Raw genomic sequence first — 288,358 nt, 5'->3', positions numbered from 1 at the left:
AGTAACAGGTGGGTGCTGTGAGTTGACAAGTTGCTACAATGGTGACAATGTTGGTTAAGTAACATAACTAGTGTAACCCCAGATTTACAGACAGAGTAGAGTTAATGAAAGCTAACTGTGACATTTTGGTTAGCCTAAAAGAAAGTCGTGTTCGGTGTTTGGTTGTAGGCTACTACAAGACTCTCTACGGTGCCGGATATTCAGTTCTTCCGATAAGTACATTTTGTTTCAATGATTTGAAGCCTGTTTTCTGCTGGGAAAAATTAGCATTAGCATTAGTTTTATCATAGTTAACCATAGCTGTAAATGCAACATGCTGACTAAGCTAGCATTAGGGTTAGCTCCACCCTCTCATACAAATATGGCCACTACTGGCTTCAAGATGGCGATGACCAAAAGGCCAGACTCGAGGCTTCAAAATGGGAGTCAACAAACAGATAGGCAGCAGCATGGTGGCTGCATCCATTACCTTATAAAGTCTATGATAAAAACCCACTGTAAGCAACCTGCTCAGCACCAAATGGCAAAGAGAAATGGAATTGAAATAATGGAATGGCTAGTTAACAAAACTGAACATCTAGCAAGCTAAAGACTCAGATCATTCTTCAGGGGTTAGTCAAAACAAAGTGGAGCTAAAATGGACCTGCATTCACCAGGTGGCCACAGACATGAGAATAAATGAAGCATATAATTGGCAATTGTTTGCTATCGTGTTAGCCCTAACGACTTGGTGGTTGTGTATCTGTTAGCTTGACTTAACATGCTTCTGCCCCTAATGGGAAAATGATGAATGCAATTTCAAATGTAACAGCACCTTTCTCATATCAAATTAAACTGTCACTGCACTGAATGTTAATATCTAAAGTGCAGTTTGGCCAGTTGTTTACTGTATTGAGAAGCAGATCAATACAAAAAATAACTAAATGGCTTCCAAATGCAAGGTGCATCACCAACAACTACTTTTAATCTATGTTAACATGTCTTACAGTGTCCTGTAAGGGCTTTATTATGAGTTTAAGATGAGTCCATTTACCATTTCCAATACAGTGTGTCCACCTGTTGAACATCATTTTCTTTTAGACATTTGCAAACTGTCACCTAAATGTTCTGGTAAAATATCCAAAAGATGTGTAGCACATTTTATACATTTATCTATTATTACTGTATGACATAGTTTATACAGTGTTTGTCTCAAGTGGCTGTTGCAGTCTCCAGAGAAAGCCAGAATGGAGTTTCTGGCAAAGAGGGATTAAATTGTGTCTTCCTCACTTTGGGGCACTCTTTACTATTTTTCTGTTACTCTGCAGTATTACTGGTGTATCACTGCACACCCAGAGCCAAACTAGTCCAAACAACATGAATCACTAGGGGTCTTAACTACAGCCTGACAGGTACTGGATTTTTAATATACTGAACATTTAGCAAAAATAGGAGGAGATGCAGCTGTACTTATGGTAATATTCAAGCTCATTTACACAACAATGTGGTTAATTTAAAACGCCTGACAAAGTATTTAAACAAGACTCGTCATCTTTTAATTTAAACCTCTTAATAAATGAAATACCTTTCTGTAATAGGTAATAGAGTGGAGTACTTTCAAACTAAAAATGCAAAGCATATGTCAATTGATGGTATAGCTGAATGAAATATTTCCCTCCTTACATCAAGCGCCAGAGTGATAACTGCACACAGATTTACATGAGATTGACAGAGTAACAGTGTGCGGTACATAATACATGCAGAGCTTCTGGCTAGACGCCAGATATTCCACAACAAGCCACACCGCCCATCTGCCTTTTTCGTCGGGAAGAAATAGTGCTCAAAGATGTGAGTAAGTGATCATCAGTCTCTGACAGCAGAGCAAACATTACTAAGACCACAAAAAGGCGATGTATCCCCAACGGCTGTGATGATCTAACTTTAATAGAAATGGTATAAAAGCAATCCACAGTGCATTATTCACACTTTGGCAACACTAGGCAGGACTAGTGTTAAAATCAAAATGTTGACTCTGGCTTTTGACCTGTTAAAAGTATTTCAAATGAGAAACTTCTCCAACATATTGATAGTTCAAGCTGCCCTGTGGCACTTCTACCGACTCTGCCTCCTCCTGCGATTCCGATTCCAGCAGCCCCCTCATGAATCCTTCATATTATTTAACTTTTGTCTATGCCTTGTTTCTGCCATATTCCATCAGTGGTCCTTCTCTGCAAATATGCTGCAGTAACAGCAAACACGTTTATTTATGATGGCAGGTAACACAAAGTAAACATGTTTTTCTAAAGGTTACACGTCTGTCACAAAATGTTGATTATTATTGGCCAGCATTGGCAAAGGACTCAAACACAATGGTACTTCTAACAAGAACCCATGATCTGTGTCTAATCCTGCTCTCAGTCACTTATATGAAGCTGCAGTTAAGTAATAAACAGTTTGTAACTCTATGGTCAACATGTGAGGATGTGAATTTGACAGTCTTCTAGAGAAAAATGCTTAAAGTTTTTTTGTGAATGACACTGAACTGCTGCACAGTTCATTGAGGGGTTTGTCACACCCACTAAAACACACGGGGGTATAACTTCATACATATAGCCCCCTTGACCTGGAAATAAACCCGATAAAGTAGTATGACGATATACTTTGGGTATGAGCTCATATATTGATTAACAAAAGGACAAAATGACGGCATTAAAATAAAACAATCGGATGCGCGGCAAACCCTTTAATCATTTTAAAAACACCCTCTCCATTAAAACTGGGGGTCTTACATTTTTCACGTCCTCACTGGGCTTAAATCTTTTAGGCTAAGTAAGGCCATAGGAATAAAACATTTAATTAATGTTATTTACAATAGCCTTCCATCTTAGTGCCGAGTGAAAACCACTTAACCGTGGCAGATATATCACTCTCAACAGCCGCACTCACTTTCTGGCTGAAAATGGATTTATAAATTGCGTAATGTCGCTGCTAATTTCAAATCTGCTTCTTCGTTGCTAGTGTTAGCTGATGTGTGTGCATACTTTGAATTCCTTTCCACCACGGTCTACCAGAATAAATAGCTTGTTAATAAACAGAGAGCGGTACGGCGCTGCTTATCAAGCCGTGTAACATTAGTTTTGTGAGCTCTTTGCGACAGCCTCGCCCAAATTAAGCTAAATTAGCCAGCGAGTTTGATGAAGCCAGCCGAAACATCGTTAGCTAACTTGGCTAGTTACTGTCGAACCGGCTGAGGCAAGCGGAAAGTTCACCGCGGACTTGCGAATCGTCGTTACTAAATCTCAGCAGCCGATAACCTAAGTATACACTTATTCAACGTTTGCTTACATTTCTCACTTTAAATTAAAATTATCTGTGGTGTTATCCGCGTTACAATGAACATCTTCGCCGGCATTACATCTCATTATCCTACGGCGTCCGATCAAAGCTCTCAGTCACAGGAAAAAAACAGGTCTGTCTCGATTGTAACGGTGCAGTGGCGTCTCCAGCCTTACTTCAAATTATCCCGCATGTTTCGCTGGCTTCGACTTGGCAAACAAACTTAAAAACCCCCAAACGCTGTCGAGTTATTCGCCATTAATAACCTAAGTATTCGTACAATAGAAAAACAAGCCACATTTTCCAAACACGCGTTGAGGAGAACTGATTTTTTGTTCTAGCGTCATTCCCAAGCCTCACAGCTGGACGCCTGGATTCATATACCATTGTTTTGCTTGGTTACTTGATCTTGGCATTACTCGTTTAAAAACTGATTTAACCGCGAAGATATCTAGTGCTTACATTTTCTAAGGTTGTTTTACGAGCGTCCCCAGTTTCCCTCCCAAAGAGTCAACTTACTTGAAAAAGAAACGTACTCCAGCTCGGCTCCATTTCCACACTTAGTAATTCTGTAGGAAACCTTGTAGAAGCCTACAACAAAGCAACCAAACATGGCAGCTGAAACAACTTCCGGTAACCTCGAAGGACTGAACCACTTTACATACTATTTAGGGGGGATGTTAAATTTAGTATGTTACAAAGAATTTGTGTAATCGTTTATGCGTCTCGTGAAACATAGGTAAATAAACTAAGGCTGCCAACTTAAAAACATTCTGAATTATAATTGTAACACATTATTTTAATCGTTTCTTTCCTGTCCTAAAACTAATATGATGTGTGTGGATTTCTAAACACCCCCCTGGATGGGTTTCCGCTGATTCTGCGAGGGGCATTTAGTCGACTACTGTCGCATGTGGTTGGGATATGAATATATTTCAGTAACACTACAATCGTTTTGTAAGAAAATGATCTCGAAGTGGGTTTGTTCTGCATATAGACACTTGGCCTTACTTTTTTTTCGAAAATGAGAAGTGTTTCCGTTTAAACGGAGCAAGAAATTATTCGCCTGCGCAGCACTTTATTTTCATTCATGGGATGGGGATGAATGAAAACGCCAGAACCCATAAATTGGACGAATTGCCTGCAGTGGACCAAAATAACACACACGCAGTCTATTCATTGAGTGTTACACCACTTGTATTGAATAAACTTCGACAAAAAAATGTTTAATGTTTAATTGAATTATTTTTTGGAGGATTTTTGCAATTCTGATAGTATCAGGAAATCGTGGATTAATTGTTGTTTCTAATGTTCTATATAGCATGGTTATAAAGATTGTTACAACAGTTTAGGCTTGGATGTGAAGGCTGCTGATTTGTTCAAAGTAAAAGAAAAATGAATTGACACTTTTTTATTGATCTCATCAATATACCAACCCTATCTTCAGCATTCTTCCTACAAATGAGTTAGACATATTGGTTTATATCATTCTTCTTGGAACCAAATTCAAATGTGTCCTTCACTGTGTTATATCATTTATTATTGTATAACTAATGATCAAACCACAGGCAGAGTGGACACTGACATGACCACAGTGAAAAATGAATCATAGCTGCATTGTATCATCCTGATGTTTTTACACCTGTCGCCAAGATATCTCACACATTGGATTTCAATTTAGTCATTTGATAGAAGGGAACATGTTATGTATCACTGTGAAATAACAAAGTATAACTGATATCTCTGATATTAAACGCAGGCAGACAATATTAGGAATACAGCATGCCTGCCTGTGGTCAAATGACACCTTCAACCTTGTAAACAGCTGAGAAAAAAAAGCACAGAGCATCTGGGGTTACAAGAAATGACCTTCATAAGCACCAACGGCTGTTCTATAGAGGCTCAGATTACTAAGACACGTAAGATTGTGTGTCATTCCAACATCTTTTATTAAAATCCAGCCAGGCACATACTGTACGTAAGATGTAACTCCCTTTGTCCTGTTCTTATTCCATATTTGCTGAAAAATATCTTAATAAACTAAAAATATGCATTCCAACTCAGCTAATAATCAGCTTATGTGGATACAATATTCAGTTTCAGGGTAGCAAAAGAGTGGTTATTAAAGTACCTGGATGTAACTAAAGCAACAGGGCTCAGATTGCTTGGCAGCACCAGACAATGTAAACAGTACACACTTAACCAAACAGTGTTAAATTTACATTATAACAGGAGGACCCCTGTATCATATAGGCTAACACAGCACAGATAATGCAGCTCCACAATGTACAAAATGTTCAAATTAAAAGTAAAGCATTACTCACTTCTTTTTCACTGAGGACAGCTACTAACTGTGAATGAAAATCAAATCTGAACACAACACTTACACTTCGTAATACCCATAACTAAACAAATATTTATCTGTCCAGCCCATATCATTAATGTGTAGAATCACCAAAAGAGCACTTGTTCAATAATAACTTTTTAAGGACTTTTTTTAAAGCAGCATTTCCTGCTAGTATGCTTAATTATTTAACACTTTTTCAGTTAAGAGTAAGAAGAGGATGGTTAAAGTTGCCCTGAGTGCTTGTATTACAATTTCAGGGATATTCTTTGCTCTACAACAGCCAAGAGTTGGAAAAAAGAGAGAGAAGTTGCTGATATGTTTGAAAACTTAATCATAACTGACATGAAAACTGATATAAAATGATTTTTCACACTACCAGTGAGACCACCGTGTCTAAAACCTCTTGGAAATGAGACTTGTATTTCAGCTTTAAAATGAAAGTGGTCACAGATCCATGTTTGAATCAGTATTGTGCACACTCTTTCCAGTACGTTCTTTGAACTCTTTGCTCGTCCCTGAATGGTTGTTCAGTAAAGGTGCCCCCATTGTACATTTTCAATCTTTGTCCCACTGTACATTGAAAGCCTTTATTCACATACAGTGCAACGAATGTTTCAGTTAGGAGTTGGGGAATATGTGTGGTCAGCCCATTCTCCCCTCATCCAGCTCAAAAGACACGATAACATCCAGCAAAGGGCTCCACTTGAAACTACAGTTATGCAGATTGCTTCCTCTGTTTTTTCTCAAGCTTTGGATAAAGAAAACTCAGATTCTCCAAAGGTAAGCTCCTCGAGGACACAAGAACACAACAAATATATTATAGAGTTGATTAGCTTTTTTAGGAGTAGATTGTGGATGTTACTTTGAGACTTAATTTGTCAACCCAGGAATTTTAAAAACACAAATTCCTGTAACTAAACTTTTTTTGTGACTATAAGAAGCTGCTGGTAATTTATAACTTTTACAACTCAATGCAATATCTGCTATATTGTCATTACATATGAAATACACACAGTAGTTTATTCTTCTTAAGTTCACAGGGGAAAAATGACACTGAAGGTAATGTCAGATTGTGACAAACTAACATGAGGCGATGACACACCAAGAAAGCTATTTTATGGTATTTAGGGGGATTTCTAGGTCAATATTTGAATCTAGATAATATTTGAAAGCCATATGTGGGCAAATACATGTGGTTTCATGCACCTGCTTCCTTGGTGAGACTATTGAGTCATATTTGGGGGCATTTTTTTTCTCCTTAGAAGTGCAGGGTATGTGAGCAACCAGCTTGGTTTTATTATGATTCACTGTAAATAAACATTCTGCCTGATTGTTGTTAGTATGGTTGTAGTAACAGTGTTTTAACTACTTTTTTTTCCACAGAAATGGGAGACTGGTCCATTCTTGGCCGCTTCCTAACCGAGGTTCAAAACCATTCCACAGTCATTGGCAAGATCTGGCTGACAATGCTGCTCATCTTCCGGATCTTGCTTGTGGCCCTGGTGGGGGACGCTGTCTACAGTGACGAGCAGTCCAAGTTCACCTGCAACACCTTACAGCCTGGCTGTAATAACGTCTGCTATGACACTTTTGCTCCTGTCTCACACTTGCGCTTCTGGGTCTTTCAGATTGTTCTAGTCTCCACACCCTCCATCTTCTACATTATCTACGTCTTGCAAAAAATCACTAAGAATGAAAAGACAGAGGATAAGAAGGTTGAAGTGGTGCCCAGGTCCTCACCTTTACTAGAAAGGGACAAACACATGGGAGGAGATAAAGAGACAACGCTGGAAGCTGGCAGTCCTTATAACACAACCTATGATAATGAGGACTGGAGCTCACAGGAAGGTGAGTGTAAGGAGATGAGCCAGCTGGAGGAGGAAATGAGAGAGGTAGGAAAGGACCCAACCCAGCTCTCCAGCCAAGTACTGCTTATTTACATCATACACGTTTTGCTGCGCTCCATCATGGAGATAATCTTCCTCATTGGGCAGTATTACCTATTTGGATTTGAAGTCCCACACCTTTTCCGCTGTGAGACCTACCCCTGTCCAAACAGGACTGACTGCTTTGTGTCCCGAGCCACAGAGAAGACCATCTTTCTCAACTTCATGTTCAGTGTCAGTCTAGGTTGCTTCATTTTGAACATTGTGGAGCTGCATTATCTAGGCTGGATTTATATTTTCAGAGTATTGTTCTCAGCATGCTGCACATGCTGTGAGTCAGATAGAAACCCCATGCAACACGTGGATTTATACTCCGATAACAACCCACTGTTGCTGGAGCTCAAACACTCACTCCGTGGCAGGGTTGTCCTGCAGACCACCTCTACCATGTCCCGGGACAAGAGCAGCGGTGTCCCAAACCAAGGCCCGGCCATCTCCTTTGAGACAGACTCCACACTGGAGTGTACTTCGAAGAGAAATCCAGATGAAAAGGAACGCAGCAAGACTAGACTGCACAATATGGCCAAAATAGGAAGAGGCAAAAAGTCATGGCTGTAAATAATTTCAAACCATATCTTTCTTTTGTACTGTAAATATATCCCATCCATGACTGTCCTTGTATATCTCTAAATTCAACTTGTCAGGATGGATCAGTTAAAGTAAGTTATGACGTTTGTGATTATTAAAATGATTTCGACAATTTCAGGGAGAAACTGTGACAGATTCAGTGTACTAGTTTCTAATCGCAGACAATTGCACAAGCAAAAGAGTACTTAACATTGTTAAGCCAGAATTTTGAAATGATTGGGAGATATTGCAATTTGTTTACCATTCTTGGTTTATTAGGTGTACTATAGAAGAAGCACTGATATGAATGTAGTGCAGATTTTATGAAAATGTTTCTGTAAATAGAGTCAAATCAGTGTCTTTGCTGTGATTTATTCATACCTTCACTTACTCCTAGACTTACACTATGCTTTGTGAAGAAACAAGAACCATAAAGGATTCTTTGTAAGCAGACAGATGATGCATTTAAACATCAGAAACTTTATACCTACTTGGCCTGTAAAGCATCAATGTACAAGGGCTCTGATTTGGTCTAGAAATCTGTATCTTGGTCTGATTCTCATTGTTTTGTCCTTCCGCCAGAAGTCGAATTTCAGCGCCTACAGCAGCCTGTAGTCTACAGTAGGCTACCTTTATGTCCAAGACAAATTCCCTTATGGACAAATGCAGTAATACTGAATCTTACTTGTGCCATAGAGTTGGACAAAAGACTTGATTTTCCTTGACTTGAACAGATATTTCTGAAGAATATGCTTGCTGTCCTGGATAGCATTTATTGGCTATAATACATACATAATATAATAAATCTTAAAGACATTACATTTGAGAATTATAGCCTACTTAAGCCAAAATGCGATCATATATGTTAATGTTTGAAGACTCAAAAGCACATTTAATATTTTAGCAAACTTAAAATGAACACCCCTTAGGCTACATTATCCTATCAAACATCTAAATTAAGACATGTGGTTCATGTGTTGAGTCTAAGGTGAGTCCTGACAAGCAAAACATGGACAGCCTGGGAGTATTTACCTGTGCCTGCACCACAGTCTGTGAAAAGAAGGCCTGAACTGCACCTGCACATTCAGTGCTCCAGTTAAGTAGAAAGACCAGGAGGGGTCACTGCTGTCCGGTTTACACTGGTGCTGCCTTCAGTTACTGTTGGAAATACTACACTTTTAAAGTAGTTCAAACACTGACGACCCAGTTGCGATTATAGAGGGCTAAATTTGGCACAGTTTGTCCACATGTAACATATAAAGATAAGCTGTATGAAATCAGTATAAGTAAAAGGTTGTGAAAGCATTCCTTGAACATTTTTTGCACATGTAATTCAAGTTCCATTTTCATTTTTTGTCTTCAAATATATATAAACTATTCTACTCATTAGTACCAGTTGCCCTCTTTTTACATTTAAAAACACAAACATGAGATTGGTCGTATCCCCGGGTCCTCTATAACCGACCATGCTGTTACTAAATCGGAGATTACCGGAAGCATTTGAAGGCACCACAAGTACACATCTCGCACCTTCTGTCAATTTGCAAGGAGGAAAATGCTGAAAACTTCTAGCAAGACAACAGCGCGGGCATTTACAGGTAGGACAGTGTCATATCCGCTAATAGCGTTTACTCTGTGTCATTTTATATGAATGACATTGTCACATTTTCTACTTAAAGTGTTCCCTAAGGCCACCGGTGCTAGAGAATGAGGGCAAAGCAGCTTAAAGGGAGAGTATTACAGGCAAGCTGGGGACTAGTCGCAGCGATAACCTAGCTGTAGCATGTGTACAGTAAGTTCACTAAAGCTAAAGCTAAAGAATATTTTATCATTTTCCGTCAACAGTAATGATAAGAATATTCACAGTTGTATTGTAAAGTGCTGTAAAGAGATTGCATTGTTATTTTATAGCCTCTCTGACATGAGGAGACATGATTAAGTGGATTAAGTGCGATTTTAACTGTTTATGGGCTAACACAACGTGTATGGATGTGTAAGGCATTCAGGCTCGATGGAGAGTCTCGTGCACACATGTTCAGAGGCTCTGCATCACTTTAATGGTGATGCTGATCATTTGACAGCAAGACAGATGAGGTCAAAGCGAACTGTGTCTGTATGTAGGGCAACTTCACATGTACTGTGGCTTAGACGTGTAAATGTATAGGACTGAGAGAATAAATCTTTTATTTACAATATATTATTGTTTGCAGGCCATTTCTTTTGTTGAGACTGTAACACACCAGTACTGTAGGTGATGTCCCTTTCACACAGCTGACACTGTTTACTTTCTTCTAATTTGAGTTATTTTGATTGTTTGTGGACGCTATGAATGGGAAAATTATGATTAAAATTATATAAAAACTGCAATATGAGAGGAGTTTTGACATGAAATGCGGTACAGTGCCCTATTTGATCAAATGTGTTGCAACAATAAGATGTACGAGGAATGTGGACAGGACTGTGGACCTTGGACTCTGAGCCTTGGCAACTGCTCTATGGGGATAAATGTATTTTGTCACAAGGACACAACAAATAATTATTTTGTTAAAGGTCCAGTGTGTAGGATTTAGTGGCATCTAGTGGTCAGGTTGCAGAACTGAAACTTCCTCCATGGCTTGCAGGAGAACTATAGTGGCTGATGCAAATTACCCTATCTAGAGCCAGTGTTTGATTTTTCAGTTCTGGGCTAAGGTAGAACAACATGGTGAACTCTGTTGGAGAGGACTAGGCCCCCAGGAAGAGCGCCAGGCTTTGAAGTTGATTTTTGTAGTGGCCAAACAGAGGAATTACAACTTCTGGGTCTGTCTTGTAATGTGATTGGACCCCAAAATACTTTTTTCAACAGATGTCTGTAAATCAGGGACCACTGTGACCCTTGCAACCTCCGTGAAATGACTCTTTCCACTATCAGGATATGATCAATTTGGTCCAATAATATTATGAAAGTCTAGAGGCGCTGCAAGATTAAATTATTTTATCCACATTCGTCAAAGTCTGCAGTGTGCTTGCTCTGTGGTCCCTACAATGTGAAAGATTCAGGTAATTTAACATCCGAGAAGTCAAACTTTTTTTTGCTTCATGCGTTATTGAGGAACTTTAATAGGAATAAATGGGGCCCCAGCCTCCAATGCTGTAACCAGTCTTTATACATCCAGGTAGTGAACCTGCTCCATATGTAGATATGAAGGACTAATTTTAAGGTAAAAAAATACAATGCTTCTTAGTTTCAGGTGATCATAAACTAATGAAAACTTTGTTATGAATATTATGTACCATTTATGCCCCTACACACTGGACCTTTAAGGCAGATCTGTATTCTAATAAAAACATAAATATAACAAACATAAGTGAACATGAACAAATTGGAAGGTTCTCTTAAGCTCTCAGCTAGTATTTTCTTAAGTTTCTCTTTTTTCCCCACTCTTCCTGACAGATGACATTATAGGTCCAGAGCTACTGTGGATGCTCTCTCATCATTTGAATGAAACTCTTCTTTTGTTGCTGTAAACAATTCAAACTGGAATAAGACTACAGAAAAGTGTGAGCATGTTTCACCTAATTAAGAAAGACAAGGAGAAGGAGAAAGAATTAGGCAAGAAGGAGAAGAAAGAGAAGAAAGAGCGTATGTCCCAGGCAGAGTTAAAGAGCCTGGAAGAGATGAGCATACGCAGAGGCTTCTTCCACCTCAATCGAGGGAGTTCTAAGAGGGAATCTAGGAGCAAGCTGGAGATCTCGAGTCCTATCCCAATTAAGGTGGCTACCAACATGGAGCTTAGTCTGACAGACCTGGAGACAGAGCGCCTTCACGGCACCCTGGGGCAAGATATAGGGCAAATAAGTGCAAGTACCTCTGGTGAAGACTTGAAGGGACATGAACTGGATCATCATCGCAGCTCTGTGAAGGAGAGAGCAGCTAAGTTTGGGGAATTGGCCAGGCCGAATTCAGTGGGAAGCCAAAGGCACGTTTCTTTTTCACTGAAGAACAAAGATGACAATGCTTTGGAGGTTTCAGATGTTTCTGAACGGAGTTGGACTACATCATCTCGGAAGTCCTACCCCAACCCAAAAAGCATCAATATGGTCCACATTCCTGAGATGGTGGAGAAGACCTTCCCTGGTGCAGACCTGCAGTTGCCTGTGCTTGTTGCTCCCCCAATACCGGATCCAAGAGAGCTGGAGATACAGCGACGCAACACTGGGGATTTTGGCTTCTCTTTGCGTAGGACCACCATGCTAGAGAGGCAGCCTGATGGAGGGGTGTGTCGGCGTGTGGTACACTTTGCTGAGCCAGGTGCTGGGACCAAGGACCGGGCTCTTGGCCTGGTGCCAGGAGACAGGCTCGTGGAAATCAACGGCATCAATGTGGAGAACAAGAGCAGGGATGAGATCGTGGAGATGATCCGTCAGTCTGGAGAATCGGTCAGGTTAAAGGTGCAGCCGATTTTGGAGCTGAGCGAGTTGAACGCCAGCTGGCTGAGGACTGCTGAAGGCCTGCGCAAAGACATATTTGAAGTAAGTAATATTGTTGTTGAATCTTTTTTATTCCTGAAAAGCGCTTATATCTCAAAATGTTGCTTTTTTGTCAGCCAGGATTTCACTTTTGGATTCATCTCCATTGCACTGAGAAACAGAGTTTATGTTATTCTGATGACTCTAGAGCTTTGTTATTTGGGGTTTTCAATAAATGTATACCTGGGGTTAAACTTATTACCACCTTAAAATTGCTGTATATGGCATTTTTTTTATTCCTCAGCACCGGTGACAGCTGTGGCCACAGCCATCATGTTTTTTTGTTGTTCAGCTATCCATACGTCTGTCCATTCCATCTCATGAACATTATATTTCTAGAATGCCTTGGGGAAATTTCTTCAGATTTGGCACAAACATCTACTTGGACCCAACAATGAAGTGGTTAGGAATTGGTGGTCAAAGCCTATGGTCAAAGGTTTAAAGTCACTGTGACCTTGTCTGTCTCATTCTCATGAAGGCGATATCTCAAGAAGGCCTTGACTGATTTCCTCCAATTTGGCACAAACGTCCAGTTGGACTCAAGGATAAACTGATTAGAATTTGGTGGTCAAAGTTAAAAGGTCAAAGATCAAAAAATGTTTTTGGCCACAACTCAAGAATTAATTTGCTAATTATGACAAAATTTCACACACATTTCTAACAGGATAAAATGATGAAGTGATGACAGTTTATATCCAAAAGGTCAAAGGTCAGCTTCACTGTGATATCATAATGTCCTGAAAAAACACTTTTCTGGTCATTATTCAATGTCATAGCTCAGGAGCAGAAGGGGAGGCATTTGGTCAAATACTGAATTGGTCATACATGTGCAGATTGTATAGATCCTCTGTGCTTTCTTTGCAGAAACATCCATATTTGAAACATTTTAACTTGTCATGGCTACATATGAGTCTGGACATGGATGTAAAGAGTAACTACAACTTGACTGGTTCATGGAGGCATACAACTGCAAGGCAGTAATTCTAGTTTCCTCATTTTGGTATTTGTTTCTTCTAAGCACTGTATAGTTTTGCACCCAAATAGTATTGTGGATTAAAGATGTCTGGATCACGGATGGAACTGTAATGACACTAGTAATGTGCTTTTGTGCTTGTATGTATGGGGGAGTGTGTGTTTTGAAAGAGAGAATGTGTTCTGTGTATATATAATCCCCCCCTCGCTCCCCCCCAGTCCTTTGACACCAAACAATAGGACGCTGAAGGAAACAACGGCCCAAACGCCACCACAGACCATGGCCATATGGTCTTGTAAGACTTAGCTGGCAGCCCTTTCAGTTCTTTTCGCTCGGATAATCATGTGCAACAAGTAGAGGAACATCAAGTTAAACTCTTTATTAGCCGCCACAACAAACACCAGATTCAGTGTCTGAAGACAGTGGGTGAGATAAACTTAGGTTCATGTTAGGGCAAGGCAGTATACTGTTATTTGAGATAAATCAGTAATGTTTTCACAGTGCTTTTGCATTTAAAAAAAAATAATGCCCTCGTATGATGGTTTTATTCTGTAATCATGAAAATTAGAACAAAAAAAAATTAAAAGCCCAGCGTATTAGTTACACTGTAAGGATAGGTGTTGATAGAACATCGCGCTGGTATAATTTTTGTTTTAAAGTGAAAAAGCGAAATAGGATTAGATACAAATGAACATTGGAAATTAAAAATATTTTCTTTCTTATTAAACAGCCCCATCATAGGTAAATTGTAGTATATACATACAGTAAAATAATATTCAGACTATTGAGACAGCATCACTTTTGGCCAGTTATAGATTTATTCAAAATCACACCACAAGAATGTTGAAATGATAGTAGACTGACTGACTCACTAACCAGTTAATTAGGACTGCAACTAACAGTTATTTTCACTGTTGATTAATCTGTAGATGATTTCTTTTGAATCATTAATTAGTTGTTTGGTCTGTAAAATATCACACAATAGTGAAACATGTTTATCAGTGTTTCCCAAAGCCCAAGATGACATCCTCCTGTCTTGTCCACAGCCTAAAGATAGTTTACTGTCATAGAGGAGTAAAGAAACCAGAAAATATTCCCACTTAAAAAGCTGGAATCAGAGAATTTTGACTTTTTGTTCTTAAAAGATTACTTAAACTGATTAATCAAAGTACTTGGTAGTTATTTTATCAGTTGAAAACTAATTGATTAATTGTTGCAGCTCTATAATTAAGCAATATTGTAAGAGAGTGAATGCTGTTGTACTGTATATCAGCTTGGCTGTGATTTGGTTGTAGGCACAAAGCCGTGGGAGGCCGCACTCATGGAATGCCTCTTGTCCAATCAAATTACTTGGCTTGAACTGTTATTTAACTAATATATAAAGTGTTTATGTAATGAAGGAGATTGTCTCCATTTTTCCAGAGCACATTAGGGTTGAGGGCTGGGTCACATGTGCCTAGCTTAGTGTGAAAGTTCAGGGATTAATCCATACTGTGAGGCCTTACTTGGAGTGTTGTTGTGGCGTACATAAGATGTAAAAGGTGCTCTGTGCAAGACTGGTGTGTAGAATCTGGAGGCATTGCAGAAGTGACAGCAGAGATGCTAACAATATCAGTGTTACCAGTGTGGTCACCAGAAAATCGTTTATGTTTCTGATGACAGTATGTACCCACCCACCATTAGTGTTCAATATTAAGTTAAACAGAAATGGTGTATCACAATTGCTGTGATATACACTGTAAAACAGCAGGTGTGAACTTGATGTTCTCATCTGTTTGTGTGCATCACATTGTCTTCTTCTACCCAATGCCTTTAACCATCATTTTGAATTATGTGGGAATGTACCTCTGTGGGAACGAATGTTTTCAAAGCCAGAGACACAGTTCGTTTACTTTGCTTTGTCCCACATTCAGCTGATCTCGATGATCATTGTAAGACAGGCCATTTTAAAAAGCAGAAAATGTGCATGTGAACGTGACCTAGAACCAACAGCACTATTTATAGTTGGTTATAATAAGATGTGGATTCTGGATCTAGAGCTCTGCAACACAGTTAGGACCATATCTGATGCATGAGCATATTTTGCATGTTGGCTCAGTTTATACAAAGGTTAGTATAATGGTTTGATGCTTTGGGAAATATGTCTATTTGCATTGTGTTAGATGAGAGGTTTGATATCACTCTCATATCTGTCGACCTAAAATGAAGCTACAGCGAGGAGACTGTTAGCTTAGCTTAGCATAAACACTGGAGGCAGGAGGCAACAGCTAGCTTAGCTTTTTCATATGTAAAAATATCTGCAGACCAGCACCCCTAAAACTCACTAATTAAAATAAAATGTTGTTTCTCAATCTGTGTTGCGGCACCATTTTACAGGGTGCAGTGACTTCCTGGAGTCTTGTCATCACTGTGATGTTACCAGGCAACCAGCAGTGTTCTGTGTAACTGCACCGTGCAAGACTGCAGTGGGAGTACAGTAATAATGAGCTGGATATTGAACAAAAACTTACCGTTCAGGTCTGGTATCAGTTGAACACCTGCTCTCCCTGTGTCTGCTGTCTCTGTCACTTTCTATTTTATTATTATATGGTTTCTGATTACAGGAACATCACATGGTTTGCTTTAGGCTACATAACACACCCCTCACCTTTACACACACGAAAAAAGGAATCTCCCTGCCAAAATAACTGTGTCTGGCACAAATTGAGTGTAATCTCAAACATTTGCTTATTTGCTTTTTAAAAGGGTCAGTAGTGGATCACAAGGGGTCAGTAAGAGATCACATCTTTAATTGTTCTTCGACATTATTCTGGGACTAAATGAAATTATTTTATGGCTAGGCCGAGTATGCACAGCTGAGCACATAAACCTTTTGTCCATTGGGTGGCAGCCATCATCCACACTACATGAGGCCAGAACAACTATTCTTCTGTTATGTCTCTCCCATTGTATTTCCAAAGCTTTCAGTGTCTTTCCTGATTCACTGTAAGCACTTCATCATGACACTGAGTTATAGACCACTCAAGCCAGTTGACATCTCATTACTGAGATGTCACCACTGGACTCAGATCACTGTTATGCAAAGTCACATTCACAGATGACAAAACCGAACTGAAACTATTGAAATCTTAAGAAACAGAATGTGAGCCTCTAAAACAAAGATGTGAATGTGTGTAATGATCATACTGTATTTTTTTAGCTGTAGTTGGTAACTACAAATAAGATTTTTTCATATTTGATGAAGTTGTCACTATATCCTGTTAGTAGTACATGAGACAGATTATCTGTGAAAAACTCATGTTCCTCTGTCTCCTCCTTGTGCTGCTAATGGCATTTGCAAAAATTCACTGTGCCTGAATAAAAACAACCAATCAGAGCCGAGGAGTCTCTCATGCAGCTGTCTGTCACGGCAATTACTGTTCATGAACTGCAGTCAAACTGTCAAACTAGGCACTGTTGATAAAATATGAATCACGACTGTTACTGCATTGCCTTTTTCTTGCCTCAAATGTTTTCAGAAACATATCTTAATGTCCTGTTTAATGAGAAAGTTTGAAATGAGAAAGTTTGTGAATTGCTTGCCATGCTGGAAAAAATCAAGCCAAAACCAAGCACCGCCCACCCGCCAGAGTAAATTTTGTAATTATACAGCTAAAGAGTAAACCAAAATATGTTTCTGAAAACATTAGATTTTTTTTCACAGATTGTCTGTCTCATGTACTACTGTCAGGATATAGTGACAGTTTCAGCAAATATGACGATTAAAAAAAAGATTGATAAAAGTTAACAACTGTAGCTCTAAGCTATGCAATGTTACAAACGTTTGACCTTAGATTCATATCTGCTCTCTGAACTTTTTTCTTTTGGCTGGCTAGCTTAAAATGACCAAAACCAGTCTGGGTGGAAGCTAAAAGAAGATTGACTAATCGTATGCATCTAAGTGAGGTGCAGAATTAGTGCTCATATACCATACATTACTTAAGGATTCCCTTACAGTTTGTGTAAGGGGATCCTGCTGTACTGCATATGAGCAGGTGCCGGTATGAGTAGGGCTGTAATACTCTGTGCCTTCTGTTTGTTCCCAGGATGAGAAGAGAGGGGCACTATTCGACAATTTTCAATTTTCCAGCTGGTGGAGGTAAATCAATCAGACAGAGGCATTATAAAACCGAGTTGAGATGCCAAATATGCAGGAGACTCTCAGCAAGTTGATGGTGTCAAAACGGGCTGTCCCTTGAACTGGTTAGTGTCCTCATGAATATCATATGCCACTTATTATTATTGTACACCTGAATCTATTTGTCAGAACTGACTTGACATTTATTAGATACATTTTTTACAACCATTTTTTTATCTTGACTAAGCTGGCACTTATTGATTTCACAAACACAGTTCAAATATGGTAGCACAATAGCAAATAGGAAAAAGCAGATTCATGTAAAATTTCAATAATATCCCAGATGCGAAAGCATTTACAGCCTATGGTATTCTACAGCGTTGGAATTTTGGAATTCTTTATAATTATTACTCTGCCCACTTGTTTTCCACATTTGTCAACATTCAAACTTCATTTAAACATTAATCAGGAGTGGATTGCTTGGGTGAGATGCAGAGATGGTCACACACACAAAACTGAAAGCCTGAATACCAGGGTGGCCCATGGCTGACTTGATGCTCCCATGTTGTTATTTAATATCCCTACATACATTTCCTGTCTTTCTGCATTCCAGACACACTTTTCTCATCAGGAAATTAGCAAATGGTGTAATCTCCTCCCCAAGCTGCCCATTTAAATCACATCATCCCCCTTTCCAGTGGGGTGATGCTACAGCAGCAGAGAGTGTTAGCTCAGGCATGGATTAGAAAGAGGTGGGGCTTCCAAGAACAAAGCAGTTTGGTTCATGATGATAGAGGTTACATTCAAGATTCCCTCCATTTTTACATGTACTTTATATTTCATAATTTAAGACTTTTGGGGCCTTGTTTCAGACCTTAATCTCTCATGTAAATTTGTCAGCTGTAATGAGACACTGTGACTATTTCTGATGGCAGTTTGACACATTAAGACAGACATACTTGGCATTCTTGAGTTTGTGACTGATACCACATCTGTCAGTCAGTAGGACAGAGACACTTGTCAGACACACCCGCATCTTGTCAGCCATACCCAAGAGCTTTTTAAATTGAGAATCATTATGAAACCACACCCAATTTATGCATTCATTTTACTGAGATAATGAATCGGCTGTGTTTAGTGTTATTAGTGTTATTAGTGAATATTGTGAAAATTGTCTTTGGCTGTTACATGAGGCCATTTTGTACTGCTCCACCCTAAACACTGCTACAACAGGTGAGATCACACCTGAGTGTAAATTTGCTGCTCCCTAAATCATGTCCATGTGGCCTACTTGCTGAGAGAAGTTCTGATTTTCAGGCCTATTTACTATTACTGTGTAAAATCTGGGTCAGATCCTGGAATTTTCAGAGGACTGCAGACTGTGATGTCCCATGATTCATTTCTGCTCTGAGCTCCCAAAGCATGGACACTGGTCAGATGTCTGCATGATTTCTGCCCACTTTTCTTGGATTATGCTGTATGGAGATTTTAATCTGAAATGATCGGCTTCCAACAATAAATGTAATACATTTATTTGAGAGATTTTGTCATTCTGTCTCTATTTACTATAGCTTTATTATATACTTTTGTTTGGGTGTTCAGCTCTGCTCTGCCTTTTCTAACAGGGGCTACAACCCAAGTCAATAAAGGTTTGGTAAATAAAGAAAAAGCAGATATTGTTGTATATATATATATAAAAAAATCTATGTTGAATTTATTTCAAAAATAATTTGAGTAGGTTTCATATTAGGGTTTAACTGGGTCAGAATCAGCAGTATATATGGTGTATAGAGTCCCTAATCTTTGGTCTGTACTAACCATGTGTAAACAAACAGCCACCATAATGCTGTGGCCCAGTAACTGACTCTGGGGATTAGCAAACTGTGCTAGATACACTAGCTAGGCTGTGTGTTTGGCAGGGTCTTGCTGACTGTAAATATGTTAACTTCTGATTTCACCATGATAAAGAAAAGTTTTTTGCAGGAAGGTTCTTTTTTTGCAAATAAATTAAACTCTGAATGATTTAATGGAGATAAAAGCATGCCAAGATAGGATTCACTCATCCCTTGTATTCCTTGTGTTGCTACACTCTATGGTACCAATGAGCTTTTACTTGTTTTTCCCTAACTGGTTTTGCAGCACTGCAGTGCTGACAGAGCTTTCACTTGAAGCCATGTCATGAAAGATTTTGTTTTGACTGGAATAGTAGTTATTAAATTACATCTGCCTGGTCTCTGTCTCATTTTATAACGTTTGAATTGATTGACACTGAAGTACAGACAAACATGAAATGGGTGTTATTTGTTGGCTGTCTTCTGGGCCTGGGGTCCTGCAACCGCTGTTTTTTGTGTCATTCTTATTTGTGTTCACCACCAAACAATACAGCATTTCAAATTTAGGTCAGTAGAGAGCCTAAACAGAAGCCTCTGAAATAGAGGAGTTAATACATTAGTTCATAGCTCCCTCTTGTGGTGTACAAGGCATGGTGAGGAATATGTCTTTCATAAGTTCTAACAACATGGTTTGGCCTTAGATAATAAGTCAATACTTTGGCTCTTTGCATGTTTATGTATTTTGATGTGTGTGTTACGGTAGCTGCACAGAGATAGAGGCTTCTCACCTTAAAGTGAATACAGAGGATATGATGTGTAGGTACTAGTGTGTATCCTTCACACTGAGACAAATGTCTTACTTAACCTGTCATTGTTGAGGGGAATGGAAGATTAAGAAAGCTTTCACTCAATATGGAGTTTGTTTGGAGGAGGAAATCATTGCACTTAGTCCTACTATAGATCTTTCTATCATCTCTCAATCTCTTAATTGCATTATCATACTTTTTGTGTCCTCAAATGAAGGTTTAGGGCATACATAAAGGTTTGTATATCACCTGATGAGGGAGACTTCCTCACTAATTCCCTGTCACCAGGCAAGAGATTGGCAGTGAAAAGTGGCAGTGTTAATTGATGTGCTTCTGCAAATCCTATTTATAGCCCCTCTGTATTTCAGCAGCTGTCTCTCTCCAATGTCCCTGCCCAGCACTTCTCACATTACCCCCCCTCCACTCCCCAATCCACAGCTTTACTGTGCTGTGCCGACTCTGACCCCGCCCTCGGCGTTACCCTCCCGCTCACTCAGGACTAGGGAGAGTGAGCTCTTTCCCGACCCAGGTCCTGCTCTGCCTTGGCCCTGACTGCACTGCTCCAGTAACAGAGCGGAGATTGGAAGGTTAACCAGGCCTAAAGAGAAGGTAATGGGCGCGGGCCTCTGGTGGACTGTGTGTGTGGGCAGGCGGTGTGATCTGCTCTGGGTGTACATGCTCTGCTTAGCAGTTCCATTTGGGCTCTGATGGCGTCTCAGAATGGCCTCCTTTTGCTGCTGAAACTATTTATAGGAGTGGACTCTGATGAAAGCAGGGCCGGAGATGGTGAAACATGTTGCTGCATGTTTGCTGTGTCTCCTCAATGAGCAGCAGGTCAATTTTTTATACTGGACTGTTAATGAAAAGTTTCAACAAGTTGCATGTATGCCTGGTCATTAAGTATAGATATGGAATTGTTTGATCCCTTAATCAATCGGCCATTAATATTGCTGGCTGTAATGTGTTTTGCTATCGGCAACACATTCTTGTTGTGTGCAATAGTCATATGTTTTCTGATTGATTTTGTGTCATCACTACAAATGAGAGGAACGAGTCAGGAAACTTGTAATCATTTTAGTGTGCTGACTTAGGTATAGGGTAGTTCTTCATACATAGTTATAGTAATTGATTGTGAGTGAGGCCTACTTTTCATAAATAACACTACTGCAGATGAGTATAGACTTCTAGTCCTGTTTGCAGTGTGTAGATCTTTTTAGATCTTCATGTTCATGTCTCCCACTTGTCTCTTGTAGTGTGCAAAAGCAAACTGTCCATTTTATTTTGTTGTTCATGTGTTCTGTTCTTAGGGCTGCATGGTCCCACTGCTCTGTTGTATACAGAAAACAAGTTCACAGTATCCCACCGTTCACCCCTAAATTCCCATTCTTCATTGCTGCGCTCAGTACATCCTCCTCTCCTCGGCTGTCTCTCTTTTTCTCTCTCATCATTCCATTCATTTATTCTCCACATCACCCAGCTTGTTCCATGACTTCTGGCCTATCTCCATGGCGTACAAATCGCGCTTTTCATTCTGGGAGCAAAAGGGAAGTCACGCTTTTCTGTGTCTTTTGTTTTTTGGCCTTTCAGTTCATATCTGCATGGTGTTGCTTGTTGAATTTGTGAAATACTCCTTTATGGTGATGCAGAAAAGCTTTGGTCTGAATGTATGGTTTGATCTCTTTGGTTTTGCTTCCTCTTGTATAGGTTAAAGTTGAGAACAAGCCAGATGTAAGTGTCTTTTCCCTTGCATGCTCTTGGGCACTAATTCACATGCGGAGAACAGTTTTGTGTGCTGTGGCGCAAGATAACAGAGAAGAATGTAGCTACTAATCATAATCACAACCCTTTTGCAAACAATTTACTTTAGCATGGTCCTAGCAATATGTTGGATTTTGGAATAGGTAGGTAATGACAAATACACTTAATCATTAATATATTAGTAGGATAGAACTCGAGGTGATATTCATATTTCTCTGGGCAACTACTGTTTGAAGAACATGACCAAAGCATGGGGTGGCAGTCGCTCAGTCTTTGGGGATTTGGCTTCAAGTCCCTGTACAGATCAAGTACAAAGTGTGGACTAGGTGACATGCCATAGGGCAGCCCCCTCGCTCTGACATCTCCCCATACATAATGTATGTGTGTAGGTCCTGTGTGTGCATGTGTGCATTTGGGCCTTTGGGTGTGAATATAATAACAGAGCGGAAAAACTGAATTTCCCCTCCCAATAAAGCACGTCTTCCTTCTTAATAAAGGAAATTTTCTAACAATTTAGTCTCTTTGTTGTCAGTGCTGAATATCACTTGGCCCACTGTCCGAAACACTGTGTCTACATTTCTTTATTAGCCAATTAAACAATCAAAAGATTGGAAATGGTGTCCTCTGTGGAACTACGTTCAACAACACCAAGAAGTCACGATTGAACCACTGTGAAGCTTAAAGGAATACTTCACCTACAAAATGACCATTGTATATCAATTACTCACCTTGAATTTCTGAAGAAACCTCTTTTTTCTTGCATGCCTCCATGTTGAATGGAAAATTCAAATGAGGCAAATATTCTTGATGAATTGAAGTAATTGGGAACCAATTAACAACAGCAAAACTATATCAAAACATCAGTATAGAAACTCTGACACAACTCTTGCAGTGTAGTGCACGTTTTATTTATCCAGTTGTATGCTCAGTACTTTCCAAACATACTTTTTTTGTTAAAACATTATGATTTAAAATGTTTTGCTCCGAACATTCTCATGCACGGCCGAGTATTGGCCTGGGCATGTGCATGATTTGAACTTTGCTCAAGTGAAAATGCATGTGGACAACTGGATAAATGAGACTATACTGCACAAGCTGTGTGATGGATGTTTTGATGTTGTTTTGCTGTTGTTAAACGTGGTCAGTGATTCATAAAGAATGTTTGCCTTTTTGGATTCTTTGTTCACTGTGGAGGCATCCGAAAAAAACATTTTTTTTCTCCAAGAATTCAACATAACGTGGTGAGTAATTGATATATTGATATATAATGGTACATTTTTGGATGAAGTATTTTTTTGATATATACATGTAATTTTTACAACTTAGGTTCTTTACTTTCAATCTCAAAGGCACCCTCGGATGTACTGTTTAAAGCTTTTTTCAGTGTTTCTCACTTTAATGCATGGTGTGCATTCTTGATGTCTGACAACAGTTTGCAAATACGCTCCAAAGTTAAAACTAAATGAAAGTCTTGAATCAAATGGCCTGATTGCACACACTAGCTTGGGTAATTGCATACATTAGCTTGAGTGAGTGAGTGTGATATAAATCCATTTTTTGAATAATCCTTTATACAGAGTTTCTGAGCCCCGAACCTGCTGTTGAAATCTTTGACAGTTTATCTGCGTCAGCCATGGAAATAATCAGCACCACTGTCTGCCTTCCTCTGTTTGTATCCAGTCTGATGTAGATAGTAGTCAGCCTCAGGCAGATGCTACACCGAGGCTAGACACAGGAAGTGGTCCACAGTCAACTGCATCATCAGTGGAAGAGTCCAACAGTAACGTTGCCATGGGCGACCCAGACACTCCGGGGGAGGACCAGAGTTTTAGCGGTAAAAAGGTGGTGAGGGTTGTGAGAAGAGTTGTTAGGCGAGTGGTTCCTGCTGGGACGGTAGAGCAGAACCAGTCTGCTGTTTCCGAGGCTGCTAGGGCTGCCTCTGCTGCAGACTCTATGTTTAAAACCACCAGAGCTGCTGGGCAGGACAAGGATGATATCTCTATGGGTCTGACAAGCCTAATGGGCAGAAGTAGAACCAAGGAACACCGGCCGCGCACCCGCACCCAGGATCGCAAAGAGGACATGAAAGAAGAGATGAAGCAGGAGGAGGAGAAAGAAGAGGTGGAGGCAGAGGGGGAAAAAGCCACTGTGGAAAAAACAGAAGAGGCCACATCTACATCTGTGCCCACATCAAACTCTGCACCACCAAAGTCTAACCCCCTCACCCCTCCAGCCGGGTTCATCCCCGCTCCCAAACCCGACCCTTTGGCCCCGCCTGCTGGTTTCATCCCCCTCCCCAAACAGAATCTGTTGACCCCTCCGCCTGGTTTCATCCCTGCCAGAAAATCCAGTCCGGTGCCCCCAAAACAAAATCCCCTGGCAAGACCTCCGGGATTCATCCCTGTCATAAAGACAGACCCCTTGGCTCCTCCTGCAGGATTCATACCAAAGCCTCGTCCAATTGCTGTAAAGAAACCGGAGGTACTGAGTGAAAAAAGTGCATGTTTTGCTGCCTAACCCCCGGGTGGAGCATGCTGTGTGTTAATAACCCAGCCATTACTGTTCATATCCATGCAGCCTTGTCACAGTGTTTACCCTGAAAGACATCTTCAAATTGACCAGATTTGCTTTCGGTTTTGAATCACCATTTCTTACAACTATCATTATAATACTACATCTCATTTTCGTGATTAACAAAATTGCCCTTTTAACATTTCCTGCGAAAGGAAATCTTGCTCTTGATTTCTGACAAAAAAAGAACCTTGATATAATGAAGCCACCCTGAATAAGTGAAGGGAAGCAGGGCACATGTACCAGCTCATGATCAGACTTCATCAGTGGGTATAAGGGTTTACTCATGGCCTGCACTCCGCTAGTGTGGTCAGCTGGAGTTGTCCATGAGCACTGAGCTGTGACTCATTACTGTCACTTTCTGCAGCCAAAGCATTGAAGTTGTTCTGACCACTGAGGCAGGGGCTTTAAGGATCTTTGAGGATGCTTTTTCAAGAAACAGGAATCACAAGAAGAATTGAAATGATATTCTCATAGAGTTACTAATCAGTAGCTATTGCCAATTACACAGCCCTTTCCAAAAACAGTTGACCAAAAAACTAAGGTCACAGTTGGTCATGCATCGCCATGTGCAGCTTGGAGCTGGTACATGGATAATTAAATTCAGCTTTAGCTAAACTTTTTATGTTTGTCTGGACTTATTTTGTAGCTGTCCTTTCAGTTCCACACTTGTGCTGTCTATACTTTCATAGTCTCTCTCTCCTGAGACAAGGTTATATTTTGTCCTGTTATTTAGTATCTTTGGCGTTTTGTCTGCCAGCAGGCCATCTGAAAATTTGATCAACAGATGTCCACGAAATCTGGTGAACAGTTGGGTATTTGGCTGTGGAGCAAGGGATTTGATTTTGGAGATATGCACCTGGTGTTTTTGCCTAGGGATATTGTGTTTTTGACTGCTCCAGGGAGATATTTAGCTTTCTGATATTAAAGCAAGGCTCAAGATGTGATGTTAAAAAAGTACATTTGTGCATGACTAAGCATTCTTGTGCTCTCTTGTGATTTCGCTTTTTTTCGTTCTCAGTGGAGCTATATATCAACATGACATGTTATTGACGGCAGCCATTAGATACAACTAAACTAGCCCTGGAAGAAAAGTATGACGTATGTAGTTATTTGTTTCCATCGTAAGGCTTTGTATGGAGGTTTGTTGAATTCTTACTTGTAGCATATGAGATGACAGAGAAAAAGTTAACTCAAAACTAGCATCTTATTGTCATCTAAAGAAAAAAAAATCAATCAAAAATATTGATTTTTGTCATGATTTAAAAGGTTTTTGGCAGTGGACTCAACTAGAAATATATTTTAGATGCAATCAGCAGCAGATATATGGGACAGAGCTTAAGTTATTGATCCACAGCTGCGTACAATTACAGAGCAATGTCATGAAACTCAATGATTTAATTTCAGGTTTCTTTCCCAGATTCCTTGGATGTCGGTGCAGTTGTATGAAAATTTCAGCTGAGACAATACTGAACTATTTAATTACTTTAAAGAAGAGCAGATTGTTGCTTAAGTAACCATTGACAAAAGCCTTGAACCATTATTCTTTTGCTGCAGTGCTTAATGATCCGATTTTCTGTAATAGTCATTTTCCCTACTCATTTCCTGATTGAATTAACTGGAAAATTAAATTAGCAGGAACAAACATCCCTTGAAGTTGGTTGTAGTTCTGAATGTGTTGGATTGAATACAAAATGAAATGATTAACCGGAAGCTAAAACATAAATGTCATTCTCATTGTCATCTTCCCATGTAATTTCCATCTCTGTGTGTGTGCACGTTTGTCTGGCAAACTGTGTGTTTGTGGGTATTTGCATATATTATAAAGGTAAAGGAGACATCTTGTCCTGCTGTGGCCCCTGATGGTAAATCGTCCTCTGTTGCACTGTCCCAAGCTCAGTCTGCACCAAGAGAACAGGTGTGTGCTCATCTTACTTCAAAGGTACATGTAACAGTGTGTGTTTCCTACATTCAAAAGCACTAGTTTTTTTTATACTGAATACCTCTCTGTGCACAGTCAGTTTTCAGTTTGTCTAAAGTGGACAATTACAGCAATTTCCTCTGTATCATTGATTTTTCTTTCTGGTTACCCAATTGCAATGGCCGGTCCTGCTATCCAACTGTAGGTCCCAGAGCTGGTTCCCTCTGAGGAGGATTACAAGCGTGTGAGGAGGATCTTCGCCTTCAATGACAATGATGTAACTTCTCTTTTTCTAACTTTGTTTGGTTTGCACCTGCCATGCTGTACCAAGGCTTTACCCAGTGACCAGCCTGAGTCAACTGCTTGCTTCCCCAGTTAGAGGGAAATGTGTTCAAAAATTACCCACGTCCAGGGCTGTCCCGAGCTGTCTGCTGTTAGGTTTTCAATTACAGGGGTCCCCCGTGCCCTGTGTTGTTGGCCACTCGGTGTGAAATCTGAAACTTTGAGATTATTGTCTCTGTTTTAAGTTATGGAGATGACTTCAGAGTTAGTTCAGTAGAAAAATAACTGAGAGAAACCCATTTTGTGGATACTTTAATAATTAATATCTAACTTTGTATCCATAAATACTATCTCAAATGGTATCCTGTGTGAACTGACTTTTGTTTCAGAAAACACAACAGTATGAGTCCGTGTACTCTTTGAGCTCACTTGCACACTCCTGAAAATGAACTTGACAGCTTTAGCTCTGTGTCTCTCTTGCTCAGTGCCTTCCTCTTATTCATTCTGTAGTATTGACTTCTTTGTTATCAGGTCCAGAGGAGCCCCTGTGTACTGTATGACTTTGGACATTGCCTGTTGTAATTATTTTGCTACAGCACCAGCAGCCTATTTCTTCTCTCAAAGTCTAGAGAACCAAAAGGCTTTTTATTCCTTCTCCTGCTGTGTCAAATTGTGTCTCATGTCTCTATTTTTGCTTCTCTGTGGATCATCGGATCCTGACTCACTCCTTTTGTTTTGCTGTTTGCATGGCTAGCGTGCCAGACGCCGCAAATCCTCTCAGGTACGGCCTGCTTGACGGTGGGCACGCTGCACTCCCTCGCCTGTTGAGTGCTGGTGTCTAAAGCTTGTTCTCCTCTACTGACCCCTCTCGCTGCTCTACTTTGTCTGTGCCCGCCTGCTCGTCTTTGTCCCTGCACTGTTCTCTTCGGTTCATTCAGGGTTCATTTGAGGGCCCGGAATGTAGTAATGTGACACAAACAGTGGTTACTAAAGTTTGGGCCGGGATTCTTGACCAGGTTTTTGAGGTCTCAAAAACAGCTTGATTTTTACCGTTGCTGAATTCAGTTTACAATAAGCACAACATGTAGCTGTGTATTATTCTTGCTGCTTTTCCTTTTTACACCCACATATAGATACAGAGGTCACACTGTAGTCATATGCAACACTAGAGAGTTTCTCAAATACTTTGCAGTGAAAAATTCCTAAGTAAAAAAGTGTCTGTGACTTTAAAGAACTCCAGAAATCCCTGAATTTCCTTGCAGTGATATAGTATATTGTATAACATATGACATTATATCCTTGTGTTTATGCATAACCATAGTACTTCTATAGCTAAGTTCATTAGCATTGACTATTGCTTTGTTTTACAAGTAGCTGCATGGTGCGTGATGCACTTAATGGTTACGGTGTTCCACTGATCTTGTTAAGTGTGACTGGTAATATGACAGAACATTCATTCTGTGCATAAGTCCCCATAGACTTACACTGTACTTCAGTGCACCTTGTGATCCCCTCTCATTAAGGCATTAATATTGTAATTTCTTTTGATGAATCCCTCTGATGACTCACTTATTCTGCTGCTGTTGCTCGGTGTACAGTTGAACTGATGGTCTTGCTGCGGTGTTTTTATATTGTGTTTTTACTCATAATAATTTTTGACCTGTAAAAACTATAAAAAGTTTTTATCATGTCATATTTTCCATTGTTTTGATCATGCACCTATGAGATAATGACTGAATATAACGTTCAGCTGTTGAATTCAATTGCTAAAAATACTGACTTCTCCTCCCCCCACCTTCTCCAGTCCAAGCCTGTTGAGGATCCTGTGGCCATCCTTCAGGCAGCACACTCAGCTGCAGCAAAGGTCTGACCATGACTACAACCGATTGTAGCTCTGGTTGCATCTCCCCTGTGTTTCAGAGTGATGTGTGTCTTGTGGTTTTTGTGTGTGATGGACTAGTAAAGCGGTGTGGGACGAAGGCTAGTAAGTTAGGCAATCTCACCACCAGGAAAGCCCAAGTTTCATCTTCCCTATAGCCCTAGCTGTTGAGGTATCATTGAGAACTCTGCAGTTCACTACCTGCTCAGCTCACATCTTAACCAGAGGGAGAAAATACAAAAAAAAAAAAAAAGGCACTCTTGGTGCAGCTATCTGAGGTTTATTATGTTAGCTTGATTGCATGTCTGAGTATGTCTGTTTCCATGCATGACTCACTCCAAGCACTTGACTTAATTTGTCTGTTTCTGTTCGTGGAAATTGTGTTTCTTTCCTGTGCTATCCCGCTTCAGTCTATGTGATGTACTTTGCTGTGATAAAACATCCCTGACTCACCCTGTCTGTGATGTCTTTTCAGTCAACACATTAAATATACTCTCATTGAGTTCACTGTATGCTTTAAAGCTACAGTTTACTTTTATGAAAAATTATTTTTTTGTCATATTTGCTGAATCTGTCACTATATCCACACAGTACTACACGAGACACATAGTCTGTGAAATAAAATCATGTTCCTCTGCTTCCATGTAGTGCAAGAATCCACCGCACTGAACATGAACAGCCAATCAGAGCATAGGAGTCCCTAATGTAGCTGTCAATCATGTCAATCACTGCTCATGAATTTCAGACTAACTCATGCTAGGCAGCGCTGATCAAATACAAATCAAGATTCTGCAAATACATTGCCTATTTACCCCCTCAAATGTTTGCAGAAACATATTTAGTGTACTGTTTAGCTGTAAAATGAGAATGTTTGCTCCAGCTGGTGGGAGGTGCTTAGTTTTGCCTCGACTGTTTTCAACACGCCGGCCATTAGAAGCAGTAGAAGGAGGCAGAGGAACTTTTTTTTCACTTCTTATCTGTCTCATGTGTCATCCAGTGTGACAAAAAGCTCTTTTCATAGAAGTTATCAACTGCAGCTTTAAAGGGAGAATTATGGGAACTGTAGTTCTGCCGCAGAGGGCTGAGAGTGAAATTTGAAAATAAATCAACTCACACACATTCATGCAGGTTTTTCACACTGACAGAAGCCCGCCATCTAATGAATGCAGTTCCCCTTTGATGTCTCATGTGAATGTTAACAGCATGTTAGTCCATGCTTGTGAAAGTGCTATTTGAAGGAGCTTTGTGGAAGTCTAAATTTATCATTCAGCATTTTTTTTTTTAAATTTTGATTTGTAATGTTCAGTTATTGATCAATGATTGTTTATTTGTTTCCAATAGGGAAAGACTGAGGAGCAGATAACAGCAGAGAGAGCCTGGTACAACACAGAAAAAGTATGGCTCGTCCACAAGGATGGATTCTCTATGGGTTAGTAAAAGCTTTGGTTTTTAAGCACCAGTATGCATGTGTAATTTAAAGCAAATTCTTAACTGACTGTCTTGTCAGTGCTTATGTGTCTGTCTCTTTGGGACATTTGATTGTTGGACTTATGAAGCTTAGAAAATGCTTTTGATATTTTAATGTTAAAAGAGGGCACCTGACTAGACTAGACCTCAGGCTGTATGTAATTAGACTAAGCATGTTGCTTGTTGAGTTTTAATGAAGCTTATACATTATTAAAAGAGATACAACAGCCTCACATTATCAGACATGTAAGATAAGACGAAGCTTGTGCACTCGAGATCATATGTCATGATGAATTAACTACACACTTTGTGGTGATGCAGCAACTCTCCTGAAGACGGAGGCAGGCAGTCTGCCAGAGGGGAAGGTGAAAATCCGCCTGGAGAGTGATGGATCTTTATTGGATGTGGATGAAGATGATGTTGAGAAGGTATTTAATCATCAAATCAACTCTGAACCACATCAATTACGGATGACACTGGGTGAGTACATGACCGCTCTGACTTTGAACTCCAGGCAAACCCTCCGCTATTTGACCGAGTGGAGGACCTGGCCTCTCTGCAGTATTTGAATGAGTCGAGCGTGATGCACTCCCTGCGGCAGCGGTACGGCGGTAACCTGGTGCACACCCATGCCGGGCCCAGCATGGTGGTTGTTAACCCCATTAGTGCCCCCTCGATGTACTCTGAGAAGGTAGGCTGCAGCCTGTGCATATAATGACACATCTCTTACGGAATTGCAGAATATAGGAGTGTAACTGGAATGAAATAAACGTACAAATGTCACCATCTCGTTATCCTCTTTCCAGGTGATGCAAATGTTCAAGGGCTGCAGAAGGGAGGACACTGCCCCTCACGTTTACAGCATGGCCCAGGCTGCATACAGGAACCTCTTGACCACTCGTCAGGATCAATCTATTGTTTTGCTGGGCAAGAGCGGTAGTGGCAAGACCACCAACTGCCAACACATCATCCAGTACCTGGTCACCATTGCTGGCAGCACTAACAAAACATTCTCCAGTAAGTTGGAGAGGAACTCTAAATAAAAAGAATTCAGATTTGGTGCATGTTGATGCTGGTGTATTATTAAGAAACCCCCGAATGACTGTTTTTTTCTGTGTCGTCCGCAGCAGAGAAATGGCAGGCGGTTTACACAGTTTTGGAGGCATTTGGAAATGCCTCTACCTGTATGAATGGGAATGCCAGTCGCTTCTCCCATATTGTTTCCTTGGACTTTGACCAGGCAGGCCTGGTAACCTCAGCCTCTATCCAGGTACAAATAAACATGTATTTGAGCATTTATTTGAGTCACTGGCGCTCAACTTTTTGAGTTTCCTACTCATGTGCTATGATCTCATGATCCCAGACAATGTGGAATAAACCAGTATAGCTATTTTTACTCCAGCAGGCTTTGATATTATGCTTACCTGCTCTGCCTGTAGTAAATGTTGTATTCTATCATGCTAACAATGGTGTAATGTATTTAAGTAAAGTAACTTAAGTGCTGCACTAAAGTACAAATTACAAATTTACTTGACTATTTTCTTCACATGCCATTTTATACTTCTTCACTAGTAAATCTCTGGGGGAAATATTGTACTTTTTACTTCACTGCATTCATCCGACAGCTTTAGTTACTTTACAAATTAACATTTTTGTGAACTGTAAACTACCAGTATATAGCTGTAAAGCTGAAATAATAAGTTGATTAATCAATAAGATGATTGACAGAAAATTTGTTTGTAGGTTATTTGATAATCATTGAAGTCACTTTTCATGATTCCAGGTTCATCAATGAAATGATTTCCCCTTTATTCATTTTAATAATTTTAACTATTCATTGATAGTTTTGAAGTTTACAGTTTTAAGTACATTTCCTGATTGTACCTACATATTTTTTACTTAAGTGTTATTTATGATGCAGGACTTTTACTTGTTATAAAGTATTTCTACATTGTGGTTTTAGTACTTTTACTTACATAAAGGATCCAAACACTTCCTCCACCAATGCATGTTAATATGCTGTTGTGCTGTGGCCTTGCAGACCATGCTACTGGAGAAGATGAGAGTGACAAGAAGACCGGGAGGAGAGTCCACCTTCAATGTCTTTTACTACCTGATGGCTGGAGTAGACAGCTCTCTTAGGTCAGGACTATAGTGACTATGCTATTTAAATGCACAATGTACCACAGTGCTGCACTGGATTCATACATTGATATGTTGCAATGATATAATACTGCTATCCTAATAGTGACATTAGTAGACATCAGAGATGTTGATGTCTTCTGTGTTATTGTGATTTCTTCATTAGAACTGAGCTACACCTTAACCACTTTGCTGAAAACAATGCATTCAGCATCATGCCTCAGACTAAGGTAAGCTGCATTTTGAAAGATGGCACAGTCTGGCAACTGGCAGACTAATTAATATCTATCAACAACTATGCTGAACCATTGCAGATGTAATCACTTCTGTTAATCCTAATTTAAAATATCATTTGACAAGTCAGTCAACCTCCTACTATTAATTTAAGACGTTTTCTGGATTTTTTGTATTGCTGATAGTTCAGAAATGAGTTTTATTCGACTATATGTGCTATCCACCAGACTGAAGATAAGCAGCGGGCCTCCCAGCAGTTTTCCAAGCTGCAGGCAGCCATGAAGGTTCTGGGGATCAGTGGTGATGAGCAGAGGGCCTTCTGGCTCGTCCTCGGGGCCATCTACCATCTGGGGTCTGCAGGAGCTACAAAGGGTGAGATTGCTCATCAAATGGTTTTCATTCTATAGCTTCCTAACTTATTATATGGATAGTGCTAATAATAATATAATGCACACAAACAGAGATGCAGAGATCATCCTTGATTTGTACACACAGCAGTGTATGATGAAAAAGCTAAAATTGCCTAAAATGACCCTTATTAGCTGAATATAATTTAGTAACACTAAAATGTCGAGCCTGCATTATCTCACTGTAGGTAACACCTTCAGTGTGATGCAAGATAGCTGTAATCCAGATAACTGAATTATGCATTTGCACTTTAAAAGATGCTGCGCAGCGCACAGGTGTTAGACCGCTCTACTGCACTGATCTAAAAAATTAAAAATTTAGGCAGGAAAAGTTCGTGTGACTAGTCATTTTCCTGGTCATCTGCTTTGAACTGATAGCATGATCGCGTGAAAACCAACTGAAATCATCTGACACTCCTAACTGCAGATTTTAAACCGCTGGCAAACTGCCAGAATCTAATTGTCAGGAAACACTGTTGCAACCGAAGGACAGAGACACATCAATCTGATTTTGGCCTGAAGTCTTGACAAACATATTATCTTATCATAAGAATGCATCAGAGGACTAATGAGAGCAGCAGTCTTTTTTGACATGAGGATTTGTTCTTGTCTTCAAAGCTATTTGTATGATGAAATCTAACGTAAGAGGGTTTGATTATTTTTTTGTTGTTGGTGCTTTAACAGATCTGCCTCCCACAGCATTTGACTTTCATTTTAAAATTAGGTACCTGCCATTTGAAAAGGCTGATGCTGTCAAAAAGATTTTTATTAGTGGTGAGCATGGCATATTTTCTTTCTCAAGTATAAAAGACCCTTGCTTGAGAACAGTTACAGTGGGCTTTTTAAAGGATGGACTTGTACTATGTTTGCAGTGCAGATGTCACTGCAGTGCAAATCAATCAACTTGACATCTGACTTTCTGCATTTTGAAAGCCATTCATAAACGCAGTATATCAGAATAATATGCACCATATGAATCACTAGGAATGTATAGTAGCAGTGACCCTGTATTTTCTGCAGTTGATGTGTTTGTTCACTCTTCACTCTGCACTGTAATTGCCAGTCACTTATGAAGAAATACTTGCCAAATTATTTTTAGTGATCCCCTCCAGCTGGCTGCCAATCTTTTTGATGGCAGTATAAAAACCATCCAGAAACAGTTCTAAAAAATGTTCAGCAATGAATATCATTCCATAACACAGACACCAAACAATTTTGCTCTGATCTGCAAATTACTGGGTGATTTATGGACTTAGGAGTGCTGTCGTCCCATTAAACACGCGGGGGTTTTCATAAAGAAACAGTACATGATGGGATAAAAGTTATGAGCAAGAGTCGACACACTGATGGCAAATAAATTTTGTCTCCCTCTCCAAGGGAATATTGAATTTATTCATGAAAATACAATAACCATACCAGGGACCACTAAAAAAGCTTTTGCTGCCACAGGACTCAGTTAGTGTTTGACTATTACACACAGTATAAAATGTTCATTGGCAATGCAGCTTCATGTTGTAACACAAGAGGGCAGCACTGGTCTCTAATTCACCAAAACTAATTAAAGGAACCACCTGAAATGAACTTGCTTTTGTCTTTATACCATACGGTCAACACTTACATCTAATGAGTGCAGATAGAAAAAGGTCTTATCACACTGTGAGTCAGGATGCTTTTTAAGAGCAAATATTATACATATGTAGATTTTTTTTTTATCTTTAAGTGTCATACACTCCTTAATGTTTGATTCAGTAATATCCAGATATATCGGCAAACCCAGTTTCCTCTTTTTGATGTTTTTACTGGAGTTTAATAATTGTGGTGGCAATAGTCTATCAAAGCAAATATTTAAATGTAGTTACTTGTCTGTACAACCATCCTGCTTATCATCATAAGAAGTATGCAGGGCTTCTGCGGCGCTGATGAAACAGATAGAGCCCACTGCTCAGTGTGTGAAATCCCCCAGTTCCTCTCTCAAGTCTTAGAAGATACCACTTCATGGTGGATTAAAACAGAAGTTGCACTCATATCTGCATGTTTCCATCACTCCTCCACTAGATTAAAGAGAAACTTATGTTTCCCAACAGAGGTCTTTATGTAAATAAATTAATTGTGTCCCCTAATGATAAGTTTTGCTTTCATTCTCAAGACGATAAAAAGGGCAATTATCTTCATCTTCATAGACTGTTTTGAACATGAAACAGTAGAAGCAAGTGGATGTTTCTTTTTGTCAGCTGTAGTTAAATGCATTCAAGACAGTAACATTTTGAGCATGCTTTTAGTGCATGTTCTCACCAGCTGTGTCAGTGTCAGCTTGACCAGAGACGTAATCCTACCCTGTCACAAAGCTACTCGGCTAGCCATGTGCCTGGGGTAGTTGGCAGAAGGACTAATGGAGGTTTTCATGCACGTGTCTCAGCTGGCAGGAAACAATTTGCACGTCATGAGTGGGCCCAGAAGGCAGCCTACCTGCTGGGCTGCACCCTGGAGGAGCTCTCCTCCTCCATCTTCAAGCACCAGGCCAAGGGCACCCTGCCCAGAGCCAGCACCATTCGGCAGGCTTCTGATGAAAATGGCACAGCAGATGCAGGTACTCTACAGACCACATTTACCAACAGACTCTTTCCTCTCCATTCCTCACAGCACCACCCCCCTCCCCCTCCTCTGTTTCTCTTTGTCACTCTGTTTCCACACACACACAGACACACATGCACATGCACATACGCCTCTGCTCATCACTGGAGGGAAATTGCATGCTCTGGAGAAAGTAAAGCTTATCTTAGTAATGAATACCACAGCTTTACAATGGCTATTGACAGATAAGTACACACACTATGTCGGGACAAGCAATTTTGGATCTACTCTTCATTCATTGTCCTTGAAATCATAATTGCCTCACATTGATTTTTCACATGTGCAGGTCCTCTGACTTCCATCACGACTGCAACACACTTTGAAGGGCATAAGGACACAGTTAAAAGTCTGTCACAGAAGGGATGGACAGAATTGACCTCTGTTTCACTTTTCCTCTATCTCCCTTCCCACATGAACATACTGTCATAGATGTGTATGCACCATAAACTCACAGTTTTGTGCAATAGTGGAGTGAATTAGGAGAGTTTAACAGGTGGCTGTTGCTGCCAGGCACAGACATGAGCGTGGGCTCTTTGATCTCACCAATTCGGCAACACCTGAGTCCTAAATGACACAGCTAACAGAGGCTATTTCAGACCCAATCTGAATACTTTATGCCTGCCTGTTAGCATAGTATGCGCAAACTTGATGCTGTTGTACATCCTTTTTAGACACAAATGCTGTGACCATAGTTTTAGCTCAAAACATTGACATTTCTTTCTTTAATACAATTAGTTCTCGTATTTGTTGATGGAGATGTTGTGAACTGGCTATTTCTGATCTGTTCTGTGTCTGGCTGCCTTTCATAATAGGATCCAAGGCTACAGCCATGGAGTGTTTAGAGGCCATGGCATCTGGTCTTTACTCGGAACTCTTCACTATCCTCATTTCTTTAATAAACCGGTCAGTATTTTTGATCCAAAGCTTTTTTGAAACTGTGACAAATTGGTGATGGCACATTTTTGGCTGCACCAAACCTACAGAAGCCTGTGCATCACTTAAAATACAACCTTAAAGTCTGCTTGACATACTGATATGCTTATAAATCCTGGCATCTTGAATGAAATTTTACATTACTGTAGATTTTGGGAGTGGGGTTAAGCAATGCCTGTCCAGACAATATTGTTTTTAATGGTTAGTTTAGGAGTATAAGAAGCTATTTTAAATTTAAGGCTTGGGTTTAGGCTTCAGTATAGAACCAGGATTATGTGTAGTGAGGGTTAATGTTAGGGATGTGGTAAAGAGTGCTAAGGTTAAAGCTAAGGGTTATATTCAGTGAATGCAATCAATAAAATTTGGTTTCAAGTATCACAGTGTGTATGTGTGTTTGCGTGTGTGTTTCGCCCTGTGTGCTTCAGGGCCTTGAAATCCAGCCAGCACTCCTTGTGCTCTCTGCTCATTGTGGACACACCAGGCTTTCAGAACCCCAGGCTGGCCAAGCGAGAGTGCGGTGCAACCTTTGAGGACCTATGCCACAACTACACACAAGAACGTCTGCATTCCCTCTTCTATCAGCGCACCTTCGTTCAGGAGTTGGAGAGATACAAAGAGGTAAGGACATGTGAAGTGTTATGCACCACGCAGTACATACAACCTCATTCTCGCTGCCTCTTTCTTCCTCCTACCTGTTTCTCTCTCCCCCTTTGTCTGCCGCTTTCTCTCAGATATATCAACTCCAATAGTGTATGTGTTCACACATCAGACGCACTATCCCTCCCACCTGTCACAAGCTGTGACAAGCCAAAGTAGTTCATGTGTTAGACCTCCTCATTAGCAATGCCAGTCTTCACCTCTTCTGCCGAGATCAAAGTGAAGTCACTCACAACTGCCTTTGGGAGACACGCCCAGCTGCACAGCAGTGGTGTTGCTTCCTGATCAAGGAACTATTCTTTGTCTGTCTTCCTTTAAGTTCTGTGTAGCAGTGCTGGACCATTGCAGCTGGGTGCAGTCATCTCTAAGAATTGAAGACAAAATAGAAATTAGGGATAAATATAAAAGCCTTTTTTCTTTCATCACACATCATTTACATCATCCATTACTGCTGTCCCATCTCAGCTAATCTCAGAAATATCCTTCGTATTGAAAACTTGGCTGATAGCACACTAAAGTTAAACAGAAATCCTGATCATATTACTTTTAATACTGTGAACAAGAATCCTGGGATTTTCCGCCCACCTCCCACCTACATCCTCTGCATGGGAGAAAGGGAATTGAAGCGAAATGAAGAAATATTGCATAAATCTCTGTAGTGTAATTCTCTCATGTCAGTGCATCTTAAAAATATAAGAAGCTGTGAAACTGTCATTGAAAACTGGGTCGAAGGCATTTAACGCAGCTCACAGTATGAACAATGGTGGTGACAGGCAGGTTAAACTGTGATACACACAACGGGCACATGCTTTATTCTTTCACATTAAATGCTGTTGAGTGCTGCTGCAACTGCGTGGATAGTTTTTGTGTATCCTTTGCACATTGACTCCCCACAGCAGAGAACAACAAATCATTTAGGCTACTTCACATACACTGTCAACTGGAACACTGGCATCTGTCACGGCCACACTATTAGCACTGCCAACATTTCCCCACATTCCTAGTGCCGCCTGTACTTTGTCACTGTGAGCTGCTGCATGCCTGTTTTGCTCTCGTGAAGGTAATTTACAGTATTTATTTCCACTTTTATCGCAGAAATGTTATTATCTGCAACAGTAATGAAATCTTTTAGAGGTTCCATTTACCTATAGGAAAAGCAGTCTTAGTAAATGCCAAGCGTTGTTGTTATTGTAATAGATTTGCTCTGGCTTTTAGTTTTCTTACATCTAATATGCCACTGTTTTTCATTTCAATATCCATAAAAATCTTGTGAGTTATTATGGCTGCCTGCACCTTCTCTAGGTGCATTGGCACAGCCACCCCTCCGTGATGAAGGGGGATCAAGATTTTAAATTACTTGGATGACTGGCACTTGTGTGCATAGTTGTGGGACCAGTGCTTGCCTCTGTTGTCTCATCTAGACAAGCCAGTACCCGAGGCTAGGCTGAGACTAATGATTATTTTTATTATCAATTAATCTGACAATTATTTTTTCATGTAATTGTTTGGTCTATTTAACAGTCAGAAAATAGTAAATATTATATTTCCCACTGCCTAGAGTGGTGTGTTCACTTGTCTTGTTTTGTCAGACCAGTGGTTCAAAACACAAAGATATTCAGTTTACAATCACATCTTACCAAGGATTTGCACGTTACTGGAATTACTTCACCCATTACTGCATATAAAAATAATAAGGTTCTAGGGGAAGTATCTTTTGCATTCCTTAAAAATATCTACACCAATTCCCTTATTAAGGAACACCGTGGGACAAGACAACTGTCAAATATTATTTATGACTGTACCCATTATCACTATGATGAGGAGCAGGTACTGGAACAAAAAACATGATATCTTTTGATAGCCCTTTTTACTGCAGCCTAGACAGGCTTCAGGTCAATCTCTTTTGGTAGAGAACTTCTTATCGTGACAGGCCTATTAAATTAGAAGTGGTAAAAGTTATTTACAAAAAACATAAACACACTGAGGTTCCTCCTTTAGCCTTAACAGTAATTCAAATCCTGCACATAGACTACAACTCACCACTATAGTCGTATTTCTCCTGGATTTGGAGCAGGGAAAAATAATGTCCAAATTCCCAAGAAAGCAATAGAATTGCCTGAACTTTTAGCCATTGAGTGTGATGACAGTCTAATGCTGATTGATTGATTGATTGATTGAATAATGCACTACGTTTAGTGCGCCTCTCTAAGGTTGGGTACTTACTGATGCGCTGTTTGACCGGTGGGTCCTGTAGCATTCTGACTAACGTTGAGTTATTAATAACCTTGTGTGCAATAGTCCAACTTCCACCTTCTCTTCCCCTACCTCTGTCTCTCTCTCTGTCTGCACACACACACACACACACACACACAAGATTTAGGGACTGAAGGCTGCTCACCTGAGCCACACATCACTGCGGGTGACATTAGATCATAACTGGAGAAATAAATCTGGGGAAAAAAACTCTGGGGAATAGGAAACTACTCCCACCAGTATATATCACAAATATAAAATTGATTAAATGATTATCAAAACAGTTGCAAATTAATTGTTTAATGGTGTGTTGTCAAATTGTGATGTTGACATTTAGCATGGGTCACATGGAAGCTACTTCTCCCAGGGCCCATGGCAGTATGAGACAAGTCAGCAATGTCCTACAAACTCCTCAGTTCCTGGGTTATCTGAAACTACTACCTCTAGACCATAGAATATTTTAGGGACAGGAAATACGATCAAATCCTGAGCTAGCTTTTTGTGGTCAAACTGTTGTCAGTTTCATGGGCTCCTGGAAAAGGTCTAGTAAAGGGATAGTAGGCTCCTCACTTTGAGAAACATCCAGTCTAGCTGCATAAGCAGCAAACTGTTTGATTTCCTCATCTTCGATATTACCATTTGTCATGGAAAATTATTATTGTATAGCAAGAGAGACAGACCTTACCACCAAACACAGAAAACAGAAGGAAAACAAGTTTGTCTCTGACGAGAAACACTGAAATGCGTCTTTTTATAGTTTTCCCTAGGACAAGATCTGATTGTCTAAGAGACGTAGGCTGCTTGTCAGCTGAGCAGCATTTCACTTCTCAGTATAGACTGAAACCCCAAAACATGTCATGAGCTAATCTGACTTGTTTTCCAGTCTTGAGCAGTCATGTAAGTGACTACTTGTTATTTATGTGGGGGGAGGGGTGGTGCAAAATGGGGCAACATATTTTTTAAGCACTGGGCAGGGACTTCAAATTCTTGTATTTTGTACTTATTTTACATACCATCTGAACCCCAAAGCCCGACAGCAAGTTTAAAGGCATGTTTTCTTTAAAAAATCCCCAAATTTGCACAATTTATCATAGCCAAAAACTGGGAAAACAGAAACTATCATCAGATTTAAAATTTGACCAGAAAATAGGAAACATGACCCAGTCTAATCTTAAAATAGTTATGTCTCTTTTAAACTTTGACAAAAATAAACCATTTACATGAACTAGATCCTGCAAAAAACAATAGATTCTGCGCTCCCGCATGCATGACAATAGTTACAGTCACACACACACACACACACACACACACACACACACATTAAAAAACAAAGTCACATCCCAGCCACCCCTCATCCTCTGATAAATAAAGAATGGTCCCTAACTTCAGCTACCACTGTTTTCAGATAAGCAGAATGGGCATTGCACAGTACTAAAGATTAAAAATGGAAAACTAATGTTGTCATACAAGTTTCATAAATATCATCAACCCAGGGCTCCAAACTGTAAAAAGATATAATCTAAGTGTATTTATTTTTTCCAATTCTTTTATTTTCACTCTCCAAAAAAACAACACTATTTACATCCCCTGTTTCTTCTTTTGTTTGGCATCATCACAAGTCATTAAAGAGTGTGTCAATCTTCCTGTCTTCCTTCAGGAGAACATAGAGCTTGCTTTAGATGACACAGAGCCCAGCACATCCCTGTCTGTAGCAGTGGTAGACCAAGCCTCAAGCCAAGCTCTGGTAAGTTCAGTGTTTTCATGCTTCTGTTGTCTTCATTTCTGGCTCAAGTTTCTGGATATTTTCATGCATACATTTTGTGTTGCCTCTGAATGCTTCTCAGAACACCTAAGAGACTTGCATCCCTTTCATGATCTATTTTCACATGGTAATCTCTGGGCACTCTATTTTATTCAACAGTAATTATCATCTTTTAGCATCAGAAGTTTTCTTTCTGTGAGTTTTTAAATATTGAAGGTGTTTGGCAGAGGCTCAAAAGAGAGGGTAGAAAGCAGGAAAAGAAAGGTTATAGAATTGACTTCAAGAAAGAAAATCGATGTGTAGCCTCTGCAGCCTGTGATCTGCACCATGGAAACAGAAATGGCAGAGTTTAGAGAGTCATAGATCACTCTGGTATAATTCCAATGTGTTTGGTTGGAGTGCTTTACTTTTTAAAGGGTTCACACTCTAATGGGAATGTCATCAGAAGCAGTGAACTGTAGTACATCACACTACAAACCAAAGGGGGGGGAAAAAAACACTGATTCTTCAAAGTCATTTCGAAAGTCAACTCTAAAGATCTGCTGCAAAGAATTAAAAGACATTTTGAACCTTGATTTTTTTTTCACCCACAGATATTTTTTTCTCCTGTTGTAGCTCAGATGTCCGTTATCGCAAACAGCCTTAATGCTCATTCATTGCAAGCCTCATAGTTGTCATATGTCTCCTCCAAACTGATACTCTGTGTTGTATTTGAAGTCGGCATAGTGTGCACTGCTGATAAGGATGTCTCCAGTGTAACTTCCTGATAGCTGCTAAAACAGTTTTTGGTTTTGTGAGTTTGGTTCCCCAAGCTCCCAGGGTGGATTCAGTCATCAGACATGCCAACCAAAGCTGGCTACCTCACTGTGGAGCTCATTGTCATCCACAAAACAATAGTGGCTTATCTAAATGTCTTTGGACAAAAAAAGTGCATCATTTAAACTCTGGCAAAAGTTTAAGAACAAAAAAAAAAAAAAAAAAAAAAACGACAAAGTGTGCTTTTTAATTTTTGAAGTATTTGAATGTACAAACAAAAACCTTCCCCATGCACTTATTTCAAGATCATCAATGCTGGAGTGGGTTTTATTTTCCTCTCTGTGTTCACACTAATTGTACGACTAATTGTATTACTTTTTAATCCCTTTTCCCTCACCACCCTTCGTATTCATGAGCTCTTTTGTTTGTTTCCATTTCGATTATAAGGAAAAGCTAAATTGATGATGCCATTTACAGCAACTGCTGGAGGGTGCAAAGACCACAAATGCTTTTGAAACTTTAATTTCTGATGCTGGTATTAGGCTACTATCATGCCTGCCACAACTAGGAAAACATACAGTGCAGCAAACTACTTTTACTGACATTGAGTGGGACAGAATATTAAAGCAAACACCGACTATAGAGGCCAGCACTCAACATTTGAAGGATAAATTTCAGAAACTTTCATAAGTAGTGATGATTTGTTTTTTTTAATATCCTCTGATTTAATGTGTTCGCATTGAATAGCAAAAGCAAGATGAATGTCCTTGTGGCAAGGTGTTTATGTGAGGAACTGTTGTAAAAACATAATCTTTTTGGAGTCCAATAGGTAAAACAGAAACGAAGTTAAAGGTACAGTGATCATCACAGTCTCACGGCAGAACATTTTGTGTCCAGACTGGCATTGCACTAAAGACCCATGACCTTTGCGTGTGTGTGTCTGTGGGTGTACATGTGTTTATTTGACAGGTACGGACAGTGCGGACAGATGAGGCACGGGGCCTGCTGTGGCTAATGGAGGAGGAGGCGCTGCAGCCTGGGGGGTCAGAGGAAACCCTCTTGGGACGTCTCTTTAGCTACTATGGACCTGCTGAGGGCGAGAGTAAAGGCGAGGAGAGGACACACACACACACACACACACACACACACACGCACACACACGCACGCAGACATAAACTCAAACATTCTTAAAAAATGGCCTGAAGGTTTTTACTTGAAAAAATCTTTTGAAAAAAAGCTACTATGAATATTCAATCCCAATATAATTAGCAGTATATTAATATCAGTGATGTTGCCAAAGCAATAACATGGTGTAATCATTGACTGTATATATAGATGGACGACATGTCTCCACTTACTCCCACTGGACAAAAATGGAGCCAGATATCTCAGACACAGGCGCTGTAATCTTGCGTTGGTGATGTTATTTGAAGCCAGAGTTACACAGTAGTTATCGAGGAGAAGATGCCACAATATCGAGGTCCCGCCATACACCTGCATGACTCGATTGCGAGCACAATCACAGCTGATAATCATGACATCACACCCGATTTTTAAAGCATCAAACAATGATTAAAACCAAGCTTAGCAGAAAAATGAAAACGTGAGCATACATTAGTGTGATAAGAACTACCTAACATCGTAGAAACCATCTCTGGAAAAAGCTTATTAGACGTGTACTTTGATTTTTTTAGATTGGCCAATGTTCAATCATCTTACGTGGAGGGGGCAGGGTTTATGACCCGTATTGTAGCCAGCCACCAGGGGGCAGTCAAGATGTTTTGGCTTTACTTCTGGATAGCCGCTGTGTCGTCAATCTTTAGCATGCAGTCTATGGTATAAATAAACACACTTGTTGTAAGCATTTATCTCTGCCCTTGAGGCATAAGAACATTATGTGCAATTTGTGATCATTTGTGAGAGCAGAATCATCCTTTACTCTCTCTTTCACAATATTTTCCAACTCTTGTTACACGTTTAATTTCAGATAAAGAGATTTCACCTTGTATTTTTAACAGTGTTCGAGACTATAGTCCTCCAGTGAAGACTCCTAAGCTGTATTGTATCATGGAGAGCAGGCTCTTCATATCTGTATAATAGACTGTACACAAAGCACTATCTGACAGATTTACTATAGATGACTCACCCTTTCTGTTTATATTGTTGGCAACCTTGACAACTGTTACTTGCCAAGGTTACAGCTTATAGAAATTATCCTAATAAAAGTCAATAGAATTGTGGAAACGTGTTGTTGCAGCCTCCCAAAACAACAGCTGAAATCTTTTCATTCATACTCTTTATACAGGCCAGATTTGAGCTCTGTCTCCAGTTTATCACCCGTATCTCTTTGATAGTCCACCGCATGAACAACTAGGTCGGGAACAGATTGTCTTTTATTATGACTGTGTCAGTAAAGTTTATGTAGGTGTGTGACAGCCTGCGCATACCAGAGTAATCAAGACAAGATGAATCTTTGATAAACCCTTCATGCAACACTTTCCTAACCTCCTGATGGAGACTGTTCATTTTTGTCATTCTCTCAGTACATGTACAATGAGCCAGGGAGTCTCACACTGCCTCCTGCATTTACATCAGGTCACACTTTCCTCCTGAAGAGTGAAAAGGATAATCATTTCCTGCTGGGCCACAGTCACGGGACTGACTGGGTGGAGTACGATGTCTGCGGGTGGCTGAACTACGCCAAGCAGAATCCTGCAACTACCAATGCTACAAGCCTCCTGCAGGACTCCCAGAAGTAAGGAGCACACCTGCAGGAGAACCCTAGCTTTCAGGGGTCATTACATGAATTATTCCTTTAGTGGATTTTTACAAAACTTTAGGCTTAAATAGTGTATCTCTTACAGGAAGATCATCAGCTCGTTGTTCATGAGCCGAACGGCTGGAGCCACTGTCCTCTCCGGTTCCATTGCAGGCCTTGAGGGGGTTTCCCAGCTTTCCTTGCGAAGGGCCACTAGCATGAGGAAGACCTTCACCACAGGGGTGGCTGCTATCAAGAAGAAGTCCTTGTGTATCCAGATAAAACTGCAAGTGGTAAGAGGAGAGGACAGAACTAATCAGTCAGTCAAACTTTGTTTTTGTGTCAACTCCAAGGACACCGAGGAACAACATCCCAGTCAGCACCTTTATCATTAATCGGTTCCTGTTTGGTAACAGGTGGGAACCTGACAAGTTGATGTGATAAATATATCAGGGCTCATACTTGTGAAATTGTACTGCAGTGTACTTTGGACTCTGTAGCATAGTTTTAAAGAAAATGGATGAGATGACAGCCAGTATTTGGGCTGCACCCAGAGATAGATTTAAAAGTAATATTAGGCCTGGTGGTAGTGTGCCATGAGAAGAGCCCTGCAGCTGTTTCTCACTTTCCACAATATTCTGCACATGGTATTGTTTTGGCAAATAGATGATGGTTAGGATATGGTAAGGGATAAAAAAGAAAAAAAAAATCAAGAATTTGAAAATACTTGGATTCAGAGGGGCTCCTTAAAAATGCCCAGATTTAGCATTTTGGAATTTTTTGAGTTTGAACGTCTGTTGGTTGTTTGACTCCAGAAAACAATCAACTTTGTGTGGAGAATTGTGTGTGTTTATGTCTCTGTGTCGAGGCGAGGCCCCGTACCCCTTTCTCCCTAATGTTACCTGTCCAGCATGCTTTGCAAATGTCAGTTTAATGACCTGTAGCTGCTCAACCTAAGTTAAAAATGGCCACTAAATGTCCCAAAAAATAAATATTTCGCAAAATGCAGTTACTGAAATAACAAAATCAAGTGTAGACAGTGTGAAAGGAGCATGCAAAAGGAGACAAATACAAGCACTCACAAAGAGTACTTCAATATTGTGAGCTATGCTATATTTTTATATGTGCTTGCTAACCTGTTCATGTTCAACAGTTATTATTAGTCCAAATCAGTGTTAAGTAATTGTTGTATGTACAGTGTTTACTGTTCTGCTGGACGCTATAACCATCTAACTTTATCCGCCAGGTTGAACTGTGCTAATGTAGCTGCTAGCTAGCTTATTTTCAGTGTTGAGAGTAATGTTACTCAACATACTTTTGTAATGCATTGCAATAATGATTACTTTGAGTAGTTACAAAGTAATATAACGCATTAACAATAGGATTTCAGTAATATTACAGTTAGGTGCTTGAAACAACAGCAATGCCCAACTGTAGATCAGCTGTTCAGTGTTTACAAAAACTCCAACTGAGGCATTTTAAGAGTAGCTTTTAGCTCTTCTAGCTGTCTTGTGGTGCCCACAGGTGGCTTTCTGCGCTCAAACTGCCTGAATCAGACCCAGCAAGTCCAAGAGTAATGCTGAACTGAAGATCGGTTCCCAAAAAGTGCTTAAAAAGTCATTGAAGTGTATCATTACAGAAGAGTGGCAACCCTATGTGTGGTCTTTAAACCTGGTATTTGTACTGGAATTAAAGTAGCAACAACCATAGAAAATTGTTTTATCAAGCAAGAAAATAATAACCCATTGTGCATTATTTACAGAGGCATTATAATGCCAAAATTTACACGAGGATCATTACTATGAGATTTTAATTAAGGAAAAACAAAACAAAAACATCTTGTCCTTATTTACTTCCTGCAGCCAGGGACACATGTTTTGGATGATTGAGCATATAATAAGTTTGGTGTACGTTCAAAAATTGTATTAATATTGTAGGTTGTGCATGTCAGAATCAATATGCATAGCATATGTTTGTTTTAAGTAAAAAGTTAAACTATTGATTGCATGTAGATTCGACAGTGGAAGATAAGGCTTCAGCCCTAACTGTGCTCCGTATTTTCCAGGATGCTCTGCTTGACATGGTGCGGAGGTCCAGGATTCACTTTGTTCACTGCATATTGCCCAAGGCGGATGCCCTTAAGGCTTTGAGTGGATCCCTGTTCAAAGGAGGGGAATGTGAGGCTCAAGGGGAGACTGGAGATCCCGGCTTAATGCAGCTGGATATAGCCCTGCTCCGTGCTCAGCTGCGCGGCTCCAAGCTGCTGGATGCTCTCCGTATCTATAGGCAAGGTGAGGTAGCTGCCTTCCTCACATACTAAGGACAGGTGTAACAATACACACCTCTCCTTTTCTTTCTTTTTGGGTCCCTCCTTCAATATCTGTTACAGACATTTCCAGAATATAATGTTGTAATTTGATACTGACACACAGGCTACCCTGACCACATGGTGTTCTCTGAGTTTCGCCGCCGCTTTGACGTGCTGGCACCGCACCTCACCAAGAAGCACGGGAGGAATTACATCGTGAAGGATGAGAAGAGAGTAAGTCAATCAGCGAGAAAGGAAAATGTAAAGCTCCGCCAGTGGCCAAGCACAGCAAAGATTAATGTTGTGAAGAGGCAGCTTCATTACATCTGCCCCTGAATTGTCAGCAGCCAACTGACAGAGAAATAAACCCTCATTCATCAGAGCCATTGTAATGATCTAATCAACTTAACCTTATCAGTATCATGCCTGTTAAAGAGGCAGATCGCTAGTGCGGCTTAGAAAGTGCTTTGCTGCATTCAAAGCGGCAAAATACCACTCAAGTACATGTACTTATCTTTCTGGGCATTGGAAACAAGCTGCCAAGGTTCTACCCTGTTTTATTGACAGCACTGGTGTTTTACCTTTGTAGTGCTTTTGTTTTAAAGTTATGGATAAGGATTGTGAAAATAACCTTTAGAAAATGCTTGGTGTGAGTTTTATTCATCAAAGTTAACTATCAATGAAGGCGTGCTGTGCATTGGTGCATTGGTCCTCTGCAAGGGAAGTCCCGCTTGAAGTGCAGTGAAGAGTAAAAGAAACACTAAAGTTTGTTTCTAGAGAGAAATGAGAGAGAGAGAGAGTGAAAGAATGGGGTTAAGGGAGAGAAAAGCTTTTTTTCCCCAGTGTCCATGTTTTGTGGCTGAGTTTCTGTGGAAACACTGGCAAACAAAAGCCCCTCAGTGCTCGTGGCAAACCTCTCCTGGTGTAATCTAGATGCGGTCTTTTAGACTCTAGGCTCAAGTAGAAAGAGGAGGCTGAGACAACAATACACCTACAGTATACAGCCCGGTAGATGGACAGAGAAAAGCTCCAGGCTGGCTGATGGTGTATCTCTACATTGGCTATGCATGTTTAAAGCTGCAATAGGACCAAGAATAACCAGGGGGTTATGAAGAATATGCCAGGAGCCGGTGGATTATGGTGGGGGGCAAGTTATAATTGATTTGTGGTTGGGAGGTTCTGAGGAGCCAAACTTTTCCTGTTCACACTGACTTACTTTCAAAACAAAACCCAGCCGGGAATGGATGTGAGAGGAGAGGGGGAAACTGCACTGTACCATTAGTTCAGCATGGCAACTTAGGGGAACTGTGGACTACTGAAGTGTTGCAGTGTCAGTAGAAGTTCCCACTGGATCCAGCAGTTGAAAGACTAAGTGTGTGTGTATGTTTGTGTTCATGTGTGCCTTTACCCAGGCTGTGGAGGAGCTACTGGAGTCCTTGGATTTGGAGAAGAGCAGCTACCACATGGGTCTCAGTAGGGTAAGTAATGCCACCGCATCTCAAACAAATAAACAGCTTCAAAATTATTGAATAAACCTTTGCTGTGAATCGCTGCCAGTTTCACTCTTCTTAAAGCTCTAAGCACAGAGCTGCAGTACACAACTCCTTTCATCCTTGTGTTTTTTACTTTAAAAGACACTTGCTGTCTGGGGGAAGTGTATCTTTCATTACACCTGTCCCTCTTTGAGGTTTGTTTGTCATCCTTGTTTTGGAGAGTTGCCAAGCCTGGCCCCTTCTTCCAGTCTTATAGCCAGTGGCTACCCAAGAGGCATGTCTCTACCCTGCCCGATGATGTGACCGTAATTCTCTCTTTCTTTTCAGGTCATTAGAGCAAATTCTCGCAACTGATGGCCCTCTTTGTTTTTCCCCATGACCGTTGTAAAGTAATCACAGTAAACACTGCCTGGCACACTGAGGTCTAATCCTATCAGCCGGAAAATGGCCATCAGCCAAGAAGGAAATCAAAGGAAACAATAATGTAGAAAACAGTGGAACTTGTGCTCCCAGATACATGCGCTGTACAGGGTCTCCTTTTAAAAAACACATGACACAAGAATGGTTTGGAGGCAGCGGCTTTGCATGGTGCCACACTTTGGAGTGTGAAATGGGCTCAGAAGTAGACAAGCACAGTTGGCCATTCACAAAGCATTCCAGTGGCATCCTAGGAACCTGTCTCACTTGCATGCCAATTACACCAGCCCCAAATAACCTTACAGCAGTGGTATCACAGCTTTTGATGACAGGATCTGCCATTAGAGATAGCCACGTGTCTACAAACAGCACGTACATTTTAGAAAGTACCACACGCATCAGATGTTGGCTCCTGCTCAAACCCCACTAAGCAATTTGAAAAGTCATATTCACTGATGTCACTGAAGGCTTCGCCTCTCCCTGCTGGTTTCCAGATTCCACTCCTGAAGCTGCTCGATCATTTTCAGCTCCTGCTCTGTTAACAAATCACATATGGAACTGATAAATTATGAAGCATTGGGACTTGTATTGAGAGAAAGTCCATGATCCATCGGTTTTAATAGCTTGCTGCCTTTGTAACCGGAATGCATTCACAGGGCCTAATCCCTCTGAGGTATAGAGAGGCCATGACGTGATCTGCTTTATATTAGCTGTTTACCTGTTTTACCTTTGGCCCAGATTAGAAACAGACAAGGCTGATTGTCCCAGATAATCACTTAATCACAGCTTTCTCACTTAGATAAGACTCTCCTGTCCGTGGATTACACTTTCTTTTATTGATTTAATGCTTCGGTGCACTTATTTACTTTTAAACTCTGTTCTGTTTATATTTTTTGCTCTTGCACTTCACATTAAAACAAGGCCTCTAAATCCAATTTCCCCCTGGCTAAAATGAGCATTACATAATCTCTCAATAATTTATCCTTTGCTAATAAGTTAATTTGATTTTATGTGTGTGTGTGTGTGTTTGTGCTTTGTTCTAGCTGTTCTTCAGAGCTGGCACCTTGGCTAAGCTGGAGGAACAGAGGGATGAGCAAACCAAGCGTAATCTCACCCTGTTTGAAGCTGCCTGTAGAGGCTACCTGGCGCGGCAAGCCTTCAAGAAGAGGAAGGTAGGCAAGACGTCACATGGAGAAGAAGGGCTAAGACCTCAGCAGTGGGACCTCCCCACTGGTCCTCCTCGTGAAAATAATTGGAGGCAGACATTACTGTTTTGAAGAGGCTGTAGCTCACTCATTTTTGTGAAACTAGACAAACTAAGGCATCCATTGGTACCAATCACTTTGGCATAGCTTGTTGATAAGGGGGCTAAATAGCGCTCCAAATTTGGGATACATTTTGGCGAGGGAACAACTACAATAAGAATTTTCAAAGGAGTCTATTAAACTTTTTTAAAATTTTTAGAAATATTAACTCTCCACATTGACACAGTTTTCAACTAAGTTATACTTCAACAGCATAATCAACTTCCTGAAAATTCAGAGAATCTATGAATAATTTCTAGGGGTGCCACCAAGTCTAAGCCAGTAATACCAAGGATTTATTCATCCAAACTGAATTATCTATCTCACATTTAATTCATATCATTAGCTGAATGAGAGAAAATCAAATGGATTTATTTTAATACATTGCAAGACACGAGTTAAAATTGCAAAAATAATTCTGCAAGCGAACAAAGTTTAGTATGAAGGTCCATTTTGCTGCTAAGCTCTTTTTTAATAAAGTAGGTGAAGAATGTGAGCTCCAGAGGCCTTGTTGCCTTGGAGTCCACCAGGAGTTGAGAGTTCCATGTTGAGAGCTAATTTTAGTGCCTGTTTGCTCTGCTCTTCGGGTAGATCTAGCCCGCTCTGCTGTAAATCTTCAACTAATTATAAATGTCTTCTCTAAATCAATTGCCCTTACACCCTCCCTCCCGCTCTGTAATCCATCCAGTCAGCTCTCCCACGGGGATATTTGATGGTGACACGTCCATTTCTGTTGCATTTTATCAAACTACTCCCCTTAAATGCAGCCTTATCAAGCATACTGCTGACTCACACACCCATCTGCTCCACCCATCTTCCATTTTTCTCCCAGCATGTGATGGGTCCATCTCTCCGGACCTCATACGTGTCCTCTTGTGATATATGGAACCCCGCAGTCCTTCTCCCTCTCTGTGATTACTATTTAAGTGAATGTGCCGCTTCAGCTGGCTAGTGATGAACCAGCAGAAACAGAATCAACATTGCTGCTCTCCATCCAGCATGACATGCTGTTAGTGAGTAGATATCTTGTATATGATGCCAGTAAAACTATTAAATTGTCATCTTTGCAATAAGGTAAATCAATATGACCTTTTATATTACTGGACTTCTAGCTTTCCTCTGATATTTTTACCATGAGTGTCTGAGTAATGGGTGTTAGTTAAAAATGGGGAACCAAGGCAGGCCAGTGTATTTTCTTTATTATGTTCAAAGGTCATTATTCACACAGTGAAGCAGGCTAAAGGCCCAGTGCTTCATAATCTGCTAGAACTTGGAGTAAATCAACAGCGAGGAACCATTCAAGATTGCCAGGCAACTACGCAATTACAGAAGTCATTAGCTAAGAGACATTTTTTTCCCTCTGCCCCCATGTGCCCCCTATCTCCTGCAAATGTATCTATAATAGAAAGATAAGAATTCATTTTCATTTTGTCTGTGAGTTTATTGCTCTTAAACTTGGTATAGGTTGGCAAGGTAAGATACACATAACATACAATTATGAACATGTATGAATGAGACCGAAGATTCTGTCACGTCAGGGCTAAAGGATGAAGGACGGTTTGAATAAGCCTTTATTCAAACCGTGCACATGATTATGCACATTACTTTTATGGTCATACCCAGTGTTTACTCAAAATTCAACTCAATTAAAAAACTTCATTCACCCACAGCATGGCGATTAAAAAGTACATGCAACAGGGCACACACACACACACACAAGCACAAATATAACAAGGACCAGTTGTAATACTTTAACAAATAGTTCAGCATTTTACAATTTACACAACATTTTGCAGAGAGTCAAATGAAGATTAGTGTGACTGCCATGTCTGTATGGTAAATGTGAAGCCAGCACCAGCAGCTGGTTATTGTAGGTGAGAACAAAGACTGTAAACAAGGGGAAAGAACTATACCTGGTTCTGTCCAAAGGTAACAAAGTGCACCGGGCCCAAAAATTGCCTGGCACATCAACTCCCTGTAAAACAATGATGTTTCGATATGACACTTAGGTTTTTATATTGCTTAAACAAATGAGATATAACATTTAACCACTGAGCCTTAAACGTACCAGGTGGTACATCTTGTTCACTCTAGATAGTGTCATGCAAGGTACTGAAAATTAGTAATCAGTTACAGTTACTAGTTACTATAAGTAAAGTAATTAAATTACTTTACCATTTACTGTATATAAAAGTAGTTACTTACTTGCATTACTTTTGAACATCTTATTCATATCCATTTTATATGACTTACATATTGCTGTGGAAAAGTGTGGGACAAGACAACTGTCAAATATTACCTATGACTCTAATTGGAGAATATATTTAGTACCATGTCTAGTTACCACCAAAACTAGGAGAATTAGAGTGACACATTACTTCCTTTGGAATAATCCAGTATTCATAACCAACAAAACAAATTTGCTAAAACAAAAAAAACAGTTTTCAGGCCTTGTAGTCATTCCCACAGTGTAGCTGAAATAACTTTGCACAGTAGCTGAGGATGATGGATGACTGATAGATAATTGGATAAAAAAGCCATTCAAGCTGAGCTATGCCTCATGTCACAGTACAACATACAGGACATGGTCCATTCTGATTTTATCCATGGAAGGTTCCTGGTGCAGGTATTCACTGCATTGAAATAGTGCAATCATACATTATCAAACTCCGGTCTTTTCCAATAATGGAATGATTTGACAAGTCATATGTATCCTTTAGAAAGAATAAATCTAAGCTTTTAACATTATGAGGTCAGTATGTGCAGTAAAGTGTCAGATTGACATGTGAAAATGTGCACTGTCAAGAATCAGAAGTGAGAAGCAGAGCCAGTCTGATTTGCTTTCCCTTGCTTTCCTCTCCTCCCCTCACCTACGGCTAAAGTAATGGCAGTATGCTAGATTTATAACTATTGAACTGTTACATGTGTCTCGTATTGCAGTGATTACCTGAAAGGCATTTTTTCCTGCTGAAACTCATTCTGTTTATATTATTCCTGATTCAATTAGTCGACACCATGGTAATGGGACAGAAGCAGGGCTGTGGAGTGATTTTAATCTCTGCTTCTCTCCATGATTTACAGACTGTGTTGCTGTTCAATCTTAGAGTAATCATTGTATAATAACATCCACTTGCGCCTTTGCTGTTACCCTGTTATCCCATTGTGAATATTGATAGGCCTCTTGCACCGTTTAAAGTATCCAGTCTTAGCAGGTACAGTAGACGATAGTTTGCCTCTGAAACAGTGAATATGAGTTCTGGTGAAGCCTCTCAGACTCTGACACATGCTGGGTGATGTATATGGATGTGACAGAAAGTCACAAGTTCCCTTTGATTGATATTCCCTGGCATGTTAACCTTGTGAAGCTGTGCCAGGCCCATGTGACATTAAATGACAAAGCCATAATTTTTCTTGTTTTTTTGCCTCTTTCAACTGTCTCCTCAAGGGGACAACCTGACATTTTAAAAGTCTGTTATTTTGCCTCAGCAGGCACTTACCGCATTGGGAGGTTTGTCCTTCAGGTACCCTACACATTTTTTTTTTTACGTTGTTGTTATTTGCATTGAAATCAGTAAAGCACTGTAAAGCAGCAAACGTAAGCTAGCTTTAGCCTAGTAACATTATATTTATTCATTTGAACCTTTTCCTCTTATTGCAACAGTGCTCACTGTATTTTATGATTTATCTTTATCAGACAGGGATACAGGATATCATGATACCATGCAGTCACATATGGAAGAAACATGAATACCTCCCACTGTACAGACATGGATAGGCTCTGTATTGGTATCAGGTACATTTCTTTGTATAATGTGCACTGATTACATTATTTAAGGCCATGGTAACAGCTAGGATTATGGCTCATAGAAATGCATATTGCAGGATTGAAATATCATTTGATAGTATCATTATGGTATTGTCCAGGCATTCAACAGCTCCTTGATTAGGCCCATAGACTATATAAAATAATGATGTAGCTACTGTGATGTCACCCTTTGGTTTGTGGACTCCCGTTTTGAATCATCGAGTTGGGCATTTGTGCCATCAACATCTTGGATTTTTGGAGCCAGAAGTGACCATATTTGGACAATAGGGTGGAGATAACCCTAACTGTGACAATGCTAATGCTAATTTTTGCTTGTGAAAAACAGGCTTAAAACCATTAAAAGAAAATGTGCTTATCAGGAAAAGTGAACATCCAACTCCTCACAGTGTCTTTTAGTGCAACCAAAGGATTTTTTCAGGAGACCAAAAAGTTGCAATAGACTCCCATTAACTGAAATTTGGCAGCACAGCGGTACAGTGGTGAGAATTGTCACCTCTCAGAAAGAGGGTTCCCTGGTTCGATCCCAGGGTGGGGGAGCATCAGCGTGGGTTTTCTCCAGCTACTCCAGCTTCCTCCCACAGTCCAATGACATGCACATTAGGTTAATTGGTGACTCTAAATTAGCTGTAGGTGTGAATTTAAGTGTGAATGGATGTCTGTCTCTATGTGTCACCCCTGTAATAGCTAAGCAGCCTGTCCAGTGTGTACCCCGCCTCTCGGCTGATGTCAGTTGGGACAGGCTCCAGCCCCCCTGGGGTTATGGAAAAATGAATACAGCTATGCCTTGACTCCTACCTAACCAATGCTGTTGCCGTTGCATCGACTTACCAATGGACAGCACCAACCTGCCGCTCAAATTGGCTGTGCCCTTAATTATGCATAACTTTAAGCCTTAATACCATTTAAATGGGTGAGTTATAAAATCTCACCCCCATACAGTTGTCATGAACAGGGAAGTATGCTATAGAGACCCAAATATTTTTTGAACCAGGCTGTGAACATGTTCATTTCTGCTGTAAAGTTGGGCATTTTAACATGGTGGTCTATGGGGATCAACTCACTCTTAGAGCCGCTGCACTTCTGCGTTGGTTTCATCTTTAAGCCCTAGAGGTTGCTGCTTGATTAAGCCATACCTGTGATCAGTCGCTGTCCTTGAGCAAGGCATTATCTCATGCTGTAGAAATCCCCAGAGCATGACCATGTAAGTATTCTCTTCAGAGGTGGGATCATATCCATACATATGCTGTGCATGCACACACTAGGACACATTTTTAACTCTGATGGAAATGTAGAACATCGAGAAAGAGAATGAAAACACGCTTTTGTCTTAATCTTGGCTCATAAACCTAATTCACATCACACTGTCTTACAGCTGTCACACCCTCTTAATGTGACATGAATACCAAAATGTTTATCCATGGTGTTCATGCAGAATAATCGTTTGTTTGTTTTCTATTCATTTTTGACTAAATATGACAAGTGAGACCTGTTTAAATCTTCTGTCAGAGATTTGCTGCATTTTACTCCATGTTAAGGCTTTCACTGTGTGACAAATCCTAATTGGTCATAGAGAGTACCTTCAGGGCGAAATGTACCTGATGCTGAGAATTGCGTCGCTCTAATTGGGTTTGCCCATAATCTGCTGCTGCTGGAGAGCCTCATGCATAAGCAGCATGGAAATCGTGTAATACTTGGAATTAGCTGCCAACATGTTTGATTTAATTAATCAAAAATTAGCTTCCAGCCTTGGAACACAGTCTGCAGAAACTCTCCGGAGGAGGCTGGGAAGTCCTGGGTTAGCTGCGAGCCCATACACAGGCAGTATAAGAGAAGAATGAGAGAGATGAGTTTTTTTCTTTTCAAATATTGTTCATGATATGTGAACAGTGGATGAATTCTGTAAAGAATTTATCCCAGTGAGTAATTAAGATGTTCCTATTTGTCTGGCATTGTTTCATGGACCTCTGGACACTGCCACCCTGTGATGTGTGCGCATTCCAACACTTAATAAACCATCTGTTTCTATATAATGCATTTAACACCATGGTACTGGACAAATTGCTGCAGTAAGGCTATTATTATGTTTGTTGTCTTGGTTATGAAACACTTATTTGTATTAGAAGATCAATTTACAGATACAGTTGCAAGCAATTAGATAAATATTACATTACCAATGACTCAGTCTGCGTATCTGTGTGTGTACACTATAACAAACATCCCAATTTCCGTAGATGTTCCTGTTTGGTGACTGCATGTCCGTTTGTGTGTTTCAGATTCAGGATCTGGCAATCCGTTGCATCCAGAAGAACATCAAGAAGAACCGTGGCGTGAAAGACTGGCCATGGTGGAAGCTCTTCACCACAGTCCAGCCCCTCATTGAAGTCCAACTCACTGAGGAGCAGATGCGAAGCAAAGACGTGAGGAAGCCTTTCTGTGTGATACACCCAACCTGATAGATTCCTCTCAGTTAGACCCTAATCTGCTTTAAAGAAGCACTACCTGCCGCAGCAGCACGGAACTTCCTGTTATTAATTATTGATGTTTCTTGTAATACTTAATATTTAACCGTTGTACCTGTAACATTACAAATAAGCTATATAGCTGCATTCTGTGCTCCAGGAGGAGATCCAGCAGCAGAAATCGAAGCTTGAGAGGGTGGAGAAAGAGCGGAATGAGCTGAGGCTGAACACGGATCGATTGGAGAGCAGGGTGGGTCCCTTTGCCTGTGGCAATGCATGCTGGGAGGACTGTGTTTGAGTTAAACTCTTTCATTTCAGTTAAAGATCTGATTACTAACTTGTACAAGAACAGTGGCAAATATTTTGTGGTTCTGTGTGACACCCTGTCTGTGTGTGTGTTTGTGTCCAGATCTCAGACTTGTTGGCAGAGCTGGCTGATGAGAGAAGCACGAGTGAGTCAGCGTCCCAGTTGCTGGAGACTGAGACTTCAGAGAGACTCCGCCTGGAGAAGGACATGAAGGATCTACAGGCACATATATACACTGATAAAAACACACAGCGTATTATTTAAAAAATTCAAATTTCAATGTGACTGACAAGCTCTTATTTTGATTCCTGTCTTAATCTATACATTCCAGGCTAAGTTTGATGCGGTGAAGAAACAATTAGAGTCACAGGAGATGGAGGTGATGGAGGCTCGGCTCATGAAAACATCAGAGCTCAATGGAGAGTTGGACGATGACGATGATGCTGGTTAGTTGAGCTAGGAACTGGTAGTTGTCATTTGCAGGTGCAGACCTTGGATGTAGAAAGAGAACTGGATACAAGGTTGGAGGCAGGGGCCCTTTTCATTCCTATGAAAGTTGCTTAAAGGGAAATTTTAGCTTATTTCAACCCGTCTCCTATCGTCCTAAATTTGGTTCAAGTGACCAGTGACATACAGATAATAGTTAGCATGTTAGCCGTTAGCCTAGATACAGCCGTAGCGTCAGACCTGTTAAAATGTAAGAGAACGGGCAACCTTCAAGTGCAAAGTTAGTCCACTAAACAAACTTTTTTTCCACAAAGACCGCCTCATATCGTTAGGATAAATGTCAGAGAACATATAGAAAACGACATGTAAACGTGTTGTCTTACCTTACCGGTGTGCTGCCATGTTTGTATACAATTTAGCTCTGCTTCCAAAGCGCAGCTGAAATATCGCGAGAACAAGCAGCGATCTCATAGCGTGCCTGAACAAGCAGCAACAGCGGGAAGGCAGAACCGGACGGTCGCCTGGACAGAGGAGGAGGAGGAGGAGAGAGAGAGGCGCAACAGGTAGAGGACGAGAGAGGAGGAATGGCTGCCACAAGGCTGCGTAGCTCTGGAGATTGGTGGTGTACCTGTGGATGCTGTGCCCCAGTGCCCACAGAAGAGGAATGCCTCTGTTGCAAGGAATGGGACCGGTTGCAGCCTTATTTTCAAGGTCTGGATGTGACCGAGGACGAGACACCTCCACCTGGAGTAACGTTAGTATCCAGCTGGGCTTTATCTAGAGCTGACGAGATATATTTCGGTCACGCTTTGGAAAGCAGAGTTAGAGGGATAAACAAACATGGCAGCACACCGGTAAGGTAAGACAACACGTTTAGATGTCGTTTTCTATATGTTCTTTGACATTTATCCTAACGATATGAGGCGGTCTTTGTGGAGAAAAAGCTTGTTTAGTGGGCTAACTTTGCACTTGAAGGGATGCCCGTTCACTTACGTTTTAACAGGTCTGACGCTACTATGCGCCCCGGCTGTATCTAGGCTAACGGCTAACATGCTAACTATTATCTGTATGTCACTAGTCACTTGAACCAAATTTAGGACGATAGGAGACAGGTTGAAATAAACCGAAATTTCCCTTTAATGGCACATGAGCTCAAAAAAGCTTGTTACCTGGATCTTCTGCAGTGTGGGGGGCTACAGAACAAGTGTGCTAGAAACTTACAGCGGCCGAGCAGCTAACTTCCAGTTTTGCACTCTGCTAACTTGAAAGGGGATAAAATGACTTAATCATACGACTCTTCTAGACTTTAGAAATGTTATCAGACCAAAAAGATGAAATCCTGATAGTGAAACAAGTCATTTTATGAGGATTATGACGATAAAAAATGTATCTACTTGTCTCTTTCACAATGTAAGTCTATGGAAAAAAGTATTTTTGGGGCCAATGGCATCATGTGACACACCCGGAAGTTGTAATTTCACATTTGGCCACTATGTGAAATTGGCTTCAAAGCTTGGCACTGTTCCTGGTGGCTCAGTGCAGACACGAAAGACCATAGGTGTAGATTTTGGGGCGACGCAGGGCACATGTCCCCCACCACTAAAAACATTAAATGCATTTACACCATAAACTGATGCCAAAAAAGCACAAATTGGTGCATAAGTATTCACCAGAATGCAGTAGTGCTCAAAATTTTCTGGCACACGACCCCTAAAGCTCCTATTTAATATACTCCCCCCCCTCAATGTTGAAACAAAACCTACACCCTTGCCAGAGACAGTCATCCATCCTTGTATTTAAATCTACTCCCAAAATTACAGGAGGACTTTTCTCTCTTTTTGCAATCACAGTCTTGGTCATCAGTGTTTTTAAACATTTGTTTTCATTTCCCTAATTAATTGGCCCCTGTGACATTTGCAGCAGCTCGCCAAGACCCGCCTAATGGGCATTTCAGCTCAGGTCAGAGGCATAATTTACTGAACCGTACATACCGGCATTATGTGCACAGTTTGAAAAATCTCCTTTACACTAATTGTAGCTGCAGGAATTAGTGGCGTTGTTTGACTGTTTCAGCGGGAGACATGGCAGCGAGACTTGGTCACATAATGCTATTAAGTATATTTTCCAAGTTTGGGATTTACCGCTAGGGGATTAAGATGTTCGCTCCCAGGCGTACAACTAATGCCTGTTGCTGATTGGTCCCCACCTGCTGGGAAAGAGAGCTCCCGCTGAGAACATATTGTCCGTGAGACTTTTTTCTTTCCCGCCGCGTTCCCACCCCCCTTCAACCCACCTCAGCAGACAAGCCATTACAGAGCATATCAGAATTCTTAGATGAATGAGAAAATAATCGTTGGGATCAGAGCCGGTGGCCCTGCAAGTTGTCATTATGCTATATATATGCTAATGAGCAGCACTGATGGAGGAGCCGGTGTTGGTATGTGAAGGAGAAATGGACAGCCTCTAAAATGATAAGGCTTGGAAATGAACCTGAACCTGAATATCTGCCCGGCTGCTGTTATAGTTCTGATAGCCTCTGACAGCTCCAGAATTAGGGTCGGCTAAGAACTGTGGAAAGTGCCACTTAGACATGTCCTTCTCTAACTACTATTGTGGTGTGCTCAGAATTCTTACCTCAGGTTTATCCAAGATTAGAGCTGAAACGCAAAGGCTGCTTTGTAGTTTCCTGTCCAATTTTTTGACCTTATAAGGTTGGGATTTGATGAAAGACGTTTTATTTCCTGAGAGATTATATTATTTCGGTACTTGAATGTGATAACCATCACAGCCAGTACAGTGCACTCCATAATCCACAGCATCCATCATTTCTGAGCTTTTGAGCCTTTTCGTCTGTGTACCCTGCTAGACCTGCATTAAAGGCAGGAGACACCCAAATGTCACACAGACATTTTCCGAATTGTATGTCTTTCCTCCAGGAGGCGAGTGGCGGATAAAATACAACCGAGCCATTCGTGAAATGGACTTCACCAAAAAGAAACTCCAGCAGGAGTTTGATGAGAAGCTGGAGACAGAGCAGCAGAGCAAAAGACATGTCGAGAGAAGGGTAAGAAACTTTTTATGATCATAAGTTTGTTAAACAAATCAAGTCTATTTTGATGGTACCACACAATTGTGGCCAGTTAGTTATTTAAAAATAATAATAATGATATGCATTGACTTGTCATGAATGAATAATAAAAAAATGTGTTTGTTTGCATGTGGTTGTGTGTGTGTGTGTGTGTGTGTGTGTGTGCTGCAGCTGGCTGATCTGCAAACAGATAATGAGGATGTGCAGCGCTCTGTGCAGCAGCTGAAGAAGAAGTGCCAGAAACTGACGGCAGAGCTGCAGGACACCAAGCTTCACTTGGAGGGCCTGCAGAGCCGCAACCATGATCTGGAGAAGAAACAGAGGAAGTCAGTTCCAGTTCCTTTGTCTGGCTATGTGTCTGTCTGTTTGTCCATCTGTCTTTCGTAAACACAAAATTACAGGGAACACGTTGCTCTTTTCTCCTTGAAAGGCCAGGCGCAGACACTGTGACCCACCCGGCAGAACACTAACGTTTTCTTTAATTTGAATAGTGACTGAGATGTTCTGTAATCTGTGGAATTGCATTAGCTGAGAAAATGACTCAGACTTTAAGCACTTGAGAAGCTATCGCTGTGGCAGAATGTGATCTCTCCCCTGTGGCTAATTGAAGATGCTCTGTGGGTGAAATTATTTTCAGCTGCGCTTGAGAGAGAAAAACAGGGAATTACAACGAGCTGACAGCATGAAACACTTAGCTGTTAAGTTCACTAACCATAAGTGGTTCTGCCCCAGACAATTGAAGAAAACATTTTGCACATTATTACAACCCCGTTATAAATTGATGGCTAATGGAAGGGGATAACAGTCAAGGCTAAAATAAGAGGTAGCGCTGAAGTGATGTTGGACTCTGTGTCCAGGATATCCTCATATGGTCAAAATCTGCTAAGTAACAGTAGTTAGGGTCGGACATTAAGTCGGTAGGCTCAATATTTTTAAATGTTCATACACAACTACTTCACGAAACCATGACAGTTTATGATGACAAATGACTTGATGTAGCAGTTTTAGCTCTTGTAGCCTTCAGCTTTCCACAAATTGGCACATATTGGCACTTTGTGTAATTACAGATACACAGTGTACTATGTTGCTGTTGCTATCTGGGCTATGATATTGCCCCCCCATCTCCCTCTATTTACTAAAAATAGATCCAAGTATTCATTTGTTCCACAGGCCATTAAAGGGATAGTTCAGATCTTTTGAAGTTGGTTGTATGAGGTACTTATCCATGATCGGTGTATTATATACAGTAGATGGCAGTCAGCATGTCCCCAGGTTGGAGAAGCAGGCAGAAGTACCGCCATGGAAATGTATAACAGTTTAAGTGTACGCTATATTGAGAATATTTTCACTGCTTTACCTTACCACTGGACAGACTGTTAACACTTAAGCTACCCATGCTCTTGTCAAAACTACCAGACTTCACCGACAAGAACATTCATTTTAGCTCAATGATGAAGGGAGCTGCTGGTCCACTGCTGCCTCGATCTGCTTTGGGTTGTTGTGTGACTTTGGCAAAACCAAACTAACTCACAGTCTCACAATAAGTGATGAAGGCAGCGGTAGACCAGCAGCTCCTGTGTTAAGCAGTGTTAAATTACTGTTTTTCTGGAGTCTGGCTTTGATGAGAGCGATAAAATGGCCTCAATTCCCTGTCGGATATCAATCTCTGAAAGCAACATTAAGTTATGAATATGTATATGTATATTATGTGTACGCACTGATGACTTTTGTGTGTCTATTGGTGACCTTTATGATGTTGTGATGCAATGTTTTTGTGATTACAGTGAAAACCAATTTCTCCATGGGTATTACATTTTTTTTTAAAAAGTATCTATCTGATGCTGAGCTGTTTAGCCCAATGGAACCCTAGTCTCTTGTAAAATCAATAATTTGCTGAGCTGTGTATCCATGTGTGTGTGTTCCAGATTTGACCTGGAGCAGAACCAGGCTCAGGCTGAGGTACAAAGAGAGAGGAGCCAGAGGGAGAAGCTGGCTCGCGAGAAAGACATAATGACTGGTGAGATGTTTAACCTCCGCCAGCAGCTGCAGGTAAGCTACTTTACACTACAGTGCATACTTCAAATGTACTCTGATGTCCTCTCTCAGGGACTACACGTCTGGTCTCTCTGCTCTCTATTTGACATAACTGGGCTGGTACAGATGTGCACTATACTGTGTCTCTTCCGCCTGCAGGACAAGGACATTGAATTGTGTGCAGCGAATATGAAGGTGCAGCAGCTGGAGGCAGAGCTACAGGATCTGTCCTCCCAGGAGTCCAAGGATGAAGCCTCGCTGGTCAAGGTCAAGAAACAGCTTCGTGACCTTGAGGCCAAAGTTAAAGACCAGGAGGAGGAGCTGGATGAACAGGCTGGAACCATCCAGATGCTGGAGCAGGTACAGGGCAGTGCAGATGTGGTATTCCATACCAGTATGGTGAAATATTTCAGTTTTTTACTGCTAAGAGCTGCTTTTAACACTATGTGTGTGTTTCACAGTCTAAGCTGTAATTCACTAAATCTTATAACTCAACAAAAAACTTGCATTTGCCCTAAAAGCCCAAAGGTCTCATCAGTTTTGTGTAAGAAATCAATTCTCTCATTTTTTACAGATGGTAGAAATCGTGTTCTGGATCAAAACCAAGATTCTTGTTCTTTTTCATTTTTGTGGTTTCTGAATTCTGTGTTTTGGCATTTATTTGATGTGCTGTTAAAATGCATGCATCCTCACCATGTACTCAGGCTAAGTTGCGGCTTGAGATGGAGATGGAGAGGCAGAGGCAGACCCACTCTAAAGAAATTGAGAGTAAGGATGAAGAGGTAGACGAGATCAGGCATTCCTGCAGTAAGAAGGTAGGTGCTGCTCATTCTCACTTATGCATATGTGCGCTTTTTTTCGTATACATAGCCTCTCAATCTTGAACCAACAATTAATAAGACCAGAGGACTGTGCTACAAAGCAAATTCACCATTCCTAGAATATCTTTCTGTTATCTGGCCTCCCAACCCTAGCACTGGATGTCTGGATGAAGAAGCTGGTTATAAACTAGCTCAGTCAGCTCTGGGTTTTCCTATCCAGCCATGAGCACGATCATTTGAAAGGGAAACAGGGTTGTTAATTACAAGTGATATAATAAGAATCATGAACGAAGTACCTCTTGTTATATGAGATGAATGAATAATTCTAGAAACACTAGAAATAATTTCCAAATATTAAAAGTAGGCCAAGGCTTAAAATACATGTAGGTATTACTATGACTTTAATATGAAGTGAGTATTTTTTGCTGTTTAGTTAGATGATGAGGAAACAACTGTGATTAAGTAAAGAATGAAAAAGTAGGTGATGAGTGATGAGATCTATATTCTGACTGAAATGTTGCATTGATATTTGCAGGTGCCAATTAACAGTGTGGATTATTTTTCTTACAAAAAGACAGTCTTTGGTTTTTATTGCCAGTTATCATCACAGAGGTGTCTCATGTTACCCTGAGCTGCAGTGATGTAATCAGAGTGTAAAATCAGCCTCACTGTCAGCTATCACTCCAGGGATAAAATACACTTTGCACAGTTACACTGCAGCTAAAATTATCATGATATCATTTTAAAACCAGAGCTAAAAAAGAATGCTTGGAAAATAAAACGATTCCACTGACCTATTAAAATATAAACTCTTTTTTACCTGACTTTTGTCCATATTGGGATATTTTCTTCCAATGATCTCATCAGTCATTGCTTGGGGTGTTGATGGATTGTGATCCGTTCTACTAATGTTAACCTGCTACAGAGCACTTTAGCTTTTCAACATGTGTTAACACTTTGATTTATCCCTGTTAAAAGGGAACCAGCTTCCTAGAAGTGAAAAACCAGGGTTAATCCTGAAGTTAACTCGCCAGATCTTGCTTCATAATACAGACCTCTGATCACAGCAGCACTGAAAAACACACACTTATTCAGACTAGGGCTGTCCGCGTGAACTCGTTAATTACGAGACGATTGAGGTCAAAGCAATTGATTTTTAATCGCATTAATTGCATACTGCTTTTTTGTCCCCTCATAGTAACGTCGCTTATAGTCAAATTGCTGCAGCAGCGTCCTCCTTCTGCAGTGATGAAAAAGTAGCAACTTCCTTGAGCTTTTAAATGGCCAATTTAACTTTCAAAACACCTACACGGCTCAATTGACAAATCAAAAGTAAGCAGAATCTTATACATAATGTGAGACAGAAGTATAAGCTGTAGGGGGGCCCTCTTGCTGTGAGGCGACAATGCTCACCACTGCACCGCCATGCCACCACCACCACCACCACTGTGTTTTAAACAGACACATTATAAACACTAACAAAAAGTGACATTCGCATTTGGAAACAACACAGCAAACACAACAGCAAACAGTTCTTCAAACTCTTCAGTCCAGCACAAGCCATGATGAGAAATGTGGGAGTCGCTACAGTAATAATATGAGAAAAAAGCCTGCAAGCTGCTTGGCTAATTTACACAATGTAAAATGCTATAGGCTTGTGCTAATAAGTTGGCTTGTTGTATTAGTGGGGAAAATGAGTCCAGCAAAAGACAGGTGCTTTGTCTGTGTACTTGTGTTTGAAAATGTGTCTACTTTAGGTGTGTGTTTTGAATCACGCAAACTTTACAGCACTTCACAGAAACCCCACTGCCAGCCAGTGTTTTGGAGGTGTAACTGCAAAGCAACACAGACACACCACCATACAAGTATATAATTTTGGCATGTTATGTTATCTTACTGTCAGGGGGAACAATAGTTTCATACATACAGGACCTGTATGAATCAGAGAAAGCAACTAAACTGGAGCTCCTGAAAAGTGCAAATACGGTTGCATTAAGCGGGGATCACTGGGGGTTACTTGGGAATCAAAATGATATCAGAGTAACTGCACTTTCTCAATTTAGAATAGTGTAATCCTTTAAAAACATCAAACAAAAACACTATGTTTTCCTTATACTTCTACTTTCAAGTTGTCTCCTACCTCTAAGTCGTTTTTCAAGACCAAACTGTTATAGCAGTGCAGCACTGAATTAATAAAAATTAATCTAAAAGTCAGGATCATAAAGTAAATTTCTTTTCAATACACTCTGGTGAGAAATGCTTCACCTTGTAAATATGGACTTCAAAACTGTTTTTAAATGCAAAATGATGAAATTTTAAACATGTGATTTAAAAATGTCATTAATCACAATTTACTATTGAAATTCAGTGATTCATTGCGATTAAAAAATGAATGGTTTGACAGCCCTTACTCAAACGTGTTGAAATTCATTATACTTACAGATTCATGCACAGCCTAACTTATCAAGCTCTTGAATTGCTTATTTCAAGTTCATATTGGTAATCAGAATGTGTTCCATGTGGTACACAAACATGCTGTATTCATCAGAAGAAGAAATAAATAATAATTTTCTAGTATAGTGCAGAGGCTGCCTATTACACACAATCATGTATTAGGAACAACAAGCACAACGTTCGCTGGAAATCCTTACACCTACCCAACACAGCACATGCATATTAATAACAAAATAAGTACAGTTTAGAATACGAGGACTGGTTGCGTTTGTATTTATATTAAACATGAAAAATAAAATGTTATCTCCTTTGAAAGCCTTTTGATGGATCTACAGGCTGGCTGATCCGCTCAGAGGGGGACCCATTTGTCTTTGACGTGCGAGAGCAGCCATGTCTAACAGGACGGTCGATGGTGTGTTATGTCTGACTTTGTTTATCACTGATCATCTGTTTGTGCATCCTGACACTCTGTTCATGTGTCCTGCAGCTGAAACAGATGGAGGTGCAGCTGGAGGAGGAGTATGAAGACAAGCAGAAAGTGTTGCGTGAGAGAAGAGAGCTGGAGTCCAAACTGCTCAATGCCCAGGACCAGGTATTTCCATCACTCTGCCTCTGGTCTCTGTCAGTGCAGCTAAGTGTGCGCGATTTAGTGCGTGCCATTTCTTTTGATCGCAGAGAAACTGAATTTGAGTCTGGAGAGGTGCTGTGGGTTTTGAAGGAGGATAGTAAAATAGAGTATGTGTAACAATACTGGCTAGAGAGGTGCATTTTGTGATTCAGGTGAGCCAGAGGGATGTGGAGACGGAGAAGAGGCTGAAGAAAGACCTGAAGAGAACCAAAGTCCTTCTGGCTGATGCACAGATTATGCTGGACCACCTGAAGAGTAACGCCCCCAGCAAGAGGGAGATCGCCCAGCTCAAAAATCAAGTATGCCATCCCATCAACACTCCACTGTGTCTCATACTGATACAACCCCCCGACACACACTTTTAGAACTTGGTCTGCTGTCTGAATAGAACTGCGCTGATAAATCCTCATTCCTCTGCCTATCCAGGATAGATCCTTGATCTTGCCCTACTAATGTTTGTCCCTCACCTCCTCTCCACTTATCCTTTCTCCTGTTTCTCACAGCTGGAGGAGTCAGAGTTCACTTCCGCAGCAGCAGTTAAGGCTCGAAAGAGCATGGAGATTGAAATAGAGGACTTGCATATCCAAATGGAGGATGTGGTCAAAACTAAGCTGTCGGTGAGTTTTGTCTGTGATGTGTCTTAGGGGTGCCACATATTGCGTGAATGTTCTGCAAGTTTCTAACACGATAAATGAATGTGTCTTTATAATCAATAGCAATATCACACGTTTATAGATAATGAAACACCCCTTTTCATCTCACAATGCAGAAAAGGTTTCCTTGATAAAAAAAATATACATATATATGTAAATGTATTTCATACCCTTCTCTGTACGAGCAAATGAAACCCAAAACAACAAACAATGTTTAATTAATGGGGGGCTTTACCTATCAAATTCTCACTCATAAAATGCAGCAGGGCTCTAACATTAATATGCATGCATCACCAAGCCATGGTGGGATATTAAAGTTAAATGCCCTTTGGCATGTATCTGATTTCAACATTTTGCTCTAATGGATAAATAAGCTTTGACGAATGTTTTTTTTCTCTCCATCTGCTCATTAATGGCTGTCTCATGAGAGTGCCGCTTGCATGTCAGACTCATAGACTGAGGATGTTTGTGTCTCTGGAGACGACACACACAACGCCGTGTGCCTGTGCTTTGCTTGTTAATTGCTGCATTTATGGCAAGGGAAGGTCTAGTAAATGTCTCAGATTAGAGAATGCATATCGAGGGCCCGAGTCTCTCCCCCCTGAACACAGAGGATGAACTCTAAATAGGACATCACCAGTATGCTGCACTGGCTGCACTTTTCCCTGCCTAAATGAGCCAATTGATTATCTCCAATTGGTCTCATCCTCCAGCCAGAACTCCCGTCCAGATTGTGTTTCATTGCCATCAGATGAGATTCCAGGACGGCCCCGGCCTGGCCAACTAATGACCATTTATCATATTCAATAGCTCATGAATAAATCCTGTCATTCTACACTAAAAATGTGTGTGTTTCCTTATAATTTTGTCCTTCAGTTGGAGGAACAGGTCAGCCGTCTGCAGAGAGAGAAGAATGACCTGCAGTCTCGTATGGAGGAGGATCAGGAGGACATGAATGAGCTGATGAAGAAACACAAAGCTGCAGTTGCCCAGGTAACCCAACATGCCTTGGTGAGCAGTTCGAAAGCCTTGAAAATAAGGTTGTATGAATAACTCTTATGTCAATGCTCAGACCAAGATGAGACAAAAATAGATTTCCTTCGATAATTTGTACTTGTTTAATTGTATTTCGTTTGAGAACTTGTAGGATACCATTTTTAACGTCAGCATTAACATTCTGTTCTTCTCTGCTTGTTTAAGTAGAGTGGCTTTGAGGTGTGGAGGACATGTTCCCCTCTAAACACAGTGTGTGCTCTGCAGTCAGGGGGATGCAATCTGTTCTGCAGCAGATCACATGACAAATTATTTGGCACAGATGTATTATGTTCATTAACCATTTACATTTAAGGGGATGTTTTTTTCCAACATAGATTGATATATACTTACTCTCTCTCACACACATATAGACAGCCTAATCCTCTGACTGTTGACTTTGTGTGTGTGTCTATGAATGTGTGTGTGTGTGTGTTTGTGTGCGCGCACTAGTCTGCCAGAGACTTGAGCCAGATCAGTGACCTACAGGCCCAGCTGGAAGAAGCCACAAAGGAGAAGCAGGAGATCCAAGAAAAGGTACAAGGATGTATTCAAAAGCACCATATAGCTGCCTGCCAGGAGTCTGCCCGCTGCCTCAACACTTCTCTCTGATTAGACCTCAGCTTTTTGCTGAGTTTCTCTGATTATTACGACCAAAAAATGCTCCATTTCTGTGGCAGCTTTCTTTTCAAAATTGCAATGCTATTTGCATTTAAATAGTAGGAATCAGTGAAGGTTGTGAGTCAAGAAGAGGAATTGTTCTTTTGCCTCTCAGCACTCGCATTTAAAGGCAGGGTCATGTACACAAACTCAGCAGCTTGTTTCTATGGTTTAACCAATTACATAAAATGAAAGCACTTATTCTCGTCCTTTCAACGATTATCTCTCAACTCGGTGCAGCAGCTTCTGTTCTCAGTGATTTATCTCATTTGTGGTCTTGTTTGTCATCCAAATGCCAATGCATCATTTCATTTTTTAAATATCAGAAGATTCTCAGAAATGAAAAGATGCCAACTGGAAACAAATATGTTTATCATGATTATTCTGACCGATACAAAACCCCACGAAGGTGCCATTTTACTCTCAAATATGAAAAAAGGCCCTAACAACAGATGCTAACCGCAAAATTATATTTGAAATGTCAAACTCCTGCTCTGCTCTATGTTACTTTTGTATTTGCTAGTTGCCTTACACACTCACACAAATCCATATGTAGAGAGATGGGTGGCCTTGAAACATTCATGTGTGCCTTTAGTGCGTCAAGTGCAATGATCTACCTAGATGAACATTTAATACACACTTATATAGTTATAAATGCACCCTTTGCCCATATAGAGTTTGTGCTGTGTTTTTGTAACAGGTCCATCTACAATGCTTTCTGCACTGTGCTCTGAGGCACTTAAGCTCTGACATGAGTAATGGCTGTAGCTATGTGCTTTTAATATTTATTAAAGGTCCAATGTGTAGGATTTAGGGGCATGTATTGGCAGAAATGGTATATAATATTCATTACTATGTTTTCATTAGTTTATAATCACCTGAAACTAAGAATTGTTCTGTTTTAGTTACCTTAGAATGAGCTGTTGATATCTACATGGAGTCCGCTATGTTGTTTCTACAGTAGCCCAGAACAGACAAATCCAACACTGGCTCTATTATGGCCATACATGTTTTTGCATTGACCACCATAGTTCTACTACAAATTTGACACACAGAAGCTTCAGTTCTGCCACTAAATCCTGCACACTGGACCTTTAACGGTCACAAACAACGTGAGGACTGATTGTTGTCTTGGTTGAGCGTTACTGCGTACAAAGAACTGATAAAAGCACATGAGACACCCTTTGCAGGCTTACCAGTCCATGCATGGCCCCTAAATCGAGGTTGACATTTGTGGTTCAGAGTGAAATATCTTCAACAACTTATGGTTGACATGCACACTTATGTTCTCCTCAGGATGAACTGTAACAAGTAGTGCTGCACAATTAATTGAAATATTATAATATAATATTATAAGTTCAAGTTATTAAGTTATTATTAAGTTCAATATCCAAATTGCAGGAGATGGAATGTTTTGATAAAGGTAATGTGTCTCAATATACTATTAAATTAAAATTAATAAAGCACTGGTGCTGCAGAGATGCACCAGCCTACAAACCATACTCCACATGTAAGGGAATATGCTTGGGCAAAAAAATCATCATTTAATTTTATTGTTTAAGTGGAAATTAAAGTAAAAAATGACCATTGTCTCTAAAATCTTGAAACAAATCACAAGTGCAATATCTGGCAATATGATCGCAATGTGTTTTTTTCTTTCGCATATCTTGCAGCTTTAGTAATAAGAACCCATAACTTTTCATCTGACTCCATCATCAGATCAAATTTTAATTGATTTATTAACAAAAAGTGTATCTGCAAAATTCCTATCTGCCTCAGCTGGAATTCTATCTAGTTTTGATTCATTGTTTTTACAGTGTGGTGCTAATTTGCAATGTTCGTGTACTACCATGCTAAATTAAGAAGGTGAACCTGGGAAACATTATCCCTGCTATACATCAGCATGTCAACATTGCTATTGTGGGCATGTTTGCATTGCATAACTTACAGCCCACTCAATAACAGCTCTGTATTTGAATTATATGACTGTCATAAAGCTGATTTAGCCTATCTCTGAGCTGACTGTTTTAGTTGCTGTGTGCAGTGCTACACTGAGTTGTCAGCAAAATGATTGAGGCTCGGAATAAATGTGGATTGGTGTGGTTGAAAGGTTAATGCATTCAGGTCTGTGTTGATAATAGTGCTTTTATAATGATAGTGCTTTTATAATAATAGTGTTTTTTTCTGGTGGAGCACTATTTGTTCAGAGGATAACCTCTAACATGTCAAGTTGCTTTGTATTAATGCATGCCAGTTTTCTTCGTTGATGAATTTCCTCTGGGCTATAATAGCCGAATGCAGTGTGTTTATCTAGTGCACAGTTTGCGTGTACATTACACATGCTCAGGCTCATAGCAACTGGACTTTCTGTCTTCCTTTAAGTGTTGATATGCAGTCTAAACAAATAAAACCATCTGCCTTGGACAGAATGTTTTTCAAATATAATTTCTCTAAAGGACAGAATTGAGCTCTTGCCACCCCCTAACAGCAGACTCTGTTTCTATTAGATTAAGCTATACGCATGCCAGAGCTTTGGTCCACTCAGTTTTATGCAAGGCCCACCCATCAGAATATTTTTGGCTACACTAGAGACACCCAGCAGGCTGTAAGGCATTGTTAAAACCTGCCAGAGAAGGCAGTGATAGCCATCTAAAGCGGCTGACCTTGAAGTGGTTATCTCATCCCCAGTAGGAGGGAAATCTAGCTTCTTTAGTAGTATCAAAGGAGAGCTCCAAATCCTCCTTGTCTCAGATGCAAAGTCCCCCATTAGGTGCCATGCTGCCTCTTAGGCCAGGTTTTGTCGTGACGTATCTTTCTTCCTTTTATCAGTCATGAGAAAACGATTCAGATGGAACAAACGTGCTTTGCATGAAGCTGTGCTCTTTCCAAAAGCCTGTGAAATTACTGTGACTCGGTGTTACTCAGCCTGAACCACAAGCTCTTCTTTTGACCATTTGTGGTAGATTGGGGGCTTATCTTGAGCTCATTATTCAGGCTGGATGCACAATATTTACATGTACCAAGATGGATTCAATTTACACAAAAAGGGTGAAAAAGTGAACATTAATTTAGTTTTAATACATACGCATAACATCAGCGCAAACTATTCCATAGTCCTTGCTTAAGAGGAAGTGGAACAGCAGAGGTCACGGAGGAGGTTTGCAGTCGGAACTGCTCCTTAGGGAGTAATTGTGTGTTTACATCTATGTATGTGTGTCTCTCCTCCAGCTTCATTCACTTCAGAGCCAGCTAGAATTCCAGGAACAGTCTATGGTGGAAAAGTCTCTTGTGTGTCGTCAGGAGGCCAAGATCCGTGAGCTGGAGACCAAGCTGGAGTACGAGAGGACGCAGATCAAACGCTTGGAGGTGAGATGATCCTCTGTGTCTCGTAAATGTAATGCTTTGTGAAGCTATAAACGCAAATTTGACATTTTATTTTTCTGCTTATCAAGAAGTAGAGATGAGGGTATGGCGCCCCTTGCGTCGCTCCATATCTTTGAAGAAAAGCATCCAGCAGGGAATAAATATATTTTGATTCATAATTGAGAAGAATAAAAAAACCTTTGCATTTTTACATGCTTCAAAGAGACCGACTATGATGGGCTGGTAGGGCAGGGCGATATGGAGAAAGTCAAATATCACAATATTTTTGCCCAGATACCTCAATGTAAATGTTACAACAATAGTGCAGGGTTGACTATTGGTGCTTTCACAAAATATTAAGACTATGACACTTTTGATAAATAATCATTAGTAATTTGGACATTATGACTAAGTGGATAAAGGCAAAAAATACAGCCCAGTCGCCAGAAGAAAATGTTGGTATTGTACGTTTCTGCAAACTACAAATACGTTATATATGCACATTGCATTCATATGATATCAACATTTCTTAAGTGATGCAGTGTATGAACTGACTTTGCCATCTGGGAGTGGGGGGGGGTGGTGGACGGCATGTCACCTATGTCTGCAGACTACTGTTTGAGAAGAACAAACAATAAAACTGGTTTTGATTTAGCGAGTCTTTGCCGTGTTTCCAGTTGGTTTATTGGGCACCTTACATGGATGTTTTGTGGCAACCTTTTTAGGCACGAAAAGTGGTTGTTTTTTTTTAACGAGACATTGCTACTTTTTCAGCTAGGATAGTGCCACTAAACCAGGTATTTAAAACCAAAACATGACCTTAACTATGATCAAGTGTTTTTTGTGCCTAAATCTAACCACTATGCTATCTACTACATAATAACTAGCAAATGTAATGTAACCCTGGTTTTCAGAAAGGTACAACCAACATTTTTTCCCACAGTTAGGTTGAATAATTGAACAGCTAGAACAGAACAGTCTGTTTATCACTTAACTGTAATGCAGACTTTAAAACCAGGAAAAGACAACATTTAAAATATCTAAAAGAGATATTTTCATATAATTTTGCCCAGCCCCATAGGCTCAGGCAAACATTTAAGGGTTAATACAAATCAAAAGAGATCAGTGATGTTCACTCATCCACATGCAACCTTTGTAAGAATAAGCTCACTCAGTTCACCTTGAATCCTCCGCAGAGCCTGGTGGGTCGTCTGAAGGAGAACCTGGAAAAGTTGACAGAGGAGAGAAACCAACGCATTGCAGCAGAAAACAGGGAGAAGGAGCAGAATAAGCGAATGCAGAGGCAGATAAGGGACATGAAAGAAGAAATGGGAGAGCTGTCTAAGAAGGAGTCCGAGGCGAGCCGGAAGAAACACGAATTGGTAAGAGCTTTCGGGCGCTTGGAGGCTTGATACGATTCACTGGAGTTCACACTAGAGGAGGTAACCGTGCTTCATCTGTGCTGTGATCCATTCACCAGGAAATGGACATCGAGAGCTTAGAGGCGGCAAATCAGAGCTTACAAGTGGACCTTAAGCTGGCCTTCAAGAGGATAGGCGACCTGCAGGCTGCCATAGAGGACGAGATGGAGAGTGATGACAATGATGACTTAATCAACAGGTACAGCACTGCTTTAGCCTCCTCTGAAGGAATGATACAATTGCCTTTACTTCAGTGGATCTGTAATGTGTGCTTGGTACAACAGGGGATACTGTGCTATTGCTAGAGGCCTGCATACTGGCGCAAGTTATCTTGTTCCAAGAAAAGTATAAAATGAGAACTGCTAGTTTTTTTAGTAGCCTATCAATCACAACTTGTATCTTTTCATTCTCTATCTCCCACATCTTCCTACATCACTTTCTGTCTAACCTCTTTTGCACTCCGTGAGTCACACTACACTTTGTCTGTTCTCCAAATACTTCTCACATGGTTTCATTCGGCTCCCTGCCTCTGATCTTTTGTCTCAGCCCCGGTTTTCCCTGTTTGGTTACCCCTTCCCTCTTTGCGGAGGGGTTGGGGGTTATGCTAGTTCGGAGCCCACTGAGGTAAACACCGACTGCAGTAATACAAACCTCTAAAAAGGAAGAGGTTACACACACCAGCTCTGTTTAAGAAGGAGGCCGGCAACAGCACAAGTTGATTTATCGAGTCACTGCTTTACAATGGATAGTTATTTTATGTGTGCGTGTAAGTGTAAAACTATTTATTTGTTGTTATCTCAGTTTGTCCTCTTTTTGCACTGTTGTTTGTGTATCTCACCTTCTCTTTTTTCCCTTGTTCCCCCTTTGCTGTTTCCCACACTTCTGGCAGTTTGCAAGACATGGTGACAAAATATCAGAAAAGAAAGAACAAAACGTGAGAATGGAAAATGCATCCTTTGTTTCTGTCATTATGGTGCTTTGCAAGTTTGTTTTTTTCTCACCTGTTTCAAACACAAGAGAGAATAATGCAGTATTCCTTATCCTCTCAGTTTGTGTTGTTCACAATAACACTGCGAGGTGAAGTAATTTTAAATAGAATGGGAAGCTGCGTCTGTGTAGCATACATCTCTGATAAAAGCTACCCTTAAAGGATGGCCCCGGTGTTTCATTTTGTTTCATTTTATTTTATGCCGAGTGTCCAGAGGTGTCTGTACACAGACGGCCTCGTCGCAGATTTCAGGGCTTGTTTTTCTACCTTCACAGCAACAAGAAGTTATTTGAAAAAATCTGATGGCGCACAGAATACTTTGCAGAATGGTAGAAGAGGAAATGTAAACTTGAGTTGTAAATAGACTACCACTCACAGTGACACGGGCATTCTCCTTCAAGCCAGTCTCACTGCTGTAGAAAATATGACCCAAATGAAAAACTGCCAAGTGGTACAGACCTGCGGTAATACTGCATCATTGTCTCAGATGAATATTTTCATCATGTGCCTTCATCATGAATCTGTTTGAATCTTAGGCTAAAGCTGTTTTGCACTGAACTGCACTGATTTTTATCTGTCCTCTGCTCATCTGTGGGTTCTTCCAGAGCACATGCAACAAGCCCATATCTCACTTGAATTGTATGGGGAATACTCTTAAGATTGTTTTCATTTTGTCCTTGTGAAATCAAAGATATTATACCTAAGCAAATTTCCCGTTTTAGTTGTTTAAGTAAGTTTAGTTTGGAAGAAATCTCTTAGATTAAGATGAATTTACTGATTGTTTTCATCTTTTCATCTTATGCAGGTCTTACACCAAACAGCTTTTAAAGCAATTCACTGTCATGGACAAACTTCCAATGTCCGAATAATGGTCGTAAATCTCAGTCTGAGCTGTCTTAAGTCAGTCTGTATCTCATCTTGACATTCAGAAATAATCAAATATATTTAAAAGTTTTAGCTCATGAAAATACTTGAGTTCAATGACATGACCATTGTCAACAACCAATAGCTGTGCTCTTCCCAGCACCAGACAGGAAGCAGTAAACCAGGTAGACAGTAAACATGGAGGGGACTCCAGGGAGTCACAAGAATGTGAACAAGTCCCTCTTGTACTGTGGGAAAGGAGGAGAAACTGGTGGAGTTGTAAAGTGAACAAGAGTCCATGTTTTAATTGGCACGTCCACCAAAAAGCAAAAGTAAATTTTGATGATAAATCTTAATTTTTGAAACAGTCTGCTCTCATGTCCACTGTCTCGTCCAACTAAAATAAGTTTGTACACAAATACACTTTATCTTTGTGGAAATACATATTATCTCTATGGATTATATTGGTGCTGCATTGACAAGAATGCTGTCAACATATGGTGCCTTTAATCTTATATTTTGAGACATATGAGGAATTGTTAATATGCCATATTTCTTAAAGGGAGTTTGGTGTAATATTTTCCACCAGGAGCAGGGTGGGAAAAAATCTCAAAAGGTTGTTATCTTGCAAATAGTGACCTTGGAAGATCTCCAGTCTTTGCAAAATCTTATAGTGTGTGACTAAAAACCTACATCGTCTTTAGATGTAAGAGAGAGTTAGACTTCAGTCTTTTCTAAGTATTTTTAGCGTCTTCTAGTCTATGGTAGGCTTTAGCAGCACTTCTATAATATATTTTTTTCAATCTTGTGCTTTGTGTTCACATATGACAAGAAATGGAAAGAATCATGACTGATTTTGTTGTTGAAATCAGTAAAGTACAACTTAAAAACAAACAAAGGAGAACTGTCACCCCTCCAGCTACCAGCCCACACTCCAAACTTGGTCCACCAGGGACTTGAACAGGCTCCTCATCAACTGATGTGCTGCTGCCACCGTAGAATTAAACAGAAAGAAAGAGGCAGAAATTCTATACAGTTTCAAAGTATGGCACAAAGAGATGATCTGTACTGTGCCCTTTACGCAAACTTAGCATAGTGGGACTAACGTGTTCTGGAAGACCCTGAGCGTAACTGTGTGAGCGATATTTGTGACTGTGAAATGACTGCAGCACACAGTCTGTCCATGGCTGCACAGTCAGCAAGTGTTGCAAGACAGTGATGGCACAGTACGCCGCTGATTTTTTTTCCCACCCAGAGCTCAGCTGTTGATTTACATGCATGCAAAGGCTTCACTAATTCGATCTCATTTCATAGTGTTGTGAAACATTTAACTTTAAATACAAATGTTCACCTTGTCTTGCTTGTAAAATGTGTAGTCATTGATCGTGAATGTTAATTATGTTCTTTTGACTGACTGAATCCCATTTTCTTTCAACTTTAATACAGTGAAAGGAATCTTTGTGGCATGTTAAATAATTTAAACCTTCATCAGAGCGTAGTAAAGAAATGTAGTCTTCAGTTTGTAGCAGATATACCCATCCATAATTTCCCGCTTTAACCTCTGATTGCTTCTTCAGGACGACATGGCATCACACTCTTCATTATGCTTTTTGTTATCCCTTTTTCATCAGACAACCCGTGTGTATCGGCGCTATTCTCTTTGTGCAACTCGAGGAGAAGAGCAATGCGTTTCTGTGTTTACTTAATTGCATTTTTTCCCTCCTTCAACATCATTGCATTAGCAGCATGGATGAACAATAATGGAGGAGGTGATTTTTCTTCTAATTATGAAGTGGATTTTCCAGATGATTTACATTACCATTCAATATTTTTGTACTCAGTGCTTCAAACAGAGGTTACAATAGCTTGGATTGTTATTATTGTAGAGGGAGGGAGATAATGTAAGTGGAATTAGTGTTGTTCAAGCTGGCCTTCCCCTTGGAGACTGCAGCAGGCTATATTAAACTACAGGGGCTCCATTTCGGGGAGAACAGGGTTGGTTGTCACATTGGTTGGTTGTCATAGTCGTAAGATCTCGCTCCCTAGAGGGCACACTTAAAAATGTTGGTACTGAAATTTTAAGAATTGTGGTTAGAGGTCACCTACAGGAGTAAGACACATGACATTGAGATGAGGGGACCTGTCAGGCCTTCTGTGTTTCTTTTATTGGCTTTTACCATTAAAAATTATGTAGGGAGAGCTATAGTTAAGATTTTTTCTTACTTAGGCTATGACATGTTGTTGTTAGCTTAGTTGCTAGCAAAAATACACAGTTGGCGATTCTTCTTTATTGTTTTATCCTTTATTATGTTATGTAAGGATGGAAATGCACTTTCAGGAGTGTTCTTTCTTACACATGTTATCTTGATGCATGCCCTGGTTAGGTTGTTGGATTCCAATGAAAACTTGCAGTGAATTTAAAGTTTAAAATTTATTTTTAAGATTGCCTTTATTTTTTATTTTTACCCATTACACTAACATAGGGACAACCAACCCCACTGTGTGTGACAACCAATCCCACAATGGGGATGAATGTCACAGGTGCACAAGACAATTTGACAGTCCATATCTTTTGAACAGAATTAGCTTAAGATGTTTAAGGAGATTCCATACCCCACTGATATTTTAGGCTTTTGTTACATATTGAAAGGGAATCTGTTAAGGATACCAACAAATTTTCACCCCAACTCGTCAAAAACCACAGCTTTGTCTGTGGAACTACACATCAAAATATGATGAGCTAGGTACCTTCCTGCGTCAGTTTTTGGCGTTCAGGAACTGTGTGTCTATTAACACTCATTATATCTTGTCAAAATACACTTTCATTTTCACACAAAATATACAGTTTCTGCTTGTTTCATACATACAGCCTTTTTCACAATAAACTTACAATGTAGGTAAATCACTTTGTTTTCAGGTTTATTTCCTTAGGTTAAGGCAAGAGAAATATGTGGTTAGGTTTAGAAAAAAACATCATGGTTACTGTCAAAGCATGCTACACATACTACAGCATACTATATTAAAATAACTCAACTGACTCCTGGTTTTACACGGGAAATGAACAGTGGGCCCCCAGATAAGAAACCAAAGTTTGTTTGACCCATCCACCTCTGCTCCCACCTGTAGTACTTTCCTGCTTTTTATGTCATGGTAGTTTATGTCAGCCACCTGCTGCGAAGGGTACCACTGTGCATCTGATGCCAAAGTACACTAACAAACCTGCAGTATTTGACGAGTTAGGAGTGGGAATGGGCTGAGGGTACAGATTTAGAGGGGTTCAAATAAATATTAAAAGTGTGACGACCAACCGAGTTCTCCCCTAATGCAGGACTGTGCAGTACAGAATAGAGAATAGAATGGTTGCTTTTTTTTCACGTTTCGTGCTGATTATCTGCAAGTATGAGTGTTCATTGTACACTGTTTTAGTAACATAAATGATATGCTCTTTTTGTCAATCTATAATTAGCTCATGTTGAACAGATATCCTTAAAATATGGTGTTGGTGGCTTAAGTGCTAAAGTGATAGAACCAAGCCATACGAGATTTGATGCTGAGTCTAAGTATTTGTGACAAAGATTTACAACCAGTGCAGGCCAATTGTCAGAAGCTATTAATGTTCACTTCTAAATTCTCGGGGCTTGTTTGTATCTACGAGCCTCAGGACTGGTTAGCTAGTAGTGTGGGGCCAAGGACAAATCGTTTGTGACACCATTTGCACAGCACTCAATTGCAAGCCACCTTTTATTTTGTGTATGTGAGTGTGAGAGAGAGGGGGTAAGAGGGAGACGATTTTGCTGTTGGCTGGTTTCAGTATTTTGTTGTGTGATATATCATGTTAAAAAGTCACAGTATCACAGAGATGACAAATGGGCAGCATGTGTAATCAGCTTTCCAGTATTAATGAACCTATTATCTTGTTTCAGTGGGCGTTTATCACTTGTAGTTAGCATGCAGTGGAGAAGAGAGGCAGTGGAAAATAAAGGGGTGATATAAAAGCTGAACTTGGACTCACAATTTTAGCTTGCTGCCTAATGAAGCACCTCTCAGATCCCGAAATGAGCAGGTTTTCCTGTATAAAATAGTATAATCAGGCCATTTAGTCTCTGTGGGATCGTCATTACCCCCCCCCCTCTCGAAAGCCTGGCCGTAAGGTCGATGATGGGAAAGTTAAATGTGTTAATGTTCTTAGAAATCTTGAAAGCCTAAATGCTATTCAGTCTAAGAGTCTGAGGCTTTTTTTTCTGCCTGTGCTTACCCTCTCACAATACTCACACACTACCAGCAACGCCACCACCTCTCTTGTGTTAAAGGGACACTTTGTTCTCTGAGGAAACATGACGGAACGTGTGACACAAGGCTTGGTGACAAAGAAAATGGTATGCTGTTCACTGGGAGACCAACGTAGATGGATGTGTGGTATGTGGACAAATGATAGAGCACAGCAGTCTGGCTGTCATCTCACACCTCTTTGAATACTGTGTTTGCTCCTTATGAGCATTTTTTCCCCAACATTTGCAACATGTTCCGGGGCTCAGATAGATAAGCCAGTCCGAGAATGAAGATCTGGAATAGAAAATTGCAGCTCCTCTACAAAACCCTGTCATCATTGCCACCGTCTGCCCTGCGACAGTGTGTTTAATATACAGTGTGCTGCTCTGAAACCAAAAACAAAATGGAAAATGTAATTTCCTCTGACAGAGCTCACCACATCATCACAAGTCAAATGTAGTTTTGGTCTTCTAACACATGAGTCTCTGTGCAGCTTTAAAGGCCCAGTGTGTAGGACTTAGGGAAATATATTGGCAGAAATTGAATATAATATAATAAATATGTTGTCTGTAGTGTATAATCACCTGAAATGAGAATCATTGTGTTTTTATTTCCCAGAATGAGCCATTTTTATCTACACAGAGAGTCAGCTCTCGACCACTGCTCACCATGTTGCACCACCATGCCCCTACAGTAACCCAGAGGGCCTTTTGCATTTTCACATTACAGTGAAAATACAGTTTGCAGTCCGTCAACAACGAGGGCGTTGGAAAAATAATGATTTTTTTTTTTAACATGAAACTGCTTTATTCAGTGTTTTGGAGAGGAGGAGACCTCTGTGGATAATTTGGTTGTTAGGTAAAAAAGGTGACCACACATTAGCAGGTGCTGGGCGAGCATCTTGTTTGCTATGTGCCAAACAGCATCGGAGAAACAATGATTTCTGATGTGAAACTTGCCTCATACAGTGTTTTTTACCAGTGTAAATCACCTGGTCTTTTTGTTTTGGAGAGGAAGAGACCTCTGCAATAATTCAGCTCCCAGTAAAAACCTCCTGAACAATGAACACTGAAGGAATTCGAACTAGGAGAATTTTCAGCCAGTTGCTATCTGTGATCCTCACCTCTAGATGTCACTAAACCCCCCCTAAATTGTACACACTGTTCCTTTAAAACTGTTTCTTTGAGCGTGAAAATTATTTTTTACACATGTGCCAGCTAGCACTAAGGTTGGAAGCAGTATGTCCTCACAAAAAATGGAGAAGTTTTTTGCATAATGCGTCTCCCAAACGCATTTTGACCATGATGGCAGTATCAGCTTAGAGGTAATAGGCCACTCCGCTTTCCTCTTCCTCACCATTTTCTGTCACATTACCCTTCTAGGACAACGGGATGCATAATTCAGAAAATTCACCATGGATTTGGAATGAATCAGGATTGACCTTATCGAGGCGGGAATCTACCAAGCTTTTTCATCAGTAGCTACAGGTCTCTGTATATTGATTGTTATGTCAAGAGCAGGGCCACGGGGCTGTCTCATGGCTCCACTCCAATAACAATCACCAGGAGCAGGTGACATGCCACACAGATGCTAGCAGCCCAGAACCAGCCAAACAAGTTAATTATGCCTCCAACAGCTTCATCTCTGCCTAGATCGCTCATCTACATCTGCTCAACATTCTGTTAAAAGAACACCTTGATTATGTTATTGTTGTATCACATAATCATGCTTACCTGCGGCCTGTCTGGATTGTCTTGCATCATACTAACCTTGATTGTTATAAGAGAAGGAATACAGGTTTAAATTAACTAACCAAAAGCTTGTGATATGTGAAAACTAACCATTATTTTGCCTGTGTAATTTCTGTGATGGTACACTGTGTAGAATATTCACATAACAAGTCATTTAGTGTAATTTCATGTCTGAAAATCTGCCTCAATTTATTCTGAATTGCTGCATAGGGCAGATTAAGGCCATTAATTACATTTCTATTTAATATGAAGGGAATTATCTCACTTGATTGCAAGAGTTTTGCGCTTGAAGATGTAAAAATGACTTGTTAAATATTCTTTGCTGTGTTGTGTTGGAGTCTTGGAAGCTGCCCTCAAACAGTAGCTGATTCTTTTTCTTTGCAGCGGAGATGACACAGAAACAGATTCTGAGGTGGAGGACCGCGTGGATGGAGTTAAGTCATGGCTCTCGAAGAACAAAGGCTCCACCAAGACCCTGTCAGATGAGGGAAGCTTGAAGAGCACCAGGTTAGTGCCCACATCCTTGTGCATCATGACAGATAACCATGTACATCCTCATGGTTTCACAGTGATAAAACTACCCACATTGCCAGCCTTAAAAAGGCCCCAGGATTACCTGGGGCAGTTTGCAACAGAAGGATGGGTATTTCATATGATTAGGTGTCATCTCTCTCTCCCAGTAATCTGTCTAATGACAGGAGGCGGAACGGGGAAGCGGCTGCTGTCAAATTTATTGAAGTGGCCCGTGGCCAGTTGGCATGCCTGCTTAATGACGCCTCTGCCAGTTAGATAGATCTCCTTGCTGCTTGATTGCCTCACTTTCTACATTGTATACTGTACATAACAGCAATAGACTCTTGACTGGTCCCAAGGACAAAATGAAAATGACAAATGTAATATTCTGTCAAAGTACCAAAAGTCTCAGCTACCACATGGAGCATGCTTTATACAACTAAAGATGGTAATAATTTAGAATTTCTCAAGTATATGGAGATCTGATTTTTTTGTATTTGTCTTCTGTTGGTTGTCTCTTGTGTCAATTTTATGCATAACCCTTTAGATATGCAGCAAATGCAGATACCAAGGAGGTAAAAGAGGGTAAGGAGAAGATGAATGACGGAAGCAAAGATGGAAAAGAGATAGAGCAGAACAGATCAGTGTCTGTCATGAGTTCCCTGAGCTACAGGAAGCGTTCCAACCTGAAAGACTCCATAGGAGGGACAGGCGATGAGAGCTCCTTATTTAGCACTCTCAAAGAACAGCCTGACACACCAAACCAGGCCTCCATGCGCAAAGCCAAGTCTAAGTCTGGAGCACTCCAGGAGGATTGGAAGAAGAGCCAGGCACAGGAAGACTTAGACGATAAAGGCTCTGTCATCTCCTTGGCCTATTCTGAAGCCACCAGCAGAGCCAGGAAGGGCCTGGACTCCCGCTGGAGCTCCCGCAGCAGCCCTGAATTTGATAAAGACTCCGTGGTGTCCTCTGTGGCTCCCAGCAGGGTGTCTACCAGAAGGGGCATGTTGGACATGGATGATGAAAATAAGTCGACTATCAGCAGCGTGAGCCGCTCCAGCCCTCGGTTGCTGCATCGCAGCAGCTCCTGGAAGGACGACAAGCGCAGTAGCTCCCGCCTGTCCCTTGCCCGCAGCTGTGGCCTTAGTGAATTCGGCCTGCATGATAACGACGACGATGATGATGATGATGGCCGTAGTATGGCTTTCAGTGAAGGGGGGCTTTCATCTTACAGTCCCCGCTCCCTCAGTCGCAGCTTTTCCACCCCGGCCGAGCCACGCTCCTCAGACAGCAATCTGCCAGACTCATCTGACATCAAGACAGTCACCCATCGAAACTACTTGGACCCTGAATTGGAGGCTGCCATCAACGAGGTGCTGAGCTTCAAACCTATTAAGTTCAAGCGCAGCAACCTTGATGAGTTAAGTGATGAGGAAGAGGTGGAGAAGAAGGGACCAGGAAGTGAGGACAGTAGAAAGAGAGGAGAAGATGAGGGGCTCGGCTGCAGCACATCCAGCGTACTTCGCTCTTCATCGGGCTCTGCTCTGGACTACAATCGGCCATCCAGCACTGTGAGCACCAGCAGCTCCCGCAGTCGTAAAGATAAAAAAGGCAAAGTCTCTCTGTCCAGCGACTCCTCCTCAGATGAGCGTCGCAGCAGAAAGAGCTCAAAGGGGAAGAAGGGCAAGAAGTCCAAGAGGAGATCTAAGAAGAAGCAAAGTGAGTCGGAGGATTCGTCTTCCTCCTCCTCAGAGTCGTCCTCCTCCTCCTCCTCCGACTCGACCATCTCCTACCGCAGCTCCAGCAGTGTTAAAAGGGCCCCGAAACAACCATCTGATGATGATGACGAGAAGGAGCCTGCAGGTCGTAGCAAGAAGGATAACAAGAAGAAGCAGAAGAAGATGGATGGCTTGATGATGAAGTACCTCTACAAGCCTGACAGTGACTGAGACCGAAAGTAGAAGGTGATGCTTGGTGTGATAGTAACCAGGAGCCTGGCAATGGCACTGAGCCAGGATTATTCACTGAATGAACTAACTTAGTTTGCTGTGTGTGAATGTTTTGTATTCACTCTGACTCTGATGCACTAATGTTAACTTGTATTGTACTAGTCCTACAGTAACTACATTTTTCAAAAGTCACATTGGCCAATTAGTGCATGCCGTCGATTTTTCTTCCTTTGCTCCTGCCAACATTTGTCCTCATTTCACCAATTTACTGCAGCATACAGTAGTTATGTCTCTATTTTATATTACTGGCAGCTGCAGATATAATATATTGAGAGATATACTGTAATATGTCATTGCAAGTCATTGACAAACTTTTTCTTTCTTTGACATTTAGTTGTCCATCGAAAGCAAAGCACTGAAATACTAGTCATCACACATGCTGCTGTTGTGAAGCAGTGCTATGTTCTTACTTCAATTTTCCAAAGATGGATTGCAGTGTGTCTCCTGACGTCGTGTTTGATGCTGTTATAAGCACATAGTGTTGAAAGAGGCTAGTCTGGCTGTGGCTGGTCTTCAAGCACAAACAGATGTTGGCAGTTAGGCAAAAACTAAATTACACAATTTTTTTTTTCTTTAACTGAGAAGAGTTTAAAGAGGTGTGACATGACTGTTGATATTTACTTGATGGGAGTACTTTGCTTCATAATTAAAATGCTAAGTTTAGCTCTAAGCTTCAAAAGCCTATCTATTTTGAGAGTAATTTTACTGACAGTTTGAGCATCTCTGCCTCCTGTATGAATTTAAAAAATGCAAGACAGCAGGCTTGAGTGTTTTTTTTTGTTTTTTTTTCCTATTGTCCTTGAACATGTTTGCCCCTCTAGTTAAACACCGGCTCTTTCTCTCTTGAATCACTGTAGGGTGAATTCAGCCAGGTTGACTCAAGATTACACTGGCACATACAGTATGTGGCCATGTCAACAATATAACTGTTGTCATAGAAGTACTAAATGAGTTTGCAATCCAACTCAGTGTTTTAGTTTGGAGTCATTGTTTCTTTTAAGCACTCTGAGCGTGTTCAAAATTTAATCTGTAACACCACTAGAGAGCTTCCACGCTACCAGTTTGCCAAGAGCGCTGCTGCCTAGTACACAAGGCAACAACAGCTCAGCCCAAAAAAATGATTAAAACACCTCCTTTAAACAAAGTGTCACTTTCACTGTAGATTAACATGCCTGTGAGTAATTTCAGTTCTTATTCATAGCGCTCATTCTAATATCTCACTCGCTTTGACTAACTCACACATCTTCCATGTCGAGATGCAGCAGTTTGTATGGCAAGGCTTGAACGCAGAGTACTTGAGCCTATTTCAGATATCTAATACTTCATAATACACTTGATCATGTTGCGGATAATTATAAATAGAGCGGAGACAGTTCTGGTTGTTCTCTGTAAGTGTTACTGCACTGAAAGGACATGTTGCAGTTGTTTTGTGCTGGCTGTCCTCTGGGTGTATTACTGTAAAGAGCAGTGCTCATGGCAGTGCGGATGCATGAAATCTCCACAGTTGGTATTCAAGTAATGCATTCAGTGCTTGTCATGCCATGTGTTGTCATGACAACATAATCTAAAGATGTAGGACCATGGTTTTAAATGACCTTTAATGAGTGTGGTAGGTAGCAGCAACATGATATACATGACACAGAATTTTTTTCTTAGCTGAGATGTGAATTATTGAGCTCATCAATGCTGACACTTGACATTTACTGCATGAACTGCACATATTATTTACTAATATGAACATTATGTCACAGTCCTCATGCATGGCTTTTCTGTCAGTTATTTATGGTGTTAAAAGACCAGAATTTTTCTGGGTAATTCTTGGTAACACTGTTTCATCTAGGAGCGGTGGACCAAGAATATTTGTGATGCATTGAGGACGTGTTGATCCTAATTAAAATTTAGAAAAGCTTCCATGATAACAATGTGCACATATGCTATGCACACCTCCAGGGATGTGTTGTTTACTGCCTGGGGAAGAATGTAATCTTGCAGCCTAAATTGCTTGTGGTTTCCCATGCCATATTTTTTATGACAACCTTTTTTTTCTCCTTTACACCTTTCAGTTTTGTCTACTGTAAGTAGACAAGTAATGATATAATGGTGTGTCTGTGCGTGTGTTGACCCCTGTAGCCCTCCTGTGTGCGGCAGACACCTGAGTCTTGGCAGATCTGATGAAGAGGATGAAGTGGACAGAGACTCCAGCAGGCAGTCGCTGAGGCAGAGCGACAGCGAAGGCACGGTGGCAGAGAGTGCATCGTAACCCAAACTCAGGTCACTTTATCCCATCAGTGACATCAAACACACAGGAGGGACATGAACCATCCTTTACAACTCTACTACCACTTCTCAGCCAGCAAGAGAGGCCAGCTGCTTCCAGAGGAACATTGTTTTCAGATAGTTTAGCCTGGGCTTTCTGTTATATTTTACTTATTATGGCAAACTCATTCACATTATGAAGTCACGTTGTTTCTTTGGTTAATATGTACTTTTTCTGTTCTATTTAACACAACATATTGAATAAGCAACCAAATTGCAAGGAAAAAATGTTGGCATTTATGTTTTGGCACACATTACATTTGTACGTTATTATTTTTAGGCGCATAAAACAGTTATGGTTGATTTCAAATACCTGATTTAGGGGCACAATTCCTGCTGGAAAAACTGCGGTGTCTTGGGAAAAAACAACCACTTTTCTTGGCACTGTTCCCAGTGGAAAAACAGCCACAATCACTAAAAATAACTCATGTTTGGTGTCTAAAAAGCTGCTGGAAACAGCAATGATTCACAGCTTTGTTGTTTGTTGGTCTCAAAGAGTGTTGCGCAGCAGTAGGCGGCTTGGCAGGCATCACACTTAGGTGACACGCCATCCACCATCCTCTTGACCTCCTGATGACAAGGTCAGCTCATATACGATGTCAGTATAGAAACGCTGATATGATATGTTTGAAATATACATATGTAACATATACTTGGTTTGCAGAAATGTACAATGCCAACTTTTTTCCTAGAGACTGGGCTGTGAATAAGTTAGTTAATAAAGAACAGTAAAGTTCAGGAGAACTTCCTGCCGCTGCTTTATTCATAAGAGCTGCTTTTCAGGCAAATTTAAGCTCCCCTCTGCACTCCTCTCTGACTATTCAGATAGCTCTGCCAAGAGGATTTAGATAAGCCCGCTCTGGCTACACTTCTCCGAGAAGGTCTGACCAGCCATTAAGACTGTTCTTATCTCCTTCCCCCATTAATGTGGACGAGCGCGTTGGGAGGAATTAACCCATTTTCAATTAATTATCTCGCTGTAAGTTTACATGTGGCTCTTGTTCCAAGTTGTGATAGCCTTCATCTGGACAAAGTGATGCTAGGTCATGATGGCTGACATCACAGTACAAATCATTTTGGAAAATATATTTCTATTTGACCTAAGCTGTTGGATGTGATGCATATGTTTGAATTGCTGGATTGAAAGCAATGTCTGATCTGAGAGTGTATATATATAGTAACCATAGATACATAATATTACATGTGGAATCACAGCCTTTACATAAACATGATATTCAGATGAATTAAGATTTTTTTAGTGAAAGAGGTATTTTATTAAGATAAGTTTTATGACATATTCCTGATTTATTCTCATCTCTTCATGCCATAATACTTCTGGTTTGGTTCCTTTGAGGCTCAGTCATGCTTTTGTCCACTTGTGTCATATTTCTTAAGGTTCAAAGGGAATAGATTTTTTTGCTAAGATAAAGGAGTTTTGTGTAGAGCTTTAGAGACCTTACATATGCAGAGAGGTGTGGTGTCTCTTACTTTTCACCAACACTCTTCCATATATTAGAAATTAAAGCTCCTTTTGATGTTGAATCCTAAAGAATAATATTCCTCTATAATAAAGTCCATTTTGATGAGTAAATTACATATTTATGTGCAGATTGTCTTGAACTGAGGGTTTTTTATAACATATTGGTTTAAGCAGTAAAATAATTCCATCCTTTCCAGTACATGGTCTCCCAATTTTGAGGTGCCAAAGACTATGCTTATTAAACCGGTGAAATTTTTGCATGTGAGAAAATTTGCGGTCGGGACTTTTAGAGGTTATTTGTCCATGACCACCCATGAGCAAACCATATTATTATATTGAGTTATTCCCAGGCTGTGTGCATTTTAATATCTAGAAGGACTCCGATGTTGAAGTTTTGGGAGGGTTTTCCACATTCATTTTTACTCCCTCAGCCAACTGTCCACTCTGTATTACCTCATAGAATACTGCCAAAAATACCCCTAAATTAAAGCCAGTCTGTTCTTATATTTCAATCTCTTTATGTGATTTATTGCTGTCCAGACACGCAGGAAACCCGCTGGTTATTTCTGTATTCAGCCTTACAGAATTATAATGATATCCTCAGATGATTGTGACCTTGTGAATTTCAAACTCTATGTAAATTATGTGTAGGTAGATTTGAATATAAAAGCATATAGAGTATGTGCATGTGGTCTGTCTGCTTGTGTGCAAAAGAAAAGCTCCAAGTGTCTGGCTTGCTATTTGCATATCTTCTCAGAAGAGGCTAATCTGCATTTCATGTCTTATTTTCTCTGCTTTTTTTTTTTTTCCTCCTTTGCTTCACACATGAATATTAATGTGGAACATGGGAAACTTTGATGTCAGTGATTCAGAATAGACTTGTTAAATGAAAAAAATATATATTTTAAGTTTCATTGCCTCTACGTTGGAGTTCCTGACATTACACATTATGTTTTAAAAAGTTTGTACACTTCATCATATCTTATGAAAAGGCTCGTCTATTTTCATTATTGAACAGATCATTTGTGATATGAGTGATTTTGGAGGTTTTCTTTTTCAGTAAATAAATTCAGCTGTTTGTTTACAGAATCAATGTTGGCTTGCTGTAATTGCACAGAGGTATAAATTGGATGCAGTTTTGTTTCGTATTCACCACTGTCAGAAAACAGTAGGAGAAAAGGAGGTTAGAAAGGAAGCAGGATGGTTTTTAGCAAAAACAAGCTATTGATGTGTTTGATTAATTTTAGCTCATCCACCCCAGAGTAACTTCTCATCATACCCATCCACTTTTCCCAGGAGACTACAGAGGAAACAAACAATTCATTGAAATGATTAATTCTGAGCTGTTTGGAAGACTGAATTTCTTGCACTACCTCGCAACACATGGATTGTTAAAATGAGCGCTGCACAGCTCCACAGTTCAAAACCAAGCTCGGGGCGAATTCAGAAAAGATCAAAAACCGAGAGCAAGCGCAGTCTTCCTCCCTACATCAATCTCTATTCTACATAGGTGCAGCTTACCTAGATTTCAAAGGGATTGATGGTTTTAGATTACCACCTTGGTTGACATTCACACTCAGCGTGTTTTGCTTTAAAGAATCCCCTATTTATCCAACCAATCTGTAGTCCTCATTCCTATACACAACCTGTTCCGGCGCTTCACTCTGTGCCAGGGAGCTTTTGCTGTAATTTCACTTCACTTGCGTGCACCCTCTGGGCGGCTGCATGTTTCTGCTTAAAGGCTTTCCATTGAGTGACAGATTAAATTCTGCTCCCGATTTTACTTATTTTGGCTCTAACACTGTTTCACAAGCCACTGGAGCAGGAAGTCATTAGCTCGACAAAGCCAAGCAAGTCTGTGTTTACCGTGCCACCCTCCCTGTTATTTAGACAGAATGGTTTGGCCACAGACATTTGCTGCACTGGAAGTCTAACGCTGCACCTCCAAGGAGAGAGATGCCTTATACAATAATGTAGCATAGTCTTAAGAATATACTATACAGGGTTTTTCCTAAAAAAATAATGTATGGACCTACACAAAAGTAATCCCTTTCAACCATCACTTATGACCCAGAAGAAATGAGTGGTGGTGTATTTTTCTGCAAAGACTCTGCCCTCTGCCTGTATTTTCATATTATGCCTCCGGTAATGGCTGGGGCCGGAAGCATTTTGTATTTGGGTTGTCCATCCGTCTGTCCATCCGTCCCATTCTCTTGATTGCAATGTCTGAGGAATACCTTAAAGGAGTTTCCTCAAGTGTGAAATGATTACAATTTGGTGGTCACCTTGAGTCTGTCTCATTCTCATGAACAAAAAGGCCTCAAGGGAATAACCTCAAATTTGGCTCAAACGTCCACTTAGACTCTGTGATGAAATGATAAGAATTTGGTGGTCAATGTGACCTTACATCCATCTCATTCTCATGAAGGCAATATCTAAGGAAGGCCTTGAGGGTATTTTCTCAAATTTTCACAAACATCCTTTTGGTGTCAAGGATGAAGTGATTAAAATTTGGTGTTCAAAGGTCAAAGTCACTGTGACCTCACAAAACATGTTTTTGGCCAGAACACAAGAATTCCCATGCTGATTATGACAAAACTTCACACAAATGTCTATTAGGATGAAATGATGAGGTGATGACAATTTATATCCAAAAGATCAAAGCTCAACTTCACTGTGACATCAATATTTTGCCAAATGTTCTTTCTGGCCATTGTCTTCCACCATAATTCAGGAACAGAAGGGGAGATGCTTGGTCAGACTAATCTTGGGGGACCACCTTGAAACTGCTGATTGTATAGATTTCCTCTGCTGCCAGATTAAAGATGTGTGTGAAGCATCCACATTTTAGAATTTGCAGCTTCTTTGCCGCAACATCCATATATGAAGCATTGTCAGCTGTCATGGCTACGTGTAAGTCTGGTTAATTGCAACTCGACTGATTCATGGAGGCTTCCAACTGCGTGGCAGTAATTCTAGTTTTCTTCTTATTTTCGGTGTTATGGACGTTTTTGGGCACGAGTCCCTACAGTGCTCAAGTGAGGTTGGGACCTTATAAAAAGGAAGCAGCCAGGTGCCAGACATTAAGCAGCAGGCATCCACGAGATACAGCGCCAAAAAGGCGAAACACGAAATGAAAGTTAATCTTGACTTACACTTTCACTTTCTCTGCTGAGGGTGTTTGGAAACAATAGCAGATGATCCTGCATAGTATACCTTCGACACTACTGCATACTGCGTATGGTTCATTTGCTTATTCAGCAGAACATCTGAGTACGTTGGTTCTTCACATCTTTTACATTTCATCTGGAATTTGACTGAAATTCTGTACTTTTCTTGGTATATTCATGGAAACCACTTGTCTCCTCCAACAAGATTCTGTGCCAGTATGGACAGAGAACCTTTTAAAATTACAAAGCAGATGGAGAACAGCCAAACTGAGTCAGAACTGACTCTTAAACAACACTGTGCTCCGTTTTCTTTTTCCTTTTTTTTTTTTGGCATAAGCAGCTCCACTCGCCGAGCATCTCCACAATTTGACCTTGGTTAGAGGCCACCCTGCCAGGCAGTAAAATATGTGGGGGGATAAGCAGTTAGAGGGGAGGGCATGTTTATCAGGCATCATCTTCTACTATTAGCGCTCCCAGTTTTCTGCTGGATGCCTGCTGTCAATAAAGCACTGATTGGAGGCACTGGGACACTGCCTGCAGGGACCAGGTGAGGAGGCTGCATTCATTTGCAATTCTGAGATGAAAAGACGCAGCAGAGTGTGCTGCTTGGGAGCCTCTCTTTGTTTGCACATATCATTTCCACTCTAATGAACACTGCACAGTAGTTGGCCCTTGTAACAAGGCTCAAAGGTAGGCTCAAACATTGTTTACATTTTGCATAGGTCTTTGCCGGGCCTGGGGAACAATAAAAGCATTTTTTTCCCTCTTCCAGTGCCATAAAAGTGAATCAGTTTTAGCACCCATAGCAATGGGAAGTCTTTGATTTATTTCGTTTTATGCCGCTCCTCATACCTAAGCACAGTTTAAACCTTGAAAACAAATTGCTGAAATCCTTGGAGTGGAAAAAGGAAATGTTGTAGTGTCTATCACCAATTTCAGTCTTGGATTTGTCTCTCTATCTCCACTCCACAGTATGGAGGTGGCCAAAGTCTCCTGCTGTGCTCGGAGCGGTTCAGTGCTTAGTGTCCCTGCCAAAGGAGAGTTGCTGCCCCTGTCGCTGGTGTGTGTATGTGTGTGAGTGTGTGTGTGTGGCCAAGGGGGGAAATGAAGACTTACTCTACAGTAGTCCAGTACATCTGAGGGATTTAAAAGGGGCGCAAATGGTCCTTCCTCTCAGCCTCTCTCAGTAGGAAAGTGCTGGAAAGATCATTTACCTGTTTCACAAATGCCTAAAGCACTTGCTTTCGCACTGTGGTGTGATTTCATTTCTGTTGTCTTTCACCTTCCATTACTATTATGTTTTTAGCCTGCAAACTTGGAAACCTGTAAAGATGTAGAGACGAGAAGTAGGGCCATCCTGGAAGCCCAGTGTTTTAAGAGTGCTGTAAATATACTCTTCAGTGTTACAGTGTATAGGATTTTAGGGGATACACGGGCAGAAATGGAATAGAATGTAATAATTATGTTTTTCTTTTGTGTATAATCACCTGATAATAAGGATGTTTTGTTTTCATAATCTTGGAAAGAGCCATTTATATCTACATAGGTAATGGGTCCATGTCCATGGAGTGCACCATGTTGCACTGCCGTGTTTGTACAAAAGCCCAGAGCGGACAAACCAAACACCAACTCTAGAAAGGGCCATTTGTGTATTGCTTTTTGTGTCAGCTACTGTATAGCAGCTGTTTCACAATGAACAGCCTCAGAAAAACAGAGATTTTTAAAGTGAAACTGCTTTATTCAGCGTTTCTACTGGTTAAAATCACCAGGTCCATTTGTTTTGAAGAGGAAGAGACCTCTGTAGATAATTCAGCTTCTGGTGAAAACCTCCTGGACATCTGGATCTCAAGTTTTCTGAGAAAAAAGGTGAGCACACATTAGCAGGTGCTAGGCTAGCAGCCTATTTCCAACAAGTTGAACAGTGATGGAGAAACACAGATTTGTAACATGAAACTGCTTTATTCAGTGTTTTTACTGGTTCAAATCATCTGAGCCATTTGAGGAGACCTCTGCTAATAATTTGGCTTTAGGTAAAAAAAAAAAAAAAAAAAAAAAAAAAAAACAATGAACAATGGACATTGGAGGAATTCTAGTTGGATGCCACTAAATCCCCCTAAATATTAAACACTTAACCTTTTAAGCAGAAGAGGCCCAAGAACAGAGCCTTGAGGAACTCCTCGTTGTATCATTTTTGTACAATCAGATGTGTAATTACTGATCAACACAAAGTAGTTCCTGTTCTTCAAATATGATTCAAACCAGGTTGAATGTGTCTGGATCTTAGGTTATCAGAGAAAAAAGGTTAGCGCACATTAACAGGCGCTGGGCTAGCGGCCTCTTTCTGTCAAGCTGAACATTGTTCCAACTGAAGTTTTTACCGGTTTAAATCATTTTTTCCATTTGTTTGGAGAGGAAGAGACCTATGTGGAAAATCCGGCTCCCAGTAAAAACCTCTACCTCTTCTGTCTATATCAGAAGAAAAGTTGAGCAGGGACTGAAAAACGCTCATATGTAATGTCAAACTGCTTTATTTATGGCCTGTTTCATTTATAGAGGGAGAGACCTCTGGGGATAGTTTGGCTCCCAGTCAAATGCTCCTGAACGATGAACACTGAAGGAATGTTTACTGGGAGAAGTTGGAGCTGGTTGCAATCTGCAATCCTTACCACTAGATGCCACTAAATCCCTGTAAATCTTACACTCTGCTCCTTTAACATTGTCTTATTTTATTGCCTGCTTTTAACATGTCCAACTTTCCATGATGCTGCCTTATTTCTATGAGCTTTTTATCCCGTTTAACTGTTCATATTTTGCTTTCTCTGCTTCTAATTTTACTGTTGTGTGTTTTGTTTTGCTGTTTTAATGGCCACTTTAAAATTAGGCATAGGGACAACAGTTGAAAATTAGACCTTTTGGCTCGGACTGGCACATTAACAAGTAATGTTGATGAGTGCACAATGTGCCTGAGAGTAGATGAATAAAAATTAGTAATTATAAAAATAAAGGGGAAATACATTTTCACTGCACAAAATAAGCAAAATATACAATATATATGCTCTGTGCATATTTATGTTCATAAGTGTTTGCTTCACCATGTGCTGAGATCTATGGCTTTTAATCAGATCTGATTACTCTCAGATTTGAAACGCCTACCCACCTGTTCGAATTTCAAAATCCTCCTACTGTTTGGCCTACTTTTGTTTTCAGCTGCTGAGTGATGAAGAACAATGCTGAGAGGGAGAATATGTGTCACATTTCTGTAGCTAAAAAGCTTTATTTTCAAGCCCAAATGGACCGTGACAAAGCAGTTTTATTGCAACAGTATTTTGCAACTCTTGGATCTCTTTTCTCGTTAGCTCGTCACTATTGTGAAAATGCAGCTTTATTGTCCATGTTAATTTGTAGCCAAACAGATGGGAGGATTGAGATGGGCGGGGGTGGTGACAGAGACTTGTGCAGGAGGCTGCTGCTGTACTCGCACCTCTCTCTTGCGCTGATCAATGGAGTGATGGATTGCTGAATAGCCCCTAAACTCTGTAGAAGAGGCAGTCCATGGGAGGGAAGGAGAAAGTATCACGCAATGAAACAAATTCCCATTTTCTGGCAGATTTTTTTTTTTTTAATCGACCGACTTGCTCTTAACTTACTGTACTGTTCCCTATTTTTCCCTGCAACTACATTCATGTATTGTGGTCTATTTCTAATGATCCTTGAATCTCAAGATCCCACTTCCAACCATGAGGTCATGTTGCTTCCTGAGAGTGACTGCCAACTCCACTTCATAGTCATCACATTCTGCGCAGGAGCTCGTCCCTGTCCCAGAGATACCTCATGTGCCTGTTACTAATTATTTTAGACATTCTCTTGGCAATCTCACACACTGCAAGTATATTTTCTTGATTAAAGCTGAAACTAATTCATCCTTAAGAATGCTGAGGTTTTTTAATCACAAAGAAAATGAGTGAAGTTTGAGAGTAAGTGTGCAGCATGGTGACTTTACCAGACACTTAATAAATTCTTCAGCTCTGTCACTGTACGAGTCATCGCGCTGAGAGATAAAATGTTCTCGACTTGGTGCCAGCGCTTGACAGCTTGGTGGTCTTTGCCACCAAACTCACGAGCTATAAAGGGATAGATAGCAGGAATTAACTATGCATCTAATTGCAGAATTTACAAGCATAACTCACTGAGCAGATGGAAGTCATTGGTGTATTTGGAGTCACTTTATTCAAACCCCAGGATATTGCACTGCATCAAAGTCCAGAGGAACATATTCCTCTCCAAAGTGGGATTTATTTAAACTAACACAAAAGCCTAGTGGCCATTTGGCTCTCAATTGGTTTTGTGTCACTGAATCTTGGCATGTGCGGAGTGAAAATGACACAGTTCTGGTGTAATCTATACCAGATCTAGATGGCTGCTGTGGACCATGTACATATCAGTGTTGTCAGGTGGTGACAACATCTCAGTCTGTGGCATGCTGTGCAGTGTAATCGTACATAACTGAAATTTAACATAAAAAAACAAGGGATGGTGGCAGGGATGTTGCGATTAGGGAGAATGCACAAATGTTCCTGATAATTATCACGTTCTGCACAACAAAAGTAAATGTGTCAGATATTTTTAATTCAGTGACCAGTGACTCCACCTAATCATCAAACTGTGGCACTAACATCAATGACATGATTCACTGTGATAAATATTCACAGAAATTAAATAAAGGTCCTCAACTGTATTGAGTTTTTGTTCTGAAATAAAGCTTCTTTATTTCTGTCAAGAGTGTCACTTTGTGCTAAAAAGTCCTGGGGACAAAGGGGCTCAAAAATAAATAAATAAATTAAATGGTCTTCAGCATATGTGATTTTAGGAAATGTAGCCTAATGGCAGTTTGGTATGAGGTCAAAGTAGATAATTATGGGGGTTGGGGAAAAAATGCAAAACAGTGCATTAAAAGGGCATAGGGTAGCCTGTTCAGAGCCCAATTATGTTCCAAACAAACAGAAAAAATATATTGTAATGGTGGATTTCTTCTCTGAATGCACTCATGAATTATTAGCAAAAAACGTGGGATTTCATTATTAATTATTATTAATTATGTTTTTTTTTCTGTCCATTTCAGTGGACAAAGAATCTGAATGTGGGTAACCAACTTCTAATAAACAAGACAATAAAAGGTCTAAACAGGGTTTATTTATTTTTAATGATGGGTCGAGATGTTCTCATTCCAAGTCATTACATATCGGCGCTTTGTCAGTGGCCTTTCACGCCTACATATAATGCACCAGGTATCCTCCTGCATCTGTTGTTGATTTTTCGGGACACAGCAACCAATGCTTGGACGTCAAGAAAAGCACTTGTTTAGTTGTGGTTAGGTTTATGCAACAAAAGCGCATGGTTAGACTTATAAGTAAACATCATGGTTTGGCTCTATACATTTAAACAGGAAGCAAACACTGGGCTCCTGGGTGAAAGTCTAGGGTTCGTTGGACCCATCCACCACCCCTCCTTCCCACATTATGGAGGCTTTCCAGCTCCTTATATTATGTTGTTACTGGCAGTGTAACAACATAATATGTACCGCCAAAGGTTTAGTCTGGCTGTGTAACAAACTGACGCAACCCAGTGGCATATCATTACTGCTGTGAAAGTGACCCTGAAATCATGACAAAGCTGTCGTATTTGACGACTTCAGAATGAGAATGGGCTGTTTACTCATATCAATAATTAAAGTGATGCTTTAACAAAAAACTTATGTACATTTTGAATAGTATTTGCTATCATGACTCAAAATATCCTCAATTTCTCCAGAAAACAGCATGTTGAAATCCTGAATATTCTGCATTCTGTTAATTTTTTATGCACCAATTCACAGTGGATCCTCATTTATGTTAAGTTAAATACAAAACTCAAAATATAAAAACTTAAAGGACAACACACATGTAGGCATAATTTACTCTTTAGTCCTCTTTTGTTTGGGGAACTGGTCTCTTTGAATGTGCATGTGGTACCTATTCATGTTGGTGACACATTCAGTTTAATTAATTTATAAACCCCTGGTCTTTAATAGCTCATATGTGTTGTCATGGTCACAGAGAGAGAATGAAAAAATGTGACAAGAAGAATCTGTGTTAAGAATATGTTGAAGTTACTGATTGACACATGCATGTTTTTCGGTCATTTTAGAATCAGAATCATTTTTTTTCTTATGTTACTTTTGGACTATGCACATGATTTTCTTGTATATTTACATTGGGTTTTTTTTTGTGTTGTGCAAATAAACCTTTCTCAAAGCGCTGTCATTTGTTAGTTAACATATCTTTTTGCAACCTATTTTTAGAACATTTTTAACAAATTATGCTTTCAAATATTGATGGGGACAAAATGGACCATTTCTAAAAATGCTGTGGACATGTCCACCTACAATATCAGGATGTCAGATATCAATGTTTTCAAAAGGTTTAACTTTTCATTTCTGTAGTGATTGGAAGAAAGACAAATTCACTCACATCTGATCCCTGAATCCAAGACATCCTTTCTTTTCCATTTCAGCTTAACCCTACTGAAACTGGGGAAAGCAATTGAGGCCACCACCAATTGGAACACCTTAAAAACATTCAAGGGGGAGAACCAATCAACATCCAGCAGTGAGGTATTGAATAGAGGGTAATCAGGCACTGAATAGAAATTTGGAAATGCATAAAGTGGTAAAGTAGCGCCTCGAACATATCCAGAGATTGACAGTCGGACACTGAGTGAGTCAGACAGAGTACTAATGTCTGTCCTATCATTCGGTCTTCCCTTTTTAGTGGGCTCCATCTCACTGCCCATGTGGGACTGAGTCTGAGTGACAAGCCACTGACATTTACAATCCCTCAGCCTCAAAGTGTGGGCAGGCGTGCCTGTATCAAAATGCGATGGCAGTGGACGGTCTGAGTCATCATTAGAGAATTTTATATATTACAGACATACATCATTATATTACTGCTTCTTCATTATTCCGTGTTGATAGTGTGTGCACTCTATTTGGCTGTCTGCTCTCAGTAGAGCAGAATTTTTCTCCATTTGGCCGTTTCACTGAAACTCATCATTCCCGCCTCATATTTAAAGTTATTTTGAGTGTTTGACCCAATACCGTACTGGAAGAAAGTCTATATGTGAGAAATATGTTATAAAGACAGAAAAATGAAATCTACATCACAAGTTATTTTTGGAGTATCTGTCCATTGATTCTCTGATGACAAACGTATATGATGTCAGTCTGGCTGCTATATATGCCAATCTCTAATGTGTGGCGCTACCTGCAGTCAGAAGTGCTTCCATGACAAAACACCTACCTGAAGTCTGCCAATGTTGCTAGGAGACTTTATGTTCAGGCAAATAGTAGACTAATAGGCACTGAATTATTCAGTATCAGCACTCGAGGTGATGCTTTTAAGAAAGGTTATATCAGCGTGGAAGGAATTTCTTTTCCTGAGACCTTTGTGAGTGTAAAAATGGGCCGCACCACTGGAAGTTCAGGTTGATCCCATTTATGTATAATATTCCCTCACATTAATCCTTTTGCGGTGCTCACTGAAAGTGCTCATGCAGTCAGAAAGGCCTTCTGTGTTCTCCCTGCTCTCTTTCTCTTTTCCAGACCGCTGCTCAAGCTATGTACTGTATGTGCATGGAACCTTGCCATGCCGGTGGCACAAATTAATCTATGCTGCCTGTCCACCTGCAGTAGACCTCATACAGTACAAGGGCACATGCATTTATTTCACTTCTTCCTACAGGGCCAAATACACAGAGACATATAATTTAGAGCTGTCATCTCTTGCTATCTGCTGTTTTTCTGGCTAAACAATACAGAATTTCAATGAGAGATATGCTCTCGCCTATACTATTTACGCTTGAAAAGGTTAGTTTCTTAAAGACATGAGAAATGTAATTTTAAATCTCCAGCATTACAAGTAAATAACTGATGTCTGCGGCAGGTACTGTAAATCTAAGGTGCTTTAGTCTCTAATTCTTGGAGCTAAGTGTTGTACGGTATTGGTTGTGAAGCAGCACTTGCTCCTGTTTCTAAAACAGGAAACTAAAAGGAAATTGCTTCTAACACTTTTCAGGAAAATAACAGATTGCAAACAGGTTGAGAAATACAGCTTAAGGGCTTTTGTGAGGATCTGTCTGTAAGTCATTAGGTTCAGTCAGCTATGTACATATAAATAGATGATGAAGGTGAGAGTACAGTGTATTAGATGGAGAAGTGGAGCCATATGGTACTTCCTAGTTACACAGGTGAAACACTTGATAGCCCCTCTCCACTTTGCTTTTATCCTCCCATACTATTATCATTGCATCAGTGGCAAACATATATTTGACCTGTCCACGGATCAAACTCAACAGCACCATTTATCTACTCCAAAATTCAGAAAAAAGATAAATAAAGGGTCAATTCTGAACAATTCTGAATCTGATCTGACATTTTATGGGGGTCTATTGGGAGTGATTCGCATTTGAGCCAGCCTCAAGTGGCCATTCAAGGAACTGCAGTTTTTGGCACTTCTGTGTTGGCTTTATTTTTCAGTTCCAGAAGTTGTTGCTTGTTTTTTTTTCTCTTCCTCTTTTTCAAGTAAATTAAACCAAGTTTAAATGCCTAATGTGTAAGATATAGTGGCATCATGCAGTGAGGTTGCAGAACTGAAACTTCTACAGCATGCTAAGTGTGTAGAAGAAGAAGAAGAAGAAGCTATACATGCATTAAAGGCAGAGATGTCATAGTGAGGTGGCTGCCCATCAAAAGGTGCCCCGAGTAGTTGGGGTTCAGTGCCTTGCTCAAGGGCACCTCGGCAGTGTCCCTGAGGCCAACTGGCACCTCTCCAGCTACCAGTGCACTTCCCAAGCCATGTACTGCAAATGGCCCAATCTAGAGCCAGCGTTTCATTTGTCCATTTTGGGGCCCTGTAGAAACAACATGTACTACTCTGTGGAAGAGGACCCGCTCAGTATATAGATACAAACATTTCCCCGGGAAGGGCGCCAGGCTTCGAAGCCCTTTTTGGGCCCCATAAAGTCTTTTTCCCATAAACTTACATGGCAAGAGAGACATCTGTAAATAAGTGGAAAATTTATTTGAGTATCAAAACAAGGACTGGCTTCACTGTTGGGATTTCATCCATTTAGTCCGATAAGATTTGGAAAAGAGGAGCAGCAAGATTGAAGGTTATTATAATCACCTGGTGAGATGTAATTTTTTTTATTCAGATAATTCCATGGGTAGCCTTAGAATGTTCTGTAAGGGTGGTTCTATTAGGCATTTTATGGGGTAAAGAGTTAATGTACCACTAAGCAACTTTCTTAGGAATGAGAGGGGTCTTTATCTAGTATTCTTAATACATACATGGACAGTGGCGGTTCTACGCCAGTTTCAGTGGGGGGCCAAGCTAAGGCCAGTCCTTCTGATACAGGGGCACATACATGTAGGGTCAAATATCTAAATCTGAACAATAAGATACATATGTGGTAGGGGGGTCCAGGGGCATGCTCCCCCCGCAGAAAATCTTTGTGCTTTTTATGTGTGAAAAATGTTCTATTTTTACTGATGAAAACACTAGTGGTATGTTATGGTGAAGGGTTACATTTAAAATACAGCTAAGGATGAGTGGCTAAACATTTCAGTAATTAAAAGAAAAATGACCGATGTACTGATCTGCCTCTGGAGGGCTATTTCATTATTTTAAATCATGTGCAGACAAAATAAACTCTCTCACTCACAAACAGTTACAGATACGCAAAACAATACAAAATACGCAATACGGAAAGAAAACAAAAGGTGAGACTCAGATAAATTACACAAACTGACACAAATTACTGCTTTCCTCCCTCCCCCTCGATTTGCAGCTATGGCACCCTGAATCAGAGCATTTCAAAAGCTCTCTGGTAGTTGAATGCCTCTGGAACAGGCCCATTTATGGCAACCCACTGGATCCGTGCCGTGCGCGATGGCGTGCGCGATGGCCTAATCGCGGCCATTCAAGTCAATGTAAGCTGCTCCACCAGCCGCGGCCTAGAAGCGGCTCGGCGCTCCGCTCCGCTAATAATACGCGCCGGGTCTATTTCTGATGGACGCCGCGCGATGGCACGTCAATTTGCACAGATCAAATGAGTCAAACAGGAAGTCACGCGCAGAAAAGACGAGAGTATCCGGTCGATTTTCAAAATAAAACACGAATGAAAACCAGGGCAGAAATATCTCTGACCAAAGAGCATGGATACCAAGAGGTGAAGCTCTGCTGAATTTTTGCCAACAGCCACTAGGGGCGCTGCCGCCATTTTGGACTGTTGAGCTTCTCGGAAATGTGCGCTCCCCCTTTTTTTGTCCGCAAGGAAACAAACACACAGAGAGCTTGAAAATGGATGCTGAGAGATTAAACTCCGTTTTATCAAACGTGTGCTCATCCGTGAAGAAAATATTTTTCCAGCGGATGTCTTAGTTACAACATTATTGAGCTAACTGGAGTAGTTTCATGTCGTATCCGACAACGGGAGGCTTTTAACAGATGACGTCCAAATGTTAGCTTTGCTGCTGCTGTTAGCTGTCCCTGTCAGCTGATGCTTTCTAGACATCGTGATTTCCCAAAACTGAATAAATACCACACATAGCAACACAAAACTGCTTTGCTAGGTCAATCATGTTGTAACTAAGATATCCGCTGGAAAAGATATTTTTTTCACGGACCATTTATTAATGAGTTATTACCTACTACAGACACCGCTAATGGCTAACAGGGCTAACAGCTAACGGTTAGCCCAGCTAAACGTGCACACAGAAATAGTAATGTTTGTTCAATCATTGTGTTTATAGACTTTACAAACATTGGATTAGTCTAAACGGTGATACAGTGATGTGAAAAATGTGATACATAGGCTATATATATATATAGCTAAAAGCTCTGCTGGTTTTCTACCCGGACTATAGAGGGAATCGCCTTGTTGTTTGTTGGTTTTTTTTATTATTTATTTATTTTTTGTTAGATTGGCTTATGGGGTGATTTTGAAGGAGTAATTAAGTTAATCTTCTCATAAGTGGATGTAATATGTAGAGATGTCATCTCGGACGTTTTTCTTCGTTTTGTTTTTTTTAAAGTCTATATTTTGCTTTCCAAAAACGTGAAAAAGCAGCTGTGACCAAGCTATCACGAGGTGAGTAGCATTGTAAGCATAATTAATAGCGATATACCTCAGTTTGTCTGTGTGTTTTTGTATGCAAGTGGGTCTGCTGCGGTCTGCTGACGGTCCAAAATGGCGGCGGTAGGACGAAACCATGGGCGAGTCTGTTGCTATGGGGCGTTCTATTGAGCTTCGCCTCTTGGTATCCATGCTCTTTGTGTCTGACCAGGGCGAGTGAGACAGGATCCAGAATTCGATGGATGCGCCTTTCCATCAAAATAAAAGCACCAAGCTAATAAAAATGCGGTGAAACTTTTGAATTTAAAGAATATAATTTACAAGAAAAGCCCCAAGCCATTAAGTTAACCATTTTCTTTTATTGTATTTAATTGTATTACAAGTTATTGTCTATTTCAGTTGTCTGTTTTATTTAATAGGCACTTGATCCTAGTTTTGTACATTATACCTGTAGTTTGTAAATGCATTTTTTCGATAAAGTTTGGGGCAGTGGGGACGGAAGAGAGAGGAAAACTGTGTTTTTTTTCAGCCACAACAACAACAACAACAACAACCACAACAACAACAACAATACGGCATCGCCAACATCGCTGCCTGATAACGTTACACCTGTCAAAACGGTGGAAGATGATGCGACGAGACGATGGTGCGCCAGAATTTAAAGTTTTACTTTGGTGAACACTTTCACTTTGGTGAATTTGGTGAATTCCGGATCCGCTTTCTAGACCGGAACCAGAATCCAGACAAAATTCAGAGTGAATGGAAACCAGGCTCTTTGCCATATGTGAAGAGCCTGGTGACTCAAGGCTAGACAATGGGGGATCACAACAGGTCCTAAATCCAGGCACATTAGGCACCATCATTCAGTGTTGGGTAACCATGAGGGAGATTTCTCTCTTTTTTTCAGATGATAGCATTACAAGCTAAATTATAAAACTGATTTAGGTCTGTGCCTGTTGGTGCATTGTAGCTAATATTAAATCTTTTCCTGAGAAAAGTGGTAAAAAGATTATGAGCTGGGTAAATTGAATATCACATTGTGTTTTGGGTTGGTCAACATGGCTTCTTACCAGTGGGCTGCATGTTGAATAAATCATTACCAGAAACATTTTGAGAAAAAATGACACTAAACAAAATGACATCATAGCTAATACAGTTGGCAGAATTTAACATTGTGTGGCATCCATTGGATTTTGCGGGAAATCTGCAGCCTTGTTTTATAAGACAACACAGGAAAAATGGCTGCCGCTGCTTCGGCAAAATCCTCTTTGCGGGAGAAAAGTAAACAGTCACACTAACAATATGATTGCAACAAAATAGAAGTGAGAAATCAGTATCATTTTAAATTAAACAATGATTTACTGATGTTCAAAATACACAAGCACCTTCGATGATGGCAAAAAATGTCTTCTGGCTTTCAGCATATTGCTTTTCAGGAACCAGAGAAACAGCTTTCACTCATGGATTCATTTTCATTCATCCAAAAATACCCCAGTTATTGTCGAACTAGACTACACTTCTGTAACCACTGCCAGATCCTTCCTGATTGCACCATAAAAAGACGATTTGCTATGCTGGGCTTAGTCTGCATACAGCTCGAGTGGATCATTGCTGCAGACTCCATTTAGACATGGTTTTCTCTCAACAACAAAATATCGACATCTTGCCATCTGCTATAAGACAATACATAACCTTTTTGTGTGTAAGTTAAACATTTAATGGCAATGTTTCAAAAATAAAATAAAACAAAAAACAGTAAGGACCAAAATCATTTTAATTGGATGTGTGTGATGACAGTTTACCTCCTGACACTTCCGAGCAGTGTATATAGTGTCCAGCTTGTGAGAGGTATAGAGTGTATTTGTAGCAAGCTCTGTCATCACCTTGTCCCTCAAGGGCCGGTGGCTGTGGCAAATCTCAAAGTGGCTGCCTCAAATCGAGCGGCCTGGGTGACGGATTGCCTCTCCAGCATGATGTATGGCTGCTGCTGTCTTCCCACAGGCCTGCATGGGTTGTGTTTGGTCAAGTGACCTCCGCTTCCTGTGTATCCTATTGAGTCCCTGCAGCCCCGATCTGCTGTCTGGGTGTAAATATGATCCATGGTGCTACATGGCAGATGCTGAGTGATGGGAACTCATTGTCCGTGGGACGGAAATCAGATTCACCTAGGTTTTTGTTCCAGCAGCTTTTGCATTTGTGTACACTGCTCTGTAGAGTTGGGATTCACTCTCTTAACATTTGTTTGTTACTGCAAAACCACAAATATGTTACATTTGCATGTTTCATACGTAGCATGTCAACATTTCTAAAGTGATGTAGCATATGAGATGACTTTGTCATTGGGAGGTTGGGGGGATGGTTGATGGCATGTCACCTATGTGTCACTAAGGTGTCACTTGACACCTGCCAAGCTGCAGGCCACTGTTGCGGCCAACAAACAGCAAAAACAGTTGTGATTTAGTGAGTCACTACTGTGTTTCCAGCAGCATTTTTAGTAACAATCGTGGGTGTTTTGTACGGACCCATCGCTGTGTTTACAGCTGGGATAATGGCATGAAAAGTGGTTGTGTTTCCTGCAGATATAAAACTACCTGCCTATACTATAATACTACGTATTTTAAGCCAAAACCATGATCTTCTCCAAATCATAACCAAGTGGTTTTCGTGGCTAAACCTAACCACATGTTAACCACAGTGTTGTTGAAAAGTTTCAATGTATCCACTAGATAACAATGTGCAAATGTAATGTATCCACAGAAACAAATGATGCCAACATTTTTTATGCCGATTGGTTTGCAGTGTCATGTAAAATTCGTGCACTGTAGTCTTTACAAATAAAGAGAGTTAATTAGATAATTTAAACGGCAATGCAACTGAATTTCAAGCACTAAAATACCTTGCTGACAGTTATCTGTGTACAGAGATTATTAATGTTGGAATATATACGGTAACTTATTTAAGCATTTATACAAATGTTGATAACCAAAGTTAGTCAGTATCCCATTCTTTAAAAAGATAGCATGTAACTGTATTTGACATAATGAATTCAACTATTTGTGTGAATGAAAAATAAAAAAAATCTTTTGACATCAGAGACTCCTCCTTACTCTCCACCAAAGAAATCCCTCAAAACAAACCCCTTTCGAAACTGCCCACAACCTCTAAAAACTGTGCCCTTCTCCCTGTCTGCATTCTTTACCTTCTTATGGATTATTTCATCTTTTTTGTTGTTGCTCTCTGTAAAATGACTTTGAGTAGCCAGAAAAGCACTGTATAAATCCAATGAATTATTAAATCCTCACTCTACTCCACTTTGACATTCCACCACTCTCCATATTTTTATCTTCAGACTTCATGTAAGACTTGAACAGGTCACAGGTAATTATACCCCTTCCGTACATTTTTTTCCTTAGCACACTTTCAGCTATAGAAACCATTCAAATGTCAAATTGTGATGCTATGTAAGAACATATAGCTTGTTGTCAACTTTTTTTCTACCTATTATGCTTTTTAAAGTACAAATCTTTCCTGCTTTTAGTCTTTTTAGTTAATCAATTCCAACTTTCACCTTTGAAAGTATTATAGTTTAGCTCCCAACTTCTCTAGCAATGTTCTATTTCAGCTCTTAGTTTCTTAAGGGAGCTCACCTAACTCTGCCAGTTCTACATTTCAACTTCCAGGTTTTTAGCAGTAGGTGTATTGAAACTGGACTTTAACATTCTTCAGGAAATTCATTTCACATTTCTGCATTTTCAGCAATGCTTTGTGATTCATCTCAGCTTTCAGCATTCACACACAATTTCTGCAGGAAATGCATTTTCTAGTTAAGTCTGGGTTCAATATTTCTTATATTTTTTCCACACAAGAAGTAATAAGAATGTTCAGGTCTATTAGAAAACAGACAGAGACATTTGCCTTTACATGCAGCTAGAATCCTTACACAGCATGACCTTTTATTGTGTCCAGACCTTTAATCAGCCTGCCTGCGCTATACTCGAGTCAAATATGTAATTTCTCAGTGAACCACCAAGTAATTTTAGGATTCTTACTTTTGCTGCCATGCTCTGCAGTGCACACCACACCACTAAATAATGGGTCACTGAACTTCCATAACAGAGAGAAGTGCCAGGCGCTGACACAATACATTTTCCCTTGCAATAGCTACTCTGGTAAATACACACACTGAGAAATTAGATTTGGCAGGTCATTCAACTCTCCCCCTGGGGATCTGCAATTTGCGACTGCAATGCTTTTATTTATTTAATTTTTTTTTCAGCTCAAAATAAACAGTTCACCTCAAATGCTCCAAGTGTTTTGTAGATTTGACCGTTTCCTTTAACCTCTCTAAATCTTTTAAGGCGATGAATGGAACCAAAAACCACTAATCAAAGAGCATTTTAGGGTAAGATTACAATTTCATCCTTGACTTTTACTGTGTGGAAACTCTACACTTTAAGTTTCCAGAATGAACTGTCTTGCCAAAAGCAAAAAAAAAAAAAAAAAACCTTGAAGGATGAATTTTGAATCATGATCAAATTTTTATCACATCATTCTGGCTTATCATAAAAAAGGGAAAGAAATAAGAAAATAACAAGTGAAGGTATTGAAAGTGAAGTTTGCTTCCTCTAATTTAATGATGGAGATGCTGCTGCTTCTTTTGCTCCACTGCTCAAGTGTGTTTCAGCGGCATTAGCCTCACCTCTGACTCTGCCCAGAGCTGGTGGCACTGCTGGAGGATAAAGTCCAACTCACAGATCTCCCAGAGTATTCATGAATGTCCACTGCAGCTCCCTTGGCAACAGTGAAGGAAAGGACCCAGTTATTCAGGACAGGCTGCTCTTAATGCTGAGGCGGTGCTCTCTTAGATGAGAAAGAATGAGAGAGTGAGGCACCATTCCATTTCAAAATCAAATGTATATGTCAAGTCCATTTATCTTTAATGAACACTTGGATTCATTAATGCTACTACTTTAATTCTGTTGTCATGAAAAAGCATGAAGGTAAGATCTGCCATCTGACAGTTGCTGTTTCAGAAATTCCACCTACATGGTCAGTTTATTCTGTGTGGCAACAGGCTGACATGACAGCATCTGGATTATCTGCCTAATTAAAAACACTATTTCATTTTTTTTCTTTATTCAACACAAGTTATAATTAATTTCCCTATTTATTAATTAATCAGTTGAACTTCTCTATTATTAAGCTGACAGCTGACATAAGCTGCATGCAACAACTGACATTTTATAAATCTAGTTAAAAAAATCCAGTGATACTGAAAATGTAAGTGTGACATTTGGACATACACTTTGTCATCATAACCTACAAATCATTCCCACATTTTTCAGAATTAATGACATCATGATTATCCACCACCACTATCACTGCTGAGTTGTTTAAAGAGGCACTCCACCAATTTTACAAATGTTGGTCAGGTTACTCATCAGTAGGAGCAGTGCTCAGCCTGTGAAAAACTGTTGTGTAAAGTCGTCTGTGGCTCTCGAGGGAGCTTTTAAAAAAATCTAACCCTTTATAACGTAATCTGATGTTTTGTTTTCTATTTTTAACCTTGTAGGCTCTCAGGGTCAAGGTCAGTCAGTCGGTCCACCACTTTGGAACTAACTACTGGACAGACTGAGATGAAATGTTGTACACACACTCATGGTCCCCAGAGGACTGAACTGGAATTTACTATTCAAAAAATATAAAAACCCAAACCAAACTATAACCCAAACCATATTATCTATCATATATCTGCATATATATGCAGAATCTGTAGGGGGTAGGATTGTGGTATTGTTCTGCAGACTGTTTGCAGTCCATTTATACTCTGAATAGTTCAGAGGCCTGTACTACGAAGCAGGATTTGGACTTAGCGAGATAACTGAGTTAGCACAGGGGTATCAGTACGATGAAGCTGGTTCTCTTTTTAAATCCTTGTGGTAACTTATGCTGAACAGTTAACCTGCTCCGGAGCAGGTTATGTTTAGAGTACCAGATCACAGCCTTTCAGTACCCCAACCTCTGACCAATCAGATCACTGAAGAAAAAAGTATCCATGGACGAAAGTTCCAGGGATCTATTTCCACTAAAACAAAGCTTCTAACAAACACAGAGATCATTTACAACACTAAACACACGATTTTAGCGCTACCTAACTTACGCAGTTTATTTTAGTCCAATAGTGTTGATATTTTGCACTCGGATTCCATCACTGCAACTCAAAATAACGACACTCCTGTGTCATGAGAATTAGGAAAGAAGATAACATTTTATTAGAAAATAATCCATACACTATTAATAGGCTCCCATAGTTATAAATGTAACATTCTGGTCATATAGATCTCATCAGTCATTAACTAGGCTACTTTTTTTTATCACTTTACTGTGGTAGCAGAAACAGTCTGGCATCACTTCAAAGTGTTTTATGTGAGATATTCTTCACTATCCAACTACATAGCAAAAAATACTGTATACTAATGTCAAATACAGCCTAGTGATACCTACACATAATTTAAGTGAATTTTTGATAGTATTTTTAATGTCTCTACAATTTATGTTTTAAGATAAAAGAGTATCATTACATCCCACGTTACTGACATTTTACTGTCTTGTGGACCCAATCATATGAAGTAGCCTCCCTGATTCATAGTTCTGATGATGTTGCTCATAATTAACACCCCAGCCTCTTCCACATGTAGCCTACATGCTTGTTGCAGGATAGGAAAAACCCAGAGTTGATTGAACCACTTGATAACCAGCTTTTTGGTACCAGTTATCCAGATTTCCAGATGAAAAGACACCCGGGGTAAACTGAACTGGTTTCCTACTACAGGCCTCTGGCCAGATTATTTTGCTTCATATTAGCTTTTTTTTTTTTTCCCCAACAAAAATTGATCTGTTTATAGAGATTAGCCAAAATGACTGGCACATGGATCTCCCGCAATATTGGCAGTTGCCTCCAGAGGCCTATCTTCATCAGACTGATAGCTGCTGGTTTCCAAGATGGACAGAGGATGAATCCCACATTCTTTGCTGATCACCTGACTTTTCTTTCCCCTACTACCACCAGAATATATATTTGGCCTGTGATGAAATAGCTCATTAACTATGAGATGGATTGCCATGCAATGTGGGACAGATAGTTCACAGACATCCTTTTCCTCTTGTGTGGAATATTAGGTGATGTGAGTGAATCTTTCAAACACAAATGATGGCAGTATTTCTAATTACTGTAAAAGCCAGCCAGCAGTAAAACCAAATACTTTTCCTGTCCACATAACATTCAAATTGCAGTGCTGTTTCATCTTTGGTGATTCTGTCTGCCTCCGCTCTCCCTCAGTGTCCAAAGGTCTCCATTTATACAAATGACCCTGACTGAGAGACAACCTCCCACTTCTTTTCTGGATAATAAGAGAAGGCAGATGTAAATGATATAAAGTAGTTGGCAATCATTCTTTTTAACTCCACCAAGTGAAACCCTCAGTGTCAGTGTCATGCACATTAGAGCGGTCGAGAATAAGAAAGTTAGAATGGATGGAGGTCACCAGCTTCTCATCATCCAATCCTCTCCTATCTCTAAAACAGTTTAGAGGCTGATGTTGAACAACTATAGTGATATGCTCTGGGGCCATATTTGATCTCTCCAACGATCGAATGTTGACCAGACTTCAAATAAATGAATGGCATCATCTAGATCAAACTGAAATAACATGCCATTCTATCAAATTTTTATTTGATGCTATATTATTCTTTTTTTATGTATAAACTGCAGTTTCAAGCTAAACTGGCACAAGTAGGATGTTTGCTTTGTTTATGGGAGAAAAGGGAGTGAACAGTCTCTCTTTCTCTCTTATACACACACACACACACACACACACCTGCCCAGACACAAAGCCAGTGTGATTTGTGTATGAAGTGGAAGGCATCCTGCTGCTCCTCCAAAATTACATTCTGGCAGGTGTAAAAATTTGCTCTGTGAGAACACTCCACACAGGTTGATTGTACACCTGCTTGGCTATTTTACAGGTGCTATTCATGGTAGCAAAGACGACGGCTTCCTCCGAGGATCTCTCCCCAGTCTCAAACCAACGAGTTCTGTGCCTGCCAGCATGATTCAAAAGCTCACTGAATCAGCCGTAGAATTGCATTTCTACCAGAAAGGTGAGCTTCATTAACTTTTTTTTTTTTCCCCCAGCTCTGTTGCACTGGCAGGATTCTCACTATCATTTTGCTCTCCCTGAAATGCAGTGAATAATTAAAACTGGCTGGGTAAAATATTGAGTTTGGACTTTCCAGAGACATATAAATATTTCTGTAACATCTATGAGAACACAAATAGCTGCAGCAGCAATATCAGCTCCAACTTATCTGCTGATTTATCATCACTCTAGTATTACTTTGTGTGTGTGTGACAGAGCTGACCACAGAAATGTATTACATGCTAAAAGGGGGCATTGGCCCCGAAGGTTTAGACAGACGATAATTCACTGGAATTCCTGGTCTGACTGAGAACACTCCCAGACACTGCATCCCTCAACAAATAACATTAAGATGTCATCAAACAGCATTTAACCACCCACTGCATCAGCAGCATCACAAATGATGATTATCCAATTTTGATTTCAAAGGCTGGATTTTTTTTTCATTGATTATAAAAGCCTATTAACTTTTATATGTATAATATATAAATAGCCACACATTTTGATTAAAATTTCTATGAATTAATTTTTGTATTTGTTTATCACCTTTGAACTGTACTTTACCCCGCATGCATGGTACCATTTATTAAAGATATGCTATGCAGGATTTTCCTAAGAAATGATGTTTTGACTCACACAGAAGTAATCCCTTTCAATCATCACTTATGATGCACTAGAAGTGTGTGGTGGTGTATTTTTCTGTCGAGACTCTGCCCTCTGCCTGCATTTTCTTATTTTCTGTGTTTGGAACATTTATAGGCATGTAACCCCACAGCATTCGGTGAGGTCAGGACCTTTAAAAGGTAGTGACCAGGTGCCAGATTATAAGCAGCAGGCATTCAAGAGACTCAGTGCTGAAAACTACAAATACAGTGAGGCAAAACACGACATGACAACAAATTTGGGATTGGCTTTTACTTTCACTTTCACAGCAACTGACAGTCCTGCATAGTATAGCCTACCTTTAAGCACAATTGTTTCTGAATGTTTTACCCAAATACATACATGGCGCCAGGATTTTTTCTCTCCCAGGGCTAAGGGGGAGCTTGACCGATACGTGGGGGTGCTAAGAAAATAATTGATTTTCATGACTTCAGTTACTTTATAAGGAGGTTCTTGTTTTTTCAATAAAAGCAGCTATGATACACAGCACAGACATGTTCGATATAAAAGTGGTTTTAACTGAATCTGGCCAAAGAATGTCCAACAAAATAGTTAAGCCTAATACAAGTGACCACAAGGCAATGGCAAAAATGTTTCACGTGCAAAGGTGACAGATTCAGCACCAGACAGCACTGGACAGCGCCCATGCGCCTGCCAATAACCAGACAATACATCCAAAATGCGACAGCAAGTGCATTTATTCCATATGCATTATTAATATGAATATTCCAGCCATTTGTAATCCTCATACCATCTACGATTTTTTCTTGATCACAAAACCATCCATTGCAGCGGACTGTAGGCTAGCTAGCCTTAGCCTAACGCGCGAGTATAAACAAAGGACTCCCCCCGCCCCTCCCCTCCTCTCCCCTCTCTCTCACACAAACACACACACACACACACACACAGGTTATGGTACACCAATCAATGGAGTATAGGCGCAGCACAAACATGCAAGCGAGGATTGCATTGGAACAGAATGGCTACTTAATGTTTTTTAACTTAAAAATATATATTATAAAATATAAAATAAAATGCTTGAGGGGCTTAACTGGGGCTACACAGATTTTTGACGGGGCTATAGCACCCCCTAGCCCCAGTGTAGCACCGTCCCTGCCCAAATACCAACACATTCTCACTCTGGGGGGTATTCCATCAACGTAGCTAAGAATATCCAGACTAAGGTGTAATCTTGAAGTTTGACTAAACGCCAACTCCCAATCTAGCTCCGACCCGTTCCATCAAGTGAAATCAGCTGGCTCCAACTGACGCTAATTCAAGCCTCACCTGTTAAGCCTCAACTCATGCACGCGCCCAGGGAAAATAAAAAGCCCAAACTAGTCGAGTGCTGAAAATGTTGCAAAATGTCAAAAAGGAAAGGAAAGGAGCGAGCGGAGGCTTTTTCTACGGCGGATCAAAGGCTCCTTATGGAAGTGTATGAGGACTATAAGGACATGATTAAGAAAAAGGCAATAGCTACTGCAGCAATTAATAAAGCAAGGCGGGTGGCGTGGCGGAATATTGCTGACAGGCTAAATGCATAAGTGACAAAGAAAATTCAGCATTTCAGCATAATATCATGTTCTATAAATCCCGCATCAAAGGGATATGTAGATAAGAACACCTATCAAATCTAACAATTCAAGTATGCCTAATGAAATTAACCAAATGTGTAAATTAATATTACTGATAGACTATCACATGTATCTACTGATTACTGTGTACATTTCAGATGATGCATTTAATCAAACTATTTTATGTCAATCATCGCATTTATTAAATAACTGATTGTAGATTATGACATTTCCAAAATGATCAGTTTATAGGAAATAATCACATTACATTTATCTGTTGATTGTAGAAAATTCCATTTAGCAAATCCATCAATTCAGTGGAGATGAGGAAAACTATTAAGTGAATGCAGGTGATAGTGAATCAATTACCTATTTCTCATCATTTGGGAGTCAATTGTAAGCTCTATCCCTTATTATATCAAAATAAGGAAAATCCCCTTAAATGTATGGAATGTGCTATAGGATGAGGAACAGACAAACCACAATGGTGTGTGTCCCATTTTAATGGTTGCTTTGTGTCATGGTTAATTCATAAGTATTAAAGATACCCATATGTTAATGTGAACAAATCAAGCCCTATGCATGATGTATGGTGATGCCAGAAATAATCAAAATGAATAGAAAATACACCCTTTTCACCTCTCTGCAAACAGTTGCCTTACTTAGCCTCTCAGCATCACCAACACTATACAGGAATGTACTGCTAGCATAGAACCTCAGTGCAATACAGACTGACTGCACAGTGGTCAGAGACTGGCTGCGGCGTGTGACCTTTATAATGTGTGGTTCCAGCAAACTGCATAGATACACTATGCTCTGCCTGCTGAACCGGTACCTCTCCCACGGATAGGAGTCTTATCAATGGGTTGGTCCTGTCCTGGAAGACCCTTGGGGCTGGTGGTGGTTGGAAGGCCCTCTGAACAATGTGGGCCTCCTCATTAACAGGATCCTCGATGAAGGGGCATGCCATTATTTCCTAATTTACTCTCTCTTGCTCTGTCTCTGTGTCTCTCTGGGTGTGTCCCTCTCCTTCTCTGGCCGTTGTCAGTTGACCTTAATTGGCTGTGAATTTGCTAGCCAATTGGAAACACAGTGGGGTGGGGATGGGAGGGCAATCACATATTCATGTACAATCTTTTTTTTAACGCCTTCATTTTATTATAGTTTTGTTTTTATTAAATTGATTTTGGCTTTACTGTTGTGTTTTTTTTTAAATTATCTTATTTTTATTACATTTTAATTTGTTTTTTAATAGTTATTTTTTTTATTAATTATGTTATATATTTTATGATCTACATATTATTTTATCATTACATGACAGTTGTGAGTGGGTAAAAGCACTGGCAGAACTGTCTTTTAGGTGTCTGTTCTTGTCTATTGAACATTTTTTGATCATAGATGGAGCTAATCCTCACCTTAATCCTGCTACAGACCAGGATTGCCCGGCAGCATAAGTTCCCATGGTTACTAGGCTGGGATTCAGGTTAACCACCTTGATGGAACGGAGTTGTGGCTCAGTTTGATGGAATGGAAACCGGAGTTTAGCTCGATGTATCAGGCTTAGCCAGAACCATGGTTTCCATGGTTACCGATGTAAGGCTAATCTTAGCCACTTTGATGGAACAGAACTCTGGCTCACATTAGCCAGACTTAGCCATTTAAACCTGGATTTGCCTTTAGCCTACTTGATGGAATACCCCCCGACCCCATCAAATATCGACGTTTGGTCATGGACTTTCCACGTCCAGATACACCGTGCAAGATATGGGTGCATTGGCTGTTGATGTTCTGAGATGCCATGTCAACTTCTGCCTGTTACATGCATTGTCTGATTTCAAAATACACTTCCTGTCACAGGAAATTTACAGTTTACATACAGTTTCTCTCACAATAAATGCCCTATGTCTGTACAATAACTAACAACAACTAGTTGGGTTTAGGCAACAAAAGCATGTGGTTGGGTTTAGGAAAAGAGACGCCAACACCACTCTCCCATGTGAAAGTTGGTGTTTGTTGGACCCATCCACCTCCCTTCCTGCCTGCTTCACTTGGCCACCTTAACTTTCATTTTTGTCCCACCTTGTTTCCGCTCTGGCGCCACCGAGTGCCATTAAACTATAATGGTGACCAGCCGCATATAATGCCGACTCAAAAGGACAGCTTTGATTGTCGGTGTCACAAGTCACTGCCCAAGCGCTGGATTTCAATGACTTCAAGGTCAGACCAGGTTAAAAAATACAAGAAAAATGACACAGACATTGTAAAAATGTACAACCCTTCAGTGATAATCGCTTACACGCTAGTCTTCAGCAGGGGGTTGTCACCCTCATGGGGTCCTCAAAGTTACCACAGGGGGGCCACCAAATAATTCAGTTCAATTCAATTCAATTCAATTCAATTCAATTCAATTCAATTCAGTTCAATTCAATTCAATTTTATTCAGTTCAATTCAATTTTATTTATAAACCCAATATCAGATCAATCTCAGAGGGCTTTACAGCATACGACATCCCTCTGTCCTTTCATGGTTTGTTCTATGGTTTGATCATTTTCTGGAAGTTTTTTTTCTTCGTTTTTTTAAATTTTGTTTCAAAAATTAAAATATTTCAGAAAATACACATTAACATGAGTCCAAAAACAGATGAATTGGCCTCTTCATAAAACCCCCATTTAATTTACAGTACACAGCACTGATGATAAGCTAATATTACCCATGAATCCTCCTGCAATCATGTGATTTAGCTAACCTACACTATAACAATTTGCCTTTCAAATGCATGTTTAACATTAAAACATATTGTATAAATATATGACACATTAATGAATATTATTTTAATAGCTTAGTATTGTATGCACCATAAAGAGGAATGTTTATACATGGCACTTGAGATGCCATAAACATAACTGTGGCGCTGTTTAATATCCAACTCAGTTTTATACAATATATGTAGAGGTGGTGTCCTTGGCCTGTAAAACTGTAAAGACCCCTGGCTTAAGATATTAAAGAATGAAAAACTCCATGTTAAAAAAATAGTTTCACTTTTTATAGGCTTCTGAAAAAAAAATATAAGGAATGAAACTGTAATACAGTCACATTATTTGTAAAGTTAAAAGTTCTTAAATTATTTTTCAAGACATAAATGAGTCAAGTTTTCAGCTGGTTTTCTATATAAGGTTATGCTACTATAATTAAACATACTCAGTGTATTCACTCAAAAATTGGTGGACTAATTAGAAATCTAATGCAACTGATTACACTTTCAAGTGACATTGGTGACAAATTTCAAACACAGATGCAAATTAAGTGCCAGAATGTTGTATGCTGAACTGCTTACTTTTACGATCACATGTGTGGCTGCAGGCTCGCATGTCTTAATTACCAGTCACATGCACATACGAGTCACACCGTTTATTTTTGGACCTGTTCAAACAGCTATCTGCTGAATATTAATGGTGCTCTCTGGGTTGCGTACAGGTTAATACGCGTCCTTTCTGATGAATAACTAAGGGATAATGTATAATGCATAAGACTGGCTGTTCCCTCCTCGCGACTTTGCCGTTCTCAGGTGTCCATGTTGGAGGATGTTGGAAGTCACCACCGGGAGAAATTGTCTCTGAGTATCTAGTATACTGTAATTAAGAGAATACCCAGCTTACAGTGGTTATAATTATTCATGTTTTCAAAGTAGTTCTATAGCATTTTAATATGTATTTGCTCAGTTTGCTGCTTTGAATTATAGCAACCCTCCACAGCCTGAATTTACTGCTATTTGTGTATAGCTGTTACTGTCATTCAAGCTCCATCCTTGTCTCTGTGCTGTATACTATTTGTGCTGCAGCCATTTGATGTGAAGCCTACATATACAATAATACTCCCACTATTCTGGATATATTCAAAGTGCATTTCTCAACTGTTTTTAGGGTACTCTAAACCAGCGCATGCCTCCCCATCATTGTACTCTATGACAGTCGCATCTCCAGACAGTGTTTTGTAAAAGAGATGGTGGCTTGAGAGGCAGATGCTGGTGAAATAATGGAGGGAATATATGAGAATGGCCAGAGGCACTGGATTGTTAGCTGGCTGAGTGAAGCTGCTTTGCTGTACTAGTTTGCAGACCCCTGGGCACCCAGTCCATGTAAACAGAATATTTATTTAATCGTCTTCTTGGCATGTGGGACTGTTCCAACTCAAGTAAAATGCTGCACATGGATTTATTTTACTCTCTCCACTTGCAGAGCCAGTCTTCCCATAGCGTGTAAACCTTTCCCTGCTTATTGATTGGTTGCTATATTGATTCAAGGGAGCATGTCAGTGGAAGATGCTGTTGTTAGTTTGTTGATAAAAACATCTTGCTATTCAGGTATTCAACATGAATGCGCAATTTGCAACATGCTCTTTCTGAATGCGGGAAATTGCATTGTTTGTGTGTGTGTGTGTCTGTGTTTGCGCTTGGTCCTATCTTGTGATGGCACATGTCTTGCCCCATGTTGTGAGTGCTCCCACTGAGCTGTAATAACACACCTCACTGCTGTCTGAAATATTCATGGCCAGGTAAGCCCATCACTCTGAGTCAGTCACATGGATTCCTTATTATCACCCCCCCCTCTCTTCGAGCCCCCGGGTCACTTTATTCCACCTGCCTTTTGCTGCATCCCACTCACCTCTCAGCTTCTGTCTGCACCTCGTACAGCCAGTGTTGAGCATTGAGCTCAAAATGTGCCACTCTTCATTGATTTCTTCGAACTGGTTTGCATGTAGGGTTAGCAGGATTCAGAATATATGTTTGTATTCAATCAGTATCTTATTTATCATCAGAGTTTCTGTGGGAACCTCATTGTATTTAATGTGTCTCTGTTGCTGTGCACTCTGTTTTAGAAAAGGTTAAATATTAGAGATGCAAGGTTTTCATCTTCTTGTGTAGCCATGCTGTTTGGATGAGAGAAAGTTAATGAATTTTACACACAAATCTAACCTCATTCATGAGATTATTTATGATTTTTCTATATTTTTTCTGCAATAGCCATTAACTGTATATACATTCTATACTGTACCATATATAGTCGTTTTTATTCAGTCATCTCCTTTTGCTGTTATGAATGCAAAACATTGAATGGCCTCAGGGTAGTCTATGTATTTACTGTATGTATAAGTTTTTTTAATCATTCTTTCATGTAGCTTCCTGCTGTCTGCCACTTTTGTACCATTTTCTTCACAACAGCGATGGTAAACGTGTATGTGCTTACAAATACATGTGAATTAGAGCATTCTTGTTTAGAGGTTGTCACATGGCTATGTTTTTATGCCTCCTTGCCAGCAACACCCGTGGCCAGAGGCATTATGTTTTCAGATTGTCCATCTGTCCATCTGTCCATACCTACCTACATCTGTGTGTCTGTCCGTCCCATTCACATGAATGTGATATCTCAAAAATGTCTTGAGGGAATTTCTTTGAACTTACAATAAACTCATTTGATTTTGGTGGTCAAAGGTCAAGGTCACTGTGACCTTGTGTCCGTCTCATTCTCGTGAATGCGATATCTCAAGAAGGCGAAGAAGTGGGGAATTTCTTTAAATCTGGCACACACATCCATTGGGACTAATGGATTAATTGCGTAGATTTTGGTGGTCAAAGGCCACTGTGACCTCAAAAAACATGTTTTTCACCATAAATCAAGAATTCACAAGGTAATCATGACAAAATTACACACAAATTTACAATAGAATAAAATGATGAAGTGATGATGTTTTATTTCCAAAATGTCGAAAGGTCAGCTTCACTGTAGTCTCTATATGTAGGCAAACCCCAGAGATCTTGCCTCTGGAAGAAGAGCGGAAGAGCCCTGGTTTCTGGTTGTAGGCTGTTCGTATTCCGCGTGATACTGACCAATCATGTTTGAGCCGGCTGCAGTTGTTGTCAGGTTAAACGGTCCATGCGGTGAACTAACGAGGCGGAACATAATTGGCACTGCAAACTCTGAATCCATCGCAATGGTTCAATTTAATTATATTTAGTTATATTTAATTATATATAAACGGAAGTCGGAAACGGAAATTCACCTCCTCCGCCCAAATCAAACCGGAATGCCAAAATATCGGGGGTCTGCCCCTAGAGGCTGTATCGTCGTCTGCTGGAAGTCAGACGCTGAATACAGCCGGTAGGTTCTGAGAATGGCTTCACTGTGACATCATAATATTCTACAAAAACACTTGACTGGCCACTTTTAACTGTCATATCCCAGGAACAAAAGGAGAGACATTTGATCGGACACTGAACTGGTGACACTAATCTTAGGTGTCCACCTTCAAACTTTGCTGATTGTATAAATCTTCTGTGCTGCTGGGTTGAAGATGTGTTTGAAGCATTCATGTTTTAGAATATGTAGCTTCTTTGCAGCAACATCCATATGTAAAGCATTGTCAGCTGTCTATGTATGGCTTTGTATGAGTCTGGACGGAGATGGATGTAAACTGTAACTGCAACCTCAACTAGTTTGAGGAGGCATACACCTGTGACCAGTTCTAGTTGTAATTCATCTGTGATGCCGATGGTGGAATAGATGCAGTGTTGAAGCACAAACAGAGCTGTGCAGAAGGTTCATCAATAACAGCCACGAGTTCAGTTGCAACCTACTACATAACAATGCATTTCACTTAATAATTATAAGGAATAATCCATTTAGTAGAAGCAACGCTGAATTTATAGTTGTATAAATGAATATTGTTTGATTTAATACTCGCAGATGGCATCAACAATACCATTACACAATCTATTTTATTTGATACTTATTTGAATGCAGGTGAAGGAAAATATTGCTAAATTCTTTATGAACAAAGCCTGCCAAAGTCTAGTAAAGTCAGGACTACATAAGCTCCAACCCTTCTAGCAAAAGTAAGGAGCAGAGCAGTTGTTCCTGAGCAGCTTTTTCCAGCCAAACTGCGCTGATCACCGCTCCACAGCTGTGGCCATTCAGCCAGGTCAAAGTCAACCTGCACCAGGTCATGGCCCCAGCCAGGCACCTTTGGTTAGAGTGCAACTCAGAATAAAATAGCAGCTTTTTTTTGCTTTGTTTTTTTTCTTTGACAATATTTGTTTAAAAGCATTATTGTTGTAGGAAAGATTTACTGAGCCCTGTTTTTTTTTCTCAATGCCAAGATTCATAAACAATCGCACCTGGGAGCTTCTTACTACAACAGCTTACTTTCCATTGCTTTGCTGGAGGGGCTGGATGTGAAGTGGTTTGCTCAAGGGCACATATATATTGGCTGCTGAGGGAGGACTGTGAGTTCAGACCTGGACCAGTGTGCCTCCTATGAATGTAGTAATCACTTACAAGCTAACTGTGTAATGTCATATATTCAGCAATGGTACACAGACCTCTGAGGAAATCAACAAGGCAGAACTAAAAATAAATCAATCACTGGAAATGGCATGCCTCCAGGTCAAAATGGTAGGCTTGTGTAATGTATTTTTATTGTTGAAATCATTGTTTATATTGTTTATACAGCCAGTAGTTTATTCAGCATGATTGTAAACACTAAAACAGAAAAATCATGTTGATTTTCTGTCTCTTAGGGTACGAGGAAAGAAAAAAGCAGAAATGAGATACATCAAATAAAGTGTGATATTTTTTCCTTGTGTGGTGTGTATGGAATCTAATCTCCTGTGTCGACATATGACACTCATTTCAGCTGGTTTATGTTAATTACATTCCAAGGCAGCAGGATCATGAACAGTGTGACACACAGGCTTTATAGCAGCAGAAAACTCTTTATCTCAATATTTCATCACCCGCAACTTTGTCACATTTCTTTTTTTTTGTTGTTGTTGTTTCAGCTTTTAAATTTGTTTGCTGCAATTGGAAGAAAGGCTTTCTTTAATGATGTTTACTCCGTCGTGTTGTGAATCTAACCATTGTGTCACTGTCATGGGTACACTACAAGGAGCCCAATGGAAGCCAACTCAGCGGTACTCTATGTTTTAAATAAGAAGAGGAGAAAAGAGAAGACACAAATACAGAAATAAACAGGTCCAGATCGTGCTCCTGTAGATTGTTACATAGAGCCTAACATAAGGAGGCCATTAAGAATCCAAGTCCTCACACAGTGGAGAAACATTAAAGGAAATAGTGAAGCATGAAACAAATAAATGCAGCTGCTTATGTCAAGTGCACAACCCCGCCATACAGAATTAGATATTTTCTGCCGAGATGACACAAAGTGAACTTATCAGAGGGTTGGGACTGTGAAGTTTGCGGCCTTACCGGTGATAAAACTGAAAATAGATATACTGATGTTAAAGCTGAAAATATAAAGAAGACACTGCAATGGTCACCAACCTTGAGATATAGCTATGGAGCTCTTGAGAGGTTTTGTAGTCTTTGATTCTGCAGACAGTTCACATGCAGCAGGGCTGACAAAGGTGAGAGTTAAGCAGATAGATAGGATCTGGAATGCTGAACAACCTTGTGAGAAAAAGCTATGACTGAAAAGCAGAGTCTGTGTATATAGGAGATGAGATGTGGCAAACATGAACCCACAACCCAATCGCAAGAAAAAAGGCTGGCATTGTATGTATGTGCAAAGCAAGGAAACAAGACATTTGCACGTTATTATGTAGAGAATACGTAGAAACTTTCAGCACAAAACACTTCATGGTTAGGAAAATATATTGTGTTTGCATCAAGTACCTGGTTTTGAGGGCATGATCTCAGCAGGTAACAGTGATGTCTCTGTAAAAAACACTGTAAATCACTCTTCGTGGCACATTCCCAGCTGAAAAAACAGCAACGCATGTCAGGTCAGCTTAGTTTTCTTATGCATGGCAAACAAGACTATTATTTGGCAGTGATTTCTGAAAGTGTAGTTAATTGAGGAGATGTCTGTTTCAAACCATCATTGGATAAATGATTACACCTCCGGTATCCATTAAAAGCTTTTCAACATTTTGGTTTGTTACTCCTACGGAGTGGGAATAGGAGATCATTTTCCCACTTTAACCATGATAATAGTGTAACAGACTAGCCCAGCACAATCCTAGAATGATCCCGATTTTGAAATCCCATGTTTTGCTGTACAGGATCAGCTAATCCATCTGGCTTTTGTGCCAGCAACACTGGATTGGAGCACCCTGATCCAGATACAAACTTCCCAAGATCACCAAATCCAGACAACCAGTGCTCTAAATGGGACTAGATATGACAATGTGGGCAGCCTGCTAACAAACACATTGCAGTTACCACCTATTGTCACAGGTGCTGCAAAAGAAAACCATATGGAAATCTTTAGGTTTATAATTTTGAATGATTTCTGTTTGATTTTGATAGCTATTTGCGGGAATCATTTTGTGGGGACAACATCATTATTAAAATTTTACTGTACTGGAAGGTCCTGTTGGCTTAGGCTCAGAAGTAGAGCGGGTCGTCCACCAATTGAAAGATCAGTGGTTCAATCCCCAGCTCCTCCAGTCTGCATGTTGAAGTATCCTTGAGCAAGATACTGAACCCCAAATTGCTCCCGATGATGCTTCCATTGGTGTGTGAGTGTGTTAAAACTGAGTAGCAGGTGGCACCTTGTATTGTAGCCTCAGCCACCAGTGTGTGAATGGGTGAATGTGACTTGTAGTGTAGAAAGCGCTTTGAGTGGTCGGATAACCAAAAATAGGCGCTATACAAATGCAGGTCCATTTACCATAGTTAGCTTAATATCTACTTTATCACAGTAACTGTTACATAAACCAAATGCAAAATATAATTATATGTATATATATATGACCAATTTTTGAGGTTTTTATTGCATTTAGTTCCCCAAATCCACCCTGTAGCCACCCTTCTGCTGGGACCAGGATAATCCTGATCAAAGTATCCCAATTTTACTAAAAAGGTTTGAATAACACATACTGAAGGTTTGATCCAGATCAAAACCAAGACTGGATTATGTGATCTAATCTGATTTCAGAATACTTTTTTTCCAATTTTCAAGATCTGATCTGAATCAGCTGCTGAAATCAGATCATATTACTTCTAGACAACTAGACCCAGGTCATTGTTTGTTGTGCGTGTATCTATAGAGGACAGGCTGGAATGATAAAAATACATCTTGCGATGGAAAAAAACTCCACAATGTTTTGAACAAATTCAGATTAATTTCAAAACTAGATAAAGTAATGTAAAGATGCAAACATATTATGTTATTGTTCACATATTTTATTATGCTACATTTACATCCACTCATGTATTTTTTCAGTGACACAAACACAACAAACAGTGGTCTGCAGCTTGGCAGGTGTCTCGCCTAGGTGTCACACCATCCACCATCACCTCAGCCTTCTGATGACAGAGTCAGCTCATGTCACTTTAGAAATGTGGTTTACAGAAAAGTACAATGCTAAACTTTTCTCTGGTGACGGGGCTGAAATGCAGACATGAAAATATTGACAGCTCAACCTGGCATTTGTGGGCAGTAAAAGATTTAGTAGCAGTGAGGATTTCTGATTATGTTATTGATTAATATATTTTATTCAAAGTGACAATGGAGCTCATATGTCCTTTTATGGGGCTGATCTAGTAGACATATAACAATTCATGTGTTCGTAGAAACACGACAACACTGCAGAAATAAAGCCCTTTTTAGGGATAGACATTAGAGATCAAACAAATCGAAAAGAAAAGGAAATCAGTGTAGATACGCAACAGTGTACAATCTCCTTAGTTCAATTATCTTTGATTACTTAAACAGTCCTTTGATGATCTTAAGTCATCAAGATGAAGAAGGCATCAGAGGTGTCAAGTGCCAATCGACTTTACCGACGGGCTTCCTGTTTGAAATCTACAGTCACGCTTTAAAAAAAACAACCATAAATAATGTATAAAACACAGCCGTCACTCAAACAGCAGCATTTTTTGAAAAATGTTTTGTTAACCTTGCAGCTCCAGGAGAAGATGAAAAATGTAATAGAATGACCATCCATCCTCCTTCTTGACATTTGGTATTTCAGAAACACTTCAAAGAGGTCCTCTATTACCTCTGTGTAGCCACCATCACACCCTTCAGCAACAAGACGTATGGAAGACCGAGCCATCTCAGAACTCCTCGTATCTCAAGCAATTCCCAGCACTTACTACAGATAGTAATAATTATAGCATTTCAGGTTGGCTCTTCAGTGTGCTCTTTCTTGCCAAAATTGTCATCAATTTCACTCGATAATGATTTGAAAATAGTAACTATCTGTTTATTGCCCAAAAAAGGGATTTCCTGCACTTACAGTTGTATTTGTATGCACATATCATGGAAACAAAAAGCTTTGCAAAATCTCAATTGTATATCAGTCTTTGACTTTCACCCTACAACTTAATATAAATATTCCATTGTAGTAGCAATGTCGTAGTTGGTTTGCTATGTCACCAATGTCAATGTACATTGTTGATGACCTGAATAGCTTATACCATAATTTCCTTTGTATATTTAAAGGATTAGTCACACTGTGAATTAAATTATGAACGTATACGTGTGTGTGTGTGCGTGTGTGTGTGTGCATGTGTGAGTGTGTGTGTGTGAGAGAGAGCCCAAGAGAACGAGAAGCAGAGCAAGAAGCACATTTCTGTTGAAAGGAACAAAAGAAATCAAACTCTGTGGCAATAAAGTAAAATTGCCTTTTTGAGCCTTTTCATTAAAAATGACTCTCTGCGAACAATATACTTTTAATTCTAATTAAACATGTGTTTTAATTGAAAAAATGACGTCCGAATGTAATTTAATGGTGACTAGAAAAGAGTAGCAAGAAAAAAAAAAAACCCACACACACACGCAAAAAAAGACCCATCAAATTCACCCACTGGCTTCCATTAAAGCAATTGCTAAAACCTTCTGAAGAGAATAACTTAACATAACTTCCCTGTCATCCCAGTTGTCAGTTTGAGTCTGAGAGCTGAACAGTGATTGCCGGCTGGAGCCCCTGCTCTCCCAAAGCAGACAGCACCTTTGTGGCTGAGAGTGGAAAACAGCCACTGAATTGAGGCAAGTGAGCAGAGTGGCAGGCAAAGATGAAAGCTGGAGTTAAAAGTGGCAAGACTTGCATTTCTGTGACTCAGGGCCTGCATGGTTTAACAGGATGTCGCCCGACTCCAGACACACAGCGCAGTGGACGTCTGTGTGCTGCGAGCTGTTCTGAGGGAAAGTGTGTGCATAGGCAGGGGGCAGATCTGTTGTCTTGTGCAGTCACCCACCTTCATCTGCACTTAACTTCTCATTAGGGGCTCGTGTGACATAAGGCAACAACCTGTGACCAACTAGGCATGGTATACGGCCGAGGAGAGCCGGGAAGGGGGAGATAGGGAGGATGGAGGTGGAGCTGTTTGTGTGACTTGTTGTCACTTGTCAGGTACCGCGGCCACTAGCCTTGAGATACTTGGCTGTTGTCTGAGAGTGCTTTATCATCTTGATAAATGCAGCCTTGGAGCAGTGCACTATCAGCATGCTCAGGGGCATGAGACACACTCTGACTAATGAAAAGAGAAGGTCAAGGAGAGGGAGGGGTGCGGAAGAGGAGAAATCGTGAACAGAGATGTGGATGTGAAAGTGTGGGACAACATGTCACACACTCCATGAAAGGTTTGTTGTGTGTGAGAGAAAATGCTAATTTTCCGTGTTCCTGCCACAACATCTTGCATGGTGGCAGTGCGCATGCAGTGTTTGTTCGGTGTGTTGCCATGTGAATGAATGGTTGAGTGTTAGGTACAATTCAAACCCTTCCAGCCGAGCACTCTATTATAGTTATGGACAGGAAACTCAATCTTAACATACACCTCTGCAAAGGCACACAGAATACTGTGATCAGGGCAAAAATAGAGTTTCTCACTGCAGCAATGATTTCCTTCAAAACATTCACTGTGCCATATCTGCGCCACTATGGTTCTAATTACATTTGACAAGAGGGGTTACATTAATTTTCTTGTACCTGTTTTACAGAAGACATATTCCCTCTATTTTGAATGTTATTACAGCAGGTGTTGAGAATTTCTAGCGGCAGTGTTAATTTTGGAGTCGTCAAAGTGACAGCACAGAGCTTGGGAATCCTTTCGGGCTCATTACCATAGTCTGCTGAATCTATTGGCAGGGCCCCGCATGACTGGGCAGACGCTGCTCCAGCCTAGCCGTCAGATAGAAGCAATGATCAGGGGGTTAACAGATGCTGCTCAGTCTTTGGGGTCACATCCACTCTATTCCCACTGTTGGGACTGAGGCTGAGCAGAGTGAGCACAACAAGCATCCACACTGCTCCGAACAGTTTGCAGCGGAAACGAGAAAATGGCCAGCTAAGAGAAATGTTTCTCACCGCAGACTGTCTCCAAGCACTCTTGTACCCAACAGTTGCAAATCCACAGAGCAGTTTGTGAAATTCATAATTTGAGGTCAAAGGTCAGGTGGAGCTTGTACTCTCCCCCACCCCCCCTTTTTTTCTTTTTCTCCTGCAGAGAATGGATGTGTACAGAGAGCTTTGAAAAACTGTCTACTGCGCAGTTGACTTGCTCAGAGGGAGCTCTTTTCCAATACATGCTAATGAGGAGTGTGCAATTAACTGGGCTCTACCAGGAGGAAGTGCACAACAAAGGGGGAGGGGAAAGACGAAGAGGAAGAAAGACAGTACAATGCTACAAATTGCACTCAACTATTTCTGCTACACAGGCATATGGGAAAGTGAAGAAGAAACTTGATATTTATAGGGAAACTGGGTCATTGTTGTAGGAAGGACCAGGACACGGAGTGGATAAGACAGCAAGAAAAACAATAAATTACAAATAACACACAAATTCAATATAACCGTGGCTCTTCACAGTGGCTGTTAGATTCACATCAGTAAACATGAAATTGTCTATTATGTCCTGTAACAGATCTATTACAGATATTTTCCTGTGATAGATTTTTTTCACCAAATGCATTAACAGTTTTGCAGAGTCATGAACAAGGGTAGTATATGAGTGCAGGTAACACATACAAAGCAATATAGTGTGTATCAGTTAGAGCATGACCATAGACTGCATGAAGCCTTGAGTTTGGCATTTTTGTTGTTGCCATCTTGATTTTTGGAGCAAGTAGTGGGTGGAAAGATTGGAGCTAACCCTAATGATAGCTGCTAGTTTGGTTAGCATGATGCAGGTACAGCTATAGTCAGTTGTGGTAATGCTAATACTGATTTTCGTTAGCAAAAACAGGCCTATAACCACTAAAACAAAATGTACCTACCAGGCAAATTCAATGTTCAGTCTTTTAGTACAACCAAATGCTGAACAAGAACATTGAAATAGCAACAGCTATGGCTACGACTATGGCCTGTGAATCTTTGGTTACGTCATGGTCACATTACCTAGCCAACATGTTGCCATGGTAGCATTTTCTCAACAGTGGGCACCCTCCTTTCAATCAAAGCGGCGACACCCTTAGTTGTGTGTAACATTGAGCCCTATTAACTTTTAAACAGGTGAGTAATATATGAAAATTCACCAGCAGTACAGTTAACATGTAAGGAGAAATTAGCAGTAGAGAGCAAAATGTTTTTTTGTACCAGGCTGTAAACATTGTTGATTATTAAATTAAATTAAATTAAATTAAATTAAATCAAATTAAAGTGAATTAAATTATATATTAAATAAATAAAAATATTTTATATAATATTTTAAACATGGGCTCTGTGGGGGTTGACTCACTCTTGTAACCAGCCTCAAGTGACCATTCAAGGAACTACAGTTTTTGGCATTTCCACGATGGCTTTACTTTTCAGCCGTAGAGGGTGCTGCTTGAGCAAAATCTGATCAAAGAAATGAATTGAAATTATGGATTTGGTCAATTATCAGTTGCTCACATGAATACCTCTACATGGCAGTGTTCACATTTAGTATTTTGTATGATTATTTATTTAGTTTCAGTTGAATTATTTTGAAATCTTTACATATTTAAGAATGTGTTTCATACAGCCATTGATTTTGCTGATCCTTATGATGTGTCAGAACTGGACACGTCTCATTTTTGCAAAAGCAAACGCAGTATTTACCAGTAATGCTTTAATAAGAAATGGCATCTTAGGGAAGGCATCAGTAATTTGGTTATTTTCCTCATCGGGCATCATCATCATTTTGCCAGTGTTGCCTATTAAATATTTAAAAGCTGTGAAGAAAAAAATGTTTTAACCTTGAAATGTCAGTTCCAGTGGAGGTGAGAAGCATAACAGTGAATTGAATGAGTCAACCCCTTTTTGGTCTTGTATTAGGCTGCCTGTCCTCATCAGGGATATGGATTATACGCTTCAGCCTGTTTATCCTGTTCTGTCTGTTGGCACATTCTGAGGTGAAGTTTTACACATTGTGACAAAAGAGCGTGTCATTAAATCAAAGCCATTTTCTTCTTAAGTCCTGTCAACAACTAAATCAAGTCAAACCAGTAAAAACAGCAACTAATTACATTGTGCACAAGATAAACATATTCGTTGGGAATTGCATATTACAATAAGTGAAAATAATAAAGAGAAAGAGAGGAGAGGTTGTCAGTGTTCTCTCATCTGTTCCATTGGTAAAACAATTTGGCAGATTTCCCTTCATGATTCTGTAGAATGAAGTCTTGTGCTTGTGGTTAAACAAAAAGAAACAAACTTTGCAATAACATGGGAATCAACTTTAAAACATTCAATTGTGTTCGAACAATATCAACATTCAAAAGAAAAATCAATTATCAGCTTGTGTGTATGTGGAAATGTATGAAAACAATCATTTTTACTATTGTGAGGAATGTGTAATCTCTGTCTTTGAAAGATGTTTCGGTGTGGACAATTACTTTTACAAAAATCCAAAATACACAATCCAGCGATCATAAAAAGAAACTCTTGGGGGAAATCAATACCGTTTGGATTCCCGTCCCTGACAGTCTTGAGCAGACAAAATGCACAATAACACGAGCTGTTCTGTTTTCTGTGATCAGACTTCTCTAAATGCCTATGTTAAATAATAATTACAACAGCTGGTAGAACTTCAGTTGTAGTGACGTACATATTTTTCTAAAACTCTTAAAGGTCCAGTGTGTAGGATTTAAGGGGAATATTGGCAGAAATATAATATACTGTAATATAATATAATATAATATATGTATGTTTTCTCTAGTGTATAATCACCTGAAAATAAGGTTCTTAAGGAATTCTGACCTCATTGCAGAATTCCTCATTGCAATCTGAAACCCTTACTGCTGAATGCCACTAAATCTCTATATCTTACACACTGAAAAAAAAATTCAGAACACACTAAAACTTTAGAAAAATGATCTGCCAAGGACCAGGCTATGGTTGTAGTTAAGGAAAGGAGCCATCACTAACTGTACTGATTAAGGCATATATTATTTTCTACTCCAAGGTCTATTATCCTTCAGTTTCTGTCTCACATTTTCCTCTCCTTGCAGCTCAAGTCTGATTGGCATAGCCTAATGCAAGACAAATAGCAGTAAATAACAGTGGGCAGATTTTGGGACACTGCTCTAATTGCGATTGTTGGCTGAAAGGGGTCACGGTTCTGCACTGTGAATGTAATGCACGATGATTAGCCCCGCATGCATTTGCGAATCCTGTGACTGGGATATTGTTGCCGTCAGTGACTGTAATATGGGCTGTAATTTGTAGGTTGTAATGCTACGTGGGCAGAGACTCATTGATAGCATTTGGCACACAGCCTTGCTTTGATGAAGCACTTAGCCAAGCCAGTCAATCCGAATCACAGACAGTGCTCTGAGTCAGTGGGAGTGTGTTTGTTAGCTGAACATGCCGTGTAATAATCAGCCAGTCCTTAGCTATCTAATGAACAGTCATCATGTTTTTTTTTTTTTTTTTTTTTTTTTTTTTTACATAATCCTGCCATCTAAGATTACCTTAATGCATGTAAAGGCTTGCTGCTGATGTGTGCCTCATTACCTTGGTACATTGGTCATTTCATTTCAAGGGTCTGATTTTCATTAACTGCTCTGCCCCCCTACCCATTAGCAGAATGAAAGCTCGGCTGAAACCATCTGGCTGCCAACTAGACCTCGGGGTTGCTTTATGGCTCCACCGAGCTTCACTAAAGGGAAAGTTGCACTATTAGAGCCTTTTCTGAGTCAGGCCGGAGGGAGTACGGGGAGTGATGCAAGGAGTGTCCCATGCTCGGGGATGTGGGGGGAAACAGAGAGATAAATTTAGAAAGAGAAAGAGAGACATTGGCGCAGTGATAGAGGAGACAGAGGAAGGCAAAGTCAAACAAAACCTGAAAGAAAAGTCAACATTAAAAACCAAAGAACAAAAAAAAACGAGAACAAAGGAGAGAACAAAATAGGTCTGGGTGCAATGTCAATGATATTTCTGCAATGAAATTCCACAAAGGATGTTGAGTCTGCCAGAGGTGTGACAGAAAGGTGGGGGATCCATCCATCGACTGTTGATAACACATCACACTTACGGCTTATGTTGGGAGACTGCACGTGTGGAGTCAGAGAACAGGTGTAAAAACATACATACATACACTGCTTCATCATACACCTTTTATTTTTAGAATGAGTGGTCTTGTTTCGAAATAGCATCTGCTTACACATACTATTGTAGCGTCTTGACTCTGGTTCTTCTCCAGTGCTTTTATTCCCCACTCCCACTCCCAACCCCATCTCTATTCTTGCCTTCTAATTGCTTTTATTTTCTGTTATTGTTCTGTCTCCCACAACAGACTGCCTGCGAACGCACGTCAACCTGCTGTATCTTCTTCTGTTCAGGTGACAGAGTGCAACAACACACACACACACAAAAAAAAAAAACGTCCTGAAAAGTGATGTGTTTTGTTACTCGTTTCTTCCCGTAGACTTTGAACCATTTCTGAATTTTACTGTTCATGCATCACTTATGTAAAAGTTAGTGACTGGATGAACAGAATGGAGGCTCACAGCAATTATTTCACTGGCTATAATAAGATTTTGATATCACAGGCTAATATGACCCAGATAACTATAGAGGGGCTAATGATACGCATAGATATGATCTACTTTTTGATTTTTTTGATGTTATAAGGCCAGAGCATATTTCAACAAACTTATTGGACTGGTTATCTCTGAATAATTTGTCATGCTCAGAATTAGTGATGAGATTATCAATGAAAGAAAACAGTTTATATCAACTACTCTGTTGGCTAAGAGAGTCTGTGTTGGCTTACCTTACTGTTATGAGAACAATGATGTAATATTTTATTGATCTACTCACTTGCTCAGGCTCCACAGGGAGGTCAGAGGTCAACCACACAACCCTTGGAGCTTGCAGGAGTTTGGTGTCTTGCTCATGCTTCTGTTTGGATACCCTCTACCTACACAAGATACTGAACCCAGGTCTTCCTGGAGGATTTGTTTCATTGTATGTTACATCTTTGTCAGAGTTTTGGCTCTCGCTGCTACACTGACCAAATATTGTATTTACTGGTTATGCTTTACCGGTAGTAACCAATTTAGGAACCCCACTTTATTCATTAAAGTGGAGTTCTCCCGCAAGCACCGGGCAGACAGACATCACTGGCAGATAGATAAAGCCCTGAGACATAATGTGAACCCAGAAAAGGGACCAAAAAAAGTGACCTACTGTAAGAGACTCAGAGCATGGCATGATTATTTCCAGCACCTGAGGACCGTCTCACCTCAGGGTTCGTCATGCACAGCAGGGCCTGAGCTTTACTGGGAATTTCTAAAAAAAAAAAAAAAAAAAAAAAAAAAAAAAGATCCACTCAGCTGCTGCCCTGACTCATGTGGGCTAAAAACTAGTCTGAATGGTGTAAAATTAGTATCAGAAATAAAGCAATACAATCTAATGGTGGTATGTACAATGGCGTACAAATATGTGGCTGTCTGGTGAGATAGCACACTCAGTTGTAAGATCCATGTTAGAAAACCTGACTGGCAAAATGAATTTCTCCATAGAAACAAATCATATCAGTCTCCTGCAAGTTAGAGGTTACTGTTCAATCTGCCATTCTGTCTCTCATGGTGATACTGTATACATATATGCATCCACCTCCACCTTGAAGGATATTGTATCGCAGTGCACTAGGCTTTATCACAAATGATAAATTCCTTTTCATATGAAAAGATGGGCTGGTCTTCTTGACAAAGGGAAGTTGCACTGTATGTTATTTATCTTGAGAGCTCTACGTCAGAAACTGCCAAATAATCTCCGCTCACTGATCACATCTAAACACATTTATTATAACCTGAGGTCGCAGGATATTTCAAATGTATTTATACTGCATGTTAAATCAGTGTTGGGCAGAACTGGTTTTGTTCCACATAATGGAAGCTTATTCCATTATGGATCCTGCAAAATGTTACTCAAATTAACACGTGCCAACCAAGAGGAGACTCAAAGTGACTATAAAAAGATGAAAAGAAAAACACAAAGAGGCACAACATGATCACAAAAGGGGGCAAAATAACCACTAAGAGACACAATATGATCACAAAACAACTGCAGAGAAACAAAATACTACAACAATGGGCAAAACAACCACTAAAATACATAAAATAACCACAAAAAGAGGCAAAACAACCACTAAGAGACACAAAATGCCCACAAAGTGGCACAGCAACTACAAAGAGACACAGGATAACTACAAAGAGACACAAATTGACCAAACAAAGACAAAACCTCAAAAAGATGTCTAATGACTACAAACAGGTGCAACATAACAACAGCAAAAGAGGCAAAAACACCACAAAGTCTGTGTTTCTTACTCCTATGACGCAGAGGGAGAGGAGCCTTTTGCATGTCTGTGCCCCGGACCCCACTGTGTCATAATCCGCCCATGGAATGAGCTACAAAGAGTTTTGAAATCAAAATATCTAATTTCTTTTGAGGATTCTAAAGTGTTATTCCCAACACTTTAAGTGCTACTAATTGTAAATGTTTTTCTTAACGTGTAATCATTGTTGTAAGTAAACTGTGTCTGCATTTGTGTCCATGCTCAGATTGTATATGTTCTCCTGTGCGCAGGTGTCTTGTCTCACCGAGACTGTGTTTGTACAAAGGATTAGATATGCTAATAAATATAAATATGCATCTAAATACGCAAATGTAGAACTGTCTGCAGACCTGAACCTCATTGCGACTGTTATACTGATGGAAATACTCCATAAATGTTCTCAATAAGACGATATATGTTTAAAATGGCTGTGCTGTTAAAAATAACTGAAGGTATGATGAGGAAATTCAAAGGCAATGCAGAGAGCACTGTATCTGAACTCCCCTAACTAACTTGGAGGGGGCTGTTCCATGAGCTGACGCTAGGAGCTGTCCGCGGTGCTGAAGCCTCGGCTGCCTTCTCTCTCCATGTGCCGACTGCTCACACAGACAGGAATCCGCTTACTGAGCGTCCAAATTAAAAAGGGACCTCCGCGTTTCACTTGATAATTCTCGACTGTCTTCACTCCGTTAATTATAGAGGAAGTGCAACAGCGAGGCGCGCGGCTCTCTTTGTGTTTTGCGCACGTTTGAATTCTCGCCTTTGCTTGTTTTATTTAAGCCCCTGGAAGTATTCTTTCTCAACATAAGGACGTGTTCTGTAGCCACGCTAAGAGCGACCTCCACTTTAGTAGACATGTGTATGAGACAGGACTGTCAATTGAAGACCCTCCTCGCGGTTTTGCTCCTCGCTGCTGCCGTGGCCGAAATACATGGACAAGGTAAGAACTTGGGTCTCGCACGCACTTTGCGGGGATTGTTCCGTCTACTTCCTTCTGTCAAACTACACCAAGCGAAGGTAGAGCTGAGTGCTGGGCAATGACACCAGGTCCACCGCTGTTAGATCTACAAGTGTGCAGCCTATATGGGTGTGTGGAGTCCTCACAGAATGATCTATTTGATATTAAGTTTACAATTTGTTGGTTAAAATCAAGCCAAAGGAACGACGGTATTGCTGGTTTAAAAGTTGAAGTCCACAGAGACACTCCCGTTAATTATCTGCACACATTCTAATCTACTACTCTTTGGAGATAACTTAAATATTAAATTAGAAGCGTGCAGCATAATAAAGAAAATCAGCTTTCAAGTGGCTCCATACTGCACACAGAGTATAGCTAATAATAAGTTATAGATCCTGACATCTTGCCACTGGGTATAATGTGTTTAACAGTCACTTACATAACGGTTTACTGTCAATCACAACTTACAGAACCTCTTTAGATTACTGTGTCTACACACACATACACACACACACACACACACATATGGCCACAGTAATAGGATGACAAACCCCCATGGGGAAACCACAACTTCACAAGCTATTCCCAAACTAAACACTATTCTCAACCATATTCCACCTAATGTGGATCAGATTTTTTTTTCCAGTGGGATGTTTGTTTATGTGTTGAAATCCGGAGTAAACATTCAGGAAGTGACTCGTTTTGGGCACTGAGGTCTGTGTGACAGACGGTGCTCGGTAATAAGACTCTAATCCTCAGGAATTGCTGAAGATTATTGACCAAGCTGTTTGACACAGTTGAGTGCTTGTGGGAAAGCGGCAACGGATTCATGCACAGTGGCCTTGTCCTAATTATTTCTCTATTGTGCTTCCCACTCTCCTTTTATCATTCTAACTATGCATTCTGTTGGTCTACCTGTGTTTCAGCTTGTCTGCACATTTTTACTCACATCCAGCCCCCCCCCCTTCTCTGTTATCTACTCTTTGTCAAGCAGTTGGACATAGACACGAGCCACCTCCAAGGGGCAGATAGTTTGTCTAGTATGCAGTATGTCAGTAATGACATGCAATGTGCAGCCAAAACATTACAAATACATATTTACATTCATTCTTATTCACCTGAGCAGGATTAAGTGTTGCTTATATAGTTGGAATAAGATGTTGCACCCTTTTCCATCAACATGACATCAGTTAAGTGTCACATCATTTTGTATCACAGTCCTTCAGCATCACGCAGAATAAGTGACAGTTAACTGAATGCTTTCCTGCATCCTCTTTTTGATGAAGCCTTTTACGAAATCTGCCTGTTTCATGTTGAAAATGAACACATTGATGAGGGACAAGTGATAACTAAACAATGCAATAATTGTGAGAAGGAATTCACATAGCCTGGGCTGTTGCAGTCATTACATCTCAGCCCATCCAAAACCAATTCTGGACCAGAGCCTGAACCAATATTTTACACGATCATCAAAACATCTGCTGGTGGATGTCTAGTGGAGGAAAGGTGCTGCATCACATCAATATGGAATTTCAGAACCTCATAACATAATCTAGTTATTTGTGATATAGCCCAACACCCTGCGAAGATATTTTGTATTGCTTAACTGTTTGATTAACTTTTATGAGTAAACACATACTGTGCAGTATTGCTTATAAGTAGGAGATGAATTTTTGAGTGTTTCAGAGTCACAGTTGCACATATCCCAAGAACACACCTGCACTGCTTGCTCACAAAACTCTAGGGAGAGGAAAAATGCACAATGCACTATTTTTAGAGCAAAATAAAATTTAACAGCTTCCATTAGTGAATTCTCTGCCGTTGCTTAGCCAGCAAATGTTCACGTCTTAGTAGACTCTCCATGGCTGGCCGTTTCAATTTTTAATTCTTGTGGTTGTGATGTTTTGCCATTGTTGGGAGTTTCAGTGTGGAGACATGCAGGGGAGCAAGTGAGGTTTTGTTCAGACGAGGTCTTAATGTATCATTTGTGGCACAGCCTGTTGTTGTGAACTTCAGTCTGTTACCGAGCAGGGAAGACAAACACCCATCCATTTCACTGTCATGAGCGCCAGGGACTAGAGACATTTTGCAAAATTTGGTGAACTGTGACATCGTCTTCCCATCCACAGTGTGCACATTCACATTGTTGTGTAAAAAATGTCTTTTTCAGTTAATCAATTCAGTAAAACGTGTTGCTTAATCAAATTTGCATGCAAATGATTGTTTCTTAAACGCTGGGTTATTTTTCTTTTCCGTCCTAGTTGCACTGCTCCTTACTTTTTCTATTTGCATCACATATTTCAGCTACTTTTGCTGTTTAAAAACATCACACTGCACACAAATTGACTTGTCTTGATTTTCTTTTTTGTTTTGTATGTGTACTTCATTTAATTGGCTTCTAACTTTTAACACCTTTTGAGTCAGAAGCAGATGGAATTAAGACGTTTTACATATTACAAAAAAGCATTTCTTGCAAAGTGTGGCCTGACTATATTTTTAGCATGAGCTATTTCAGAACATTCGAATGATGCAAGGAAATATTAATATGCAAGAAATAATTACCTACTGACTATGTTTAAAAACACGGGACATAGGACTGTAGGCACAAAGTCCATGGTTGTAAAAAATAATGTTGCTTTTCAAATGAATTGGTCAGCCCTTCCGTCACTTAAATTTGTTTTTCCCATTAATACGATGAGGTCATGTGGGGAGAGACAGGAAAAACACTTTGAAGGAGGATCATTGAAATTCTGATCAGAACCTCTCAGTTCTTTATGTACACCTTTTACTGCAAAAACAACAAACAAAATGAAATGGACAGCCCCTTAATCTGTCCCGTGCTTTTCATGAGGCATTTTCATTTAGTTTGTCCTCAAGCCTTCTCTTGTGTTTTTGTCGAATGGAAAAAGTGACTCAGTAGTTCTGAGAAGACTTTGCATGGATTTCTTGCATTTAAGTTTTGTTTTTTTTGAATGGTTCGTGACTCTGAAATTCAGTGATGTGCTCCATCTGTGTCCTGGGATAGAATCTGTCTCACGATATACATAAAATTACGAAAAATACTGAAAAATGTATTAATCAATGTTAAATCTAATTAAAATATAAACACTCCATGAGACTTAAAATTAAGTCAGGGTGATTTTTATTGAATTGGTGAGGTATGTGTAATGTAATAAATAGAGCTGCTCATGCACAGCAGCCCGCATCAGTGTTTTGAGGATGCAATTACCAAATTGCAACAAGTAATACTTAGTACTGCGTGAGAACGCTACGGGCCTTTAATTATCTCAGTGCGGATCTCCGAGCGACATAGTGACAGAACTTGTTACGAACATTTACTTGGACAGACGACCTGAAGGCAACAGCTTGAACTTGTCATAAAAGGTATCAATCAACTTTACACTCTAATATAAAGCATGTTCACAGATGTAAGTGCTTTTACTTTTACAGCACCAGTTCAGAAATTATATCAGAAATATTAAAGGAACATACACTGTACAAGAAATCTATGTGTAGAAACAATAACCACTCTGAACAGTCAGTGCTCTGAGTCTGCACTTACTTACTAATCTCTCACTCTCAATAATAACTTAATTCTGCAAAAGTATTCAAATTAATACGTTTGATAAAACCCTTACAGATCATTAATAGCTAATCATGCATCCATTCAGCGCGGAGAGTTTTTGTTGGCCTTGGCGTGGCACTTGAAGTTTTACACAATTTAACGACATTGAGCCGAGCCCATTATCTTTATGCTTAGACATTATCTCCGCCTGTTAACAATGATCTGTAGCGATCTGGGAGTTGGAGAAAGGAGTGTTTTATGTATCCTAAAGCTCATTAAAATGAGTTATGATCTCCCCCTCGTTGACAGAGCTCTCCTTGACATGCCACTATTGGTTTTGAGAATGTGTTGTTGTGAATTCTGGTAAGTCTTAGATTTACAATATCTGACAAATGTTGTTTATCATTATGACATATTGCAAGTTAGATTGTGTAAAACAACTGTTCTGCACCCAGTTCACATGGAGAGAGACATTGTTCTTATGCTATTAAATCTATCATGCTAAAATGAACAGGACAAAACAAACTAAAACTCTGTATTGGTTTTGACTTGAGGTTAATATTAGATAACTGCAGCACTAATAGTAATTGAGATACTGAACTCACAGAGAGGGTGGACATCTCTGTGGGCCTGCTTTTATGTTTACACTTGTTACCACAGAAGAATGCAAATTTCATGTTTCAAAAAACATTTTGTGTGTACTCATTCAACTCAACAGTAAATCTCAGTGTTTGTCTCACTGACATTTCAGGTTACAAAGGTAGTTTTCTGCAGCTTTGGAGATGTTGTTCATATTCATAACTGGGCATGAAATCTGCCAGGAATAAGACAGCACACTTTAGGATAGATTGTTGTTTTGAGCGGCACGCTTGAAAAATCGGAACATCCTTATAATTCCAGGGGTGGTAACAGAAATCATTCAACACCTGTTTGTTGGATTGCCAGTGATTAACTTCATCAAGGGCTATTCAGCATCTGTGTGCTGTCATAATTAGTTTAACTTTCCCAAGGCCTGTCAATGGTAAATGAGAGTCATTATGCCAGAATGCCCCTCTTCAAGGCTTGGCGCCTGCCTGCCTCAGCCCCTCTCTGTGCCTGTCTCGGTCTCTTTCACTGCCTCCTAGGTGGAGCTCACAGCTTGGCTGAATGCGACTCATTTTCAACTCTTCATGTGCAAATGCCTCTCTCGCTCCGTGAGAATGTTCTATGCATCCTAATTTGAGTCATTGCCTCATATATTTTCTTCCTCAAAAGTGCGGAGCTTTATTTGTCAGAGGAAAGGAGTATTTTTGCAAGGATCTTTTTGGATTTCATCACTGTTTTTCTTGGAATGGGTCTCCAACAGCTGGTTTTACCCTATAGAAAATAAAGCCTTGTGCTCTGCTCTCACTAAATCGGGCTGTACTTCAGCTAAATCTGCAGCTCAGTATTAAAATTCAGATGCAAAGAACATAAAGTGGTTGGACACATAGTTTAATTTTTTTCCTCGTATACTTACTGTTTGGTCAAAATGCAGCATCAGCTTTAAAAAATGAGGGCAAACCGCTATGTTGTATGAATAGTGAAATAAGTATTTTTATCATTGGTTTCTTTGTCAGGTTCTCTTTCCTCCGTCCTGTTTTATTCAACGTTTTGCATTTCATTCCATCTTAAGGGAGACTCAGAGATGAGTGTGGTTGGCATTTGTTTGCCCTTGAGTAACTGAACATTTTAGTGTCCTTGTTTTGGGGTAAACTAACTAATTAACTAAACTGATTCTGTTCTACAGCACAGAGATCATGTAAAAAGGCTTTTTTAATTTTTTCCTAATATGATGCCCTGTTGGCATTCTGTATATCTAAGCATATTGTTACTCATTTCTGCATACACTACATTTTCTAAATCTCTAAACACCAAGTTCGCACTGACTTGACCATTAACCAGTGAAGCAATCATGGGCGTTGGTTTGTTTTAACATTAAAGGGGGACGCATATTAAATGGGGGGTTTGGGGTTCCTCCACAAGAAAAATGTGACACATGCACATGCTCTAAATACTGTAGGAGACGTGTCCCCTACGTGAAATGTGAAATGTTACCATATATACATAGTGCAATAAAGCTTTAAAAAATTACAACAATGCAGAGGAGGATGCTTTTTCCTGAAAGCATTTCTCATCCTGTTTATTTAATCACTTTGGCAGTTTGGATGGACCTGAAATGGGTTATTGTGTTTAGATTATTATGTGAGAGGCTTCTCCAACAGCCTGTGTTTTGTCTCAACACAATCATCTCCTCAGAGATTTAACGTAACACGTTTATGATGAAATTGTCAGCATGTATTCTCGGCGAAGGCGAGAAATTTCCCCAGGATCAGACGCAGGCACCCAGAGCTGCTCCGCTTATGAAATCTCCCTCCCAGAGCAAAGGGGCAGGACATCCAACAGAGAGGGCAATGGACTCCGGGAAGGAAGCTGTGTATGTGTGTGAGTGTGTGTGGTGGTGGTGGGGGGGCACGTTTAATTTATTCCAAGTGAAGAATACCCCTTTAGCAAAACCCTAAATGAAGCGATGTCTACCACTTTGTCAGGGCAGTTGCATTGCTGGCTTACTTCTACCTGCTTTGCCTTTGGCCTTGCGCCTTATCGATCCCACCAGTCGTCCACTGAAAAAAAAGAGTCGGCATGGTTTGCCTCCCCCCCCCAGGCCAAGCCTCCTTTCCGCACCTTTCACGCTCTGCCTGGCCATGTACACACCTCTCTAATCAGGACTGGCGGCTTTTGCGGCTGCAGTGGGGATGGCTCTCTGAAACGATTAGGCCTGGGGACAGCTCCAGCTCTCTTCCCCTCTTCTCCACGCCACATCCCATCTAGAAAGCATTTCATCTGTGGCTGTGGGAAGGCTTATGTAGGGTCGGAGAGTGCTGGGTGAAAAGCAGCAGGTAATAGGCTGTGTAATGTGTTTGGGGGAGTAGTTTTAGTATTCACAGTTAGTGCTGACCTCTGGCAGGCTGAGCCACCCCCACAGTAATTTCCTCTGAAAAGATGTAATTGAATTCATCAGGATGAGTAAACATATTATAAGTAGCAGCGAAAGATAACAATGTTGTGGATAGATCAGGGGAGGGGATAGTAGCTCCATGAGTAATTGAAAATAGTCAAAGACAAACATAAGCGGAGGAAGTGTGCAGGACGCTGGGGAACACATTGCCTTTTTTAGCTGCAGCTTGTCTGCTTTTCATTCCACATCTGGCTTGATTTTATTTCAGGAGTTGTATATTTTCAAGATCAAGTCAAGTGCTGCCTATGACAAGCTGATCACTGACGTAACATCCCACTGAACAGAGTTTGAAACACTGGCTAGGAAAAAGAAAAGGAAGAAAAGAATGAAGAAGAAGAATTGCTTTATTAATCTCAGGGAGAGGGGTTCAGTTTTTTTCGTTTTTTATTCTATACACACACACATAAGCCTGAAATACACACATACAAGACACATAGAAATAAAACTGGGGAGATGTCTGAGTGAAGCAAAGTATCACAGGCCATTTCCAAAACATTTTGCCCAGTCCAGACAATATAGACACAGAGCAGAGGGCCATGATGTAACCCTGAGCCTTGTGCTTGTGAGACGTATTGGAACAATGTCCCAGAGGACCTTGTGTATAATTTAGAGGTTCTAACATCGCCTGCCATCTTCAAAATATCGAACATTGTCAGTCCGAACAACTGCCGGGTGGTCAGGCAATTGTCTGTCAGTTATAAGGCAGTCCTCTGCCTCCGCTTCTCTCTTGGTGATGGAGAGCCAGCTCATTGTGGCCGTTCTCATCTGTCAAAGCAGCGAGCAGCCTTTAAAAAGAATATTCGTTCTTAAGAATGGATTACTTAGCAGGGAACAGCTGGAGCTCTGTTACACCACGTCAATGATTGCTGGACTATAGCTTTTAGTGGTAAAAGCTGGACTCCTATTGGTGGAGGGAAAGCTTTGTATTCCAAACAATGCTCTTGACAGGGACATAATGTAATTCACTGCTTAATATCTGTCTGTGTTCCTTCTCTTTTTGCATTCCAGCTTGTGAAATAAAGACATGGATTGCCATTAAATTTAGTACAGATATTCATGATCCCCAGAGGATGGAACCTGCTGGCTTTTGTGATCCCTGATATTTTCTCTTGTGCCTCCATCAGGTCAATATTGAAATTTCCCCTTTATTTTAGATAGATATTGGGAGCAAATATGTATAAAACTGACCTCAGCCTTAGCTGTACTTTGTATTCAAAGGGGTGACATGCAGCAAGGGGGCCACAAGCTGGATTTGAACCCAGGCTGCTGCGGCAACAGCCTTGTGCATGGGGCGCTGGCTCTACCCGCTAAGCCACCGACGCCCCTTCTTAAAGCATTTCTTTTGTGGTAAAATCACTTGATTGAAAAGGTCTGGCAGACATTAAGCTGTACAGTTTTATTATTAGTTAAACTGCATTTTGTGCATTATATCTGTCATTTTGGTTCAGATGTGAGGTCACTATGATTGCATGGGAATAGAAGTCTGTAGTGTATATTTAGAGGCGAGTGTGTGCATATATTTTCTCTTGTTATGCCGGCCATCTCCTGGTTGCCTTCTGGTTGTTGGCTGATTTGCTGAATCCCATCAGCCCACACATTCATAGAGCATAGTATATATTTAAATTCTATGAATATATTATCATTTAAGCCTCTGAATCCAAAACATATAGGAAAAGAGAAATCCTCATTTGACTTTGATTTTATCGGTTTTAACCCAGGAATCAGTTCGTAAACGCTGCTCAGCAGCTTGCGAGAGGAGCATGTATTCAGTCCATGAAGCCTGGCTGGGTGTGCTTCCAAGGATTAAGTCCGAATTATGAAGGCAAACAGAGAAAAGGAATTCTGACAGTGGGGGATGATCCTTGCCAAAGACTGGACCTCTTACAACCTTTCATAGTATGTGCATAGTAAAGCAAAGTATTCATGAAAAGAATTGGTGGGAATAGGCCTCGTGATTTATAGTATTCACATGATGTCAATTACTCTTACTCTAAGCCATGATTGGTAAATTTGGGGGTAAATTTATCCAAATAAAATCAAGCATGTATAAACTGTATATATTTTATGTGATTACCATAACAAATAATAAGGTTAACATTATTGCAGCAGCTTATTATAGCCACAGATTAATCTAACTATAAATATCTGGTTTGGTGAATATCCACACTTGTCCATTTACTTTCTCTAACTCTAAATTTATCAGCTCCTCAGGGGTGTAATTCATGCATCATTGACTGCGAACCAACCTTTTGGCTACTGTTGAGTGGTTCATTTGAGTGAGAGAAGTAAACAACTTGATACTATGAATCTACAGTTTATTTATAAACAGATGTTCACGGTGTAACAGATCTAGGTAAACATATGAACATACTGAGCCAACGTTATATTTTGTTATTACATTCTTCTTTATACATGATTCAGTACAAATGATGTAAGTATATATTGGTAAAAGCCCAGAGGGTGAAATCACCTGCCAACTGCGTGGAACCACAACTGCATCTTACACCATCCACATTTATGACCAAGGAAAAAAAAAAGAGAGAAAACATCTCCACAAAAGTGGAAAAGCAGTTGACACACTTTCGAACCCAATTTTGCAAACACCAGGCGGGAGACTGAGGTAGATAGGCACTTGATATGACAGAAACTTTACTGTAAACTTGCAAGAAGGGAGGGAAAAAAGACAAAAATGCACATGTAGTCGAAAGGTAACAACAGGAAACAAGCACGTAGGCAGACAGGTAGACAAACACAGACAATGGAACTGGGAAAAGTGAGGTGATCTGACAAAAACAGGTTGTAATGAGATGCAGCTGGCGAGGCAGGCAGCAGATCACAAGGACTGATGAGGGATGAGCCACAGGTGTGCTGGACAGGAACACACTAATGACACCTGGTGGACAGGTGACAAATAGGCCTTTTTCGCATGGAAGACATTTTGACATGTCATAGAAGGAAAAGCACAGGTGCTAATAATAAAATTAATGATGGCCAACTTCCCCTTTAGCTGCTTCAGTTTCAGGGTCCTGGTGTTGTGCATTCTGGCTCACTGTGTCACTGTCATGGTTTACTGGGACACTTGAACAGAGCATAGCCATCATAGAGTGCTGCAGGGATTACTTTTTTGTAGGCCAACATGGAAGTTAACATCGCCCTGGTTCCCTCGACAAAGAGCCAATGAGATATTTTCCATTATATTTTGGGTTATTGCAGAAAATAAGGTTTGAGGAAACAAAAGTTTATGATACTTGCATATTTTGTCCAGGAAGATAATCTTCACAAATGAACACCACTTTTCTAATTTTTGAATCATAAATGCAATTGCCAGAAGTGAAAAGCTAAAGTTAGGCTATGAGCCAACAGTCCCATATCTTCAACGTTGCCACCACAACCAGACTGTAAATCCATGTTTGGCTTGATGACGCTCTGTAGTCTCATTTAGCTACTTGTTAGCAACTGTCTTTTTTAGGACACTAAAAGGCTTCAAAATTTACAAGTGGGGTATTTAATGACATATTTTATGTCATCAAACAAAATGTGAAAGTCTCTTAAGCTTGTATTAACCACAGACCTTATTTCAGGCATCGAATCAAACACCTCCAAAAAAAAAAAAAAACAAACCCCCACTGATTTTAAGATGAGGAAACCGCAGGTGTTAAAATGCTAACTCATTTCTGGGTTCAAGGACTCCCTCCTGGGGCACTCTATTAATGTTATCCGTAACACCTGTGTTTTTATGTTAAAATGTCTGATGTGAAACAAACCTATTGCCCACATTCACTCTCTTGCTGAGAGTTAAATGAGATGATTCATAACACTCTCATTCCTGTATGCTAAATATAAAGCTACAGCCTGGAGTTCACGTGTGTTAGCATGAAAAGTGTAACCAAGGTTCAAAGCTAGCCTGGCTTTGTCAGAAGTCAAAAATCCACTTAATGGCACCTCTAAAGCTCCATAATCATCACATTATGTCTCTTTAGTTTAATCTGGAGGCTACACAAGCAGAAATGTAGGCAAAAAATGTCAAATTAGAAACCTGTTTTTGTTAAGCTAAGCTAACATTTTGCATACAGACATAAGAGCCATATAGATCTTCAAGAAGAAGAAGAACAGTGTAACTTTTTCTGTCCCAGTAACATGATTAATACAAGTACGCATGCACAGAAAGTGAGAGAAACAGATGAAGGAGGTTAGCACAGACGTCACCATGACATCAGTTTAACCTCTGGTGGAAATGCCTGCTAACTGAACCATCGCTTATTCTATTCGCTGCTAATAAATTAAAACATGCATCAGTGAACTTAATAGAGATATTTGTGTCAAATTTAATGGATAATGGCTAATCACATCACTGATTTATATGAGTGAGGTAAACCGATGATCGTTAATGCTTCATCTGAAACCATCTTTATCTTGTAACCCAATTACCCAAGTAATTAATTAATTTCTCTTATGACAACAATAAACTGACCTACCTCTGGTTGAAGTGAAGTGGACAGCAAGGCCAAGAGCATATCTCAATCTATCTCAGCACGTACTTTAGGGCAGAGTCTACAAAGAGAAACTAACTCAGATCCAACTAGCTGTGAGGCATAGTGCCATGCTGTGCTGCCATGAAATGCACCAGTTTCAAAGAACTGATCATTTTTTTCTGGATGCTTATATTTAGAATCAGAGACAACACGTAAATGGCACAGTTCCCTTGCCCTTAGAAACTCCATGCATCTGCCTTTTATTGTGTGTATGTTGCAATCACTACTAGTTTGAAGAGGCAGTGTGAATAGAACCAAAGCGAATGCCTCCGATTTATCCTTTTAAGCAGATGAGCTCTGAGCTGGCCTTTTTTTATTTTTTCCTCTATCAACATGACTAGCATCATAAACACATCTCTGGTCTCTTTTAGTGGAGCCTGTTCTGCAGGAACAAAAAACCCAGATGTTTATCAGCAAGCAGCCTTGGGAAAAGGAGAAAAAATATTCTGTGAAAGATCATCCGGGGGCATTTTTTTGAGCAAGTGTCCATGCTGCTTCAAATTACCACTTCTTGAGTTTCTCTCCATTTCCATTGCTGTATTGTGAATGAAATGTTCTGCCACATCCTGTGTTTTTCACGAGGACAAAATGAGTAAAACCGTCTTTGCTGCATGTGAGGACAGCTGCTGAGACAATGAGTGGGTTACACTCTCAAGTACACAGTGTCTGTCACTTATTATCTCCGCACAAGGGGTGACGCTGATTGACTCAGCATTGTGCTAAAACATGAGTTTCTCGTTTTTTTTTTCTATGCTGTATTCAGACTGAGGAACATGTACATAGTATAGCATTAAAGTTGCAGATTTCACATTGGGAGGAGTAGAACATCTTCAATGAGATCACAGCTGTGAGGGTATATCCTGTGTTTTCACGGCAAGAATTGTGCCTCGGCTTGACTAAGGTAGCAGGTTATAAACAATTTGACAAGGAGGGTGCAAAAGTGAGAGCAGAGTTACAGAGACAGGGAGAGAAATGAAAGCAAAGTAGTGGGGAATCTTCTCCCCTTCCGTTTATATTAGGGAAAACATTAGATACACCACTTGGTCAATGCTTTTATCTAGAGTGCCTTAACAAGACCATGAGAGCATATGGGATCCAACAGGGCTCAAAGCCGTAACCCTGAAAATGTTAATATTCATCAGCATTTCCATTCACAGCATCTTAAGAGATCCTGACCAGACAAATGTCACGTTATTTCATGCCTAGGTGTACACAATAAGGGAGACAGTTGGTAAATAGCCTGCCAATGTCAGTGACCGCTCCTGCTTGAAGATGACATGTTTGTGTTTAGCTCAACTTATTTTATGTCCCTGTCAAAGTAGTTTCATCCAGCGAGTAAACAAATCTAGACAAGGTTCTAGCAAAGCTGGGAGAAAAATCTCATCACAAAAGTGCACCACTTGGCTCCAGTGCAATTACCTTCTGTAAATGAAGCTCAGTCTGTCCTGTGAGTCGCTCACACTGTGCAGGCGCTTTGCACATACACTGTGTCAACAAAGCAGCGCGGGCCTCTGTTTGGAAGGTGCAAGGCTGTTTACCTTTGTTGCTGTGTGGATTGATGAGGTGGCTGAGGCGGAGGCAGGGGCATGATGTGAATAGTTGGAGTATTACTGTGGAAAGAGGTGTTTCCCCCCTTGGAGGCGGCTAACTGAGTTTGACAAAGCTGTTTCTGCTGAGAGGCTGTAGGGACGCTCCCTTGGCCCCGCTCCAGGAGCCGCGGCTCTGCATGTGGATGCACATTTGAGGTAGTGATGAAAGGTAATGCAGAGACAGGAGGGAGGAGGCAGCTCCCAGTAACATAGTTTAAGCAGTGTAAGTGAGCCTATAGTGTGTTTAATGTTTCAGGAGCATGGAGAGAATACAGAAACGAGATAAAGCATGGTTTGACTTCCAGGGAGCTTTATCAGATTTTAAGGGCTGTGTCTGTGACATTTTCTGTATTTTATCATTTTGTCTCAGGCAGAATTATAATTTTAGAGAAGATGTTGAGGGATTTCATTCCAAAATTCTTCACAAACATGAGAGAAAAACTGTAAAAAATCAAGTCTGATAATGATAACTTGAATGATCTTCGACAAGGTATTTGACCGACATGTCATCTAAGATAAAAAATAAACATGTTAAATGCAAAACTGAAGAAGATTGCTTCATTCCTCCCAGTCGACCCTGTTGTTACTCTGGCATGTTGATTTCTGCTTTTTGGCTGCAATAGATTCGCTTTGAATCTGCCTCTCTCTTGTTTGATTGCTGATCAATTCTGCTTTTGGTGTTTTGGGATTGCCTATTTGGATGGCATATAGCCATCCCTATGGCTTTTATAGAGGACAAACCACTATGTGATTTTTACACAGCTCCAACTGCCAAGCAAATTGGATTAAACGTCTGTTGCGATTTTGGAGTCATTTTATTCTGCAGCCTTTCCTTTCATTGTCTGTGTGTGCACTCTCTATCTCAGTATCCCCTTGCCATTAGTGGGGGTGCTCTGTGCTCTCGCCCCCATTTTTTAACTCTGACAAACTTAAACTGTGGACTTTTTCCTCATATTTACTGCTCTCAACTGTAAATGAAAGTAGAGATAAGAGAAAGGTTTCAAGCCAACTGGATTTGTCACCCTATAATCCAATGGGATTTGCAAGCTCACATTTCATTTCACAGCACAATCCGGTCTGTCCAAACTGATTATGAAAGCAAATATGAGGACAAATTTGAAGGCAGGAGTTCAAACTGATTCTAAAGCGTTGTTTTTTTCACACTCATTTGCCTCTACATGCCAGCGCGTGCAAAAAGGGGGTGGATCTACAGGGATTAGATGGTCACAGTTTCTCAAACAACTCAAAATGATTATTTAAATGTATCTGTGGCTTGAACGAAAAACTCTAACAATGGCCATGGCAACTAGCAAAAAAAGGAATATACTGTATTTGAAAATGAAGTATTGGCAAAGTGATGTATTGTCAGAACCATAGTACAAATAAAATGTGATAGGATCAGATTTGTTTTCATTGACTTTAAATTCAGAGTAATAGGCCCTTGTATTGTTTTCTTTTGCATAGCAAAATATACAGACAAACTTAGGCTGTCTGGCAAGTCGCAAAAAATGTTTATACTGAACATATCAGCAAAATGTTCACCGAAAATGCATTTCATTTTTTTCCCGCCAGAATGGGCAATGTCACAGTTCAGTATCCAGATGTAGTGACTACAACATTATTTTGTTAAAATACCTGTTTCATTGTCGTTTAACCAAAATCACAAACTTTCCCTTGTATACGCAAAGTGCTTTTGTTGTCTAAACCTAAGGTAGGAGTCCAGACATGAACCTGAAGTTCTGTTGTCAAGGTCCTGCACTTTACTGTATATGCCCCCCATCCTCTTCAACAACTGTCTTCCAAAGCCCATGCATATGAATGTAGTGTTTTGTTACTGCAAAGGAACATAGTTAGGAACCTAATTAGTGATTATATTGCCACAACAACAAATTAAGAAAGCAGTTACATATAAATGCAATTTGTAGGAGACAGTGGGCTTCATGCAGCAACATTCTCTTTAATATCTCATTATTTTCTCTTAATTTTCTGCTCTTACGCATGTATGCTCAATGATGAATCCGACTTGATCATAAGTAACCTATTGTCATACGTAACGCCCCTAAACACTATATAACGGCAGGTGTTGTGCCATGTGCAAAGACTCTGGCACATTGGGGCGTCGGTGGCTTAGTGGTAGAGCAGGTGCCCCATGTACAAGGCTGTTGCCGCAGCGGCCCGGGTTTGGCTCTTTGCTGCATGTCATCCCCTCTCTCTCTCCCTCTTTCATACTTACCTGTCCTGTGCATTAAAGGCAAAAATGCCCCAAAAAATATCTTTAAAAAAAAAAAAAAGACTCTGGTACATGCCCAAGATTTAGAGATGCCACCAAATAAGGCAGCAAAAGAAAAAAATAAGAACATCTGCAGTAGTAATTGTCGTACTGTTAAATAAATTTAAACAAAGTAAACGTGATTTTCTAGAGCGTAAGTGCTGGTATTGCAGGAAAATCATATGCTGTAAATATTGCAGCGGCAGTGGTGGAGGAAGTATTCAAATTCTTCACTCAAGTAAAAGTACTAATATCCGACTGTAAAAATACTTTGTGACTCATGAAAGCCCTGCATCGAAAACACTACTTAATTAAGTAAAAGTATGTAATAAATCAAAATAATAAACATAATCAAAAGGAAAAAAAACACAAAGTCCACATACACATATTAGAGGCTGGAACAATTAGAAGTTTTTGCATGAAAAATGACATAAATGATTGTAAGAATAGTTGCCAAATAATTTTCAAATCAATCAGCTTATTGTTTCAGCTGAACTTGTATATTTTTATGTTACTCATGCGCAAAAATCTTAATTTGTTTATTAGGAACTACATTAATGAATCAGTTTAGTGGAGTGAAAAGTAGAATATCTCTTTCTGAAGTGGCAAGAGTTTCAAATGCTTGAGTTAAGTAAAAAAAAATCCTCAAATTTGTACTTAAGTAAATGTACTTAGTTACTTCGAGCACATGTCAGCAGAGGGATGCACAGTAACTGAAATAACATTAATTGGGACCATTTGGCTAACTAGTATTTCATTAGCCCTGAAATTTAATAATCCAACCATTATAATTACTCTAAAACATAATCTAAATTTGATTATATTATTTATATTCATGCATTTTTTTTTTTTTTAAAGTTCCTCAGATATAAAAAATTCTCCTTATGTTGAACAACAATTTGTGGACTGTAAAAGTGAAATGTTTTTCCCTTATCTTTGCAAGACTGCTTTCAATCTTGTAAGATTTTCTCTTACCTAAGAGAAGAGCAAAAATGAGAAAAAAATAGTAAATCCCAGAAATCAGTGGTTACTGACAAAATACGAACGAATTGTGGGTAAGTACAAAAGTAAGAGAAAATTTGTTTGTATATTGTTTCTTGCATGAGGCCCAGTTGCAAACTGAGTGATGCCTCAGTATCTAAAATAGCAGTAATTACTTAACTGATTGGTCAGAGCATCTTTGATGTTAAGATGATGTTTGGCATTTTATTCTCTTAGTCGCTGAGTAAACAGAAGCCACAGACAAGCTTTCTTAAGATGAACATGCATGATAATCCAGCCTGTTGCTGATAATTTTTTCAGTATTTGATAAACATTTTCAGCTGCTATCTATTAAAAAAGTAACATGATGGAAGTGATCCAAAACATTAGAGTTTCTTATTCTACAATCTGTGAAGACTGTAAAACAACCCCCGTTTTGAACACTCCATTTTTTAATCATGAAGAATATATTGTGACCAAAACTACTTCATGTCTCCTTGGTTACTGCTTGTCTTAGCGATTCTTTAAAACAAAAATTATTGACCAAGACACACACTGTCAGACGAAGCACAGAGGTGTCATACTCACCCTTTTCATTGACTCATGAATGGATCCTCAGAACAGAAGTGTTTTAATAGATCCTCGGGGAAGAAAAATCTTGTTGTTTCCATGGTAATATGGGTTAGGATTTGTTCGCTTGCAGAGAGTAATCCCACTGAGAAACTTTACTTAAAATAAGGTAAATGCAGACGGTATAAAGGAAGCCTCAGTCCTTCAATTTAGACATCTCATCAAGGCTGAAAAATAGAGTGGCGGAATAATAATAATAATATCTACCACAGAAAGAAGTCTGTAATGATTGTTGGAATAGAGTGGCACAAAGAGGTACAACAGAAAAGGGTCAATGCTCGAACACACACACACTAACAGACAGCTCTGCCATTACGCAAATGGATCTGGAAAGGCACTTCAGTATGTTTGCTCTTTGTCTCGGGCCGTCTGAGGATTTGGTGAGCTTGAAGACAAACCGCCCCTTGATCTGAAAGCCCAGAATCACGTAGAAGATAGATCAAAGCCTGTGCCTTCTCCCCGAGATGCTTCCGTTAGAGTCGGGAAGATTGAGTGAAGGGAGGGAAGATAAAGGAGGAGAAGAGAGAGGGCAAAGTTTCTGCGTGTGTGCCTGTGTACTCAGTGTGTGTAATTAGGGTGGTTTTCTGGTAAATGTGTAGGAGAGGAGATGGATTGGCTGAGAGGAGCCGCAGAAGAAAATCCTTCTGTCTGGGTCTCGCATCAGCCTCGGACATAAGACCAAAGAGACCTGCAAAATAATGTGTGGAAGCAAGGTAGTGTTATCAAATGTAAAAAGAGCTGTCGGTTTTGTTCCTCAGTTTATTGTAGATTAAATTTCAGACATTAAAGGAACAGTGTGTAAGAGTTAGGGGGGGATTTAGTGGCATCTAGTGGTGAGGATTGAATATTGCAACCTGCTGAAACATTACCTGGTAAGAATTCTTTCAGTGTTCATTGTTCAGGAGGTTTTAACGGCAGCCGAATTATCAGCAAAGGTCTCTTCTTCTCCAAAACAAATGGACCTGATGAATTAAACTAGTGAAAACACTGAACGCAACAGTTTTTTCAGATACTGCTCATCACTGAGGGCCTGCTAACAATGGTGGCTGATGCAAAAATGCAAATGGCCATATTTAGAGCCAGTGTTTGGCTTGTCTGCTCTGGGCTACTGTAGAAACATGGCAGTGCAACATGGTGATCTCTGTGGAAGACGACCGGCTCCCTATGTAAATATCAACAGCTCACTCTAAGGTAAAGAAAACACAACTGTTCTTCTTTTCAGGTGAAAAAACAAACAAAACAAACATACTTATTATACTGTATTCCATTTCTGAGACATCTCAGAGCAAATTTGCACGAGGCCTCAACTTTTTAGCGCTTAAAACAATGTTGGCACAGTTTGAGACTACATTCAGAAAAGCAGCCAGACCCTTGCAGGTTCCAGGCTGTGCTCTGTGTTCAGTTAATGATTAAGCAGAAAGCTGTCCTTCTGGCCTTTATTTGAAACACTTCCTGTGAGGGAAGCTTCTTAAATTAATTATGTTTGCCTAATGAATAATTAAGTCAAGGGAAAGATAATTTGGTGTTACGCAGCGAGCCAGACCATTGTGCATGTAGGTGAACCGGTGCTCTGCGTGCCTGGCTGATTTCACATTGGGAGTGTGAAATGAGAATTAGCAAACAATTTGCCTCCTGTTCCATCCTTCACCATGACTAAAACATCACTGCTGATTATGTCTTGACAAGTGTCAACACCGCACGCCTGTTTGTTAACTGTACCAGAGACAGGTTGCTTATGAGGTTCCATTGTTGTGGTTTCAAATTGTGGCGTGTTATTGATTCACAGTTTGAATGAAAGCAGATAACGAATGCTATTGTGTCAGGGTGTATTGTTACAGAAGTTAAAAAAGAAGTTGAAGCACAGCGTTAATGACAAGAGACATAAGCCAATGTTAATAGCTTATTTTCTGTGGAGGTGAGACACAGAGGATAGAGATTAAGCTGTAAGAGAGAAAAAATGTAATTATCCAAGTCATGCTAGTAGTTTTCTCTCAAGACTTAGGGTTAGGGTGTTATCAAATGATCTTACTCGTTTATTTATATGAATATATAATACCGTTACTGGAGAAAGAAAAAGTTTTCCCCCTTAATTTAATTAAAGACATCTCAAAGTATATTTCCTTCACGATCATTAAACCCTAATGAGAAGCCTTCAGTCTGTCTCTCATTGAAAAATATGACCTGAGTTGCATTATGTTTTTTTTTAAAGTTATCTATGCTTTTTTTTTCTTAATGAATTTGATCTCAAAATTATGATAATGCTTTGAATTAAACACAAAACAAGTATTGGCAACTCAGTCATCAGAAAACAATGGGCCCCTGAGCATGGATATGCAAAAGGATTCCTCCACCTTTTCTACACAGGAACAAAACACACAAACTTTATATTATTATATTATTTATTATGTTATTTAGCCTCTTTTTGTGTCTTTGTTTTGCATCTCTTTGTAGCTGTGATGCATCTTTTTAGTTGTTTTTCCCATTTTTGTAGTTATGTTGTGTCTCTTTGCAGTTCCTTTGCATCTTTTTATGGTTTTAATGCATCTTCTCGGTCAGTACGTGATAATTTGTGTCATTTTGCAGACATTTTGAGGGCCAGGCCACCCACCCACTTACACTTTATGCCCCTGTGGAAGTGCATGTTCAAAATCCCTTCCATGGTGGTTAGGTTTAGGAGCAAAAACCATTTGATTATGGTTAGGAAAAGATTTAGTCCCTAAAACAGCCACGTTTGGTGGCACAACAGCTGCTGGAAAAACAAGAATGGTTTGGTGAAAAATGCCCAGGTTCACTGGCTCAAACACCACTGGAAAATGCCACCAAAAGATATTTTGGTGAGAAACACCCAGGTTCTGGTAGAAACACCAAGTTCAGTACCACAAACATTGGTTCAGTGCCACATACATCGGTGGAAACGCAGTGAAGGGTCGCCAGGAAAAAAAAAACAAAACAAACAGTCTTGAACATAGGTTTGGCAGCCATCTCACCTAGATGTCATACCATCCATCGCCCCTTCCACCTACAGATGACAAAATCAGCTCATATGCTAGGTCACTTTAAAAACGTTGATATGATACATATGAAACGTACCGATTCAAGCGTACAATGGGCTGGGCGGCACTTGGGGAGAGTTATCTTTTTATTCAGTTCAGCAGTGTTTGTGTGTCTCTCACTAATATACACACCTAGCTTAGATACATTGAAACAGGACAAACACCAGTGACAGCTTCAGTTTTGCTGCCCCCAGTGATTTATAGGCTCTTTGAGTCACTCACAGAGAGAGAGCGAGAGTAAGAAACACACGCACACACACACATACACACACAGCCCCCTTTTCTATCTCCTTGTCTCTTCCTCTCCCCCTCTTTGTCCCTCCCTGGTTATAAAGACTTGCCAAGAAATCATTGGCTCAACAGGGAAAGGGCAAATCCTCTTCAGCCAATTTAAATTCTCCTGAGCACATGGTGCCGACTATTCCAAACTAATTAATAGACATGTCATGAATAAAAACACTTTGATTATGAAAAGAGGTTGCCCTATGCCTCCTTTTAGGCTTGTCATTAGTATGAGGACACATGTGGTGAATAGCTGGAGTGTTGGTACCAGCAGCCCGAGACAGCCGCAGATGCCCCCTCTTGATTAAATTTTTCACTCCATGTTTTATTCAGGGCTGGCTGCATGGACCCAATGCCACAGTCTCTGATTAGCTATACCTGTACCGACAGGAGAGCCAGGGCCAGCGGGACCAGGAGGGCACGGCCTATTCAAAGGGCAGGACAGAAAGACATGTGACCCTGGAGCCCTCACTCACACAAGTGCACTCCATCAAGCACTACCCTCCTGCTCCCTTTGTCAAAGTGACATACAGCACAGATCTTCCTATTCTATAGCACCACCATAACCTACCCTCAGCTTTATTTATGTGGCTGCCCTGCACTATGAGGATGTGGCAACACACTCAGTAGTTCCCCTAAGGTTGGACGTAGTACATCAGTCTATCGGGGCATGATGATTTTGTTTGTGTTTAGATTTTGTTTATTTACCTGCACACTAACTGCTTTTTCATCCCTTTCTGTAGCAATAGCTGGTTTTGTATAGAGTAAGCCTTTGAAATTCTGTGTTGCAGCACAGACTGATACAGTAAGTATACAATATATCAACTATTACCTCTAATGGTTTATAAATGACTTACACAATAATAGACCATCAAGTGAGGCCTAATCATCTAAAAATGCAAATCACCAAAATGATATGTTCATTATTAACACATTAATTCAATGACTTATATATTTATGTTATATCAAATTATCTGTTAATCAATTATCAATGTGTTTAAATGGTTTGTTAAATAAGTATTTCACTGCTGGAAAGATGGTTCCCTGTGGTCCCTATTCATTTTACTGAAATCATATTCAGGATTTCCATGCTGTAGAGAGATGCAAATACTTTTGGAACTGGTGCTAAATGACAGAGAAAAAAGAAAAAGGGCTGTTGCATTTGCTTTTGCTCAAGAGGTAGAAAACCTACAATGACCAGAATGCACTGTGTTGCAGCTGACCAATAATTTCCACATAGGAAACAATATGGCAGCCGGCTGGTAACAAAAAAATGTCACATGACGGATAAACAGCAAGATAAAATATATTTCTGAAAACATCTAAGGTGAGAAATGAGAGATAAAGTAACAGAATCTTGGTTTATATCAGCACTGCTAATTTATACTGTTTGATCTCAGCTTTTTCAGCCACCATTTTTACAATACAGGAAACATTATAGCTCCCATTTCCGGTTCAGAAATTCTCACATTATATCCAAACGGTGTGTAAATGTTTCTGAAGACATTTTAGGCGAGAAATAGGCGATATTAATTACTTCTTGATATATATAATATATAATAATAATTTAACCATCATAATAGAAGTAATTTATGTTATTTCTACTGTAATTTAGATTATTTCTTACTCCTTTTTTAAAGTCAAATGATATATTTTTAATATATATATATATTTCATTAATTTGCTATTTTTAAAATTATGAAAAAATGATGAACAGATTTTTACTATAAATGTTATTATTATGTGACAGTACAGTGGAGAAGGTTTGGTAGGGATTATAGTCTCCCATCGCACATGACTATGCACAGCCTAGAATGAATAACATACAGTTTATGGTGGAGCTGTTAGTGTTACACTCGGCTGCTTTATTGATCCTTTGCTAGTAGTGCAGCATCTCAGAGACATACATGGTCTCCAAGCAGTTATAGATGGCACTGTGGTGCCTTATGTTACACTGCAAAGAGGTTCTGGCTGTCAACATGTGGTCTTCAGCCCAGCTGATTCGTCCCAAAGGGGAGCTGGACCCCCTGCAGGAGCCATCTGTATCCCCGACAAGGCTATCCATCATCCTCATGCAGCGCTCAATTTAGGGTTCTTCTGCAGACAGCTTCAGGCGGCGGTGAACAGCTTTACATGTACGTGTCGGTAATGAGAGCCCTTGAAACCTGGCTAGTGGCTCTCAAAGCCAGCCTCAAGGGCTGAAGAGAATCAATGAGTCAAAACCCTGAGGCTGTACCTACGCCCATCCTCCAGGGTTGTTCCAAATGTGGGTTTCTTCTCTGAATGTCTCATTGTGGAGACAGCAACACTAAATTAAGTGAAGAAAAAGCAATTGGTGTGTCCAATAACGTACAGCTGTGGCTTCAAGGTCAGTAATCCTCAAACAGGGACTGCTTTAGGGTCCTTTATAGGGTTTGAAGGAGGATTAATTCCACTGGTCCTCTATTCAGTCGATTTCTTTTTTTAACACACACAGTCTAACAAAAGAAACTTCTCATGCAGAGATCCTGCAATCTTTTGCTTTTATCAAATAGAAATTTTATCTGCATGGGCATATGCAGCAGGAAAATGGAAAAGTGGAAACAACTGGATATTCTTGCTTTAAGCAACCCCTGAAACTATGTTTTTTTCTGCCCTGTGGCCTTAAGTGCAACAAATGGAACAACAGCACTGGTCTAAACATCCATTAGTGCTCTTGAGTATTTTCATCATAGTGTACCTCTCCTCGAGGCACCCCAGCATCATATTTATGGCACTAATGTTTGATGTTGTTGTGGATCTCACAGGAAGTTTACATTTTATTTTACCAGGTGTGTTGACTTATAGCTCACATTCATTTACATCCTTGGGGCAAAAGTTGTAGGGAGAGGAGGATTATATGCAATTCATGAAATTGCGTTCACTCATGCTTGAGGGCTTGCCTGCTGCAACCACTGGAAAGCGCTTTTAATTAATTTTCACAACTCAGACTTTCCAAGCAACCTCTAGTCACAAGCTCACTTCTTTAACCCTAGGCTACCACTGCCCCATTGCTAGGAAACAAACACATTTACGTCAAACAACCAACCCTGCCTTTACCGCAGCGCAGAAACAAGAAACCTTTTGCAGAGCCTCCTGGAACTCCATGCCAGGGTTGAGGGTTATCTTTTACAGTCGTCCCAGTTTTATTTGATGTTGCACTGAGAATGTGTTTATCTTAATGGCTGTCTGAGCCGCCACATCCCTATATCCTAGTGGAGGCTTGTATCAGACACACTCTCGCATTGCCTGGATTCAAAGTCTGTCAGTGATGCGTTCATCTGTCCAGCAGGTTGAGTAAGTAGAATCCATTTTGTGTCAGTTAATTCAATCAGGCTCAGCTGACTGCTGCATGCTGACGGTGCTCTCAGAGGCCACGGGGGCTTTGGAGAGAGAAGATAGAAGAAGGATCCTCTTGGCAGGGGGGTGAAATGTCATAGCCCACTGCCCTGGCCAGATGAGGCTGTGTTACACACCAACTCGGCAGCTCAAGACACGATAGTTGCAGCTTATCATGTGTAAGCTTGGGGAAGGAGGCCAGTGGGCATTCCCACATTTTCTGTTGTCGTATTGAGTCCACATCTCTACATTACAAATCTCATTCTTCATGCTGGTGTGCTGAGCTCTCACGCAGTTTCTCAATAATCGCAGAGGCTGGTTGGCGACACATCTAAATCCCTTTCCTGCAGGTTCCCCATTCCACATGAGACTTCTTGTGATGTTTTCTGAACCAAGAGTACTGTACAGTATGCTGAAAGCATAGCCAGACAGGTGTAATACCTAATCATCTTTCCAGGCCCAAAATCAGTCTGTCCATGATGCACATTACTACAACCACTGGTGAGCTCTTACCCAGGAAACATTGTTAGATGTAAGGAGGGGGGGATTGAGTCAAGCCTTGAAACCTTAAAGCACATATGTGTATAGCATCAGCTTACTTTGCACAAATTCTTCAATTTATCCTACTAGATAACTTAGGGATTGTGGGGGAGTGTGAGGCATGGTAAACATAAACCTCTTGTGCCTGGAGCCATTGCATAAACATGAACATACCTGTATCGCTCCGGGTAGAATATTGGAAGAGTAATCGGAACTTTGAGTGTGAAAATAAATCATAAGAAGTCAAGATTAATTCCATATCTAGTCACTGGTGCTATAACTCAAGCCTTGTATCAGTGCTTCTTTCTGCCGTTAAGGAAAATGCATAGCCCATACCATTCTGCATTCTGGGAAAGTTACTTAGACAAATCGGTACAATAAACAACCATGATAGAAATTAAATAGAGGAAATAATGCAGGGACTGCAAAACATGCAAAACATGACTTTTTCTTAATCTGTTTTACTGGAAAGTTTCTGCTTTGCTGCAGGTACCACTGCTGTAGATACAGTAGAATGGTTAACTATGGAGTGCTTTGAAACCAGTTCTATCGGATTCCTATCACTGCGTTTACTTCACAAGATCTGCGAGTTGATGTTTTTGTTTCTATTCTTAGACAGACAAGCCTCCAGAGGGGCCCATGCTTTTATTTTGATCACACAAGAATGTATCCTGATTTTTCCAGTAATGATCCCCATCCTCCCCATCTGCGAGATTGGCAGCAGGACTCCCTGTAGACAAACAGCTAGTCAGAGTGTTGTAAATTAAAAGGAACATCTCAACAATGTGGATATATGGAAAGCTTTACTAAAAGCATTAATCATACCTTGAGAGTTCAGTTCTCCTTTAGAGGAAAATACTACAAGTTATGTGCTCAGCTGTATCAGTTCTGCAGTGTGTTGCCATCCCACGTAATTGCTCGACACAAAGTCACAATATCCTTTTGCCGCTCACAGAGGCGTTTTAAAAATGAATGTCGATCCAAAGTCATCAGCGCCCTCTTTTTGAAATAACTATCTTCTCTTAGACTACTCTTTATAATATCAGCCAACAATTTCCATCAACAGCTCAATGAATGCATTTTGAATTTACGCAAGATGTTTGCTCTCACACTTAAACCATGTGGGTGTATGTGTGTTCATTCAGGGTATGTCTGAGTCTGGGAATGTGTGTCTTGTTCACGCTCATGTGTGTGAGCACTTGAGCATGTGGCCGAAGGACTGTCACTAATAACAGAAATTAAATTTCTGTAGATTAACATATGGAGATTGCAGGCTGTGAAATTGACTCGAGGCTGTGAAATTAAAGGCAATAACCACTGAGGTGATAGCTCCGGTTGTTCGGGGGTGGGGCATTCTGCACTGTACGTGTGTATACTGCAATTCAATTAGTGCCCTTGATCATCTTCTTTAGCAAATCTGATGTGGTGTGACTTTGCGATCCAGGCGGTGAGACACCGGCTCAATCTTGGAGAGATGTTTGATTTATTTGTTCATTAGGAACTCTCTCTGCAGACTCAGACCTCTCATCAATCCCTGTTCACCCTCAACAAGCACAATCAACTAACGTTCCGTTTCGTAGCCAAAGGGAAATAAGAGAAAAATTGCCATGCATCATAACCATTGATAAGGCCATCCCCTGCCAAAATTTTCAACTCACCCATGCCGTGGTAATCCCATATAAAGTGGATTAAATATTAAATAGTTAGACGTGTGTGAGGAAGGAGAGCAGGCTAGTGAAATGCCAGGAGGATTAAGTTGGAGCGGATATAGTGCGGCAGCAGTAGCATGCTATCCTAGAGTTGCTGTTTCTCAATAATAGAAATGTCAGGAGGGGGGAAGAGGAATGGGAAGGAGGGGTGAGGGGGATGTCCTAACTGCAAGCGTTAGAAATCACAGCTAGTGTAGAATTCATTATTACCACTTCCCACTCACGTCGGCTTTAAAATGGCATTAACCTTTGCTGCTGAGGAAAGTCACACCAGTGATGCTTTAACTCCACTGAAAGACTTTTATTCTAGTTTGTTTAGAACAAAAGTGCTTGATAATTAGAGGTCAGTGTAGTACATTTTTTCAAATTTAATCATTTTTTTTTCATTAAGCCTTTACAACCACACACACACACACACACGCGCGCACACATACAAACACACACTTCTTCTTACTGAATGTAATAATCCATAGCGATCTGTTAATAAGCAATTGAGTTTAGCGAAACAAACATTAAAACAACCTTGCCTTGAGGAGGAAGTGTTATTCATATCCATTTTCATGCTTTATTTTGTAATGTTTTATCTCTCCCTGAGCGATCACTTTGTCAGCATCAGTAATGCCTATAAATCCTACTGTGGAGGAGATTAGTCTGCGAGAAGTGCTGCTGCCTGCAGTAATTAAAATTCTGCTGGATGGCCAGGGTTTCTCCTGCCATCATCTCCTCCAAACATCGCTCGCTGTCTGTCTTACTAACTCCCTTTGTCCTTTTGTCCCCCTCAATAGTTTTAATCAATTACAATACATTTCAAGCCTGATAACAGTATTTCTTCGCGCTTAAGTGGATGATAAGAACAAAGGGCCTTTTTTCAGAAAATAAAACTACAGATTGCCAGTGACAGCCAACTACTTCTGTGGCTTCAAGTCTTATCTCAGAGATCATGGTTATGGCAGTGTATGATATTATCTGAAAATGAAGAAAAATACTAGATGATTGTTTTTTTGTGGCTTATCAAAGTAAAAAATGTGTCAGAGCAACTGATGTGTGATAAAGTTCATATATGATATAAGCTTTCTCATTTAATTCAAAGGTCCCGTATTATATAAAATCTGATTTCTATGTTGCATTTTTATAGGTGCTATATAAATACTGTGAAAGTATCAAAATGATCAGTTTGCAAAGAAATGCATACAGTCTGTATTTAGAAACTTTGCCTTTAAACAAACCATCAGGACTTACTTGAAGTTGTGATGTCACAACTATACTATAGACCGAATCACAATGTTTGTTTGCAATAACTTCTGGGTAAAAAAATGGCACTAAGCAGATGCCTCAAGTGGTTAGTTTTTAGTTACCTAAAAATGTCAGCCCCCCACTGTCTGACACCAGAGCACCATGAGGACGGAAATGGGACAGAGCACCTGCCGCAGCAAGCGAACACAGCATCTGAGTTTATTTTGACTTGACTAGCCGAAATTCACCACAAGCCAATTGGCTGTAGAGGAGGTGAGCAGGTGACGAACTGTATGTTCTAAAACCTGCTGCCGGCGATTTGACCGATTTGAGTTGCAGGTGACACCATCAGTCAGCTTGAGTCAAGCTCAGACAGCCAGTTCACACCGCTGCAACTTTTCTCTGCAATGTGCTAAGATGGTTTTGTCTCATCGCGAATCATTGGACTGAACTGGGCTTTACAGACACTGGCGGCTGCAATAATGGTGCAGAGACACCGAGAATGCAGATGTGGGACAAACTAGGTGTTTTTGGGGCTGAAACAGACAGGTGCTTAAATGGACTGTTTTAGACGGGGTAATTACAGGTATATTCAGGCAGACAGTATGAGAAAAATAAAGTGTATTTTAAACATGAGAGCATCTAAGCATGTTAAATGGAAACCCAAAATAAAAGTATGAACCTAAAAATGAGCGTTATATGGAACCTTTAATTCTCAACCGTACAAATTCAGACACAGAAAGTCAACTGACTCCTGATTTCCTGATTCCATTTTTACATCAACCACAGTAGCTCAAATCTGCTGCTGCAAGGTTAACAAATTAGGATAGTTGTGTGATGTGGGTTGATCTGTTTATTTAGTCAGTAATTTCTTAATCTAATACAGATTTGTTGAAAATTCCTCTCTTTTGATTGAGTCATGCGGCCTTCTGCTGTTGCTGTCTAGAACTGATCCTTCAAACTACGCCTGTCTGAGAGTGGCTGTCTTGCTCAATAAACATGTATTTTATGACACTCCAGCTCGTAGCCTGACAATTGCACTCAATCACAAACGGAATGAAATGCCATTGTGCATCTCTTTGCAGCATCAGCAGTATGCAAAGTCAATGCAAATTCTGTTCTCAATGTCTGACAAACAGCTTTATAATTTATCATTTTCACAACCAAACTTGTGACTCCTTCCATTTGGACTTGACTGCACCGGAGTAGCAGAGACACTTGCATGATCTATGGATGGTTCCCGTTAATCTGTCATCATTATGGTCGTCCCAGGGAAAAGTGTGTCTTCATGTGATAAAGACACTTAACTAGACGTTCAACATTCACACTGGACATGTAACGAAGAATTGTAGTGGGACCTTGACTCACTGTACTTTATCACAGTACAACATGGTATTATCTGTAAACAAAATTATATTCATAACGGGTGTTTGATAAAAATATAAGTGACCCACACTGGTTTTCTCCACATCTTCAGAATGACGACATTCAAGAAATAACAGACATAAAAATACTGTAAAGTAATCAGTTCCTTATCTAAATCTGTCAGACAGCAATGCTGCCAACTCAGTGAAGCTCAGCAGTCTGCACTTTGAAAGATCTTTGATGACGGTAATCTGCCCTGTTTCCCAAGCTGTGCAACCGGCCGTATTTCAGATGGTGTGAAATGGCGCCATCGCTCCTGTCTGTTTTATTTTTTCTTGCTCTATTTTTGCCACTTGTTGCCTCAAATGTCAGCTGTTTATCTGCTTTATCACCTTATTGAACTACCCTTTGTGTCTGAGTTATACTAATGGTGCGATTGGTCGATGAGCCCCTGTCTCGTTTATAAGTTCTCCTTGGAGATATGACCAAAATTCGGGAGTTTTAATCAACAACCTTGCCCGCTCAGTCGGCACCTGATTTTGTTTATGGCTTCACCGACCTTTTCTGGGCCATAAAGCTCTGCCTGTGCCAATCTCTGTGACGTCGTAGGGTCATCGCTTCATCAGTTATCTCTTTACTATAGCTGCAACATGACCTAAACTCTCTGTCCTCAGCCATCAGGCAGAGAGAGATAGATGGTTTTATCTGTAAATGTAGCTGTTGCACTACACGTGCTGACATAAATTCCCAGCTGATAAGAGGAGCGCTTTACAGGGCAGGTCATGGCTGTTGCTGTATCCCATCATGTAAAAGACCAGAAATGAGACTGCCTGGCTGCCCAGTTATATAAATAATATCATATTTGGTAGTAAATAGTAGTAGTAAACTGCTGGGAGCCCAGTGAACAGCTCATTTATGTAAGTCATTTTTTAAAAACGTATATTATATAGTCGTTTATCTAAAATAAAATAATGTCAGTGTTAAATTTTAAATAATGTTAAGCAACAGAAGCATTGTAGTATTTACTGTATGTTGATATCCCAGAGTGTGTGCTCCCAGGATGAACCTTCTCACAAGTAGTTGATTGCCAGTCTGGCACTTTGCGACACGTCCCTCATCCACAGGACTCGATCCAGGGAGTCGGCCATCAGCACTATTGATGCTAAGCTTGATGGATACAGGATGGCAGGGAGCATTGACTGAGGAAACTACAATGTAGTGCTGTGAGTGGCTGGCTGGCTGGCTAAGGAAAGTACCACAGAAAATCTTAAAATCAAGTCAAGCAAATACTCCGAAACCAGCTCCACAGGAGGTTTAATTAATCCCAGTGGGAAAAAAACAACTTTAACGAGAAAGATTTTCATAGGGGAAAATATCTCAGATGCATAGGTGCACATGTATCAATCTTTATTTTGTTGTCACCTAAAGATGGAAGACTATTAATTGCTAAATATGGGAACCCAGTGGACTTTAGGCTTATTTAACTTATGCTTTAAACAGGTAAAGGTTTTTGCTTATTAATAATTAATTTAGAATTATTATTATTATTATTATTAAATAATTTTGTCAACTTTGCAGTCAATGTGGCACATTTGCATTTTCATATTTTAATTTTCTATTTTTATGAAAGCATCTACCTCAAAACATTGCCTTCGGGGCAGAGCAATGTGTGTTTGTGTTTTGGATCCAGAATACTGAAATAAGGGTGACGAGGTGTCAGATTCTAAGTCAGCCTGAATCTCTGATTTCATTTTTCTTTTATCCCCCAGGAGCAGCGATGAACTATGATGATATGTTGCTATAAAATGAAAAACAAAACAAACAAAAACAAACAACAAAAAAACTCTTTCTGGCTCAGTTAAGATCAGCATAACCTCTCTGTGAACAGCTGTACATAAAGGTTGCCGTCCTTTTAACCTTGTGGTTGGCACAGCTCGCAGCACTGACACACTGATGTGTCGGACCGCGTGCTTACTCACCTCACTCTGGGACAGAGCAGACAGGTAGCTGGGGCTGTGTTAGGGTGCTGGCTGACTTTGTAGTGACGACAAGTGATGCTGTAACAAGCTCTAAATAGTGTCTCTCTCTGATGTAAGTATTTAAGTCACAGGCTGCTGGTGCCACTAAGACCTCAGGCCTTTTTAAAGACTAGATTTAAACTTGATTGCAAAGCCACTTGTCCAAAAAGATAAACACTGAGCACTCAATTTAGAATTACACCAAAATTCAGTAATATACATTTAAAATGTTTCCTTATCTCCATTACAGTTAAATATGAGGACAATAGGCTGATTTCAATGGTGGTTGCAATTATCTGTCCATTTCATTTGTTCCTGCCAAAGATGGGACAAATACTAGGTGACCAAATGGGAAAGCTCTTTTCACAGGAGGCTGAGCTAATCAAACATTTAACAATAGGACAATGTGTATCACATAGTATCCGTTTCCAGTAAAGCTGGCTGAAATGTTTTTCCCCCTGTGCTGGTAGAGATTTGCCAAGATTTAAAGGATTAGACTGGGGTTGTATTTTCCATGGTGCTACAGACCGCTTAACCTTGCACCGCTGTGACGACCGTTTTCCGCTCAGATTAAGCAGCAAATGTACACATTCATCAGATTTACATTGGGACAGTAGGCGTTTACTATCTTACTATCCCATATACAGTACGTACTGTACTGATAAATATCCACTGGAAAATACATCAGATTGTGGGACAAAATTCGGTATCATGGATTGATTAACATATCACAAACACACATTCAGTGGTACAGTTTGTCAGTTTAACACTTATCATATTCCACAGAAATACGGTATGGTAAAAAAAATGCTTGGAGTGCATGACAGACATTAAATAAATATGATCAAGTTGAAATCAAGTGGAAAAAATAAATGCGGGGCAAATTTCAGACTAGATGTCTCACTCTCCAAAAATGATGAAACAAAGCACTGAGCGGTATTACTGCTAATTGAAGGAGAGTGCTCTAAAATGTTATGTGGCCATTATGAAAAGTGCTGCCACCGTTGAATTCAATTGGGAATTCAAAGACAGATGATTTGAACCACGAGATAATGGCTCTTTTGATAATCCAGGCTCTTGAGATGACTCCCTACACTTAATTAGTACCTCATGCACTAATGTGCTTCATATCATGCCAGAGATCATTTGATTTTAATAACACGTTGAGTATTGTAGCCCACTGGGCTCTGGTCCACACTTGAAGAAAAGGGGTGGATTTTAGACATAAAATATCTGATTACACAAATATCCAGTTTAATCTCTTTTTGGATTAACAAAACATCAAAGTCCAATATGGTAAATCATAATTCTTTCTGTTTTTTTTTTTAAATCTGAAAGTCAGGGGAGCAACATATGGCTGGAGACATTAAGTCAGTGAATGTGCATGCAGTAAAAAAGAAGGTACACTGTGTCTGAAGTTAAAATAACTTGAAGAAAACAGTTTAGTGAGGAGTGAAAAAACTGTGTGCCCAGCATCTGTTCTTTTGTTGAGCTGCTAACACAGCAGAACAATGCTCAGTTTCCCACAGATGGATTTGTTCATTTGTGTGACTTAAACTGGACTTTTATTGTGAGAAGTAAACAGTCACTTCCTGTAAATGTAGCCTTTGCCCATGACTGATCTCACCCAACCATCTTACCCAGATATTCTCAGATTTTCACACCTCTAGCCGGAGGCAGACAGGCAACAAAAAGCAGCCCGGGATTTGCTGTCAAGCAGCCCCAATCTGAAACACCAAGTTCAAACTGACACATGTTTGTCGATCAACAAATCATAAATAAAAACAAAACAAAAACAAATAACAAAACCACAATCTATTAATTAACGTTAATTTGCATTTTTATTTTTAAGTATTGCAAAACAGCAACAACAGTAAACACAGAATTAAATTAGAACCAGCAGACTCTATCCACAGGAGCACACTTTATTCACTACATATTCACACAAATTACACTGTATTTTTTTTCTCCAAGTTTATTTATTGACTTTTCTTCTTTTTACAAACAACAATATTGAACAGCTCAGCGTCACATTGGTCTGCACAACCATCAAGAATAAAAATGACGAAACATTTAGAACACAAAACAACAATACAATTCAAAGATGCAGTGCCTAGAGTTAGTCAAGCAAAAAGCTTGCAAGTGTTGAAGCCAAAGTACAGTTTGAGGAACAGAGGTATGGAGTCAGTATTTTCATTGTCCCTTTGTGGAGTGAAGCAAACAGGTCAGGTATTTGAGAGGAAAACACTCTGTGATTATCTTGTGCCTGTTTGCCTTAGAAGTTGGTTTGTCACTTATCCATGACAAAAAGACTTTCTTCCTAGCAGCATATGCAAGAATATTGTACAATCTATATCGTACCAACAGTAGCATCTTGACACGGGTAACCCAGGAGTGAAGAAGCAGGATTCATACACAAAGCAACACCAAGAATTATTTCCATCTATTACAGAATGTCTTCCCAGTATGCTTGAACTTTAGGACAGAGCCAGACACGATGTTTCTAAGTTCCTACTGAGACTTTACTTTTTAGACACAGAGGTGATACTTGGGGGAGGTTACACTGTATTTTAGTATTTATCCTATCATTTTTACCACTAGGCTTACTTTAAAATATCATATGCCTTACAGCAAGTGTAGCCAATATGGTCCCCACCAGTGCCTGGTCACCCACAGGGCATGTTCGAAAAATAACTGCGGTCAAGCCAAGCATCACCCGCATCTCCGTGGTCAAATCAGCTGATGCTACAACTGTAGTGCGCACATATACTGACACTCATGGTGAATGCATTCAGATGGCCTGGAGTGACCTAACGGGGAGAGCTAGCTACAGACTTGGCAAAGTTAGCCAAAGGATACACATGTAACTACAGCTGGTTTTCAAAATAAGGTGATACCAAAGGGTATGTAATACCACGTTTGGGGAAAAAAAAGGCCAACGCTCAGAAAAATTCTTCCTGATGGCCAGTCTATACCTGCCTACACCTGAGCTCCACCCAATGTTTACAGTAGCCATAGGTTACTATAGCTGATTACCTATGTCATTTTATCCTGTGGTCCAGGGAACAGAGAGAAGAGCTAAGAGATGGTCCCTCTCTTAGCTCTTCTCTCTGTTCCCTGGAGGGCTTTTTGACCTCCAGCTCCAAAATCCATTTCTTTACGATTGACATGATAATTTTAGTTAATGAAATTGTCAATGTCCAAGTTGGTAACTCAGTATATTTAATGAGACTAAGTTAATTAATTGGCTATCATTTACCCTTTTTGAAAGACGGTGCCCCAAGACCAATCCTACTATTCACATAAATACTGCCATTTTAATGTCTTTTAAGCTGTTTAAGCTGTAACAACAGGTTTACATACAGTGATTATAGTATACAGTATACAGTATATAGTATAGTATAGTAGTATATAGTATACAGTACAATAGGGATGAATTTTCACCCTGGGATGAGGTTTTGATAGAAAGAGTAAAACTGTGGATGGTTAAATATTGCAGCTTTACAGGTCTGCAAATGTTGAAAAAAAAAATCAAAACACTACTTCATACAAAATACACTTTAAAGAAAACGCTTCATCAATCAAGGCCACTCACACACACAGTCACTGTGTCTTTCTCTCTTCACACCACGCGGTAATCCCAAACAAATCATCACAGAACACTTGAACAACACTTGTATAATTGGGTTTTGAATGAGGTTTTCTACTACATGGATTGCACAGAAATCTTCTAGCTACGAAGAAAGACAGCTGGTGTTATAACAGTTCTTGTATAATAGAATTCACTGGTTTTCATCACTAGCAATTACATTGCTTTTGGACTGCACTTTGTGACTTTGTTTGCAACAAAATAGCAAATACTCACTCCATCTCCAGCACTTTCCATTGACTCATGCCTTTATCTAGACCTTTCCTATATATTTCATAATGCGGGCTATGTGGTACAACTCAGCAGTGATGAAGGATGACATTTGTGATAAATGCACTGACCATAAACTGTCAAATCAGAGCAGAACCTGCCTCCTGGCCACTCCCTTAGTTACGCTCTGCACCCTTTCCCTCCTGTCTTGTCCGCATAACTCCCCTTCAGCCCTGTACACGGCTGCCGCGTTGGACACACTTGGTCAGAGTTCACTTTGATGGGAGCTAAAGTGAGTCACATAGTAGCCAAGGGCTTTAGCAGCCAATGTTAGTCACCATTAAACATCTCTTCACCTCTCTCCCCATGACCCCTTTTGAACTACAAACCCCCGCTTCAGCTTCTATGTACTCTGACATACAGCAACTGAAAATTGTACAGGAAGAAATGTGTGTGTTCCTTTTTACAATAATACACAACCATAAAAAAGAGAGAAAAAAGAGGAAGGGTGAAGGGATAAACACATATAAAAAGACGCTGCAGAAAAGTGGAAGGCACTGGGTTACCCATGTCTGCTGGCACACTTTTATATTCTTCATCTGTTATTCATTCGCCCAGTTTATCTCCCGCTGACAACTTGTCACTCTCCCCTCGTCTTTTGTCCTTTTAAAAAATACATTGAATTATTCACCCTGCTTCATGCATGATACTGCTACTGTCAGTCCACATCACTTTGAAAACAGATAAGAGGGAAGTTTTTGGGCCATGTTTGTGAAACCTGCCAGAGGATACTGATCAGCGCTGATAAGGTTTTTCATTGTTATGTATGGATATGAAGTCATATCAAGACTTTTTTGTTCTCGCTACTGTGTGGACTTTTCTGTTAAATTCCAAATGTGAACAGAAAGGCTTGAAATACATTCCATATTCTTGTCGTAAGGCCCTGAACTTCCAGCAGATGCTGCAGTCAAACCCATCAGAGCTTAAAATGGGTTGACTTCTTCACAATTTCAAAGACTAACGGTAGATGAACCCCGAGTACAGTGCACCACGGTGACACTGCAGTGTGGCATTCAAAAGCTAAGGCAAACAAACACTGGGAAAACAGGTCAGACAGAAGAACATCTTGAGTCGCTAACTTCACAAACAGTAAGGTTGTCAAGGAAAGATGTTATCAGTCTGACTTAATGCTCCTGGTGGACAGATTCATCATCTCAAAAAGAACCAAAACAAGCCTGGACTTTGTATGCTGCAGTGTATGAGATCTATAAAGGCTACCAAGCTGACAAAAAGAAAATACATGGCAACAAACTGTTGTTTTGGCAAATCAGACTCTCTTGTTATGCACTACAGCGCAGTTTTGTAGTTGACAAGTTTGATTTTTGCTGCATAACAATAACACAACACGGATGATCACTGTGCAGGAGTTGAAAGTAGGACTTGTGTGTGTTTATAGCTGGAGAAAACTAATGTTTCCAGCATGCTAAAATCAAGGTCTGTTCATCTTCTATCTTGCTGCGTAGCTACAGAATAAACAAACACCTGCAGAAGTGAGTCTTGGCTTTGATGTATGTCTCTTACATGTGCGACGGCACATGGGTTAGTGCTGGCGTGGGTGTTGTGACCACCTGCTGTCTTTAAAAACCTTGAGGAGCCACGCGAGAATCTTAACAGGGTTCAAAGGGGAGCATACAAAGTGAGATGAAAGAGGTAAATGAGAGATGCATTCCTTCATACTCAGCTCTAAGTATGTGCCACTGCCCACCTATCAATTAATGCTTATCGTAGCTTTCTTTCAGTTCAGTTTACCTGGAAATAAGACACAGCAGATTTACATAAAAAAGACACATACAATTTACAGTATAAGCATAGCGATGCTTGATTTATAGTGAGGGATTAGCACCTAGAGCTACTTCTGTATAAATCTATATGACCCATTTGAGACTCTGCAAGCAGTCTTGTAGGTAGACTGTGTTAGAAAGGTCACATTTAGATGGATCACCTATTTAGTGCTTTAAGTATTTCTTATTTTCAGTGGATGTGAAACTAAATTTGCTAGATGTTGGTTGTTTGCTTTGAATTTGGGTATACAGAATATAATCCTCCAGAGCTGAAATACATGACACACCAGTGGAACAAATATCATGAAATGACAAATATGACAAATGTGCTATATTTGATATGGAAAACACTTATTTTTTTATGGAGCTCACAGAAGTGATGATAATGTCTGTGATTTATGCTGCTCATGACTTGCAGGTATTTTTCAGCAACCGCCATTCAGTTGGAATGATGTGACTGCTCTCTGTGTCATAATTTTTTTATCATTTGTGATGGAATCTGTTTTTTCATGACTCTAGCAAGTGCTAGATATGATGCAGAAGGCAAGGTCTGGTGCATGCTTCTTTAGTGTTCTTTTAATTAGACAATTGCATGCGGTGGATCTTCTCAGCCCAAAATTTGTTTCGGTATTGTTAACAGATACACATGTTGCTCTACACCTCTTGCATTTCAGACAAAGTAGCACCTCAAGACATGTTTGCTGCCCCTAGTGGTCAATATAGTTTTTTTCCCCCAACAGAGCTCAGACCTAAAAACAAGCCCCCAGGAAAAGCGCTGGGCTTTGGAGCCAATTTTACATAGTGGCCAAACATGGAATTACAACTTCCGAGTCTGTCAAATGATGCCATTGCCCCCCTCAAAATGTTTTTTCCCTTAGACTTACATTGTGAAAGAAACGTCTGTAAATCAACACATTTTTCAAACATCACAACCCCTGCAAAATGATTTGTTTCATTTTGGGGATTTGATCTATTTGGTCCAATTACATTTATAAGTCTAGAGGAGCCACATGATTAAATCATTGTATCCTTCAGTAGTGGAGGACTTACCCAGAAGTTAGCTGCTTGTTCGCACTTAGCCACCGTTAGTTCCTAGTGCGCTTGCTTTATGGGTCCCACAGTGTGGAAGATCTGAGTCATTTCTTAAAGTTGAAATCAAGCTTTTGTGGCTTCATGCACCACAGAGCAGCTTTCCTAATAATAAATGGGGGCCTGCCTCCAACACGGTACCCAGATCTCTCAATACATTCATGCCTCTGAGCACCAATCACCATTTAGCAACAATTAACTGCTAACTTGTTGCTTACTTAGGGCCTGTGTTCATGTAGCATTTTTTTAAGATCTTCTCTCAATTTGTTGCTAATGAGGCGAGAGTATGCAACCGCATGCGGCCACCTGGACAAAAAATGCTGCGCCCATCAATTTGGCTTTTTGTGCAGCTGCTTCAAGCGCTCCTGGGTGAAAACCTATAAGTTTTCTGAAAGGGGCTGGTGTCATCACTGCCACTCCCTTACTGTCTAGCATACGTTGTATGATAAGACAGTCAGAAACGATGGCAACAGAGACAGAAAAGCCCAGAAAAATTTGTCTGACACTTAACGTTGCTGTAGAGTGTTGTTCCTTTTTGTGTTGAATGTTGTGTATGCTCATTGTTAACTGTGTAGTCAACCCTCTAGCATTGTGTTAGCAACATTGCTAATGTTAATGTCAAGATATTGTTGTGATAGAAATAAAACCTATGCATAGTGTCATTAAAAAAGCCCCGCCATCTAATTTCGATTAATTTTTAAGAAAATCATTTACCCTTAGTCAATAATGTTTTATAATTTAGAGTCATAATTAAGATTTTAAACCAGGTTTTTGGTGGATAATTATGGATAATTATATATATATATGTATATATATATATATATGTACATGCTACGTATATGCTTGACAAAACTGAACCATTGCTTCAGAGTTGTCTCTTAATACCATATAGTTTTGAATTGGTAGGTCATTGCTTGCAGGGATCTATAATTAATAGAGCTGGATGAATGATGCAACAATTTAAACCACCCACACAACAGTCTAGCAGCATGAAACAGAGTGAGGGTGAAACACCTACTGATGAATGCCTCAAGATATCTGCTAAGCTGGAACAGACTAACCATTAAAAATGTATATTAACAGTGATGTGAGAAGGATGAATGACTGGGCACTAAAATTTCTTTTCCAGCCCCTTAAATCCATTCAGGCTAAACCACTTTAATTTCCACTCTTTTATTTTTTCACTCGGTGCTCTTCCACACAGATTTGCTCTTGCACCACATGTGTTTGTAGATCCTCTTAGGGTAGCCAGGCTTGAAATCCAATTTTGGTGAAGCTATAAAGCGCAGGAAGAAATAAATAAAATGAAAAGTTTATAAACTGTGATGATTCTTTTCATTACACACTCGCCAATGGAAAACAACTTCGCAACTTTAGTGCAGAGATAGGTGTTTTTGGGATTTTACACGTGGACACAGCGATGCTAATGTAAAGTTGCTTTCGAAAGAATAACAGCTGCTTACCAAGAGACTTGTTCATCATCTGGGTTTTGTTTTTACCATCTGCCAGTGCTTCGACTTTATTGGCTCTACTGATGTTCTCCAATTACCCGGTGTGGTAATTTACAGCACCTCGTAATAACCTGCTCCTGCACCATGAGGCAGGGCCCTCCTTTTCTGTGAGAAGTTTAAATAAGATCAGAGTAAAGTATTTGCAGTCTCTCAATCATACATGAGTACACTGCTCTCAGTTTATTAAAGCAATAAGCTACATGTGATTTGTAGTTATTTAAATCAGCTACTGGAAGAACTATTCTGGGGGGAAAAAAAACACTCTAACGCTGATGATTAATATAATGAAACAAGAATAACCAGAGTTTTATAAGTCAATATGACCTATAAACCTTTTTCTTTTTTACCAAAGCAGTAACATTTTACCCATTGTGTAAATCTTCACACAGCTTCAAATAAGAAGCAATTTCCATTTCAAGTGTAGCTTCATGTGTGTTTATATTTAACCTGTCCTTGGTGTACTTATTGTGTGTGGCATAGGATACAAAATTACTAAGCTACAGTACAGTGACAGTAATCTCATGATGTCAGTTTAGCATGGAAATATGCATTTACAAATGATTTAAAGAAATCTGCTATTACTTCATAAATGTGTGTAAAACTACATAATTTTAGCAACAAAAACGTGACAGAAAAGCCAAAGCTAAAATGTAAAAGTATTTCACCTCTGCTTTTGTGTCTTTGTTTCAATCTGCCTCACAGCTTAGCAGAGTCATCATATCTCTTCTTATTATCAGTGACAATTTCATGTTTTATTTTATCCTCCAGGACCTTATCTCCCTTTAACCTTTTCTCATGCTGTAAACACGCAGTTAAGCTATGTGTTGGGAGAATTTAAAGGGAATAGCTGTAAAACTGAAGTACCACAGAGGCTTGCTGATATATCGAATAGAACTGTTGTTGTGAAGAGCAACATCAATTTGAGCTCCAGAGTGTTGCAGCACAACACAATATAATATATTGTTTTTGGTGAAGAGGGCTGTTGATCTGCCTTCTAGCTGCTCTTCTTCGTCTTCTGCGAAGTCAGAAACATGATCTGAACAAATTTGTGTTTGAGCTTTAGATGATTTCTGTGATGTCACTGATAGGCAAGGAAAGCTAATACTAATGACCACCATATAGACATACACATAAACACAGCTGATGGGGGAATAATTGATGTGGCATTATATCGTGATATGTGCTGTCCTTTAGTGGTTTGGTACACTGACGCCAGTTATGATTTTTATGAGTGTAAGAACCATAGTTTTAGCAAAACAGATTACAGTTTATGTACGTAAATCACACTCTTTGCAGAAGTCTGATTTTTTGACTATGACTTCCACTGATATTCAAATCTTAGGGCTGAAAACAAATCACATCTTTTCTGTTTCAAGCTTTTGTACAAGTGATTGCTTATTAGCAACAACAGATAAGATTGTATATGATTGGTATGATATCTTACATGGTTACACACATGGTTTTTATGATATCTTTAGGACAAAGCTCATGGTTGGGTGATGTGATGTGGCGATGTGACATAAGTCACCGTTGACTTATGATTGCACACGGGACACAAACTCAGGTCTCCTGGGTCAAAGTTCTGTATTTGTTTTACCTCTCCACCACCCCGATTATGTCCCTACCATGGATGTATAATAAGAACTGCAATCAGTGTTGGAGATGGAGCCCCTTTCATTTATATAAAAGCTGCTCAGTGGTGCTTGGAAACTAAAAACAAAAATTGAAATTACCCGGATCTTCCACATGCATGGACCTATTGAGCAAGCACACAAGAGACTGGTTTGGCACTCCACTAACTTGAATGGGGATGAAATGGTTTGGTTATCTGACCAAACATATCAAATTATGCTACTAAAAGGAGTCATTCTGTGGGGGTTGTGACCAGAGTTGGGTATAAGTATTTTGATTACTTTTTGCAGTAACGAGTAACCTAACACTTTTGTTTGCTGTTTGTGTAATCAAATACTTAAGTACATTTTCAAACAAGCCATCAGTTACTTCCGTTACTTTTAGAACGCTGGTCCTTCAGCTCTGAAACAGCAACGACTGGTTCTAATAATGGAGATAATGTTAAACCTGTCAGTCTGAAAGAAGTCATGAAGCTTGTGGCTGCCATTGTCTATGGTGGAGTCTAAAAAAGGTGGAGGAGGACTCGTTGACAGACGGGTCAGGCTCAGGACTTGCATTATGCCTGGTACACGCTACACGACTTTTCTGCCCGTTCTGAAAGTCACTATGTCACATTACACGATTGTGGAGTCATAAAATCGTGCTGTGACTTGGCTGACAGACATGACACACTACACAGTGGTACTCACCAATTATCCCCGGTCGTCTTTCACAACGTGTGTGATGTCATCAGGTTATTCTTGTCCAATTTTATTACTTTTACTATCATTTCAGTCACTGTCTGTTCATGTGCCAGCTGACATGTTGTTGTAGTCACCTAAAAGCGTCAGCAGATGGCAGGAGCTACATTTGAAGCACCGTAGGAAAAGATTCAAGCTACTGTATCCTCCACAACCAAGTTCTTACAAATGTTTCACAATAAAAGCTTATTTAGAAAATGGAGGGATTCACTAGCTGAGGTTATAAGGGGCTTTTAATTTGAAAGACATTCAGGAAGTGTTGAGTTTGAAATGACGGTGTGATATGTTAACTTTACAAAGACAACGGGAGCGGATAAAAAGTAAATATATAAACACACAGAGGGATTAATAAATAACAGACCGTCTATAATGTAGTCTGTTTCAAATGAAGCTGGGAGCCTCTGCAGTTGTGGTGAGTAAAAGCCCCGCCGCTATTTGTTAATGTTATTACTTTATGTCTGACTGTGAGGATGTACCATTGTTTGCTAGCTTGATGCTAATGACAGTAATGTTAACTCAGCGGGTTGACAAAGTGCCTCTGCTGTTTCACACCATCATTTCCCCCTTTTACTCTGTGTGGTAACATCCCTAGAGGAAATATTAAAAATGCTGGGGTGTTGTTGTCATACAGTTGTCTACAGCAGATCGTTGTGTGTTTCTACTGGTCAAAGTGACGGCTGTGATGGCAGAACAGGATCTCAGTGAAGGGCAAGTGGTCCATAACTTTAATTTTGGAGACAAAAAAAAAAAGTAGGCTTAGCGCCCTGTGGTCCATTGCCCAATAGGAAATGTAGAATACTCAAAAGTACTTTAAAAGTACTTGAGTTACTTTTCTCAGGGAGTAACATTGGAAGTACACTTTCAGCCAGGGCCTCAGTTCATGTCCAAGGTGAAACCAAAAGTCAATGTTGTTTTAACACAACGTTAGGCAATATACATATGGTCATTGCACACTGACATCATTCACAGCATGTATTTACATGACATTATGTTCTTAATTTAACCCAAAACATGATATTTTATTTCCAAGCCTCTGTGGCCTTTGTGCTGCTATGAGACGCAAAGGGGGTGTTAAGTTATAACTCCACGGTTTCACCACTGGGTCAAATTGGCTTCGAAGCCTGGCACTGTTCCTACCATACACTGTATAATTCCCTATGCAGACCTTTTAACTCTTTATATCACCTGACCTGACTTCCTCCTTTACTCCCATCATATGAGGAAAACCAGTCTGGAGTGCATAGGTCATGTGATCACAGCCTCCTGGCTCACAATTTCATGGGTTCTATATGAATTATAGTCCATCACTTTTTGTAGGTACAACCAGAAACTGTTTTAAATTAACATTTACTTTAACAGTCTAGCTAGCAAATATAAATGATAAAAGCTTGTCTATTTTTTTTTTTTTTTTTTTTTTTTTTTTTTTTACAAAACATAGGTATTGTACAATTTTTCCTTACCAATGCAGATTTTTACCTGTGCACATGAAACTCACATGGAATGCACCTTTTACTCTATAACATGGTGCTTCTCATCTCTAAAGGGCCCTATATCTATCAGACCACTACAGGAAGCAGCATCATCCATCACTGTCAGTGTTAATATTGTTTCCCCTCACCTCCCAATAGGCAGCTTGTGTTTTGGTTTACAGCATTTATGTTTTCAGACTTGTGTACTCACAGGCCCTCACCTGGCTTTGCTCTCTGGCATCCCCCTGCCAAAACACATAAAACTAATTTCAACATTACATGCAGCCAGCATATTAAAATGCCTCTGCTCGAAGACATCTTTCTCCCTCTTTCTCGCTTGCTCTCGTCACTCCCTCCAGGACTTAGCTTATTATTGTTTGTGTTTTATATTCTGTTTCTTGTCTCAAGATTGCTTTGAAAAATGTTCTTGTGAAATTGCTGGGATTTGATGCATTTAGACGATGGCAAGAGCTGTGCTGTAATCGATTAAATTTTCAAATGCTTGAAATGGTTTTTCATTGTTGAGAAGGACTGATAAGTGCAACACTATTACAACTACTGTTACCACTGTGTGAATGCCTAGCTGCATTGGTTGGTAGAAAAGTAAAAAAGATGGATGAAACAGATGCCAAAAACAGACCACTGTCAGTACAAAATATAAAATAGAAAGCTCTATTGTAAGAAATAAGCTAGTAGTCCTGATCAAAGCAAGAACAACAGACTCTAGCCCCTTTTCTTTCTTTCTTTGTTTCACTCCACTTAGATGCAATTTTCAGCATGTGTCTGTCATGTTTAGAGGCAAGAAAATAACATCTTTCTCGAAGAATGATAACCTGAGCAAGAGTCAGTAAAACGTCCACCCACCAGGTTGCCAGAACAAAATATCGGCATTCTGCATTTCTACGAACAATGACTAATGGTAGGTCTTTCTATCTAGCTGCATGGCTGTCTTTCCTTACAAGAGATTCAGCCATCAAGTGTCATAAACATACAACAATTTCAACACAGTGTCTCCGTGCTCCCTATGACTTTTCTCTCCTTTTCTAGTCCCTTTGACCGCTTTATTTTTCTTGCTTGCTTCGGCACAGTGCACAGAAAATACCTGTGCTGTTCACATATCGCTCAGATTCTGGGAGATGTGAGTGCCAAAGTAATTTTTGCTTGAGAGTGTGTTCGTCCACCTCCTTCGAACCAATCCTGTAAATACATAAAGGTCAAGGCTCACACTCAAGGCATGCTTTCCAGCACTATTACAGTAATTACCTTTTCCCTCCCCTCCGTGGATGTTCACATCCACGTTTGAGAACATGGAGAGGTGAAGGAAAACTATTTGTAGATGAAATTCAAAGGTAATTCCCTGCAAACCAGATTTCCAGATTGTGTCTGATAGCATCAGAAATCATTAATGAAAGATGATATTCATGTCATGATTACCTACAAGCGTGTGGATATGAGCAGCTCTTGCCCCAAGCAAGAGATCAGAAAACTAAAACCACAATTTTAGATATCACAGCAATCACAGCTGTTGAGCAAGAGTCAGTAAAACGTCCACCCACCAGGTTGCCAGAACAAAATATCGGCATTCTGCATTTCTACGAACAATGACTATGTTACATTTGCATGTTTTATATGTTTCATATTTATATTTTCTTAGTGACATAAGATATGAGCTGACTTTGTCAGGGTACGTGGAGGGGATGGTGGATGGTGTGACACTTGGCAGGTAGATACTTGCTAAGCTGCAGACCAACAAAGTCATGTCTCTTTTTCCAGCTGCTTTTTAGCTGCCAAATGTGAGTTTTTTTAGCAGCCTGTGTCTGCTGCTGCTTGTCAGCTGCTTTTAGCCCCTAAAAATGGGTCTTTTTAGTGACCCATTGCTAGTTTTCCAGTGGAGATAGTGCTGGTTTCCAGTGGAGACATTGCTGCATTTGCTGCTGGGTAAGTGACAGGAAAAGTGATTGTTTTCTAAGACGACATTACTGGTTTTTGAGCAGGAATTACGCCCTGAAACCGGGTGTTTTAAGCCAAAACATGATCTTTCATCACCACAACAAAAGTGATTTTTGTGCCTAAACATAACCATATGTTAACTACAACATCTCAGCTACATAATAATGTCCATATGTCACATATCCTTGATTTGCAGGAATATACAGTGCCAACATTTTTATAGTCGATTGAGTTGGTCCAACATGGGTGTGACTGTGGTTTTGATATACAGGGGAACTACAGCGCAGAGTTGCTGAAACAGAGATTAAAGTATGTGTCTGTGTGCTATCCGGCTGTGTATGTGTTAGCGCACCAGGCAGCACAAATCACAGGAGTGGTACTGGACTGTATGTCACACTATAAAGAGGGAGACAAATGGAACAGCTGGTCAGGTGAGAATGAAGGCAAGAGGTAAACTGTACTGAATCTTAAGTCTGGACTTAAATAGACAGAGAGACAGTTTCACTGCGGATGCCAGGAGGCCTGTTTCAAAGAAAGGTGACTCTGCAGGAGAAGACTCCCACAGAGTGTAAGACTGAGGCAACAGATTTCTAGTTTGCATGAGGGTACGGGTGAGTGAAACTATTTGGATAATTGTGCCAGAGAGAAGTGAGCTCCAGGCCTATTGCTAGATTTATTCGACTAAATATATTATAGATTCTACCTTGAAGTAATTCTTTAAAACTATTCAAAATAAGGGTCTGTTTGTATTTATATTCAATGAGCTTTTCTTCTGTCGTTCTTTGCCTATTTTTCTTCCACTGTGCTGCAATAAAAGCCGACTTAAACAGCAGTGAAAATAGCAGGGTGCCAAGCAAGCCCACCTGACCCACTTTTAACCTCGTCTCTATGGCCAAATACTGCTATGCTTGCACAAACCATTGAACATACTCAGCTCCTTTCAAGTTAGCTTTATATTACATGAACATACGAGCACTGTACTTGTTGCTTAAAGCAAAACATGGAGAAAAAAAAGAAAAAAGAAAACAAAGACAACGGCCCTTAATGTATCTTGCTGGCGCTTCAATTTTCCTCGTTCCAGATGGTCTTTGCTGTCTGATAAAGAATGCAATAAGTCTTGCTTCTGTGTATAGTCTGTGACTGATTCAGTATTACATCAGGAGCTCCCCCATGAGATAAATAGTATTGACAAGTGTAATGACGTACACGTCAGTCTATGGCAAGTACACAGATAAGGTTGAAAATCACCTGCATTGTCCCTTAGTGGTATTTTCCTTTAGCTGATGGAATTGCTATGGAGCTGGGGAGTGATTTGAAGAGGGGCGGAGAGCATGACATCAATCAAGCAGCTTTTAAATTCACCACTAATGAAATGACTAGGGGACTGTTCTTTACTTATCAGAGGAGGGGGATGGCTGGGAATTGAGGGTTTGAGTTTTGTTTTTTATCTTGACCCTCCCTGAAGAACTTATAAATGTTTTTCCAAGAGCCTCTCTGAGTGACTGTGTGTGTGTGTGTATATATGTATATATATATATATATATATATACAGTACAGGCCAAAAGTTTGGACACACCTTCTCATTCAATGCGTTTTCTTTATTTTCATGACTATTTACATTGTAGATTCTCACTGAAGGCATCAAAACTATGAATGAACACATGTGGAGTTATGTACTTAACAAAAAAAGGTGAAATAACTGAAAACGTGTTTTATATTCTAGTTTCTTCAAAATAGCCACCCTTTGCTCTGATTACTGCTTTGCACACTCTTGGCATTCTCTCCATGAGCTTCAAGAGGTAGTCACCTGAAATGGTTTCCACTTCACAGGTGTGCCTTATCAGGGTTAATTAGTGGAATTTCTTGCTTTATCAATGGGGTTGGGACCATCAGTTGTGTTGTGCAGAAGTCAGGTTAATACACAGCCGACAGCCCTATTGGACAACTGTTAAAATTATATCATATTATGGCAAGAACCAATCAGCTAACTAAAGAAAAATGAGTGGCCATCATTACTTTAAGAAATGAAGGTCAGTCAGTGCGGAAAATTGCAAAAACTTTAAATGTGTCCCCAAGTGGAGTCGCAAAAACCATCAAGCGCTACAACGAAACTGGCACACATGAGGACCGACCCAGGAAAGGAAGACCAAGAGTCACCTCTGCTTCTGAGGATAAGTTCATCCGAGTCACCAGCCTCAGAAATCGCAAGTTAACAGCAGCTCAGATCAGAGACCAGATGAATGCCACACAGAGTTCTAGCAGCAGACCCATCTCTAGAACAACTGTTAAGAGGAGACTGCGCGAATCAGGCCTTCATGGTCAAATAGCTGCTAGGAAACCACTGCTAAGGAGAGGCAACAAGCAGAAGAGATTTGTTTGGACCAAGAAACACAAGGAAAGGACATTAGACCAGTGGAAATCTGTGCTTTGGTCTGATGAGTCCAAATTTGAGATCTTTGGTTCTAACCGCCGTGTCTTTGTGAGATGCAGAAAAGGTGAATGGATGGATTCCACATGCCTGGTTCCCACTGTGAAGCATGGAGGAGGAGGTGTGATGGTGTGGGGGTGTTTTGCTGGTGACACTGTTGGGGATTTATTCAAAATTGAAGGCACACTGAACCAGCATGGCTACCACAGCATCCTGCAGCGACATGCCATCCCATCCGGTTTGCGTTTAGTTGGACGATCATTTATTTTTCAACAGGACAATGACCCCAAACACACCTCCAGGCTGTGTAAGGGCTATTTGACCAAGAAGGAGAGTGATGGAGTGCTGCGGCAGATGACCTGGCCTCCACAGTCACCGGACCTGAACCCAATCGAGATGGTTTGGGGTGAGCTGGACCGCAGAGTGAAGGCAAAGGGGCCAACAAGTGCTAAACACCTCTGGGAACTTCTTCAAGACTGTTGGAAAACCATTTCAGGTGACTACCTCTTGAAGCTCATCGAGAGAATGCCAAGAGTGTGCAAAGCAGTAATCAGAGCAAAGGGTGGCTATTTTGAAGAAACTAGAATATAAAACATGTTTTCAGTTATTTCATCTTTTTTTGTTAAGTACATAACTCCACATGTGTTCATTCATAGTTTTGATGCCTTCAGTGAGAATCTACAATGTAAATAGTCATGAAAATAAAGAAAACGCATTGAATGAGAAAGTGTGTCCAAACTTTTGGCCTGTACTGTATATATATATATGTATATATATATAAGGAAGGGTGGCTGTTAGGCACATATATACAGTACAGGCCAAAAGTTTGGACACACCTTCTCATTCAATGCGTTTTCTTTATTTTCATGACTATTTACATTGTAGATTCTCACTGAAGGCATCAAAACTATGAATGAACACATGTGGAGTTATGTGCTTAACAAAAAAAGGTGAAATAACTGAAAACATGTTTTATATTCTAGTTTCTTCAAAATAGCCACCCTTTGCTCTGATTACTGCTTTGCACACTCTTGGCATTCTCTCCATGAGCTTCAAGAGGTAGTCACCTGAAATGGTTTTCCAACAGTCTTGAAGGAGTTCCCATAGGTGTTTAGCACTTGTTGGCCCCTTTGCCTTCACTCTGCGGTCCAGCTCACCCCAAACCATCTCGATTGGGTTCAGGTCCGGTGACTGTGGAGGCCAGGTCATCTGCCGCAGCACTCCATCACTCTCCTTCTTGGTCAAATAGCCCTTACACAGCCTGGAGGTGTGTTTGGGGTCATTGTCCTGTTGAAAAATAAATGATCGTCCAACTAAACGCAAACCGGATGGGATGGCATGTCGCTGCAGGATGCTGTGGTAGCCATGCTGGTTCAGTGTGCCTTCAATTTTGAATAAATCCCCAACAGTGTCACCAGCAAAACACCCCCACACCATCACACCTCCTCCTCCATGCTTCACAGTGGGAACCAGGCGTGTGGAATCCATCCGTTCACTTTTTCTGCGTCTCACAAAGACACGGCGGTTGGAACCAAAGATCTCAAATTTGGACTCATCAGACCAAAGCACAGATTTCCACTGGTCTGATGTCCATTCCTTGTGTTTTTTGGCCCAAACAAATCTCTTCTGCTTGTTGCCTCTCCTAAGCAGTGGTTTCCTAGCAGCTATTTGACCATGAAGGCCTGATTCACGCAGTCTCCTCTTAACAGTTGTTCTAGAGATGGGTCTGCTGCTAGAACTCTGTGTGGCATTCATCTGGTCTCTGATCTGAGCTGCTGTTAACTTGCGATTTCTGAGGCTGGTGACTCGGATGAACTTATCCTCAGAAGCAGAGGTGACTCTTGGTCTTCCTTTCCTGGGTCGGTCCTCATGTGTGCCAGTTTCGTTGTAGCGCTTGATGGTTTTTGCGACTCCACTTGGGGACACATTTAAAGTTTTTGCAATTTTCCAGACTGACTGACCTTCATTTCTTAAAGTAATGATGGCCACTAGTTTTTCTTTAGTTAGCTGATTGGTTCTTGCCATAATATGAATTTTAACAGTTGCCCAATAGGGCTGTCGGCTGTGTATTAACCTGACTTCTGCACAACACAACTGATGGTCCCAACCCCATTGATAAAGCAAGAAATTCCACTAATTAACCCTGATAAGGCACACCTGTGAAGTGGAAACCATTTCAGGTGACTACCTCTTGAAGCTCATGGAGAGAATGCCAAGAGTGTGCAAAGCAGTAATCAGAGCAAAGGGTGGCTATTTTGAAGAAACTAGAATATAAAACATGTTTTCAGTTATTTCACCTTTTTTTGTTAGGTACATAACTCCACATGTGTTCATTCATAGTTTTGATGCCTTCAGTGAGAATCTACAATGTAAATAGTCATGAAAATAAAGAAAACGCATTGAATGAGAAGGTGTGTCCAAACTTTTGGCCTGTACTGTACATATATGTATATATGTGCATAACAGCCACCCTTCCTTCCTAAGAAAGCCATGCATGCATCGCAGTGCTCACACAGCTGACATTAGCAACATGTGCATAATAAAAGTATTGTCATGCATGCAGGAGGGTAGTATTTAATGTTTTTCACAGGATACAGTTAGTGCAAATGCTTTACTCTTGACAAAATTTTAAATGAGCCATGTAGAATAAAGTGATATTGATGACATATCAATATTCTGAGCTTATATTTGCTCACCTTTCCTGATGTGTTTGAGTACTGTTGGAAATTTGGTGGGTTTTAGAGTTGGGGTGGGTGGTATTTAAGCTAGATACAAATTACAGCCATTTAAGACTGTATGTCACACCCCCTAGCAAGACCAATTTACACAAACACAAGTCCATCCCCAGTGCTTTAAAATATAATTGACATGCCTCCCCTGTTTTGCACCACCCCCTTCCCCCCTCATATATAAAGACCAGTCCCTGAAGTAGGAGAGCAAGATATACAACCTGCACCCTCAAAGAGTATTCTTAAGGAAAGCATGGCTTTACTTTTGTGTATGTTGCATGGGTTTTTATTTTTATCTATATACTGATGTGTTATATAATTGCAATACTATACACCTGCGATCTTATGATATCCCAGTTATAGAGGATGCTGCCAAAAGAGAGCCAAGTTGTAGTTTTGAACTTCCACTACTTCACAAGGACTGTTAAAACACATTTTATAAATTTCTCACAACATAGTAATCCACTACGGATTCCAAAGTTGTATGTCTTTTTTCACCCACAGCTCTGTTCTTAATTGACTCCACCATGGAGTAAATGAGAAGAAAATGAAAAGATAAATTACTCTAATGGGAGGAAATGAAGTGTGAAAAGAGACATTCCTCCCAGTATTTTCTAGGATGCAGCACATTGGTAAATTGAAATACAACAAGCACCCGGCTTCTATATAAGACAGATTCTGCCATGATTACAGAAAATGATGTGATTTTAATACCAGGCATTTGTACAGCAAGACATGCATTCATTTATTCCTAGGAAAAAAAAAAGTGAAAAGCAAAAAAAATGCACAGAAGAACATAAAAATGTGGCATGTGAAATGCAAATTGATTCAGCTAATAAAATGACAGATTATAAGAAATAATTACTGACAATTAAGCCACATTTAACCTTTCACTATAGAGTTCAGATTTGTTTGAGGTTGGTCCATTTACCCCCTCCAGCTCGAGAGCTTTACAGTAGATTTCATGCAAATAGCGGGGCTGGGTCGCTCTGTTTTTGTTCTGCTCCAGCTTAAAGGTCAGGCCTTACGAGCTTCCTAGCACCATTAACACAGAGTTTGTTTAAAGCCTGTCTGAAGGACAATGCTCAATGAACCGAAACACAGACAGGCCGTAATAAATGAAAGGGAAAAGTTATGGTTCCGCTCAATGAAGTCAAAGGGCAGATGGAGGATAAGATTGTGTTTCATTTCAATATGCCGTTATCCTCACGACTCAAAACACAGACAGAGAGTAAAGGGGAAATTTGATGCTCAGAAATTGGAATCTCTGTACAGTCGTGGGTGCACTATTCTGGTCTAAGACTGAAAATCACTGTTTGATTTGTGACCTTTTGTTTTTTTTTTTTACTCTTCCAGCCAGTGCTCCCTTAATTTAATTTTCTTCATTTTCTTCCTGCTACCTTTTTTTATTTTTTATTTCCACTTCCATGCACTTGTCACAGCCACAAACCAAATTAAATGATCAATTCATTAAGTTAACTAATGGAATCATTTATCATTTTCGCCCCATTATTTCCTGTAGTCTTCCTTTATGGCGTCACGCAAACAAGTAGAATGTGCACATAATGCTGGAATTGCAAATGTCACTACTAGGAAATGTTCTCCTTGTGTTAGAATGAATTTACAAGTGCAAAGCTCCAGTGACGACCCTAAAAGGAGTCATGTCGAGTGATCTGAAGGCCTCGTATCTGAGCCCAGCGGAAGCTGCTTATTGATTTGCTTGTCTAGTGGCTCTCCGTAATAATAAGGAAATAAAGCCCCTGGATATAAGGAGATTGATGTCAATCAGCAGCCTGCCTCAAGTGTAGCTTGTCCCATCTTATTAGTGCTCTCTCCATGCACTGAGTGTTCACTGATGACTCCATTGATATGCAACTGAAGAGAGGAGGCTGTGTGTTGCCATCTTGAGGAGGATTCCCCCATGATTGCTCACTCTGTCATCTTAGTCAGTGTCGACTTAGAGGTTGCCATGGATCCATGGAATATCAGGGCAAAGCACGAGCTTGTACCTCCACTCGCACATAATCAGGACGGCCAGACACTCTTTATTATAATCCAGTCAGTAGAGATGAGCCATAGCCCTGCAAGCATGCTTTATCATTTTAGAAGTCATCTGCAAACCGTATTTGCCTTTCTAACGCTTTCATTATGTAGAGAAAAACAAATGAGCTGTTGAGACATTCAGTTCACTTCAGATCTACTTGTCCCACAAGGGGATTTTTTTATTCATTTTATTTTGACAGCAAGACAGCATAAAAACACAAAAACATGAAAACATAAACCCAATGAAAACACAAGACAATTGAAAAGTGCTGTTACTATGCACATAATTCAGAATAAAATAAAAGGTAAATAGCAAGATAAATAATAAAGATTTAAAGAAAAAATATAAACCTCTGTGAGGAACCAAGAGGCAGCGTGTCATGTATTTGTGGCATAACATATACTTATCCATACTTATCATACTTTATCCAGCAAGATATCTTTGAAAGATTAGAGTACACCTTTTTAAACATTAATGTGGCAGAGTGCCCTGTACAGAATTGTTTTCATTTCCACCAAAATCAACTCAACTCTTGACCTCAATACATGCAGACTAGTTTTACTGTACTGTCCAGGTTTGTTTCCATAATTTCATACTGTCAAGTCTGATATTACTGCATCAGTAACCAGAAATCTGGTAATAATAACCAGCCCCAGAAGAAAATGTTGCTGTTGCACATTTCTGCAAACCTCTTATATGGTACATTTACACGTCACCATGGTAAAGTTCAAGATGCCAACCACTGCAGACCAATGTTTGAGACCAACAAATAACAAAACTGGCTGTTTTTGGGGACCCATTGCTGTTTTTTTCAGTGGGGATTGTGCCACGAAAAACAATCATTTTTTTGCTAAATCATACCTGCAACATGTGCATAATAAAAAACTGGCTGTTTTTGGGGACCCATTGCTGTTTTTTCCAGTGGGGATTTTGCTCCCAAAATCAGGAATTTTAAGCCAAAACATGATCTTTTCCTAACCATAACCAAGTGTTTTTGTTGCCCAAACCTCCCACAGCATTGTTGAAATGTAAAGTTTCAACATGCAATACATAACGATGCACAAATTTAACATCGCTGTGTTTTGCAAAAACTTACAATGCCTATGTTTTTTTTTCTGCCGACACTGGCTGGATGTGATGGGGCGTAAGGACACAACTAGTTTTGTTAGGAACAAGTGAACATTTTCCACACTCTTAATACTTCCAGCTTCCTCTGAGACCTCCTGACATGTTCTAAATGTGCTCTACTAAATGTGCAAACAGAAGAACATTCCACTCAGTAAATTTCCCCAAGGACAATAAATGTTATTTTATTGTATTTGTGACACTGCTCAGAATAAGATAACAGTAATCTCATTCTGTCATGGTAATTACCACCTTTAATTTATGAATTAGGACTGAAGTAATTAACCAGCTTCAGTGTGGTGTGATGTTATGCAGTAACACACGTAATCTCCTAAGCGAGCAGCATGGCTTCTACTTTTAGCTGCTGGATCTGCTGCAGTAAATGAAGTTTAACTGAGGTATAAGTGATATTTAATTTCATGTTATTACATCTTACATTATTACATCTTCCCTTTGTGATTGTATCCATTGCTTGTGACTTGATGCAACTTGCTGGTGTGTGAAGGGTTAAATATAAGAGCATTACACCTCTTCTGTGGACCTGACAGAGCACATCAAGATCACTTTGTTCTGACAGTAGCCTGGTTATGCCAGCATAATACAATACATCTACACCTGATTGGAGTCCTTCAAGCACAATAAATTTAAATTGGCTGGCAGTAGGGGTGTGATTTTCTAACTATGGATGGAAACAGGTGAGAACTGGACCCACCTGTGTTTCTATATAGAGAAGCAGAGTCTGGTAAGGGTTGTAATTTTTGTCAATTTGAGAGTAACACGTGGCTGGATAGCAAATCAAATGAACATGATTTCAGTGTTTGCATTACATTAAAGGGTGTTGCTAAAGAAATGTTTGTTCATCTTTGATAACAACATGAAATACATCTAGCTATTCTTGCTGTATATAAGCCAGTGGTCTGCCTGTTTGTCCAGAGTGAAATGTATGGGAATTATTGACTGTCTAACACTTAACACAGGCCGGATTTGACCTTTCAACTCAGCATGTTAGAAGTAGCACCAATCAGAATCAATATATTACAGGTCACATTCGATAGGAGATAGGAGAAATTAATGACAGCAAATGAATGAGTGAGTGGTTGAGTTTATGTGTGTGCTAATGACTTGTGTCAATCAACAAAGTGCACCTGACCTACTGGTAGTTTTTGGACCAGTATTGCTGATGTACAGTGCATTAATGATGAATCGGTGGGAGTAACTAGTTACATTTAATGAAGAAAAAACATGTAATTAAAGTAAAGGAACTGATCAAAATGTTTGTGATTACAAAGGGGTTACATCTGAATATATTATTTTCGGTAAAAAGTTTATATGTAGAATTTAATATTCATTCTGTAGCTTTGTATCTTTTTGGACATTTTACAGCTTTATCGCCCAGTTTAAAACAATCACAAGAACTGTAATCAAAACATAATACCCTGTAATAGGTTACATAGCTTTGAAGTAATTAAATAGTTACATTAAATATTACATTTTTAACAGGATAACTGGTAATCTGTAACCAATTGCATTTTAAAAGTAACCCTCTCAACACTGTCAACGGTTATTTTACTTGTTTGGTTTGTCATTGTTAATTATGTAGGCAATGACAAGTTAAATGCCTGCCTGTTTTACAATGTTGCATTCTCCATTATCTATTATCTATCTATTGACTTCTTTCTGTATTTTTTGCATTTAGATCTACTTTTCTTATCAAATTTTGATTTTTTTTTATATTTTTGGTGTGTTTTGAGCTGAAATTCTGGGCAACAGACGTGATGTGTCACCTAGGCAGGGCAGAGTGGGGTATTTACCTGCTACGCAGCATTTCTGTAGCGTGATTGCTGCCAGCTTCACTGTGTGTGTATTGACTTTTGCCAAGTGATAATTCTGTTGGTTGTGCAGGGTCTTGCTGGATGTGTAGGCTATATTAACTGATACTGAATACTGAATTAACTAGATTGTTTTAACGACAGGATGCGTTGATTTAACTGATTTATTTTAATGTGAAATGCAAAAACACCCACAAGTTTGTCACATGTTAATATTTTAATGTTGCATAAATGCCAAGCGCTAATTATCTGTACTTGTCTGCACCTTAGAAGTACCCCCCGCAATATCATTGTATTTCATTTATTCTATTTCTGTTCTATTAGTAATTTTTAAGAGATTGTACACGTTTTTTACACAGTTGTATATTGTTTTTACCTGTTGGAGGGTCATGGAGCTGCGTGTGGAGGAAAAAAATAGCCATGTGAAATTAGCGTAAAAAACAGCATTGAGCCGCATGGTGCCTTTGGTGCTTCTGTGCTCAATGTGGTATCTCAGTTGATTATAATGGTGATTGATGATTGTGGATGCATTTTGCTGTGGACATACTAAGGTAGACATGTTAAGCCGTTTCCATGCCCCATGTATTTCGGCCGTCAGGTGCAAATTGTTTAACTGTTTATATTCATACTTTTACTATCACCTTACCAGTCATCTATAAAGCTCTTTAAACTCCATTTACCTGTACAAAGGGTGCTATACAGCTGAAGTTTGACTGATTCATTGATTGCCATGTTCAGGATCTAGACGGCAGCAGGGTTGACCAATCAGATTTCACCACGGGTTGATGCTGCTCCTGTTGCAGCCCCTGACAAGACACTATATTTAAAAAAAAAAGTAATTCAAAAATGTGTTGTAAATCTTGACAAATGCAAATTTACATTTTCAAATAATCTAATTTGATTGGCATGCTCTACTATTGCATAGTTTTTCGAATGACTACAACACATTTTTCCTGCCTCATTGCATTTTTAAGATGCCATGCTTACATTAGTGTAAAAATAGAATTTTACAGTTGAGTCTTTATTTCAGATTTCATCTGTTCATCTGTGTTTTTAGCCACCCAAATCTAAAACATTTCACATAATGTACAGAAAAGATTAGTCATCACTGATCGCAATTTCCCTTATGTTTGCAACTAATGAAGGTGACTTGCATGAAAATGAGACTGTGTAAGTGGTTATTTCCTGTTTTGTATGTATTGCTTTACATTAAGCTCATACTCAACAAATTACATTTCAAATTGAGTTTTCAGCTCTATTCTGTGAAACCTCATCTGTAAACACCCAATTAAGGTTCAGAAATGAGAGCAGTTTGGTAGCAGCACTCGCTCCTCTGTAATCACCACAGTGAGGTCTCCAACCTGTACACATTGATCCTGTATTGATCTGTGTATGAGAAACTCTGGTTTAACCCAGTTCTCCATTCTCACTTTCCACTTTCACTCGATATTCTGACTGAAGGACGGCAACTGGATGGTCAACAGCTGACCAAGACAGATAGAGAGAGAGAGAGAGAGAGAGAGAGAGAGAGAGATAAAGATTAGAAAATAAGAGGCAGGTCTCAGTTCCTGGTTTGATGCAGCAATGACAGTCTTGTCAAAAGCATAATCCCCCATCTTTACCATACTGTATGTCTGATGTCTGAGATTCCTGTATACTTTGCAGTTATGGGGGGAAGGAGGGGCAGCCTTATAAACTTCAATCATTCATGAAGACCTCCCTTTACACTCTTTATTCTTGCTGGTTGTGAGACATGTCAAATATGCTTAGTTTGCCTTTATAGCGGAGCTTTCGCTGCTCTTGTTGTGACAGAATAAGGCTACAAGGAAATGTTTCTCCTCCATCTCAGAACATCAAAAGGTCTTTGAATTGCTTCTGTCGCCAAGAAAGATAAATGTGGTGTTGTCGCGTCTGCCAGTATAATGTAAAACCATGTGTCAATTCTGTCAGCCTGGGAGAGGCTTTGTAACAAAATTGTTTACTCTTCCTCTTGAATAGCCCGATCAAACTTTTATTAGTGCGCTGGATGGTGGTAAAACCACTCTGCATCAGCAAAATGTTACAGTGGCTTACAACTGCTACTTTCCAAGTTTTACGAGCGGTGCAGAGCTTCTCCTGAGGTGCAGTTCATTTTCACATTAATTCAGACACCATTTCTCATTTAAAACCTAAATGTAAGTTTCCTGTCATGGGAATTCTTATAGAATCAATAAAGTCAAAGTCAGTTTTCCAGGGTGAACATTTGCCTCCTGCAAAACAGATTTAAGCATCTGTTTTATTTGCAGGAAAAGCAACTGCTGCTTGTAATCAGTACAGTCCAAATGAGCCAGACAGTTGTAGAATATTCAAGCTTTGTAATTGAATTAGAGGTTGAGAACTGATCACATAAGGATTAAACATGTAAGTAGTGTGTATGTAAATAGACAATAAACACAAATCAACAACAAAACTCAAACAAGATGATTTTTGTAGAAATCTGATACAGAATTTCAAGGCACAAACATTTATGGGGAAATGTTAAACAAATTTGCCTTAAAAGCATTTGAAAATTTTGTTTCACCCATTTTACTTGGCGTTGTTTTCACAGAATATGCAGTTAATTAGCAAGTTCTAAAATGCTTGAATTTTCTTCACATACAACTCCAATACCAAAATGATGGATTTTCTTGTCTTATTTAGAGAGGCTCTCAGACAGTATGCCAGAAAAGAAAACCTAATGTCCTCAAATTTAGTATAAGGCCAGATCATTGAAACTTTGAGACACAGCTGATTTATTGTAAGTTGTTAAAGTTCCTTCATTTATATGGACTTCTTAAGTATAAAGCAAATGATTTGGATTGATTTTGTTCAATGTGGTTACAAAACAACACAGAGAAGCAGAGAGAGAAAAAATAATGTTTGGATGAGGGGGAAAAAGAGGATGAGTCAGAGGAGTAGCTGGACCAGGACTCTCTGCATTTTCTTTTTATTCCTTTTGCGCCATTTCTTTTTACACATTCGAAGTTAAAGGCCGTGTATACTATTAATAAAGCTTTTACTGCAGTTTCTGTTTTTTTCTTCTATATTCTGCAGAGATGACTCATTCACTTTTAGATAGTGCGTTGCCAAAAATGCACACATTCAACACTCAACCAAAACCAAAGGGTGGTGAAAGGAAAGGATGCAGGTAGAACTAAAACATGAGAAGAAATGCAGTTTTGCAATGCTGTCAACTGTTAGTATGTTTGTAAGTTGTTGTGCTGTGATCGACTTTATGTTTCTCTTGAATAGAAAACATGCTAGAGTTTGAATATTGCTGTATTATGATTAATAAGATTATTCTGAGTAGTAGCAAAAAAAGAGGCTTTTGTGGATATGATTATTTTTTGCATTTGTTATGTAAAGTAATGGAATGTGGAGATAGTGTTTAAGTTATGAACTAAGTGTGGTTTTGAGCAGAAAACATTTAGATCTTAAGTTAACGGAGGAAAAATGTTGAACACACATTAGCAGGTGATAGGCTAGCAGCCGTCTCTGACATGACATTGGCATTGGAGGAACACTGAATTGTATCGTGAAACTGCTTTATTCTGTGTTTTTACTGGGTTAAAAGATCACATCCATTTGAGTTGGAGAAAAGGAGACCTCTGCGGACAATTTGGCTCCTGGTAAAAACCTCCTGAACATCTGAATCAGAAATAAGTTAAGCACACATTCAGACATCAGAGGAAAAGGTGAGTGTGCTATGTGCTGAACAGCGTAGAATAAACAGTGATTTGTAAAAGGAAACAGCTTTATTCAGGGTGTTCAGCGGTTTAAATCACTGAATCCATTTCTTTTGTAGAGAAAGAGACCTCTGTGGATAATTCATCTCCCCTTAAAAACCTCCTAAACAACGAACACTGAAGGAATTCTAATCGGTAGAAGTTTCAGCTGGTTGCAATCTGCAGTCCTCACCACTAGATGCCACTAAATCTTCTTAAATCTTAACTCACTCTTCCTTTAAGTGTAAATGGTTGTCAGCAGTTGTGAAAAACTGTAAAATGTAAATTGTATTTCCATGCAGCTGACCTCTAAAAGGCCATTGTAAAACAAATCTTGCATCTGTTTTAGCTTCCAGCATTCATCCTTTTGGAGCACTGCAGCTTATAGAAGCACTCACCGTGATGATATCTCACTCTTCTGCTGCCTGTGTCAACAACATCCTTTCATCAATAAGCATGAAAAGTATGCTGGCAGCTTTTCTGCCTCATTAGGACAAGTGAATGCAAGCTAATTAAGGTGTCAAAGCAGACGGCATTGTTTCATGTCGACACGTGTACGTAGATGCATAAGAGGATTATATGAACTCCCTCAGTGTTTTTCGATATTTATCTTAGATATGCCATACAAAAAACACAGAGTTGTTTTATGTGGAGATGAATTTAGATGATGCTGAAATACACGGTCAGCTGTAGTATCTTTAGTCAGCTCATCTCACTGTGCTGTAAAGATGACAGTTGCCAAAGATGTTTAATTTTTTATGTCCAGCACTGTAGTCCTACCCCTATCTTAACAACACAGAAACAAATCTTGCCAACACACACACACACACGCCCACCTTAAAACAGCCAGTCAGCACTAGAGTTTCAAAACCTGATGAAAACTCTTTCCACATAAATCCTTGTTGTCATTCTGAGTTTGTATAACTTGCAGCCAGCCAGAGAACATTTGATCATTTTAGGATGGCTTTCCTGTCGAAGCCACTAAGGACATACAAAGGCATTCGTCTTTGCTAACATTTACACTGTCTGGAGGATTTGGAGTGGTGGGAATCATTAATTCATTAGATTTTCTCCAAACTACTGATGGGAGGAAAATGTAGCAGATAATGGGATAAATATGGCACTTTTGGACTCACTGTGCAATCATTTTGGCAACAAAAACTCTTACGCTGCTTAAACCGATTGGCCGCTCTGTTCTTCATGAGCTGTTAAAAGGTATGCTGATGTTGAAAATCAACCCGGCCTCACAGCGGTACATGCGATGACCACAACCTCTTAACACTGAATTACATAGTGGTGGCATGTAATGTGCTAAAATTATATGCCAGTACCAAAGAAACGGTGCCAATGTAAAATCAGTTAAGATCATTTGATGTGGTGGACACAAGAATTCCCTCTTTCAATGACATAATGGAATGGGTGGTGGTTAATGTAGATAGTATAAAGAGTGAGAGGGTTCATGTAGGGTGAAGGTCAGGGTGGTGGATGAATCAAATAGACACCGGACTTTGGCCCAAGAGACTGGTGTTTGTGTCCCGTGTAAAACTAAATGTGAATGCTGGATCTTTTTTAACTTAAAATACTTCCTATGTCATTTACATAGTAACTTTTAGAGATGTTCTGATATCATTTTTTCCTTCCTGATACTGATTCTGATACTGGACTTGCGAATTGTCTGATACAGAGTAGCGTTCCAGCATGGTGTGGCTCAGGTTAAACCCTTTGTAAAACATGAACAAATACACACAGAGAATGATTGCCACATACATTGCTGACATTTTCTGACAACAACTAACGTTACACTATTTACCAGAAATCAGTTCTTCTTCACTGCTCTAAAACAGTGGTCAATGACTGCACAGCGCAACTTGCTGCATAGGCTATTGTTTTAAAGCTAGTTGCAGCTAGTTTGAAGTTAATTAATAAAAGAAGTTGTATCGAATTGGTGCATTGACTCGAGCATTTTAGGCAGTATAGGAGGGATTTCTGATACTGTTATTTGTATTGGAACAACTGCAGTAACGTTGTGTTAAGTAATGCACGTGTCAATTAAGAATGGACTTACACCTCATACATAACAAATGTAATTATTTGAACCGAAAACACTATCTTTTTCTAAACCTAACAAAGTAGTTTTGGTGCCTAAACCCAACTATGCAGCCACCACATAATGCAGTGTTAAGTTCACAGTCAAGTCATGTATTTCTGTGAGATCACTTTCTCACAGAAATACATGACTTATGGCTCCTCACTTACACTTTCTGTAACTGAGGAGCTGAAACCAGAACTTTACTCACCTGAAGCACATTCTTTTGTGCCTCTTAACGATTTTATGAGGTAATTAAAGCCTGTTACACAGTTGACACAAAGACAAGTGTAGGTGATGTGCAGCTTTAATCCCTTCAGTCTTTATTCTCACTGATGGTATGACTTTATTATTTTTTTTTTTTTAATTATTATTTAGTTAAGTATGACATGCATGCCACTGTCTGAGTTTTTATTGACTAATATTATTTTGTTACTAAACTCTAACTGTCTCTCCGGCTATTTGATTGAAACTGGAGCTCAGTCTGTCTTTTAAATTGATTAGCTGTGTCACTGTCAAAACAGCAGCGTCCCTGAAGAGAACATCTTTTGTTTTGGCTTTCACATTGTAAACTGTCATGTACAAGTTCCATGTTTAAACTCGTGTCAGCAAATATCTGGTGCGACTTGCAATAATGTATCACATGTAGACTTTCTGTGTGTGGTTTACTGACTGTTTGCTAGCTGAGTGCTTGTCCTGTGGGAATTTAAACAATGCTAGCGCTGTGTTTGAGTGGTGTGTGTTTGTGAAGGGTCGAGAAAAAAAAAAGAAAGAAAAGGAGAGAGAGAATAAGAATATAAGCCTACAGAAGAACGCCATAGAAAAATATGTGCTTTTAAACCTTTTTATCTCGCAAGTAACTAGAATATTTCTGCTTAGTGTTTCTCCCCTCTTAGATTTCACCGCCTGCGGTGTATGATTGTGGAATTCGCCTTTGATAATAAAACTGGCTTTCTGCAAGCTGCTATTCACCACTGTCAGTATTAGTCACAGCTGCATCTTAAAATCTGAAAAGAATGTTCTTTACGGTAGTTCAGTGAAATGTATCATATAGAATGTCAAATATTTGATTTTAATACTGAAGATGCCCTTGAAAATAAACTGTATGTGATCTTAGGATACTATCATACCATGTGTGCTGTACGTCACTTGTGGTGACCTATATATGTCAACCCCGACTTTTTTTTCCCTATTATTTAAGCTTCTATAATGGATAGTGTAAGGGATTATACTTACTATGCCACCACTCTCTTCCCCCAAAGCCACATACACACACACACACACACAAGCATAATGAACTGATTTAAATAGCAAGGAAACGTGTGTGGAAGAATTATACAAGAGGACAGCCTCTCACCTCATTAGGCATAATTTTAGTAGATTATAGTCTGGCAGTCTTGATGATTCTATAATGAAACTGTCAAAAAGACGTACTGCTCTTGTGCACTGTATGTTGCTTCTGTAGCTGCTGGCCTGTAATATTTAGCTTAACACACCCGCTCTCTCTTTTTTTTTTAGCTCCGAAGGAAAGCAACGGCATCATTAAGAGAACACTGGGCCCAGACAGGGACTCGTCAACACAAGACACAGAGAGCGAAGTCCACTCTATCACCACTGTCTCACCTATGAACATCCCCAACCACCAGCCTGTCCTCAAGGGCCTGCTGCTTCATGAGCACCTACTTACAAGGGATTTCCAGGGAGACCAGCACTTTTTCCGGAGGGATGGCTCTGTGGCAGCATATTCCACCATTCCAGGCTCTGCCTCAGATTCAGGAGACCCTGTCACTCAGCTGGTGCCCCATGAGGATGCCCCAGCCTTCTCAGACATTGCCACTACTGCCACTGCAGCTGCCACCTCCCCACTGACCACATTTTCTCCCACGACACCGAGGCCACCCATGTCTTTCCCTCAAAAGAAGTCCACTAAGACACAGGGGGCGGATAAGATAGAGCCCACAACAGACTCCCTTACCACTCAAGTGACACCAAATAATAGAGGTTCATTCAGTGAGAACCCAGTGGCCTCCTTATCATCGCGGAGAAGTCGGCCTCAAAGTTGGAGTGCTTCTCCTGTAGAGGCAACCCTTGCACCCTCCTCAATGAGGATGGAGAAAGGGGAAGCTCGGGAGACAGCACTGAAAAACAAATCAAGCCCTGATCATCCACTCCCCAACCTGACCTACAGAGAAGAAGGTACCACCACGTCCACCACTGTTATCACCACCATCACCACCATGCAAACAGCAGGTAAGCATGTCCGTGTTTTCTTTGACTTTCAAAAATGCACTGAGCAGAACATTCAAATGAGTTTGTGAAATAAATAGCATCCAAATAACTTTTGCCCCGACGGAAATTCAAAATTGAGACTACCTTCCCCTTAAGGTTTAACACATCCATCCCAGAGGACAGGAAAATTAAGCACCAGGTCATCAGCATCACTGCTGTTCATTTGGCATGCTGCACACCGCTATTCATCTCTCCACCAGGAATAACAGAGTCGCTCATGTGTCAGAAACAATCTGATTTTCCCTGATGTGTCCTGCCTGTCCTTTCCACTGGCCACAGAGTGCTGACGGCCCAGATGAGCAGTGTCGGAGAGGAAATCTGCAGAGAAAGTTAGAGGGTTGCGGGGGCCACGGTGACACAGGTGGGCTGTCAGAAAGATCAGTGGTCCGGGAAAAAGGGAATCACTTGTCTTTTTACTGTCTCCCACAGAGCCATGCAGCCTGAATTTCACTGACCCTGAGGGTAACATCGAAATCCTGCAGCAACTTGACTCTGGAGTGGAGTGTAACTACTTGGTCACGGTCTACCTGGGGTATGGCATTGAGATTCAGGTCAGTGCTAAAGGTTGACTATGATGTTGTCCCTTATCAGCATTTTTTTAACTACACGATGCAGCTTCTGTTAAAGTGGTAAAGTTCAAAACTGCATCTTAAATCCATCAGTGGGCAAAATGTGGTTGCAATGTGAAAGCTGATGAGATGTCTGCATTACAGATACTATTTCACATATTATGGACTGTATTTGAGGAATTTATTCCAAAAATGAAACACCCTTAATAGAATGCTGTTGAAACAACAGTAACACGTAATCTAGACGTCTGATAAACTGACTTTACAACCAATTTTAGCCAGGTTTTTGAGGTATTTTGACCTTCAAATCATGAAATTCAGACCTACTTATTCTTTATGCATGTGTCATGCAATAATTGTTGGGGATTCGTTTTCTGTTTCCCATTTCTAAACTACGTTGAAAATTCTTTACAACCAAGTAAAATTTAGCAAAACTCTATGGTTAGAGAGGCATAGCACAACTACTGCTACTGAATAAATAACTAAATGATTAAATAAACCAGTGCAAAGCATAACACAACCTCTGTCAAAGATCATATATTGGCTATGGACAGTGTGGTTATTTGAGAAGCCAAACCCTGAAGTTGAGCACAGCATTCCCAGAGCCCGTTTTTTCACACCAACCTCTATCCCCAGAGAGGGAAACTCTGGGGACTGTTGGCAGTAGTATAAAGAGTGAGAAGCTCTTTATAGGGTGGACAGGAGGGGTGGTGGATGGGTCAAACAAACAGAATTTCACCCAGGACTCCGCTGTTTGAGTTCAGTGTGAAATCAGATGTCAGTGCTGTTTTAACCAGCCTGTTTTTATTCCCAGTGTGTCAAATATTGCTGCTTTGTCCCACCCCTGGGGATGTAATATTGATGCTGAAGGCAGCCTTAAGGGTCTTAATGAGATGCACCAAGCTTTTAACTATCTCCAATGTAAACCCATCAGCAGCAATACTTGACACTGAGAGCAACTGATGAAGTATTAAGAGTGAGAAAACCCATGAGGGGTGGGAGGAAGGTCAGGTGGATGGGTCAAAGAAAATCTAACATTCTGCCAGGGGACCACAGTTGAGGGGGCTAATTTATGCACAGTCAGCACACTGATATCACTCAAGTGGTGTGTTTATGTCATGTTGCGTAGTTTTTTTTAAATCCATCACATGATTTGTTTTGTAAGCAGTTTTGTTGCCTAAACCTAACTGTGATGGATTGACAACTAATTCAACCACATCTTACCACAGTTCTCACCCAGCTGTGCATCGCACCAATCAAGCCAATGTTAAAGGGTGCATGTCACAGAGATGCCAAAGGGTGCCTGCGGCATCTGTGTCACATGCATAAGGCAGGAGAAAGCATCGGTTTTTGACAGGCATGAAAACACATTGATTTTAACTCACAGATGATGTCATCAGTTCAGTCATGTCTCGGGGACACTGGGCCTCATTCACAAACAGTGCACACAAATCTGTGCTTAAACTGTGCATACGAACGTTTTAGTAGAATTTATCAATACTTTCTAACCTGAATTTTTTCATACCCTGCAAACAAATTAAGAACTACATCAGACCACGCATGCACATAAATTATGAAGGCCTGGCTGTAAACACGCACACTTTAAACAAATGCGTAGCATATTAAAAACATTATCAATAAAGGCTTTAATAGACAACAATATTTCAAACCATTAATTTACTAATTTACAATGCATGCACTTATTTCATCCTCTGCCTTTTATCCTCATCAGTTATTAAAAGTAATTAAAATATTCCACTATAAAAACTGAGTGCCCCAGTCCTAGCTTATAGTGGCGTATATAAGAATATCTATATTGGCATGTAACTGTTTTGGTTTTCGTCATTTTTATTAAACCAGCCTGTCTGCTAATGATGGCTAATGATGGCCATGAATTTAGAGTTTCATGAAATGATTATTAGTCCTTATTAGTATTGTTATAATTGACAGGGTATATTAAAGATTCTGATTTACCTCCAAGCAGGTGTTAAGATATTAACTTTGCTGCAGGATGTTGCAGTCAGTGCCTTCAGGAGAGAACGGCATCAGAGACCGACATGGCTTATCAGCTGTTTCTGGCTGCAACTACAGTAGCAGATGCTCACTGATGGTCTGACACTAGCATGTCAGGGTCCATATATGTGCATGGAAACAACTCTGCCTCTTTCCCCAGGATGAACTAAACGTAAATGCATTTACTTGTACAGAGAAAAAGGGGCGTGGCAGTATGTTGATTGCAAAAAGCAGGTACACGCTTGTCAATTTGGAATGATTCTGACTCACCAACCTACGCACAATGGTAAGAACAAGATCAGATGGTGTGAAGTCTCATGAATGAACAATTGTGGTATTGCATACACATTTATTCTATGCACAGAGTAAGAACATTTATACACACATATTAGTAAATGATGCCCATTGTAGCTGAGATAAAAAATGACCTCACAGAAAACCCCCACTAATACATTTTTGGGCACTTGAGAGCAGCAGAATGAAGCTATGAATACAGCATTGGCATTTTGTCACTTTCCATGTTGATATAGCAAACAAGCTGTTTCCTATTTACACAATCTGACACATACAGAGCAACATTAGTATACATTTGAATTTGTGTTTCAGGCCACCCAACCAATGTAAATCAAATATTTACTGTTATTTCTGCTCTATTTTTGGTCTCCGGCAATCCATGAAGAATAATCTGGCTATCTGGTGGCTAAGTTTTGTCACAGAAAACTACTGCCTGCATCTAGAAAAGACGTTGACAAGATCCATGAGATTGAACCAGAGCAGTAGAGTTTTGGACGATATATTCAAATCAATGAGCTGAAAGACACTATAATGCTCAGTGAAGCATTTGTCAATTGTCTGAAAGTACAAAAAAAGATGTTGCAGAAAAGGGTTCTATTCAACCAGTGAGGAGCATTGACATATTTTGGTTTAGTCTCAGCTCGTACAGTATTCGCTGGTCTTGTGTGGGTTGATGGAGATAGACAGGCAACAAATTGCTGGGGTGAGTGGGTGGATGGGGGCACAAGTGATGGGGTCTGTCTCAGGTTGAAATGTTTGCTTGGTAAGTCTTTTCACAAAAGGTTATAAAAATTAACTGTCAGTGAGTGTGTTCCCTGGCATTTGCAATTTCTCAAACGCCTCATTTACCACTGGAGACTTTAAAATGTGTGAGCTTTGTCTTGCTGCCTCTGGAGGGCTAAGATAAGTCTTGACAGAGTGTATGTTTGAGAGTGTGTTTTTCTTCCTCTGGGTAACTCAAGTAAATCTTCAACCACATAAGCGCAGGTACCTGCCCATGTGCATGCACACACACATATGCATTTCCCCATATTTGATATATTAGATCTTAACTTCTACTGCCTCTCTGGTGCATTTGACAGAAAACTTCTTAAGAGCCTCACAAAAATACAAAACTATATAAAGGAATGAAAACCTACAGACATTTTATCCTCACACATCTACCAGGCCTGATAAAGAAACAGGAGAAAGCCATGTGTTTCAGCACCACCGTGTGAACAGATGGGGCCACAGTTTCCCTCCCTCCTACAGCTAAACTGATAGCGATCTGATGGCAAACTATACAGACAACCACTTGGCACGGCTGAAGAGAACGAGGAGCCATGGTCTCTGTTCCTGGCGACTGAAGATGGAAAGATAGAAATTGAAGTCAAGTTTGTGTCATACCTTCTCATCAGCAATGTGTGAAGCTTCTCTGCCTGGAGGCTACCCAGGTCCCGGGGCTTTAAAGGAATGAAGTGAGATCAGAAAGTACTTGTGGAGTAGCAGTGTGCACAGAAAATGTTATGCAAGCGGAACAATTTTTACCTCACATTTTAAATGTTTTTATTTTTACACATGGATGATTTTTAGTTTTCAACACTTTGCAGCCTCACTCACCCGTGTTTAATTCTTAAAGCAAGCAGGAGGAGATGGACGTACATTTAGCTGTTGTCTCATGGGATTTACTGTGGACTTATCCGACACACGAAGGCACACACATATGCAGAAATACACAAAATGTGAGAGTTAGAAGCCTCCACCTTTTTCATTTTTGACTTTATTCTATTGATCCTTGCACCAGAAAGAAAAACAGACAGGCTTTCATTTTGTCTTTTCTAAATTTGTGTAGAGGTACGTGCAGTGTAGTTATTGTAAAGATAATGTGACTAACAACAGATTTACTGAGCGACATGCAAGGCAATCATTGCACTAAATTGCACACATAAACAGCAGAAAACATGGCAAATGGTTCAGTTAAACAGCTTAGATCATTTGAGATGTGACAGTCCAAGTTTTAATCATGTTTTATGTAATTCTGAAGAACCTAATCCTTTAAACCTCCGTATCCAGTAAGAAAAGAGAGATGAGATGAGCTGTTGTTGTAGTGACTAAATTGATTGCTTCCACTTTTCTGATGAGCTTATTTGTCATCCTCACACAGCCATCTCTGGAGAGATCACAGAGCCTCCCCCGCCATTTCTCTGGTCGGATCACGGACAGTTTATTGATTTGCGGTCATGATTTTTTTATGTGGTATTTGTTAGAGACACAGAAATATACTTTTTAGTATTCACTTTGATCAGCTGGTTTTTGATTCCATTTACTGTGCCGAGCATTAACACAGGGAAAATGCTTCTGCTCCACACTTGACAGCAGAGGAGCCGTGGGAGGGACATTATGGTTGAAGTGCATGTTCTTGTTTTGGCAGCCGGCCTCTGTTATGGAAGGGAGTCATCATTATAGCAGACAGACCAGCAGTTTGGAAGGGCAAAGGAAGGAAATTAGGTGAAAGAAAAACTCTGAAGGACAGATGAGGTGACTGTGTGATAAATATTTATGTTGATGTATAGAGTAGCTATGTTTCAGTAAAAACATACTATACAGTGTACCGCATATAGACACAGGATCTGTCATTTCCAGCACTCAGAAACCTCTCTGATTTCCACCAGCATTCAAAAACATCACGGAGATTGGTGAGGAATAAATAAGCAAGATCAGACCTTTTCTGTGCTTAGTCAATACTCCTTTCAGCAGTCTGGCAGCTTGCAGGAGAGGGAGGATGAAAAATGTATCAGGAGAATTTACTGCCCTCAGCCTGACTGTTCAACCCCTCTGCCACAGCTAACAGCATATAATGCATTGCCCCATCTGGTGATTCTGGCCGCATTACAATTTGTTTGCAGAATAATTGCACAAATATCAGAGGGCTGATGTAACATCAACTTTCAGCACAGAGATAAACTAATAGTGTAATAAACGCTTAGAAAAATATTTTTTAAAAAAGGTTGCATTTTAGCGTACACTGCACAGGAGTATTTCATAGTTAAATATGACATGTGCAGGGCTGTTTGAACAGGGTGAAAACACACAGTTGTTAGATGTGTAGATTTTTTATCTCACATTCCTCGCTATTATATTAAGTTTAGCAATGATGATGTAATAATTACAGACACAGACCAGTCAGGAACCCACATATGCAACTCTCAACACAATCAGTTCCACAACCCAACAAGATTTATTCCAGTAAGCAGGCAAGGTCAAAACCAAGAGATCAATCACACGGCAAACTTAACCGAAAGGGATCAGGCAGGAAGTCAGAGCCCAGGAAACAAGCAGAGCTTCAGTGCTAGTCTACACATACACAGGTATTTCTTTTTGTTGATGTTGTTAAAAGAAGGGTTTTTTCCATCCTTCATTCTCAAAGAGTTCCTGTGCGCACAAACACTGTTATAAAAACGTCCAAATGAAAACACAAAAACGCAAAACATAATTGAAGCCCTGTCAAGAGCAAGCCAAACCAATGGGCATCAATATAACAGCAATCCTTAAGGCACAAATGGAAGAAGATGATGTTGACCAATCAGAACCCTGAAAAGACAAACAATTATGGGAAGGCTACCTAGTGCAGTGACCTCTGCAGTGCATTGTGACCTCAATTTAGTGGAAGAGTAACTACATTTATGTGTACATATGCAAAATGTCCTATTGGCAAGGTTAGAACAAGCACTATTTTGGTCATATTTACCATTGCACGAAGTGTCACCTCTTTCTGGATGCCTTACAAAGGAGGTAACAGTGCACACTCTGACATCATGAGCATAGATTGAATAAAATAATGGACGTAGCTACCGTGACATCACCCATAGGCTTGTGAACTACTGTTCTGAAGCCTCGGGTCCAGTATTTTGGCGGTCCCCATCTTGGATTTTCGGATCCAGAAGTGACCATATAAGGTCCCACCCTTAATTATTTGTATTTTTTAATAACATGTAGATAATGATAACATTTAAATGGGTGAATTATATAAAACTCCCCACTGTGCAGCTGTCATGAACAGGGACATTTTAAACCGACAGAGACTAAACCATTTATTTTTTTCCCATGCTGTAACCATGTTTGTTTCTGCTGTAATTCTGGGCATTTGAACACAAGGGACTATGGGGATTGACTCACTTTTTGAGACAACCTCAAGTGACCATATAAGATACTGCATTTTTTGGGCACTTGGACTTTTACTTCATTTTTCAGCCTCAGAGGTTGCCACTTGGTCATGAGCCAGAAACTATTTTTTTTCCCTGTCCACACGTCAACACTGAAAATACAGTTCCTGAAAATCTTTACCCTGGATGGAGTTTTACAAAAGATCCGTTTTCAGTGACCTAAAAAAATGTAATGAAAAGACATTAAGTGGAATTGAAATCCAGGCAGAATAATGAATGGATACTGGATGAATCAGAGAGGACTCGTGACACTTGAAGAACTTTAAAGCCAGAGTGCATTACTATAATAAGGAGGAAGGCTTTCTTTCAGACTTCAGATTATTCAGTTTCCATGCCAATGAAGTATACATTAGGCAGGTTTAAATATAATATAAAGAATCAATCTTACCTTCCACTTACATTGGTCTTGGTGAATTATAAAGAAAGACATATTCAGGTTATATACTTACCATTTTTATTTCAAAACAGCTGCCTTTTTTTAACCTGGTGAATTGGCAATATCTTAAGCACATCTTATTTCTGTCTTCTATATCTACTCCTCCTCTTCTCCGCAGTCACTTTTGCAATAAGGTTTTAGTAGAGGACAGATGGAGGTTTTCCAGAACTGGGCTGTGGCATTAAAGTGCTTAAAATCTGTTTTGGAGCTTTTTTTTTATTTGATCAAATAAATCCGGTGGGTTAGCTAGCTATCAGCTCTTTCCAGGCCATCTGTCCCTCTCTGATTTCTCCGTCTCCTCTGCTCACTGATCTACCTGCCTGGGTCTCAAGGAGTTCCCGTCTGAGGCTCTGCACAGGTTGTTCCAGCTCTGTTTCATGGAGACCACATCCCTGCACTCTTACTAAAAGGAACATGTATTGTGTTGGGAGGACTGCGAGTGGTTGATACATTTCAGGGGTTATGAGTCCAGACATGGCCAATTTCTCCCACTGCCACAAAGGCTGATTGGGGGAGTGTTTCCATTTTCTGACAGGTTTAAAGCAGCATCATTCAAAAAGATGGTGAGGGAGGATTTTTGAGGTCAATACTGTATATCTCATTTTTCTCTCTTCTCCGTACCTCTCTCAACTCTCCCACCCTCCCCTTTTTTCCAATTTCCATCCTACTTTCATTTATCAGTTTTTCTATTTGTCTAGTGCCTCTATCCCATCTCAATCAGCTTCAGTTCTTGTGGTGAAACTGGGGATACATTTACAGGATACAGGAATGAATTCACACAACAATAGCTTGAATATATAATTGCTTTATTAAAACCTTCTATTTTATTTTCATGATTATATTGGTTAGAACGACAAGTGACAGTCAAATGTTAAAGCAGGTTTTTAATAAAGATTAAACATAATATTTTACCAGATATGGTAGACTGTAAAGTGTGACAAGCTAATCCTATTTTAAAAATCTGGGAAAGCAATTACTATGAAAAAATAGTGAGTAAATATAAATTTTAGTCCTACATTTTGTTCACTTCATATGTATTTAGTTTAATTAAAATTTTGTTGTATTAAATTAATTTTGTTATATGGTTGCAACTAAGAACAAGTCAATTCACCTGTCATTTTTAAAAATTAAAAATTTAACTGCAAAACACTTCAAAATTATGTAAATATTCTCCTCAAGAATATTAGTTCAGATACAGTGCCGTAACAGAAACACATAAGGCCCCCCCGCAGCTAACCCGATAATTTTGAGTCATGACAGAGAGAATTTGGTATGTGGTGGAGTTCAGATATCTGCAAGTTTGTTAACATGTTAAAGAATATACAAAATGTGACTGACTCACTTGGATCCAGCAGAGTACAGATAAATAGCGAAATGTTATTACCTATGGTGTTTATTACAGTTGTTGTTTCATTGCGCTATTAAGTTGGCTAAAGCTAGACTGGTATTTGCTATTTGTGATAAATTGAATCCTAAAATCTTAAGTAAAGTTAGAGAGAAAGAATTAGTTTGATTATCAATAGATTTCTTTTTCAAAAGACTATTTTATAAGGCTTAAAAGTGGATTTGTTTTGATTTTACAATTTCATTTGTGGGGCGGCACGGTGGTGTGGTGGTTAGCACTGTCGCCTCACAGCAAGAGGGTTGCCGGTTCAATCCCGGGTGTGGGAGCCCTTCTGTGTGGAGTCTGCATGTTCTCCCCGTGTCAGCGTGGGTTCTCTCCGGGCACTCTGGCTTCCTCCCACAGTCCAAAGACATGCAGATTGGGGACTAGGTTAATTGGTAACTCTAAATTGTCCGTAGGTGTGAATGTGAGTGTGAATGGTTGTCTGTCTCTATGTGTCAGCCCTGCGATAGTCTGGCGACCTGTCCAGGGTGTACCCTGCCTCTTGCCCAATGTCAGCTGGGATAGGCTCCAGCCCCCTGCGACCCTCAAGAGGATGAAGCGGTTAGAAGATGAATGAATGAATGAATGAATGAATGAATTTGTTTCCACAAACACTGGCCTTGTCCTAAGATTAACTAAGATAAACAATAAAATTGTTTATGTTAAAATAAACAATAAAATTGCAAACTAATCACTTTGTTGTTTGTACTTTATCGAAGGCAGTCAGATTTCTAACCTTAACACAACTATTAAGTTAAGTCAGACTAACTTTATTAACTTAAATTGCTAACACTTAGAAAGAACAAGTCGATGTCACTGGTCATTTTTAAGCTGCAACAACTTCACAAAATTAAGTGATTTCAAGACAATTAAGTGAACTTAAGAATTAGAGTTAAAGTAAACATAATGTAAGACTAATAGTAATACTTATCTTTTTCAAGGCAGTCAGTTTCCTAGGTCATTTTAAGTAAATCAATTTGTCAGATTTGAATCTATTGATTAAAAGATAGAAGTAGTTCTTGACAGTTGAAGCCGAGCTATGCAAGTAGTGTAAAATTGTCCATCAAGTGAAAAAGAAAACTTTTTCTTTTCTTTTTTGTTTCTTTAATTAAAGCTTATAAATATCAAACACAGTGCCTTGGGTCTCAGTGGGGAAAATTATAGCTTCCAAGTTTTTCATCCTCAAATGAATGAATATTGTATCAGACGTTTCCAAACAAAACAAAATCAAACTTAAGAGCCAAACATCTAATGAGCTCAAGGCTGCATGTGCTAATGAGTTAGGTCTAGGTGGGGAAAAAGTACCATTGAGGGGAATCATCAGCGAATTGCCCCTTTAAAGATTGAGATGTTACAGAGCATGCCAAATGTTTATAGCTAACCCCGACTCAAGGGTTAACGATTGGTATTTGATGCTGCCTCTGCGACCACGCTCCTCTGACTCCAATCAATAGTCATGTTAATAAGCAGCACCAATACTTGACACGCAGCCTCCTCTCAGTGCTGGGTGAATTGCTGTATTGATCCTTGCACTCTCATTTTAATTCCAGTATTTCTTACAAAAGAAGCAAAATGCGCATGGCATTGACCCTGGCCGAGTGTGGCTGATGAAGGAGGGAATTAAATTTGTTTGGTATTCACTGACCACCAGTGCTCTCATCAAGTGAAAGGGCCACAAGAACGTGTTAGACAATTTCCCCTGAAAGCAGGTCTTGTCACTTTTGTAAAACCAACATTTCCCATTTAGAATACAGTGAATCTTGTAATGCTCCCTCTTTGCCTCCGATATAACAGTGGCATTTTAACAAGGTATTGCACATGTTTTGGCCATTCTGTGACTCCCCAGCAGCACAAACGGCACAACACGTATAGCAGACATGTCACAGAGAAACTGAGCCTGACTGAGTAATGGAGGCCGAGACGGGCTTGCTGCCTTTAATCAACTTGAGATGAGGCAGAGGGAAGCCTTCATCATGTTGTGCCTTGGGGGAGTAAGGCAGGACATAAAGAAGGCCAGTTTGATCTTGATGAGCTTTTTAGGGTGCCAGGGCTTTTCTGAGATGAGTTTTCATGGGGCCTAGTCATCCCGAGAGGAATGCTTTCAGGTGACACTAATTGCTCCTCCACCCAGCTAGCTGTCATAAAGGGAGAAAACTCTGTCTGGCAGAAAACTGTGCTCTCTCCAACTCTTTCAGTGTCACATTGAGGCTGGGAGAGTAAAGATGCATGCCAGAAAAAAAAAATATGAAGAGTAATTAGCAATGCATGAATTTAAATCTATGCAAAAACGCACACTGCAGCAAATAAACGGAGATGTCAAGGCCCAAGAGGCACCTTAGAGAGTGAGGCTGATTTATCTGAGACTCATCTCATGAACGTGTCTCAAATGCTGAGGACCTTAAAGGTCCTGTGTGGAGGATTTAGTGGCATCTAGTCAGGAGAACTACGGTGGCCAAAGTGAAAACATGAAAAAGAGAAAACATAAAAACGCAAATGACTAAAACCAGCATTCTGGGCTATAGAAACATCATGGTGGACTCTGTGGGAGAGGACATACACCGTATACAAGTTTGTGTATACTAGGATAGAGAAAAAATAACCCGCCCTACTCTCCCTGTGATTTGCTAGTACTTGTTGCCTTTGTTGGTTGGATTGGTAAAGTTTAGGCAAGAGATTGGTTAGGCTAGGGGTAAGAATATTAGGATAAGCCAATCAGAGGACCTTCGCTCTCCTAGTAATTGCAAATTTGCACTCCAGATGTAGACATCTGGCTCATTTTAAGGTAATAAAAACACATTTTGTCAAGTCAAGTTTAAAGTCATCAAAGACTTGCAACTCAGCTTGGACTTTAACACCAATTACTTGTGACTTAACTTGGACCTTTTGACTTGAAAATACTTGATACCTTTCCCCAAACACAAGATTAAAACAAATGTATTAATTTCCCTTTATTTCCTGAATCAACTGATAGGAACCCTATTCCTCCCCAGTGAGTCAACATGTTATTCCTAGATGATCCATTTTGTTTGAACCGATCTGACAACTTCTAATCAAGTTGCAGGGGAGAACCATGAAGAACTGACATCACGTTACTGAGGGCTTGTTGATGAAAGTGATGCCAAAGATAACTGTGTACAAAAACTATGTGTTGGTCAACAAAAAATAAATGTGGGGTTTGAAAATTTCAGACAGACACAACAACTTCTGACAAACTGGTTTTAAGAAACAAGTTGTTTTTTTTTGTTTGTTTGTTTTTTTTAAAAGACATTCATGATTTTTTTTTCTTTTTGAAGAGTGCTTTATGACTTATTTTGGACACAAAGTTCAGGACTTGGGACCTTGGACTTGTTAGTCTTGACTTTTGACTTGCAAAACAATGACTTGGTCCCACCACTGGTTTCAGGTGATTATAAACTAATGAAAACATAGTTATGAATGTTTAATACCATTTCTGTCAATACATATCCCTTAATCCTACGCACTGGACCTTTAATATCTGCTGTCCTATAAGCCTCTGAAAGGGAATCATATTTGAGAGGATGATGTGGTGGCATTTGGTGATCTCAGGAGCATAAATGTTACATAAAAATAAGACATAAGTAACAATGAGCAAGTTGGTATTGTATTCAGTCACTGGCTCAAGCACATTCTCATTAACATTCAGCTTTCTCTGATTGGTAAGAATCCATTGTTTTAGACAGCGGTGCAAACAGGAAATGGCCTCAGCTGTTTTAAATAGAGGTGAATGTTCGATTAAGATAACATTTCCCAAATAATGAGCACTGGATGGATTCTTTTTTATATGAATTTATCAGGAGATACACAAAAACACCAACTGGATGTGGTGTACCAAGATTATTCAAGTGCAAGCCTGAGATACGGGCGATGAGGTAGGTACACTACCAGTGTGCTCCGCTGCATCAGCCATAGTAATGATGACACTGCAGCTGGTGAGTCCAATGGCTGTTGATTTATTGCCCCCAGCAGCAGGGTCATTTAATTTCCATGTATAGTGGGATCATTTTGATTACATACTGCTCATTTCTGCATCAGCAATGGCTCCTGTGAGTCACTGTAAATGTTCATTGCGGAGCACCACCAGATGTTTTCAACAGTAAATTATCAGTGAGAGCCAGCCTCTGCGGACAGTTAACTCACACTGTGTGCTTACGGATAAATTAATAAATTAGTGAATAAAGATTACATGCCATGTATATAAAGGCTAATTTGTTTGACAGATTGTTTATTTCAAAGCACCAGGAGGAATATTTTTTTCTCACCCAAACTGCATCTTTACTAGTTTTTCCCCTTTTTTTAAGAAGACACTAACTCTCTAATTGCATGATATAGATTTTTTTTTTGTAGTTTATCTCTTATGATGCGGACTGTCAGATACCAGCAGTGACTCAATAGTAACAGATTAAAAGCCATGCCAGCCTGTGCTCTGTTCGGATGTGATAAGATGAATCTTCACCTTTGCTCACTGTTCACTCACATAGCTTAACACTGCAGCACCCTGGAAGCTCCCTGTTCTACAGAGATCATGGTAAACACAGAAAGATCAAGGTATTTACTCACTGCAAATATTTTCATCCTCTGAAACCTTTATTTTGGAGATTTTCCCACTATCTTTTGTATTCCGAGTGCAGTTGTGGCCTGTCAATTGTATTGTGGCCTTGCAGGGTGGTCTGTTCATTATAGTGGTTTGATTGAAAAGACAGTGGCCAGGGAGAGAGATGACCTTCTCTCCTCTAGTCTCCTCATTTTGATTGGGCTCAGGAAATATTTTACTGGAACAGTTGGAGGGGAAAAAAGAAATGCTTGAACTGAAAGAGCACCTACTCAGAGGACAGTCGTTCAGTACATTCCTTGCATTGTTTAGAGCTTTCCTTTAATAACATGGAGTAAAAAAAGCACTAAACAGGCATTCTTTCTTCTCTCAACACAATTCTCAAAATGGAACAGCACAATGTTTAGATGGCATCCTCTGATAATGTTGTGTTTGGTGCAGAAGTGTGCTTGGTCAGCCAAATCCCTTCTCCCACAAATGTGTCTGCTGAGGCAGAGATTCCAGCTAGGAGTTACAATAAGCCTGCTCTCATTACAGCCCAGAGGAACATGCATGTGTCCATACGTGCACACACACACACACACACACACACACACACACACACACACACACACACACATGCATGAACATGTATGTGTGTGAGAGAGACAGTGAGAAAAAAGTCCCTCTGGACATTTGGCTTCAGCACTGGTGAAGATAAGGTACAGTAGTGTGATGTCTCCTGACATGGCCAATGATTCATAATTGAGGCAGGACAGCTGTTGCCGGCTGCAGTGACAGGTCCCAGGGGTGGATGACAGATGATAGGGCCCTCTGGGGCCAAACTATCTATCAGTCTAACTGCTCACTGTCCACTATCTGCTCACCTGTCCTTCACGAGCCCCCCTGGTATATGTAAACCAAGTGGTCACAGACCAACAATCTGTTTGACCTCACTGGATATGACTAAGCTGTTGTAGTATCAGAGTGCAGGACCATACATCAGATAGACACAGTACCATAAACACCTGTGCAATGGGATGTTTACTAAACAATAAATAACACTGGTGTAAATATATATTTTTTGCTGTGATTTGTATTCAGATGAATATCAGTGTAAATATATGATGATGAGTATTGATAATTAAAGCCAATCCTGAATTTTTTAAAATAAAAATCTTAATTCCATCACTGACAGAAATAGTGCAACTTGTTAAAAAAAAAAAAAAAAAATAGGAAAACTGTCTCATCTCAATTGATTAAATATATAATAAATAATAAACTTCATGCTCTTCATGGAAAAGAAAAAAGAAAGGACCAAAATGCTTTACAGAGAAACTTTTAAACAGGACTGAATTATTAAAATGAAAATAAGTAAGCACTGTAACAGACAAAAAAGCAATTATTTGGTCATATTAATACTAAAGAGGACTCAAACACAGCCTGATGAAACATATTAAGTATTCACTGTCTTTGTTATAATAGAAAAAAGTAATGATGTTGATGATGTATCCTGTCTGATCTCAATGGGCGTTCCAGTGTTTGGGGGCTTTATCTGCAAAGGGCGGGTCACCCTGTGTTACTAACTGAGACCTAGGAATAAACAGAATCACATCCATCGATCTAAGGTGACACCAAGGCATGTAGGGAATCAGTGAATCAGTGACACACACACACACACACACACTAACACAAGAGTGAAGGCTTAGATTTCGTTTCAACATTAGGGTATTCTAAATATTTAGGGGGGCGAGTCCCCTTCTTTCCACCCCTTTATACCTGAGTAATATGTTCTTATCTTTTGGTGCTGGTTATAATTGGAGCATCAATGTTGTGCACCAATCTCAGTCAGTGGAAGAAGCTCAGGCAGATACCAACATAAAGTCAAGGCGGTCAAATATTAAAGCATGCATAGCTTTATGTCAGCAGGAGACAGTTATTTTGTTTAGTTGAAAAAACAAAAACAAAACAAACAAAGAAACATGAATGGACAAATTTAACACCATGATTTCTAGTAGTCTGCCTCATACTGTTTGAAGTATGGCATTAAAATGGCTGGTAGAAATTGTTAGTCCAATTAGTATTTATTGCTTTAAAGTTGATCGCGATTACTGTAAATTTCATGAAATGTTGGGACATCCAGCATTTTATATCATTAAGTCAGGCAAAAAAATTGATACTAGATTTGGATTGGGATGAGGGGAGGGTGAATTGAACAAGGATAAGAGGCTTTCCACCAGTTCCACTGAGGGCTTTAGCAAGAAGGACATTCGATTTCTAGCCTGATTTTTTTTTGGAGAGATGCTTGACTGGAATATTTATGAACTGTGGTGGAATATCAGCCATCTCTCATTGACTCGCCAGCTTTACATAATGGTGGAGACAACAGAAACACATCACAGAATAATAATTTGAGAATGAATTTCAAAGATGGAGAAAGATATTAAAGCTCTTTTTTTTCTCTTTTGTCCTTTTCTTTTCTTTTTTTTTAATATATCTGAATTCCAAATAAATACAATTTGACTTGGAAAAAATATATTCAACCTTGCTTCAGTGTGCCAAAATGTAGAATGACATACTTTTCCCTGTAGTTCCTTGAAAATCTTTCGAGTTCAAGCTCTATTATACGAGACTGCAATGCAAGCAATCAATCACAATCAATTATGGATGTAATTTTAGAGCTGAGTCTCCATGGTTGCCTAAATTTGTTAGACAATCAAGTTATATGCAGTGTTAGTAAAATTGCAATTCCACATTGTGTGCACTTTCATCTCAGTCTTAGAATATACGAGTATGAATGTTAAATTGAAGGAGAATTACTCTGCTGTACTGTGGGGTGAATTATGAAGTTATAAGATGAGCAGCAAGTAGCTGAAGTAACCTGATTTGCAAAACATCCAAGTCCTCCATATTAACTCAGAGACAAAAAGGGAGACGTGGGGGAAAAAAGAACTGTGCCTAAGGCTTTGTCATTGCCGTTGCCCTTGAGAAACAGAGAAACAGGGATTGTACAATCACGTGGCGTTCCTTTATTACTCACTGTGACACTGTTGTTTAAGGACCCTGCAACAACTTAACTACCTAAGATACAAGGTCGAGATGCACAGTTTTTGCATTTAAAAACCAGAGGTGATTTTTATCACACACACACAGCATGAGAATATCTGCTGTTTGACTATTTTGATCTGCTGTTTGCTCTCTGTGTTTTCAGTTAGTCTGAAAACCCCCAGAGTGGTCCAGTGTTTAATTCTGGTTGTGATAAAAATCAAATCAATCAAAGTGGCTGACCTCATGGATCATTCAGGGAGAAGTCACCTCTAAGCTCACTCTCAGTGTCCATTAGCCTCTCTACGCTCATTGTCAGTTCCCCTTCGACTGAGTGACAGTTAGTCAACCTGGCCAAATTCATTTCGCCGCCGCCACCGTTGTGCGATGTGCTCATCCTGCCCACTGTCTCAGCTTTTCCAGGCTGCTGCACTAACACTCCTGCACACATATATTACCTCAGGGACATTGGCCCATGGAAGGCGACCCTTTTTCTGCCTGACAGCATACCTGAGACCTGAGCCCACTACCTATGACAGCATTAGCTTTCAGAACATGTTTTGAATTTCACTGAGAGCTTGAACTAGATGTGGTTGGATTAGCTTTGATGGTGCACTTGTCATCCAAGACATGAAGCTGGGTCCGTTTTTGGATGTGGTTGCAAGATGGTGTCAAATAATCAGATGCGTTGAGCTCTGAGCAATGATATTTTGTATTTATATTTTCATCTTCTGATTTTTTATTAGCAGAGGCCAGTGCACAACACATTTAGCTATTGGTTTAGCAATTATTTGATCTATCTGGCTAATCTTTAATTGTTTTTCTTTGTTTGCCTTTTTTGAGGTTTAGTTGTCTTTAACATATTAATATGATATAATATGATTAATATAATAAGTTTTTTTTTTGTTGCACCAAAAAGTTGAATAAAAAACACCCCCTACCAAAAGAATAGATGTTTAACGTATTAGTGCCCCATGAATGACATGACATACTCAGGCATGCACTGTTCATATGTTGTCCTACGATAAAAAAAAATTCACCAAAATTTGGACATATCTCACATAATGATGAGCCAGTAATTCGTGCATAACCCATGTATTCTGGAAGGTTGCGATCACGTGACTGTGACAGGAGTAAAGAAGGAAGGAACCCTGACTGATCCAGTTAAAAGGCCAGTTGGTGTGGTGGATGGGTCACAAAACACAGGACTTTCTCCCCGAGACTTACCCCAGGAGACTGGTGCTTGGAACCGTGTGAACTTTGAGTCATTTTAAGAAATGTCCTCAACATGTTTCCCTTCTACATTGGCCACAGTAACTTTACTTGCCTTGACCTAACTTTCATAATCATATGTTTAATATGTAACTTATTAAGGATGTTAACGTCATTCATGGGGCGCTAATTGGTATGTCCTTTAAATTGCCACCCAACGGATTTCATTAAATCCTTAATGTATAGTTTTGTAATTAACATAAAGCTTGGTTTAAGGCAAGTCAAGTTACTGTGGTTAGATTTAGGAAAAGAAACATGATGAGGACATTCTTTAAAATGACTCAGAGTTCACTCAAAGTTCACACGGTTCCAATCGTTGGTCTCCTGGGGTAAGTCCCGAGGGAAAAGTCCTGTGTTTTGTGACCCATGCACCACCCCAGCCTGCTTTCTAACTGAACCGCTCAGGGCCGCTTCCCTCTTTACTCCTGCTAACGCATTGGTCTCGTGAGCACAGCCTTCCACAACACGTGTCTTATGCATGAATTACTGGCTAATCTTTACGTGGGATATGTATGAATTTTGGTGCATTACTTTTTGAAGGATAACATATGAACAGTAAATGAAAGCCTGGTAGGTTGGGTTTAAGAAAGGAAACATGGTGACGACTTACTGTAAAATAACTGTAAGTTCACTTGATTTCACACTGTTCTGGACACTGATCTCCTAAGGGGAAGTCCTGTTTGACACATCCACCACCCCAACCTGCCTCCTTATACGAACTTTTGGTCTTTGCACTACTTTCTTCTGTACTCCCGTCAGCACATTGTTTACGTGATTGCAGCTTTTCCAATTATGTAGGATATACAAAAATCACTGGCTCATGATTACATGGAATGTAAACATATTGTGGTGCATTACTTTTCATAGGTATGTGTAAAACAGTGCATGAGAACAACTTGAACATTATTTGGGACTGCCATGCAAACACAAGTGAAAACTTTTTCCCTTCTCCATGCACTTTAGAAGTAGGTGGAGTCAGAAATCCCTATTCAACAAACACAAGTGAAGGTGAAAGCATATTTATTTTTGTCATCCAGAATAATAACCAAGACCTGCTGTTGAATTAACATGCCTCTTTTATAGTTCTATTGGGAATGAATCAGATGTTGCTCCAAAATGTGTCAGTGCTCCATTATCTAGACAGTTTAACTACGTGCAATCCTCCCGAGGTTCCTTCACCAGATTTAGCTGCAGATGCTGTTCAAACCTGTTGAAGACATAAAGCACTGCTGTCAGAGTGGCTTACAGGCACAAGGCGAACACAGAAAGAGGATGAGTCAATCACGAAACAAACCGTCAGTGGAATGACCCAGACAGATTCTACAATTACCCAAGAACATTCCGGGAGCAGGTTAACAAAGAAATGACTAAACCAAACATATCCCTGTGCAACTGTGTTGGTAGACAAGTGAGCAAAGGAACACAGCAGGTGACCCATTTTTCAGAGCAACGTCATTAGACGAAACTTGGCTTTAAATGGAAACACAACAGTGGGGGGTGCTGAATTAAGATCCCATCTGGTGTGAACTGAGACCTCATAAGTCAACAGTTAGTCACCAGGTTTGTGTTCACTGCAGTGGGATTTTTAATGTTCAGTTTTGGAGCTAAAAGTCTCTGAATTTTGGTCTTTTTAAAGAGTGTATAGAAATAAATGTCCTCATTCTAACAGTGCTATAAATACAATGCACCCTTACCTTTGTGCAATGTGTTACTCTACAAAGACCCTTTGCAAAGGGTAAGTCAGTCAGTGAGTCATTGGTTTGCATGACATCATACGTGAGGCACAGAGGTGCAGCGATAAAGGTGTAACCATACGTCTCTTTTTTTAGGTGCTAAATGTGAGTGTGCTGGAGGGAGAGCAGGTGACAGTGGAGGATACGGGCGGCCGTGAACCCTACATCCTTGCCAATGAGTCAGTCTTGATGAGGGGCCTTGTACTACGCAGCTGGAGCAACCAGATCTCCATCCGATTTCGTAGTGACCAACAGCATAACTCTGGATTCCTCCTGCTGCATTATCAAGGTGAGCCGGTACCATCAGTCCCACAACTGCTCAGTGGATTCAGTCACTGTATTATTTCTCTGCAATTGTTGGCCATTATTGATTAAGCTAGCACAAAGGTAGTAGTATCTTGAAACTCTAGACATTCTAGGGCATCCATTGTTAACAACCATATTGGTATATCTTGTAGGGAAAGGGGCTAAGTAATGCTCCAGAGTTAGACTAAATCTTGGCAAGGGAAAAAATGGCCATTTTCCAAAGGGTCCCTTGAACTCTCACCTCAAGGTATCTGAATGAAAATGGGTTGTGTGGGTACCCCCTAGTCTGTGCGAAACTTGAGAGGGTTTGTTCCCAGTAAATGTTTTGTTCCTTACAATCAATTTACTCAAACTAAAGCTGTATATTTGATGAAAAGGACAACCAGCCTATTTGAAGAACAATGAATCACCTAACATGTATTTACAGATAAATAACTTATTACAACAGGATTATTGTGGAACTCAAAATGGTAACTGTACCAGTATTAGTCAATGCAAATTAAATAATTAGTAATATTAACTGTGAAATGAAACAAAAAAAAACATCAGCCTGCAATTGCTTAACACTCCATATTGACATAGATTTGAACTATATAATTAATAATTAATAATAATAATTGAATTCCTGAGATTGAATTATGGCTTTTGGTTTTGTCGTGCCACACCCAAATTTTCATTGGCCTCATCTTGTCAAACTACTGTATACCAGCCAGTAGTAGAAAAGGCGGCATAATCTGGGTTATGACACATCTTTAATTTACAGAAATGTAAGAGGGTTCCTCTGCTTCGCTTATTATCATGTTGCAGCTATAATCCAACAAGATACAGAGGAAAGAATTGTGTTTGCAGAAATGTACTCTTATGCTGATTTTATATTACAAAGAGAAGTAACAAGATCTATTTTCATGTAAAATAGGCTTGTTGTAATGTGCAGTTCAAAAAAAGGGAATCATATATCTGGCAATGTCTACAGGCTTTTTCCATGCATATCAGTCAGAAGTCCACCGCAGGAAGGGAGATAGTTTGCCACTGGAATTAATACACTGAATAGTTTTGTGAGCACCGAATTCCATTGGCCTTTGCAAAGATTAAAACTATACTGAATTATTAAATGTGATCAAATAGTAACCACAAGAGAAGAGTGCATGCCAGCAGCAAAATCTGTCAGCATAGATTGTTGCTGTATGTTGTCAGTGAATATGATGGCCCATAAATTCCCCCCTCTCTCATGGTTGTTTTGTGCGTGACATTGATCTTCCATGTCCGCAACAATGTCTGTTTATCTTAGCAATCACACAAAGTGGCCGGCAATTACATGCCCCATCGATTTGAGCTGATGGTGGAAGCTGGTGGACAAAGCATTCATTCCACCACATTACTGTGGCACTTTCATCAGCTCGAAAATGAAAGCGACCATCAAAACAGTGCCGCTGACGTGAGATAAATCAGCCCGTCGCTGTTGGATGTGTGAATATTGCTGTGTGGTCAGGCTGAATGATGACAGCGAGGGGTCAGTACAGATCATACAGGGTGATGCATAGATGGGGACAGATGGTGACAAATGGTTGAAATATATTATACTGTCAGTAGGCGTACTTTTCTCCTTCATTTCCCTTCTTTGCATTTCAGTAGATCGTATTCAGCATAATTTTATGTGAAATGTGTTTCCAGGTTTATTGATGAATATAGATGGATGCCCTGTGCTTTTCCTTAACTCTTTGGTATGCTTAAAAAAGATCTCTTAATCTATCAATGTATTTCACATTCACTGTGAAATAAACCCAATGGCTGCACTGCACTGTGCACCTGATGTTGAGAGAGGTCTGCAGGCAGACTCAGTGGGGACACTACACTGGGCGCTGCCGCCCATCATATTTTTAATTGAACTGCTGGCTGCTGCTTATTTTGTGACCCGTGCTGCATTTGCTCACACCGCTTCATAAGGAACATGAATAATCAAGTGGTTCCTTATGATCCATGCAGACATCATATCCTGAATAAGATCAAAACTGAGATAAGGCTCATAACCAAGATATTGTGAATGTGTGTGTGCAGATGCACCCTCCCTATCAGTCATGCATCAGTTAGAGGAAATATATAACGATAAACGCTGTAATGTTCCACACCCTGAAATTAAAGTGAAACTAAGGATCTCCTGAGACTACTTCAGGGCGTTTATGATGATGTGTTTTCTCATGCTCACTCCCTTATAACACAGCTTTCTGAAAAGGTGAACCACAAAGCCAAAAAGAAAAAACAACACAAACATCTAATCACATTTAAATTGCTGTGCTGAATTTAATTCTGGTGTATTGTTTAAGAACTGAAAATAATCTTGGATGATCCATGAGTGAAAGTCAGACACTTAGTACATTTACATGACATTATAGAAAATCAATTCATTGTGTTAGTCTGACTAAAACTGGACTTTTGAAATACATGTAAACATGTTAGTCTGACTAAAATAGTACTAAGTCAAATTTCTCAACACCCACATAATGTGATCGGGAATCGAATTACTCCTGCATGTATACAGTCAGTTGGACCCAAACTGGCTCCAGTTTCCAGTGTCTGCCCTAGGCTTTGACCTGGAAGTTGAAAGCACTGAATGTGTAACAGAAGAAGAGGCCGGTAAGAACATGGTGAAATCTACATCCAGAGCCATGTATTTTTCCGAAGGACGCAATATACAGAGCTGTAAAGCTGTCCAACATGGTACCACTTTGCCGATAGCTAGCTGTAGCTGACTTGTTTGTCAGTTGTTTGGTCTGTGACGAAATAGGGCAACTGGAAAAAAGGTCCAATACTAAGAAGCTGAAAGGGGGCATCTTGCCACTATCGTAGTGGAGTCGGACATACTTAAGTCAATAAATCGATGCCGCTCCCGTGCTTGTACGCTGGGATGAGGACAGTAGTCCAGTTAAATGGCCTAGCTGAGCTATAACCGTAGCGTGACTTAACTGTGCATGTTAATGTACTGCTGGTAATATCTACACCTTAGCACAGAACCAGAAGCCCTTTTTAGATAGGAATTGTGCAAATTTGCAGGAAAGCCCAATCAGTCTTTTTTCAGCATTGGCAGTATAAAAACAGAATCGGGGAGTGCACCAAAATGCCGCCTACCTACTTTTGTTTATACAGAATGCGCCTTTTTTGGGGCAATGGGGGGCGTGAGCAAGTAACAAAACGTGTAGCTCAGCGTGTGACGTAAACAGTGACATGAGAGGGAAGCCGTGGCTTGTCTGTCCTTCGGCGATTCTCTCATAAGTCGGCCCGTTCTTCACCGTCCTCGTCATCTGACGGTTAATGGCCTCTTTGTTTGCAAGGACGAGGAGGCCGCGCAATTCCTTGTCTCCCCAGTTGCTCATCATTGCAGTGTCTGTCAGGTTTGCGTTTCCCTCTTGCTACTAGCTGCTTGCTAATTCCTGCTATCAGCTGTTTCCTGCTTATCCACCGCCTGTGGGTCGCACGAGCGGCGTCATCAACAGCTCCTCCCACAAGTCATCAACAGCCCCTCCCGTGGCAGAAGGTCGCCTCGGCCTTTTTAGACTAAAAGGGTTCCGCCAATACCCTAGGAGGCGGAAAATTGGGCACCTCGGATCAACTCGCCAATCCGGCTCTGTGTGTCTAAACACTCACAGCTTGCTGGCAAAACGGCCCAACATTCGCAGAAAATCTGGCAGTGTAAAAGGGGCTAGAGACTGTCATTTTGTTTTTGTTGTCATGGTGGAGTCAAAGACACCTCCTCACAGATACTCAAAAACCAAGATAGGGATAGAGTCATAAACAGATATGGATAACCAGGTTTCTAATTAAATCTCATTCCTTCTTGTCATATTTTGACACCTCGGCAGAAGCATTTGTCATCATTACAGTGATGCCAGGGGCAACCTTTTACAGAAGGTGTCAACTCACATGACTAAGAAGGGGTCGGCAGTTAGGTTTAGGCAACAAAACTATTTTGTTAGGGGCAGGAAAATCATGTGAGTCGACTGACATGACTCCCAGCTGACAAAATAATTAAACATTGACTTTTAGTTTCACACAGGACACAAACACTGGTATCCTGGGTCACAGTCCTGTGCTTGTTGGACTTATCCACCTATACAGACATTTTCTAATGACGGGGATGGCTTTACATTGTAGATTGTTAATAGCCTGGTGCGTCTCATTCACATGCTAAAGGTTGACCCAGATACTAAAGGGTGACCCCAATGTCGTTATAGTGATGCTGGGGACACTGCCCAAGTGGTGTAATTTGACACCCTGTTAGGGAGACCAGGCTGTGTTTTATTATGTTCTATATCATATTCCGAATATGATTAGACGATAGTGTGCAGGTAGACCTACCAGCTGACAGTTGACCATGTGCTGGTGACAGCACAGACCAGAAGTGGAGCAAAGCAGTAAAAAGAGAAATCAGACTTGAATATTGTTACATTATTTGGCTATAAAAGATTCAGTCTTCTCAGAAGTGCCTTGGGCTGTCTGGCCTAGGGCATCAAACTGGCCAGAAACAGGCCTGGGTTGCTCAGTGTCTATCTTCATTCTCAGTACTTTGAATTACTTTGTTTCCAGATATCTTATTTGATATAAAGAGGGCTTCATCTTAACATGGACTCAACACAGCACCTCCAAATAATTTTACAGATCCCATTGTGTCTGATGTTACTAGATATTTCTGGCCACTTTATGATATAAATTTTTATAACCCTGTAAAACCCTTGCTTAATTGTTACCAGTAATAGTGGCATATAATAACCCTGCAGTCAGGTGTGGAGTTAGTTGTGCACCAAACAGCCTATTTGGTTTTGAAGCTGACGCAACAAATTTAGTTACACTAATGAGAAAAAATGCAGTGAGCAGATTTCTGAAAGAAGATCAGACATATTGGAGACACCAAAGATATTTCAATTTGTGTTGTCCTCCTTGGTAAGCAGAGTATCACCTTGTCCTTTATAATGGGCTGAGAGAAATGTGATTGGACAAGCGTGGAGAAGGAGACAGAACTGTGGAGAGATGGATCTCAGCTCAGGGTAATTAATATCTGCTACAGCGTTGGCTCTGCCTGCGATGGCAGACTGATGGATGCCTCTATAAGATCAGTGGTGAGCCTGACACTGGGAACATGATTATAAGTGTGTTTTACTGCTTATATGTATTGTGTGGGTAGTGGGAGTGTGGTACAGGAGAGAAGCATACTACTTTCTTCATACTTATCTTTTCCTCAATACACAAACATATATGCCTATCCTCATCAAAATACAACATCTGTTGTGCATTCAGCAGTGATGTCCAGATACAGCTACAACTGCACGCACATGCTTAACATGAACAAGCGTAAAACACAAATTACATGTAATGCATCCTGAGTGTAAACAACCCTATATGTACATAATTGGTATTCTTTGCTGCACATACTACAGTGATAACATTTTCGTTAATGACGCAAATATTCCTGGTTCTATGCAGCAATGTATATTTATGCAATGTAAATGAACATTTGCATACTTACTGCATTGAAGCAAGACAATAGAAACAGTGATTGTAGTCATGCCTCTTTTGTTTAGATTTAGGATAGTGTACTAAGCTCTTCATTGGCAAGATTGGAGATGTATGTATGAACAAAAGTGTAAAAAAGTTCTTGAGAAAAATAAATGGGGATGAAAACTAACAGTGGAAGAGATTACGGACAGGCGAGACTGAACAGTTTTCAGTTCAAAGTCTTGTGTCCCAGTCCGGGGGAAAAGACTATAGCCCCTTTTACACTGCCTGTTCAATGCAGGAATATTGCGTCATTATGCAGCATCACCGTACTTTATGTAAGGTACAATCGCTAGGAACTTGTCATAGCACCAAAATGGCGTCTATTAACAGGACATACTGCAGGACAGGACTGGTGGGCAGGACAGGTGTGATGTTTTGATGATGTGTTATGTGTGCAAGCCACCACGAGAGATTTAAAAAGTAGCTGTTAGCAGTTAGCCACTAACTCAAAGAAGAAGATCAGCAGCCATAAATGTTTGCAACTTTGGAAATTAATGAGAGTCAGGAGCTCTTTACCCTCCTAGCAGAGGGTGAGATCAGCTGCCATATAACAGAGATGGTAAATGATTGGTATTGAGATGTTTAGCCATTGTTATTACACTACTGCTGACGTGTGTGTTTTATTTTGCACTCGTTGCCGCCGCTGTTGTGTTAAATGTAATGCCCGTCACACCTCTTTTGATTCCGCGATGCCAGATGCTGCTGTCATTTGGTTCTGTGTAAAAGAAGGGACTTTGTAACGGCCCTATAGTGTGATCTCTGTAAAAAGGGCTTATGATGAGCCCTTGAACCTGTATATGTATGTACTGATTTGTAAAACAAGTTACTGACCCTCATTGTATGGTAAATTGTTGAAATAAATTATACTGTTTTTGTGTATTTTTTTAATAACATTATTAATCATTGCTAATGGCATACATGGTAATTCATTATAGCAAGGGCTACTTACTTTAAAAAGGCAAATGTGTTCAAGATACAGTTTAAGTGTATAATTATACTGATTTATTTATACCATAGAGTTTCCTCCAATGCAGTTATTACCTTTTAGAAAAATGCATCTGGACCTCTGGACCACTGGTGAATCAAAATCCCCCCACTATTCTGATTTGCATTTGTATAGTTCAAATTATTCACATTTACATGTGAAAGCCTCCCCTGGACTCGGGGCTGGGGGGTCAACTGCTAAGATTCTCAGGATTGGAAATCTGCCAGAAATTAATACACCAAATCAATTTCTGGCAGTTCCTGCCAGTGTTGTGTTGCCCACAAATTCCCGTGAACAGCTGCTTACCTGAACTCCCATGACAATTTACAGTGCCGCTTACTGACTGACTTTTAATGCAGTGTCATTGTGATACAATGCATGCACGCATGTTGAGAAAGGGTTAGCACCTGATCAGCAAACTAAATACAGAACAGGAAAATTACATCAGTTATTCCAAAAGCAGAAAGAAGGGTTAATTACAGTGCTGACAGGCAAAATAGGTCTTTGGCAAAAAGCAGATTTCTACGAGTAAAAGCTATACTATCAATTATTTTCAAAGAGGGTCAAGGAATGCTGTCATTTATTTAAAAATGAAAATCATATGCATGACCATTGTGGGTACTAATCATGTGTTACACTGCACATGGAGATGTAGACAACCCAAGGCTAATTCTGCTATGACCAGTTCTTTCTTTTATGAAATGATGGCCATCAAATCTGACCTCCTAACCTCTATGGGTGAGCATGACTTGTCACTTCAGGATTTTGTGGAGTGTACTGAGCATAATCAATGAGATTGCAAATGGCAGTGATGCATTACAGGAAATATTGATTGGCTGTAACTAATAAGCTGGGTTGACAAGTGAGATGGCCAGAGGACCTCTGCCACTGGCAGAGATCCACCATTTGCTACAACTTCTCAGTAGCATTGATGAGATGCCGCCTCTAGTCCAAAGTTATTTCTCTTTAATAGCCTTTATTGAGTAAATGACCATTAAAATCGAGTTTTTAACCCAACCGCATAAATATCAATAGACCATATCATGGCAGAACTATGGTGTGGCTTTCTACAACTGAATCACTTTCCCAGAGACAACAATATTGATCTTTCTGTAAAAGGTAATGCTTTGGTGCACAGCCAGAACACGAGGCTTGGATACAGTGAGAGTCACACTTTCCTACAAGTCACCTACTAACTGCAGGACTGCAATCATCTCCAACAGAACAACCACTGAATAGAGATGAGTATTCATCAGCAAAAGATTTTCTCTCCTTGGAAACACATTTTGCTCTCAAAATGTTGATGAAACACATTGTGGATAACACTCCAAATACACTGTCATGAAATATAATAATAACAATCGACACTAGATTCATTATTTGTGTTCTGTTTTCTGCCACCCTATTTCATTATCTCCTGCCCTCACTTTGCCAAGTTTGATCTCATTCCACCTCCCTACCTGAAGGGATTCAGGCAACATGTGAAATACAACAGAGCAGCCGTTTATTAGGCCTAAATGGAAATTCATTTTATTTGTTTGTCCAAATACGGCGGATAACTTAGTTTTACTGGCTTCCTCACCTCATCTCATTGTGCCCGAGTCAACAATAGTTGTCCATTATTTGTTGAGGAGCGGCATTGTCAATTTGGCACATGAAAACTGTGCATGCAGCAGAATAAGGCTCATTAATGAGAGGAGTGTGTGAGTGAATGCAGGAGTCACACCAAGTGTTTACTTTCTTTAAACGATTTCAGAAAGTTGAACAACTTTTGACTGGGGCTGAGGGAACTGTAACTAATTATTGGATCCAAAATACAGATTTGGGGTTCCATATTTGTTGACAAAAAAAATTTGAATTTCAGATAGGTGAGAAAGGGCAAGAAGCAATATAAACAGAAACACTTTATATTCACAAAGCCAGGACAAAACCATCGCTGTTGCACTGATAAGAGAGAGAAAAAGAAAGGAAGCACGACAGGAAATGTTCCCTTTTGAACTCTTGTGAATGACTACAGAGAAATGACAAAAATAAAGTGAAAAAACCCCCAAAACATTTAGCCCGTGTTCAGATGCCTGGTGATTATATATTGGTTATGACAAGCTACACATAAAAAACAGCTTTCTAACTTCAAACTGTGCCATTTAAATCTCAAAGGCTTTTATCTATTTTTTCCCTTACTTATTTTTTTATGGACACCTATTTTAAAACGATATTAAACAAAGTAGCAATACATGTCAGCTATAAAGTGTTGTTTGTGCGACATTATAGCATTTATGTCAGTAATATCTCCTTGTTTTGACTTTTGATGCCCCCCCTTCATCTAAATAGTGTGATTTTGAAAGAAACAGAAACACAGTGGGATGATGCATCATTTTCACACTTTGTCTTTACTCTTGGACACCTTATCTGTTTGACAGTAAATTATATTTGACAGTAACAAGATGAGTGTTTAAGACATGTTTTATACTTTGAGAAAGTGTCGACTTATCACCATTTAAAAAAGGAATTTATCAGAGTGGTCATAACCACGGTCTTGTTTTGTTAAGATCGGTTCTCCATAATTCACAAAGCATATACCAGTGGACAATGCAACTTCCTGTCTGTAGTGGACACCGTTTTTTTCATTTGGGCTCAATCCCAGTACACCCCCTACCACTTAGCACTTACCTATCTGTTTTGTGTCTTCACATAGGGATAGGGTGTCCCAATTCTTGTTGGGGAGGAGGGGTAGGGTGAAGTGTTAGGGCTAACAAAGGTTTTTCAGTGGCACACTTTAAACTTAGTGTTGAGAAAAATCATCTGCAAGATGGCTGCACAAGCCACAAAAGAAAGCCACACATGTATTTTCCTTGTTAATAAAGAATTAAAAAGTATAGCCCTTGTATTATCTTAAATTAATGCAGTTTTAATGTAATATGGTCCTTTTCTTTATAACGTTAAAAAACTCTCTTGTATGTTGCTGTCTCAGTAGCTAAATAGCTAGCTAGCTGAAGTTACATTATCATTGCGGATTTGTGGATGACAATCCCACATTTTGACCTCTTTGAGTCTGTGCACGAGCCGGACTGGGACTGGCCTGACCTGACCCATCGCATTCAGGCTGGCTCGGGCTGTGATTTCTCAATATTCCCCCCAGGCTTCAATCAGGTCATGTGGGATCCAGATCTTGGTCTTTTCATTTTATTAATGAAATTTTCTTTTATGTAGATGTTATGGTCTGTCTAATCTCATGAATAATGTATGGTCCGTGTCGCCATCAACCCATTCTGCCTCTCATTATTGAGGAGAAATGTGATACAATCTCTATTTAATATACACAGCATCTGACAGTTCTGGTCCTGTGCTTGACGTTCGGTAGGAGAGGGTGCATCTTGGACATTGTGTCACCAATGTCTGTAACGCACTGAAAAGACTTTAGTTGTCTTTAGCCTGTAACCACACCTCTAATATCAGTGCAGGGTAGCAGCATGGGTTGCTAACGTTAGCCCACAGAACACTGCTAGTGGCCTGGTAATGAGGTAGGGTTCTTTTTTATTTGATGACTTGTGTAATCGATTGATAGTGTAAAACGTCCGGTGTGAACAAATCGTGAACGCGCATGCTTTTTTATCTCCATCAGATAAATTGCTAATATCATTGTGACTGTACCATTATTGCCACAGTTGAGTCCACAAATGCCACTGACGACTACTCAGGATGTATCAGGGTCCTTAAGGGTTTTACCATTTAAAAAGGAAGATTTTAACCACTACCCCTTGTAACTCTGTTCTGAAGGGCAACGGGGCACTGGAAAACGAGGGGTGGGAGTAAAACTAAGACATGGGATTGGGCCGCGATCTAAAATGCTAGTCATGCTGTGAAACAGGGTTCACCTGAATATTACCAATGTGACTCTTCCCTTTCCCTGACAAGGAAACAATAACTAAAGATATATCTGTTTCCTGTGGCCCTACAGTACTATCAGCTAATCTTCCTGGCTGTCTGCACTGTGGATCTATTATTTGTAATGGCAAAACAATCAGACTTTATGGCCCAGCACCACATCTACTGGAATGGAGGCCGCGCGTAATTTAATACTTCAGGAATTGGCTCCACAATTTTTGCCTCCGGCTCTCCCGCTGCATGCTCAATAGGGATGTAAATGCTGCTATGATAATGGCAATAACTAGGTTCATTGGAGCTGGTGATAAACTATGAATTGAATGGATGACCCAGGGGCAGCGTACCTCGTCCCTGTGGCTCACTGATTTAGTGCAAAAGAAAGGCCTGTTTCATTACGGTGGAAACCACGGCTTGCGTGAAAGAAAAAGCAGTCAGTAGATTAAAACATAGTGGATGGGGGCAGTTTTACAAGCCTTTATGGCCGTTATGCATTTAAGGCTGTTTTCCCTCGAGTTCAGGTTCAAAGATTGATAGAATAACATTTTTGAATATCCAATTTAGCTTCAAGGTAATACTAGAAACATCACTAAAGTGTTGTTTTTCATTCACAATGAAGCCTGAATGAAAGCACTTCAAATCCAGCCCGCTGCAGAGCGTCTGAAGAATCTTTTTTGTGCTGTTTAGCCTCCACTTGCCCTGCATCTCCTCAGACCTCAGTGGCCAAATATATTAAAGTATTCATGTGTGTTTCTATCAAATGTCAGCTGTCTCTTTTTTACATGTGGCTGTTGCTCTGACTCTAAACGGGTGATGTTGTTTATCTGTTTTATTGTTGATCCTGTGTCAAATCTTTAAATGGTTGGTGATTACTTTATCAGGACAATTTAGATTGGGTCAGGGAAGTTTTAAACCACTGTACCAAAAAAGTCCTGTGATGTTTTATTTGATAAAAATCAAGCAAAAAAATAAAATAAAATAGAAACATGTCGCACTTGAGCATATTTCTAAAGACAGGCTCACACCAAACAACCGTTCAACTATGCAGCTGAAAATTGCTGTAGTCCATGTCTTAATTCTGTAAACAACAAATAACTTTAATCATATTAACGTAAGTGGATTAAGGTGTTTACACTACATAGCCCATGCCTGATTATTATCATAATTGCTTTTAAGACTCCAAGTACAATTTCAGCGCAGACAGGTCTTTCACTCTGCCCTTTCCCTTATTGTTTTCTCTCTCTATTAGCGCTTATTAAGGCTTTGCATTCACTCCATTAAGCTGAAACATGACGTGCAACTTGCAAAAGTTTGAGTAAAGTTGCAGCTTTTAAAAGCTTTCTGTAATTTTCCCCAGCACACAATCACACTGTGATCGTAACACAAGCCATAGCGGGGTCCAATTATGTTGCTTGTTTTGTTGTTCACACATTTCCAGAAGTTTAAAAGTTTTAGTCTGGTCATTAAAGTGCCTACACTAATGAGGTAGAACAGTGCAGCTGTTAGACAGGAAGAGAAGGCTGTTTAATAGCTTCCATTACAGACTTGGTTAGCTCACTCCATTATCCATGTGAACTCCATCCCATCCTACACCATTTATTCAAAAACAAGGACAGGACAACAATGCAAAGCAAGTCCAGGAACATTGATCTTACCCTGCTGGAATCACGACTCTTTGACAACCACTACAGAGGCAATTCCTCTTCCAGCTATCGCATTACAGGCACATGATGTTCGACTGATCAGCGGCATTTCCATTTGTCAAAGTGTTTGCAGTGGCTCTACAGCGCACCACACAGTGATGTTAATTACTGTAGTGCTGCGAACATGTCTCTGTACATTTGCATACTGCATGAACTGGTAAACTGCAATAAATTAAGAGCTGGGGTTGTTTATAAACAAAGTTGAAGGTTGGTTATAGCATCTAATTGCGTGTGTGTGTGTGTGTGTGTGTGTGTATGTGCGGAGGAAGAGAGAGAGAAGCAGGAATGGAAAAAATAATTTGTTTTTTCACCATTTATATCTAAATGTGTTCGGGTGCTCACTGATGGTTTGGAGGAGAGACAACATGGTCAACAATGCAACAAAACAGCAGGGGTTATACACAATGCAGGACACAGAGGATTATGTTGTGGAGCCAGTTAACATTGTTGGCTGCTTGTTTTGGCGAGAATTGACTTTTGTTCCGAATGAAACATGAGCATGAAATTATGCATCTAAAAACTTTCAGTGTCTACAATGAAAATCTCCCTCAGGCCACTGGACGCTGGTAAATTATTTAAAATTGTGATAAAAGTCAGACCAAGCGGGTTTCTTGATAAAGTGTTTCATCATCCGGACATACATGCAGTTATTAGCACTTTCATTACAGAGCTGAAAATGAGCAGATATAATTGGATATGATTAAATTGCATTATAGCAATAACATGCTCATTTTCTAAACCATCACTACTCTGTGACCTCTTCCACATAGCAGCTTACACACTGGACAGACCACAGCAACAGTCACACATTGAATACTTCACTGGCATTACATTGGCAGAACGAAATAAGCACATTTATCCTCTTTCGAAATAAGTCACTGAATATTCAACAGGGTCTCAGAGAAATAATGAAATGAACAAAAAATATTGTCAAAACATCACGTGGTGGTGGTGGGCACAAAAAGTGTTCAAATTACATGGTGGCAAGATAAAAATTATGTCAATGCAAAGTCAATGAGGATCTTTTGTTGTGTGGACACATGAATTAAGTATAAAGACTGAGCAGGAGGGATGGTGGTGGATGGGCCGAACAAACATAGACTTTCAGCCAATGCTCATTATGAATTGCATACAAATTCTTTTTTTTATTTGCTTTCAGTACGTAATGCAGCTGCCCTTTCAAAGTACGTACTGTTGCATGGAGTATGCATACATTTGGAACATAGTACTTTGTCATGACATTGCGCATTGAACTTTATCCATCCTGGTCCATAGTGAAAAATTTGAAGTCAGAAGGAAAAGTATGCGATTTGGAAAAATTCCATTGGCCAAGCTTGACAGAGAAGGGGGTCAACCCGGAGAGCTCTGCTGTTGTTACTTTGCAATGTAGGTAGTTTTAACTGCATACGTTGTTTGTGATTGACTAATTTCGGCCACTGGGGCCTCTGTCAGCTGTGACGATCTGTTATCTGTTTGCTGCTTAGTCAATGTGATGTATCTTCCACTGTGCAAAGGATTGTGGGTCCGATACCAGAAAAGCATGCTGGCTTGCATACTGCAAAATAGGACCGTATACAGTAAAAAATCCTGGTATTTTTGGCATACTGAATCTGATGTACTAAATCTTTTTCTGGCACAATGAATAGTATGGTAGCATGGGGATTGAAACACACAGGAAAAGTCAATGTGGTTATGTGATACAGACTGTACGCAACTACGCAAACTACCGAAGTTTACGCCACTTACTCACTTACGTCCTGTGCGTAGTTATTTTAACTGAAACCATAGTTTCTTTCCCTAAATGTGACTGAACTTTAAGCATTTCACAACGTTAATGGCGTGTTTGAAACTGGGACCATTGGGGTTACCTCTAACCTGCCGGGTAGAGTCTGCGCTTCATATACGCTTTAAGTCGTTTGTGCTGGCCTCAGTGGCTGTTTGCTGCATGTCATCCCCCTTCTCTCTCCCACCTTTCCTGTCAATCTATGGTTGTCCTATCAGTGAAGGCAAAAATGGCAAATACATTGTAAAGAGGTTGTGTTGATTATATTTCTGTGAGACTGTGGTACTATATTCATTCATAGTGCTTATGAAATAATTCACTTCAGTTCAAGGATTTTTATGCCTGGTCAGTGTGTTGTGTGAAAAGAAATACTCACATTATATTTAATTAAACTTTCTCCCATTCTCTCCATCTCTGACTCTTTCCTCTCCAGCCTTTGTGCTGAGCTGTGCATTCCCCAAAGAGCCTGCTGGCGGAGAAGTTTCAGTGACGCACCTCCACGCCGGCGGAGAAGCCTACTTCCGCTGTTTCACCGGCTACAAGTTGCAAGGCCCAAAAATGCTCACCTGTCGCAATGCAACCACGCCTTACTGGAGTGGAAAGGAACCCCGATGTGTGGGTAAGGCCAGCTGGTTCTTTGCCAGACACGTGTTTGCTCATTAACAGTAGAAGCAGTTCAGGGCAGAGAGGTACTGCAGACTCCTCACTGAACTGCAACAAAACAGCTCAAAAATGTAATTATACAAAACTAAATCTGTAGAACTGTAGGTGCTTCTACCTTCAGGTTAATTGGGATGCTGGCCAACCTTTTGTTTGAGATTTAATTTGTACCCAATTACCTTCTAGTTTTTAACACTGACTGGAGGGCGGACTTCTAAAGCGAACTTGCAGTTGTAATTAAATTTGTTCAAATGTTTTCCGAGAAACTTTGTTAAATCAGTTTTGTTAAAATGTGACATAAGTTTTTACAATTAAAATGTGAAAATTAAACAAAACTTAAATATCGCAGGTGTACTGTAAGCCCTTTTCAGCTTTCCACTTAGAACGCAGATGATTTTGATTAACAAAAGCTTTCACTTGGTTGTCTCCCACCGAGTTGATTAGTTACACTCTGAGGCCAAATGAGTGTGTTTGCATGTGATTAGCAGCATGGGGAGCTATTCTTTGGAGACGGGGCAAAACAAGGCCATTGGACCTGGCTGCCTTAATTAGAACTGGGCTGCATGACTCTCCTTCTCCTGCTGGTAAAGGCTCATCTGCCAGTTCCAGCCTTTCTCCATGTCTGCCTGCAGCTGGTCTGAACTGATAGTGTTACTGCTGCTGTTTTGCTGCTCTCTTTACAAGTCCATCACACACAGTCACACACTTTTAGACCCAGGTGAGCTGCCCAGTATAGTCTGGCCACAATCCACTGGATATTGATGCAATCTATGCTCAGACAGGGATTTCCTCTAAAACCCCCCCTGGTTTCATTACTTTTCTCATCTAGTCCCTTTAACTCTTTGTCTTCTTCTTCTTTTCTCTCATTGTCTCTCTTCTCGTATAGCATCCTGTGGGGGGATGATAAAAAATGCCACCTATGGTAGAATTGTCTCTCCTGGTTTCCCTGGCAACTACAGCAACAATCTGACGTGCCACTGGGTCCTGGAGGCCCCTGAAGGCCACCGGCTTCACATTCACTTTGAGAAGGTGGCTCTGGCAGAAGATGATGACAGGTGGTGTATGCACGCTGTTAAAATCAATCACACGTTGAGAGCGAGTGCGTGCAGTGTGAATGTTTGTGTGTGTCTTCAGCTAATAGATGGCACTGAGCTTTAAACTCGTTTTCTGAATAGCAGTATGCCTGTGGATAGACCATTAAAACCCTCAAAGGCTATAAATAACCAAAATCTTTAGGGAGCGACAGATGAATTTGAAAGGACCTTTTATCATTATAATCCTTTAACAGTGTTCTATCGAGTGAACGAATTGAAGGGACTACAGAGGGTAGTGAGAGGTAGGAAACAGCAATTCCATTACATTTTTATTCAGTAACTACTGATCCACATGGCTATCGTCACACATGGCCATTCACCTCATTATGGAGTCGGGGAGAATGTTATCACAAAGTTATTACAGCCACAACTGGAACAGTGAGCAGCTCTGGGATGGCTTGTAACTTCTTTTTTATGCTTCTCTTACCTTTCAAGGCTCACTTACATCTATTTTAAACTGTCTTCTTTCTCTGTGTGTTTTTTAGGCTGCTGATTAAGAATGGCAACAACATAGACTCTCCCCCTGTGTACGACTCCTATGAAGTGGAATATTTGCCCAATGAGGGTGTGCTCAGTACCGGACGTTACTTGTTTGTAGAGTTCACAACAGATGGGACAATGACCTCCACCGGTGCAGCCATCAGATATGAAGGCAGGTTGATCGTGCAGAGATTGCTAACAGTATGTTGTACCTTGTCATTTATGTTTGATGCCATGTATTTTTGTGCGCGCAGCTTTTGCGAAGGGCATGTGCTACGAGCCCTTTGTGAAGTACGGCAACTTCAGCAGCAGTGACTCCACCTACAGCGTGGGCGCAGTTGTTGAATTCTCATGTGACCCTGGCTACACGCTGGAGCAAGGCTCCGTAGTGATTGAGTGTGTGGATGCACAAAACCCACAGTGGAATGAGACCGAGCCAGCTTGTAGGGGTGAGTCAACACATTTCATCGAGTAATTGTGCGATATGAAATCTTTTTAAAAAATGTGCTTCCTCTGGAGCAGAACTTAGAGGCAGATATAACTGACCTGAGGACCCAAGGCTTTTATTGTCTGCTTGATCATTGCAGGAGTTAGTAAAGTCTCGTTATTCAGACATTAAAGACCACTGGCAGTTAACCATATCTTCCTAAGCTGCTTTCCTCTGATCCATGATAAATTTCCTCTTAAAACTGTAACAATGACTTACTTTGATATGTGTGCTTGCAGGGCACACTTTAGAAGTGCTTAAGATTAAAAAAGGCATACAATAGTTGGCCTAAGATGAACACCACCATACTGCACAGACTGCGCACCATACTAAATAGCTATCCCTGAGCCCTTCCCTTCTCCTCCCTTTCTCTCTCACACTCTCTTCCCACACATGACACGCTGACCTTACTCTCGGTGTTTGTTGCCTGCACGGTCGTCCTGCCAAACAGGAAAATTGAAAAGCCCTCTTGTAAAGCTAGATATGAGAAAATTTAATTTCTGCCCCTGTGGGTCATGGTCATCAAGTGGTTCGGCGATAGTATGCAGTTTTATAAGGTTCATGTCAAGGAGCCTGCACACTCGATTTCAGCGGTGTTTTCTTAAACATTAAGACCATGGTCCTATGAAGCTAGTTCATGTATCAGCATAGTTTTAGTTACTCTGACCATGTTACGTGCGCAACACAAATAGCATGACTGGATATTTTGCTTTCTAATTTACCTGTTAAATTGATTGTAATTAAAAAAATTCGGGGTCTTGAAACAGCCCAGTCCCCAGAAGGTAATGTTGGAATTGTACATTTCTACAAACCACAAATACACAGTATATTTCCATGTTTCAAATTTACAGTATTATTTCTAAAGTGACACAGTATATGAGCTGACCTTGTCATCAGGAGTTGGAGGGGATGTTGGATGGTGTTACACCGAGGTTAGATGCCTGCCAAGCTGCAAACCACTGCAGACCGCTGTTGGAGACCAACATATACAACAAAACAGATTGTTTCTAAGGGAGTCATTGCTGTGTTTCTAGTAGCTTTTCAGCCACTAAACGTGAGTTTTTTTCATTAGTGACCCTTGGCTCTTTTGTAGCAGCTTTTTAGCCTTAAATGTGGGTGATTTCTAGCAACCGGTGGCTGTGTTTCCAGCGGCTTTTCAGCCCCCAAACATGAGACTCATTGCTGTATTTTCTGCAGCTTTTTAGCTCCCAAATGTGGGATGTTTTCTACAGAAATCACAGCATGTCCTGCAGGGAATGGGCCCTCAAAAGTGAGTATTTCAAGGCAAAACATGATCTTTTCCTAACCATAACCAAGTGGTTTTTGTGCTTAAACCTACCCATGTTAACTACAACTTTAATAAAACATAAAGTTTCAATGTATTTGCTACATAATACCATGCATATGTAATACATCGGTGTTTTGCAGAAATGTACAATGGCAATATTTTTTCAGGCAATTGGGTTGCTTGACATTAGGGTTGCAGTGATAAACTGGTCTCGCAATGTACCATGGTATAAAAACTGATGGTTATCATATTATGTACATTTGCCTATCAACGGGATTGAAAAAAAAATGCAGCCGAACTTACCTGCACATCTCCTTTTTACACACACTTGCATTAAAAAAATGGTTTCAAGTTTCAGTCAGTCAGTCGACCACCCCCTCCCCCCTTCTGTTTTCATTCCTTTAGGCGCCATTTGAGAGACAGTTATCGTACCTTCAAAATGTTGTTACACTGCATATATTTGTTTCTCAATGTCAACCTGAGGTGTTTGTGTGTTGTAGCGGTGTGCAGTGGGGAGATCACAGACTCTGCCGGTGTGGTGCTGTCTCCTAATTGGCCTGAGGCCTATGACAAGGGCCAGGACTGCATCTGGGGTATCCATGTGGAAGAGGACAAGAGGATCATGCTTGACATCCAAGTGTAAGAGACTGCACTCAGGTGTAAGAGTAGACATCACACAGGAAGGTCAGAGAGGAGGTCAGATTGACCTCGAGATGTTAAACACTCAATCTCTGGACACAAACATACGCACGCACGCTCAGTTTCTTTTCTCATCTCCTCTCACAGTTGCACAGACGCACTACGACATGCACATGGGGAAGTGTTTCTGTGGTTGCAGTCACTAATTAGATTTTTTTTTTCATCCGCTACATTAAGAATTCTGTGTAGCTTCCAGCTCGCTCTCTGACCAGATTAGCCAGTAAGCCTCCCTGCTCCCACTTCCCTGGTGTGTGTCTCAGAGTTGGCTTTGAAATGAATATGCTCTGGCAGTGAACTACCCTGAGCCACTTATAGAGCCTTCCCAACTGTAATTCAACACACATTCAACACACGTGCACACAGATGTCAAAATAGACATGCACATACAGGCACACACTGTTTCTCCTTCACTTGCACTGTATATGAATGTCCGCCCCCACCACACATACACCACATCTCATCCAAGTTATTGCTCAGAAACAAAGTGTAAATTATTACATTTCCTGGATATTTCTTCACTAAATATTTCTTTGAAAACCAAACTATCCAAGTGTGTGCATGAAAATCTGTATTATTATCTGCTCATCTCATATGGATTCATCTGTTTGCCTGGTTTGAGTGATTCCCGCAATATTTCCACAAACATGCATCCTATAGGAAGCACAACAACTACAACATAAATGATTTGTGTTATTGCCTGGAGCACTTGAACACAAAGAGGGCATAGCGAGGTTAGAATTAAACCGACGGGAATACTGCCCAAGGTTGGAGAAAAATTGAGTCACAGATGAATCTGAAACTGAGAATATTGTTAGCTATTAGCCATAGAGAACATCTATGCATGTAGGCATTTGTTACCTTTAATCTTTTACCTCTTTTTCTATAGTCCGTTTCAAACTGAACAACATAAACATTCTAAATGGGTCCCTTTGTATTCCCTGTTTGAATGTATGTTAATGCAGAAGTTGACAGGAAGTAAACAGGGACCAAAGTTGTTGCCCAAGCAACAGAATAGCAATGAAACGGTCCATATTTATAATTTATTCATTCTTGCTGTAAGAATTTATATACATTCTGAACAGTTGATGAAATTGTGAAATTGAAAGGTTTAATTATGACATGAGGTCTGGATGCTGTGTTTCTTTTTTCTTTTTTTAGGCAGCAAAAAATATATTTTTCCATTAAAGTAAAATGAACATTTTTATTACACATAACTTTTTTGAGGAAAAGTGCAAAGGGGATTTTTTTGTTGTTGTTTTTAAAGGGTGAATAATTAAAAAAAAGATCGACAAGCATTCTCATTGGTGTGGTGGTGCAACAGCGTTTTTTTTGTTTGTTTGTTTGTTTGTTTGATATTCTAAATTAGTATTCTATTCTATCTGCTGAGTTGTAAAAACACAAGAAAAGACAGAGTACTTCCTGTTTACACTATTTGGGCAGAAGCTGCACTACCCTCAGTGATCACAGTGAGGTGGTCGCAGTCCAAAACCATGATTGTACTGATTTTTAGCTGTCTTGATTACCAGTATCAGCAGGATCAACCTGGATATTTCAAAATGAGTGCCTTTATTTGCACTGCAAAGACACAGGAAATAATACTGATGTGACTACAGATTTATTATAGTCACGACAGAGTACAATCAGAACATGTTGTACTGCAAGACAGTATTCAGTCATTTTTTAGATGTTGCTACAAATAGCTCCAGGGATTCTCTCACAGCTGTGGTGGAAATATGGAGGGTTTCTGTACGGGCTCAGGTTGTATGCCTTTCCATGGCCACAATACACATAATGCCCCAAACATTATCTCTCAGGGTTACGGAACCTGAGATATGGGCCATCACTCAAACATGATCCACAGATCAAAGGGAATAATAGCATCAGAAGATACCAATAATACACAACGTCTGAATACAGCAAGGGTTTGCGTGATCCTGCTTGCCTCCCTCTTCTTTAGTTGCAGATTAAGGCTCAGTGATTAATGTCTGATGTTGAAAGTCAACCAGGCCACCTAGGGTAAAAAAAAGATCAGAGAGGATTTTTTCCCCTCCTTTCAGAAGTAAATAAGTTTGATTTGAGGTAAACTGATTTTCATTCAGGGATCTCTTTTTAAATTGCATCAGCCGTATATTTGTTTTAATCCGAGCCACATGAGGCTGCTCGCTGCAAATTAATGCTGCTGCGGCCAGCTCTAGTTTATCTCAAGGTTGGTCATGCATGGCCTTCATGGCAATAGAAACCCACAGCTTGTCTGATCCCTGCAGACCCTCCCATTACCCTCATGTCTGGTCGGCTCATCTTGAGAAGCATTCCTGAAGGCTAGGTCAACATGGAATTTGTGTGTTTGTGTGTGCGTGTTACACACGTTGAGGTGACAAAAGGCTCTTGCGGATGAGAGCTGTCTCATTATAAGGGTGGGCACACACTTTTCCACATTAATGAGAATGTTTTCAGTATTATCATTCATCACTGTGCCTGTGCTGGCAATTACAGTGGAGCAGTGTGCATAATGAGGACTGATTAATTAATTTAGGCCAAACAGGAGGGCTGGCTCTTTGCTAATTAGCATGGAGCATGGCTCGAGCAAGAGCAGGAGACAAGAGGTTACAGCTGATATCCCCACCTGTGGAACACAACAAGGTAAATGATTCACATGTGGATTTTAGCATTCAGAGTGTATTATTTCCACAAATAGCTGTACATTTCAACACAGTGAGGAAAGTCTGTTTGACAGTGGTAATGCTTTTGTCAGTTTACTGAGCAGGATCAGACTTTTAAGATAGGACATACTGGGTTTATAGTGTCCTCTTGTGGACACTTTGAACATTACAAGTCATTTGCAAGTCTACTCGTGCTGGGGAAGGTGCCTGGAAAATAAATGATGTTTTTTATTTGAAGAGAGATCCCTTTTTTTTCTGCTGAGTAGAACAATTCAAATGTCAAATACGTGTAGGAATAGATGTAGAAAGTTGCCTTTTGAAAGCTTGACATTGAAAGCAATTTCCATTCTGTTAGAGTTACTGGATATTTGTCGGGTTCTTCAGACTTGACTTGACAGGTCAGTGAAGGTGACAAAACGCCTGGAGGCTTGCACAAAACACAGCTGTCATTCCCTCATCTGCAGAACTGAGCTGGTGCCATTGGTATGCAGAGGAGCTCTCTGAAATTCTTTTAAAAGTCCTTTTTCAAAACAGATCCCTTGAACTTTGCAAACACCCAAGTCACGTCAATGAAGGAGACATTTAATCGAATAGGACAACTCTCAAGCATTGCCTTTAAATTGTTTTGAAATGGGCTTTGTGCATCCTTACCCTTGAGCATTAACTATGTTAAAAGCCGGTCTTACATTCTCACACATCACCATTTTGACATCACTTTGGCTATTAGTCGTTCACGGCTCACATTAGTCTTAGTTAGTCATTCAGGCTCCAGCCAATTACAGACCAGGACAAGAGTCAAAGTAGTTCAGCTGGTAATTTTTCAAAATTGATCAATGAGTTGTGCCAATATTGATTTTAATTGTCTGGCTGGTTGCCTATTTCATGCTCACATTTATAGCCTCATACAGCAGTAGAGTGACTGTCACCAAAGTTGAATTTCAATGTCATTGTCTTAAAGGGACAGTTCACCCCAAAATAAAAATAAAAACATATTTTCCCTCTTACCTGTAGTGCTATTAATCGATCTCAGTTATTTTGATGTGAGTTGCCAAGTGTTGGAGATATCGTCTGCAGAGACATCTGCCTTCTCTCCAGTATAATGGAACTGGATGGCACTCAGCTTGTGGTGAGCAAAGTGCCAAAAAACGCATTTAAAAATCTCATAAGCAAAGTCTTTTTCAGGAAATTATGACTCAGTCACTCAAGATGATCCACAGACCTTGTTGTGAGCAGTTTCATCATGTAGGAACTTTTTTTTTATACTGAACAACACCTGCCGACCATATGAGTGCGCACAAGGAGGTGTGCCTCTACTGCTGGCTCACCTAGCAATGCTAAGCTAGCTAATGTTTTAGCTTGCTAATAATGTTTACATCTCTCATTGTCACAAGCATGAGCCTTTCATCCATGAGTAGATGCAATCTTCCTTCTGCATGGTGATACAGTTGTCTGCTTTAGTTCAGTAGAAGGAAAACAGTTCCTATATGAAACTGCTCAATGAAACTGTAGTACCCTGACAGGAGTCTCATAAACAATAATGTTACTCTAAAATGGAAGGAGAAGATGAACTGACAAACACAGGGGGCATATTAAAAATATGCCTTCAGATGATTAAAATCAGTTTGCAACACAGCACAAGGTGTGACTGCTTTCCTGTCTGGAGGGGAAACCATTAAAGGAGCCAGGTGGGATGACATTTGGGTGGACTGATTGCCAGGTTGCTACAGAGAAGGCAGCTGAGCGACCTGTAGTGACTCACCACAGAGTGCTGTGTAAGTCTTGACTAGAGGCACTGTGTGTTTGGCACTCTTTTGTGTTGTCACCAGGATTTTTAAAAAAGCACTTAAAGCCGACAGTGGAGTGAATAGATGGGGTCAGTGGGAAAATTTAAAACCGAGGCTGACTGCAGCATCTTTGATGAGTTCGAACGACTGGGGAGACGATTTAGGAACCCAGACAGGAGAAAAGGTTACAAGTAGGTGTCAAGTAGGCAAGCGAACAATTTGCCAGCGCTGTTGACTTTAAATCTGATGTTTTCGGGTATGGCAGCGTTGCTGGCTTTGCATCGTGTGGGATGGCAGAGCCAAAATATTTTGCATTAAAAAAAGAGAGATCTGAGACCAAACACTCAGTGGAAAGTGTGAAGACAGATTTTAACTCTGTGATCTCTCCATGATGAAGATGAGACACAGAGAAGCATGGGCTCAGTCTTGAGATGCTTTGATTTCTGAAAGATAATGAAGAACTGAAATCAGATTTCATCATGTGCAAAAATATGAGCTCTACCAGATTAGTTAAAGCTAAAGCTAAAGAATAAAGGTTGTGGAGCTATTAAGATATTCCACTGTAAAGGCGAGTAGAATTCATGACAGTGTGAAAAAATGAACCCAGGTGAAAACCCTCTAGAAAATGGTTAAACCTGTAGAGCATAAAGCAAAAACGGAGCAGCAGGTGCTGTATTTTTTTGTCAAGTCCGATGAAATGCAGAGACTGGAGGTAATCACACGGTAAGATTGCCAACTGACAGTACCACATCTTTCCTTCTAGGGTAGTCTAAATGCAGGGAGACCTTTGGGAGGAGATAAGGTGAAATACAGTGCAATGATAAGGGGGGTAGCCTTGTTGACATGAGCAGCAGGTGGAGGATGGAGCTTGAATAGCAAGGAAGTGTGATATGTGGCAATAGAAGAAGATGCAAACAATCTGACTGTGGTGTTCCTCTGTGGACATCTCCCATGTTTTACTGTGACAGCTATTGTGGCATGATTGCTCAGTGTTAATACAAATCGTCATTTTCTGTCATTCTGTGCAGTCACTAAGTGTGTGCAAGGGCCATCTTATCCAGAAGTGCTGAGTATGACCCACAAAAGATGTTATGAAAATATAGAAAGTGTTGGCATTGTATGTTTCTGCAAACCACAAATACATTTGCACATAATGTTTTTATATGATATCACTGTTTCTAAAGTAGAGCCTCCCATATGTGAGTGTTTTTTGGTGACCCATGGCTTTTTTTTCCCAGCAGCTTTTTAGACCCAAACTGGATGTTTTTTTAGCGGTCCATGGATGTTTTTCTAGCAGCTTTTAGCCCCCAAATATGAGTGTTTCTTCAGGACCCATCACTTACTTCAGCCCTCAGACTGGGTGCTTTTTAGCAATCCATGGTTGTTTTTCTAGTGGCTTTTCAGACTCCAAACATGGGTGTTTTAGTGTCTTATGACTAGCCCCTAAATGCGGGTGTCTTGTAGCAATCCATGGCATGTTTTCCTGCAGCTTTTTAGACCCAAATTGGATGTCTTTTAGCGATCCATGGTTGTTTATCCAGCAGCATTTTAGACCCCAAACTTGCGTGTTTTTGTGTCCTGTGGCATCTGGAGGCAGCATCTTTTTAGCCCCCAGATGTAAGTGTTTCTTGGGGACCATCACTGTTTTCAGCGCCCAAACATGGGTTTACTTTCATGATCCATGGCAGTTTTTCCAGCAACCTTTCAGCCCCCAAATGTGGGTGTTTTTTAGTGGCCCATCTGTTTTTAAGCAAGGATAGTGTCATGAAAAGCAGTTGTTTTTTTAACGAGCTGATGGGGTTGTGCCCTCAAAACTGAGTACTTTAAGCCAAAACATAATTTTTTTCTAACTATAACAAATTGGTTTTGGTGCCTAAAACTAACTACACATTAACCACAGCATTGTTGAATAGAATAGAAGTCATTGTACCAGTACAATGAAATTTAATTTTAATTTAATTTTTAGAATATAAGAAAACATAAAACATAAAGTTTCATGTGTTCGCTACATTATAACATGCAAGTGTTATGTAACATTGGTTGACAGTAGAGTACAGTGCCAACATTTTTCTTGCAATTGGGTTGAGCAAAGAATGTAGGAGCCTATAGTGTGAAACTTCATCAGTTTATTGTGTTGATTTCCTTCTCTTGCACACTCTAACAAATGAGATTTCAAGATGCAACATTTCCAGATATGCATGAAGTGTATTCATGCGGTTTGGAAATGGAAACTGGCATTGTCATTCCTGTCACTTCTACCACAGCGCCTGATTGTTGGAGAACATGGAGGTGTAAATTGTCCCCATAGCTGTCCAACTAACCAGAGGGAGTACCTTGTCACTCAGCACCTCATTTCACTCCCATTCATGCAGCTGGCATCTATTATTTGTGTCTGTCAGGAGAAGCTGAAATTCATTTTTTCCCCCCAAATTTCAGCACCAGCACATTGCACAAGCAGACAGTGGAATCCAATCATTCTGGTCATGTTTTTGTCTTAAAATGTTGCTTCAGGGAGTTGCAATAGCCTCAACTAGTGGCCTATGAATATACACCTTGTGGGTCTAATTATATAAATTGTTGGTTAATGCGGGATGCCAAATGCAGGATTTGTTCCTCATCTGGGTGAATAAAGCTGAAGTGGGTGCATTTTATTAGCACGCTTGTTTCTACTCAGCGGTAGTGTGGAAATTCTGTGGGGGAGGTTGTGAATAGGAGATTGAGGAGAGGTAAACAGACTCGGGTCATTTGTTTCCTTCTATCACATAAAACTGTCAGTCACAAGCTCCTACCACTGCATTTGTTCCACCAAAGCTCCAACAATTTAGTTAGTGTGTGCATATTCAAATGGCTGAGTCTCACAGGCTCTGATAGTCAGTCTGAGAACGCCAGGAAAAGGAGAAAAGCACCTCAATCTCAACTCCAATGCACCTTCTCATTCTAAGTCAGTCAGTGTTTCAGCACGAATTGCAGTTTACTCTTGTAGTAAAAAAAAAACAAAAAACGCTGAAGCAATCACAGTGACATATAGTTTATAGTGTGTGAGACAGGTGATTCAAATCAGTGAGCTGACAAGACAGTCAACATAAACATAGACATAGAGTTCTTAGAGAGGTTATTCATTAGGGAACGTCCATACTGGTCCATGTCTATATTTTAAGAGCCGACAAACACAAAACAGAGAATAAGAATAAACAAAGACAAATTCAAATCAAATGTATAGAAAGTAGAATTTGACATTAAGGGATGATGTTCCACACACAAGCCATACCCACACCTACTATCATTAACTCAGGCCATGTCCACACGGAGACAAGATTAGGTGTATCCACAAAGGTTTTTTATCGTATAGTCCTTTCGTAAACACGGAACCAGCGTTTTAGGAGCCCAGATACGCCAACTTTTGGTCCCAGAGTGAAAAAATCTGAAGACGCCACCTTCGCGTTTCCGTATTTACAACACAGTACGCCTCTTTTCTGAAACAATGATGCCATAACCCCACCTCTCCCTTAACCCGCATGCCCTGGTCAACATTCTCCTGCAGTTTTGTAGTTTTGTAATAAGGTGTGACCCTAAGTAGCAGCTCTACCACGTCGTCAGTCCATACAAAGTGGGCTCCTCTGGCATTTGTATTTTCCGCCATCTTCTTCTTCGTGTTTGTTTACATCGCACCAGTTTTATGCGCATGCTCCGTTCCGTATTCTCTGTTTTTGGTGTACTTTGTGGCAGCGTTGCAGCACCACTTACAGGCCTTGCATATATACTACAGTGTTTTCAGTGGCTTCATGTTTACGTACACATATCTTAAGACGGTTCTGTGTTTATGGAAAAAAACAAAATTCACAAAAAAAAACCAAAAAAAACAAATTCGGTTCCGTCTTCGTGTGGATATGGCCTCAGTTGAGGACAATATTAACAAACATTTTTTTCTTTTTTCAATTGTCTTTAAAACATTTTGCAAGACCTTTGCTTGTATTTATTTATAGTTATTTATATATGGGACAGGCCTTTAATTCCTTTCACGCAAAAGTGTTGGTCAGCAAAGATGGGAAATACAATAAAATTGTTTATTTAAACCAGTGTGAAAATTACTTGTTTAAAAATTAGGCTTCAGATAATATATCAATTATGAGTCATTCAGTTGATCTAGCTCTTACAGTAAGTACATCAGAGAGAGAGTGAGTCACAGCGCTCAAGGATTATGGTGCCTGACGTACGTACAACTCCACTTTATCCTGTTAAAATAATATTCACAACTTGGATTAATTTTTATGAAAAACCCTTATGATTCTTTTGATCTGAGGACCCTTACGGACTAAAGGAATATGAATAACTTACATGGTAATTGAGAGATGGACACACAATTTGAGGTTGCCAACAGCGTGGTTTTATACATCCGAAGAACTTGGCAACCAGAAGACAGAAATTTAGTTGTCAAAAATTGTCCAAATTATGCAATAAGTCCTTCTGACTTAAATTTAAATATATGCATTGTTTTTTACTTTCTATTTTTCTACTGAATTTTACTCTACAATTTTCTTTTATGTTTGGTGGTTCATAAAATGAGATGACATATGGGTGTTTGAAGGCATATTGACAAAGTTTGACCTCTCTATAAAATCTATTTCTATGTTCAAGTTGATTGCCCTGTGACCTTGTGATTAGAATCAGCTGCATGCCACTCTATATATGTCTTTCAGGTGCTATTTGCGTCATCATCCTGACTGTGCAGCTCTCTTTCACTTACCTGCAACCTTGCTGTACATCAGAGAATAACAGTTTGTCTCAGGGCCCATAATTATTCATATGTTAAATATTTTGGCTTGGTTATAAGCTTGACATAAACTAATCACACAGTTTTCTGCAAGCACATACAAACATTTGTCTTTAAAAGGATCACAACTCAATACGAGATGATATGAGAGCACGGATATTTTGCAGAGTAAAAGTAAGTTATTATCAGAGAGATAAATACAGGGGGAAAAGACAATGACATATTATTTGAGAGAAGGATGTGATCACAGCTGAGAGAGGAGCTGGAAATATGATTTTGAGGCGTTGCAACTTGCAATTTGCATTAATGCAAATTGCATAGAGGAATGTAGAAAAGCTGGGAGGATCGTTATTTGTTACCATTTTGGGAAAGCACTGGCTGCCTGAAAATGGTTTGATCAGTTGCTCGATCACGTACAGCAAATAGTGGTGGAGAGCTTATGCAGGGGACTGTCGATTCAAAGCTACAAAGCAGGGCTCCTACCTGTGACATGTATGAAGAAGGCATTTTTCTGTTATTACTTTAAGTAACATAACACAAATAATCATACAGCCAATCTGCACTGCTAGTTTGACACCTGCCTGTAGGCACATAAATTGCAGCTAGTTTCCACTGCTTATTGTGTCAGCAGGGAAATACAACTTATGCGGCAAATCCTGTGGGGTTTTTTTTTTCACTTTTCTCCATCCCCTGTGTGTGAATAAATGTCAAGCTTTACTGATGTTCTGTAAAGGGGTAAGGACATATGAATCTAGAAATGGAAAAGGTTAATGCATTCTTTAGTTAATAAATGACAGCAGAGATTCTGTCTAACTGTGGCTTAGCTGCCTCATATTCAATTTTATATGAGCATTATAGCTAACATTTAGATTATTTATTGGGTATTTATTATGGAGCCCTTAGTTGCATTATTTTTCATGTGTTGCAGATTTTTTTGTATAGGTCTAGTGATCTAAAGGATGATATTATATCATGCTCATGTGTTGCACATATACACCTTTGTACATATTCATGAAATCAATGTGTGGGGGGCGAGGACACATACATCATGAATTATTTAGTGTTTACGTCACATCAGATCCATCCAATATAAACAGAATTAATATGTTTCAAGTACTGCTGACATTGCCTTATGCCATCAGCTTTTGCTTTCATCAGCCAGGAAACATACCAGTCACTTTACTGTTGATGCTCTGAGCAAAATACACAGCAAATACATCACTTGACCACAGACATAGAGCATTCTGTATTGCTGTGCTTTCAATGAAAACCTTCATTCATATAATTAAGAAGAAATGTAACCAGTTTTTACTTATGTTCTAGTCTCCATGTTGGTAAGAATGACCTGCTGACCTTCTATGATGGAGATGACCTGACAGCAAACATCCTGGGCCAATACAGTGGCACACGGCCACACTTCAAGCTCTATACCTCCATGGCTGATGTCACCATTCAATTTCAGTCCGATCCTGCCACTAACATCTATGGCTACAACAATGGCTTTGTGGTCCACTTCTTTGGTAAGACTGGTTTGATTTTTTTTTTGTTTAGCTATGAATGAATGGGGATTTATTGAAAAAAATTAAAGGGTAACTTAAGTGTTTTCCAGCCTGGACCCTATTTTCCTAAGTTTTTGTGTCTAAATGACTTATGGCAACAACAGTTTTTCAAATTGGTCCAGTACTGAGCAAGATGATGCAGCCAGAGGCAGTGAAACTGAGTGCAATGTATTCCCTGTGGGCAATTGAGCACCAACAATTTACATCCATTAAAAGTGTTTGTTTTTATCACTGACAGGCTCAGATTTTTATTATTAGCGTCTGACAACTTATGGAAAGGATTACTACAGAAATAGACCTTTTTGTTAAAGAGTAAAGTCCTTTTGGTTTAACAGGAAACAGCCCCAAAATCACCATCGTAAATTCCACCAGACGGCATTTAAATAAACAGTAATCTAAGAGTGTTTAAAGGCAGTTTATTTTCACATCTTACTGAGTTAATTAAGTGATTATTTTAACCAGACCAAAGAGGAACAGTGAAAAGGTGAACCAAGATGTCTGTTGTGGGTCTTACTTTGCTTCTGTCAACTTTGAATGAAGTGTGTTTTACGATGATAAAATGACTCTTTATTTAAATTGAGTCTGGTGTGTTTGGAGACAGCGATTTTGGGGCTGTTTCTAGTTGAACAAAAAGGATCTTAGTCTTCAACAAAGAGGTCTATCTCTGTAGTGATTCTTTTCATAATGTTGTCAGACACTTAGAATAACAATCTGAGCCTGTCAGTGGCAAAAAGAAGCACTGTTAGTGGACGAAATTTGACAGTACTCAGTTGCCTTTAGGGATTACATTGAAACCTGTTTAGTGGCTGCAGGCTGCAGTGGTCTTGCTCAATACTGGACCACTTTCTGAAATTGTTGTTCTTATTAGTCACTTAGACACAACAACATGGGAAAATAGGGTTCACAGTGAAAAACACCAAAGTAACCCTTTAATTTTCCTCTCTGGTAAACTGCAGCCCATTGCTTAAATATATCTTATGCTTTTAGGGTAAAATTACCATTGCAAGACACACAAGAAACCAAAAAGATGGTGCTAAGCATGGAATGTAAAATGTTACTTATATGTTTAACCCAGCAGGTTACCAATTACACAAAAAGGTCTATTTGTTCCTCTGTCTCTTTGCCTCTTTCTTCCTCTCGATGTGACTCTGTCTGTCTCCGGGCTTATCCCAGGTGCACAGGATGAGATAACAACAAACAGAAACAAAATAATAGGGTACACTTCAACATCAGCTGGTTTTGCCCAATGCTTTGTGTTCTTGGCCCTGTATGCTGCAGTTAGGGAGGCGCAGATTGACTGGTGCCAAACCACATGCTGTGTTCCTCCCAGCAAACATCACAAGCCTCTATTTACATTGTCTTCTCAAACTGCTGCTGTTTAGTGCACACAGAACTGACAATTTATATGTATTCATTCCCTGCAGAGGAGGTTGTTATATATCAAATGCTAGAATTTCCTTGAGGAACCTCATTATGTGTCCCTTTACAATCCCATATAAAGAATGCACATTACACAAGAAAATGCATGTATTATTTAAATTATTTAAGTATTTCTGTATCCCCAATACCACTGTGTTCCATTTCCCATTCTGTCTTTCCTCTCTCCTACCAACGCAACTGCTCCAACGCCAACAGAGGTGCCGAGGAACGACACCTGCTCTGAGCTGCCAGAGATCACCAACGGCTGGAAGAGCACGTCCCACCCTGACCTCATCCATGGTACAGTTGTCACTTATCAGTGCTACCCTGGATTTGAGCTGGTAGGCTCTGAGATCCTCATGTGCCAGTGGGATCTCACTTGGAGCGGCGATGTTCCGAGATGTCAGGAAGGTGAGAGGATGCACACAATACCAAGTTCCTTTTTTATTTGTTCAGACTTACAGAGGGAATGAGAGTAAGACCTTAACAGCCATATTTACTCTCATTCTGTTTGTGGGTTTAACCCATGTTATGAAGTCATTTAGACTTTGATGGTCACTAGCATTTAGAATTGTTGTTTAGTCAGAATTACACAGCACTCACTAGGTGCATGTATCAGGTGAGTCTAAAGACAGCCCACAGTTGCACTTTTTATAGATAAGATCAGGGATACCCAACTTGTTTTGCCTGGGGCCCACTTTTGCGAAATGGCAGGAGGCCTGGATCCATTCAGAAAATAAACATTAATCGTATTTATCAGTATATATATAATATGAAATGCCTGTGCTAAACCTTTTGGCATTTGCTGTCCTCACTCATCTTTGTCAAGCTGCAAATCCAGTCAGCAGCTCCTCACAGGTCAGGTGTATACAGGGGCATTTCTGGGATTTGAGGACATTTGGGGCTTAGCCTGGGCATTGTAGAGGGGTTTAGGGGGTCCTCTCCTCTTGCTGTGAGGCGAAAATATTAACCACTGCATCACCGTGCCGCCGTTTATTTTTAATGTCAGTTAGAAAATGGCTACAGATTTGGCCCATGGCCCATAAACTGAGTATCACTGGATTACATGGTAATAAGGACCAGAATAATCATTTATCATGAGGAACGAATGAAATGCATAATCAGTTACTTGAATGGAAAGCAAACTGTGAACAGTATAAACACAATTTTAGAAAGACATCAAATATACAAACATACTTGAAGCAAACTGGTATTGGACTGAGATTGATGATACAGAGACTATTTCATATTTTACAGCTGCTGACTCACAACAGCAAACACTGATAGTCAGAGTTTGGTATTGTGAATTTTCAAGCCCGTATAATATGTAGTGTCTTTTTTTGCTGAAGCAGGCCTCTTTTTTGCTGTGTAACACTACTAACTGGCATGTTGCCCATGACCCTCCTTAGTAGCAGTTGGTTGTAACTGTGATTTGTGAACTTAAAGGGGAACGATTTTACACCCTAAAGTCAATAACAGGTCTTGAGGAGTACTGCATAAAGGTTGTATAAAGCCTTTTGTGGCTCCAGAGGGGGCTGCATGAAATCTTATCATTTGCCAGTGTTGGTTTGAGTCTGAAGACTACATGTTTGGGATTAAGAAAAAAAAAAAGAGTGTGTGTGTTTGTGTGAGTGTGTGTGTGTGTGTGTGTGTGTGTGTGTGTAGCTCTGTAGCCTGCTTCTCATCTCAAGCAAGGTTATATTAGCTGCTATAATAGCATGCATGAATCTCTTACCAAACTGGTTGTGTTGCATTATGGGTAATATAGGCACCAGGCGTTGACTAGGAAAAAGAATGTGTGGAATATTACAAAAACAGTATCAGTTCTGCATCAATTTTGATCCTTTTAAAATGGGCCCAACAGTGTTATAGGAGTGCAAAGACACTAAAATCATTTGCTATATTGTTAATAGTTATTTATCTTGTGTGGCACTAAGACACACAAGATACAGTAGGAATATATTTGTTCATAGTTTGTCATTTGTCCTTAAAAAAAGCACTTTTTTAAATTATTTTTGCTTTGTTCAAAATATATGATAATAATAATTTTTATTTGTAGAGCACTTTTCAAGCCTAAAGCACCAAGTGATTTTCAAAGGGGAAGAAAATACAAAATAAAAGCAATATTAACGAAGCATATGCATACATACACAAATAGATTCATACATGTGTAAATACACACAAAAAGAACTCAGTGAGAAGGGGAAAAAAAAAGAAAATAATACAAATACAATTTAGTTAAACATAACAGTATTAATAATAATAACATCAACAATAATCAAACACATAATACAAATAATTGTTTAGTCCATCAGCTGTTAGGAAGAGCCTCCCTGTAAATGTAAGTTTTGAAATGAGATTTAAAAACAGGAATAAAGTCAGCCAGTAGACCCAGACCAGCAGACTGAGCGGCCTATTGGGATGGTACGATGTCAGGAGCTCAGTTATATACTCGGGAGCCAGATCCTTCAGAGCGTTGTGTGTGATAAAAAGCACTTTTAATGGGTTCCAAAAGAGACTGGAAGCCAAAACTGTGAAGCCAAAATTGGTCTGATGTGTGAGAATCGCTTTGTTTTGGTTAAAAGTCTAGCTGCTGAATTTTGAACAATTTGGAGCTGTTCTGTGGCTCACACATTTGTTATTATTCTACTACTCCCACCACCAATGATAACAAATAATCATCATTGTCATTTGTTTTTGTGATGCACCAGTTTTGACATGTCAGGACCCTGGAAATGTGGAGCACAGTCACAAGGTGATCGCAGGTGCCCGTTTCACTGTTGGATCGACGGTGCAGTTTCTCTGCAATAAAGGCTACATCCTGTCTGGCAGCAGCATCCTCACCTGCTACAACCGAGATTCAGCCACACCCAAGTGGAATGAGAGGCTGCCCAAGTGTGTCCGTAAGTCACTCGAGTCAGAAACACTTATTTGCATGGGCACAAATGTTGCTGTTATGCTAATTTTGTGCTGCTTTTGTTTCTTTGGTGACAAACTGCAACTAATCCACATATACTTAGAACTAACTAATTCTTACTTCCAAGTACAAGATAAAAGGTCCATCTTGCCTTTCATGTCTTTGTTAAAGTGACTGTTGCCTTTATATGTGTTCATGTGAGTGTTTGTGCTCTACTTTTGAAAAAGAGGCGTAATAATATTATTGTGACGTAAGATGTCATCCTGTATCTCAGCTGAAAAGTACGAGCCATGCAGGAACCCTGGCGCTGCCTCCACCAGCGTTCAGAGCTCTGAAAAGGCCTTCTACCAAGCAGGAGAGAGGCTGACCTTCTCCTGCCGCTCAGGCTATGAGCTGCAGGGTGATGCCACCATCTACTGTATCCCTGGACACCCGTCACAGTGGAATAGCACTCCTCCTGCCTGCAGAGGTAAACCGTTCCCACAGAGTGAATCAAACTTTTTGTTTTTATGGTTGTCACATTTGAAAAACAATGCAATCTAAACCATATTACTGTTTCTGCCATTGATTGTGTTGCTGTTTGTGAATGCAAGGACTTTGTACTTGTTTTGTATGCAAGTAATATATGCACTGTGCTCTGTGTAAACTGACTAACTGCAACTGTGTCCTTGTAGCATCCTCAACTCAATATGTGAATGAACGCAGGCTAGATGGTGAGTCATGTTTCGAAAGATTGTAGTATCAATATATTATTTTATTTTTTTTTGGCATATTTCACAGAAATAACACCCGTTTTGTGTGTCTTTCCATCTAGTTGTTAATATGGATTATAGCATGGAGGGAACCAACATTGCCCTTGCAGTATTTATTCCAACTGCAATCATCCTTGTGGTTGTCCTCGGGATTTATGTCTACTTTGCAAAGTAAGTAGCGACTTGAGGCTGTATTTATTTCATTTGCTATCAAATGAGGTGTTACAGGATGTTCCCTGTTCCCCCACTCTCTGCTCAGACTCCAAGGGAAGACCATCAGAATGCCAACATCCTCGCCACCGTATGACAACATGACGGAAGAGTCAGCTTTCGACAACCCTATATATGAGAGTGGAGTAAGTACAGATGTCATGAGCATGCAAGACGTGGATTCACAGAACACCAGTGTGCTGTCCTGATCCTCTCCCATCTGGCTGTCATCCTGTCGTCATCTCATGTTTCACCAGCAGAGGGCACGCTCCACCTCACCTTTCATCACCATACCCATCATCAGAAAGAAACAGTGGTCTCAGTTGATGATGTTGCTTATGTGAAATGTAAAGAAAGGACAACTTTCCCCACTTCACTCTGTGGTCAGAGGTCATTTTGCATCTTGGATTCATACATTTCGTCCACTTGGAGGAGTGGGAGTGATGTGTTAGACTTGCAGTGCATCATTTACATCGTGGTATGTCATCTCTTACCCCAGTCATATAAATGTATCACTGTGTTCACACCAGCTGTGTAAATGCACATTTGCTGGTCTAAGCTGCTTTGCACCAATAACTGTGATTTTATTTAAAAGAGAAAACCCACAAAAACAGTATTAATAATAATTCATAGTTATAGATTCATTTGAAATGAGTAGCTTCTACACATCTAGCAAAGGGGCCCTTGATCAAAGCACTTTGTCAGATAGGATGGGTCAGTCTCAGTAATTTTACTTTGAAAAAGCTCTTCAGTAGTTTTACTTTTACTGTTTGTACCTGCTAATTGTTTTAACTTACTGATTAATCACAAATAAATGTATGTAGAGCCAAGCATCATATAGACATAGGTTTCTATGTGATCTTAGCAAGTTATCTCTCATTCAGTATTCTTTTCATGTGCTGGTCTCAGTTGTGACTTGAGCGTCCTCTCATCTTTTCCCTGCTCCTTCAGCACTGGCAGTCTCATTCTAGATACTAAATCCTGTCATTCTGTCCACTTCGGCCATACTGCTGAAGAATTATAAGGTGAGATCTCATTCTGATGCTGAGAACACACTGCCACCCAACCACCATATAGTTCGGACTACATCTCCCAACCTGCCACACATTCTGATCTGGTTTCAGTGCAGCACTTCAGCTGACGCTTTGTAGACAGTTGGCCTCTTGAGATACAAGAAATGTTTGTTTACACCTAAAACAATGGAAAAAGTATTTGCCATTTTCGTTTTTGTTGTTCTTTTTTTTTTTACTTGAACTTGAACTCACCCTTATTTCCCCTTTAATCCATTGTCATTCTAACATTTCCGTAAAGTTTATAATGTGCTACCATGGTACAATAACAACATGTCTGATTGTAACAGCTACATCACATGTATACTGATCATATTTTGTCATTAGTGTCTTTCTAGTATTTGTTAGCAGCACTTTACTTTGGGGTATATCACTCATTATTTTGTCATTTGCTTGTTTCTCAAAGATCCGGTGTGTAGGATTTATGGGCACTTATTGGCAGAAATGCTACTTTATACTCATAACTAGTTTCTTACCTGAAATCGTCCTCTCCTACAGAGTCTGCCATGTTGTTGCCCAGATCATACAACTCAAACACAGACTCTAGATAGGACCATTCGTGTGTTCACGTTGGCCACCATGGTTCTCCTACATGCTTGGCACACGGGAGAAGTTTCAGTCCACACGCTCACTGCCAGATGCCACTAAATCCTACACACTGAACATTTAAGAAAAGATTGATGAAATAACTTAAGTTACTAACACATTACTAGATATAGAAAGGATAACAAATAATCGTGAAGAAGAACTGACAGAATACTATCAGATAGATCCTGATGTTCATCTTGTTAGGCTTTCAGTTGGTATGCATGGATTAAAAATGATAATGGCAATTCATTTGTAGTTGTGTAGTTGTAAACTGTAACACATCTGATAATAACTCTTCTCATGATGTTACTATTTCCGTTTTTGTTATGGTCATATCAAATTGTTTGTGTATGTCTTCTTGTTTTAGGATTATAAAAATGTGCAAGACAATACGGATAAAAAGTATTTCTTTAATAGTAGATCATCACTATGTCAGCACCATGTTTCTATCTTAACTCACACAGGTCCATTCGCTGTAAAACTTCAAGTAATAGCCAGGGCTATTATTTGTTCAAATGACTGAAATCAACAGGCCTATATTTTGGAGGTGTCTACATGAGACAGGCCTTTAATTCCTTTCATACAAAGCTGTTGCTCAGCAAAGTTTAGGAAATACAATCAAATTGTTTTTTTAAACAGTACAAAAATAACTTGAATCATTCATTTGATTTAACTAAATCAGAAAGCGCATCAGAGAGACAGAGAGTTACGGCACTCGAGAATTATGGATTCCTTTGATCTGAGGACCCTTACGGGCTCAAGGAATATGAATAACTCACAGGGTAATCGAGGAATGGACACATAATTTGAGGTAGCCAAGAATCTGGTTTTATACATCCAAAGAACTTTAATGAAAAAAATGAACTGCTTGGCTACTAGACCAGGCATCTAATTGAAACAGGCCTTTATTTGTCAAAATGTGTAGCTACACCAGTCTAGTAAAAGGGACTGGATGTTTAACTGGGACTAGGCTTTTAATTGAAATTTTACAGTATGTCAAATCAGAAAAATACAATCGAAGATAAAGAACTTATTTGTTTCAATATTGCAAACGTAATTTCACTCTATGTTAAATATGTATTTGTGCATTACAAATTGTTCCCTGTTATTAAGATTCCCTTTTAACTGGGTTATTTGTCTGGTCTTTACAGGAAAAATGAAAAAGAAAAAGAGGTGTCCATTTAGAGACCTTAAAGCAAGAACTGCTCAAGCTTTGCCTTTTGGGACCCTCTCTGCACTGCTCATCTTTTTCCTCCAACCTTTTTGTTCCCACATGATTTCTTTCCATTTATCCCTTTGTGTGGATTACTGTAAATATGTCCTCCTGTCCACGGTCAAATCTGTGAATCTGTGGATCACCATGGTGATATTTTTATAAAGTAAAATGGTGATGACCGTTGGTGATTGTATGTTTTTTGAGTACTTTTTGATGACCTTATCCAGTAGCAATGACAGACTGAGAGAAACGATTTTGGTTGTTGAGATCTGTTGGATACAAATTCCCGAACACCCAATATTCTTTGGATATTTGCCATCATGACTTTCTTTTCTTTATGTGGATGAGTCTGCTATTTGTAAATAAACTGCCTGTCCAATATGAGTGCCTCACGACTGACTATAACCTGAAAAATCACACGTGAAAATGTTTGTAAAACTGAATCTTTCATTTAACTATTATTTTGTATTTGTAGGCTTGACATCCTTCACACTGTGTTTTCCCATCATATAGTTTATCTTCTAGGAACAAAAACAAATGATGCCGGATATTTTCCTATGAACTGATGTGTGGTTCCACCATCATTTGCGGACCCATCAGCTATGTATAACTTTATTCTCATATGACATTGTAAAGTCTGCCTCAAAAGATGAGTAGCAATTTGTTCATTTGTGTTTGTTCCAAACTGTAGTTGCACCTCAGCATTAGCAGACCCTGAGATAAAACCCAGTGATAACATAAAGCGATCACATGATTTGGCTAACTTACCAGTGCAGGTTGTGGAATGCAACATCAGTGTGATTCCTGCATTGCAACTTCTCAACAGTTAAAATTACACAGTGTGCATGATCGATCATCGTGTAACAAACAGGTTTTACTTTGGGTCACACTGTCGTGGTGCATCTGCTTGTGTTAAATTTGTAGATAGACCCTTATATCCTTTGTGCATATCCTTTATACTCTAACAAATCTTTCTTTCAGCATTGCAGCTGGTGCAACCACACCCAGGAAACCAAATCACCTTCAAATATCTATAATCCTCTGATTAATAATAAAATAAATTGTTGTTTAAAGTACTGTCATTGACTCATTAATGAGTAATTAATTGATATGAGAGTTGTTCATGGTTAAAAATGTACAAGAAACATTACAACAAGCCTTATCTCAGACAAGTCTACCCAAGTTAAAGGTTCTGTATACAACGTTCAGAGCATTATTGTAGCAGCTATTTGTTATGTAAAAATATAGTGGAGTAATGACATATTGAGCAGAGAATGAAATCACGCTACCTCCATGTGTTGTAATCCGAGCTTCTCCGTGGTCTGCTGTGGTAGCCAGTCCAGCTGGGTGCGCATGTTAAGGTCCAGACACACCAAACTGACTTAAGAGAACTAGCGTGATGAAGGCCCCATGCTACGTCGCCTGATGTTCAGTTGTAGTGAGTTTCTATGGTTACGTTGGAGCTCTTGCTGAATTGGAAGCACAAGACAAGTGGTGCTATATTAGCTCTCATACCATTCAAATGTTTTGTTTAGGGTTTTTCTATTGAATCTAATTTATCAAAGTTTTAATCCTACCATCAATGCACATTCTTTGTCACCAATATGCAAACGAGCGCATGGCGTCATCTAGCACTTTTTAGAGACTTTTGGAGCTAGTGCGAGTTTTCCAATGACCTGTATGTGTATCCCATTGGCTAGCTAATTTTCACCCCTCTGCACTGCACTCATACGGTAACACACACCCTCAAGTCCCACCTCTCTCCCCTGACACAGGCACTCTGTTAGTATTGTTGCAATAGTTAGCCGTGTTCATGCTGTTAGCATTGTTAGCTGCTGACTCAGCCACCTGCACTTTGAGAACTATGTGCAGGCAATCCCGACTCAGACTTGGATGTATGAATATGCTCTGAATGTTGCATACATCTCCTTTAAAGTCATAGCAAATGTTTCTTTTCTCAAGCCTTTGTTATGCTCATACCGTAGTTCTCATTCAACTGATTATTTGTGCATTATATTATAAACTGTATACAGTTAATCTCTGCCTTATTTTTGTTTAATGTCACACCAAACAACACACACAAAGATAAAATATAGAAAGTTAAATTCTACATGGAAATAGGAGGGAGATATAGAAATGTCTGGTGTGGCAGGACTATGTTTAGACTGTATTGAAGGTATCTTAGACTGAATTACAGATCATTGAGAACAGGGTCCTACAAGAAAAAAGGCAGCCTCAAACTATCTTCTTTCAAATGTAGAAGAATTTGTTAAGTACATCAAGTTGTCAAGGCTCATAGTTTACTTACTGTAGATCCACTTTAGCAGGCAAAAAGAAGCAGCCTTAATCATGCAAACAGAAACCAGCTCCTGAAGTTCCAATCTCTGAGAATGGTTTTCTACCCAGGACAGGTCATGAAGACTTCTACACACTCTTTTGGCTGCAGATGTCAAATTAAACAGACTAAGACAGACATCTCTGCATTACAAAAACACAATCAAGTTGACCTTTACACAAATCAAGACTCTAGCTATCCTATTGGGGGATCCATTGGGATTTACTCAGCTGATTGGGGATGGTTGCATTTAGCGTGCTCACTAGTTTTGTGTGTGTAAGAGAGGGTACAGTTGCAGCAGAAGAATCAGGTGTTTCAGACATTTATATCCCACATAAATCTAATAAAATCCGATCATATGAAGTGCAGCCAGAAGGTTTTATGACCATGTCAAGGTTTTTGTTTTTGTGCCTGTGTTTAGGTGGGAGCTGGTTTGTCTCAGTGGGTCATTTGGGAGCAGTCACCCGCAGTTTCAGCTGAGCTTTCACTCTGATGCAGGGGGTAGCGAGCAGTTTGAACCATTAAAATGTAAATTTCCTGTGCAGTCAGTCAAGGTTGAGGAAAGGGACCACAACTGAGGATGGGGTGTGTGGATATGTGTCAGCTCCTTCTCTTTGTTCACATGTTAATCGCAGACAGAATGATTTAAATTCAAATACAAAGAAGCTTCACTGGCATGAGAAACATGTGTTTACACTGCCAAAGCAAGTGTGACACAAAAACAAAAAAATATAAGTACAATAAGTGAAGAGCTTTTAGAATAAAGAAATGTGTCAACAGAGCTGTGTAACACTGTAATCAGATATATGAATAAAAAAACTGACTTAAAAATCCAAACAGAAAAAATTGTGATTTTGTTTTTACTCTTAAAACATATATAGATACAAGTAATGATAACTTAAGATAAAAATAGAAAAATAAAAATAAAATGAAACATTGATTGCTTCATGGTGTTGTTTAGTTTGAGATTCAAATTCAATTTATTGTCAATTACTATAAGTTATTATTATAATAACATTTTAATGAAGGCTGCATGTGATTCAGTTCCATTAAGTACAAACAATAACACCCTTTTTTTTTTTTTTTACATTACATTAATGCGACAGCCAATCAAATACGGATATCTCTTTACTCTACTTACAGCTGGGTAAGATCAGCTGATAATTATTAAAATGAACAACCAACAAATTCTAATGTAGAGCTAAGGAAAACAAAAAAATCAACTGGGGGTCAGGAACCATAGTGGAAAGTAAAATTTCTGTTTGCAAAATCTGCTATAAAATAACTTATACTGTGTTGCTATGGAGCCTGGATTTTGGTTATAATCCATTGCTCAATCGTCCTCAAGAGATGGTTAGTTTCATTATGGTGCCATTAGGTGGCACTCTACTACCAACATAGCTGTCCAAGGAGGGTCAGCTGCCTCAAGTGCATCATGAAGACCATCTCCATCACTTAATACTCCCACCATGCACTAGGCTGCTTGGTGTGGGGGGGTTTACAAGACAGGATGGTTCACAATTAAACTAAAACGCCCTACTCACAATCCAGTGGAGACCAGGACATGGCAATTAACCCACTAATACCGCAGACCATTAGACCTCCCTCTCTGTGTTGGCAGCCCTGGGGCGTACAGTACGGGGCTGTGGGATGCATATTATGAGAGATAGTTTAATGTAATGACCCATTCAAAGAGCTCTGCTGTACAGTAGGCACCGACTTGTAGCAGATAGGAAAATTCAGCAGCATTGTATGCTCAGTAAAACACGTGGGTGAACATATTTAAAGAAGTAGTTTGTCATAAATATGAGTTCTCAGAGGACTGTCTTACTCACTAGTCCCTTCCATTGGTCTCACCATACAGCAGATCAGTCTGTGTGGCTTTCTTTTATCCCTTTTGTGGGGGGGGGGGGGGAGTAAATATTTCCTTTCTGTCTGTTTCAGTCTTACATTTGAAGTTTAATCAGATTTATCAGGGCTTTGATGGTTCACCCTGAGGCTTCGTTCATTTTTTACTTCTGTGTTTTTAGCCGAGATTGACAGACAGCTCCCCCCTCCCTGAAGCATGGTTCTATTAATCTGATTAATGTGCCATTAAAATAGTACAGCAGGAGGAGAACTCAGTAATGGAACCTGGACAGATTCAAGCTGCCTCTCATTTATGGTAGCATTTATGGCAGGTGGAGGAGGAGCAAAGGTTGGTGTCGGGGTTTGGTTGCTCCGCTTAGGCTGTGACCCTCACAAGCCTGACCTTTGTTCACATAGACCTACAGTATATGGGCCACCACAGTTCTGTTTTATATCAGTCTTTTCTGTGCACCATCACCATAAGAAGAAATGAATACTTGTGCTTTATATTTTACGCTCTCATCTTTTTTTTTTTACACCTACAGTCCTTGACTGACTTTTTCATGATAGCTAATGGAACAATTTTCATGCAATTACTTTTTTCCCACTGAACCCACATGTGGAATAGATAAAGTAATAAATAAGAACAGATTTAGGAGTCACAGACGTTTGAAATTTCCATTTAGACATACTATTTATAATTGCCAAATCTTATTGTAGCATGACCATGATAAGTGCTAATGTGGAGGTAAAAATACAACATAACATTATTTCAATAATACTCAGTATAAACTCAGTATTTAATAATTTCACAGTTAACACTGAAATTAGGTATAACATTGTGAAATTCAAGACTGAAAGTGATTTATCTCATCAGTCTTTCAATATTCAATAATGTATTTGTCGTTCTTCTTTACCCCTCATTGCTCATTGAAGAAAATTCTCCAGTACACTACTGTACTGTATTTGTCACAGGCCCCGGGGAGTGATGGCTGATGAGGCAGGCGGCCATGTCATATCGCACAGACAGGGCTCACTGTCTTTGTTATTACAAACTGCCGCCTCAGGAAGCCATTTTGCACAAAACAAAGGGTAAACCCTCCGCACGCCTCTGGTGTTGCTTGATGTGGCAAGATGCCAAATCTCACTCTCCAGCATATGCAGGGGGTCAGGGCTTCCCTAATGCCCTCAGATCACTGAGACTAATGTCAACAAAGAAGTGCTTGAATTAGCTCCAACCACTGTAGTACTGTGTAAAGTGAAAATGTGCCTGAGCTGTCTTAGAGTTATCTTGATTCACACGACTCGTATAAACGGGAGAATGAAATTGTAAAGTGTATTTTTATATTTCTTGCCATAGGACAAGAAGACTGTCACTGTCTTAAACAACCTTTGTGTGCACAGAGTGTGTGCTTTAAGATTCTCCAGTCTTTCCTACAAAATGCCATTAGTGCCGCTCATGAGGAAGGGGTGTCTCTTCTTTTGCATTAATATCAGATCTCTTCAATTTCAGAATAGAACTGGCTTTACATGGCTCCTATCATGGTTCGTCTTTACATCTGCCTGCATAACACCACCAGTCAGACATAGCCTGAGATGTTTTGACCATGAACACGCTTCTTGCACTTCTACATATGAAGTGGAAGTGATTTGTTTTCTGATGAAGATATATATGTATATGTATATGTATATATATGTCACCTGATGATTAAAGGTTAAATTGTGTAAAGGTAGCATTTAGGTGCTGAGGATGCAATGATTGGATGTAAAGGGAGGATTAAACAGTTGTGTGGGTGAATAAAGCAGCAGGTTACTGGAATGGGCTGGCCATGCTGAACCCCAGAGAGAAAATTACTTAATAGAGGGAATCTGTCAATCTGTGTAAGCCCCTACCTGCAGCAGAAATGTATACACAAAACTGAGTAAAGGAAGGAATGAGAGGATGAATGGATTCATAGAAAGCAGGACAAAGGGATGAATGATGATGGTGGCGGTGGGTTGAAAAGCTAAGACAAACAACATAGCATGGGTTAATCAGGTATAAGAGGGCTCGACAGGGGCGGCCGTGGCACAGGAGTTAGAGCAGGTTGTCCTTTAATGGCAGGTGGTTCGATCCTCTGCTCCTCCTGTCCTCATGTCACAGTGGCCTTAAGCAAGACGCTGAGTTTATAGTTAGGCTTCCACCTTGCATGGCAGGTTGGTGCCATTAATGTGCAGCCCAGTCCCCAGAAAAAAATGTTGCAATGTCTGCATACCATATATATGTTACATTTGTACATTTCACTTGCATTCATCATATCAACATTTCTAATGTGATACAGTATAAGAGCTGACTTTGTGATGTGGAGGTGGAGGGAAGGGTAGATGGCGTGACACCAAGGCGAGATGCCTGCCAAGCTGCAGACAACTGTTCAGTATCAACAACCAACAAAAACAGTTATGTTTTAGCAACACCTTGCCTATTAACAGCGGCTTTATAGCCCCCAAACCTGAGTGTTTTCAGAGACCCATTACTGTGTGTCCAGCAGCTTTTCAGCCCCCAAATGTAGGTGCTCTACAGGGACCTGTGGCTGTTTCCTGCAGCTTCTTATCCCCCAAACGTGGCTGTTTTTAAGTAACCCATCTGTGATAGTGCCACAAAATGTCTACCAAGACATTCCTGCATTTCCTGCTGGGATAGTGCCACTAAAAGCAGGTATTTTAAGCTAAAACGTGACCTTTGCTAACAATAATCAAGTGGCTTTGTGCCTAAACCCAGCAACAGCAACACATAAATCATAGCATTACTGAAGAGTAAAGAAAGTTCCAATATGTTTCTTCTACATAATGATGCACAAATGTAACCTTTCTGTGGTTAGCAGAAACATATAATGTCAACATTTTTTCTGGCAAGGGAGTTGTAGTGTGTGTACTTGTGGATTGGTGAATGACAGAGATTGTAACGTGCTGTGGCTAAAGGTGCTCTTTAAACACAGTCCATGTAACGGATGTTTTAGCTGAGGTATGAATAAAGTTACTATGCTTCGCAACCCTCAGAAGTGCAAATGCTACATACTATATTTTATTGGATTAGAAGTGAATGAACCAAAGTTTATTTATAAACACAATTAATAATTAGTGGTGTTAATAATGCAGAGGTGCAAAGAAAGTGCCTTTCTGTGTTTTTTCTCTCCTCTACAGATGGGAAACCTACATAGCTGCTCTATTCGGATGTAAAAATAAGCATGTCTACTTTCTACTCTGTATGCATGTACGCTTGCAAGTGTCTGTGTGTGTGTGTGTGTGTGTGTGTGTGTGTGTGTGTGTGTGTGTGTAAGGCAGAGAAATCACACCGGTGTATTATCTGAGCCAGAGCAAGATAGGAGATGTTTTCCTTCCAGGATGCTGGGCAGGTTTGAGATTGAAGGGTCTGAACAGAGGGGGGACAAAAGCGAGTGAGCCAGAGGGCGGAGAGGAGAGGATGAGCTGGTGAGATGATAATGCAGCATGACACCTCTGAAATGAATCCCCTGGTTACCATGGCGAAGAAGCAGGACGGGACAGTCTCTCAGGAGACTCAAATAAAGCCAGCTGTAAATGATGTTTGATTAGTATTTAGATCATGTTCATGTTCAGCAAAGACATTTTGTCAGCCGTTTGTGCACCAGTCTGCTATTGTTCAGACTACAGGAAACCTATGATTCTAATCTTTACTGGATATTAACTTCATTTATATAATCTAAAGTGATTAATTGTTTAGCTTTATCATAAAACTGTGGCTAGATATATTGTGCCTTCATCAATATAAAAACTAACACGCAGCTTGCATCAATTAAACTTTACAGTTTGATACTGAATGAAATGATGTTAAGCACTTACTAAAGTGGGTAGCAGTTTTTTTTAGCTTTAATGTCTGTTATTGTTTGTGAAAACATACAGCAGTAAAATATGAGTCAGAACTTTTTATACTATTTCTGCAGAGTATAAGAAAATATACATTTTTTTTAATAACTTGAACTTCATTTTATTTATCATTTAAAAGATAATAGTCAACATTTTCAACACAGGTGCATTTGGATGTCATAGCTTATCCATCCTGTATGTAAATTTGCTGCAGACAATCCTGTTTGCCAGAAGCTTAAGCGCAGGGAGGTATCTGTGTACCACATAGCAAATATGGAGAGGGAGCGGGTGGCCGGGGCTGTCTTATTTACTCATGCACCTCAGCATATTAAGTAGATTTTATTTCCATTATTTGCCAATCATCTGGGGAATTTTTATATGTAAATTTCATAGCTGTGAAAACTAAAATGTGCTTATCTAAATATAAAAATTAGACTATTTACATATGCAAAGGGGTGCTATAGGAGGTCAAACTGAAACCAAACCAAAGTCAATAAAAAGCATATAGCTGGTATATGGAATATGGAGCAGGTGCAAACCAATTGAAAATAAAGCACAGATGATGTTGGTCAAAATGTTGAATATGTATTTCTAGGTACAGAAGCCATTGTGTGCATTATAGGTGCCTACTGTGGGAGAAATGCAGTAATTAGTTTAATAGGAGTAGAAATTATAATCTTTACATAATTTGGGGGAAGGATAGATGATGCTGTATGTGATGTTTAGACTGTTTGCGCTGTGCTCAAATGGCTACCATTGCCGCCTTTGCACATGTCTGTTTTCCTCTGTCAGCCAGGCCACCGATGGACTGCTTACAAAGCCGGAACTAATCACATCTGACTGCTATATGTCTTTGTCAATTACACACTAGGTGCCTCTTGCCCTCCTGTTACCACACAGTGAAAAAGATCCTATCACACAACCACAACAGACACCTGCTGAATGTGTACAGAGCAGTTATTTATGTGGAGCAAAAGCAGAGTTAGGAAACAGCAATATTGTCATACATTCATTCATTCACTGACTTAACTTGCTTATTCCTATTGAGTGCCATTGCTAAGCATGGGCTGGGAGCGAAGGGGTGGGGAGGTGGGTCTATCTCAGTAGATGCTGGCTGGTCAATAACAGGGCTAACAGAGATGGACAATCACTCACTCACACTTACAGTCAATCAGTTATAGCTATCCTTACCTGCTTTGGGCTTTAGGAGCAAACACAACTTGGGAGAGCATGCAAACACAGGCAAAGGTGGCCATGGTAATCACTTAGCATCCCTTTCAATACATATTAAATACCTCTCATAAACGACAATCATTCCAGTGTAACAACACCATTGATAATATGTGTTAATAAATGATAACATTGTAAATCTCACTGCAGACCAATCTAGTGTACTACTTATCTCATGAATGAGGTAATCATTTCAGATTTTAATGATGCAGAACTCAATACTTATTAAACTAAAATGAAACAATTACCAACTCCAGAAATGTCAAGCCTACTGATTAACACAGTTCAAACTGTTGCTATTCACTCAGTCATGTTGTCATCTGCTACTGCACAAAATATTTAGATTGCAAACTGATAACCAGCACACTATTGATAGAAAAACGTATGCATTTTAGCATGTTGCAGAAACACAACTGAACTTAAACTACTTATGTTGTTTTTGTTTTATCCTTGCAAGGCAGTAATTATTATAAATATATATATCGTTGACAGGAAGTCACAGAAGGTATCCATGACAGGTAACCATGCACCCAAAATAATTTGCAAATGTAATTATAATCATAAATAAACGTAACAAATGTCCATTATTATTACTACCACTTCTAGTATAATGCTGCACTGCAGTTCTGCATGTGGTTTGTCCAGATGGTATTGCCATATCCCTGCAAACATGGCTCACGGGTGTATTCAACTAACGTTTATGTCTTTATTATGTTATATTAAGTCAGATAGCCCAGTGAAGTCTGAGTAAGGTGTCAGTCATTGCTGCGCTGCATGTGAAATTTATCTATACACTAGTATTCGCAGATCCCCTGGTAGATGTGATCCCCCTCAATGTTGACCCCCAGGCTACTGCCTTGTATTCTTATAATGCAATACAAACCCACTTTTCAATCCAAGCTGTGAATTGCTACTGTTCCCTTTTAATCTATGTGGATAAATGCAAAGATGATGTCATTTGAACGTGGTGGAACAAGCTGAACAGATTGTGATTTTTTTTTCCATCTCCATCTAGTACAGATCTTCTCCTGTACACTACCTTGGTCATTTCTCCTCCTCATACCCTCCTCTTCCTCTTGCTCACTGTCTGGCCCATGTTGCATGTATGGGGGATGTCTGACAGAGACAGATTGCTCAGCCACAGCTTAAAGGTGACTGCCTCGCTCCTTGTTCCCTAAAGCGCTGGATCATTGGAATCCATCATGAGGAGTAGCACTGGTCTCCATACAGACAGATCACATGGAATAGACAACAACAGCTGGGCAGCACAACAGAGAAGAAGAGGAGACTGTATCTCATATGAAATAAAAAGACATGGATAGCAAGGTAGCCTGGAACCACAAGACTGGATGAGGGTGTGGTGGTGCAAATGCTGAAGAGAACAAACGCAGTGGAGAGATGGAGAGACGGCGATGCTGAGGAGCTTCACCTCTGGTCACACAGGAGTGTAGTGGGGGGCTGGGTGGGCAAGCGAATGGGGGGCATTTATCATTATTGGCTCGTACCTCCATCCCTTGCTCAACCTGACATCCCTCCTACCAATGACATAAATCATGATTTCTCCATAATAGATCCCCTTTCCGCCATGGAGGGAAAGAATGTGCTGTATATATCGATTTCAGTCTCCTCTGTCCCATATTTCGCCGCAGCCGTGATGCATAATCATTATCAAACATTACTGATTTGGAATCTGTGGGATGCCAGGTAAAGTTTGTTTTTACACAGCTTGATTTAGATGCATGAGATACAAAGAGGGGTAAACAACGTTGAGTTTGCACAGCTCGTGCACTGCTATTTTCTTTGTAATTTCTGTTGGAGCCATTGTGAGACTCAAAACCATCCAAAAAAAAAAAAAAAAGAAAAAAGCAATTATCTTGAGCAAGCATCTCTATTTTTTTTTTTTGTCTGTCAGCTTCTAAAATCAAAGAAATGTTTGTGCTTAACCTCATGCTTTAGGCACAAACACCCACAGCACAAGAATAATGTGACTTTATATTAAAAAAATAAATAAGGAAATGTGCATTTTCTCTTGAGTTTCAACCAGAAATCATCTCATAAAACCAAAAGTTGATGAGCGGCGAAACACAGGAGAGAAGATACCGTACAGCAGGTGATGGAGAACAAAAAGAGGACACTTCACTTTAACGCTGACTGAGCCGAGCAGGTATTTAAACATTAATAACTCCATTGTTAGTTTGAAGTTCAAGTTCATTTGTCAAGTGCTCTACATTTAAAGCATTAGCATACAGTACACACTGCTGTGCACCTGGACTGTGGCCAATTTGAGGTGAAGATCATTTTAAAGTGGCAAAGACAAAAAATTAAGGATAGGTATACTATTACTGGAGGATGCCCAAAAGACTTATAGTTTTACAAATATTAAAAAAAGCTGTAAATGTCAGCTAAAATCCTTGTTTTGTTTAAATGCAGCTGTGAAAACAGTACACAGACTACAAATGTGAATCCAACCTACCTGAATCATTAAATGTCATGAATATTTAAGTTGAGATCTTTTTATAATTAAACATTAAAATTTAATATCTTCTTTAATATGTTAACCAGGAGGCACCACGGGACTATATTTTACAAGCATCTTGATTAATCACTCACCAGCAAATGCATTTTCAAATTATACTATAATTAGTCATTTTATGTTTCAGTTGTGGCTGAAGATATATGAGGAAAAGCTGAAGGAAATTTCCATCGCAGGAATGTGATTTTTTTTTCTATTTAACAAAAATGTTTCATTAAAAATACATTAATATCTCACAAATCTACAGCGCACCATCAAAGAAGTGTTGATATCTTCTTTGTTGTTTTTTAAATAAGGAACTCTTTTGTTTCTGTTTTGCAGAAACAATACTCTGTCATATCCGCCAACTGCTGGATATTTCATGCTTCAAAGTGTTTTACTAGACATCAAGTTAATCAAACATTTATAATGGCTGAGGAGCAGCCTAACGGTGGCCTGATTTGTGAATACTTATTCATCATTTTTGCCGGCTCTCACACTGTGTACATGCAATTCCAAAGCCATTTGTAAAAAAGCAATCTAATATAAGTGTGTCAGCCTATTAGACAAAACGTCTAGCAGCATCCATTTGGAAAGCAATATCTAAATACTGCTTAAATCTGGTTATTGATTCTCCTCTATTTACTTAATGACTGTGTTGTTAGCTGGTTAAGTAATTTACTTTGCTATTTTTTTCTGCCTCGCTGCAATTGTATCTCCCTTACAATAACTTTTTCACACACATGCACAGTACCTATTGATATTAAAATTGTTGTTATTAATATTTGGACATACTGACATGCAGCTTCCTTCTATCCTTATAAAGTCCCTCTTCAAGCTCCCTTTAAAATACCCTATATACAAATATTAATACAAATATTTTTATATATTTTTTAAGCGGCGTGAATCAATGAATCGATAGCCAATCAGCATTGAGATCTTCCAGGGACATATGACGTCGAGGATGTACTGGCTGAAATTCATTAATCAATTCAGGGATTTCACACGCTTATGACGCAAGTTATTCACATGTATGAAGCTAGTCAACACAAAATATTCTAGTGATTAAAGTTGCGCGAGTAACCAGACGCAAAAGTTTGCATCGCGTTTGGTGTGAGCACAACATAACATTTGGCTTTCTGTTTTCTGCAGTGCTGCCTGCACTTCAAGAGCAGTGCACATCAAGATGGCTAGCATTAGCGTTAGAAGAAACATCAGAGAGATTCAGCCACGCATGTTTAAGCCTCAGCCAAATTCAGACTCAAATGATGAATCTGTTGTCACAAATCTACAGTCACCGTCAGTGCACTAAAATTGGTGACTAGCAGACGTATTAGAATAGTCAGTAAGTGTACTTTGCATATTTGCTGTTTGTTCGCTGGTTAGCTGGTAGGCTAATTTGCAGTGGCTGAGAACTGGTTAGTGTTTGTGACACATAAAATATGTTACGATGGGATTTTTGGTAGATAGTTGAAGGAATCTCAAGGATCCGGTTTGCATCAAAAACTGCACATTCTACCATGTTTGCTATCAAAATATTCAGCATGCTAATGCTGACTCTGTATTCACAACTCCGCTCTGCGCTGGGGGTTTCAGTTTTTTTTTTGCCAATGTTGTCTGTTCTTCGTCGATGTGTGTTTCCCATATAGAGTGAGTCCTAAAATGCGTTAGCATTTTTGCCCTCCTGGTTCCCTCATCTCAAAGTCAATGGGGTTTTTTGAATGGGTTTTTGTTTATGCCTGAAATAAGGTCTGTGGTTAACACAAGTTTAAAAGAGACTTTCACACTTTGTTCTATGACATAAAACATAGCAGTAAATACTCCACTCATGACTTTTGTAGCTTTTATGTGTCTTAAAAAAGGCAGTTGCTAATAAGTGGCTAAATGAGACTGTCATTTACAGCCGTGTGAGGTGTCGATGTTGAATCATGTGACTGTAGCATAGTTTGTTTGTAGCCTAACTTAAGACTTGTACCAATGGCCACTGCATTTAGGCTTCAAGAGTCATATAAGTGGTATTCATTTGTGAAGATCATCTTGCTGAACAAAACTTGTAAGTACTATAAATGTTTGTTTGCCACAGAGCTTATTTTCTGCAGTAATTCAAAATGCAATGGAATAATCAGATTTTTTGCGGTGGGAACCAGAGCAGTGCAAAATTCCATGTTGGAGCTCTCTCTTGGACACCGATTGGCTTTTGTGTTTGTGATGTATCCAGTCTATATGATTGCCCAGTGTACATTTACATCTCGGATTTTAGAAGATCATGGTCGAGGAATGTAAAAACATCTCTCTCGTAACTTTGCACAGACAGTCAGTAAAGTCAAGGCCAGACATTTTAGGGACATAAACATCAGACAAACACATTTTTGATGGGAGGGTGACTTTAATTATGCTTATAGTTTGATTATCTGCATTAGCACTACAGGATGCATAAAAAAAGCAAGTTTTTCATCATTTAATCCTATGGGAACAACAATAAGAAGTAAGCTCATGAAAAGGGAGAATGTGACTCTTTCCCCCTTTATGACAGCTCACTGAACGCAGTACAGATGCACTAATGGCACTTACCAAGTATTGTTTTCCATAAAATCTCCTTTTTAACTTCAACTTAATCTTCTGTTTCGACAATTAGTGGGTGACTGTCTCTTGCCTAATGAGCTGGGCTAAACACCAGCCCCCCACGACACTGCGCTGCAAAGCTGGTATAGACAATGGATGGATGGTTTCATGGAGACTTGGATAAAGTGTTGGTTCATGATCACACTGATATAAGTATTTGAATATCAAATGTTATTAATTTAACATGTGGAGATAAACCATATAATGACTTTAAGAAAGTGGAGGACTAGAAGATGAGCCAGATTAGATTCCTGACAAGCCCTACTTAATGATACCCAGGCTTAACTACATATATGAGTGTTAAGTACTCTATGAGTCCTATACAGATAGAGCCTAAATAAATGATTGGAGGGTTAATTGCAGTGTTCTAGGCTTTTGATAATGGACTGTATTTCTCTAACGATAAAACATGAGCATCTCCAAAGATCCTTCACTCAAAGTGGCCCTTGGTTTTACGGCCCAGGTCTCCACCATCCTCTAGCTGTCACAGCTCTCTCCAAGATGACCTAATTAGGAGAAAGGGCTTTGCTTCATAATTAGCAGAGTTATTACTTATCTTGCTATAAATATTGTCATAACGAGAGTGGATCCTTTGGGCAACCAGATCCCTGTTGTGGGACTATATCGGTGTTGGAGTACATCATGATGACTGCAGTGTCAGGTAAAGGACACTTGCATGATGTGCACACAATCCTATTGCACACAAACCTGAACTGTGTGTCTTCTGCAAGTAAAACAATCTTGTAAAGGTTATTAGACATCAAAAAGCATCATGAAGGCTTACAGAAACTGATGCAGCAACTTTTGTGATGTACTTGTTAAAATGTATGGGCTAGTGTATGTCTTAAAGCGTTAAAGCCTCTACTACAATCAGACCGAGCTAATATTAGACACGACCCCTTTAAACCCATGTTTCAATGCTAGCTGTCACACTCTCTCACTAAGCTGCTAAACTGCCCAGATGCATGCTGCTAAAGTGCATGGGTATGAAATGTCAGCTGTCTTTTGGGTTATATTTAAATGATAATGAATGGAAGTCACTGAGTGGAGCAGTGGGAAGGGTCATAAAGAAGTGAAATTAATCTCACTGACTGAAATTTTCTAAGCATGAGGTTGACATATGTAGCATAAGATATTTTGAAAAGATTTAGGGACTGTTTGTTATTTATGACGGGGGAGGGAGTGATGCAAAAATGAGGGAGGCATGTCAAATAGTTTTTGTAAGTACTGATGAGGGGTTTTTTTTTCCAATTATTTTTTATTTTGGCTTTTATTTGTTTTAATTTTAAATACACTCTGAACTCCCAGTCACACTGGTGAGTTTGAAAGACATTTTCTTTTAAAATCACCAAAATAACACCATTTATCACAGCCAGAAACTGTAAAAACAAGTTATCATTGGATTTTCAAATTTCTGCCGTGAGCTTAAACACATCATGCACAACGAAGGCTTGTCTTAAAAATCACTTTATTCTCTTTTCTCTCTTTATTATGTCTCATTCAAACCCTGCCAAAAATAAACTATTTTCTTCAGATCATGCAAAAAATATTTCAATACTTGAATTTCTGTTTTTAATTCTAAAGTTTTAACCTTTAAACGCCAAATGTTAAGTCTTTAAAATCTAATAATGTCTGCTGTGTCAAGTTACTGATATAGCCACTGTTGTGTGCACTTCTTTATTTGGGTAAAGCGGTCATTACAAGCACATGTTGCTAATGCCTGCTGTGGTGTATCTGCATGCATTCATTCATTCATTCATTTTCCCCTGTACCTCGCACACAGATCTGGTACTAAAAGGTGGAGCTGTGAACACTGCAGTCCATTGACTGGTCAATAGAAGACGGTCACTCTGCTCAGGGCTGAGTTGTGTCTGGTTTTGAGGTTTATGTTACGTAACTACTGTCTAATGTTCATAAAGTGGAGAGTTTTAACATTTATCTTAATCTTACAGTAAACTGTAACTATAAAATGAAAGGATGTTTTGCTGCCTCTTACAGCGTGTGCGACATCATTCTGTGGATGATAAACGAGGTGCTGACTTCCATCTGTGTGACAGGTAATGAGGAAATACAGTGAGTGCTGGACAGAGCAGTGAGTGACAACAACCCCGCCCACATTTAAGAGGACTGTTTGCAGTGGAAACTCTAGGGTCTAGGTACCATGTCTGAAGGGTCACCTTTGGTTCTAAAGTTACCATACTGAAAGTGTTTGGTGGAAATGGGGCTTTAGGTTGGCTCAAGGAAAAATATGTGTAGCTTCGGGAAGGGTCAAGATTTAAAAAGAAAGAAAGAAAGAAAGAAAGAGAAGAAAAAGAAATAGAAAATCACACCCCAGTGATCCCTGTCCTCTGATAAATACAGTCCCTTATTTATTTAAAAATGTGAGGGTGTACTCTGATTACCTTTAAGGGAGGTTTTGCAAGATGTTTCATAAATTAAAAAAAAGACTGAATTAGGAAAGTTTGTGTGTCCAGCATAAGGACAGAAGGACTGTGGGCATTTATAACTCAATTGTGATATTTTCCATTGTTGTTGTTTTGCTCTCATAACAGCTTACTTCATTTCATGGTCATGTTTTCTGAACAATGTTTTGTGTGGGGAAAACACACACACACACACATACACACACGCACACAGTCTCTGTCACAAAATACTGGATAAAGACATGTCACAAACCAGCCATGTGCTGCTTGTGAATGACCAAAGCTGGAAAGCTGCAGCTTGGGGTCTCATAACAAAATTCTAGTGACTATGATTCAGTGTATAGAATGCTTTGCACAAGTTAGACACTGCATATGTCAGGTGTGTTGTCACACCATTAAAACAGTTTATCAGCACTCTAAAAGTTATAATATCATTACACCATCAACCAGCAATATGACCAATATTGATATTTTATTTAATGTGGCAAAATATTACCTAACTGATCCTCCTTATAGGATCATGATTCAAATTCCACCAGTGAAAGCAGAGGGAGCAGTGCTTTGAAAATGTTCCTCAATATTTACACGTACATTAATTTTGCGTGATGATTAGGGTTTCTGTGTCAGACATAAGTGGATCATTATCACATCAGAGAGCATCAACACCGTAATGAATACCAGCACATCAGAAGTCTGGTGAGAGTTCATAACCCCAGCAACGGATGCACTCCACTCTCATTATGGGCATGGTGTGAAGTGGAGACGGTAATCACATGATACACTTTATCTCACTGAGGACAGAGTACCACTCTACTTCTATAATTGTCCTAATTGTGCCATATCTGAGAGGAGTGACCATGAAAATGTAAGACTCTTTAAATGAAGAGCTCTTACTGTTAATTCAGGAGAAATTCAACCGCATGAAATCCACCCAGAATATGCCCACTTAGTGTGTTGTATAAAAGAATAAAAGCATTTTGGGAAATGCTCTTATTTGCTTTCTTGCCTAGACTTACACGAGATGACTGATATCACCATGTCTGTCTGTTAAATATGAAGGTACAGCTGGCGACTGGCTAACTTAGCTTAGCTCAAAGACCCAACAGCTAGCAGTAGCAGTGATTGTAAAGTTCAGTACTGGACACATTGTTTCCCATTAGCTTAATCCATCATCAATCATTAAACAAACACCAAAGCATAAAAACCATTTCCTGGAATCTCCACTGGTTGCCCGGCAACTGGCCCTGGCACACATATCCCTCATAAAACGTGTTTTTACACGCAAGATTTTGTACCAGTTAAACAACAGAAATACAACAAAGGGCTGGGTGATAAAACAATCCTGATCATTTTAATGATGAAATCTTCCATGATAATGATGACAAATTTGTCATAGTTGATAAAGCTGATCTATTTCGCTCTTCCCTACCCAAAGCTAGCCTTCATGAACAGCCAGTCGTACTGCAGAGAAACAAACATGTGGTTGGTGCATGTTTCTGGCATGTTTCATGTCAAAATAACCACCTGTGTGGCGCAGCAGCCTACACAGAAGAAAAGGGGCGGCTACTGGTCATTGTCTTTATGCCTATGCAGAAGACAAAACAGCAAAACCGTGTGTGAGGAAACTGTCGCCAAAGATGAAAAAAATTGTACCAAAGAGAGATAACCAAAGAGATCACTTTGGTTATCTGGAAATGGTTCAGCTACCTAAAGTCTGACCAAGCACAGACCAGCATTAGGTGCAAAATATGACTGTGACCAGTCCTCAGCAGAACAGGAAACATCAACCTCTTTCATTATCTCAAAAGCTGGAGTTTACACTATCATAGCGTCAGTCTCGCATGAAGTAGTAACCGACCGCCCAGCCCTACTGCTAGTCAAACATCCTAGGTTAGACAACCAACAACTGTGTCTGCTTTTTCAACCATTAACCCACAGGAAATAAAAAATAAAACAAAATGATATGAAGAAATAACTTCAAGCATGGTTGAAAAACAAGGCTTTAAGAAGCTAGAAGAAGATTCAATGTACGGATTGCCTGATTGCCCTGATTTTTTCCCAAACACCGCTCCCTCGCCCTTGGGCAAAGTGAAGAGTTGTAAGTGAGGCTCAGAAATGTTACAACTTTGCTACAACCACAGATACGTGGTGTAGTCGTACGTCCAAACCATACATGAATCTCATAATGTAGTCAATGGACTGCAATTATATAGCGCTTTTCTAGTCTTAGCAACCACAGACGACCATGCAGTTATTATTACTTTTACTAAAAGATCTGTACTTCCTCCACCTAAGCATTAGCTTAAAATCATGTGTGTAGAGCCCCTAATCACACTTGATTACTTACCTTAAGAGTCGATCTCCGGAGCTATGACTCACCAGAAAATATCTTTTTAACCATTGTCGTTTTGATGACGTGGCACGTTTAGCTCACAGTATTTCTCAACCCATCCGTTCTCATCCATTCTTTGTCACACATGTGACACAGCAACAGCTACAGAGTTCTTTTTAAACATTGATGGTAAGGTGAGGAGTCGAGCTTGGGAGCAGGGAGCTGCAATTTAAGCGGATATGTACGAGCAGAGAGCAAGTGGAGGAAAATGAATTTAATTCCAGGGGTGGTGAGGCTGGAAATAGGACAGTGCCGTGAAATGCCGTGGGGTGGTGCGTCAAGGATGCGTTTCTAGCCGCCACCAATATAGGGTTATACATTGAAAATAATAGGGGTTTTTTTGATACGTGGTGTCACTGCCGGTGTGTATTGGTCTTCAACCGATGTAACAGTAGGTCCAAGTACATGTTGTTCAGATGACAAAAGCCATTGGCTCCCATGAGAAACATGCAGCACTGAAACACAAAATCCATGATCATTATAATCCATTACGTGTTAATTATTGAGCTTTACAGGTACTGGCAGGTAATTTTTTTAAATTTTGGACAGATATTGACCTGCAGCTAAGTTAGCTGGCTGCTGGCTGTAGCTTTAGATTTAATATTAGGCCTGTGTTACAGACATAAGACTTGTAACAACCTTCCTATCTACTCTCAGAAAAAAGTGAACCCTATATGTCTGACTTTCCCTTCAATTGCTGTTTGTTGAAATTCTAAAATTGTGTGTGTTTTAATGTGTGTTTTAATCCGTCTTTGTATTTATCAGGTGGCCATTCACAGAAGAATAAACTGACAAAAAAGTCAGTGTTGCAGTGCAGTTATAAACAGCTTGTCACCTTATGCAACAATGTGTAACAGCGAAATATAATAATTTCTGATTATTTAAGAAAAGAAATACACAAGCGATTAAAAAAGCATTTATAATACTGTTTAAACACAAATTATGTGCCTGAAACATGTAAGAAGATAAGTGGACCATCTAAGTGCTGAAACTGTCAAAGTACTTCAATCACACAGAAGAATAGGAGATGGGAGGTGTCAGTAAATGGGAGGGTTATTATGGCAGATTGTGGTGGCTAAAGCCTGTTGCCTCTCCACTTGCTCTCTGTGCTGTTTTACAGTGCACAGAAAGCCTCCTCACCTATAATGGCAGTTCAAACGTTTACCCACAAGTGTCATAATTTGCTCTAACAACCACAATTATGCCATTTATTTTTTTTAAGACATACAGTATATTAAATGGGAGCAACAACATCTCTCATTATAACTTGTATTAGTTGCCAGAGAAAGGATGTGGCTGAACTGTCGCTCAACGAGCATTAAATTTCACCCTTAAAGCATAACGTGTCTCCAATTTTGTGAGTGTAAAGTGAAAGTAGGGCGAGTGTTTCGCTCTTGACAAAACCAGTAGACGAGCAGGTGAACAAAAGCCAGCGACAGAAAAATTGATTGTTGAAAGAGTGATGTCAGCAGTCTTGAAAAGGGTCAGTTTTGAAGCAGCTTTAGGGTTAAAGTGTCAGTCGCTTGTTTGGAAAGGGTCACTCTGTTTTTATTTATTTTAACATGAGGACATTTTCTTGAGAACTTCATTTGACATGAAATCAAGTCAAGCAAAGTGGCTGCTGCTCCATTTACACAACCTGCTCTGTGCAAACCACAAGCTACTTTACTTCTTATTTCCATCCACACCAGTTTACAACACAAAGGTTTGAACTCATTTGTCTGCCCTTGTGTGGCTCGTACAGGACTCGAGTCAACCCTGTTTCTTATTCACAGCATGGCAGCTCTCTGCCTCTAATAATGGATAAACAAACAAGCGTGACGAGCCCAATGTGTATCAGTTCATAATTTAATTAGGTTTTGATGGTGAGCTCTGCAGGCATAAGAATAATCGAGAGGGCACATTGCTGTCAATGTCATGCACTGTTTGCTGTATTAGGATCCTGCACATATTGAACTGGATTCAATTTCATAAAATAATCTAGTGTTGATTTTTATTTATTTTTCCAATCTATTTGGTTTCCTTTCTAACAATACCCACATAAAATGTGGATGATCTTCCAACACTAGTGGCATCTTTAGTTTTTTTCCCTTTTTTTCAGCGGTAAAGAAATGTCAAATGTGAACAAGAGAATATGAAAAGGGAGTTCCTGAATTGTTCTTTAAAATAGAGCAAACATATGCAGGATTTGATATGTAAATGATGCCCTCTTGTCATTATTAAGAATTAGAAAATAGACCTTTTAAGCATGACAACAACAATAGGTAGCAACAGCCTGAATTGCCTTTAATGTATGCAGCTCGGTTTGCATCAGTATTGATGTTGACCTTTGGGCCGTGAATACGACTCCAACACCCGTTCTGTGCACTGATGTGAATGGACAATACTGAGCTGCTCTGGCAGGCATGTTTCTGATAAACCAGTGATCTCCCAAAGGTACTTAAAAATGAGCCAGACTTCATTTACATGATAGTATTGCCACAGTGTCTCAGTGAGCATGCTGGGGTCAGTCCAGTGCACTGTGGCATTAGATGGAAGCACGTTGGTGTTTGGGAGAGTGGGGGTGAGGGAAGGTGCACACCCTGAGGAATACAAGTAGCACATAACATTGCTGCTACCCAGCTTCCTTATCAGAAAGGAGAGCATGTGATGCACAGTGCTGTACAAAGTCAGGCTCTAGTCTTTGGATGGTGCTGTATCACAATAACACACACAGGTGCAGGAGGTTATATGAATATGTCTAATTACTGATGCATACTTGCTCCATGCTAATTTTTTGGCACACTGGAGTATTAGATTAATTTCTGTCGTAAAAATGTCCTCACACATTTCTGTACATGTTCCTGCACATTTTTACATACTTTTCATGCATGATACTCAAACAGAGATATTCATACTTATTATAACTCATAACCATTCACGTGGATAACACCTGTCACTTAGCTGAAAGTATGACCAAATTTCAACCCAAGGACTTACCCCATCCGTGATGAGACAGTAGGGGTTTTGGCACCACAGAACCATCAATAGAGTCCATCTTTCCATCCAAAGACATGCAGATTAGGTTAATTGGTTACTCTAAACTGGCTGTAGGTGTGAATGTGACAGTGACTGGTTGTCTGTCTCTATGTGTCAGCCCTGTGATAGTCTGGCAACCGGTCCAGGGTGTACCCTGCCTCTCACCCAATGTCAGCTGGGATAGGCTCCAGCCCCCCCACGACCTCCAAGAGCATAAGCAGTTACAGAAATGACTGAAGGAATGCATTTTAAAGGCTCTTAAAAACTATTTTCTTGAGCTTGCTTCTTGCTGTGAGCAACGGGACCCTACAGTCACATAACACTGTAGCTATTTTCACGACTGATAATGTATTTTGTGTTTTTCTTGCAGGTTTTGAAGTGGGTTTGACATAATTGGAAAAAGGTGATTATCGACTTTGGCAACTCTTGAATAAAAATTTGGTGACAGTTGTGGAGTTGTTTGTTTATGTTCCCAGGCCATTGTCAATCAAATCTTGTCAAAAAACACCCATACAGTCCTGATGAAGCAGACTCTTAAGGTGCTGACACACCAAACCGACATCAAAGAACTTGCCGCGACGAAAGCCAACTGTTGCGTCTACGTCTACATCGCCTCACGTTGCCCTGTGTCAGTTGCATTTGAACACACTACACGGACTACATCCGACGGCCAAGTGGCATGTACGTTCTGCGCCTGCGTGAGAGAGAGCGGAGTGAGAGAGTGGTACATCCTGTCAGCCGAGGGGTTTCCTATCTGTGCAGCCGAGCACCACAGCACTTTCATGGACTATTACATCCAGACGGTCCTGGTGTTTCCTCTGCAGGCTCCACTTCACTCAGCTGCCCGATAAACCCGCTGCTTCTTCCCACTTTAACCTGAATAACAAACCGGGGCTTGGTGCTCCGGTTGGATCCAAACAGAGAGCCGAGGCTAGTTCAGAGACTAACAGAGGCTAACTGGCTGTGCTTCCCTCCGGTCATGCAGCGGCTAACGCTCCGCTAGCCGCTCCCAGCTAGCCCCGGCTCTCTGTTTGGATGGAAGCTAGCGTAGGCTAACTAGCTGTGCTTCCCTCAGGTCATGCTGCAGCTAACACTCTGCTAGCCGCTCCCAGCTAGCTCCGATTTGTTATTCAGGTTAAAGTGGGAAGAAGCATCTGTCGGGCAGCTGAGTGAAGTGGAGCCTGAGGAGGAAGCACCAGTTAGCCCCGGTTTCACTACAGGCAGATTCACTCGCTACAGGGACGGGGAAATAAAACCTGAACAGCCAACCAGAGTCTCTCACCGACTAGCTCCACCGGCGATTCAACATGCTCAATCGGCTGAAAAGCCGCCAACACCGAAGGGCCGACGGTGCGGGACACACCACAAAAACTAGGCCGACAGACACTCGCCGAAGGCCCGACTTTGGTCGACGGCCGACTGTCGGCTTGGTGTGTCAGGGCCTTTACAGGTCCAGTGTGTAGGATTTAGTGGCATATGGCCGTAATGTTGCATATTGCAACAAGTTCAAACATAAAAATGCAACAGGGACTATCGAGAGCCAGTGTTTGGTTTGTCTGTTGTGAGCTACTGTAGAAACAACATGGCAGACTCCATGAAATAGGACCCACTCCGAATTTAGATAAAAACAGCTCATTCAAGATAACAAAAAATCACCAATTCTTAATTTCAGGTAATTATACACTAATGCAAATATAGTCATGAATATTATATCCCATGTCTGCCAACATATGTCCCACCAAATCCTATACACTGGAGCTTTCCAGAATTTAAAAAAATATATATATAAAGATGCTTTTCTCTGAACTTTAACTTTAGTTGTTGTTTCTTATGTAGTCATGAAATTCTAAAGTTATTGCAAAATGCCTTGGATTTGAGAACAGTATTCAGGGCCTTTAAATATTCTTTTAGTACACAGTATAGGTAATAATGGTAAGACACGTAAGTAAACTTTGCAGTTGATACTGGAAAAATGCCATACCACACTAAAATGTCAAAATATTTTGAAAATTTCTGTGGAAATATTCATACTGTATAGCTTGAAACCAATTTAGTTTCCTAGTAGGTCAAAAGATCAAAATATGAGTGACCTGAGGTCAGTGGATTAGATGGAAGTTGTGTTCTGACATTCAAAGGGAAATGGTTCTCTGAAAACAGATTGAAAACTCTCTTGGGGCTCTCAGTGTCGATCGTGTTTTAATGTAAACCTTCTACTTATAGCTATAGCAATTTTGGAGTGCTTTGCACAAATGAAAATTGCAAGGGAATCAGTGTCACTGTATCCTTGAAAAGAATCAGTGCATTATTTCCAGCCTTGTCTTAAACCAATCTCAAACTCCCACTTGCTCCAACACAATGAATTTACTAAAGGCACATTGTGTAGTTATGCCCCACTCACAAATATGCAAAAAACACACATTTTGGAACTCAATATATTCCTCTCTTTAAAATGCATGCACTGGGTCATTTCCTTGTGGTCATTGTTGGTAAAACGTTTATTCCCCTTTTCACCTGCTAATATAAATTACTTAAAAAGCCAACACAATGTCATCGAGATAGTTAGAGGTCTTTCCCACTCTGAAAAGAATCATCTCTCCCCTCTATGTTTTGCTCCAAGATTAATGGTCTGTGTAAGTGGAATAAAGCTTAGTTTTATAAGAGATGCTGATGAACTGACAGATGCTCCGGGCTGGGCAGGGGGCATAAAAGTGTTCAGTATTTCTGTCAAAACACTCCAAACATCCATAACACACTGATTCATATGGGCTCTGCTGGTTCTTTGGCATGGAGCCATTGTTCTGTGAACAGCAGAGAAACAATACCAAGAACGTCATACAACCAAAGTTTTAGTTAAAAAAGTCACTTGTCTGGACATTTCAATAAATTGGACTGCCACACTGGCTCTGTTTACACGTGGTGTTAACATACATCTTGGTGACTGGATCCAAAGGGGACAGCCCGACGTATAGATGTGATTGTACCCAGTGGGTCCTCAATGCGCCTTGAAAACCAATCTCTCAGACGACATTTGGAGGTGGTCTGGTCATACCGCCACATTTTGTGACTGTATGCTAATTTGTCCTGGGCTACAGTAAATGTCCACCTGCTCAGCTGACATCCTTGCTTATCCAAATCCCTACTGGATAATAAGCAAACTTTCTGTTAACACCATTAAACCAGTCAAACATAGCATTTAAGGACCATCTCTGGAGTCGCTCCCTCCTGGCAAACAGTCAATTCGACGTCTGCCTGCATAGCCAGCTAGTTCTCATTCCAGACTTTGGAATCTGCTGGGCAGCATCAGTTTGTTCCGCTGCCAGCAACAATATAATAAAGAGCTGAAAGGTCGAGGGCATGAGAGGAGGTGGATGGGTCTTACAAACCCTGGACTTTCACCCCGAAGTCCACTTGAGTTTTCCATGTGAGTTCTTAACTGTATTTTCTAAACCTTGCAACATGCTTTTGTTGCTTAAACTTAACCATATGCTTTTGTTGCATAAGGAAATAAACATAAAAACGAGGTGTTTCACATATGTACTGAAGGTATTTTGAAAAACGAATGAGCAGAAACTGTGCACGTACTGTGAAAACACAAGTATAAGACACAATGCATTAACAAGTCTAAATTTACATGCCATCCCAGATGCACAAGGTTATCTAGTGTGTCACATTTAGGCGTTTTAAAGTCCACTGAGAAAGCGGCAACATTTGACAACTTGGGATGAGAACTTGTTGGGTTAGCACAAGCTAACACAGCCCCAGCAGCTAACATCTAACACAAGCTGTAAAACGGTCCCAACAAACTCACATCACAACCAAAACAATTCTTTCATAACCGTTAGCTAACATTAGCCATGTAATGCTAACAGTTAGCCCTGTCATTGTGTGTGTGTGTGGGCGAACTATAGCCAACTGTCACCACTGCGGAGATCACACTCTGGCTCAGTGCATGTGAAACACTCCATAATCTCGCACAATCTGTCCCATCAAGGCAAACTAACAAATTGGCACTGAAGTGTAGCCTACATATAGCACATCAAAGTTCCCGCTGGTTAAAAACAACAACGCATTTAGTCTATGCAAACAGAAATGATGTAGGCTACATTTGACATCTAATTCCAGGTGTGAACGGATAGACTTGGAGCTGTCCACTTGTGATCGGATTATGCAAGACGCATGCTAATAGCAGGTGTAAACAGGCTTTGTGTTTCCATGGTGTTGATCCCTGCTGAGAGGCCACAGAAACAAGTCAGGGAAATCAGCAGGGGAGTGGGAGGCTTTTCTTGAGACTGCACACACACACACACACACACACACACACACCCACACACACAACCTAGGAATGGGTAATAGTGAGGAAGTAGGCTATACGAATATTGGGACTGGGAACACTAATATTTTAAAAAATAATTAAGTAGCATACTTTATGTGGAAAATAAATCAGTTCATCCATCAAATAAAAAGGGGCTGACTTTTACAACCATTGCTTGAACTAGGGTACCTGAAATCAAAGGTTTGATGGTTCAAATGGATGAAATCAGTTTTATGATGCCAACTTTGCTTATGTCCCAGTAGCATGTCCTGTTTTTCCTTAATAGACCAGCATGTAATTTGCAGGTTTATGTGTGTGAACACATATGTGTTATACACCTCATGTGCACATGCTGGGAGCCTGTGCCTGCGGTCTGCACTTTGTACTTAAGCCATAGAGGAGGATCAGTGCGCAGACTGGGTAACACCCATAAAAAGCAGGGGGCCTTTATGCACTTTCTTGATCCCTCACTCTCTTCCCATTTGCTTTCCCCTCCCCCTGCCATGACAGCATGATTAACCATCAGACACACAATGGGGACACATGTCCCCATAGACACGACCAGCTCCCTCAGACCTGTACATCCTAATAAGGATTAGGCAAGAAGTTAACAATGAATGAAGAAGTCCTCCAGGAGCCGTTAATTCTATTCTGCACTGTGTCACTTTTCAACCTAAGCTATTCACAACCCTGTGTTTGAACATAAGGTATAATCCTCTTAAATATCAAAGGTGGACAAATCATATTAATTTAGACATTGCTTCCACTGGCCCAAGGGCACATTATGCACTCGACACAGAGCCCCAACCTCACCATCTGCTGCGCTCTCTCACCTGCCTCTGACTGACAGCCCAATGCACCCAACTCTTTATCCGCACTGCCTCTGTGATTTTCTCCCTGTATATTTGATGTTTTCAGTATTTCTCAAAGAAAATAGAAAATGCAGAAAGTAGAGTTTTGGATGGATATGATTTCTGCAAACTTTACATGATCACTGACACTTGTCATGGATATATCTCTATGTTGCAACATGCTGCAGTCAACTACAAGATATTAAGTTCATTAAGCTTGCGTTCATCAACTATTAAAGAGAGGTTTGGACCACTTCATCAGAGGCAATGGTGAATCTTACAATTTTCCCGGTCTTTCTTTTGTCAGAGTAAAAATATAAGAAAACATAAAACATGTTCACATAAGACTTATTGATATGCTAGTCATAAGAACATAGTTTCTTGACCTTAGGTCTATCTTTGTTTCGAGGCCCTTATGAAGCAGCAGACATGCTTTTCTGTGATGTAATTATGAAAGCATACAGCGCTATTCTTCACCCGAATTAAACCTTGGAAAATCCATTTTGTCCACCTTGACTGTGACAGTCTTTTAAATCTCAGATTGCAGATGCAAGAAATAGAAACCAGACAGCTTTAGTGAAAATAATACTGCTCCAACATTATTCATTTGATTTTTTAGAAGAGTACTTCACCAATTTGGCACAGTACTCCGAAGACATGTCATATTCATTATGGGCATTTTTTGGTTAGCTGCTCAACTAGCTAAAGTCTCTAGTGTGCCTGCTCTATGGGCACAACCATGCATAAACAGAGTGGAAGATCCAGGAAGTTTTCTATACAGAAGGCAAACTTTTTGAGCTTCAGGAGCCGCTGAGCAACTTTCTTAGGAATAAACGGGGCTCCACCTCATGTATCTATGTTTAGGTTTGTTAGGCTAGTAACAGTTAATGTAGCCTCAAGCATTGTTCTTTTTTTTAATAGAACTGAATATGGGGTGCTTTCATAAAAGTTTGAAAAACTTACTTTTGATTACAAAATGGAGGTGAAACATTTAAAGTAAGGGAGGGTAGAAAGATGGCAAGAATTTGGTCCGAGATCAGAGCAATACCACTGAAAGACATATCATCAGCATCATTGTCCTCTTCTCTTCACTGGTGTTATATCTGTCCACTTGTGTGGCCAACTTCATTTCCACTTGAATTGTATCAACCTTCTGCCAGCCTCTCAAAGAGCTAGCATACACACTCTGACATGAATTAGCCGCAGATTGACTGATACTGCTTCACCCCTGGGAATTCACCAGTCCCTGGCTTTTCTCATCCTTCACTCTTTTCTTCTTCCCTCTTTCCTTTCGCACCACTGCTTCTGGTTGGCTTTCACCCTGAGCTCGTCCTTGTCACTCACCGGTCTGCGAGACATCAGGCTTTCCTCTTTGTCTGACAGACAGGTGCTAGCAGTGTCTGATGGAGTAATTTGCCACAAATGTGCAAAACATGACTGATCAAAGAAATGTCATCCAAGGTGGTGGAGAATAGTAGAGTGCTGAGGATGGAGAAGGGAGGTCCATTTCCATTCATCACAAGTACTGACAGATGGTCCCAGTTCTCATTTTCCATCTTTCTATACCACGTCCCTCGGCTCATTAATGCTCTATATCCTCTACAGGTTGATTTATTCTCCACTTGGAGTCGGTGCTTACCACCACTTGAGAAAACAACCTGTGCACTTGAGACTGTTGGACCAATCATAAAATGAGCCTTAAGAGAAGCAGCCCTGTATGATGAAAACAATAAATGTGTGAAGAATGTGTATACACCTTTTTCCATTGCACTTAACATTGAGACCTCCTGTTATCTATACTCACATGTAAAAATAAACACGTTAAATGCAGTTTTATTATGACAGTGAGTGGGTATGCTGTATGTCATTTCTCAGTTGTTTGCTGACCGTAACACCAGGCATACATTGTATGATTTAAGCCCATTTTAGAAATATTGTTTAATTCCATTTTCCATTGTACGAGTACACCGTTTGCGATGCAAAGCCAAAGCTCGTGATTTATTGTGCTCACACCATACAGTCCAATCGTCAAGCCACGACCTGAGTGCTCACACTATACGTATGTAATTAATAATAAAATAATAATTAATTAACAATAAAACAGCCCATCAGCCCCAGTGAACCGTTCTGGCTGTTGACAGTTATCTGTAAAGATTCATTTGAAAGCTCCTGGACAGATAAGAGTTTGTTTGCAAGCAAAGGCACGTTCATAATAAAGTACATTTTTTGAAAGAGTGGGTCAGTCCAAGTTTTGATTCTCTCTTTCTACTGGTATCTGTCTCTCACACGCATATGCACATACACACAAGTATACTGTAAGACTAAATGACTAAGAAGAAAAGTACTGACTTTGCTGAATGGATGACCAAATTTTTTGAAATGTCAGATATAAGTCTAAAAGTCTGCTGGCTGGTTGGGAGCACTTGATTGGGCCATGATTGGTCCTTGCTCCCGTCTACACACTGCGCGGAAATACCTGACAAAACTGGAATTTGAACCAACTCCACAGTGACTCATGTTGCTCAAAAATCATGTGAGAAACAGGCTTAAATCGTACAGTATCACCAAGCCTAATATAATAACCAAATAAAATGCACAGTAATGGATGGTAATGACCAAATTGTCCTGCACTGTCATCCATGAAAAAAAGACTTTAATTTAGAGTACATGAAAGATCTGTCAGCACCTACCTTGGCCACTGTTGAAAAGGTAATGTGTCTGCCTGCCAGAGACTGAAAATAGGTTTTCTCTTTAAATGACTTTTCAGCTGTGATGAACACATTAGTTGTATCTGATTCTGGGCCAGTAGTAGTCAGGTGGCAGAGGTCACGAGACAACAACCTGTCTGATGCCAAGCTCTGTGTGATATGATCCATTTTCTGTCAATGTAAATTTGCATCAACCAGAGCAAGGTGACCACGGTTAAAATCAGAAGAAACAAACTAATTGTGTCAGTGAATGCATTGCAACAAAGATGCTATTTACATGAAGAATAAGACTAATCTATACAAAGACAATCATTCTGAGACTTTGTTCGCATGATGCGTCACTTCAGAGGATCATAGCATGCCAATCATGGATTATCTGGGGTTCAAAAAGAAAGGAATTGAATGATGGGTAAGAGTTTTTGGTTGTAGGCAAGCAGAGGTGTATCAAATCACAGGAGGTACACAACAGATGCGGTGGAATAAAGCAGCCTAATCCTCTGGGTGGGAAATTATTTTAGGGGATTAATAGAAATCAAAATGGTAATCTGATATCATACAAACTTTTTTTTTTTTTTTTTTGTGGGGAGGAAAGGTTTGTGCTTGTTGATAATCATGATACGTGTTATTGATTTTAATATTAATCTTTTACCATGCCTCATTTGTGTATTAGTATTTTTTTCATGTCACATCAAACTGTCTGTACTGACTGATCCTGTCCTCATTTTATTAATATTATTATTATTATTATAATTAAGCATTATGTATGATGTTTTTCATACTGTGAACTCCTAAGGTATTCTTAAAGGGAGAATAATGCAAACTTGCAGCTCAAACGATCCTGTTTTTATTGTATATCCCCCAATTTTGTGCATATCTTGTCATTTTTATCATTATGCTTTGCACTATTAGAAAGAAGTTGACAATCCATGAACCCAAATGATGAAAAGCATTGGGAATGGGGGAAAAAATGTAATTTATACTAAACTTGTCTCAGAACATTGTAAGGGACAAAGGAAGGAGAACACAGCACTTTGGGCTCTCCTCACAGTTCCTAGAGAAAGAAAACTGAGCAGCCATGAAGGGGTCATTTGCCTCCTCTCTGTGTAATGGAGCCCAGGTTCTTGCAGACACAGAGGAGGAAAGAAATCAATACGCAACAAAACACTCAGGATCCAACACAAACACCTCAACCAAAGGCCATCTCCCAAAGTCTGCTGTGACCCTGAAATGACCATATTCTGTTATTGTTCCCCTCATCTCCATTGAGAGGATAAGACCCACACAGAATTGATTGTGTCTCCACGAACTGGAGATAGCCATTGATTTCCCCTCTTCTTTTCAAAAAACAGGAACGCTTTGTTCAACTGACAGATACGTCTTCCTTCTCTCCCGAGGTGGGGATACCCAAAAGCATTCTGGGTAAGCAGAAATGTAGTGATTAGCTTAATTGCTTACCACATGGTTGAGCAGGAAAAGGTATGATCCCAAGTCTTTCTGTGGTTGGGGGAAATTCCAACGAGCAGACTACTGTCAGCCGTGCAATATTCAGAGACCAGTTTCTCTACAGAGGCTGTTCTTTCTCCCCAGGGGTTTGATGCTGATCTTTGACAACTCCTGATGGGCGAGTACAGTGTCATGGCTTCTTTTATCTCTCACTATGTCCAGAGAGAGCGGCCAATATAGGTGCGCTGCAGAGAGGCCACTGACACGAGCTGATCGCAGGTCCTGTGATATTATCTGGGGTCAGATGTGACAAATCAGTCAATCACTCCTTCTTCTGGTCACTCACTCTCTAATTCTCACTCGCCCCTCGCGGGAACTGGGAGGTTGCAACTGATCAATCGCTTGCAAATAGCTTTATTGACATGACAAATGAAACATCTGCATTGACGAGGCTGTTTGGACAAACAGTTGGCAAGGTACCAGTGTTGGTAGTGTAAAGTAGTGTCAGATACAGCATTTCATCAAAAGAGATTGGAAATTAGTATGATATGAGATCATGTACTTATTATATTGCTGCTGGCCAAAGAAAATCGTGTATGTCCACAGTTAGCTCAGTAAATTATTTAAAAAATCAACTGAAAATGGAGAGGTTGTAATTAGTTCATTAAAAGTTGATGTTTTGGAGATACCACATTTTTTCCTGGACAGCAATGGTCTTATCTTAGCATCAGTTTACATGGTTGTGAAATATCCAAGCCAGTTCTCTCCTTATATTGTATATCATTCAAATTTCACTGATTAAAATAACAGTAGTAATAATAAAGTGTAAAGGAATAGTTCAGTATTTTTGGAAGTATGCTTATTTATTTGATTTCTTGGTAGGTTAAATGAGAAGATTAATATCACTCTCTTATCTGTACAGTAAATATATGATAGAGCTCGAGGCTGCTATTTTAGCTTAGCATAAGATTGAAAACAGGGGCAAAGAGCAACTTGGCTCTAATCAAAGGAAACAAAATCTGCTTAACTGAACCACTGAAGCTCAATAATTCAGATGTTATCACTTTAGTTTAATTGATACAAAAAAAACCTCAGTGTAAAAATGATAATTTACCTTTTTACAGGCGGTTTGATGAAGGTGTGGATGTTTCCAGTCACCTCTCTGTCAGCTCTGCTAAATTTGTGCTAAATTTCTGCTCTTGTTTGTATTGTGAATGTGTTGCTGGAGCATTTTGCAGTTGGATTGTGGTTCACATTTCGCTGCGACTTACTCATCGGACGAGAAAATCAACTCACCATTCTGTAAACTCTCCTCCCCAGTGACTCTGCTAGCTGGCTTGATCGAGGTTTGCAAATGTAAACACCAATGAAAAGATGGCGAAGATGGGCATCAGCTACAATCCTGACCACATGGACGAGCGATGCCATGTCTACGTCCATCTTTGCATCCATATCTACATATGAAGAGCACTGTGGCAAGCAGACACAGGCTGCAATCCCAGTCGTGTAGATCTTTCTGCCGGACTAGCATCCTGCTAGCCATTGTACTGGCGTAAACAGGGCTGTTTCAAGACACTCTGGGGGCCCCAGGCAAGAGGTACCTGCCTTACCTGCCACAAAGAGAGAAATGTGAACGGCTCGTTTCTCCTCTGACACATCACATACCTGTGTGCCGCCACGGCTTGGCTGTTCAGGTATTTCTGGGCAGTCATGAAATCAACAAAGAGGAAATTATTGAACCTGGAGCTGGACTTCTCTGTCGCCGGTAAGCCGTTATCTTGCGCCGTATTTGACAGGAATACATTCCTGTCTGTGTCTGTGACCCCCGTTCAACCCACAACTGGCAGGATTCGCCTTTCGTTTCTGCTGCTGGTTGAAATCTGTACTCGCACAGCGTGCCCCTGAATGATTTGTTTTGCTTGTGCAAAACGATTTTTAGTCACAAATGTGAGTAAAATGCTCGCATGTAGAGCTCTGTGGAAAACAAATCACTGTAGCATATAAACAAATATAGCTTACAAGTAAAAAGAAATAAATAGTAACTTTCACTGCTTAAAGATACTCAATAGCTCAGCTAATACCTGAAAAGTGCCAGGTGGCCAGCGTGCGCGCATGGACACTCACCCTCTTGTGATTGGACTTTGAACTTATCCCACAGTAGTGGTACCTGAGGCACCATAATACTACGGTACTCCAACAATGCTCACGCGGGTGGCAACCAATCATGCAGGACATGGTCTCAATTTGCGTGACGCGTGAAAAGAGACAGAAATGCTGTGCAATCCCGCACAATGTGGGACGTCTTATCACCCTACGTCCACCGCCACTCGCAAGCAGCAGCTAGTAGGGGGCCCCATTAGGGGGGATTCCAATATGTTTTCGTTGTTGCAGTGTCTATAGGGGTTCCATCATACTGTCGCTGATATGGACTAATGTCAGCCGTCTCTGGGGGCCCCCTTCCAGCTCGGGGCCCTAGGCAATTGCCTAGTTTGCCTGTCGGGTTGCAACGGCCGCGTAAACTGAGTGGCATCCACGCCCGTATCAGTTTCAAACAGCATATTAGAAACTCACGGAGGACTCAGGCAAGAGATGGGGAAGAGGTGTGTGCTTCATGGTAAATAAGGACATGTGTGACAGTGAGAACGGGAGATGCTGTTCCATTTTTGCTCGCCCTGTGCCACCAGGGGAACAAACACTGTGGACAACTGCTGCAGGCCATTCAGAGGCAGCAGCAGAGCAGAGTCCCTAGACGCTAGGAAGTTATTGGTTTGATCGACATTTTTTTGACAAGTTGATTTGGAAAATTATGAAAAACATATTGAATAAACTGTTAAATAAAAATGTTCGAAAATGCCCTATTTTTTCCCTGTCTTTTTTAGCACATAATGCAAGATATGTAAACCATGTATGTTGTTTTGGCAAAGACATCTGTATTGTGTTAAACCAGGCTGTCTCAGGCTGAGAGGGAGTATTAGACCCCAGTCCTGCCCTGTGCCATTAAATATAGGTAGGAGCCAGAAGACTGTAGGAGGTTTGAATAAAGAGCAGCGAGGGTGCCACAGCTATGTTTGAGATGTACTTTGTTATGAGCATATGTCTCAGTCAAGACGCAGTGGGCATGGCGGATACTCCATTGTTTCAATCCATTAGCACTTTTCTCTGTGCGCTCCCCTGACTCCCACCACCCACTACCCTGCTGACTCTGGCACTCTGGTGGCTCAGAGAGTGACCAAATGTGAAATGAATATTATATTATGATGCATATCAGCTCAGATGTACAAAGTGTATCTGGCTAATGTATATTGTTATTTTAATTGATTACTGGTTTATTCCTGGCTTGGTATACCTGTTGTCCTCAAATACAGGCAGTTGACTTTGTCATACAAGATAATGTTTCACAGCAGACAGGCACAGCTACAAGGTGTGAAGCATCAAAAGTATGTCTTTAATATTATAGTCAATGTAATTCTGCCCCTCCCTATTGTGTGACCAATTAACTAATTTGAGGAAAAGACTATTTTGTAGCCATAATGCTTGTGTAGAGCCAGAGGGCATGCTGTGAGAAAACAGATTAGCACATGAGCATTGTAGGGGCTAAATGCATGAAGACTTCTGGCTCTGCCTCAGGCCCTGCGAAAGCAACTGCTGCTCTCTGACATCAGCAGACA

General features: G+C 40.0%; 3 protein-coding genes and 1 pseudogene across 9 annotated transcripts in view; 3 read left to right on the top strand and 1 right to left on the bottom strand.

Moving 5' to 3' along the window:
* Positions 1-3,948, bottom strand: part of vezf1a (vascular endothelial zinc finger 1a) — a 19,068-nt gene extending 15,120 nt beyond the window's left edge. For both annotated transcript variants that reach the window (XM_033611529.2, XM_033611535.2), the window contains exon 1: positions 3,835-3,948. In XM_033611529.2, the coding sequence (XP_033467420.2) occupies positions 3,835-3,867 (33 nt within the window). In that variant the 5' untranslated portion in view covers positions 3,868-3,948. The remainder of the gene's footprint in view (positions 1-3,834) is intronic.
* Positions 3,949-7,045: 3,097 nt separating this feature from the next.
* Positions 7,046-8,444, top strand: LOC117246624 (gap junction delta-2 protein pseudogene; annotated as a pseudogene).
* Positions 8,445-9,674: 1,230 nt separating this feature from the next.
* On the top strand, positions 9,675-88,411 carry LOC117266160 (unconventional myosin-XVIIIa-like). 4 transcript variants are annotated; one of them, XM_033641152.2, is made up of 47 exons: positions 20,888-21,021; positions 22,117-22,140; positions 23,851-24,651; positions 26,570-26,659; positions 26,868-26,939; positions 27,699-27,725; positions 28,749-28,808; positions 30,165-30,252; positions 30,612-30,718; positions 30,805-30,981; positions 31,097-31,307; positions 31,418-31,560; positions 32,332-32,432; positions 32,599-32,662; positions 32,894-33,038; positions 35,490-35,660; positions 36,517-36,607; positions 37,063-37,255; positions 41,205-41,291; positions 43,035-43,173; positions 44,661-44,820; positions 44,930-45,116; positions 46,889-47,114; positions 47,256-47,365; positions 48,544-48,609; positions 50,085-50,213; positions 56,445-56,588; positions 56,791-56,880; positions 57,040-57,159; positions 57,269-57,383; positions 60,321-60,448; positions 60,644-60,798; positions 62,398-62,521; positions 62,666-62,866; positions 63,211-63,321; positions 66,269-66,373; positions 66,562-66,708; positions 66,913-67,026; positions 67,939-68,055; positions 68,548-68,631; positions 71,983-72,120; positions 73,314-73,499; positions 73,598-73,737; positions 74,428-74,472; positions 81,795-81,917; positions 82,471-83,887; positions 86,063-88,411. In XM_033641152.2, exons 3-46 carry the CDS (start codon positions 23,962-23,964, stop codon positions 83,870-83,872), a joined length of 7,323 nt encoding a protein of 2,440 aa, XP_033497043.2. In that variant the 5' UTR covers positions 20,888-21,021; positions 22,117-22,140; positions 23,851-23,961; the 3' UTR covers positions 83,873-83,887; positions 86,063-88,411. The 4 variants fall into 4 exon arrangements, with proteins under 4 accessions (XP_078028363.1, XP_078028364.1, XP_078028365.1 ...); XM_078172237.1 differs by lacking the exons at positions 20,888-21,021; positions 22,117-22,140; positions 23,851-24,651 and adding exons at positions 9,675-9,773; positions 11,609-12,687; XM_078172238.1 differs by lacking the exons at positions 20,888-21,021; positions 22,117-22,140; positions 23,851-24,651; positions 27,699-27,725 and adding exons at positions 9,675-9,773; positions 11,609-12,687.
* Positions 88,412-132,972: 44,561 nt separating this feature from the next.
* LOC117271839 (seizure protein 6 homolog) lies at positions 132,973-254,190 on the top strand. 3 transcript variants are annotated; one of them, XM_033650318.2, is made up of 18 exons: positions 132,995-133,212; positions 194,984-195,715; positions 196,184-196,305; positions 215,351-215,543; positions 229,894-230,079; positions 231,007-231,175; positions 231,700-231,866; positions 231,949-232,143; positions 233,970-234,108; positions 244,707-244,903; positions 246,578-246,772; positions 249,073-249,264; positions 249,553-249,747; positions 249,953-249,991; positions 250,093-250,201; positions 250,290-250,386; positions 251,192-251,265; positions 253,050-254,190. In XM_033650318.2, exons 1-17 carry the CDS (start codon positions 133,128-133,130, stop codon positions 251,216-251,218), a joined length of 3,039 nt encoding a protein of 1,012 aa, XP_033506209.2. In that variant the 5' UTR covers positions 132,995-133,127; the 3' UTR covers positions 251,219-251,265; positions 253,050-254,190. The 3 variants fall into 3 exon arrangements, with proteins under 3 accessions (XP_033506200.2, XP_033506209.2, XP_033506216.2); XM_033650325.2 differs by lacking the exon at positions 251,192-251,265 and having other exon boundaries at positions 253,050-253,188; XM_033650309.2 differs by lacking the exons at positions 251,192-251,265; positions 253,050-254,190 and having other exon boundaries at positions 132,973-133,212; positions 250,290-250,569.
* Positions 254,191-288,358: the final 34,168 nt, after the last annotated feature.

This window comes from Epinephelus lanceolatus, chromosome 11 (assembly GCF_041903045.1).
Source record: "Epinephelus lanceolatus isolate andai-2023 chromosome 11, ASM4190304v1, whole genome shotgun sequence".
NCBI lineage: Eukaryota > Metazoa > Chordata > Actinopteri > Perciformes > Serranidae > Epinephelus > Epinephelus lanceolatus.
Note: the sequence above shows the minus strand (reverse complement) of the source record. Positions and strands in the feature narration are given on the sequence as shown.

Bases quoted from the DNA above. Each gene is read 5' to 3' on its own strand.
- LOC117266160 (XM_078172237.1), top strand. From the start codon at position 11,722: ATGTTTCACCTAATTAAGAAAGACAAGGAGAAGGAGAAAGAATTAGGC. The intron at 47,115-47,255 runs GTGAGGTAGCTG...ACTGACACACAG, and splicing joins TCTCCGTATCTATAGGCAAG to GCTACCCTGACCACATGGTG. The intron at 63,322-66,268 runs GTAGGTGCTGCT...TGTGTCCTGCAG, and splicing joins GGCATTCCTGCAGTAAGAAG to CTGAAACAGATGGAGGTGCA.
- LOC117271839 (XM_033650309.2), top strand. From the start codon at position 133,128: ATGTGTATGAGACAGGACTGTCAATTGAAGACCCTCCTCGCGGTTTTG. The intron at 246,773-249,072 runs GTGAGAGGATGC...GTGATGCACCAG, and splicing joins TGTTCCGAGATGTCAGGAAG to TTTTGACATGTCAGGACCCT. The intron at 249,992-250,092 runs GTGAGTCATGTT...CTTTCCATCTAG, and splicing joins GAATGAACGCAGGCTAGATG to TTGTTAATATGGATTATAGC.